General features: G+C 39.8%; 1 protein-coding gene across 1 annotated transcript; it reads left to right on the top strand.

Annotated features, from left to right (window-relative positions):
• The first annotated feature begins 90937 nt into the window (after positions 1–90937).
• On the top strand, positions 90938–195579 carry LOC121519580 (cadherin-18-like). The gene is made up of 11 exons (XM_041802337.1): positions 90938–91026; positions 100194–100488; positions 108984–109103; positions 139189–139356; positions 146842–147029; positions 151377–151630; positions 159401–159537; positions 166011–166135; positions 185872–185986; positions 192246–192515; positions 194112–195579. The coding sequence occupies exons 1-11, from the start codon at positions 90958–90960 to the stop codon at positions 194759–194761; spliced, it is 2391 nt and encodes a 796-aa protein (XP_041658271.1). The 5' UTR covers positions 90938–90957; the 3' UTR covers positions 194762–195579.
• The last annotated feature ends 68815 nt before the right edge of the window (positions 195580–264394 follow it).

Raw genomic sequence — 264394 nt, 5'->3', positions numbered from 1 at the left:
GTAGACTGAAATAGACATGAAAAAAATTCAAAAATTCAAAAGAACATAAATGTAACCAATCAGATACATCCACCATAAAGCATCAACACCAACTCTCGAGTTAAATGGTCATGTGACCTCTAACCAATAACTACTGACAGAGAGGCAAGGGGAGTGTCTAAATCCATCCTGAGTGCCAGAAGATACAGGTAGGATAATTAATAAAAGATACAGAGATATCGTCATAAAACAGTTCACGATAAAAACTCTCAATAAAGCACACTTTATTAAAAGATATAAAAACTCAAGAACAGAACAGTCCTTATTCATCCCCCTGAAAATACGCTGTTGCTCTCCTCCTTGTACACAGTCATGTGCCTTTGCCTTGATCTCTGTTTTCACCAGTTTCTGCACCAAAGTGTTTTGTTGTCATGAATATTGAGGTAGCTGTTCAGCTTGGTTCATGCATTCAAAGCTTTCAAATAAGGGTTTTGCAAAATGTCTAGGGGGGATTTGAAAGGAGAATCCACAACCAGCGCTGCTGAAAAAGTAAGGTTTGGTGGCGTTTTTTCTGAATGAATGACATCATCATTTAAAAACTGTCTTTGGTATTCACTTGAGTTATATTTGTCTAACATTAAAATCTGTGTGATGATCTGAAACATTTAAGTGTAATAAACATGCAGAAAATAGTGGGTTAATTCCACTTTGTTTTATTATGGTTTATGACATAGTTTCTTTTTTTTTTTTTTTTTTTTTGAGGTAAAAGGAGCGAAGACTCCGGCCTCCTGAAGAGACATCACTTGCATGTGAGTGAGCAGTGACTCCTATTTTTGCAGAGCGGACGCTGAATGTTTAATTTATTTTGACCCTGAATTACTCACCCTAAACTAAATCAAGACTCTGTACTTAATTTGCCCAGATCACCAGTCATGTAAGGGCCACTGACGCCTGACTAGTTTCCTGAATAATCAACAATCTGGAAGTCAGTCAAGGTCGGATATTTTGATTCTGCAAACATGGTGTATGACGAGGACAAACACTGTGAAATCCTGAAGGAAACATGCGTGCATGCATGCCTTTTAAGGAATAAAAGTCTACTTTATGACATACAAAGACCCTTAAAGCTGGATCATGTTGCAGAATTAGAAACAAATTTAATTTTGTCATTGTTAGACCAAAAAGCAAAAATGTGTTAAAAAATCTGTTTTGTTTACTTGGAAATTCAAAATAGCTATTTCAGCTCTGCTTTTAGTTTGAAGTCTTATTTACTTTGTGTTGCAGAGCTGAAGGAGCTCTGCAGCTATTGTGATTACATTTTGGTTGATGGTGCTTTTCTCAACCATTTTCCATTTTTTACCCCAGGGGATGAGCAAATCTGTTTTTTCTTGCTCTAGGTTTTGACTTTTGTTAGATAAATTTGTTTTTGGTCTGGGACTGACTCAACCACACGTCCTTGGAAACCAGCAATACTATTCTACACCGAACTAGTCGTGTATGATATACACTATCCTGCCAAAAGTATTCACTCACCCATCCAAATAATTGATTTCAGGTGTTCCAATCACTCCCATGGCCACAGGTGTATAAAATCAAGCACCTAGGCATGCAGACTGTTTCTACAAACATTTGTGAAAGAATGGGTCGCTCTCAGGAGCTCAGTGAGTTCCAGCGTGGTACTGTGATAGGATGCCACCTGTGCAACAAGTCCAGTGATTTCCTCACTACTAAATATTCCACAGTCAACTGTCAGTGTTATTGTAACAAAGTGGAAGTGGTTGGGAACGACAGCAACTCAGCCACCGAGTGGTTAGTGGTTGACTGTTATGCTTGATTAATTTCTGACTTCTCAGAGAAGCCCAGTGAGCCGGCTCAAATTTGAGTATAAAAAGGTGAATTCAGTTTAAACTCCCTCATTCCTGTTCAAAATGGTAAAACACGGAGAGCTCACTGAAAACGAAAGAGTCCGCATTAAAGCACTTGATGATGCTGGATGGTCTCTGAGACAAATATGACAGGTGGTCTAATAAATTTGTTAAGCACTGTATATTTAAATGAATTTATATTCATATATAACCTTGCAAAGCAGATGGCTTTGCTCGTTTCTGTGTTTCTCACTTGTAAATCCATCTTGCAAAGCTCCCGTCTGAACCATTTTGGCCCAGTTAGAAAGTGACAGGACCAATCAGCGTCGAGGGGCAGTACTTTTGGGTACGGCAGAGTCATGATGTAAGCAAGCAGCAACAAGAGACCAGTGCAGATATGGCAGGAGAGACTGGCGTGGATGCTGCTAAAGCGCCAGTTTTATTAGAACCTGACGACATTTCTTTTTTAAAAGAATAACAAAGGACAGCATTAAAAGTCATGTACTGACATGTCTACAGTCGCCATGGTTCATGTTATGCAGTTCTCCATGGAGTTTACACCTCGGTAGCAGCTACCTCACGTGTTTGTTGCTCTGATTGGCCCATAAAGATGTGACAGACAGAACGTTCATCCAATCACCCTCTGAGTTTTTTCAAAGCGTTCTCTTTTCCAAACACTTTCTATGGAAGGTTTTCCAGATGAATGTGTGAAACACATCCCTCTTGTGTGTCAGGCGACATAAACTTTACATTTAAATGTAAACATGCAAAAATGGAAATGGCTGTTCATGTCTGATCCCCATGTTACCTGACAGAGCTTTCACAAAGATGAATCGAGTAAAACTGCAGTGTTTGGATGCTTGAGCCTGATTGAGACCTATCCACTCAGACTCAGGGCTGTGATTGCAGCTAAAGGTGACTCTACTACACGTACATACCGATTTGAAGGAGGTGACTATTTATACAGACACTTATTTTACAGTCCATAATTTCATCCATTGACATTAATCTGTAGAAATCTGCTATCACTTTGATCCCAAAGAGGGCGTTTTGTATTTTCAGGCACTGTCTTTCTGAACGCTCTTGTTGGTTTGGACATTTGTGTTATTGCAGATGTTCTGTCTATGTTAACAAATGAAAACCTAACTTGGTTCTCACTGTTGTCAACTCCTTCAGAGGAGAAGGCCGACTGTGTTTCCAGCTGCTGCCACACTCTGATCTCCATCTGTGTGCTCCAAGTCCTCAGACTGTTAGGGAAACAAATCTGATGAAATGCAGAGCAGGACTGGCTAGGATGTTCAGTAAAGAAACGAGTCTGCGTGTACGTCGTGGGTAAATTTGATAGAAGAGAGCCAGAGAGCTCATTGAGCGATCAGTGGGAGAGGAAGACTACGTAGGAATTTGGGCCACTGAACAATGGATGAATAACTGAAAATGTAGGACACATAAAGATGATGGTGCCTGAGGGACGAGGAGCAGGGAGACAAACAAAATAAAAACCAACGACAGATGTTTCCCCCGTTTATCGCTCTAAATTCATGTATGGAGCTGGAAAATTATGCTCCACAGCCAGAGTGTTTGAAACACTTTTTCATTTGGTTTTAATTAAAAGTTATAAAAGATTTACCATCACTCCCACCCACGTACTCATGAGAAGGCCCAGCTCAATTTCATTTCCTGCCCTGTAGTAAAACTCAAATTGGACCTTAAACAATTCATGTTAAAAGGATCTGCACATATTAAGACGAGCAGAGCCTTCTGGAATAACAAGGAGGAAGAAAAACACGAGATGTCCATGTTTTGAATAAATTTAGGAATATAAATTCACTCATGGGCTTCCATCGTTAGCTTGTTTCAAATCTGCACATCAACTCTGACTCAGGGATTACTAATCAGATTTTAGAGGTCAAGGTGAAGGTCATGAGGTCTCACCAGTCCCTTGCTTGTGAATGTGACAAAAGGATGGATGGATGGAGCCCATTTTGAGGTCAAGGGTCAGTGTGACCTCCAGTATTTTGAGCACAGCTTTTTAAAGAATGCATTTAGAGATTTTGGGCAAATTTGACCCAAACCTACACACTTGGGATTAGTTTGATTCAACACCGGAGGTCAAATGTCACTGTGACCCTTTATACCAGGGGTGTCAGACTCAATCACAGCAGCAAAATTTGAATTTGGGTCTAACCTGAGGGCATAACTGGGTCAAAATAACATAAACTGTCAACCTCATCTTCACCGGTAACAAATTATAGGGAAAAACACTTACATTAATGATCAATTTTGAGATTAAAAATAAAATCAAATGTTAAAATATTGATCTTAAAGTACTAAAAAAATCAAAATCATGACTTTAAAAACTCAAAATATGAGATAAAATTCTAAATTATGAGTTTAAAAGGACAAAAGATGATATAAAAAGTTTAAAATTTTGAATCAAAAAGGTCAATATTTGCAATTAAAAGTTTTATTTAGAAGTTCAAAAATGTCAAGATATGAGAATAAAAATTCTAAATCAAGAGTTTAGAAGGTGAAAATATGAGGAACAATTCAACATGAAGAATTTTTAAGGTCAAAATATAAGATTAAATTCTAAATAATGAAGTTTTGATGTCAAAATATGAGATAAAATTTTAAACATTGAGTTATAAAGGTCCAAAGATGAGCTAAAAAATTAAGATTTTAAATAGGAAAGGTTAAAATTTGTGATGAAAACTCAGTTAGGAGTTTTTGATGTCAAAATGAAAGACTAAATTAAATTTCATGAGTTTAAAACATCAAATAATTACTTTAAAATTAAAATTGTGAATCTACATGGTCAAAATATGAGACAAAAGTCAAAAAAATGATTTGCAAAGGTCAAACTATGATATAAAAAAGTCAGAACCATATCTTTGAGTCATAGTTGTGAGATGCAAATTTGAAAATATGAAATGAAAACACAAATTTCCTTTCCCACATTATTGCCCCAGAAAGCCTCTGTGTTTGGAGATATTTAGAAATTCAGCTACTGGCTTTGTGCTCTTTTGCCTCAGTGTATCTGAGTTTTCAACATCGACACCTTACACAATGTTTTCATAAAGTGAACATATAGTACCTTCTGTAGCTTCTCTAATTAAGAAAAAAGCAACAGCCATGAACTTATCCTGGATGACAAATCTTTTTTTTTCAAAGCAACTATAAACCCATTATGCCCCAAGCACAGCGGATGTTAGCAAACCAAATCACCTTTTTTTTTTTTTTTCTGGTTTTCTGGTTCCACACCTCCCCTGAAGTCCTGTGGCGCCCCCAGGGGAGACCCGCCTCACACTTGAAAACCTCTGCTCTACATAGAGACAGCTGGCCTCCTGCATACTTAATACACCAGGGTAAGTCTTAACAGTGGGCTACCGGTTCGGCCTTCAACAGACTCATGACAACATGGAAGCTCAGAGAAAACCTACAGAGCCTCAGGAATAAATTATATCTCAGTCAGGTTTTAAAAAATGCAGCATGGTTAGTAAATCTGTGCTGCTGTGCTATTCCTGTGACAGCTTTCCCTGTGGGTGGATACTACCTTCTCTCTGCTGAAGTCATTTCCATCTATTTGATTGGCAGGTCTCCACAAACTTAAACCAGCATGTGTGCAAGGAGAGGAAGAGCAGCAGAGGTGTGTGCAGTTAAAAACTCTCCTTAACAATGTTTACCATCATTTTCAGTCCGTAGTTTAGATTATGTCAGACAAGGGGAAATTATAGAGTTCAACATTTTGGTGACTCTTTTTAATGTTTACAATGGCCATCAGTTAATCACTTTTTTTTAAACAGCTCAGCTTTTGATGCTTTAATGGTTGTCTTTTTCAAATGGCACAGCCTTTTTGGTCTTTGCAGCAATTTGAGCAATGGGGAAGGTCATAGACGAATGCAGTCGATCATTATCATCATCACAAAAGAATAAAAAGACTGCAAAGGAGCACAGCTGTATAACACCAGGATAAAGCAGGATCTGATCAAGGAGAGGTGGTTCATGATTTTTTTTTTTTTTTTTTTTTTTTAAGATTTATTTTTGGGCCATTATCAGATAGGTGGACAGTGGATAGACTCAGAAACAGGGCAGAGAGTGGGGAGAGACATGCGGGAAATGATGCCACAGGCTGGATTCGAACCCTCGAGTGGTTAAGGCCCACGTACATGGTGCGCACCTTAACCACTCAACTACTTGTGCAGGGATCCATCAATCCTGTAACAGTGAGGCTGAGATTAACCGCAGACTTGGACTCATACATGGAGAGACACTAGGAAAGACAGTGTAGCACTCCCAGAGTCTTTGAGTATTGGTCCCCCTGGTCTTATACTATACTCCTGTGAGGCCTGGATGTTCACTGATGGCAAGAGGGTCCGGCTGAAATGCTTTGTGACAACTGTCTTTGGTGCATCTTTGAGTATCCCTGGCAAGACCATGTGTCTAATGCTTAGGAGAGCAGAGATGGGAAGAGTCGGTGGCTGGATATGGAAGTGGAATCTGCACTTCCACAGGCTTCTAAGTGCACTTTCCCAGGCCTGATCCAGCTCACTGCATAATGGATCCCCAGGACCAGATTGGCTGGTGGACACAGTGGGCTCAGGGGCATCCACATGCATTGTGCAGGGGTCTTCTGGGAGTTTATGGCCGGTATGGCTGTGATGGCCATCAATTCACTTGCTATGAAGACATGGTGGGCTTTTGAGGGGCTTGACTCTCAGAGAAGGAGAACCATGGATTTACATACTCCTTATTTGTCATGTGTAACTTACTTGATGTTCATGGTTACCTGTGCCATGAGGTCCCTTGGTGAAATGGCTCCAGGTAGCTGCCTACCTTTGCCTCTTGAACCTTAATCAAATCCATCTGCTCCCTTTAGACCAAAATTTGGGTAAGCATAACCTGGTTGAATTAAAACTCAACGGACATTCGATAGCATGGCTTCACAGAAAAAGAGGGCAGGTACTAGACTGGCCTGCATACAGTCCAGACCTGTCTCCTATTGAGAACATAAAACATGCAACGAAGCAGAGAATACAACATTGGAAACCCAGCACTGTTTAGTAATGTCAGATCAGTGTTACTTTCATCGACTGAAACGATCACTAAAAAAGTTCGTCAACAGCTTTTTTTCCCATCACAAAAACTAGACTAAGACCAACCAAAACAGATCTGTGATGACTAAAACTGACAAAAACTAAGTTTAGTTTTCATCAAGATGACTCAAACTAGACTAAAATGTAATGTAGTTTTCATCTGATATTCAAAATCTGTAATATTTCTCCACTGTGCGTAAAGCTGTCAAAAACAGTGCAGCCGTAGCTATTCTGCCTCTCAGCTTTAGAAAGCAGGGCCCCCAGGTTTAGACAAGACAATAAATGCTTGGACTAAAGTCCTTTTCACACCTGATAGTCTGGGGGACTCAGTCTGTTTTGGAACGGAAATTGCATCATTGCACTTTCCTTTGGTTTGGTTTGCATTCACACACTGCTCTTGGTCAAACGGACCAAACTGTCTGAACACCTACAACCTCTGCCCGCTAGGGGTGCTGTCGTCACAACCAGAAATCAGTCTCCTTCCGCTTGTCTTTTTTTTATCAAACAATGAAAAAACACCGAATCTACACTGTCTTGGGATTTCTGCTTTTGTGTTGGGACATTGCAAGGTGGTGATCTGTCCAGCATGTCATTCTTTACATGAGACAGATAAATCAGCACATACTACAACATGTTGCTATGGCTACACAGACGCCAAGCGAGGTACTGACATGTATTTGAATGTTTTAAACCATATATAAATCTGTATATCATTACGCTTTATGCCACTTCCTGAATTTGGTTCACAAGTTGGTCCGCTCTGCTTTCACACCTCAAACGACCCGTACCAGGGTTTGTTTGGAAGCAGACCAAGACCCCCTGTTTTCAAGCAAACCAGAATTTGCTTGTTTGGTCCGCACCAAAGTTTGTGTGCGCTTTCACACCACTCCAATCAAACCAGACTATCCAGGAAAATGGACCAGAGTTTGTTTAAAGCGGACCAAACAGCTCTGGTGTGAATGCGCCCTTAAAGTAAAGACTAAAATGAGAGGACTTTTTATGGACTAAAACTAGACTAAAAGCGTAAAACTAAGACTACAATTAAAAATAGCTGCCAAAATAAGACTGTGTCAGATGTACAAGCACACTTACAGTGTTTTCAGAAGAAAAGGTGTTGAAACACAGTAGATACATTCTCCTGTTCCAAGTTTTTTGGAACATGCTGCAGGCATAGAAGTCAGACTTGTGTTTATTTCTAAGTTTGGCCATTTAATATCTTGTCTTTATATTGTATTCAATTAAATAAAGGTTGGAACTTATTTGCAAATCACTATTTTGTTTTTATTCACTTTTTCCGTGATGTCCCAACTTTTTTGGAATTAGGGTTTGTGAATGAGGGAAACAAAATCCAGGACTTTTTTCCTGCTTTTCCTGATGACTTGACCCCATACAGAGCTGTGAGCCCCCCCCCCCAAACTGAGGTAGGAACCGTACTGTAACCTTTATGAACCGTAATGTTCGAGTCAAACATCTTTAGAAGGGTTTGGAGCAAAGTGTGCTGGGATGATGATAGCCCTGACCCTAATGAGCTCCACCCCAGCCCTGATGTAAGCAATGCATGAAGAAGATGATGGATTTGAGGCTTCAGTTTCCTCCTCAAGGAAATAAAAATGTGCTCTATGACTAAAAAAGGATGCTTTTTGAATGAATTTAAAACTCCTGGAGATCATGTCAGCCCTGAGAGTCGCCACCACTGAACACAGAAACCTTTCCAAGCCCATCGACCCAAAGCAGAAGCTCCAGGACTATGCCTCCCTACAGCTGAGAACTGTTTGTCTCAGTGAGAGCGTAGAAAAGAGTGATCTCTTTGTACATCAACAGAAAAGTGTTCTCAGCTGCTAAAAATAGATGTGTTTCATGCATCTCATTCTGCAGTATCTTAAAGCGTAAAAACTTTACAGTGAGGTCTGCCTCCTCTGTCAGTGAATCATGGACTCTCTGCTCTCCTTACTCTCCTTCTGTCTCTACCTGTTCCTCTCTCTCTGTTTCATCCCTCTCTGCCTCCATCCCTCTCCCTTTGCTCTTCATCTTACCCACTCGGCTCCTCATCACTCATACCCCCTTCATCTCTCACTCATTTCCCAGCCTCTCTGCTCACTCTCAGCAGGGCGTCCTCTCGCTCTCTTCCCTGTTTTCATTCCTCTCCACCTCTCCCTCTGCTCTCTTTTTCCATCTTTTATCCTCGTCTCTCTCTACATCCCAGATTTTTCTTTTTTTTTTTTTTGTAAATGTTTAAGCCTTCCTTTGATTTGATCTACTTTCAGGGTTGCTCTGACCTGCAGCACTGAGGTGTAAATGGATTTGAAGCTGAAGCTGAAGCCATCTGCCAATAACTCTCACAGAGCTCAGATCTGCCGGTGAGGCTGAAATACAGCAGCTACACAATAACAGCCATGCAAAGCCTGTGGAGTAGGCTTCTCTTAAACACCAAGTTTATAAATCTAGCCTCCAGGGGGTGCTTAATTTTCACCATTTTTGCCTTGGTTATTATCCATTTTTCTCTCTTCATCATCACCTTGACTGTATTGGGTCTGAGGGATTAACCACTGACAAGGTACGCATGGAACCAATGTTACCGTAGTGTTTCCTTTCGACAGACATGGATGGCCCTTCCTGCCAGACCAAGTGTAGAAAGAGAGAGAGAGAAAGTAGAAAGAAAGAGAGAAAAGAGAGTTTTGTGGGGGAAATGCAACTCCAACAATGAGCGTGTCAATCCAAGGGAGAGCAGCCTGTTTAATGTCACTGTACACTGGCCCACCTGGCCCCCCTGAAATTCTCCCAGTTCTCCAGACTTGCCACTCCAGGCCCACCTAGGCTGCCTTTGCACATGGAGTATGCTTAACCCCTTGGGCATGAGGACAAAAAGTGCCAAAAAAGTCTCAGAAGTGCTTTTGTTTTATCCTGTCTGAGCACCGTTTTCACACTCAAGCAAGAACACAAACATGACATCAGCTCTGTGAACGTGTAACACATGCCATCATCTTTTAATCAGATCTTCATACTGTCTACCATCCTCCCACATACAGCAGGTCTTATTATATCATTTTCAGGCTGAAGCAGTCAGATATTGCAGGTTTCCCTTTTCATACATGCACCGAGCTGTGGATCCAGATTTATGCCGTTTGCTGTGTCAGAATAATTGGCCAGGAGACTCTGGAGAGAGGTAGAACAACACACAAATAAATAAATAAAAAAACCAGTAAATAAATAAATGCCTGCAGCAGTGCAGAGAGATGTTCAGAGGGCTGAGAGCGAGCAGCAGCTCTGTGTAGACAACACCGCCCCGCATCATTACTGCAAACAAACAATGAGCGAGAGAGGACACAAAGGGTGTAAATATTTCATTTGTTCACTCAGATTTGGTCGATTTAACAACCACATCAAATAAACAGACTGAGACTGTTTATGTTGGGCTACCTCAGCTTTAATGTGAATCAGATATACAGGTGACTGTGAGAATAATATTAACTGTTGCAGGTTAACTGCTACAACTTTTTACTGTTTTAAAAGACAGGAGAGGTGTCTCTGCCTCCTCCTGTTGTGCAAAAGTAAAGCCAAAATACTGCCTGCAACAGCAGCTGACTTGTTGGAAACTTAAAGACTTTAATGCAGAGAACCTGTCTGCCCTTCACTCTCTCTGACAGCTGTCAGTCTGTCAGTCTTCAGCACCATGGACAGCGCCATATTTATCTTAAATTAGTCAAAATATGTAATGTTGATTAATTAGGGTCCAAATCTTGACATTTAACCCTTCAAGCCCTATGCAATATTTTAACCATTGTGTCCCACTTGGACTTTTTGTCTTAAAAAGCTTGTAAAAAATCAAGTCAAGCTCTAAACATCCTTTTTTCCAGGACAAACTCAACTTTAAAAATATGTGTGCTCCAGCAATGTCCTTTGAATTGTCAAAAAGTTACAGGACTATAAAGACAACAGAAAAATGAATTGGAAATCAAAACTCAAAGATTTATACGTATTACACAAAGTAAACAATGACTAAGGGTTTGTTTGGTTTTTTTTGCACAAACTTGCTCACCCATCTCTTGGTAACCAAAAAGTTGAATACAAACATTATGTGTCATAAAGTCTTCAAATATTCGCATTTTCACAAAAACAGTCCTTGTGCTTTGTGAATTTGAGTCAATATTTAAAGCAAATTCTCTCTGCAGTGAAACAGAGGGACACATCACGGCCTCTCTGTGTCTCTTTCTCTCCATTATGAGTCATTCAGGCTCTCTTCTCCAGATTCTTAGTGTTTGCATGCAAAGCATGCTGCAATGAAGGAACAGCCTGCCATTGGTTGTCACAGCCCAGTCACAATGTATTGTAGGAAACAAACATAGAATACAACATTCGCTGCTAGCTGCAGGAACAATTAAAAAATGGACTAGAAAATGGATAAAGAATGCTCAGTATCAGAGTTACTGGTGTGGCTTTCATATTCAAAGCCCCAGAGAGTCAGCCAAGTTTCAGGCTTGCTAGAATGTTCTTCAGGAGCGACAAAGGCATGGATAGCATCATGATAATGCACAACAGAGGGCTTACAGGGTGTTCTGCATCTAGAGTTAAAAATGTGGATGTGACTGCCCTCTACAGGTTGAAACTGTCCTTTAAAACTGTTTTATCTTCAAATTTCCTTCTGGCTGATCTGGTGCTCAGTGACATATTAAGGTTCCATGTGTCGTCCCTCAAAACTACTATCCACTTTTTCCACAACTGTTAACTTCACTTGGAGCAACCCACAGCTGAAATGTGCAGCTCCACCAATCAGAGATGTTGCTTGAATGCGCTAGAATTGTGGGTAATGTAGTGCTGGTGACTGAGACTTGTTGAATTGTTAAACATTGATTTCATAACTTTATGTCGTTCTCATGTCTAATGTAATGGAAAATTGTGTCCTAACCTGACCTAAACCTTTGCCTTATCTTGAGAGTAATGAAAACAATGTCTGACCAGGTGTTCCCTCTTGGGGAAGGTTCGGGGGCAATCAGTGAGGTATAGCAGAAGGATCTTTGATCTGAGGGTTTATGGCCCAGGAGGGGTTAAGTCTGGTGATACATGTTTGGCCGGGGAACAGGTTTTTATGACATATTTTAAAATCTGTGTGTAACCTGAGTTGTAGGCATGCAAATGAGTGTTGTAAACTGGAGTATAAAAGAGCACTGGACAAAAGTTTCGGGGCACATTCTGCTGGTTGATGTGTCCACCTGCAGGTGTCAAAGTAAATCCAGAAAGTTTCTCTTTACCGATTGTTGTTGGTGTCTTGATTTTCCTGTCTTTTTAGAAATTCCCACTACACTAATAACATTGTGGCCACGCCTTTTTTTTTTTTTTTTTTGCTTCCAGATGTTGCTGGGAGGCTTCACAGTTTGTTCCTTAAAGGCATCTTCTAGTCAGAGCTTAACAGGCTTTTCCTCATGTCTCATATTTCCATCTCACAGCACTGACATCGCTCTTTTGTGGCTCCAACATCTGGTTTCTCATAGGTCACTAATAAATCATAGAGGGTCAGACTTGTTAGACTTCCTGACTGATTGTTGTCCACTGTATGTGAGATAAAAGCCCTGATTTCCAGGACTGAACTCTAACCATGTTTAGAGCACACAGACTGACCTTGGCATCACACAGAAAATGAATGTGAAAGTGTTTACAGACTGAAGCTTGTTGTGCCATTATTGGCTCTTTTGCAGAAAAATGTTGATAATCAGTTGTTCTCAAGCATAGCTTTTAAGTTTTCATTTGTCTTGAGGCACAGAAATAATTGTTGTTGCTTCATTAAATTCTCCTCCACTTCCCCTCTCTAAAAATGCCATCCCTCAGTGAAAATACAAAGAGAGCCGCTCTCACCTTCTGTGCTCTGCAGTTTCCCCAGCCAAGGCACAGGAAAGTCAGCTTCCCTCATTTCTGCTAACTAACAACTTCCTCCAAAATCTCATCTCAGTGAAACCTGAAAAAGTTTGTGCAAGAGCAGAGGAGGTGCTGACAACGGTGGATGCTCCAAAGACGCTGACACCCATATTCTTCAGCAGACACCACCATCTTCCCTTAAGCTTTCAGGAGCACAGTCTACAGTCATCTGTGCACGACTCAGTCCGTGATCGAAAAGCTTCTGCTGTCTGGTCCTCTGGTCAGGAATCCTTAAAAAATAAATATGTAAGATTGTCCTAAGAATGAGACAAAATATTCCTCCAAATAATCCTCAAGAATGTGTTGTCAAACATTTGTTCAGCTATTCGAGTTTGGAGCATCCCTAATCTCAAACATTTAAATTTTAAACATGTTTATAATTCATGACAGAAAAAATTCAGAGAGGAAGCAGACGAGGAAGAACTGGATGCTGCAGACCTGCTTTTTTCAGTGACTGTTAATCATATATGTTCCCGTCAGAACAGTCCCTCCGCTTGTCGCCAAACTTGGGTGTTTTGTCTCAGTTTGACCCAGAGTTTCCACGGCGCCATGCTGTCATCAGTGAGCGCCTCTTTGAAAATTAATCACCATGGCAGTGGAGCTTTCGTCTGGAGACACCCAGGAGAATCCAGACTCCTCTTTTTCTCTGCTGACTCCAGAGTCTCTCCATAAAACAAAGAAGTTCTCCTCAGATTGCAAAAATTAGCAAAGCAGATCCGTCTTTCTGGTCTATGTTTTCTCACACTGCAGCTGCCCTGAAGTCCTCTGGCACCCCCAGGGGAGGCGTGCCTCACACTCTGAAGACCTGCAGTCTAGTATGTGTGTTTGGATTCTAACATTTTCTCTACCGAGGACCACACCATCAACTGGATGCAATCTGACAGTTGTTTATTTATTGATATTCTTTAGAGACGGCGATGTGAAATGTTTGCTGACAGCAGTTTGGGGAAGCCTCTAGCTCCCAGACATGACGGACCCCCTTGAGGCCCTACAGATAGAAAAAAGAGGAAGGAGATAAAAGAAAAAGAATAGAAAGGGGCGCTGCTAAATATGAGAATGAAAGGTTTGAACCTGCTTTCTTAAAGTGTAAAGTGAAATCCTAATGAGGTTGCTGTAAACACACAAAAACTGAGCTCCATGTGTGAGGGGATTTTGGGTTTAGACTGTTTCAGTTTTCGCCTCTTACATAGCTAGGTTTAATTTGGGCAGGGTAACATGTAGCGCCCCATGAAGTCACAGGGCACTATGGGAAATCACCCCCAACGCTACAACAATATAAAACCACTGAGCCGCCTATCCTAATACAGTTTGTCAGCTGATGTCACTGCCATCATTGAAAATTAACAGCTACATGCATGTATTGTGAGGTAAGTTTCTATCAGCCACGGTGGCCTACAGTCATTAAAAGTATCATAACAGAGAGATTTGGGCCAGAAAACTTCAACTTAATCCCCATGTTCTGACTCTGCTTTGACATAAACATTCAGCTTCATTCAGACCAGAGCTCACCGTAAGGTCCCCGAGCAGGCTAACTGCTGGACTGCTAGTCTATTTTTCACTTGAACAGGATGCAGCAGGAACAAACATCTTACCTGCTAAGGGTTTGTTTTAATCCATGTTTAACTTGGATGATTAAAAGAAGCAGGCTGTGGCTTTGTCTCTCTCAAAGCAGAAAGAACGTATTTATGTTTGTTAGCATTGTACTAATAAAGTTTTGTGAAGTATTTGATCATAGTCACTTTCTATTTCTGCCAAGTCTCAAATGCTAATTATTCCTGAAGAGTCTTATTTTGAAAAGCAATATCAGGAAATCCAGTGTATTTGGTAGGGCTGGGTATTGCAACTGATTGCCTGAATCGATTCAATCCCAATTTACAAACCAGGCACATTATTAAAAAAAATCAAGGCTTGCATTAAAAATTGACCCTGAACCAGTAGTATTTATAATTCTATTTCACCTCCATGTAGCACATTTTACAAAAGACCTTTCTTTTGTCCAGCTTGCATCTGTCTATGTATTGTTTTAATCGATTGTTTTTTTTTTTTCTTTTTATGCCTTTATCAACAGAGGATAGAATTGGAAACAGGGCTGAGAAGGCTGAGGACAGACATGTGGGAAAGTGCTACAGGCCGGATATGAGCCCTGGCCGACTGCATACATGGGGTGCGACTTGAACCACAAGGCCAGCGTTGCTCAACATGTGGCTCTTTTGTGATGATATGTGGCTCTTTTATGTCTTAATTTGAAATATTATTCCCCAAGAAAACCTTAAAAAAGGGAAACTTTGACCTCAGAATTTATCCATTGCAGGTCACATTAATCAGTTTGTTTCCCACACTAATACAGTAGGCTTTAATTGTCAAACTTAATCGTCAACCATATTTTTTTGTCTGTATATTTCCATTCCCCTTATTTGAAATTTTGCCTCTTATTTCCCTTTTTTGTTTTGCATCAATTTTGCTGCTTTCAGCTATTTCAGTTGCCTTTTTTTGTGATTAAATGCCACTTTTTCTGTTTTTCTGGAACTTTTTGTTGTTTTTTTGCCCAGTTGAGTCACTTCTAACTCATTTTTTCCACTTCCTCTCCATTTAATCACTTTCAACTTAGTTTTGTTGCCATTTTATGCCAATGATGCCCGTTTTCGCTCATTGTTGCCATCTGTAACTCATTTTTTGTCACGTTTTACTCATTTTGCTGTGTTCTGCTTTTTGTCCATTTTAGTCCCTTTTACTCATTTTTGCTCTGTGTTTTTTGCTTTATTGACCATTTATTGCCACCTACAATTTATGTTTTGTCACTACTTATGAATTTCCCTATAGGGATGAATGAAATACAACTTTACTTTACTTTACTTACCCATGTTTGTCATTTTCTCCCCATTTTTGCCATTTTCACCAAGTTATTTGCAATTTTAAGCCAAATTCACCCCTTTTCACTCATTTTTGCTATCTGTAACTCATTTTTTGTCACCCATTTTCACCACTTACTCCAAATTTTAGCCACTTTTCACCCATTTTTTGCCTTTTTTGTCAATTTTGCCCCTTTTCACCCATTTTTGACACTTTTTGCTGCTTTTTGTCCATTTTAGTCACTTTTTTTCTCATTTTTGCTATGCGTTTTCTGCTTTTTTTTGACTATTTTTGCCACCTGCAACTTATGTTTTGTCACTTCTTACCCATGTTTGCCATTTTCTCTGCATTTTTGCCACTTTTCACCAAGTTGGTTGCCATTTTAGTCAAGTTTAGTCAAGTTTACACCCATTTTTGACACTTTTTGCAGCTTTTTGACCATTTTTGCTACCTTTAACTTATTTTTATTGTCACTTTAATGCTTTTTGATATTTTTCACCATTTAGATTGTGGCTCTTGTCAAGGTATTTGTCGACAGTTTGGCTCTTTTGTTGAGACAGGTTGAGTAACACTAGGCTATCTGCTCCCCATGTCTTTATAGTTTTTAAATCCAAAATGCAGCCTGACCTCCTTTTTGAGTTTGGCTGTGCCATCAGTGAAGAGTAGCTGCCTGGGGCCGCCGTGCTTGTTTGAAGTCAGAGATAAGTTCAAGTACACAAAAGTACACAAAAAGTTTCCTCAATTAGAGTAGTTTGAGTGAATGTAATCAGTTACTTTTCACCCCTGGGTCCTGCTCCCACATGTTTAAAATCAGCCGAAACATCAAATATGTCAAGTGAATAGCCAGTCTCATTTACCACATTGCTTTATTTTCAGATAAACCTCAGAGGAATGAGCGGACCATCTGTAGAATATCATAAACATACTTTATGCCTCACTGGCTGGAAAAGATTGTCACTCCTGCAGAAACGGGCTCAGAGCGCTTCGACCATCTTGCTTCCTATCGTCAAACTGACAGTTATCTTGGTGATTCTGCTGCTGGAAAGAGGAGAGAAGAAGAAGAGCTTTGATGACCAGCTCTGATTGCATGAGGCAGGTAAACGGTCAAACATAAAACAGAAATATTGATCTTTCACTGTCTAAAGTCTGAAACTGAAAACTTGGTTCAAAAGTTTTTTCTGTGCTCCACAAGCCTCTCAAACAGAGCAGATGAGTGCCAACAAAACAACACACACGATTTCTAACAGTGCGTCCTAACAGCACACGAACGTCAGATATCACATGGCAGCAGACGCTCATGTCTCCCTGCTCTGTAAATATTAGTTTCACCCACAAACATTGGTGCATCTAGAGCTTTTAATTAAAGGGTGGTACTTCATATGGACGGATGTTTGAGGAGGGTGATCTGACTAGTTTTGCATCCATGATGAGAAAAGTGAGAGTGCGTTTGAATCTCTGGTAAAGAAATCTTCCCTTAAAAAAAAAAACAAGTCTACCAGAAAGCGGAGGTGCCATTTCTGAGTTAAAGGAGGGAGAGCAGCAGAGCCACAGCATAATGCTGCGACAGCAGGGACCAAAGGAATTATCACCTTTAAGCTTTGAATGTTACGCATTAAAGTGCAGAGAAAATGAGCAAGCCTTTGTCAGGAGAGCTACGCAGCAAAGACTAAAAACCCAGAGCCACCCACAGTTTCTCCAGATCTCCAGCCAGACACACCAGCCTACTGCAGAAAGAGAGAGAGAGAGCCGAGGCTGGTATAATGCCAATTAAGCATGACTAAAAGGTGCCATGGAACAATTTCCTGCATGCTTACCTTACAATCACAGAAGACAAAAATGCTAATGATAAGGCCACGCTGACTGTGGGCATGAAACACGGTAATCAGTCTCCAGGAAGATGCCAGGAAACATATCTGAGGCATGGCACAGCCACACAGCTTTGTCGCTGCACAGAGCCACCTCATAGCCAAGGTGCCAGTTGAATCTGTGGCCCTGTGACATTAAAGGTGCAAGGAGGGGGGAGAAACCTCACCCTGCCACATATAAACATAGCACAAAACATAAGGAAATTTGTGTCTGGTAGATTAATTTCGTCATTGTAACAATGCTTATTGGCAATAAATCTTATATAATTGTAAAGCCGTTTTAATTCTCTTTTAAATGATGTCACATTTGTAAAGAACATGCCTTTGTAGGATGAGCAGCAGAGCTGAGTATGTGGGTTCACCATGAGAATTTGCCAAGTCATCTCTGCCAATGCCAAACAGCTGATTCTGGCATTGACTCTTGTTTGGTGGATTGGATGACTGAAGTCTGAAGAAACAATATGTATTGGCAGTTTATTCATTTAACAAACAGGAGCCTCAGTATTGTGTGTAAGAACCATACACAGCCACAACAGCCTGGTCGCACACTGCTGTGGGATGGTATCCATTCTTCAACCAGCCAGTGTGGTTGTGTTGGTCACTCTGGCATGTACAGCTGAGCCCACTAGTGTTCAATAGGGTTGAGGTCAGGACCGCTGGTAGGCCATTCCATCTTCTCCACACCCGAATTCTTGATCTAGTGTGGCATTACTCAACCCTGGACAACCAAAGAGCCAAATTGATGAAAAATATGTTTGAAAGAGCCACAATCTAAGTGGTGAAAAGTGGCAAGAATGGATTAGAGTGGCAATAAAATAAGTTAAAGGGGGCACAATTGTCAAAAAGTGGCAAAAATGGTGAAAAGGGGAAAAGTAGGCATTAAATGCCAGAAACTGGGAAAAAGTGACAAACATGGGGAAAAAGATGGCAAAAGGGACAGAAAGTGGCAAAATTTGAGTGAGTAGTGGCTCAAAACATGGTTTGCAGGTGGCAAAAATGGTCAAAAAGTGGAGAAAAACAAGACAAAAAAATGAGTGAAGTGACTAAAATGGGCAAAAGGCAACAAAAGGTTGGAGAAGGGGCAAAAGGCAGCAAAGAGTGGCAAAAATTAGTGGGAAAAGTGGCATTTAATGGCAAAAGGCAGCTACAAAAGTGGCAAAAACATAAAAAAAAAACTTGATAAAAGAGTCAAAAACTGGGGAAAATGGGGCAAAAACTGGATAATACAGGCAAAAAGTGGCAAAAAGAAGTGACCTTAAAGTAGCCTTAAAGCAGTAAAAATGGATTAAAGGGGACAAAAAATGCAAATAAGGGCAATGGAAGCAATGGAAATATACAGACAAAAAATGAAAGTTGACAATTAAAGCCTAGTGTGGGAAACAAACTGGTTAATGTAACTTGTAACGGATAACTTCTGAGGTCAAACTTTCCCTTTTTTTAAGGTTTTCTGGGGGAATAATATTTCAAATTACGCCAAAGAAGATCCAAGATAAAAGGCTCTAGAGCCACATGTTGAGTATCGCTGATCTAGTCTCTGATAAACCCCCCTCTGTGGAGGCGAGTGCTGTCATCTTGAAGGACAGAGCTCAGGCACAATGGCTTGTACCTCCTAAAAAGTGGGTCAGAAGAAAAGGTTCGGGAACCACTGGGTTGGGGGGTCAAAGCACTAATACAGCACTAGTGATGAAGGAAAGTTGCAGAACTGAGTCACATTTCGTTTTAAAACAAGAGCAAAAAAAAAAAACCACCCTGGAAGCTCCTCTTGGCAGAGAAGATGTTTTTGCACCTCTCTTTACCAGCCTAGTCATGAGTTTTATTCACCAACAAGCTCCACTGTTCATTAACCATGGCAGCGCCTGTCTGTGGAGCTCTAGTTACTGGAGTTGTGCATGCCTACAACCTCATTTTGTTCTGTTGCTCTGATTGGCCTGTAATGAATGTGAGAGACAAATCATTCCTCCAATCACCTCCTGTGAATTTTTCAGTCCTGCCCTTTACTTGATTCAAATATGACTGTCTCTAACATTACAGGACTAGAACACTGACTGACAGCTGACAGTGATCCTCAGAATATCATTAAATAATGTTACTTAGCTTATGTTAGCTGATTATCACTCAGCTATGCTGGATGATGAATAACTTCTAGCCCTTCACTTCCCAAACAGCAGCAATATTAACCCAAACACATGGTGTACACATCAGACTGCCTGTCCTTTAGTAGTAGGGTGGTATAAGGCAGTGGTTCTCAAATGGTGTGCCAAGGCAAGTCTAGATGTGCCGTGGTAATTTGTACCATATATTATTACTGCAATTTTATGGCAAGAACTGTAACCAGGCTGGCCCACAGATCTGGCTGGACCCCTGTATGAAACCCCAGATAATGGGACCTCCCCAGGTGGGATTTATTGATGATATCAGTGAGTGTTGGATCATCATTGGCTAACAGTTACCTCATTAAGAGCAGAAAAGCATGGCAAGCCATTATTGGGTTGAATTGGTGTAAAAGTTATTAATTCATGTTATTTTTAACCAAGTTAAACAATTTTTCTACCCATTTTTGCCACTTCTTATTATTACTTTTGATCCATTTTTGCTACTTTTTTTGGAGCTTTTTCCCACATTTAACCCATTTTTGCTACTTTTTTGGAGCTTTTTCCCACATTTAACCCATTTTTGCTACTTTTTTTAGAGCTTTTTCCCCACATTTAACACATTTTTGCTACTTTTTTGGAACTTTTTGCCACATTTAACCCATTTTTGCCACCGTTTTGCCACTTTTGCCCACTTTTGCCTTTGACCACTTTTTCCCCCACTTTTGTCCTTTTTTCTTATCACTTTTATCCTATTTTTACCACCTTCTTACACGGTTAGTCCTTTTAGGCCAATTATAACCCATTTTTTGCCACTATTTTGACACTTTCAACAGGTCTTGGCCAATTTCAACCCATTGGTTTGACACTTTTTACCAATTTTCGCCCATTTCTGACTTTGTTTGGCCACTTTTTGCCCAATTTTGCCATGTTTTTTCATCACCTTTAACCCATATTTGCCACCTTTTGCCAAAGCTCTCCCCTTTCTCCCCTTATAGGCCACCTTAACTGTAACTTTATAAAAAAAAAAGTCTATTTCTTATCAATTTAAATATGGTGTGCCTTGAGATTTGACTTAACCTTAGGTGTGCCTTTGGCAGAAAAAGTTTGAAAAGCACTAGTATAAAGAGAAGGATTCTCCTCTACTGTAGATACACTGGTATGTTAACATCACAAGAGCTAAGTTCTGGCTGGGATGTCTCTGTTTTTAGGGATTTTAATTAGGTCACTTTACTGTACAAGGGTTCAACAGGACAGAAACTTAAAGTTTAAATTCATACGTCTGTTTTCCTGCAGTTGTAGTCTTGTAAATATGCATTCTTTTGAAGAAAACGCCCAGTGCTGTAGCTCCACGTAGTGTTCAACAGTGGCTGCCACTGTCCACTATGCATTTTGCCCTCCAGGCCTCCACAGCAGTCGAGGTGATGCTGCACAGGTGGACTTCAGGACACATAAAATGTAATAACAGAAAGGATTTTATCTCTACTAATGATCAGAGGCTGCATACACAAAGATTAGTGCAGCCTTTTTATTATGGGTGTAAAGGTTGAACTATTTTAATTTCAAAGACAGTTTCATATATAACAATGCAGGGTTAAGAAGTCGGTATTTGTGTGCACTGTCACTGCTTTAGCAGCATTTCTGTTGCTGCTTTTGTCTGAATCAAACGGCTTCATTTCATCTCTTTTACTGATCCAGCAACAGAGCAGTAGCACGGAGACCAAACACATGTTCAAAAGCATTTCTGAGGTGCATCCGCGCTGAGTATTTCACATCAGTCTGATATTAATAAGTGACACTGCTGAATAAACAAAGATTCCTCTCTCTGACAGAAACATCACTTAACAAATCCCAGAGGTGATGTTGACGATGGCTCTGCTGCAGGAAATAGCAGACATACAGGCTCGATGTGGGGACGTTTGTATCTTTTCTGAATCAGCAAGAATGGAAAATCAAGATTGGGCTGCATTCATTTAAGTGTTTCCGCCTTAAATCGGCCTGCAGGGGGAAGAACGGTTCTAAAACTCTGCAGAGGTTCAGATGGGGGGGGGGGGGGGGGGGTGTCTCTGCATTGGATTGGATTGGATTGTGCTCAGCCAGCAAGTGGTATGGGCTATTTTTGACTCTACGAACTCTGAGTGACTCCGTTCAAGTCGACAGTAAGAGCAAATAACTTCAGTCTTATCTGGCATGATCTGAAAGCTGAACCTGCCATTCAAAAGTCTGTCCTGCATCCATTTGTGCTTGCTGTGATCTCCCAAACAACGGGATAGGTCGAGGGTCACACAGAATGCGAGTCCGTTAACCGTGCTACAAAAAAAAAATTGTGGCATTAAAAGTAATTTGAGTTAAAGGGGCTATTAATTAACACGTGAACTTTGACAGCCCTAGTATTTATAAATCAAACATGATCAATATAGTTTGGCTTTTTTGACTGAAATAATGACAAGAAATCCTCTTTAATGTCAAAGTGAAACAGATTTCTACAAAAGTCAATTAAGAAAAAGTATGTGATGTAAAATAAGTGAGTGCATAAATATTCACCCCCTTCAGGCCAGTGTTTAGAAGCGTCCGCTGTGGCTGCAATCACAGCACTGAGTCTGTGTGGATAGGCCTCAATCAGGCTTGGACATCTGGACACTGAAATGTTACTCCATTCTTCTTTGCAAAACCACTCAAGTTCTGTCAGGTCGCTCAGGGATCTGGCGTGAAGAGCTCTGATCAAGTTCAACTTCAAATTCTTTATTGGGTTGAGGTCAGGGCTTTGACCCAGCCACATCAAAACATTCACCTCGTTGTTTTTAAACCATTTCTGTGTAGCTTTCTCTGTATGCTTCAGGTCATTGTCTTAGTGGAAAGTGAACCTTTCCAAAAGCTGTAATTCTCTCGCAAACTGTATGAAATTGTCATCCAGGATTTTCCTATATTTTGCTGTATTCATTTTTTTCTCGGCCTTTACAATCCTTCCAGGGCCGGCTGCTGAGAAGCATCCCCACAGTGTGATGCTGCCACCGTTGTGTTTCAAGGTGGGGATGGTGTGTTTGTGGTGATGTCCAGTGTTTGGCGTCTTCACCAAAAATCACCATTTTTGTCTCACCAGACATCCCGTGTATGTATACTTTTTAATAACCTTTTGTCTGAGATGCTTAGAGTGTTCTTTTGTCTTCATGGTGTAATGGTAGCCAGGCATACTGATAATACTAATCATGAATGAGTTATAAAATAAATAAAAGTGTAAAACATCCAATGAGGTAAACACTTTTTTAAAAATTATTATTATCAGTACTATATTTCTTTTACAATTACATAAGATACATAAGATGAGGACACAATCCTCAGTCTGTTTTAGTAGAAGAAGGAGGGTTTTAAATCCACAATGCCTTTTTAATGTTGTAATAGAATAATACAACACTGGAGCTGCAGATGGCTTTTAATATTCTATGATGTAAATTTTAGGTCCTTTTGCTCTACAGCAGGCTGAATAGACCTTCAGGCTACCAAGAAATGTTCTGGTGCTCCAGACGTACAATCAATGGCTGACACAGACGACAAGGACAAAAGAAACTCAAAGGAGAAAGAGAGAAAAGAGAAATACACAAGGAAAACCTGGAGTCACAGCCAGAGCCGTGACAAACACAGAAACTCCAACAAAGCTCGACTCAACATGACACGACTGTCACAAAAATGAGACAGGACAGAGGAAAGAGGAAAAGGAGGGCTTCTATCAGCTCTGTAAAAAATTTCCTCCATCCCTGAGTGCGTCTGACACCCCGATGTAAAAGCTCGGCTCTAAAAAGAGGGCTGTCATATTTCATGGCGCTGTCACTCCAAAGGAGGGCTGTCACTCTGAAAAGCTTCATCCTAAATCTCTTCGCTTACGGCCGTCTCATCTCCTGAACACATCAGAAAATCCTGTTTCTTCTGTCATAAATTATGCATGCAGCCTTTTTGTTGTGGCATGACAAAAATGCAACTCTGTATAAAAATGTTCCTTTATTCACATGCTGATTCTCTCCTGTGTTCGCCGATAATAAGTCACGTTCCCCATAAAATGACTGCAGGGATTATGTGTGACTCTGAAGTTTCAGTCTAACTTGAGAAAAATCCAAAATTTGAAATGAAATGTGGGGACGTCGAAATTTTGCAAGAAGCTGCGTCTCAAATTATAATGTAAGTGACGTGCACACGGAGAGAGACGAAGAGGAGAGGAAAGGAAAGCTGCAGATAAAAAAAAAGAGAAGAAAAGAAGGACTGACAGCTACCTCCAAAACAGAGAAAGAGCTTAGGAAGTTTAGGAGATCTCTTAAATTTAAGTGACTACATTACATCTCTGCACAAAATGCTGTTAGTTCAAACTTTTCAGCTTTGTGTTAAAGAAGGAGAAAAGCTTTCTGGTTTGTTTTTCTCTCTGGTTTAGCTCCATCATAGGCCTATGATCAGATGTCTGATTTAATAATGAATGGCTGTCACTATCAGTGAATAAGTCACAACACGCTCCCTCTATCAGCAGCACAATCACTGCTCTCTCTGACATTTACTTCATTTTTATCTAGAGGAGCAAGACAGCACATAAAAACACTCATCTTTATAGTTTTATCAAACGCTGACCATCATTCTCAAGAAAGAGGACAACAAGGTTCAGACTTGAATCTCTGACCCTATCTGACTGGTCTACTGACTGACCAATCACAGAGCCCCTGGCTAAGTTATGAGACAAACTTCTTTAACCCGGGCCAAGTCTTTTCAGTGAGTCACAGTAACATTTTGACCCTAATTTGGTTACTTCAACATGCATAAACATGCATTAGCCTTCATCATTCATAATATAAGACAACAGAAAAACCCACTTCCAAAAAAGCTGGGTCGCTGTGTAAACAAGAAACAGACTCACATATCTAACACATCAGATGTCGAAACTTAGACATTTGACCATTCAGGAAAAATATCACCTTATCTCAAAAAAGTAGGGACAGGGCCATGTTTACCATTGTGTAGCATCTCCAATAAACATCTAGGAAGTGAGGAGACCAGTTGCTGGAGTTTTATGAGAGGAATGTTGTCCCATTCTTATCTTATGTAGGATTCTAGCTGCTAAAAGCCCTGGATCCCCCGTCAGGTTTTCTTTTTAAGATGCTCCATATGCTTCCTATTGGTGAAAGGCAGGCCAGTTCTGCACCCGGTCTCTTTTACTGTGAAGCCATGCCGTTGTGATGATTGTAGTTTAGCATTGTCTTGTTGAAATAGTTAAAGCCTTCCGTCCATATGTTGCTCTTAAACAAGGGTCATAAACCATTAATTGTGACTTGACAGGTGCTTAAGGGGCCAGTTTTTAAAAATAACTTAAATATTTTGGTCCAAAGTATTAGGAGTTGATTTTTTTTTTTCTCAAACTGCAAGTAATTTTTAAACATTTAAAGTGAGACCAGTCCCTCTCTCCTATGCGTAATTGAAATATATATGAAGATAATATATAATATGAAGATCAAGCCAAAATTTCAAGGCACACCACAACCACAACTTTACAAAATAGCCTGTTACATGTTACAGTCAGTCGGGCCTGTAGTGTTAGTTCAGGCAGGCCATGGAATCAAGCACTGCCATTTAACTGAGATCAGCTGATCCAGCAAAAGTCCTCATCAGCTGATGGCAAGCTAATGCACTCTAGGCATGCTTCCAGCAAATCGTACTCATGCTGCCATATCCAAAGCCTGTCTATGCTTTGCTACTCCCTCTGGAAACTGCTATTTACAACTCTCCTCCACCCCAGCTCCTCCTTTGTTCTACATCCAACTTCATCAGTGTCATTCTGTTGTCATTTATGCCTGTTCCGCTCTGTTTTTTGTTACTCTATAATTGTAGCAAATATGTATGGTTGTACAATTTCCTGCAGCACGCCAAGACTTGGCTCAAGGCGCACTTCTGTGTGCCTTACTACACCATTTGAGAACCACTGCTTTAGACTCTTGTCTCCCTTCACCTGGCTAGGCTGTGCCAGGTCGGGTGAATCAGTTAAACTGTGGAAAACACTGCTTTGTGTAAAGTTTAGGGATTATATTCATTGTATGCACAAGTTTTCTGATGATAATTGCAGCGTGCAGGTCCATTCAGAGCTGTAAAGTGCCAACTTTCCTTCATTTCAAAATGTCTGCGCCCCACTTCCTGCCTCCCGTTAGGCATTCAAGGATCACATGACTGCTACAAACCTCTGAAAAACATAGTAATTATCTTCTTTTTTAATTATTATAGACATTTCAGGGCAAAAAATCTACAAATTCTGTCTCTAACCCTTAGAGCTCACGTGGCAAGAATCTGTGCCACAGGCACACCTCTTTGTAAATTGCGTGGTAACTTTTAAACTATAAGTCATAGGCACTAGCTTGTTTTTCTTCTATGAAAGCTCTCTGTTGTGCCTTTCTAGTCATGTCTTCCATGCATTCGTGGCTCTTACAGAACATTTTCTAGTGAGCCTGAAACTTGGCTGACTATCCGGGGTCTCTGAGGACAGCATTGTCGTATGCAACACTAAGTGACACAGTTAGAAAAATAATAACTTTTGAACCATAAGTCATAGACACTTGCTTTTTTTCCTCTGAAAGCTTCCCATTTTGCCATTTCTTTGATACCCTCAATGTCTCCGTAGCCCTAAAGGACGCCACTGGAACAAGCCCTGAACTTTGGTGACCTTCGGGGTCTTTGGAGATTAAATCCACAGCGTTACATCCAATAATAAGCGTCTTTTTATCCATTTTTAATCCATTTTTGATCATGTACTTTGGCTTTCTTCAGTGGGCAGTGCCATGTTTGTTGACATGTAATGCATTGTGGGAGGGGCAGTCGACCAGCTGTGTCTCTACTGCTTGGAGGAATGGCACAAATGAATCTGACTGCAAAAAAGCACATGGACTTTTTCTTTGTATATATGCAGATATCTTGAAAACCGTTAGCCATAGAATGTTTATTTTTCATTGTTTTGTCCCTGAGAGATGGAGAACAAGTCTGTGCAAAGGAAAACTTAGTCACTATTGTTAACTGTGTGTTATCAATAAGAATCTGTGAGTTTCATTCTGATTTTTTTTTTTGGGGTGTATAGAGCTTGACTGTGCACCACAGAGTTGATGTTTTATAAGCTTTTAAGACAAAAAGTCCAGACGAGACATGATGGTGAAAAAAATAGCTGTGAGCTCTAAGGGTTAAAAGGGAGCCAGTGAGATAAGACTGAAAACTAAGGGCTCCAGACCAGGCCTTCCCTCTGATCATACACCCCTGCTTCATGAGTGTATGTCCTCTCTGTGTTTCTCTCTGAGGCATGTGCTCGGTCTGATTGCTGCCTGTCACCTCCACCCCTTACTACCGACTGTCTAAACGTGCCACTCATGGTGAGACTTCAGAGGATCCATCCTGGCTGTCTTCCCGCTCACTGCCGTATGTTGACAACCTCTGAAGTGGTAACAAACTCCAGGCTGACTCAGTCTCTTCACGCTTTCTTTCCAGTCTTTGACACCTCGTGTTTTTGTGATGCTAATGCTGCATTTACATTTTTCCATCGCAACCATGCATGGACAAAACCTCCTGGATGACACATTGATTAGATGAATGACAAGACCACAACACAAACTATCCATGGTAACACCTGCTGCAGTGATGCATTGTTAAGGAGGAAGAAATCAGTGTGTTGATTAATCTCTGACAGCCTTATTTTCCTTATTCATGCACAAAAACATCTCATAAAGATGATTAGAAAAACTGATCCAAGATAAATTCAGCTGATGCATTTTGGCCAAGAAAACTGTCCTTTTTTTAAAATTTGCTGCTACAGTTTCATATGCAGACCTAAGACTTAAATAATCCATGAGTTAATCTTATATGGGACGCACCTGTAGAAATTAGCAACTTTTATGATTTCTCAGCACTGATCTACTCTCAGAATAAGAATCAAAGTCTTTTAAAACTCCTGTTACTGTGGATCACATTTCATCCAGTGGTCCACATTTATCAGTTTGACGTCAGAGAGGACCAGAGCACGGTGCCAAAGCTGAGCCAGGCCGTGGTGCACGAGTATAAATGCACAGGTATATATGCCCGTGTTCGTTGTTCGCCAAATAAGCCCGACATCATAAACGGTTCTGACATCACTTTAAAAGCGTCTTCACACACAGTCAGTGGTGCTGGTGGTGGAAGAGGACACTTGTCATGTTGGAAGGTGAACCTTTAGCACGATCTGAGTGCTTTGGAACAGATTTTCATTGAGGATATCTCCATAATTTGCTCCATTCAGCTTTCCCTCAACCCCTGAAAACACCCCCACAACATGATGCTGCCACCAGCATGCTTCACTGTTGCGATGGTCCTGGTTTCCTCCAGACATGACATTCAGAATTGAGGCCCAAAAGTTCAATCTTGGTTCCATCAGACTAGAGAGTGTTAATTTTGTCAACTAAAACTATGACTTAAACTATTTGTCTACAGACTTTTTTCTATGACAAAAAATAGACTAAAACTAACAAAAATAGATCTGTGATGACTAAAACTGACAAAAACCTAAGTTTAGTTTTCTTCAAGATCAAAAAACAATGCATCTGTAGCTCTTCTGCCTCTCAGCTGTAGAAAGCAGGGACCCCAGGTTTGGTACCAGATTAAGACAAAAAAAATAAATGCTTGGACTGAAACTAGACTTAAATGTTTTGAGTTTTCGTCGGCTAAAACTTGACGAAACCTAATTAGCATAGAAATGACTAAAATGTGACTAAAACTAAAATGCATTTCATTTAAAGATTAAAATTAAAAATAGCTGCCAAAATTAACACTGAGACCAGAGAACCTTTTTTCTCACAGTCTGAGAGTCCTTCATTTGCTTTATTTCAAACTCCAAGGCTTCCATGTGTTTTGCACCGGGGCGGCTTCCATCTAGCCACTCTGTCATAAAGCCCAGATCAGCGGAGGGCTGCAGTGATGGTTGTCCTTCTGGAACTTTGTCCCATCTCTACACAGGATCTCTGGAGCTCAGTCAGTCAATCCCCAGATATCTCAGTTTGTCCTAACCTGACATACCACATGGATTTGTATCACACATCCTTCTGGTAAACCTTCCACAGACAGCGTTTGAGAAAGGGCAGAGCCTTTGAAAGAAAACTTGGAGGGTGATTGGATGAACGTTCTGTCTGTCACATCTTTACGGGCCAATCAGAGCAAAAAAACATGTGACGTAGCCCCAAACCGAGCTGCGCTGCTACCGACGAGTAAACTCCATAGAGAACTGCAAAACGCAAACCATGGCGACTGCAGACATGTCAGTTCACGACTTTTGTCCGTTTTGAAAAGAAAACAACTCACTGCTGTTCTTTGTTGTTCTTTTAACGAAGAAATGGCATCAAGTTCTGATAAAACTGGTGCTTTAGCAGCATCCACGCTAATGTCTTCCATCATAATTGCACCGGCCTCTTGTCGCTGCTTGCTTATGTCACGACTCCGCCACAGCAGAAAGTACTGCCCCTCGACGCTGATTGGTCCTGTCACTTTCTAACCGGGCCCACGCGGTTCAGATGGGAGCTTTGGAAGATGGATTCACCAGTGAGAAACAAGGAAACAGGCGTATCCATCTGCTTTGCAAGGTTAGAAGAGTCCTGGTTGTGCCAGGTCCCTTGTTTTCACTTTGTCATGATGGGAGTGTACATAAATGAGAAAAAATACTTTCTCAATGCACTGCATGCATCCATGGGATCAATATATTTACAGAGTAGAGAGGTTTAAATAACAGAGCTAGATACAGCTGACAGAAATAAAGGAGGGGGGTGTGTAATGCAGAGAGAGAGAGAGAGAGAGAGAGAAAGGTGGTGTCAGAGTGAACAGAGGCGGTCTTTTATTTCCTCAGTGCTACAACCTCGGAGAGCAAGCGAGAGACAGAGAGAGGGAGAGGGAGAGATACACTGGCTTGTCCTCATTGGCGGGGAGATGTAGAGCGAGCGAGCAGGATCCAGATAGAGGGAAACTGATGAGAGCAGCGCAGAGTGAGGAGGGGGGAGTCCAAACACAGAGTATCTGCACAAGGTAAAGACCATTTCATCTCTACATCTCTGCTTCTCATGTCTTTGCCCTCTTTTCACTTCTGCTTCAAGGCTGAGAAACTACTGGAGCTGATTCTGCTGTCTGTTTGTGTGAGAGCGAGAAAAGTAATTGGTGCTATGATATGAGATGTCTTTGTGTTTGTGGGAATGATAACTCATCCACTGAAAACATTTTTAGCCCTGAGATGATTCTCTGTTTGCAGAGCTGCTGTCTCTGACCATGCTCTTTATATGAGGGCACATATGCTACCATTAACACTGTTACTCACACTCCTATAGCCACAGTGTTGTTAGTGTTTGACTCCAGGCAGAGCACAGCTTAAAGGAAATCATTTGCACACTGGACTGTGATCAATTCTCTGCAGTCTCGCTGGTCGAGCAGGCAGCTGGATTAATGCAGATTTCCAAATCAGCCATCCTTATCAGTGGCTTTTTCTAAGCCTCTGAGAGTGTGATATTTTTAAGCTTTTCTGACACAGGCGGGACTTCTCTGATGAGTGAAATGTGTAAATCCCTGGGTAAATCTAGATTTGGCTTTTCATGTGTAAATGCAGCCAATTTAGAGGGAGTGAAAAGTTGAACGGAGCGAGCAGAACGAGCAGGAGTGCCCTGGTTTACATGATGGGGATCTCTGTTGGGTTTCTACTTTGACTCCATATTTACCTCATGTTTGTTAAGTTATAAAAAATAATTTTAGAAACCTGCAGTCAGGGCTTTCTCTTAATTTCTAATCCAGAAGAAAAGGTTGGATTTAATGCCAAGGTAAGACTATTCCTTATAAGCATGATTATAGCCAGATCTGGTGGATGCAGGGTTTGGTATGGTGGTTGGGAAGTCTTAGACGAATGCATGTCTACAACACTTCAAAAAATGGTGAAAATTTCCACATTTATGGAAAACACAGATTCAAATAGACAAACAAGACGCCACGACACGAACACAAGCAGGCAAGACATGAATGCATACAACAAAAACGTGCATGCAAGAAATGAGCACGTAATGCAAATAAGTGCAGTCTGGCCACAAAAAACATCAGAACAAAATCCAGACTATTATTGCCAATAAAAACAGAACATTTGAGATGGTGAGTAATAAAATATCTGCTCACCAATGTTCACTATAAGTGTCATAGCTGATGCTTTGTGATTTCTGAGTACAGTGAAAGCACAGGAAGCCACAAAATGAAAGCAGACAGACACAAGAGCAACACGAATAGCCACAACAAACACAAAAATACAATGATAAGAAGCAACTACACCAATGTAAATAGATGCAGATTGAGCACAAGAAGCTTCATTGGAAATCTGATGCACTGAAAAAGGCAAAAAGCCACAACAGAATTAAATCAAAAAGTAGAAAAACATTTAGAAACTGGGTGAAGTATTATCTGCCAGCCAGTGTTGACTATAAAAAGTATTATAACTACCCCTTTATGACCTTTTCTAAGTAAATTTAGCTTTTTTTCTATTTCAGTGTTTCCCAAACCTTTAAACCTGTGACCCCCAAAATAACGGGGTCAGAGATCAGGAACCCCAACCTTCCCTTGAGAGAGATAAAGTTCATGATGTTGCACAAAGCATCATGTTCAAAATTTGCTGTTTAGGTTGTTTTTATAACTTTAACTTACTGGATGGTGTGGGCGTGTCTGTTGAATGGGCTGAAGCCACACCTACTCAGAAGAAAATAATAATTTAAAAATGTTGAAGTCTGAATGTTGACCTTATGAGCAGAATGCAGCTGCCTGGCTCTGTGTCACAGAAGAGAAAAGGTCGGTTTTCTGGCTCAAATCTGTTATGATGCTTTAAATGATCCATAGACAGCTGTGGCTGATAGATTTGACAAATTTACCTCACAATGAACAGAAAAACATCATCTAACTGACTGTTAACTTTCAATAAAGGCACGGACATCAGCTAACAACAGACTGTACTGAGATGAACTGCTCTGTGATTTTATTATTGCAGTGTTAGAGGGGTGGGGTCATTCCCTACTGTGGGCTCATGACATCATGAGCATACATATTGGCTCCGCCCACATTAAACCAAGCCAGGAAAGAGGTGGAAAACTTTCTAGCAGTCTGAATCCAGAATTCAGTCACATGTAGATCTCAGTGTTTTCACATGTTTACATCAACCATATTCCAACATATCTAGAGTGTTCAAACAAAAACTTTGGATTTCACTTTACAGAGTCTTTAACAGTAGAGCCAAGTTCAGACTAAAGATTCGCAACGAGACCAGTTGAAACTTGCACCTGCTTGCAATGTTCCACTCTGCAATGTTCTAAACTCTCTCAGTTCACACTGCTGCAACTGTAGGAGACGATGCACCGTTTCCATGGCATCGACTCTTATGGTCACTCACTTTGAAGAGATTTTAATCTTAAGTTAGCACACACGAGATCTGTCTCTACAAGCGGGATAGTACTGTGCATTCATTGTGTTTATGGGTTTGTGTCATCATGATCATGCCTAACATTAGATCATATGCAGGTGCCCGAGAGTGATTACTCCTCCTTGTCATCTACATTGTAGTGCAGCTGTGCAATTTCCCGGCACATATAAATACAAAAAGGCTTTGCTAGATCAGTCTTGTTATAATGAAGATATCTGCTGAGAGCAATTACTGTTCTGTGGACAAATCTAGCTTCTCCACTCTTAAATTTCTCATGGTTTATCTCATGAAGCTCAGCGCCTCCTGCTTACGAACACATTTCATTATATCTGCACCTTGGAAATTAATCAAGATATCTTTTTTTAAGTTTTCACACGTGAACGTCAGTCTGATAACTCTGCCGTCTCCTCCATCAGATGTGCATTTAAGCCTGATTTGAAGCAGATGGAGGAGACAGGAGTTTGGCAGGCTGAAGTTTCTCTGTTAAATCTTTAAAAAGATACATGCAGTCCTAATTATTTCCAAGAAGCAGATAAAAGTGAAAAAATGAAATTGAGACATTGTTTAGAAAAGGCTTGCCTTCTCTTCACGTCACTTGTCTTTGGTCTGAACTGGGCTTAAGAAAATATAAACACTGAGCGATATTTCTAATCTGAGGTCACAAAACCACAATCATACTATAAAGTTACTGTTGACTACCAGATCATTTTATTTACTTTATTCAATGTTTTTCCACGTGTCCCTCAACATTTAACCTTACACAGTCAATGGATCACCCAGATTTGGTGTCAAGTTCAGATCAGGCAGATGCCCTTCGTAAATTCAGTCTAAAATGTTTATGAATAGACAGACCAATCAGTGATATTTGAGTAGGTTCAGGTGAGCTATAGGTGTGGTTGAGTTGTACTGTAAGCTGGTAAACAATAGCCAGTGGTGGGATTAGATCAGCTGCAGCAGTAGAGGCAGTTTGATCAGAACTGGACAACACTTCCTTTTTAAAAAGAAGAGCAAAGAACCACACTGAAAATATCTCTGCTCTTCTTACCAACCTGCCTCACCATGGGTTTGTGGTAGCTGCAGGTGTGGTTTAGTCTTAATGCAAACTGGTAAACAATTAACCCTGTAAAACAGATGGATTGTGCAGATCCATCTTGCAAAAAGCACCAATTTAAATGACAGTGTGGGGTCTGAGAGAGAACTGGACCAATCAGTGTCATTTAAGGAGAATGAGGTAGTAGCTATAGGAGGCATTTACTGGAAACTGATAGCAGTGGCTGCCACCGGTGTAGCATTTAGCTTGGGTGTAGCAATAGTATAGAGACAGTTTTATCAGATCTTCACTACATTTCTTCATTAAAACAAGAGCAAGGAACCGCACTGAAAACTTCTGGAAAACAACTGCAGCTCCCTGTCAGGCTCATGACATGTAGTTTACTCACCTTCTCCATGATTGTGGTCGTGTGAACGGAACCAGAGTGAGAGAATGAAGGCTCAGGAAACCTTTGCAAATAGGACTTTTCCATAATAGTCTAGGTAATATTTTGAGATAGTAGATTTTTGATATTCACAACCTATAAACCAAAATCATGAAGATTAAAACATAAAAAGTACTGAAATATTTTACCTTTTATGAGATTGATGTGGAATTTAAAAAAAATTAACTTTCTGAAGTAAATCACAGGGAAAAAGTGAAGCTTTACATGATACTCTTATTTTTTCAGATGCTAGAGTCTCTCTGGAGGGTCAGGTTGGTCCACAATATCAGTCCATCAGAAATGCTGGCACTGTTCATAAGCTTGGACTTACATGGTTTAGACCAGACCTATTCAATTAGCGACCCGGGACCACATGCAGACCAGAACCAAGTGGCCCTGACTTTGGTCATGCCAGAGATACAGAGGGCAACCTGTTTTGCAGTTTTTCACAACTTCCCATAGTATTCCAGACTGTGAATGCAACACTCCTGGTAGCCTAGCAACAGTCTACCTAAGATGCACTGCGTTGTTTTGAAGCGTGGCTAGTGATGCTGACAGAAGCAGCCCCAAGTTACCGTGTACAAAATATTTCCTTTTCAACTGTAGCTACAACTGTGCTAATTTAGTTTTAATGCACTTAAAGATATGCCTGGGTAAGATGAGACCAAAATTATTATCAACAGAATATTATTTAATTTTTTCACTCTATTTATTTTAGTTTTATTCAAGTGAAGAAAACATTTCTGCTACCTCAGGTTATGTTCAAAAACAGCTCTGTTGTTGTATTTTTATGCAGTTTTTGATGTGCTTTTGTCATGCTGCCATATTTAAAAGGAAGGCTATGAATAAAAAGTGCATATTTTTCATCAAATTGATCTGTATTTGTTCGAAATTTGACATTACCAGCTGCTTACTGAGCACCATTTCTGCCCCAGCTTCATTTCTAAATTTCAAAATTTGGCCCAGTTGAATTTGTAATTGAATAGCCCTGGTTTAGACCATTGGATCCCAAAGTGGGGGTCTGGGCTACAGTGGGGTCATGAGACACTGAATTGGGGTTAGCGGTTGCTTTCAGGACATTTAAGAAATGTAAAATCATTTAGACTGAAAGATTTCATCTGTTATCCTTAAAACAAGTCCAATTCAAAATGAAACCATAGTTATAAAGCGAGATTTGTGCTTAAACATACGTAATGTGCACAAAACATCCTAAAATGTTTTTTTGTACATGATGCTTTTTGCAGCATTGTTCACCTCAACAACCTTCTGGGATGGTGGGGACCCTCGGTATCTGGCGCTGTTATTTTGGGGGGTCACAGGCCAGAAAGTTTGGGAGATGCTGGTTCAGGCCAGTGTTTATTTTTTTGACTAAAACTATGACTAAAACTGTTCATCGACATCCTTTTTTCCATGAAAAACAATAGACTTAGACTAACAAAAATAGATCTCTCATGACTAAAACTGACAAAAAGAAGTTTAGTTTTCATCAAGATGACTACAAGTAGACTAAAATGTAATTTAGTTTTCATTGGACATTCAATACCCGTGACATTTCTCCACTGTGGGTACATCTGTCATAAAACAATGTAGCTGTAGTTCTTCTAACTCTTGGCTGTAGAGAGCAGAGACCCCAGATTTGGCAGGGTGCAGAGAACACACTACCTTGACTTGGAACCAGATTTAGGCAAGAAAATAAATGCTCGGACTAAAAGTAAAGACTAAAATGTTTTGGAGTTTTCATCAACTAATACTAGACTAGAACTAAAAAGGGTAAAATTGACTGAAATGTGACTAAGAATACAATTTTAAAAAGCTGTCAAAATTAACACTGGTTCATGCTACTGGCTTTTATGTGCCTGTTGGATGTAGTTGACTGTTGGACCTCCATTTGTGCTGTTTGCAACCGTCGCTGAGTTGGTCTTCTCTTAAGACTTCCTGTGGTTGTCTTGTAGCGTCTTGCATCTATGAAGTTTATTTGTGTTTTGGCTATTTTGCCTTTTCTGTTTGTGTAGTTACGTTTCTCCCTTTTGCAAAGCATTGTGGATCTGCATTCAAGCGATACCTACCAGCCATCGTAGGTTTAGACCCATCTGCTTGGAAAATTAAGGACAGATCACATGCTATAACCATGGTCACAGCCTGCACAAAGAATGATAAGGTTTTCAGAACCGTCACCCCTAAAAATCTGTTGTTTTGTTCGGTACAATGAACAACAATCAAGGCCACATCTGGGACACCTCACAACCTCCTGGCAGAAAGTCTAGCATGTTTGATTTTGCTTTTTGTCCCGCCATGCTAGAGGCGTTTGTTATGACCTCCTTCTACTTACTGAAGGCTTAAAAATCTGAAAGAGAGTGGGGGGGAAAAGGATGCCATACTGTCAAAAAACAAGAAAGCTCAAACACAGGAAAACTAAAGGTGCTAAAGATGCTAGCTGAAAAAGGGCAAGGAGTTGTAAGATTCAGTATCCTTCCCTAGAGATGACCTCACAGAAACAAACTAACCGAGGGACAATAAAAAAGACAAACAACCTAAATAAGGTAAAGAAAAACAGAAATCTGAATGTGTATGAGGACAGAAAAGACAGGACAGAAGGGTGAAAGGGTCACCATGTCAGTGTTGATGATTGGTTGGGTACTGCTGTGCATTCCTTCATGTCTGTCGGCCAACTCACAGCATGAATTTATGGCCCTGTGATGATCTGATCTGACACTGTGACCAACAGAACAGACATAAAGCTGGTGCAGTCGGCGTTTGTCAAGCCACAGTAGCTACTCCATCAATAAACTCTTCTATCCATCTGTCTTTTTTATCCTTTCATCGCTGGTGGATGCAGAGGGATGACGCTGATCTCAGCTGGGAGTGCATGAGAGGAGAGATACACCTCGGACAGGTCTTCAGTCAGTCACTGAGCCGACACTTTCACACCTACGGGTAATTGAGAGTCATCAATTAACCTGGTCTCTGTGGTGTGTGGGAGGAAGCTGAAATAACCGCAGAAAAACCCACACACCACAGAGAGAACAAACATGCAAATTCTGCACTGAAAGGTTTAAAGGCAGATACTTACAGCTGTGTGGTTTTACTCTGTTATTCCAGTCCTGATTCCACTAAGAGCCTAACCTCTCTAAATTCAGGCCATGCTTTAGCACAGCGCTGTGATGCCATCCAGACCCAGACAGGCACAAGATACCTTTAGCACGGATGTAGGAAGCAGAGCCTATAGAAGACAAGTTCAAATACTGTCGACCTTGTTCTAAGAAAAAACATGGTTTCTATACAATTTCTGGGAAAAGAAATTCACTACCCATGATCCTCGAGGGCCACAGCAATGTCACTGATTGATGGAGGTTAAAGAACTACACTATCCACCATCCTGGAGGGTTACTGTGACGCTGTTAGTCACAGATGTTGTTCGCTGACTACTATTATTGAAGTCAAAGGTGATGGAAAAGTGGATGTTCTCTGTTGAGTTAATAAGCTGGTATCACATGGTGACAGGGCCACCCATAAGGGGGGATAAAGGAGAGCTGTCTGGGTCCCTGCCAAACTAGGGGCCCGTGGAGGTCAACACAATTATGGTCTAATGGGCTGAAAGTAGCAACAGGACAAAAAGTTGCAACAAACAATGCAGACATAGTCAAAATGTGGAAAAAATGGGCAAAAGCTTTAAAAATGTGTTTAAATAATAAAAGAAGTGGCATCTCAGTTACTAACTCAGTTACTTTTTGATAGTAGTAACTTGTAACTGTAACTAATCACTTATATTCAGTCACTTGCAGATCACTCATTGTAAGCAAATCAGTTGCACAGTGTGAGCTGATAATTCCCCCATGACTCTAGGGCAGTGGTTCTCAGCTGGTGGGTCGGGAACCAAAAGTGGGTCACAAAGCAGTTTTCAGGGTCCCGACTTGGTGTCTGAAAAAAATGGGGGCAAAAGTCCTGAAGTCCTTTTTGGACATGCATCGATACTAGGGCTTGGAAATCAATCAAAAATTAGATTAAGTCGCAATACAGCCTGCCTCAATTTTCAAACTGCAGAAGATGCAATATTTCTTTGACCTGAAATTTGTGTCAAAAAAGCAGTTTTAACTTTTTTTTTTTTTTTTTTTTTGCAGCAGATGCTATGAATGACATATCATGCAATCATTTCAGGGCCATTTCTTAAGAATAGTCTGTAAAAAAAAAATCCTACCTTCATTTTTTACATTTTTTCTTATTAGATATGAGAATGACAGAAACCCTTCAATGCAACAGTTCATATCCAATTTGCAATACTTGTCAAAAGCAGCAGAATTAGATATTTTTATAGAATTGTTCAGGTTTAGGAATAAAAGAGAGTTAAGGAATTAATTGCAATATTGGAGAAAAAAAAATTGCAGTTAGATTATTTCCCAAAATCATTCAGCCCTAATTGATACCTTTTATTTTATCCTGTTTTTCTGTGAAATTTGGTAAATTTAATTGTATCAATATTTCAACTAATTTATTTCCTCATCTTACAATAAGTGGCTATATTTCTCATGATAATGAAGTTATTTCACATGTTCTCTGGAAAATTGGCAAAAATCAGCACATAATGATGGGAAACAGGGTATGAATTTGTCAGTTTTGTCCCTTTTCTTTTTTATATCAGGTGTTTTGGTCCAATCATGCTCCAAACCGCAACATATTCAATTAACTTAACATGTATTTTTGAAAACTGTTTGGAAACTTGGGTCGCCGTCTGTCCTAAAACAGACTAGTGAGTCCTGAGGCTGGACCAGTTGAGAACCATGCTCTAGTCAGCTTGAAATAACTCGGTGAACAAGGACAGGGACTGTTCGTCACTGTCTTTTCTGTTAAATTAAACTTGTGTTGAAATAAAGGGGGACTGCAGCGCTCTTGCCTCAAGGTAAGAAGGTTCCTGGTTCACTTTCCCATCAGGGCCTTTCTGTGTGGAGTTTGCATGTTCTCTACACCCGTGCGTGGGTTCTCACCAACTTCCTCCCACCAACAAAAGCGTGCTCTTTAGGTTAACTGGTGACTCTTAATTGGCCATAGGTGGGAAAGTGAGTGTGCCTGGTTTGTCTCTATATCTCTACCCTGTGATTGGCTGGCGACCAATGACACATGGGTTAGGCTCCAGCCTCCTGCTACCCCCAGCGGGATAAGTGGTGTAGAAGTTGGATGGATGGTGTTAAAATAAGAATGTCATTCTTGTGCTTGGCTCTGTATGTGTTGCTGTATGCTTGACATGAAATGGCTCATACGTATGAAACATGGTTGGCTATATTTGTGAGGACCAGCTGGTCTTGCCATGGCCTAGCAGGCTGAAATTTAACTACTTCTTGTCACCAGCTGATTGATGTATGCAACTTAATTGATTTTTTTTTTCCTTTTTAATGACACTACGGTAGCTTATTCAATAAACTTTCCTGATCACAGTTAAAGTTAATTTCTCTTTTAAATGGCCGCATTTGTAAGGAACATGCATTTGTGGTATGATCAACAATACTGAGTGGGTTTCACCCAAGAAAAATGAGCCAAATCATCTCTAATTTCGCCCACACTCACTCAAACATGACTGAAATATTGTGGAGGTCAAAGGTCACAGACTTCAAATCTTGAGGACAATATTTCAGGAATGCACTGAGGGATTTTTGTCAGATTTGGCACAAACCTACACTCAGACTTGAGGGTGAACTGACTAGACTTTGGAGGCCAGCAGTCAGTATTTTATGCATTAGTGTCACCCCCCACGTATTCAACTATGAACACTGAAAATAATAGATTTCTATCAATCACATGATCCTTCTTCTTAACCGACCCCTGCACTTTAACAGCCTAGCAATGGAAGATCTTACAAATGCATATAATCACCGGGCAGCTCAGTGATCCAATCCTGTTTGAGCATGCTTTGGTTAAATCTAGGAGAGCAGCCCATTAGAAGAAGAGAAGTCAGACTGCTGTAAACAGAGATGACACTTCTTTTATTATTTAAACCAATTTTCATCATAAAAATAAGACTGTGACTAAAGTTTGGAGTAGACACGTCGGCTTCTGCTGCAGCTATTTTCATAAAAACAAAGCATAAAACATGAAACTCAATAACGCCGCCGCCTGTGAGCAGACAGGGATCCAGTGAACGACTTGTCTGCTTCCATCAGCTGACTCGTGAATGTGAAAAGAGTGCAGTGACAAAACCTGTCAAGTGGCTCCCTCTCTGCTCTCACTGTGTGCCCGATGGACACGTCAGCATCAGCGATGCACGAAGGCTCAGCTGATATGGTCGGGGATCACACGTGTGCACATGAGTTTTCTTTACTCTGTGTCTGTGGATTCATACAGATCAACCAACTGATGTTGATAGCTGCAAATGTGCCACACTTACTCCAAACTCTAGTCTAATTCACAAAGTAGAAGTCACCCAAACTTTCACAAGAGCCTCAGCTGACTGACAATCTAATACACAAACGGTTGTTTTCTCTGCAGCACAGTTAGGAGAGCATTCAACCCTTTGTGTGTGTTTATTAAATGGTAAATGGACTCACACCTACCCATTCACACCCATTCAGCCTGCAGGCACATGCAAGACGATGGTGAAAGCTGCCTCTGTAAAGAGGACATCAGTTTAGGTTGTTTGCAGATGGTGTCACATTGCAACAAAGAACTCCAGATGGGGGTCATATACATATTGAAGCTACTTTTGAGTCCCAAAAGTAGTGGCACATTCAAGCAACAACAAAACGGTGGAAGAAATAGAAGCCTCTTTATAAAGCATAGACGGGTGCTTGTGTAAACCATTGGTTCCCAGTCTGGGGTCTGGGAGACCCTGCAGGGTTGCACCAGAGATCTCAGGCTTTTTCTGTTTTGAAGTTGGCCAATTCTGATAAGCAAATATAAACTACAACCATGACAAACACCTATCATATAGGTTTTAAAAAGGCCTAAAAGGCCTATTTTCTAAGACTTTCAGCAATGAAAGATAACAACTGATGATGATTTTTGACAGCAATGTTTCACATTTTTCCTCGTTTGAGTCCCTGGGGGGCAAAACTGGGGGGCTGGTTAACACCACTGGTGTAAAACCATTAACCTTCAGGTTGAGAGACGCCAAACTCAGCTAACTGGTCCACAGGTCCGTGTGAATCACCCATCTGTGTGATTCAATTTGACTCATTTGCTCTGGGGATGCAGTTAGGCAGCTAAACGACTAAATGGCCGCTCCCCTCGCCAACATTACTGGTCAGTAACCTACAGGCTGTTTGCCCCCTTCCTGATTTCTCAGTTTTGCATATTTGTCACAATGAAATGCTTCAGATCATGGAACTTTGTCAAATTTTAGAATTAGCCCTGAGTGTACACAAAATGCAGTTTTTAAATGGTGATTTCATTCATTTAGGAAAAAGCCATCCAAACCTACCTGACCCCATCTGAAACGTTCCCCCCTAAACCTAATAACCGGTTATTCCATCCTTGGTGGCAACAACCGCAACCAACCATTTGTGATAACTAATGAGTCTTTCCCATCTCTGTGGAGGAATTTTAGCCCACTCTTCCATGCAGATTCATTTAATTTCAGTCAGGTTGGAGGGTTTTCCAGCATGAATGGCTTGTTTAAGGTCATGCTAAAACATCTTAGTCAGATTTTAGTCCAGACTTTAACTTGGCCACTCCAAAACCTTTATTTGGATTTTTAGGTCATTCAGAAGTGGACTTGCTGGTTTGTTTTGGGTCGTCCTTGCTGCATAACCCCAGTGAGCTTGAGTTTCAGGGCACGAACTGATGGCGGGAAGTTGGCTTTCAGGATCTTCTGGTAGATGGCAGAATTCATTGTTCCATCAGTCAACAAGTGGTCCAGGCCCTGAAGCAGATCATCACACTACCACCATGTTTGACTGTTGGTATGATGCTCTTTTGATGAGATTCGGTGTTAGTTTTACTCTAGATGTAATGGGGCGCACACCTTCAAAAAAGTTTAACTTTTATATCATCAGCCCACACAATATTTTCCCAGAAGTCTTAGGGTCATGTCAGATGTGAGATGAGCCGCTGTATTCTTTTTGTTCAGTAGTGGTTTTGGCCTTGGAACTCTCCCATGATGCCATTTTTGCCCAGTGTCTTTCTTATTGTTGAATCATGAACTCTGACCTCAACTGAGTCAAGTGAGGCCTGCAGGTCTTTAGATGGTCTGGGTCCTTTTGGGACCTCCTGGATAAGTCGTCAAGGCGCTCTTGGCATACTTTTGGTAGGCCTGCCAGTCTTGGGAGGGTTCACCACTGTTCAAAGTTTTCTCCATTTGTGGATAATGGCTCTCACGGTGGTTGGCTTGAATCCCAAAGACTTAGGAATGGCTTTGTAATCCTTCCAAGACTGATAGATGCAGGGTTTTTTTGTTTCTTACCTGTTCTTAAATTTCTTTAGATGGCATAATGTGCTGCTTCTTGAGATCTTTTAGCCTATTTCACTTTGTCAGACAGGTTCTATTTTTGCTATTATTGTTACAAAACTATTTGCAAATCCTTACAGAGATCTGTTAAAAACATCTGCAAATGCTTAATTAGATTTGCAATTGCATGCATAGATCCACAAAGGCGTGCACAGATCTGCAAATGTGTGCAATTTTGAAAAAAAAAAAAAAAAAGTCATTATTTTCTTCACACTTTTAATGACGATATGAACAGTAACAGTATGATATGGTAATCTTTCCCCTGTCATGTTGACGTTATATCAAGCTTTTGTTAGGTCTAAACTACTGCTTTACCTGTGATGCCTATGCTATGAGGAAGGCAGCCTTACCTGTGAGTCTGCGTTGAGGGCAGTAAAACAAGCTTTGACTTACAGATCTAAGTATCAGGAAGGGGGTAAATTCTTTTACACCATTCTTATTCTTAAAATGTTATTTTCATTCCAGGCCAACAGTCCTGGTCACATGCTCTGTCTGTGCTGTAATGCAGCTATCTGCCTTTAGGGGCCACTGTTGGTCCAGTAGCTGTGCTACCGCTCTTTAAACTGATGTAAACAATGGTGAAAAAAATAGCACTGATAGTATCTTATAGAAACTGTAGTTTAGCTCTAGAAAATGAGGGTAATTTGTGCGTAGGCTGTGTCAGGTTACACTCCAAAACCACAACAGTACTGAGAGATATACAGCACAGAAATACGGATGTTAATCTGCAAAGAGGATGCTACGCTACATTTTTCAGCTTTGTATGATTAACCACTGATCCTGTCTTAAATAATGCTCAGTTTTGACTGTATCATGAGTGTTTTCTTAACTTCATACTAGTCGACTAAACAAGCTTAACACCTAGGAACATCACTAATTTGCACAAGTTCAGCCCTATGTTGTCCAAACAGGCTCAGATGTGCATTAAAGAAAATGTTCTCACATTAAAAACTAATAGTAGAGAAATAAAGTCATATCCAGTCCCCATGTGGGTGCAGTGCTGAGTATGTAGGGTATGAAATGTTTACATTGGGCTGCTGCTCTAACTCCAGTGTAGTATCAGGGGACCTATATCTGCTGATAGAGATGTAGAAAGTGTTCACTTACTGTCAGAGTGTTCTTCCTCTCACAGTGAGGCGGTGCATTAGTGGCCCCTGTAGGTTTGAGCCTCTGAAGTGAAGACTGCAGCAGCTTTCTGCTTAAATGAGTGGGGTCATGGCCGAGAACTCACAAAACTAAGAGAGCCATACAAACAATGTGTTTCCTCTCGCTACACATTTCTGTGACATGTTCATGAGCAGGGCATTCATTAAGAGGCAGTCTGCATTGATGAGACTCAGTCTCAGTGTAGTGTTTGCTTTCTAAACCTACCACACACAGTATATGAGTGCTTTTTGGGCTTGTCAGCATTTCCTATGTTGTTGTGCTACAGCTGGCAGCATCAAAATTTGATATCTGCTTTATGACCTCCTGTCAGAGTCAGCAGCTGTTGTTTTTCTCAGAAGGAGTAAAACAGCCCCTGAAAACTTTATAAATCAACAGGGAGAGAAAAGATCCAGATGAGCTGTGTGTCTCTTAAAGGTAGTCCCTGAATGCTAATAAACCTTTCTATATGGGACCTCAGCTAAACTAATATTTAGAATAATATTGAAAATGAGGCATGCATGGTGTTGGGTCTCTAATGACGTCTGATATGGCAATACTTCCAAACTTATCTCTACCGATGACGATACACAGTTTCCCCTAAACTCTACAAACTCAATGCTCACCTTACAAAGTGAATCAAGGGATGGTAAATTCATGCTCCTCCAGGGATCTCTCCCAGGTACACGTCCAGCTCCTCCTGGGGCACTCTGAGGCCCAGCCAGGTGGGATATATCCCTCCACACAAGATCGACCTGGAGGAATGCTAATCAGATGGTGGCCCCCTACAAGGCCCGAGCTCCTCACCCTGTCTCTAAGGCTTAGCCCAGACACCCTCCTGAGGAATCTTGTTCCGTCTCATGGACTAGTTCGTGCCTCGCACAGGTCCTCGCCTTTGCCTGCCAAGCAGCTTTCTTTGCACCTGACCCCTATGCCCATCCCTGTGGGTGGGCCCAGAGTGGGGTGGCTTCCGGGGATGTTCTGATTTCACCATATGGCTAAACGCCCATTTAAATTGCATTTAACCAACTAGTCTGAAGAGAAGAAAATACTTAGAAAACAGTCAAATTCATCACGCTAACTGTGCTAAGGGGTCTGATGTGAGCCTGATATACTCTGTACCAGTGTTGATTTTGGCAGCTATTTTTAATTTTAATCTTAATCTTAGTCTTTAGATAAAATGTCTTTCAGCTTTAGTCACATTTAAGTCATTTCTACCCTTTTTAGTTTTAGTCGAAGAAATAAAAAAAAAAACATTTTCGTCTAGTCTCTGATTTTTCTGTTCAGGCCTTTTCAAAGAGGTTTTCTGTATGGATCCTCCCCAGGATCAATTGCTTTGGGACACTCTACCAGGGACGAACACCCCCAACAAAACAGCCGGGTGGGGGGATGGAATTATTTCTAAAATAGTGCAGACTTGATGAGGCCTTAATTTCAAACTTGACTTTTCCATTATTTTCAGTGACATCTAGATTTAATGCAGTAATGGTCAACTGCCATTAAAAAACAAAATAAGAAAGCACTAATGTTTGCTGGCATAACCAAGGTGCTTAAAAACAAACACAACTCCTCTTCACTGATGAAATTACTTTAATGTAAATGATCAATTACAGCAGTGGTTCTCAACTGGTCTAGCCTCAGGAACCACCACAGTCTCTTAAATAAAAACCACGAACCAAATTTTAGGATTTTCAACCAGTTATATTTCAATCAGGAGAGACTAAACACACAATAATTCATTTTACAAGACTGGAAATGTTGAGAAATGTGAAACGTCTTTTGGGAATTGACTCCATCATGATGTCTTCATGACACAGCAGGATAGGATACCCTCTCATGTAGTCTTAGCCAGTGGTTCTCAAACTGAGGTCAGGGCACCCCTGGGTGCACAATTTAGATGTGCATATATATTTGTTTTATTGATTCATGATTAGCAACATATAGTATTAACCTTGAAGTTTTTTTAAATGAACAGAATCTGTTAGTTCTTAAGCAAAAGTTAACATTTTTAGGGGGAAAATGAGATTATAACATTTATTCACAAGAAAAACTCAGCATTTCAGAGTTTAAAATGTAGGAAATTTACAAGAAAAATGTACAATTTCCAAGTTTGTAAAGTTTCAGATTTGTACAATAGAACCTCAAAAATGCCAAATTTTAAAGATCCTACATTTACAATCGTATTAGGCCAATAAATTACAAGTAACCAAACTCAAAACAGTGGTTGGATTTTTGGTTCACTTACATTTTTAACTTTAAAAGTAAAAAGAAGTCTACTTTTTACTTGTAAATTACTGACTTTTTAAACTTGAGAATTTCGAGATCTTTTTTTAATGAACAAATCCTCTTTATTGTTGTTTTCAAGAGTGGTCCTAATACACTTATAACTAGAAAAGCACTCAGAGAGCGCAGACCTCCGCCATTAGCCCTGTCTCCCAATAGTACAGAATCCTTTGAAAAATTCCTGGATCCAGACGGTGATCCGGATCACTCCCAAAATCTAATCAGTTCTTCCTTATGCCATTTCTGACATTTCCTGAAAATTTCATCAAAATCCGTCCACGACTTTTTGAGTTATGTTGCTAACAACAAACTCACAAACCCTGCTGATCACATAACCTCCTTGGCGGAGGTAATAATGGATAGTGTATACATGGATTTTGTCAAGAACTAGTGTATGTGAGCCTATTATCTGTCAACGGAAAAACAATTAAAATTGGAATTTTCCAAGTGGGTCCTGGGGGGCTTAGCTTCTCTCAGGCCTGAGTAGGGGGGGGCCTAAGGAAGAAAGGTTGGGAACCACTGGCATAGACACTGGTGGTGGTGATGAAGCTGGACCTGGACATCAATGAAATGACATGGAGGTGGTGATGAAGGGATATGGAGTAGACTTCTAAGGACCGGGACTCTGGTGCAGATGAGATGTAATGGAGGTGGCTTGGGTGGAGGAGGGTTGCAGTGGTCACACTGAAACAAGGAGAGGGTGTGGCTGAATGGGATTGGATTAAAACTAAGTAAATACCCAGCTGATTACCAGAGCATGAATGAGCGATGATGAATGAATGAAAGGATGGCTGAAAATGAAACCGTCTCAGCTGGTCCAGCCTCAGGACTCTAAACCAACTTCTTAATGTGAAATTATGACCCAGATTATTTTCTAAGTTTTCAACCACAACCAAACAAAGTGCCTAAACAAAGATAGAGACGATAAAATGTTTCTGCAGATTGCTTTAAATCTGAATTGTTCCTACAAGTCAAACTTCTGACAGACTGTGACTGCAGCCTGGTATAAAAGTCGTACAGAAGATGCACGCAGCAAACATGCATCCAGTCTGAAACAGAAGTTGAATAACTTTGACTAAATGAACTGTCAGCTGACTCTATGGTGTTCATTTAAACCATGGAGCACAAACAAGATGATGAAATGAGGATGTAATCATGATTACAACACCAGAAATCCAGCAGTATCTGCTCCAGAGGGTTGTTTTCAGAGTTTGAAAAACGAGAGCAGCCGTTATTTTAAGGAGGTTGTTTTCATATTTATATTAAATGTTTAAATATTGTCTGCGCATTGATTCAGATAGACGGACAGGCAGACATATAGATGTAGAAACAGCTGATTGTACAGAGAGAATAATAGGAACTGAGAATCAGAATCCTTGTCAGTATTCATATCACAGCCTCAGCCTTCCTTCACAGATCCTCTGTGTATTCCCCTCCAATTAGCATCATAATTAGCCACATTGGATGCTAATCCGCGGCTAATTGGTTCTGATAGATCTCCAGGAACTAAAAGAAAGCGCCGGGCAGCCTCCGCCCTTGGGCTGCAGCAGAAGGACAGTCAGACATTCTGTTCTCTTTATGGGTAATAGAGAGTGTGATCGATGGATTGGGTCTCTTCAAATGAAGTTAATAAGATAAATTAAACTCCAAAAGGTCAGGATTTATCAACTGATTAATCAGTTTCACTTATTCAATCATTTCTTCATACTTACAGGTAAACCAGGTGAGATTTTAAGCAGAGAAAGTCCCCGTTGTGTACAATTTTACCCCCTAAACACTAAGTACACAAGGCAGTGAGAAGTTGCTTGCATCTCAAAGTCATGGTAGCGTATTGTGATCAAAGGGGTGACAAAAACTGAAATATCAGAAGGTCTGGATGTTACAGGAAATTGCTGGAACCCTTTTCAGCAAACCCAGCCCTGTTATCTGTGACTACACTGTCTGGCTTTCTAACCTCTTTGTATTTGTTTTAACTTTTCCAGCTGAACCTCTTTGAAACTAAGATAAATTTGCAAAACTCTTTCATTTGACAGTTCAAGAGGAGAGGGAAAAAGTGGGTAAAAATTTGCATGCAACGATTGATGAGCCGATACCAACTCGGTTAAAATCCTTGTGAGAGAACAGAGTGTTTAGAAGCATCTATTTTCAGCTACCAAAGCCAATATCCAAATGTAATATAAATAAAAACATACAAAAAAATCATTTTAATGTCAAAGTGAAAACAGATGTCTACACGGTAATGTCAAATAACATTTGTAATAGAAAATAAGTGACTGAATATTCACCCCCTTTAAAGTGACTGGCCTAATTCAACAGAGGTCCAGCCGACTGGTGCTGTAGTCTCACTGAGTTTTTACCTGAGTGCAGTGAAGTACACTCTAAAGTCATTGTAGTATAAAGAGTATAGAGATTATAAAGTCTGGAAGGTCCAGTCACTGGTTACTCAGTATTCCTGGCTACCACTACACCATGAAAATAATACAACACTCCAAGCAACTCAGAGAAAAGGTTTTTGAAAAGTATAAGTCAGGGAATAAAGGAGAGAGCTTTCTGTGGCCCAGCCAAATAGGGGGACAAGAAAATCCTGTTTCACTGTAAGTGTATTCTATGATAACTCTATTTCCTTTTTGAATAATAACCACTCAAACACATATTTCATTGATTTATTCTGTTGTGTAACATTTTTTTCAAAATCACCTGTTTTGTTAATGTTTAAAATGTGGATGGGCACATTGACTAAAAAACTTGAGGAGTAATGTCAAACTTCATAGATTTTATTTATTTATATGTTTATTTCATTCAGTAAAACAAAACCTTCCATATCCAAAGTAAGAATGTCAAAATACCAGAGAAGAAGAAGGAACTGAAATAGCTAGTCAAACCAGGCAAAATTATTAAATAAAAGCAGAAAGAGTTAAAAAGGTGAAAATTGGCAAAAGTGGGTTAATCAGTGGCCAACACTGGCGGAAAAAAGTGGTGACAGCATGGCAAAAATTGGTTCAAAGAAGCAAACATGGGATAAAAGTAGTAACTAGTGGGTTAAGCCTGACAAAAGAGGTCAAACACAGGTAGATAAATGGGGAAAAGCTGTTAAATAGTGTCACAAATGGTTACCTGTGGCAAAAATGGGTGAAGAGTGGCACCAACTGGTCACAGAGGCAAAATAGCTAAAATTGGCAGCTAAACAGGCCTTCAAAACCAGCAAAAGTTGTTTAAAAGTATAAAAGTGGGCAACAGGGAAAAAAAAAAGTGGTTACACTGTGGCAAAAATGGGTAAATCAGAAAAAAAAAATGTTAACCCTGTAAAGCCTGTTGTGTCATATTTGAAATATACTTTTATGATACCTCTGTCTAAGCAATATGCTCAATAAATCACTCAAAAAGACTTTTGAATACAATCTGATAAATGATAAAAATGTCCTCAAGTGGATTATCAGTTATCAAAAACACCTAATGAATGAATGAAGATCCAAAAAAATATATATGTTAAATTTTATGGAAATTTTGAATTTGTTTTAATTTCAGTAGAAAGTTAAATAAACATTTCAGTAGCAAAAAAATAAGAATTTTCTGGCTATAATTTGTGTTTTCAGGCTATAATGGGTTAAAAAAGGCAAAAATTTGAGAAAAATGGTGAAAGATATGATAAGAAAGGCAAACAAATTATGACAAATACTTAAAAACACAAAAAAGGGTTGAATGGATCAAAAATTGGCAAAATGTGGCAAAAAAGGGCAAAAAGTGTCAACAGTGGGTTACATAAGCAATAATGGGCAATAAAGTCGGAAAATGGAAATCTAAGAAGTGAAATGCTTTAAAAAGATGCACAAAATGGTTAAAAGAGGAATAAATGTGACAAATTAGGAAAGAATGTGGAAAAATGGGGGGTTGTTAAATTCTTGACACACTTTTCAGTTTCAATATCAGGTAACTGTTAGGAGCAGAAGCATCAAAGCTACGGGGCCAACATGCATTCACTGATAAAATCAATAAATCACAAATGGGAAGGACCCAGTCTGTGACTTTTTCAGGGGCCTGGTGCCAGTACAGCTGACATATACGAGGGGCACAGTTTGATGCAATGGATGGATAAAGAAAATTTAGACTTTAATAAAGAGACTGGGTTTGACTCCTGAGTGAAGAAATGTTCATGTTTATTTGTTAAAGGATAGGTGTTTTTGGTGATCTATGCTTGATTATGTGGGTAGTTTTGGTGCCTCAGCATATTTATTTATTTTTTTATGTTATTCATCATGTTGTTATCAGTGCTTCGCCTCCAAAAATCCTCAAATTGAAGCTGTGTGATTGCTAACTTGAGGCCTTCATGTGTAAAAGTGACTCTAGGGGTTTAAGCTGCTGACTAAGCAGCTGTATTTGGTGAATCATGAGTTAAAATGTGCTGAAACACTCTACTCCAATTCTTCAGGCTCTGGACTGAAACCCAAAGCCCACATTAAAAGGTCTCACCGTGTGGTCAAAGTCTGGAGTTACAGCATGTAACTTTACTTTTTTATCCTTCCCTTTCTCCTTTTAAATAATTCACCAATAGATATTAAATACTCATGACTTATTGTCTTTAGAGTTCATTAGACCCCGGAGCCTCAAAGTGGACTTCATGCACAGAGAAGGCAGTTTGGCCCATGGACAGTCAGAGACGTTTATGTAATTGTACTAATCCTGCCGCTCACAATGGGAACATGGGTAATGAGCTGGGACAGTGGAGCAGCCATTAAAAAGGGAAATAGTATAAAATGTTAAAGTGGTTTCATCATTTAGGGATAAAACGTTCACGCAGCGAGATGGGCGAGCATGATAGCGACGAGACAAAGAGACGGGGAGTCGCTCCCTTAATCTCACATAATACATGTCCGTGTTAGCGTCGCACCTGAATTAGCCTCAAATAATGAAGTCCCAGTGTCTCTCTTCTTATCCTGAATCTATCACTCTGCTCTCAGGGAACAAAGAGAGGAGAAACGCTGAGCAGAGCTCCATCGCTAATGAAACATTTATCACCTGCATGTTGTTTCTGCTCGTCGGCGTGTAGAAGAGGCAGGTACATCTGGCAGGTGGAGAGCTTCAGGCTGAAGGGAAGGCAGATCCTGCAGGCTGCTCCAGCTAAAAGCACGCCTGCAGAAGAATAAAGACCCAAAATATGAAACGAGCCAAACAACAGGCTTTCTGACTCAGCTGTCAGACAAACACGTTCTCAGACTGAAGACTGAAGCTTTTGTTTGTTGTCAAATTGCTTTTTGGGTTTGAAGTATGTTAATGAGTTTACTCGAACGATACAAAAAGAAAACATGGAGGGAAGGAGAAAGAAAAGGCCCTGCAAGAATGACTAGATATGTTTGTCTGTTAGATGATTTGGGCTGGATTTTCACTCCTGTCCTACAATTTAGGGGGGCGTGGCCTAATTTTAGCCTTGATACCGAATATTCCTCCAAATAATCCTCAGCCTTACAGTTAAACAGGATTAATTCTCCTGATTGAATCAGAGCCTCATCACTGATGTGTGATTATCAAACTTGTTTAATTTGGTGCCGTCTTTAGCTGGCTACACGAGACAATTTTAAAAGCTTTCACAAACATGTGAGACCACAAACATGAGGACCGTTTGGAATTATTTTTCATCCTGTCATCCTCTGAGGGCACACTTTACACCAGTGGTTTTCAACTGGTCCAGCCCACCAAGTCATGACCCAAATTTCCAAAATATTCAACAATGCATGTTTATTTTAGTGAATATGTTGCAATTTGGAACTTGAATGGAACAAAACACATGACCTAAAAGACAGACAGTACAAAAGTGACACATTTCACATTTCCCCACAACTACTTGTAAACTTTTGCCCATTTCCAGAAATCTTGTAAATTAACTCACAAGAGTGGGAAAAGCAGTTTTGTTATTCCACAGTTATGAGATAAATTAGGTGAAATATTGAGCAAATACATAAATTTACCTTTAGTGAAAAATACCGTACAGATGCGTACCCACCAAGGATTTTTCAAAGACTTTTTGCCTCTTTTTTTTTTTTCCCAGACACACATTCATGACCAACTGAGCTCTGCAAATCACTTTTGGGTCCTGATCCACCAGTTGAGAACCACTGCTCTAGACCAGTGGTTCTCAACCTTGGGGAGACACTGAGAGGGGGGTCTCCAGATGCCTTGAAAAACTAAGAAAATTTTTAGATAACATTGTTGCCACGTTACACCAATTTCACCAAATGACGACCCATTATTGCCTCTATTTACCGCTTTTTACACCCCTTTTTGCCTATTTTAACCAGTTAACCCATTTTTGCCCGTTTATATCAGTTTTTATTTCATTCCACCTAATTTCCACAATTTTTTTTGCACTTTAAAGCCATTTCAGCTACTTTTTAATCCACTTTTACCACTTTTGTGCCCATTTTTGCCACTTTAACACATTTTTACCTCTTTTTTTGCCACTTTTTTCTAATTTTTACAATGGAGTATTTGGGCCATACGAAGAGAAAAAAAAATTGACATTACGAGATTTAAGTCATAATGTTACGAGAATAAAGTCGTAATATTACAAGAATCAAGTTGTAATATGACAAGAAAACAATCGAAATATTACAAGAAAAAAGTCGTATAATATGAAAAAAAGTTGTAATATTACAAGAAAAAAATCGTAATATTGCAAGAAAAAGTCGTAATATTACAAGAATAAAATATTACAAGAAAGAATGTCTGCCAGCGCCGCCTCCATTAAAATGAGCGATGTTGAGCATCTTGTGAAGCTATACTTTAGTATCAGTTTCACAAATAAGGAAATACTTCATTTTTTGGCACATCAGCATCAAATTATTATCAGAATCAGGACAATACTGCGTCGTAGATCTGCGGCACCGCGGCAGACTGTCTTTCATGTAATATTTTAGTCTCTTTGTATTACGACTTTTTTTTCTCGTAATATTCCAACTTTATTCTCATAATATTATGATTTTTTTCTTGTAATATTGCGAGGTTTTTTTTTCTCATATTATGACTTTATTTTCGTAATGTCAAAAGAATGTTTTTTTATTCTTTTATTTTTTTTCTCTTCAAGTGGCCCTAATACTCCATCATAAAATTTTGCCTATTTTGTCCCATTTACGTTTTTTAAAAATCCAATTTCACCACCTTTTCATCATTTTTGCCATTATTAAACAGTTTTAGCAGTTTTTAAGCCATTTAAATTGTATTTTTAATACCTTAATCTTTAAAAGTTATTTTAATCTAAGGAAGGCTAAATAAAGATATTTGTTTCTTTGATAAGAGTGGAAGTTATTCATGTCAAATATAAAATATAGTTTTCACAGCTTAACTTCACAATGGACCATGGTTTTGCTGACCTCCATGGGGCCCCGGTTTGGCTGAGAAATGTGCCCAGTTCTGATAAAACTGCTACTTTTCTACAGCTACATTCAAGCTAATCGCTAAAGGCAGCCATTGTATACACTGGAAATACAACTAAACTTGCCAAAAACAATTCCAAAGCCATGCCAAAACAGGTTAGGAGAGGAGCGGAAATGTTTTTATGTCACCAAATTCTTTCAGTGCAGTTCTTTACTCTTTATTTTATAAAGAATTGTGGTCTAGTTTTTATCAAACTGCCGCTATAGCTACATCTTGAGCTAAGCACTACAGTACAGCTAAACCACACCTGAAGCTACCGTCTCCTCCTCCTCAAACGATGCTGATTGGATAGACCCATTTTCAGGCCTGGCACAAATGTAGACAGGAGCTATGAAAGATTGATTTGCATGATGGCAGGCATAGTGGCCAGTCTATCTGCTTTGCATGGTTATACTCTAATGGGCATGTTCTGGCTTTCTTCAGCCAGCCAGCAGGGGCCACTCAAGGAACTTCAGTTTTACCTTTACAACACCAGGGCTTCCAGCTTAGCCTTCATGACTGTGCGTGCTGTCTTTGTGTCTCTCTCTTTGTTTCTGCAGCATGTCCCGGCAGCCAGGGGTGAGCTGCAGGCCAACATTTAGATATAATTAAATTATTCCAGAGCCGATTACAGCGGGAGTTATGAAAGAATAACTGGCTGTTGTGTAAGATTTATCACAACAGTTTGAAACTCTGAATGTCTTGTGTTAAACACTATCCTCTCATGAGTTTACCCATTTTTACTTACTTTACTTTATACAGTGTCTCTCATTTATTGTGTTTCTACTCATTTTTACCTTCTGATAGTCATTTTCTTTCATCTTTAGTATGTCTGTCATAATCACTTTCCCTCAGTCATCCCCGCATCCCATCACTTAGACATGCTGTTTGTCAAAGGAAATAAAAAACAGCATGCTCAGGAGGTAAAATAACCAAAGCCTTCTGTGAGTCTCTTTTTAAAGGTGTAGTCTAAATAAATAAAGTAATTAAAGAAACTCCATGTGTCGTTTTGGAGAGGGATAACAGAGATCTGTCATCCCACACAAACTGGCAATTAGTATTGAGCTAAAAACTAATGGGCTTGAGATGAATCAATGAAATAGTCTTCAATCCAAGGTTGGCAAAGATGCAGAGTTTGACTTCACGATTCTCCACTGAGAAAGACAAGTAAACAGATGGAGTGCTGTACAAGGATTATTTTTTTAAGTCCCAGAACACCACAATAGATTTCTAATGCCAGCTTTACCCATTCAGACTTGTTCTGTCATTTGTTGGCAAGTTATTAAAAGTTTCATATCCCTATAACCGGTTCAACCTAAGCTTAGAGGTCATGTAAATCCTGTACTGCTGATCTTGTCTGCAGACTTGGCCTTGTGCACAGACGGATAAGTTCACTGGGGAAGGCGGTGTGGCACTCACGGTATCTGAGCACACGTTCGAAAGTCTTAACTTGACACACTGGGGTATATTTGGGATATTAATGGGATATATTTCACATTAATTAAGGGACCTTCCCTTACAACGTGTTTGGGAGGGGCAGGGACGTTTCCAAAAATTTTTGGTGGATGATTGGACAAACATTCTGTCAGTCGTTCAGTTGTGGGCCAATCAGAGCTTGGCAGGAAGGCGCCATCATAGTTTCTGTACTGTTGAAATAGTTGGTAGATAAAATTTATTCTGTGGCCAATATGAAGAGGTGAAAAAAAGTCTTCTCTACCAAGAAAAGCTTTCAGTGTTGTTCTTTGCCTTTCTTTCAAAAACAGAAGTGCTGTCCAGATCTGTTAAAACCAGCCACTAAAGCTAAATCACGCTAAAAGCTCCACCAGTGGCAACCATTCCAACCGACGACCAGTAAAACGCCCAGCCTGTGACCATTGCAAAACTCAAACTAAACAGGTCATGAGAAAAGAAAAGACATTTTCTGTCACTAGTTTCAGTCAAGCTAATCGCTAAACCGATGGCAGCAGTTGCTATTGGCTTGCAGTTAAACTAGATCCTACCGTTCCAGATTGGAGTTTTGCAAGATGGATCTCCCTGATGACAGACGTGGATTCTGGACAAGCATCTGCTTTGCTAAAGTTGAGAAAGTCAGAGTCTTTGGGTCTTTGGTCATCCCAGTCTTGGGCTGTGTTTCCACCAGGTGGTCTAGTTTGATTGAGTACGGTTTGGTATGGTAAACCCCAAAATAGTTTGTGTTTCCACAGACACCAGGCTGTACGCCCTAAGTGGTACCCTAAGTGGGTATGGAATGAGATTTGTGTCAAAAAGATTCAAACAAAACTTTTTAAATATCGAACAAAAATTGGCATTTGAGAACAAAAAAATGTGATCCAAGCAAAAAAATGTTCACATCAAGAGAACAAATTTGAAATAACAACCAGCAATGTTGTGTTGTTTCGTACACATACGTGTTTTATCAATTTATCCGGCCACTTCAGGTGTCGTCTTTGCTTTGTAAGTAAAGTATACCTTTGCAATCTGCTCAGTAGGTAACTCAGCGGTAATATAAATGCCTATCACTCAGGAGACAGTGGTTCATGTCTCTGCTATGTTTTTAATTATTCATGTCTGTGTGTTTTTTTTGTTTTTTTTTTAAATGTTTACAGGTGAAGGCACCTTAAGCCTGATTTATGCTTCTGCGTCATGTCGATGGCATAGCTACACGTAGCCCTCTGCATCTACGCAGACCCCTATGCCATAGCCTGATGCGCACCTCCAAAAAATTCTAACTTCACATCGCGGTGACGCGGACCACAAGGGCTGTGACTGGTCTGCTGAAAACGTAATTTCTGGCAATTACTTTTTCTGGGTTTTTCTTCCTGCAACACCGCCATTTTAAAGTTTTTGTGAAGTGGTGCGAGTGTTTTTTAACGATGGATCAAGTGGAAGAGAGAATAATCGAGGAGGTTAGGAAACCACACACACACACACACAGCCAGACCCCCTAACAGCATGGCCACGCATTCCCTTGACACAGAACTTCGAATGGTCAACGATAGCGTTGCGTCAACAGCGTACCTACCGACGCAGAAGCATAAATCAGCCTTTAGATGTCAGCAAGCAGGACGAAGAGATTAAACGATTAATTAATCTCGACTTCTATCGGCTGTTTTACTTTAGTACTTATTATCAGTAGGGGTCTTAATTATTCAGAGTCTTTATTATGTTGCGTTTATTCTTGGCTGGATGCATGCTTTACTCTTAAACACTTTTCCCTCTCAGCGATAGAGAAGACAACATTAAACCTTGACTTTACAAATTCAGAATTCATAACCGATTATTTTTATCCTCTGTTTCAGGTAAAAAACACCCCTGATGATCATTTGCCCACGTCAACTATGACCTGATGACCGTCCGCTTCAACATGAGGAAACAGGACTTGAATGTTTGGCTTTAGTGGATACTATGTGCCCCTCTATAGCACAGGATTGCCATGGACTTTTCCAGCACATGTAAGGACTGGTTGAATGTGCTTGCATGTCATTTTTCAAACCATGGATGTGTATTTGAATTTCCTAATAATCCCTCTTAGTTTTGGGAACAATGTCAGGAGGAAGAGGAACACTGCATACTGAGGATTATCTTATACCCATAAAGACTTAAAGACTCTGAACTGGACTATGGAGTTATTTTTTTGTTTCTGAGGGATCTTTATGAAGTGTTTCTTTGGATTTTACAATGTGGACCCTCCTGGTTGAGCTACACCATGAGAAGAACGGTGAACCTTGGGCTTTGAGAGTATTCCTGGGATTGAATGCCTACGGTGAGATGAGAGAGTGGAAGTGAGAGAGGACAACATTTCTGGACCAATCTTTCTTTACAATGAGAGTTCCACCTGATGTGGCTGCAGTTTCCTGTCTCTGTCCTCTGCTGGTCTTCCTATGTGTCGTGTCCCAGAGTTGTTGTGGGATCCGGGTCAGTCTGAACCCTCACTACTCCCCAAACATCAGCCTGTACCCAAACGCGGGGCTCAAATCACTGCCAGAAACGACCTTGATCCCGAGCTCCAGTCCTGAAGGAGAAACGACCCCGCCAAGATTCGGCCAGCTCTCGAGTTCTCGACAAAACTTCTGGAGTAAGTCACAGATACAATCTCAAGATTTTATCAGCAAATATAGATCCAACACAAACTCTCCATCAGGGATCTCCCCAACATCGTCCAAATCAGACAAACTACAGACAGTGCCCAAACAGAATTCACGGCAATCGACGGTGCGATATAACAACAATCCAAAGCAATCTGCAGAACTGAAAGCAGGGATCACATCCCAACTGAGCCAAAAGACATTCCCAAGGTCTCAGGAAGAGGCTGAGCCTAAATCAAAGTTACTATCCAGTCTTAACCACAAGTCAAACTCCTCTGTTTCTATTAGATCAAGCACTGCAGACAATCCCAGCCCAGCTTCCCTATCGAAACCCAAATCCCATGCCAAACTTAGATCTCCTTCACAAACAGTCACAAACTCCAAGAAGATCTCAATTCCAAACTCCAAGTCTCAAAGGAACCAGACCAAACCAGTGGAGACAGACAAGAGTTCCCCCCAGAAACCCAGGAGAGGCTGGGTCTGGAACCAGTTCTTTGTTCTAGAGGAGCACATTGGACCTGAACCTCAGTATGTTGGAAAGGTAAGAAATATCCTGACTGAGTTTCTGAGAATGCAGGTTTAAGTTGGGGTTTATCATTTTTGTGTGTTAGATAAAGAGCATGCACTTGTTGAAGCTTGTTTAATACAGTGTAGTGCAGTTATTACTCATTAAGTATTCTCAAAGTTTAGGTCACTGTGCACATGGATTTGCAAAAAAGATGCCGTTGAAACCATACTAGGCCAGAAGTTGCCAGGGAAAATTTGTCATGCAAAAACCTGGGCATGCCTACATCCTCTTCCTTACAGAGTGATGAAATGTAGACATTCAAAAATGAATAAGAGTGAACTTGTGCAGAAAGACCATGAGATGATGTTGCTATTTAAAGTGACCCATATGTCTTGATTTGACCGGGACCAAACCAAGCACTAAAATGTCCTTTCTTGAACAAACTCTCTCCTGGTCTTAGCCCACTGAAATACCAAAAAAAGAGGAACTTCAGCATTACTCACAGCCTGTGCGTAATACGGTATGCATTCTGTATTACCTATTTGGTCATACAGAGGATATGGAGAAAACATCCAGACACCAAGGAGCTCCCTATATCAGGTAACCAAGGCAACCAATTAGCAACCAAGTGAGCTTATGAACCAGAATGCTCTTCTTCTGACCTGGCACCCCAGATGGATTTGTTTCACACATCCATCTGGAAAACCACTCATAGACAGTGTTTGGGAAAGGGCAGAGCCTTTGAAAAAAAATCAGATTGTGATTGGATGAACGTTCTGTCTGTCATATCTTTACGGGCCAATCAGAGCAACAAAACACATGGTGTAGCCGCTATTGAGCTGCACCCCTACAGAGGACTAAAATTCATAGGGAACTGCATAACGCGAACCATGGCAGCTGTCAGACATGTCAGTAGATGACTTTTGTTGTTTTTGAAAAGAAAACAACTCAATGCTGTTATTTGTTCTTCTTTTAACAAAGAAACTGTGTAAAGTTCTGATAAGACTGGCGCTTTAGCAGCATCCACGCTAATGTCTTCCACCACAATTGCCCCGGTCTCTTATTGCTGCTTGCTTATGTCATGACTCCGCAGTGCCCGAAAGTACTGCCCCTTGTTACTGATTGGTCTTGTCACTTTCTAACCAGGCCCAAACGGTTCAGATGGGAGCTTTGCAAGGTGGATTTGCCAGTGAGAAACATGGAAACAGGCGTATCCATCTGCTTTGCAAGGTTACTCCTTTTCCTGCTGGCTCGGAAGGCACTTGATTGCTAATAAACACCTGATATGGGGGGCTCCTTAGTATGCAGATCTTTTGACATTTGATTTTTCAAATACAGAAGCCATACCGCAGCTAATTCTCACACTTTCAAACAACAAATAAAGAAGAGGAAGAAGCTCAACACACTAAGAATAAAGACTGGCCATGGGTGCACTGGCAGAGGAGTAGGCTCCTTCCTCTTGTTAACTTCTCCATACTGTTTTTAAATATCCTCTGGATTTTAAAGGCCATGCATGGATTTGCAGAAGTATAGAACAACGGCTGCAAGTGTGTTTTTTGGTGCTCTGATTAGACTCTGTGACAACGTCCCATTACTTCTCTATGGTCCTTCTATGATGAACACGAGCCATAATTTTGCACAGGTAATACACACTTTGGCATGTATTCTCTACTTATACGTATCCATGTGGAGCCATTAATATACTGCTTATTAAAAACTATGTGATGGTGTCAAGGCACTCTACATACATCATAAACATGATACCTTACCCTGCTGGGGGAAACCAAGAATTAGGTCTTTAAATTTGGGGCTTTATGTTCCTTTTTCACCCATGAACTGAACCTGTACTGAGTCATAACCCCAAAACCAGGTATGACCGAAATGTGACCTCTGGTTACACCCCTTTTAATAACAGCGCTGGCTGTCATCCAACAAACCTCAAATGCAGATTATTCATTGCTTTAAAGAGACTTTTATAACAAGACAAGGGTTCATCTGATACATTTTCTTTCAATAATTAAAATATCGAGAGGTGTGAAATTATGTCTGAGCTTTGGAAGTTCTGAAGCAAAAATTAAAAAAAAGACAGTAACCTCAATAATCAGGGAAATCTGCTGGCTGTTATTACCCCATCTGATTATTATGAAGGAATCTGTTTCTGTATGAATCTCTGTCCTGCTTCCTCCAGAGCTAAATATGACTATAAAACAGCGGAAACACATGGTGCTCTTAGAAATTGCTAATCTTTGCAAATGTCACTCCTTCATAGCTTTGATACTCAAGTAAAACAAAGATCCAGAGCCTGAAGTGTAGTTGAGATGCCAGCATGATGGCTGAGAGTGTTTCTTTTGATAAACTCTGACCTTTGTCTTTATACGCTCACATTTGCAGATTAAAAAAGCCCTCTGCATGCTTTTCTCTGTCTGCTGAGATAAATCCTCTGAAGTTGTACGCTGATACGATCCCCTCTCCAAACACAGACCATACGTCTTACTTTGGATTTCAACATTTTTGGGGGATAAGATGTCAGCTCATCTTGGATTGCAGTTTTAAGGATGTGAAATCAATCAGATGCAGCCTGCGTGCTGTCCACCCACCGCCGCTCAGCATGTGGGATAATCTGTGATATGCACACCTAAGGATGAATGTATGTGGATAATGCAATCTGAGGTGGTTGCTTACTGCGGATAGAACCATATAATAACCCAACTCAGGCTGATTTTCTTTCCTGATGCTTCGAGGATGGTTATAAAAAAATCTTTAAGAGCTGTCTGCATGGGACCAGAAGCCGTGAGAACACAAAGACAGCGTTTTCACTGCTTTCAAGTCCTGCAGATTTGTGATCCCATATTCACGCTCCACATTATTCCTGTTGAAGCTGTTTAATGTATGAACATGAAAGAAATACCTCTCAGCATGTTTGTTTTTACTCTGATGTTGAAGTGTGGATTAGATTTACCTACCAGAGCATAAAGGATTCACAGAATCATACACATGGGAGGAAACTACACCAGTACTGTGGTGGCATCTGAACACATCTTCTGTGTTTTGAAATAAAAGCTGCAAAGCTTTTTAAAATGTGATCTACCTCACACATGATGACAAACAATGACTGATTTGGCTGTTTTCATACACCAACAGATTCATTCACTGATGACCAGTCATCTTTAAATGTGTCATGAACTTCAGAGTAAACAAGCTTAATGTGGCTAGCTGAGAACTGCTGGGAAATTCATTGAGTATAAATTTCATTCACTATTTGGCTTTCTATGATCGTGACAAAAAAAATTATTAATATTAAATTATTATTGTGTTGCACTTGTGTTCATCAGTTTAATCATGTGATAAATGTTTCAGTGTTTGTTGTTATATTTTGGCCATAAAGGTGATTTATATGAACTTCAGTATTACTCGCAGCCTGTGCGTAATACGGTATGCCTTCTGTCTCCGCACACCAAGTAGCTCCCATATCAAGGGTTTATTAGCAATCAAGTGACCAGTGGTGGACAGTAATGGAGTATATTTACTTGGGTACTGTACTTAAGTACATTTTTTCAGTATTTGTACTTTACTTGAGTATTTGTTTTTTTGGAAACTTATGACTTTCACTCCACTACATTTCAAAGACAAATATTGTACTTTCGACTCACTACATTTCTAGGAAGCTTGTCGTTACTCGTTCCTTTTAGGTTCAGCACAGTTTTGGAGTCAGATGTTGGTGTTTTTCTTTTCTAAATTGCAATTGGCCACACCCTGTGCTCCTCCCAGAAGGGAACAATCACAGTCACCGCTCACACCTGGGATGGATTTGGAAATAGGCTACATCATCCTCGCTCTGTGTACCAAGCTCTCCCGCCTTCATTCAAACAAAACTCGGCAATGGAGATGGCAGGAGAAACTCGAGCTGAAAAAACATAAAAAAAGAACAATAAAAGCACTGAGAAAACAATACAGCAATGTACTGATATTAGAAAATGTACTTTGTACTTTTGAATACTTAAGTATTTTTAAAAGTAAGTTCTTTAGTACTTTAACTTGAGTAAAATTTCACAGAGCAACTTTTACTTGTACTTGAGTAAAATTTGACCACGAGTATCAAAACTTTGACTCAAGTGCTGGAGTTGATTACTTTGTCCACCACTTCAAGTGACATTTCAAACCAAGTATGCTCTTTTCCTTCTTGCTTGAAAATCACTGGGTTGCTAATAAAAACCTGATATGAGAGCTCCTTGGTATGTGGATCTTTTCTCCTTTCCTTCAGTGTCTTTGGATCCAGCACCCTATCCACTGATGTACACGTTCCACACACAGTAACAAACAATGGCTGCTTCGACTGTTTTTTATACACCAACAGATTCATTCACCAATGACCAGACCACTTTAAAAACTCAAAATCTCAAGAAAATCTTTTGAACCATCAGGTACCTGGGCCTTTCCAGACTCTAATGTAATTTTGTGGTTGACAGTGATGTTAAGGGCACAGAGGGGGGACGTGTGGAGGTCTCAGCTGCTCCAACACCATGTCCTAATCCCATATTTTGAAATACTGTCTATGTAGCCTCCTCTACGCATCACTCAAGTCAATCTTTACTATTCCACATCAAGTGCCACGAATGATCTCTGGGACACCCCAGAGCAGTGTTACTCAACCCTGCTCAACCAAAGAGCCAAAGTGTTGAAAAATACCTTTGCAAGACCCACAATCTAAGTGGTGAAAAGTGGCAAAACGGCTTTAAGTAGCAATAAAAATAAGTTAAATATGGCAGAAATGGTCAAAATGCAGCAAAAACGGGTGAGTGGTGACAAAAATATGAGTTACAGGTGGCAAAAAAATGGTCCAAAAGTGGCAAAAACGTGGCAAGAAAATGCGTGAAAAGTGACTAAAATGAGCAAAAAGCAGTCAAGAGTGGCAAAAATGGGCAAAAAAGTAGGAAAAAAGTGGTATTTAATTGCAAAAGGTAGCTTAAATGGACAAGATGTAGCAAAAACATAGTAAAAAGGGGAAAAAATGGGCAAAAAAGTGGCAAAAAGTATAGGCAAAATTTGGAGGAAAAAGGAAACAACTGGTATATAATGGCAAAAGGTAGCTTATTTGGATGAAAAGTGGCCAAAAAATGGTTAAAAAAGGGCAAAAAAAGGATAAAAGTGACAACAATGGGAAAAACTTGTCAAAAGGAAGTTGCAAAAATTGGCAAAAAATAGGAAAAAGGGGGTATTTTATGGCAAAAGGTAGCTTCAATTGGGCAAAAAATGGTAAAGAGGGACTAAAATGGGATAAAATCGTAAAAAATAGGGAAAAGGTGGCAAAAAGAAGTTGCAAAATGGCCAAAGAAAAGGAAAAAAGGGTGTTTAATGGCAAAAGATAGCTTAAATGGGTGAAAAGTGGCAAAAATTGTGAAAATGGCAAAAAGTTTCCCCTTTTTAAGATTTTCTGTGGGAAGAATATTTAAAATAAAGACATAAGAGAGCCACGTCCCATTTTACCCCCCCCCCAAAAAAAAAAAACTCCCTCCCACCCAGAGAGCTGCTCTGACAGAATCCACATCCCCTGTCTTCGATTCTACACTTGTCTGTAAATCCAAAAGAAAATATTTTTGGAAATTCTGAGGTTTTATAATTCATGTTGAGTCATTTGTTCTCTCTTTAGAAGCAAAGCTCTTTGCCTTCACTGGGCCAACTCATCAGTCTAATTTTAAAACACCTGAAAGACAGACAAAAACAGAAATGATCAAAAATAAAATCAAAACAGACTCTTAATCTTCTTCAAAAATAAGACAATCAATTTCTGTTCTATTTCGAAACCTGTCAGTCAATAAACAGAGATTTAAAGAAAGTCAGAGGGTCCATGTACATCCTCTAAAAGAAAAGGATTCATTCTTATAACAGAGACCTGAGAGCAAATCTAGTTTTCACAATCAATCATAACCACTGTCATAATTTCTGATTCTGCTTCATCTTTTTGTCTGATAAACATCTAGATGCCTCTAACATGATGAGGGATTTCAGTGGTATTTCATCAGCAGTGGCAGACTGCACAAATATAGATAAAGTCTCAAAACAAGGTCTTTAAAAAGAAGTTCATAATATAAACGTCATCGTTTCATACTCGAGTGAACTATGATGGTTATTTATTTGTTTCATTCAATAAAACAAAACAATTCATAGCCAGCATAAAATCTTCCACTTTGAATGAAAAGGAGCAGAATGAAGATAATCTTATAATATCTGCCCCGTTTTCACAAAACACTGATCAACAAATCACATACATCCATTATGACATAATGGCTGATAATCAGTCTCACTTTTATCATGAAAACTGATGCATTAACATCACTACATATTACAGTGTTGCATCTCCAATAAGCAGAATATTGTGTAAAAGGTCAGCCTCAGAAGGTCACTGCTGAAAGGGCAGGCTGTTCTGTTGCCACAAAGTTGGAAGTGTAGCATTGAAGCATAAAGATTTCCCTCCACTGGGGTCTAGACCAGACCCTGAAACTCAGCCCCATACCATTATCCCTCCTCCACCAAACTTCACAGCTGGAACAGTGCAGTAAGGAAGGTAATGTTCTCACGGCATCTGCCAAACCCAGACTCGACCATCTGACGGCCAAACAGAGAAGCGTGATTTGCCACTCCACAGAACACATTTCCACTGTTCCACAGCAAAAGCAAACAGCAAGTCATGGCCATTTCAGACACAGTAAATGTCACAGAATTTAAATATTTTATTCAAAATTATGTTTCTCACACCCTCAGCATCACCGCCAAACATACAGGAGGTAAGAGGAGATACAGGAGAGAACATCTAAGTATAAATAATGTTACGACACTGAAGTAGCTTTCAACAGTAGCGCCGCGGAAAGCTAATGGGTTCGCTATCCCAGCCCCATGTGAGTTTCCAGCCAATAAAAATACGCTACATCATTAAACTCTATCACAATGTGCCACATCATCAGCAGACGCAGGCCCCCGCACAGATCTGGTACCTACCGTGGCATCCATCACAGTACCACACTTGAAGTCCCTGAGCTCGAGAGGCGTTTGGCTGCAGACTTCTACAATGGTGAGACCTCGACCATGGAGGGGGGATGTGTTGGGGTAACCCTTGTTAGTTTGAGGCGTGATTTCTTTATAATTTTATCCCTCTCTCGTCCCCCTCACCCTAACCTTAACCTTTAGAGTTCTGGTGCCTTAACCTAACCATCTTTGGGTTTTTCTTAGTTTGTGGCGTGCTGAATTCAAATTTCCCACGCTCAGTAGTCAACTGGTCCAAATTTTAAAATCAAGAAATGTAGCAGGGCCAGACATGTTCAAAAGCAGCTGGTAATGTCAAAATTTCAAACCAAAACAGATCAATTTGATGAAAAATATGCACTTTTACTCGTGGTCCACTTTTAAATTTGGCAACGTGACAAAAACACATCAAAAAGTGCACAAAAACACAACAGAGCTGTATTTGAACATAACCTAAGGTAGTAGAAATGTTTTTTTTTTCACTTGAATAAAAATTTAATCAATAGAATGAAAAAATGAAATTAAATTCTGTAAATAATATTTTGGTCACATCTTACCCAGGCATATCTTCAAGTGTATAAAAACTAAATTTGCAAAATTGTAGCTACAGTTGAAAAGGAAATGTTTTTTACTTGGTATCTTGGGGCTACTTCTGTCAGCATCGCTAGCTACACTTCAGAACAACACAGTGCATTGCAGGTAGACTGTTGCTAGGCTACATGGAGTGTTGCATTTAAGGTCTGAAATACTGTTGGAATTTATGTAAATTTGCTAAACAGGTTGCACTATGCATCTCTGGCATGACCACAGGCTGGGCCACGTGGGGGTTGCTTCTGGGCCACTTGTGGCCCCTGGGCCGCTAACTGAAGAGGCCTGACATATGTCATTCTGGGTACGGCTTAGGTAATGTACGTCGAGGTCGCCCCATTGTAGAGGTCTGCAGCCAAATCCTCCTGCTGAGCTCTTCAGAACAACCCATTTTGTATCACAAGTATTTGCAAATGTGGACTGCATGGCTAGAAGCTTGATTTTACACACCTGTCGTCAGGTCTAATTAAAACACCTGAATTCAATAATAAGCAGGTGTGGCCAAATACTTTTGTCCATGTAGTGAATGTGGTTCTGTCAGTTGTCATAGTCTTGTTTGTGTCCTCTCCATGACCATGGATGCATGGTTTTTCTTTAATAATCAAATCTAAAGAAACAGCATTGTCACTGAAGGATGTTGTGGCTGATTAGGGACAGTAGGAAGGAGGAAGTGGGTGTAGTGCCACTAAAGGTGAATTTGCAGATTGTTTTACAACCAAAGGCAGTTAAAACTGGGGAAAAAAGATGATCACGTAGAAGACCTGAGCAAGTCTATTATTGTCCTTGTTGGAAAAAGATATGTTTGTTTTTTTTTTGTTTTTTTTTTGTGATCTTAGGCAAAGGAACTACATTCCCCACAATTCTTCAGTGTCACTGTAGCATCTCTGATTGGTGGAGTGCATGTTTTGATGGATCAGTAGGACTTCTAATTCCTCATATACGAATGTTTTCATCGTAAAAGAAGGGGGGGGGGGGGCTTAAAGGATTTAGTTGCCTTTAATATATGTTTTTGATTTCACAAAATTGGGACATTTAAAAGCTGGACTGAAGACACAAATGTGAATCAACATTTAGATTGAAATGAAGGAAGCAAGGACAGAGGCAGACTCTAAACACACTCTAAGCTCTGGAGCTGTTACTATATCTGTGTACAGTAGTAAGAGAGTGAGAGGTACCAGTCGACTCATCCCATTGGTCAGCTGGGATGCATGAACGCAGTGAAGCTGATGGGATTGGCTCTGACAGTGACATTGCATGACATTGACACTGCTCTTTATGAAGGTGAGGATGGAGACCCCGGGGCCCCTACTGTGTGCAGCAGGGTCATGTGATGTGGCTGGACACTGAAGGTGGAGACAGATGTGCTTAAGGTGCAAAAACACACACTCGCAGTCACAGGGAGCTCCCCGGGGAGCTCTGAGTCATTGTTTTGAGGGCGCCGCGATGGCTGAGCGGAGCTTTTTCTCTCTCAGATGAATCCTGGCTCCTTATTGATTCCTCTGAGCAGAACTACGGGGAGGGAGAGGAGCTGAACGGCACCAACTCAGAGAAACACACAAACACAGAGAAAGTCATCTAGTGTGCGGTGACGTTGACTGATGGAGGGAGCTATTCTGCTGGGGGGAAGGCTGCAGAGAAGCACAGGTGAGCCGAGGTGAGTGGAGAATATGTAGAAAAGGAGCAGAGAGGGACTGAGGCTAAAAAGAGAAGAGTTGAAACAAGGATAGAGAAAGTAACGAGAGGAGGGAAGGATGAAAATACATCCCTATCTAAGCCCAGTATTTAACTTCTCACAGGGCCAGGGCGTGGTCCTGTTCAAGGCTCGCTGAATAGCTCCTGAAGTATGTGGTATCAATATTACTGATCAAGTTTGAGTCTCACTGATCTGGAGAAGTAAAACAAAGATGTTTAATATGTATGTTTCCAGATGCAGCGGCTTCTAGCAGCATACCCGTAAAAAACCAGTGAAAAGGTCAGGAAGTATCACCAACCAGAAGTTTAATACCAGAGAATGGCCCCTGATAAACCCAGAGAATGGGCCCTGATAAACCCAGAGAATGGGCCCTGATAAACCCAGAGAATGGGCCCCTGGCAAAACCAGAGAACAGGCCCCTGGCAAACCCAGAGAATGGCCCCTGACAAACCCAGAGAACAGGCCCCTGATAAACCCGGAGAACAGGCCCCTGATAAACCCAGAGAATGGGCCCCTGACAAACCCAGAGAACAGGCCCCTGGCAAACCCAGAGAATGGCCCCTGACAAACCCAGAGAACAGGCCCCTGATAAACCCAGAGAATGGCCCCTGACAAACCCGAAGAATGGGCCCTGATAAACCCAGAGAATGGCCCCTGACAAACCCAGAGAACAGGCCCCTGATAAACCCAGAGAATGGCCCCTGACAAACCCAGAGAATGGCCCCTGACAAACCCAGAGAATGGCCCCTGATAAGCCCAGAGAATGGCCCCTGATAAACCCAGAGGATGGCCCCTGATAAACCCAGAGAATGGCCCCTGACAAACCCAGAGAATGGCCCCTGACAAACCCAGAGAATGGTCCCTGATAAACCCAGAGGATGGCCCCTGACAAACCCAGAGAATGGCCCCTGATAAACCCAGAGGATGGCCCCTGATAAACCCAGAGAATGGCCCCTGACAAACCCAGAGAATGGCCCCTGATAAACCCAGAGAATGGTCCCTGACAAACCTAGAGAATGGCCCCTGATAAACCCAGAGAACAGGCCCCTGACAAACACAGCGATCGGGCCCTCCCATTTGTGATTTACTGATGATATCATTGTGTGTGTTGGTTCTGGAGCATTGGTGCTGTCCTGGCTAACAGTTGTTTCAATTTGAAGCTGAAAAGTGTGTCAAGCAATGATGAAAAGTAGTTAAAAAGTGGCAAAAAATGGTAAAAAACGGCAAAAGTAGAAAAAAGGTGGAAAAATGAGTAGAAAGAGTTATGAAAATGAGTTTATAAGTCGCATGAATGAATAATTTTAACATCAGAACCCATAGTTTGGCACACTTTCAGCTCCAAGATGAAGTAACATTCTACTGATCAAACACATCATCATCATAGAATCACAACCTGGGAGGGCCCATTCTCTGGGGATTTCAGGGGCCCAGCTAATCCTGAATTCAGGCCTGCTTCCACATCTACTGTGCAGCTCAGAGGATGAAATTGGCCCGTGTTGCATGGACGCAACATTTCTGAAAACATAAGATGTGTAGAAATTGATGTACCTCTTCTTGTTGACATGTAGCCAGTACTTAGGCATGGAAGCATTCACATCTCCTGTATTCTGTGCCCAAATACAAAGCAAAGACCACGGCTTGATGTGGACTCCTTGCATTCATACTGACCAAATGAAGCTGCCCATGCAGGACCCTAAAGTAAAGCCATCCTATGACACACACCACACAGGATGAAAAGATCGATTTTCAGGGCTGGAAGGTCCTGAAAGTCTACATCTGCAGGATCAGGCTATAACGGCGCTCCTAACGTCTGGTCTGACCGCAGCATTTCTGCTTTTGTAAAACTGTCACATATAGCTGATGCAACACTGACCCCCACCACCGCTCCTCTTTTCTCTGAACAGAGAACTGTTTCATGTGTGAACGCTCAGTTAGCATGGCTGCACCTAAAGACGAAACAGAATGAAAGGTGAGGAGGGAAGAAGTGAGAAAGAAGAGGAGTGTGGGGCGGACGATGAGGAGCCAGGTGAGGGAAAAATGGATGAAAGGGGTGGTGATGAAAGGCGAAGCAAAGAATGGGGGAAGAGAGTAAGGTGAGCTGAAGAGAGAAAAGGGGAGAAGAAAAGATGAAAGGAAAGAAGAGGGCATGAGGCAATCAGTGGAAGGATGGCAGGGAAGGAAGGATGGAGGTTTAAAGCAGGAAACGTGTGAGTAAAGCTTCCTTTAAGGCAGGAAATGTGAGACGGTTTCTGTGGATCGTGACTGCGCGCTGCCTCACACCTCTCTAAAGCTTTATCACGCTTTGTTTCAAACTCGTCTTTGTCTCCTTTCTACTTCCCTCTCTTCTCACGCCAGGCTGGGCTGTGCCAGCCCGTCAGTGGACAAGCAATGAAACTAAACCTACAGCAGAGAAATTCAGCTCGAACATATCATTCCTCTTCTATTTAGGAGCTTAGATTTCACACTTCTGCTCCAGAATAATCGAGCCCAGACGGTGAATTACAGCTGCTTTAACTCGGGGCAGGCCTGATAACACAGCTCTTTAATTTGACTCGATTTCATTATTTCCTCCGCTGTACCACAGCTTAGGCCAGCGTTTGTGAGCTCTTCAAGAGGCTGTCCAGGAACCGAGGCAGGTGTCTTTGCAGCAGGATCAAAGAGGCTGATCAGAGCTAACCCTAACTTTGAAATTACCCAGGACAGACCAGTGGATGGTTGTTCTCATTCTGGACCAAATTAACCACTAACTGTCTCTACAGTCAGGAGCCTCTTGTTCTTACATTAACTTATAGAAATAGATCTTTTTGCTTTAAATGTGACACAGCTACCACCATGTACAACCTCAATCCAAAAAAAGTTGGGACAGTGTGTAAAATGTCTATAAAAACAGAATACAATGATTGTCAAATCTCATAAACCCATATTTGATTCAGAATAGAGCAACAACATCATGTCAGATATTAAAGCTGAGACATTTTACCATTGCATGAAAAATATTAGCTCATTCTGAATCTGACTGCAGCAACACATCTCAAAAAAGTAGGGACGGCGCTACAAAGGGCTGGAAGAAGGCAGTTTAAGTGCTTTGATTTCTTTCAGGTCTCCTTAATGGGACTAACCTGATTAAACCCGTTACGAATGAAAAACTGCTAGAGGAACATTTTGCACCTAATTAGGCTAATTGGCAACAGGTCAGTAACACTAGAGAGGCAGAGTCTCTCAGAAGAAAAAATGGGCAGGGGTTCACCAATCTTTGAAAAACTGCATCTAGAGATTGCAAAGACTTGTACCATCCCACCATCTACAGTCCATAATATCATAAGATTCAGAGAATCTGGAGAAATCTCTGTGAGCAAGGGACAAGGTCTCAGGTTAGTATTGGATTTTTATTATCTATGGCAGGGGTTCTCAACCTTTTCAGCCCGTGACCCCTTAAATAAAGGTGCCAGAGACTGTACCTGAAGGTGGTTGAACACAGCCATGTACATTCAAGAATAGTCATGTGGAGACAAGGCCGCCCATAAGTGGGTTAAAGGGGAGAGCTTTCTAGGGCCCAGCCAAACTGGGGGCCCATAGAGGTCAGCAAAATCATGGTCTATTGAAAAGTTAAGCTGTGAAAACCATATTTGATATTTAACCTGAAAAAATAACCACTCTTATCAAAGAAACAAATCTTTTTTAAAATCATTTGTGTAGTATATAACCTTCTTAAACATGTAAATCTGTTTTGTTAAAAAACAAAATTAGAATGGTCAAACTGGCAACAATGGGCATATCGGATAGTGAGTTGTGGTTAAAATGGGAAAAATTGGGCGTAAAAAGTGATAGAATGACCTTAATGGTAGCAATTATGGGTCAGCAGAGGCAACATTAGGCTTATGTGGCAAGAAATGGTTTAGAAGTACCAAAAACGGTCAGGTCCCCCTTGAAAAAGAGATCTGCTGATCTCAATGGGACAAACCTGGTTAAAGGTTAAATAAAATAAATAAAAAACAGGCAGAAAAAGTGGTGAAAAGGGTTTAAAATGGACACAAGTGTTAAATGGCAAAACTGTGTTAGAATTTGTGGGAAAAAAAAGATGAAAACTGATTAAAATTTGGCAAAATTGGTGTAAAGTGACAACAGTGGAATTCAAAAAATATTCTTAGTTTTTTTTCTTCAGGAATTCTGGAGACCCCCCCTCTTAGGGTCTTGCAGAATTCCTGAAGGGAGTCCAAAAATCAGGCGTGATTCTGGACTGGAAATCACTGCTTGGACTCAGGAACACTTCCAGAAACCGTTAGCTGTGTTTCCATTACATTTTTTCACAAAATAAAAGTGATATTTTTAAAATTTGGACTAAGTTCAATTGCGCTTTGAATGTGTTTCCATTGAAGGGAGTTTTGGGCATGAGCCTCGTAATTCTCATTAAATCTCATCTCTGAGACTCTGCTGCAAGGAAGCTGATGCTAAAAACCTGTTGCATGTTTGTACGGTTATGGTTAAATCTACAGCGGTTGCCTTGACAACTCTGGACAAAAAACAAAGGCAACGGATGATAGTTCAGAGGAAAAGTCTGTATATATGGCAAAAGCCACATATAAGGGTATAAGTATGATGTGAAAAGAGTCTCGTCTCCTCTTCTGTCCACACGTACCACGCCATGTTGTCTCGGCGTGAACTGGTCATGTGACACCGTACGTCACGTCCTGCGACTTGTAAATGCAGATAAAAGTGTTTCCACTGCGCTTTTGCAAATTTTATTTCTATTTTGAAACTTCTGAAAAACCTCCTCATAAGAGCGTAAAAACTTTTTAGTGATATTTGAGAGGTTTTTCGAAATTCAGGTGTTTCCATTACCAGTTTTTTAAAGAGCTATGTAGATTTTGCACATTTTTAAGAGTAATGGAAGCGCACCTTCTATCTGTCAACATAGTTGGCCATGCCATCCACAAATGCAAGTTTAAGCTGTATCATGCGAAGAAGACGCCACATGTGAACATGATCTAGAAACAGTTCTGTCTTCTCTGGACGAAAGCTCATTTAACATGGACTGAGGCAAAATGGAAAACTGTTCTGTGGTCACATGAAAAAAAATTGAAATTCTTTTGGAAACCACAGATGCCATGTCCTGTGTACTAAAGAGGAGAGGGATAATCCAGCTTGTTATCAGCACACGTCTCAATAGCCTGCATCTCTGATGGTATGGAGTTGCAGTAGTGCCTATGGCGTGGACAGCTTATACATGTGGAAAGGCTCTATCAATGCTGAAAAGTAGAGAGAGGATTTAGAGCAATGTGTGCTCCCATCCAGACGTCTCTTTAGGGGAGGCCTTGACTTTTTCAGCGAAATAATACTGATAGCACTTTATTTTAGCTGGCCCTGATCACCATCCATCCATCCATCTTCCTTCACTTACCCGCTGTTGGGTTGTGGTGGAGGCAGGCTAGGCAAGTCAACCCAGACATCCTTCTCCCCAGGGAAACTTTTCAACTCCTTCTGGGGGATCCCAAGGTGCTCCTAGGCCAGACCTAGGAGCTCTGGTGCATTCTGGGTCTTCCCAGAGGTCTCCTGGACTTGCCGCAGGGAGGCATCCTGATCAGATGTCTGAACCAACTCAACTAAGGAGAGAGTCTCTGCCTCAAGTGAAGGACTTCAAGTGTCTTGTGGTCTTGATCAATGAAGAGGGAGCTGAGCTGAAATGCAAAGCTCTCAATTTACTGGTCAATCTACCTCCCAACCCTCATGGATTCTAGCTAGTACTTTCTTAGAAATAAGCTGATAATCTTCTGTGTAAGTTGTTTGCAGAAAATGTCTTTATTTTGGCCCACAGCATTGAAATGAGTCCTTCCTGAATATTTTTCAAGTAACTTTTAGGGTTAGGATAAAATCCACCTTATAACCAGAGAATTGCCAACTATTATGAGAAATTACTTGATCCAATTTTCATTTAGTAAATAATAAATATTACCATATTTCTGAGTTATTACATGGTAAATGCCAACTTATTACAAGCTAATTATCACCCAATTCTTGAGAAATTACTAGATAATTACACATATCATTTTTAAGTTACAAGGTACTTAGGGCCCACTAGTGTTACCACTAAACCACATACCACATCCATCACAACATCATGGCTTCACAATAGAAGAGTTCGGGTGCTAAACTGGCCTGCCTGCAGTCTAGACCTTTCCCCAGTAGAAAACATTTGGAGCATCATTAAAGGAAAATCCAGCAAAGAAGACCGAGGATTGTTGAGGGGCTAGAATCCTACATCAAACCAGAATGGGACAACATTCCTCTCCCAATACTCCCAGACGTTTACAGACTGTTATTAAAATAAGCTACACAAATGTCAACATGACCCTGTCCCTACCTTTTTGAGATGTGTTGCTGCTATCAGATTCAGAATGAGCTTTAATTTTTCATGAAGTGGAGATGGATATGGATTTATGAGATTTGACAGTCATTGCATTCTGCTTTTCTTTACATTTGACACACTATCCCAACTTTTTTTGAATTAGAGCTGTAAGAGAAAGTATAGCAGTTGATTTTGATTTAACAAATGCACATAACAAGCACAGCTGTTATTTCCACTATGGCTTAGGTCTAATCCAGGTCCAGGTCTGTGATTTCATCAGTCACTTTGGTCTAATTCCACTTTAAAGAACAGACAGGAAGGAGGATCTGCTGATTAAACATTCGAGTGATTTGATGATGAAAATAGGTCAGCTGTGTGCTAATGATGCATGTTAAAGGTTAATTATAATACATGTGTTACTGTGCACTCATGTATGCATGTTTTTACCATCATTTGAATTTTTAATCTGTGTTTATACTGCGACCACAGTGTTGCTGTTGGATCCAGCAGATTAATGCAGACGCGGCTCGCTCTGTTGGCTCCACAGAGGAAGATTAGCTCTGTGGATGGAGGCTCTCGTGATATATGATACATGAACGCCTGCCAGCGTGAGCACAGTGGACCCTGCAGCCTCTCTAAGAGAGAGCCCTCCTCCTAGCGTGGTTAGTCAGTCATCTGGTTCAGGCTTGACTTGTAAACATCACTTCTGGGGAGGAAAAACATGTGAAAGCTCATCCACATTTCATGAGGATCTTTGTTAAGTTTCAGCTTCACTTTGGGATGAAAACATCTTCTGGCTTTTTTTTCCGTTTAGTACACGCTTCAAACTTCACAACTGGGGTGATCGTTGTTGGCCTCTGTGTTAAAAGCTGGCTGTAATGCTCAGTCAAGAGGCAAAGATGTCCGATTAACTGGTTCATTCATGATAACACCGACAGTCACGTTAATGAGAAACAGAGTAGAAACACTCCCAGTTAACCTTTCTTCATTATTAACATCTGAGCCATTAGCAGCCCCTGTTTCTTATACTTACGCCGTCTCTTCCTTACTGGGAGCCGTCTCTTCATGGCTGCAGCACTGGGAAGAATTGACCTTTCCATCAATTGCTGCACTGTAATTTGGAGCTAGTCCAGCCGAGAATACAGAGGGTTTGTTCTCATCAGGATCTGCAGAGTCACATGCTACAGTCTCTGGATGCGGAGGAGGGGAGGGGGAGATTTAGTGTGCAGGTTTCAAGCGCTGCTATCAGCCCCTTGAAAATAAGAGCTTTAGAGTTGTCTCTAATATCCCACCACTAAAGACGACACAAGTTCCTTTTCAGAATCCTGAATTACATTCACCGCCTGCTTTTAGAAATATCTCTGCACAGCAGCCATGCTTTGGTTATTTATCATAGTGGCTCCATAGTTCTGGGGTTCAAAGCCTCTGTGAGGCATACAGTTCAGCCGTGACTAAGCCCCGCCTTCCAATGCTGCAAGCCAATCACATTTCTTGCAGCTCCCAAACCAATCAGACATACAGGCGAAAGACTTCAGAAATGTATCTTTTAACTGGTAGTTATAACATGCAACCCCAATTCTAAAAAAAGTTGGTACGCTGTGCAAATAAAAACAGAATGAAATTAGTGTCAAATCTTATAAATCCATATTTTACTCACTATAGAACAGGGGTCACTTACTGGCAGACTGCGGTCCGAGTCCGGACCCCGACACCATCCGATAGGGTCCTGGACCTGGACCTACAATCATTAGATCTGACGGTGCACTTCTATTTTAACCGGTGCAGCTATTCTAGGATTTACAGTACTGGTTTTGCAGATCAGGAAGAGAGCAGACCAATGGCATGCGAGTTAAGCTATCTCATGCGATGCTACTCAGCCATTGAACTGTCTGCATTTTAGTCGGTAAAAATTGAACTGCTGCATTCATACGAGGGACAGATGAGGGGAAGACAGAAAGAGAAAAGTAAAGAAAAGAAAGAAAGAAAGACAAAGAGAGCAGACGAAAAGACGAGTGAGCTGAGACAAGGAGAGATTCACAGACAAGTACGGGTGAGCTGTAGACACTTTATTTTATATATTATTTATGCAGTAATAAATTGTGTAAATTAGCTTTAAAATGACAATCAAATTGTACTTTCCACTTTTACTTCTGTTAAGTGTTGCTTTGTTTAAATTAAAACTTGTGTTTCAAATAAAATTAACAGCATTAAAGGAAAACTAATTCTCATATTCTATCAGCACAAGTCCCTGAAATCGCACCCAGATCCACATATCACACGAACACATGTTAGATATTATGATGTTCTGGACCTTTGGTTTAATACCTTTTCTCTGACTGGACCTCTTTGAACTTTAGTTGATTACCCCTGCTATAGAATATAAACAACACATCAGATTGTGAAAATTAGACAGTTTACCAATTCATAAAAATTTTTGCTTGTTTTGAATTTAATAGCAGCAACACATCCCAAAAAAGTAGGAATGGGGCAGCAAAAAGCTGGAAAGGCAGGTGGTGCTAATTAAAAGCAGCTGGAGGAGCATATTATGACAATGATATGTAATCACCCTCTTCAATTCAATATTTAGTAGAGTCACCTTTGGCTGCAATCACAGCTCTGAGTCTGTGTGGATAGGTCTCAATCAGGCTTGCACATCTGGACACTGCAATTTTACTCCATTCTTTTTTGCAAAACTGCTCAAGCCTTGTCAGGTTGCACAGAGACTGGGCGGGACAGCCGCTTTTAAGTCCAGCCCTTAACTCCCTGCTGGATTGAGGTCTGTGCTTTGACTCAGCCACTCCAGATCATTCACCTTGTTGTCTCTAAACTGTTTCTGTGTAGCTTTCGCTGTATGCTTCGGCTCATTGTCTTGCTGGAAAATAACTCTTTCTCCCAAGACATAGATCTCTCACATACTGAATAAGACTCTCAGCCAGAATGTTCCTATTTTGCCACATTCGTTTTAACCCTCAGTCTTTCCAAGCCTTCCAGACCCAAGAAGCAACCCCACAGCATGATGCTGCCACCACTGTGGTTCACAGTGGGGATGGTGTGTTTGGGGTGATTTACAGTTTGTGGTGCCCACAATAGCCAAGAAGCACCATTTTTGGTCTCATCAGACCAAAGCATTTTCTTCCACATGACCATGGAGTCTCCCATAGGCTTTAATCTGAGTTTTCTTCAACAGTATCTTTCTCTCTGCCACTCTCCCATAAAGCTTTGACTGGCAAAGAACCAGGGCAACAGTGGTTGTCTGAAGAGTCTCTCCCATCTCAGCTGCTGAAGCTTGGAACTCCTTCAGACATGTCACAGGTGTCTTGGCGGCCTCTCTCACTAGTCTCCTTCTTGCACGCTCACTCAGTTTGTGAGGACAGCCTGATCTAGGCAGATTTACACATGTGCCATATTCCTTTAATTTCTTGATGATGGCTTTAACTGAAATCTGGGGGATGTTTAGAGCATTGCACATTTTTTTGTATCCATCTCCTGACTTATACTTTTTAATAACCTTTTCTCTGACTCACTTGGAGTGTTCTTTTATTGTCATGGTGTAATGTAGCCAGGAATACTGATTAACCAGTGACTGGACCTTCCAGACACAGGTGTCTTAATACTTAAATCACTTGAGGTGCATTTACTGCACTCAGGTGTTCCCCATTTTACTAATTGTGAGACTTCTAGCATCAATCGCACTTTTTGAGATATTGGGACTCTAGCCACCCTCACCAGGTCTGACACCAGGTGTGAAAAAAGAGGTGACATCGAGCTTGGGCTTGGTGGCCAAGGGCACACGTATGTTGACATGTGTGGAGCATGACTAGCCATCCTTCCCAGCCTCATGTTGTGGCCCTATGATGAATCCTTAACCTCCTACATGCCAAGAACCTCTGCACATGGTTGTAGATACTTTGTATCTCTCACAACTTCACTATAGCCCTGCCTACAACTCTCCTTTACAGCAGTGATTTACCTTCTGCCTTCACTGTAAAACTCTGAAGTTCCCCGTAATACATCTGAGTCTCTGAGATGGTTCAGTCATGAAGACAGGATAGTAAATTTGATCAGAAAATGAAAGGTTACCACGTGCCTGTGGGCGCTCTCAGCAGAGGTCATCATTAAGAAGACCTCCCCAGTTTGTTTGTTTGTTGTAGCACCAAGCAGAGCACAGTGAAAGTATCTATTAGTAACCATGGTGACTGCTGTTTCCTGCTCATTTCAACAGTCCTGCAGTTTACCTCTTTATTTTTACCTTCTGAGGGCTCTCCAGAATAACCAGGGTGACTCTCATCCAGAGTGAAGTGTTGCAGAGATGGGCCGATTCGGGAAGCTGTCTTTTTTTGAAGAGTTTGTTTTCAGCTCGGTCCTCGGCCCCAGAGAAACATCTTATATAAAGACTGAGCACAGAGAGCCAGGGGCAGGGCCTTAGCTCAGGGGCGGGGCCACGGCTCGGAGCTTTATGTAAGAAAAGACAGGACTGTAGTTAAAAATATGTTTTATTTTCCAATATGAGAACAGAGAGAAATAAAGCATGTACAAACATCCAAACACAATGCTGATGTAAATTTAGCATTGCATACCATAATTACTTCTACTTATGCATGTCTTTATGGGAAGTGTCATGCTAGAGATGGGGAAAAGATCTGCATATACCTGGCACCAAAGTCAAGTTCATTTATTCCGTATGAGCAGAAGGGTTCCCCTACTTAAGAGCTGTGCCTGAGTCAGCTTGGGGAGGTGGTCTCAGGCTGGATTAGCATGCAACACAGAAGATGTAAACAATGTATCCTATCCATTAACCAGTAAAAGCATAGGGCAGTCTGCATGGGCAAACGTCACAAGCCTAATGACACTGGAAAAAATATGTTGTTGACAACAACTTCAGGAAACTATATTAGCAACTTTTATGAAATGACAAAGGATATCATTAGCATGATATCTGCAAATATTAGCTAAAAGGGTTCATTGTTGTATTTGCAGATGTATGAAAACATCTGCTGATATATAGGGCTGTAAATATCCACCTATATCAGCTGCAAATATTAGTCTATATCTGCTTTAAATGTTGGCCCATATAATCTGTAAATATCTGCCTAAATCAGCCGTTAATATCAGCCTGTAGCATATGTACATACCAGCCTATAAGAGCTGTAAGTACAGTATCAGCTTATAAAGCTGTAAAAATTGAGATGTCAGAGATTTCAGCCCATAGACTGGCACCAAAGACTGGCTGTAAATATTGATGTATATTGGCTATATCATCAAACTTTGCAGCTGCAAATAAAGTAAAAAAACTACAAAAGTCTGCCTATGTCAACTGTAAATATTGGTCCATATTAGACATTAATATCACCCTAAACAAGCTGTACATACCAGTCTGTATCAAAAGTAAATATAGGCCTATGAAGGCTGTCAAAATCTGGCTGTATAAGCTGTAAAGACCCATATCAGTTGTTAGTTTCCTGTATCAGCTGTTAATATCAGCCCACATACAGTAAGCCTGAACATCCATCTACATCACCTGTAAAGATCAACCTACATCAGCTGTAGAGATCTGTCAATATCAGCTGTTTAGATCCACCTATATCACCCATTATGATCCATCCATTGTTAATTTTGGCAGCTATTTTTTAATTTTAGTTCTAGTTTTAGTCTTTAAATGAAATGCATTTTAGTTTTAGTCCCATTTTAGTCATTTCTACCCATTTTAGTTTTAGTCTAGTTTTAAAGAAAACTCAAAACATTTTAGTCTAGTTTTAGTACATTAAAAAGTCCTCACATTTTAGTCTTTACTTTTAGTCCAAGCATTTATTTCCTTGCCTAAATCTGGTACCAAATCATGGTCGTGTGTTCTCTGCACTCTGCCAAACCTGGGGTCCCTGCTTTCTACAGCTGAGAGGCAGAAGAGCTACAAATGCATTGCATTTTGACAGATTTAACCACAGTGGAGAAATTTCACAGATTTTGAATATTTGACGAAAACTAAATTACATTCTAGTCCAGTTTTTGTCATTTTGACAAAAATTACACTTAGTTTTTGTCAGTTTTAGTCGTCACAGATCTATTTTGTTAGTTTTAGTCTATTTTTTGTCATGGAAAAAAGGCTGTTGATAAATAGTTTTAGTTATAGTTTTAGTCGACGAAATTAACACTGGATCCATCTACATCAGCTGTAAAGATCTTTCTATGTTGTATTTATTTCAGCCTTTAGCTAAAAGAACAATGCTTATTTTATCTTCAGATATTTTTTATTTTTCAGCTGTAAATTTTGGCAGATATTGGCCAAATATCATCCCATTACTTCTATAAATTTCTGCCTGTATCAGTTGTAAATATGGGCCTAATTAAGCCGTTTTTATCAGCCTGTAATGGGTTTAAATATAAGCGTATCTTAGCTGTACATATAAGCCTCTATGGGGCTGCACAGCGGCGCAGGGTTAGCGCTGTTGCCTCATCGCAAGAAGGTCCCTGTTTAGCTTCCCAGTCAGGGCCTTTCTGTGCAGAGTTTGCATGTTCTCCCCGTGCATGCGTGGGTTCTCTACGGGTACTTCAGCTTCCTCCCACCACCAAAAACATGCTGCTTAGGTTAATTGCTCACTCTAAATTGGCCGTAGGTGTAAATGTGAGCATGCCTGGTTGTCTGTCTCTATATGTCAGCCCTGTGATTGACTGGCAGCCAGTCCAGGGTGTACCCCGCCTCTTGCCCAGTGACAGCTGGGATAGGCTCCAGCCCCCCACAACCCCCAACGTGATAGGCGGTATAGAAAACGGATGGATGGATTTAAGCCTCTGTCTAAACTGAACCGTTTACTTCGCTGCTTGACAAATGAACACTTTGGCATGTTCAGGTATGATGCTGTGAACACTAACTGTTCATTAAAAATGAAATTGAAACTCAATTATTCACCCAGTATCAGTGAATATATTGCATCAGCATCAACTATAATGAATTGGTAAATATCTGCATATAGAAAACCTGCAAAAATCCAATATTGTTCGTCTCTATATGTCAACATTCAATAAGGCGAATATGTAAAGACTTTAACTTTGCTTTTCAAAGTAAAGCCCCAGAGACTGATGTTAAAAGCTTCCTTTGTTTGTACAGTTTGCTCATTAACGTTTTAGTTTGTGCGGTAGTTTTAAAGATCAACATGTCACTGCTGTATTGCTCCAAAATGTGAAATCTCTGACATGTTGGCGAGCTCATCATTGTGAAAGTGAAACAGCCGTCACGCTCTGCTCATGCTAAAACCATGGTTACGGTTGTTTCTTTTATCTATCTTCATCTCTAATTAGCCTCCCTCCATCCCTCCATCAATGATTCATCTCTTCATTAATTTACTGGATCAATCTTAATGACAAGCACGCTAACCAGTCTCCTCCCTGCCTGTTCAGCTTTAATATGAGCTGTTTATGTGTTTGTGTTTGTGTGTCGCCCCGTAGCAAACATCAGTCAAAGCCCTCCTCGTCCATTAGGCTGTCAAAGAATCTAAATCTCCATCGAGCTCTGAATGCATCACGTCTCCGTCTTTGTGCTGCACTCTGACTCACTTCATGAGTGTCACTGTGGATTTGTGATGCCATCAGTATATTTGTCTCTCCGTTTATGGTTTGATTTCTCCGTCAGCGTCTCTTTTCTCTCTTACTTGTTTTTCCACAGTCTGTTTTTTGTTCTCCGTGTTATTTGAGTTTCCATCTGGTTAAGTCGATGTTTTTCTGATGAATTTGAAGCTGGTTCTTACATCTGGCTGAACGATAAGGGAATGATTTAATGCATGACTTTAACCCTGCAGATATGCCAAAGTCTCCCACAACCATGACTTATATGTGTGATAAACTCAGGAAGTTATCAGAACGAGAAAATTGACTTTAAGAGGCCAAAGAGCTGAGCCAGTGGACTTCAATTATAGTCTAACAGATGAAACTGTGTAATGTACCTTTAAGACATGCTGTGTTACTAAGTTACTAGAGGAAAAATGTAATTAGAAGAGGATGCTGCTATTTATCCTTGAGGTTAGATTGAGTGGGGCTCTCATCATAGATGCCTACCTGTTAACACACTCCTGTTTTTCCTCATTGCCTCTCAACTCACTAGTAACATAAGGATTTATTTGGCTGGTGTTTTTTTTTTCATGTATGATGAAATAGTTGGCATGCAGCCGGGCTGTATTAGGTTGATGTGTGGTTTATTATAATGAAGAGCATTGTAGAAAACCCTGACATGTGTGGCTGTGCACTTCTGACTAACTTCACTGCCTCCATGTTGTATCATTCTGTATCTTTCTTTCTGAATCTCACTTTTCTATTCAACTCAATTTATCAGTCTTTGTTGGCATGGACAAAACGCAGTTGTATTGCCAAAGCAATGTAAAAATAACTAAATAATAACCAAATTGTGGTTTTGGATCTATAAATTCATTTTTTTTTAAATGCAGACAGTCCAATTTCATTGTGGTGGTGTGGTGTCAGAGGATCACAACAGCTGGTGTGATGCGCTGCAACATTTGCACACTGTTGAACCTAGCAGATATGGAAGTGTCTGTTCATTGTTCATGCCGGTGAAGTTTCTGTGTGTGCTGGTGAAAAGTGGAAAGAACCTGTCATGTCAACATGTGAGCATGTTAAACATTGAGATCTGCACTTAAAGGCATGGATAAGATAAAGATACTATGGCTATGATGCTATATTGACACTATATATGACACTATATTGCTTAAAGTATTTGCTCACCTGTCTTGACTCCCATATGAACTTAAGTGACATCCCATTCTTAATCCATAGGGCTTAATATGACGTCGGTCCACCCTTTGCAGCTATAACAGCTTAAACTCTTCTGGGAAGGCTTTCCACAAGGTTTAGGAGTGTGTTTATGGGAATTTTTGACCATTCTTCCAGAAGTGCATTTGTGAGGTCACACACTGATGTTGGATGAGAAGGCTCTCAGTAATTCATCCCAAAGGTGTTCTATCAGGTTGAGATCAGGACTCTGTGCAGGCCAGTCAAGTTCATCCACACCAAACCCTCTCATCCATGTCTTTATGGACCTTGCTTTGTGCACTGGTGCACAGTCATGTTGGAACAGGAAGGGGTCATCCTCAAACTGTCACTCCAGAGAACGCGTCTCCACTGCCCTAGAGTCCAGTGGTGGTGTGCTTTACACCACTGCATCCGACGCTTTGCATTGCACTTGGTGATGTATGGTTTGAATGCAGCTGCTCAACCATGGAAACCCATTCCATAAAGCTCTCTACACACTGTTCTTGAGCTAATCTGAAGGCCACATGAAGTTTGGAGGTCTGTAGCGATTGACTCTGCAGGAAGTTGGTGACCTCTGTGCACTATGCACCTCAGCATACGCTGACCCCGCTCTGTCATTTTATGTGGCCTACCACTTCATGGCTGAGTTGCTGTTGTTTCCTGTTGCTGTTGCTTCCACTTTGTTATAATACCACTGACAGGTGACTGTGGAATATTTAGGAGTCACCTAAATATAGTCAACAAGTCACCACTGGACTTGTTGCACAGGTGGCATCCTATCACAGTACCATGCTGGAATTCACTGAGCTCCTGAGAGCGACCCATTCTTTCACAAATGTTTGTAGAAACAGTCTGCATGCCTAGGTGCTTGAGTTTATACACCTGTGGCTATGGAAGTGATTGGAACACCTGATTTCAATTATTTGGATGGGTGAGTGAATACTTTTGGCAATATAGTGTATATGCTATGATGTTATATTAGAGTATTAATGGCCAGTGCTTGTGTAAGTCTGCTCTTCTTTCTCATCCGTCTGCTGGTGAACACATGATAGACTGCAGCTAAATAAAACAAAGCTTCAGTCTCATAGGGATGCTTGTCAGAAAGCCGAAGGTATAAACTGTGGACACGCTGTTTAAAAAAACATCAGTGAAGGAAAGGTTCAGAGAAGTGGATTTTTAAAAACAAACTACTTCAGGCTAAAATCGTTCATGGCCAGACATTCTGCAGGTACTTGGAAGTTTAAGCCTTTTGTTTTGCTCTACCTCATTTTTATTTGGCAGCTTGAAATCATTTTTCTGCAGCAGTCTGATCTGTTCTCACTTCAATGAGAAGGATTTCTCTACTTTTTTCCAAGGTGATGATGAGTCTCAACTTTATGCAACTTTTCCCCCAATATACTTGAAGTTTATCTAACAGTACAAAATCTTTCAACAGGGAATGGTTTCTTCTTCCATTTCCATGATACAGCCCAGTTAACTGCTCTCAGCACGGTGTAACTTTGACTGCAGGCCACAGTTCTCTTAGGAGAAGTGTGTACTAGAAAGCTGCAGTGGGAGCAGGATCCCGAGGGTCCTCATAGGAGTGGGTGGATGGGCAAAAAAAGCTGCCCTGATGGTCCTGGAAAGCTGGTGCTTTATTTCCAGCTAGTGATGGAAGAGAAGATAATTACTGTTATTTTACGACATGAACTCATAGCAAGTTAAAAATGAACTTTGTTAAACCACACAGTAAAGTTCTGATATGCTGTAAACTTGGATGAGATTACACACCTGCTCCTTTCTCCCTGATCTATGAACTCTAACAGAAATCAATCAGTAAAGCACAGAAAATATGTCACACTGTGCTGTTAGTAATATTAGTTGAGATATCAAGGATTAAATACTGCTGTCATCTGTTATAAGGACAGACATTAGAGTCAGACTACTGGGATCAAAGTCAGAATTCAAAGATTAAAGTTATCATTCTGAAAGATTAAAGTTATAATTCTGAGATTAAATCAGAATTCTGAGATTAAAGTCAGAATTCAAAGATTAAAGTTATAATTCTGAGATTAAATTAGAATTCTGAGATTAAAGTCAGAATTCAAAGATTAAAGTTGTGATTGTGATATTAACGTTACAACAATTCTGAGATTTAAATCTCAGACCTCTATTGTGAAAAATCAGAATTCTCAGAGTAAAGTCAGAACTTTAAGATTAAAATTAGCATTCCAAAATCCCAACATTAAAGTCATAATTCCAAGAAGATTAAAATCAGGATTCCAAGATTGAAGTTGGAATTCTGGGATTGAAGTCAGAATTCAAAGGTTTAAGGCAGAAGTCTGAGATATAAATCTGAATTCATATTCTGAGATTACAGTCAGGGTTTGAAGATGTAAACCTGAATTCTGAGATTCTATTCTGAATTTTGATTTTTACAAAGTCAGAAGTTTGAGACCAAAGTCAGAATTCTAAAAATAAAAATCAGATATGTGAGGAAAATAGTTCCTTGATTAAAGTCAGAATTCAAAGATTAAGATTAGAATTTCATTTCTGAAAAAAAATAAAAATCCCAATTCTAAGTTTAAAATCAGAATTCCTAGATTAAAGTCAGAATTCTGAGATGAATGTACAATTTCTAAGATTAAACTCAGAATTCTAAAAAAAGAAAGGTCAGAATTCAAAGGTGTATTCTGTTTCAGAATTCTAAAAAGAAGGTTGGCTTTCAAAAATTAACATCAGAATTCTGAGATTAACAACAAATTTTTGAGATTAAGGCTGGATTTCTGAGATTAAGGTCAGAATCCGGTGATTATGGCCAGATTTCCAGATTTCTGAGATTAATGTCTGATTTCTGAGATTAAGGCCAGGTTGCTGAGATTAAGGCCAGATTTCTGAGATTAAGGCCAGATTTCTCAGATTAAAATTGGACACAGAGATCATTTAATCTGGATGATCATGTCCAATCATTGTGGGAATCTGAAATATAACTGAAATCAAAACCACTATTGCCCAGCACTAATGTTACCTTATCAACTAATGTTAACATAGTTTTTGATATATATTGTTTATGTTTGTCTTCACCTTTCTTTTTGCTTCCTCTGTGCTGCAAACTAAATTTACCATTTTGCCTCTTTGTGACTAGAAAGAATGTTGTTTAGATGTTGTTTTGATGCTTTGATTCTTGAACATTTAAAGTGGCTTCTGTTTAATTTGGTGACAGAAGAAGCTGAATAAACCAAAAGAGCTCAGGAAAATGAAAATAAAGTAAAAGGACATGTCCCATTTTAAAACCACAGCGAAACGAAGTATGATTTTATACTGGCCAGCATTCACAGCATGTTATATTGTAAGGTTTGTAAACTCTAGGTTTTATGTCAAATGTATGGGGGATGAGTCTAAAAACACAAAGCTGCTGTAACTCTAAGTACGGTCGTTTACAGTCTTTGGTGACATTAAGAAGAAAAAAACATTTAAAAAACACTCGACAAAGGCACCAGGATGGCTGTATTTAATGAGCTGATTACTGGAATAATTTACACTTAAACGCCCGCCTCATAGAGGGAATAGAATGATATCAGACTCCACAAGGAGGGGATTATTCACTAGAGGTAAATATAGCGGTATATTTAACAAGTGTGTTTGTTTAAATGAGTATTCAAGTGAGACAAGGCATTTTAATTTATACAGCTCAGAGGCAATCTAAAGGGCTTCTTATAGGCAAAGAAAAACATAAAGGTCTTATGAATAAAGGGCAATAAAAGTGGAGTAATATCAATTATAAAACAGTTAAAGAAAATGCTATTGAATATCACATAATACAGACTTAATAAAGTGAAATACAAGCCCTCTTCACATGAGAGCCTATTACCTTGTGTGATTGAAAATCACCTCTATATATAGTAAGTGTCTTTACAGCGGGCCATGTCGGTATTGAACATGAATTAAGTGACATTTCCCCTCAAAGTGACGTCAGAGCTTTGCATATCATCATGTTATTAAGGACAGACTCCCACTTAAGAACCTCTGAGCCTGCTGGGAGATAGAACATGTTCAACTCAACATGCTGGCATGTCATCTGTCTAATGATCGCTGCTCTTCTGACGGATTTAAGCTCGCTCTTTCTGTCTTCCTGTAGTACGTTTTCCAACTGTCGCTGTCAAAGTTTCAATTTTAATTGCATGAAATCCTGAGTTTCTTACAGCACTGGAAAAGGGTAAAGTTAGGGGGGGAAGTATGACAAAGCTGCCAGTTTACCAGAGTCTGAGACAAGACGAATCTCAGACTACTTTATCACACCCACTCACTTCTTTGTCTTCAGTCTAAGTTCTTCGGCTGGTTTAATTACAACCCCTGTTCCAAAAAAGTTGGGTCACTTTGTAAAATGTAAAAAAAACAGAATGCAATGATTGTATAAACTCAAATTTTATTCACAATAGAGAAAAAACAACGTATCAGATGAAACTTTTTACCATTGCATGAAAATATTAGCTCATTTCAAATTTGATGGCAGCAACACGTCTCAAAAAAGTTGGGACAGGGCCATCTTAACCAATGTGTAGCATTCCCCTTCTTTTAACAACAGTCTTTAAAAGTATTCACTCACCCATCCAAATAATTGAAATCAGGTGTTCCAATCACTTCCATGTCCACAGGTGTATAAAATCAAGCACCTAGGCATGCAGACTGTTTCTGCAAACATTTGTGAAAGAATGGGTCGCTCTCAGGAGCTCAGTGAAATCCGGTGTGGTACTGTGATAGGATGCCACCTGTGCAACAAGTCCAGTAGTGAAATTTCCTCGCTCCTAAATATTCCACAGTCAACTGTCAGTGGTATTATAACAAAGTGGAAGCGATTGGGAATGACAGCAACTCAGCCACGAAGTGGTAGGCCACATAAAATGACGGAATGGGGTCAGCAGATGCTGAGGCACATAGTGCCCAGAGGTCGCCTACTTTCTGCTGAGTCAATCGCTACAGACCTCCATACTTCATGTGGCCTTCAGATTAGCTCAAGAACAGTGTGTAGAGAGCTTCATGGAATGGGTTTCCATGGCCGAGCAGCTGCATCCAAGCCATACATCACCAAGTGCAATGCAAAGCGTCGGATGCAGTGGTGTAAAGCACGCCGCCACTGGACTCTAGAGCAGTGGAGACGCTTTCTCGGCGCTTCTCCATCTGGCAATCTGATGGACGAGTCTGAGTTTGGCGGTTGCCAGGAGAATGGTACTTGTCTGACTGCATTGTGCCAAGTGTAAAGTTTGGTGGAGGGGGGATTATGGTGTGGGGTTGTTTATCAGGAGCTGGGCTTGGCCCCTTAGTTCCAGTGAAAGGAACTCTGAATGCTTCAGCATACCAAGAGATTTTGGACAATTCCATGCTCCCAAATTTGTGGGAACAGTTTGAGGATGACCCCTTCCTGTTCCAACATGACTGTGCACCAGTGCACAAAGCAAGGTCCATAAAGACATGGATGAGAGAGTTTGGTGTGGATGGACTTGACTGGCCTGCACAGAGTCCTGACCTCAACCCCATAGAACACCTTTGGGATGAATTAGAGCAAAGACTGAGAGCCAGGCCTTCTCGTCCAACATCAGTGTGTGACCTCACAAATGCACTTCTGGAAGAATGGTCAAAAATTCCCATAAACACACTCCTAAACCTTGTGGAAAGCCTTCCAAAAAGAGTTCAAGCTGTTATAGCTGCGAAGGGTGGACCGAGGTCAGATTAAGCCCTATGGATTAAGAATGGGATGTTACTTAAGTTTTATATGCGAGTCAAGGCAGGTGACTGAATACTTTTGGCAATATAGTGTATATACTAGTGCCTTCTAACCAACTGACAGGAACTTTACTCAAGAAGTTCAAAGCATTCTTTATGTTATCCTGGTCTTGCTGGATCTTGGCTTAGCTATTCAAGGCTGTCACCATAATTTCCAGTGGTATTGCAACATTTCTTCTATATCTATATGCTTCAAGAAAGCATGCAGAAATACTAAAGAAGAGAGTGCAGAGCCAAGGCACCAACATGGAGCATAAAAAGCCCAAACTCTGGATTCATGAGCAGTGTTTTCTCCAGGAGTACAATCAGTAGCAGATTTCTGTTGATAGAAATAAAAGTTGTAGTGGTATATTTATAACCAGGCTACGTTCTGCATAACAACTACAGAGAAACGAAAACCCACACAGATTTATCAGATAGACGTAAACAAAGCTAGAAGAAGCACCCACACTGGCTCAGAGTCAAACTCTGAGTGAGAGACAAAATATCCAAATAGGAGCAGCAGCCAGCGTGAAGAGCTCTCTGCAGCTCTGCAGCCTCTTCACACAGAGATCAGTTAACTAATCGCACCCTGTTCAGGGAATTCGCTCACTGCCAAGAATTAAGAAGAGCTACAGCGTGTGTGTGTGTGCGTGTGCTTGATGATCTTTTGCGGATGTTTGTTGTCTTCAACGACTCTACGTCTGCTCCTGTTTCTCGATAAACATGTGCTGCAGCCAAACATGAGAGTGACATCTGACACGCCGTGGAAAAGCTGAAGTCTGTTTGATGTTTTCATTTATTTATACTCGCTCTGAACCGTGTTCACAGCTGGGACCACTGCGTCTCTGCAGAGTGGGTCTGTTTCTGGATCTAGAGTCTGAGCAGACGTGAGCTCCACTCTGATATCTATTCATGATAGAAGCTGAAAATATTCTCACTGAGGTTTGGATTGAACCTCCATATTTTTAGCTTAAACAGTTAGCAGATCATAATGGGAGAAAATGAGTCTCAGAGGTTCAGCGTTTTCATGTCTCCTGTGCCCATAAACTCTTTTTAAGCACCGTTTAATGCATGTTAGGAGTTAGATATGACATCAGCAGCGCTACAGTCAGTTTGCTAACAGGCGCTGATTTTGGATTGGATGGCCTGGCTCACAATTCCCATTCCAGTTCATCCCAAAGCGCTTTGATGGAGCTTAGGTCAGGACTCTGCAGGCCAGTCAAGTTCTTCCTCACTGAGCTCATCAAACCACGTGTATGGTCCTTAGTTAGTACTACATGCTTCTGCTTCATAGCTGAGTTGCTGTTGTTCCTAAACTCTTCCACTTTCTAATAATATCACCTACAGTTGACTATAGGTGAAATTTCATGAACCGTCTTATTGCGAAGGTGGCATCCATCACAGTACTACACTTAAAGTCACTGAGCTCTTAGTATCACAAATGTTTGCAAATAGAGATTGCTTGGCTAGGTGTTTGATTTTATACACCTGTGGCGATGGGCCTGGTTGAAACACCTGAATTCACTAATTAACAGGTGTGGCCGAACACTTCTGGTCTGGGCAAGATCCTGAAGCAGCACAGCAAAAAGAAAAAAAAAATGGACTGTTCTTTTGATGAAATGCTTTGTTAGTTTTCCTCGAGATGTGGCAGGACTCCCACCTTTCTAAAAGTTCAACTTTTGTCCCGTCAGTCCACAGAATATTTTTCAAATTTGAGATGATAGTGTTCTTTTTGGTCAGCAGCGGTTTTGGCCTTGGAACTCTCCCATGGGTGCCATTTTTGCCCAGTGTCTCGGTTGAGTCATGAACTCTGACCTTAACTGAGGCCAGTGAGCCTGAGCCGGGTCTTTAGATGTTGTTTTGGGTTCTTTTTGGACCTCCTGGAGGAGTCATCAATGCTCTCTTGGAGTCGTTTTGGTAGGCTGGCCTCTCCTGGGACAGTTCACCACTGTGGATAATAGCTCTCATCATGGTTGGCTGGAATCTCAAAGTCTTAGGAATGCCTTGTTACCCAGTTTAAACAGATGTGTTTCTTTATGAGCTCTGTTATCCTACTTCACTTTTTTAGACAGGTTCTCATTAAGTGGCTTCTGGATTCAACAGGTCTGGTAGTAATCAGACGTGGGTGTGGCTAGTGAACTTGAACTTAGCTTTCTAATAAATGTGGTTAATCACAGCTACAAACGTAGATGACATCCAGCTGGGATACTCTCTGGTCTGCAGAAACAAACAGATTTTTATATTTATGATTCCAGCCTCAAATTGACCCTAACTTCAAGCTGTTTTTTGTTGCTGTAATGATGTATTTAATCATGTGAAAAGAAGCTTTTATTTTCTCAAAGACTTAATGCTTATTAAACTGACTCTTTCACTGTTTTCTCAGAGGGAACAGGACTCAAATCCATGTGTTAATGAGGGTAGATCTCTTCTTTACAAACCTGCAGAGGAGGCAGAAATGAGATGCTCAGACTCTTACTCTCTCGTCAGGAGGCCTGAGTGTGGAGGAAAGATTTTGTACAGTAACAATTTGCAGGAGGAGATAGGGCTGCAGTGAGGGAGGCTACTTTAAGATTTAAGTCCCTCTATAGGGGTGAAGAGGAGATTCACCTCACCTGAACTCGCCAAACTCTGACATATTCTTCCTCACTGTTCTGTTAAGTTTAACTTAAGAACTCCCATAAAATACTTCTCTTGTCTGGAAGGTCCAGTCACTGGTTAATCAGCATTTCTGGCTACCAGTACACCAAAAACAACACTAAGCAAATCAAGGAAATCCCCCAGAGTTTAGTTAAATCCATCATGGATGGACATGGAAGGAATATGGCACAATTGGCATTACTTGGTGGAAATCTTTTTTCACTTTGACATTAAAGATGTTTTGTTTTGTTTTTTTTCCAAAAAGAGCCAAATTGTGTTGACCATGATTAACTGAAACAATCAATAAAAGGGTAAAACACCCAAGGGATGAATACTTTTTCTAGGCACTGTGTAAGCACAGGATGAGCATGAGGTCTAACAACCTTCATATTTAACCTCAGCTTGGACTTCTGTGCCAAAGACTTAAAAAACACCACAACGTCTTTGCCTGATCTCATGTTTACAGCTCTGATTGATGGATGACGAACTTAAAAATACTCCACCTTCGGCCCTGCTAAACCAAATATCAACCAATATAACAAAACGCAACTTCTAGCCATGAAAGAACCATCTCTCATGAGGAAGGATCAATAATTTTGGAACGAGGGCCAGTTCCTGCAGAGAGATGTCACATGACATGAGTGTCCTGTTACAGCTGTAACTTAGTGTCCTTCTGCCCCTAGTGGCTGATTTTGAGTTAGGTTTCCATCTGACATGTGACAGGAAGTAGTTATATTTTCATTGAGAACACATGGAAGAGACATTCCATAATCCACCTGCATCTGCCCTCAGCGTTCATCTTTCGAGGCATTGTCCGTATGTATGTTGTTTATATGGTTCTACTCTTTTGTAATACGAGGACATTTATTGAGTTTCTGCTAACTTTATTACTTAGAGAATAATTTACACACTCAAGAGAGTTTATGCTAGCTTTAACTCATTTAGTACTGCTCCTGACAGTACGCTCTGTGTATGACTGCATACAGTATATTTAATGTAATTTCATATGTTTTATTTGTAGTTTCACAACTTCCAACATTATTAAAGGGGACATTTTTTACCCTTTTAGGACAAGTTTATATTGTTCTCAGAGGTCCCCAAAATATACCTGTGAAGTCAGTTGCTGAAAAAACACTCTAGTATAGGATTTTTGGATGTCTAAAAAGCCCATCTGTTTTACCCCTGCTCAGAAAGAGCCGTTTCTGTGTCTGTGGCTTTAAATGGTAATTTAGGCATAAGGTTCTGACTGGGATTTGAACCATCGATCTCCCAGACAAAAGTCAGCAGGGCATCTCAGAGGAAGATCAGGAGAGGAGGGCAGAACTTCCTTCAAAGTGAGGAGAGCCAACCAAACCTGGGGGCAGAGCTAACTCCCCATGTGACATCATAAGGGTAAAATCTGAGAATCTTGTTTTAGCACACATTTTCTGAAATGTGGAGAAAGAGAGGGTGGAAGTGAATGGATTTTTCTGGTATTTGAGGGGATTGTGAACAGGCCAGGGGCAAATATTTTTGTTAGAAAACTCAGAAAAAGTTATTTTTGCATAATATGTCCCCTTTAAACCTGTGGACAGCACTCATGTCTTCAGAGTCGTAATGTGAAGATGCTGACACTTGCTGCCAGTGCTCGAATTCAACATTGAATTAAGAAGGAGACCGTACATGAGTTTTTAAAGCTTCAATAAATCAGTAAATCTGATTTAGACTTCTGATTCATAAATAGTGATGGGAATTCAAGCTCTTTTCAGTGATCCGGATCATTTGGTTCGGTTCACTGAAAAGAGTCGGCTCTTTTGGCTCTCAAACGGCTCTTCATTCAGGTACCAGTTTGGCTTCATTTGACCTACTAATTTTAGCAATATCATAACATGTGATGGGTATATGGGCAGGTATTTTACTCCAACTATGTACCGTCTCCCCAGAACACCTCGCAGGTTAGATGAAATCTGCTCATTGGATGAGCTGTATGACACACCTGAAATAAAACGTTAATGTTACACCATCAAACATGAGTCCACAATGCATGGCGTACCTGTGGTAGAGGATAAAAGATCCTCCCTACTAATTAATCAAATAACACAAAGACACACACAACCTATGTTAAAATAAAATTAGTAATAGTAATGATATGAAACGACTTTCAAACGGGATCCTGCTCTTATCGTTATCGTTCACATAAAGGAGCCAGCTCTTTGAAAACTGACACAAGCACGCTTTTGCAGTCCCTGCATTGGTGAAAGGCCTAAAATCAGTGCCTCTGCTCGTGCTGCTGATCTAGCTCTCTCGTGTGACATCTTTGCATGTAACATGAGGTCCACCCTCAAATCTTCAACCATTGGAGCCATGTGGGAAAGTGCTGTCAAAGTCAGCTTAGTTGTCTTGAAATGTCTTCTCCAGGTTGTATTCTGTACACAACAGTATGCATTTGTTGCAGAGTAAGTAAACAGGCCCTGCACAAGCTATTAAAACCCATACTTCTCTGTTTATTCGCTGTTTTGCTGTCACTTCTCTGCATCTGTTTTTGATAATAAATGTGCTTGCAAGAATCTGGCCACAGGCGACATAGTGTGGATAGGTTCATTGATGTCTTAATTTTAAATATTGTTCCCCAGAAAACCTTAAAGGGAAACTTTATTGCCCTTTATTACATTTTATTTGCCACTTTTCACCCATTAGAGCTACCTTTTGCAATTAAAAACACTTGTTTCCTATTTTTTGCCCATTTTTGCCACTGTTTTTGCATCTTTTTTCCAATTTTTACAACCCTTATCCAATTTTTGCCACTTTTATCCAATTTTTTGCCACTTTTCGCCCATTAAAGCGACATTTTGGCCTTAAATACCACTTTTTTCCTATTTGTTGCCCATTTTTTGCCACTCTTGACTGCTTTGGGCCCATTTTAGTCAATTTCCACCCATTTGTTGCCACATTTTTGCCACTTTTGGACCCTTCTGCCACTTTTTCTCCTCATTTTTGCCCCTTTTTTACACAGTTTTGCTGCTTTTTTCCAATATAAAAAAATGTATAAACAGTTTGTATTTACATACAGTAGAGTGAATAAATAGATAAAAGTGGCTGGTGCCAGTAATACCTTATGTGCATGGTCCAAAGTGTGTGGGCAGTGGGACGGGGGGTCATCCTAGTGGAGTAGAGTGGAGTAGTTCAGGACTTGTTAGGGGGCAGAGGACAGAGGGAAAGGGAGGAAGAGAGAGAGTTCAGCATCCTAACAGCCTGATGGATGAAGCTGTCTTTCAGTCTACTGGTCCTCACACGGAGACTCCTCAGCCTCTTCCCAGATGGCACGAAACTGAAGAAGCGGCGTGAGAGATGGGTGAGGTTCTCCTGGTTAAACAGAGGATAAATAAAACAGATAAACAGTCCCTGTCTGCAGAGACACAGAGGGCCAAACCACTGCTCTAGAGCAGAGGTTTTCAATCTTTTTTTTTTTTTTTTTGCCTGAGTCACACCTAAGATCAAGCTAAAATTTCAAGGCACACAAAGACCATATCTATACAAAACAGCCTCTTACATGTTACAGTATAGCAGGAGTGTCCAAACTATCGCTAGGGGGCCAAATGCTGCCCACGGTCCAATTTTTGCAGCCCGCAGCAAGTTCTAGAAAATAAAAGAAAGAAATATGGCCCACATTTGAGCATTATGCTCATGCTTGACTGTACTGTACTTCATAGTTTTAGCACCAGGCAGTGCTACCATGCTTATATTGTAAACAAACATCTCAGCAGGAATAATTTATTGATTTTTCTTTGTGACTAAACTGAGACAGTGCCTCACATGGTAAAAATATTAGCAGTGAAATCATATATTTTCCCTGATGAAATTCAGCAGCAAATAACAGTACCAGTAATAATCCAGGGGTGGGGCCAGTGGCTGCTGCAGTGATTGTCTATTTGCCTTGTCAGCCATTACATTGAGCATTTAGCGTTAGTTCAGGCAGGCCATGCACAGAGTCGAGCACTGCCATATAACTGAGATCAGCTGATGGCAGACTGATTCATTCTAAGCAAATCACACTCATGCTGCCATCTTGCCTGGCTACGCTTTGCTGCTCCCTGTGCAAGCTGCTTTTTACAACCCTCCTCCACCCCAGCTCCTCCTTTATTCTGCCTCTGACTTTAACAGTGTCATTCTGCTGTCATGCAACCAATGCTTTCAATGTCGGATCATGGAAGGGCAGAAGGACCCCAGAATAGAATAACAGCAATGAGTTTAAATCTGTAACTGCTAATAAAATAAAAAAAACAATTTGTAACCACACATCATGTGTTGTCCTAAATGAGCTAAAGTTATTGTATTGTTATGGTAATTTCATACCACTGCTCTAGAGTACCAATGGCCCAATCACGGGGCTTACAGTCTGTGTTGCTCTGACCTGTAGGCACATATTTGAGCAGGTAGATGTAGGCTACATGAGTCGGCATCTAAATCAGCCTCAGAGATGTGAAGAATTCAGTAACAGTCAAAGAAACTTCATCATAATAATCTTAAATCCAGGCCCAGATCAATTTTTGAAGCAGTTTCTCACAAGTTTGAGTTTTATATCTTAACCCAATGTTTCCACTGAAAAACCCTTCGCATGAAAAATGAGTCTTTAGCTTCCTGTCATTGAAAAGCTCCTCTTAATAAATAATTCATAAATATCTCCAGCAGCTGCTACCAGAGAAACTGTGCTGTCTTCTTTAAATCAATAGTGTTAGGAAGCAGAGACTCCATCAGAACCATTAATTCAATACTTCACTTTTTCTCTCTGATGTCCTCGTGCTGAATCTTTCCACTCAGGAAAATAAAATATCCCTCAGACATTTTTTAGTTGTCATGTTTACTCGGTGTCAGAGTCTTCAGCAAGGAGTGCTTCCTCTCAGAAGTAAAGAAACTGAAGATATTTGTCACAACTACAGAGCTGTTTTTATTCAGAAAATTTACCTGCAAGCCCTCCCCATATCCTGTTCCCAGACCGCTTCAGTAGCAGGAATGGCAAAGGAAAGACTGGGTTCGAAGTCAAGACACGAGAGAACACTACGAGCATGCGCTGAAGTAAAAACACTGATAATCAGGGGATAATGAGACACAGGAGGATCATCTGGGGGCCAGGCAGGAAATACAAGTAAGTCAACCAAGATGTCCCTCTACCAATCATTTCTAGTTCCTCCTGTTCCTCCAAATGGGATATATAATCCATCCAGCAAGTTCTGGGTCAACCCAAGGAACTCCTCCCAGTTGGACGTGCCCAGAAGTCCTCTGCAGGGAGGCGCCCAGGAGGCATCCTGACCAGATGCCTGAACCACCTCAGGAGCTTCTCACCCTATCTTTATACCCCGTCCACACGGAGATTAATTCCGTGTGGACGTTTTTTGTCATATCGGCGTTTCATCCATGTGGAATCAGTGTTTTCGGAGGCCGTAAATGCAGCTTTTTAAAACCGTGTCCCAGAGTAAACGTTTACCGTTTTGTCTTATGTGGACATCCAACCACATCTTTTATGAAACGATTATGTCATACATAGCATGGCCCACTTGCGCTGCATGCATGGGTCAAACCAAAACAACCATGGTGGATCACAGGATTGTGCAACCAGAAGGGCAAGTAGGAGAAAGTTTGGGGCTTACGTGGACATTTCCTGAAACAATCCTGTATTCATGGAAAACTTTTTCTCAACGAAATGGAAAGATAGCGTTTTCGTCTCCGTGTGGACAGGCCCTTGGCTGAGCCAAGACACCCTGGAATCTCATTTTGACCACTCAAACCCACGATTTCGTTCTTTCGGTCAGAGTTCATGACCATAGGTGAGGATTGGACATAGATCAACCTGTTAATCGAAAGCTTTGCCTTTCTGCTTAGCTCCCTCTTCACCACAACCACCTGCAAAACTGCAGATGCTGGACCAATCAACCTGTCAATCTCACGGTCCATTCTACCCTCACTCGTGAACAAGGCCCCGAGACACTTGAACTCCTTCACTTGGGGCCAAGACTCCCCACCTGGAGGGAACAGTCTACCATTTTATGGCAGAGAATCATTGCCTCAGACTTGAGATATAACATTTAGTTATTAAACTTATCAGGTCTTGATAATCCCATAGAGGTATGAGAAATCAAACATGCATGCCAAATAAAAGCCGGGGTCTCAGGAGGTTAAATTTGTTCCTCTGCTGGAAAGCGAACATACCTCACTGCTTCACGCCACTTTGGCCTCCTAATTTGATCCGACTGAGACACAACACTCGACTGCACCCATCTCTCTCCACATTTCCACATTCCTCCTCCTCCTCTGACCTTCACAAGCATTCAGGATCAGTGCACAGCCACAGGACGCCGCCCCGGGGACCAAGTCCAAGTCTAAGAACCGCCTGCTCAAGGGCAAAGTCAGAAGAAAACCCACTCAACCCTGAACTCCATGCTGAAAATCCTCTCCGTACTGAGTAACGACAGCGTGATGCACACATGTTACATAAATAAGAAGAGGTACATCGAATCAGGGTGAAGCCACCTTATCACGGCTCAGCTCTGAGCGGTTAGTGATGGAGCTTAGTGCAGCATGTCCTGGAAATCCCACTAGAAGGGAATTAACCTGTTTAAATTAATCAGCGTGGCTTCCTGCCCGCCCACACTCTTTTTGATTCATATTTCACACCCTCGCACGCCTTTGTTCCTCCTGCTGCAGCGACGTGCACACGGGGGAAACACTTTAGCCTCAAAATGTCAGCGGCTCCTTCTTCTTCTCCAGCTGCTGTACCAAACACGGATGTTCCCGTGCTGCTGTATTTTTAAACTCCCCCTCGCTCTTTGTCTCCTCCTGTCTCTTCTTTTTGTTTTTAATGTTTTATTCTGTGCCAGAGAGATGGATTTTCTTTGTCGGTACGCTGCAGCGTTGTTTAGGCTCACACTGGCACTGTGTGTCTGCTCTTTCTCTCACCGCAGCTTATTGTGTCATGTTGTCTGTTTCTGTTTCATTTTGTGTCGCTGACGGTGTCGTGATTCGCCTTTCTCTGCTCTTTCTTCTTCACAATATTTTTTCGGAAGCATGGTGTGAGGAAACATGCAGGTTGTTTGCATATTCACCGTGTTCCTCACAGCCTTGTGATAAATATAAATGCATATGCAAATATGGGGAAGTTTTGGTTACCAGGGGCCCGAACCTCCATAGGATGTTTGTTTGGGACAAAAACTGTGGTTTAGAGCTTTTAACTCCATCAATTAATGCAGTTCATTGATCTTGTAAACCACAATGTCTGCATGGTGAAGTGCTCAACAGTAGCTAGATTTATTTATCAGTTTTGTATCTTAAAAGAATATGATTAAAGTTATTTTTTATTTCTCTAAATGTTATCTACAAGTGTCTGGTGCAAAAATGCAAAAGTGTAGTAACCATTTCAAATAAAACTTGCACTCAAATTCAGTCCAAACTAGAGCCCTGCCTAACCCAAACCCCCCTGCTGGATTTCTGACCATTACCATTACAGTGCATGCCATCCACTCATGCCTGCACCTGCAACAGGTGTGTCAGGTCCTGCATGGATTACTGACAATGTAATTAAAGGAAATACTGACATGTCCACTGAAGTACTAACCTTGCAAAGCAGATGGATACGCCCGTTTCCCTGTTTTTCACTGGTGAATCCATCTTGCAAAGATCCTATCTCAACCGTTTGGGCCCGGTTAGAAAGTGACAGGACCAATCAGCAACAAGGGGCAGTACTGTCAGGCGCAGCAGAGTCGTGATGTAAACAAGCAGCAGCAAGAGCTGGTGCTGTTTTGGAGGAAGAGATTAGCGTGGATGCTGCTAAAGCACCAGTTTTACATATGAACAGGGCTTGACATTAACTTTTTTTACACCAGCCACTGTGACTAATGGCTACTGGCCACTCAGTGTTTCCACTAGCCACAGTTCTGTTGTTGGGAATATATTTGCTATATATCATATCCTCCTGAGACCTTGCGTGCACAATAGAGGACATCATTGCATTTTGACTTTCATACAACACGGTAACAATTTCTGCTTTTCAAACTTTATTTGTCCAGAATTTTCATAAAAGTTTAAAGTTACTTGCTTAGAATATCTGGAGAATTAATTTAGGATACTTTTATGGAAATTCAAGGAATTTATTTGTAAAATTTGGGTGATTTGATTGGAAATGTGTGGAGGGGATATTCTTTGAAATTTTCCTGAATTTTTATGGAACTTTTAGGGAATTTGCTTAGATTATGAGGGAACATGTTTGTAATTTTTCCTTGGATATGTGGATGGAATTTATTTGTAATTTTCTGTTAATTTGATTAGGATTTTTTGTGCAATGTTCTAGATTTTTTCAGGAATTTTCTTTTTGTAACCTTATGTAAATCTTTAGGCCTTTTCGGAAAAGTTAACTTAAACATTTGGGGAATGTTTGGGTGAATTTTAAATAATTTTTAAATTTTACAGAAATTTTTGGTAATTTAGGGGATATTTTTTATGTTTTGGGAATCTCTCATTATTTTAAATTGAATTCTTTTGGGGATCGCCAGACCTTTTAGTCAAAATTTTGTTATAGCCAGGTGTCAAGTCCATATCAGAAAAAAGACTTTACCGTATGTCTCTGAATGACTGACACCATTTCTTACTAACTGAACAATCTCCTATGAACTGGCCAAAATAACTCAAAATGCACGCACTATTTTAAAAATCTATATTCTTTGAGTGTTACACTGTAAGGTAAGCCTGTTGCTCTTATTTGCAGAAATAATTTATTAGTAAAAACCTTCCTGTTCAAAGACAAGACTTAATACTAATCTGATCATCATGATACATCCGAAATGGGTAAAACTAAAAATGCATTCAAAATAAAAGCTCGGGTAAAAAACAAAGAACAGTTTTGAGGCACTGACTTTTCGGATTCACATAAATGATACAAAATATAATAAACAATAAAATATTCAGAGCACATTATTCTGTTTTGAGACATTCTGCAGGAGAAATTTTACCTCTGCTAACTGTCGACTGTATATCACAGACTATTTTAATTTCTAAATGCAAATAAAATCAAGGTCATTTGGTGGGTGAGTTCTGTTTAAAAATGTCCTTAAACGTGAGTCTGGGCATGACTGTTTCTAAATTTGCACGGTTGTGTTCAACTATGCTTCAGCCACCCTCAAGTACAGTGGGGGTCTCTAGAGCTTTGATTTTATGGGTCGTGAGCTGAAAAAATTGAGAACCCCTGCTTTTACAAGCTATTTTTCCTCTGTTCTATTGATTCTTAAGTGGTGTTCTCCACTTCCTGCCCCACATCTGACATCTGTGTTTCACTGGGATCATGTGACCACTAACAACTGAAAGGATTTTGTGCTTTTCAAACCATATGAAATTTTCAGAAGTAATTTCTTGCTGGTGTCCCAACTTTTTTGAACATTAAATATCTTGTCTTTGTGCTGTTTTTTAATTGAATACAGGGTTACACATTTGCATACCACTGTATTCTGTTTTAGTCACATTTGGCTCATTATTTCAACTTTTTTGGAACAATGAAGGGTCATTATTACTGTAAATGCATATCTGTTGGAAATATCTGTTATCGCTGTCATCAGTACCCTCTGGTTTGACCTCTGGTGGATACTATTGTCAATGATCATGAAAATGAAATGGAGACTCTTCCTCTCCATGGCTGCAGACGGCTTATTTTGATGATAAAGTAACACGTATGAGGTTCTTTTCTTGTTGTCTGCTCTTTCTCTTTGTCCATCTCTGAGCCACAGTTGTTTTGTCCTCCCACTATCTCTCTTTTCTTGATTTACCACCGCAGTAGCTCGTTTCACATCCTGAATCTTTTGTACAACATGTCAAACTCCTGACTCCCATCAGTCCTGCTCCTCCTCTCCTGATTGGACGGCTGTACCTCTCACCCCCTCTGCTCCTCTCCATTAAGCATCCACTCATCCTGACACGTGGCTATTACTCTGCATTACACACTAACTCCTCCTCTCCTTCTTCTCTCTCCAGCTGCACTCCAACTCCGACAAGGGCGATGGTTCTGTGAGATACATCCTGTCCGGCGAGGGGGCCGGCTCCATCTTCATCATTGACGAGACGTCTGGTGACATCCACGCTGCCAAGAGCCTGGACCGAGAGAGGAAGTCCCAGTATGTGCTGCACGCCAGGGCCATCGACAGGCGGACCAACCGCTCGCTGGAGGCCGAGTCGGAGTTCATCATCAAGGTTCAGGACGTCAACGACCACGCTCCGACGTTTCCTGACGGGCCGTTCTCGGCGTCTGTGCCTGAGATGTCAGATGTTGGTAAGCAGAGAGCCCCAAACACCTTTTTAACCTCCTACGTCCCAGCATCCTCGTATGAGGACTCTACATTCTGCACTTTCAATGCGATTGTGCTGAGCTTGGACCTGTTGGCCTCATTTGTGGACACTTTGTCTGCCATCTGGTGGTCACTAAAGCACATTACAGCTATTAGTGTCCACTCAGGGTGGCCACTATTCTAACCAAAACATGAATTTACAGTGCCATAAGTCAGTGGTTCTCAACCTGGGGGTCGGGACCCCCTTGAGGGTCATGACTTAGAGGGGGTCGCCAGATGCCTTAAAAAAACAGAACATTTTAAATGATTATTTTCCTTCCTAAATTTGTAACAGTTATTTGCCACTTGTCAATTTATGCACAGTTCGGACCCATTTTTGCCTCATTTTTGCCACATTTTAACCCATTTTCATCACTTTTTCCCCAAACATTTTTGCCAATTTTAACACATTTTTTCCATTATGTTTTGCCATTGCCATTTTTATCCATTTTAAACCTTTTCCACCACCTTTTTCTGCCAGGTTTCGCCCCTTCTGTTGTTGCTTCTGTTGACCATTTTACTACTTTTTACACCCATTTTCTGCCTCAGGTAGATCCTTTTTGCCAGTTTGAACAACTTTTTCCCACTTGTTAATCCCAATTTAGCAAATTTTCCACCCATTTTTGACACTTTTAAATTATTTCTGCCACCTTTAATCCCCCTTTACCGCTTTTTATGCCCGTTTTTGCCATTTAAACCCATTTTTTGCCCTTTAAACCCATTTTTTTGCCACTTTAATCCAATTCTTGCCATGTCTTCTGCTACTTTTAAAGTCCTATTTCACCACCTTTCCCACCATTTTTTTGTGGCTATTTTTAACCCACTTTATTCATTTTTAAGAAAAAGGATTTCCGTTTTATAAGAATGCTATATACTTTGGCACAAATGAATTAAAAAATATATTTGGTAGGAGTGGGTATTATTCAAGTTAAATATAAGATATGGATATTAAAGTTTAACTTACAATAGACCATGACTTTGCTGTCCTCTATGGACCTGCAGTCTGGCTGGGTCCCAGAAAGCTCTCCCCATTATGGACAGCCTTGTCTGCACATGACTAATCTTGAATGATCCTGGTTGTTCAACCACTTTCAGGTACAGTGGGGGTTTCCAGTTTCTGGCACCTTTATTTTGAGGTTCGTGGGCTGAAAAGTTTGAGAACCCCTGCCGTAAGTCATGCAGCAACTGTTTGCATGCAGGGGTGTAGCTAGGGATTTTGGGCCCCCAGAAGGAATATCACCCAGGGGCCCCCTTGAACAGGCTAGCTAAGCAACAAATTTTGCATAATTTTTACAAATCTATGCATTTTAATGTCTTTTGAGCTAAAATTTTGCCATTAATGAGCACTGTTTTTATTATGATTAAACTAAATTTACTTCCATTATTTCCCAGCTCTCGACTACACCATTTGGATATTTTTAAAGAAGGAGCAGAGGCCCCAAGTATTTTATTTTACTCTATTTGATACAAATTTCAGTCTCTGGACCGATTAATTCGTTCACTTTTTATTCAATAATGACTCTAGTTACTAAGAAAAAATAAATAAAAACACTTCATTGCAGGCTTCTCAAGGGCCCCTCCTTAATGTTGGCCCAGGATAATCAGCACCCTTTTTCCCCCCTCTATTACGCCCATGTTTGCATGGACGGATATGGGCCAAACTGTTCGATAACGCGCCTTAAAATGAGCACCAGTATGGATCACTGGTGACTAGAGAGGAGGGGCTATCATGCTTTGGCATCGTACCAGACAACTGGGCCAAGTTTGAGTGAGCCCTTAAAATAAAAACTTCCTTTATTTCTCCTGGACAAAATCAGCATGCTCAAAAAATGGTGTGCATTGTTACCTTGGAGTGCCAAAATCAGCGCTAACTGAAAATTCCTATCTGAAAACAGTCGATAAAGTGGGCTCTATATTTAAAATATTCAAAATGTTGTAAATCAACTCTTCTTTTTTCCCTAAACCATAAAAGTTAAGGTTCAGATGTTCCCACACATGCTCTAGAGAGTAAAAATAGGCAGTCCCAATCTCCAGCTGCCAATCAAACTTCCTTTTTTTAAAAGTTTTTAATGCCGTTGCATGCTTTTAAGCTTTATTTTATTCCCAGTCTAAACCAACAAAGCTTGTCCCGGCCACCACAGAGCTTTCTCATGTTCTGTAGAGAGAATAAACCTGGATGTGGTTGGTATTGGCTGAGGCTCACTGTGCTGAATATAAACATCAATACTTCACATGCAGCTGTGAGACAACTCCACGTGTGCAATCATCCTTTTTCTGAAGAGGATTATGTAAAGTCTCAGTGAAGTAATCAAGACAGACACCTGCTGAGGGGCTCCGCTGTACTCAGAGAGGAGACGGTGTGAAATAAATAAATCAATAAAACAGCTCCAGAAGTTTTCTGCTCTCTCCGGTCGACCGTCTACCTCTGTAAAAGTTCTTCCTCTGTGCTCTCTGGGTTAGAAAAATGTCCCTGCATTCCTTTTTTGCACTGTTTGCTTGGACAAATGTGAAACCGGCAGTCGAACTCGGATGAAAACAAAACATGGTAGTTAAAACTTTGGCCTCCCATCTCAAATAGGACATAAAAGTGGAAAAATATCCTCAAATTATTCACATTTTCCAAAACGATCCTTGCTCTTTTTGGAATTAGATTCTTTTGAGTCCTTATTCAAAGCAGTGTCTGTCTGCAGAGACACAGACGGACACATCACAGCCTCTCTGTGTCTCTTTCTCTCTATTATGAGTCATGTGTTTGCAATAAAAAAACATGCCACCTTACTTAACATCAAAATAACACCAGAAAACTGACGCTAAAAGGCTGCCGATCTTTAGCATCATCTCTCCTTTCACTCTGCCTTTACTTTATTTATCTCATTGGTTTTTTTTCTCTCTCTCACTGTCTGCTCCTCCCGTTGCCCTAAAACCCTCACACATCCCTTTATTTCTACTTCTCATCACCTTAACCTCAAACCCCGTCACTCTTTTGAAGCTTTCTCAGCAGGATGTGTTCTGGTTTTTATCTCTTTAACAGCTCTGACCTCAAACGTTAAAGCTTTAAATGTATTTGTAGGATTAAAGTCAGCAGCAGATACTGTAGAAATGCAGAAACTATGTCAACTGTCAAATCACTGCCGTGGATATTTTATAAGATATTAAAGAAGCTAGATCTTAGTCTAACCGCTTAAAACCTTTACCTTTATAAGCTCTGCTCCAGCCTTTATACAGAGATGAAATATGAGTGAAAAAACCCCACAGCAGTCCTGCTGTTAGATCTCTAGGAGGTTATGGTTCAAATGTATGTAAATGTCTGGGGTTAGTCCCTTTGAACCAAACTACAGGAAACAACTGGTCATATCGGTACTTTTTCAGATACTATCCATGTAGTCACAAAACAATTACAGCACCTATATACAAAAGCATTCACCCCTTTGGATTTTTAACCCTTTAATCAATTCTATAAATCCGTCGTGGTCAATATATTTTGTTTTTTTTTGACAAAAAAATAAAAAATAAATAATAATAATAATAATAATAATAACCCTCTAACCTCCTAAGATCAGATAGTAGTGATTTTTGCGATTACTATTTCTGACATAGTTGTCCATAATGTCCATTGTATTTCAAGTTATTAGCTTGAAATATTTGCATACTGAGATTTTTTAAAATATATTTCTATTTCTATTTTTTTGGCATTTTTATGGGAATTTAGATTTTTTTTGGGAGTAAGATTGCAAATTTGGAGGGTAAGGGTTGTCTTTTGAAATTTCAGAAATTTTTATTGGCATTTCAGTGAATTTCTTTGTTTGTAACTTTCATGGAATTTTTGGTAAAGTATTGGAAGTTTTTTTTTTTTGGCAAAGAAATCTTAGGTGGAATTTGCTTTATAATGTGGGGGATTTGTTTGATAAATTAATTTGCAGGGAGTTTTTAAATACATTTTTTATGGATTTTTTATGCTTTATGATAAAGTATTGCAGAATGATTAAAGGACCCTTTAAAGAAATTTAGGGGTACTTTTTATGGCATATTTTGAAAATATTTTTAAGTATTACCAGAGAAATTGTAGGTATTTTAATCAAGTAAACTTGTCCCAAATAAAAGGGGGTGTAACAAAATCTAAGTTCTCAGGAGATTTCTACAAAGTAATGTCAATTAAATAAAAATATATAATGTAAAATGAGTGTTTGCATAAAAATTCACCCTCTTCAAGTCAGGATTTAGTAGATGCACCTTTAGCTGCAACCACTAAGTGTGTGGATAGGTCTCAATCAGGCTCCAACATCTGGACGTTGAAATGCTGCTCCAACAGTCCTTTCTAAGTCTAGCCACAAATCCTCAATTGGATTGAAGTCTGGGCTTTAACTCGGCCACTCCAAAACATTCACCTTGTCATCTTTAAACCATTTCTGTATATCTTTCACTGTGTGCCTCAGGTCATTGTCTTACTGGAAAATAAATCTTCTCCCAAGCCGTACTTCTCTTACAGCCTGAATAAGATTGATCTCCAGGATTTTTCTATATTTTTCCACATTCATTTTACCCTCTACCTTTACAAGCCTTTCAGGGCTGCCTGCCAAAAAGCATCCCCACAGCATGATGCTGCCACCACTGTGCTTCACAGAGGGGATGGTGTGTTTGTGATGGCCTAAAAGCCATCATTACCTTCAGGGTAGTCATAGGTGTCATGGTGTCCTCTCTCACTAGTCTCCTTCTTGCAAGGTCACTCAGTTTGGCTCCTCTGGGCGATGCTATCCAATAATCAGCGGGAAAGTAAAAGGACATTTATGGTGCTGGCTGTTCTCGCTTTCTAAGTCGTTTTTGGTCATGCACTTAGAGTTTTTAGCCACTGTGGTCCTTCTTTTCCCTGATACTTGCAGTAAGCTGCCATCCATTCGGTGGCAAATCAGAAACTCCCTCACCAGCTTTGCTGCCATCATACTGCCATCTGTGTGGTTAGCTTAGCCCGTGGTAGCGCAGACAGGAAGATCCTGGGTGAGATCTGAATTATGTTTGACACAAGGTACATATCACCCTGAACAGCTGAGCCGTCCTGCTTTTGGTGTAAAGATTTCAATGACTTTTGCAGAATGAAAAAGACACTACATCAGTTTAAAATATGGTGTAGCTAAGGGGATAAAACATCCTGGCATTAGTAGAATAAATAAATGTGTCTTAACTGTGGGCCTTAATTGCATCAGGATCAACATGTTAACAGCTCTAGTAAAGCTGTGTGGAGCCTTAATGTAACAATGAACCTTTAGCAGCCTATCTGCAGGGAGAACAAACACAGCGCAGGCCGAACATCATGATGAATGAGATGGATTAAAGCCTCGGCCTCTCCTGTCTGCTGCTACATGCTCCGGCTAATGGGCTGTGGCTCTTTACAGGAGAGTCTGACACAGACTCACTGTTTTACTGCAGCCCTTTGTTCACATTTAGAGCGGACTCTGCAAAGGATCAACAAATTATCACCAAGAACAACAACACCGACTTTTACTGGGTTTATTTCAGATTACACTCTGTGGCTGACGCATCAGCAGTCACATTAGGTTTAGTTTTAATTCTAGTTTGTTTATCACGCTGGGGAGGAATGGCTGCTTGGACAGAAATCATTTATAAGGACAAAAAAAAACATTCAGTAAACCCTACTGCCAATTAAAAAGGACTGCTCCTATGTTATATTTATTTTCAGATGAGCTTTTCAGAATGAGAAGCCTCAGAATAGAGTTTTATCGCCAAGTACTTTTTCACAAGCAAGGAATTTGACTTGGTGTTTGGTGCAAAACAGATAATATAGAGGAAGAATAAAATGTTTAGAGGCTAATGAAAATATTTAGGGGCTAAAAACTGGAATTGATTGCTGTAGAAAAGAATATAGTAGCAAAATAAAAATGTTACATAGACATCACAAAGACAAAGGAAATACTGTAAAGATATGCAGATATACTTTTGATCTAACCTTGCAAAGCAGATGGATTCGCCCTTTTCCGTGTTTCTCACTGGTGAATCTATCTTGCAAAGCTCCATCTGAACCGTTTGGGCCCGGTTAGAAAGTGACAGGACCAATCAGTGATGAGGGGCAATCAGGAGTCGTGGAATATGCAAGCAGCAACAAGAGGCTGGTGCAATTAAGGCGGACGGACTTAGCGTGGATGCTGCTAAAATGGCAGTTTTATCAGAACTTGACGACACTTCTTCATTAAAAGTAGACTGAAGAACAGCAGTGAGTTGTTTTCTTTTTAAAAACAACAAAAATCGTGTACTGACATGTCTACAGTCGCCAGGGTTCGTGTTATCCAGTTCTCTATGGAGTAAAGTCCTTGGTAGCTGTGCATGCGTGCCTCGGTATTGTCGACGTCACGTATTTTGTTGCTCTGATTGGCCCGTAAAGATGTGACAGACAGAACATTCATCCAATCACTCTCACCGTACTCACTTTGATTTAGCTGGCCAAAATAAAGAAATTACCTGGCAATTATCAATCAGCTTATATAGAACAAGGGTTCTCAAACTGGGGTCCAGGGATCCCTGGGGTCTATGAGCCACAGCTTGGAGGTCCATGAAATAATTTAAAATAAATTATGAAAGTAACCCCATGCCATTAAAAATCAAATAAATACATATAGGGACCACAGCGCCATAAAACAACCATACTAAAACAATGACTCCCACATAAGTCGACTTTGGGCCAATAAAAACTCAGATATGATCGTGACATATCACCTAAATCTATCACTCGTCCTGCATCAGTCACTTTGCTCAGGACACCTTTGGTGTGCAGGTCCACTAGTAACAATGGATAAATATATAAGTGTGTCCACATCATCATCACTGAGGACAAAATATTTCTTTTTTGCCAGTTTAGTAGATTCACTTGGCATGGAGGCATGAAGAATACATCAGTCAGAAAACATGAATGATGAACCTGAACACAACCTCAGAAAAAGCACAGAAGGATTCTTATTTGGCTTCTCAAATGATCGCAAAAAGTAAGAAGCCACACTCAGTTACACAAGAGCTTGTATTTAGGTTGATGTGTTTAAAAATAAAACATCTAGGAGTAAAAATGGCAGATTATGTTTAATCAGCATTTGGGTTATGTGGGGGTCCTTGGAAAATTTTCTGCCCTGTACACGGTCCCTAGCCCCCAAAAGTTTGAGAAACCCAATATAGAACATGATCATCTTATTTCTAAAAAATTACTTGCTAAAATACCACCTAATTACCAGAGAATTGCCACAGTACTTTGAGGGCTAGGGTCAGGGTCAAAGGGTTAAGATAGAATGCCACCTAATAATCAAAATATTTGCCACAATATTACAAGGGTTAGGGTTAGGGTAAAATGTCACAATTTTACCAGAAGATTGCCACAATATTATGAGGTTAAAGGGATATTTTGGGATGTTTTAAGTTGGGTCGTATGAGGCAATTGGCTATAGAGTTGGCATTAGTCTCCAGTGATTTCTGTGAAAGTTGCTCCTGTGGTTATTACGAGCTCGGAGAAATCCGTGGCATAGCGGCTGTAGATGGGAACATTTTATCTGTGTAATTGAACAAGTTTTTAGGTAAAAACTGGCCAAGAAAATATGTTGGTTCACCTGTACGCTGTATCGAAAATTTACAAAGCACTTCATTTCTCCCTAAAAAAAACTCCTCTGTGTCAGGCACTATTTACCCGCGGCGATGAAATCGGCAGGGTGTTATGTAAAGGGTTCCGTATCTTTGTTTGTTTGTATGTGTACAAGATTACTCGAGAACGGAAAGTCGGATCTTCACCAAACTTTCAGGGAATATTGGAATAGTGACAGGAAAGAATTGATTTGATTTTGGTGATGATCCGCGCACCCTTTCGGTTTTTCTCGGACTTTGAAATTTTGAACACTTCGGCGTGGGTCTGCCGCCTCAGACAGCCATTCTAGTTTACAATGCAGCTTTCAGCATTTTGTCTCCTTCTGCCCCACACTGATATCCTCTGATCAGCTGTGTGGGTCTGCGGGCTTCTACAGGGATAACAACACCACACCAAGCTAAAACAAAGGTAATATGGGCGGTTTCGTCTCGAGTGATGATGATGTGCCTTTAACTCATCTGTATGATCCGGAGTACACCGAAGAAGAACTTATACAGATGGAGGGTCAGCGGGCTGAAAGAGAGAGCAGAGAAACTCCATTTGAAAGTTTTTTAGCAGGAGAGATCCTGAACATGGGTTTGCATTTCCCACACCCACACCACCAGGTAACTCAGGATCTCTCGGGATCACCCAACTTCAAAAATCCCGAAATATCCCTTTAAAGCTAGGGGAGAATGCCACCCAATTACCTGAGAACGTCATTTGCAAACAACCTGTTCCGAAAACCAAGCATGAATGATTCCTTCCTTTATTCTTCTGCAGGGTTGAACTCTGTTAGATCTCTTATCATTTCTCTCCTCCTCTTTGCAGGAACATCGGTTTTCCAGGTGACAGCCTCAGACGCAGATGACCCGACCTACGGGAACAGCGCTAAGATAGTTTACAGCATTGTGGAGGGACAGCCGTACTTCTCAGTGGACCCAAAGACAGGTAAAGAGATTCCTCTGTGTTCAGTTAAAGATGTTTGAGTGCTGCCGGGGGAGAGTTTGAACAGAGAGGAGAGCAGGGATCAACTAAGACGAGCTGAGCTGTAAACAAGATAATGATGCAGAAAGCCAATGCACTCTCTGCTTTATTCTTTACTGTCTGACTGCATTAAATATTTAGGAAAAGTGCAAGAAATGAGCAGTGTTTATTGATGCAGAAGTTAAGTTAATGTTAGGGAGATGAGAGTCAAAGGTGTCAAGGGAATGCTTTAAATCAAAACACCCTCCTACACCTCAGCCCATGCATTAGATTTTGGTGCACTGCAGGTTTTTACTTTGCTTCAGTCATTTTTTATTACCCAGGATGGTTTTTCTTCACTTGTCATGTTTTCCCAAGGAAAGGAAAAGACTTTGGAGTGGTTTTAGGTTGATCCAAAATGACCACCAGGTAGTTATATCCTTCTGCATCCTTGAGAACTATTGTTGGTGCTCTGCTGTACGTCTCTCCATGTTTATATATGTCTCGAGCAGTACAGAACAGAATAAAGTTTATTGTATTTGCTTATGCAAAAGGAGAGTTTATCTCCTAAGACAGTGGTTCTCAACCTTCTCAGCCCCTGACCCCCAAAATAAAGGAGCCAGAGACCGGGGACCCCCACTGTACCTGAAAGTGGTTGAACAGAGCCATGCACATTCAAGAATAGTCATGTGCAGACAAGGCTGTCCATAAGGGAAGAGCTTTCTGGGGCCCAGACAAACTAAGGGCCCATGGAGGTCAATGAAATAGTGGTTTATTATAAAGTTGAGCATTAAAGTTAAGTGATATCCATATTTTATATTTTATCTGAAGAAATAACCACTCTTATCAAAGAAACAAATCTCTTTATTTAAATCATTTGCATAGTACATAGCCTTCTTAAAAATGTAAATCTATTTTGTTAAAAAAAAAAAAAAGAATTAAAATAGGTTAAAAATGGAAAAGAAAAGCTTAATAATGGAAAAAAATAGTGGAAAAGTTGGTAAAATTGGATCTTAAAAGTAGCAGAAATGGATGAGAAATGGCAAAAATTTTATGAGAATCGCAAAAAATAACTGATAAAGCAAAAATGGGTTACAGTGGCAAAAATGGACGGAGCTAAATAGTGGTAAAAGGGAATTAAAAAGTGGCTGAAAAATGCTTAAAATTGGCAAAAATGGGTGAAAATCTGGTGAAATGGGTAGAACAATTGACATGAACTGACAAAATAGTGCTAACTGAGAAAGAAAAATAGGCTGATATTGGCAGAAATTGATCAAACTGGCAAAAATGGGCATTTCAGATAGTGAAATGTGGTTAAAATGGGAAAAATTGTGCATAGAAAGTGATAAAACTGGGTTAATAGTGGCAATAATGGGTCAACAGAGGCAATGTTAGGCTTATGTGGCAAGAATAAGTTTAGAAGTGGCAAAAACAGGCAGAAAGAAGTGGTGGAAAGGGTTCAAAATGGCAAAAGTAAGTGTTCAATGGCAAAAATGTGTTCAAATTTGTGGGGAAAAAAGAAGTAAACTGGTTCAAATTTGGCAAAATTGGTGTAAAGTGGCAACAATGGAATTCAAAAAGTATTCATAGTTTTTTTAGGGAATCTGGAAACCCCCTCTTAGTGTCTTGCAACCTCCAAGGGGGTCCCAAGCCCAAGATTGAGAACCACTCTCCTAAGAGGCCATGTGGTGTAAGGTTACTGTAAGGTTGCAGGGACCTTTGACCTGCTAAATCAAATCAGTTCACTCTCAAGTCCAAATGTTGCTAAATTTCTTCAGTGCATTCTTTAATTATAGGCTATTTCCAGATGATGCCATGCAGCAGTGGAGAACTCCCTATGGGGGGCAAGTGCTGATTTCTTCATAGAGAAATGCCACCAAAAATTCCATGTTTAGAGCTGTTTATGATGCAAATTTAAAAGCATTCTTAATTCTTCAGCTACTTTTGTGTCCTGACAGTAGTGAAATGTTAAGGGGGGGGGGTCGCAGTGAAACAGCAGCAGGCAGCAATCCAAAAAGCCTCTGCCTGAAGCCGGTACAGCGGTGTCCAACAATTCTCATGCATGGTCCCTTTCCACAAAGCATTCTGGTTTGGCTGAGTAGAGTTTTGCCACAATTTTGCTCATTAATCTGAGCTTGTCCATGTTTTCTCAGCTGATGTCAGCTCAATAAAGCTGTCTGTTTAGCTTCCAAACAGTTCTTCATTTAATACCAGTTTGGATTTTAAACTGTGGATTAAACACAGAGAAAGGATGGCAGAAAGGAAACTGGCACTCAAACAGAGTTTGAGCTACACTGGCTCGCATAAAAGAGCCGATTCGTAGCGCAGGCTTGTACGTGAATCATTGCTCTGTCTCCCTCATATATACACTATTTTGCCAAAAGTATTCACTCACCAATCCAAATAATTGAAACCAGTTGTTACATTCACTTCCACGACCACAGGTGTATAAAATTAAGCACTTAGACACGCAGACTGTTTCTGCAAACATTTGTGAAAGAATGGGTCACTTTCAGGAGCTCAGTGAAATCCAGTGTGGTACTGTGGTAGGATGCCACCTGTGCAACAGCTCCAGTGGTGAAATTTCCTGGCTCCTAAATATTCCACAGTCAACATTCAGTGGTATTATAAAAAAGTGGAAGCGATTGGGAATGACAGCCACTCAGCCACGAAGTGGTAGGCCACGTAAAATGACAGAGAGGGGTCAGCGGATGCTGAGGCGCATAGTGTGCAGAGGTCGCCAACTTTCTGCAGAGTCAATCGCCACAGACCTCCAAACTTCATGTGGCCTTCAGATTAGCTCAAGAACAGTGCGTAGAGAGCTTCATGGAATGGGTTTCCATGGCTGAGCAGCTGCATCCAAGCCATACATCACCAAGTGCAATGCAAAGCATCTGATGCAATGGTGTAAAGCACGCCACCACTGGACTCTAGAGCAATGGAGACGTGTTCTCTGGAGTGACGAGTCGCACTTCTCTATCTGGCAATCTGATGGACGAGTCTGGGTTGGGTGGTTGCCAGGAGAACTGTACTTGTCTGACTGTACTTTGCCAAGTGTAAAGTTTGGTGGAGGGGGGATTATGGTGTGGGCTTGTTTTTCAGGAGCTGGGCTTGGCCCCTTAGTTCCAGTGAAAGGAACTCTGAATGCTTCAGCATACCAAGAGATTTTGGACAATTCCATGCTCCCAACTTTGTGGGAACAGTTTGGGGATGGCCCTTTCCTGTTCCAACATGACTGTGCACCAGTGCACAAAGCAAGGTCCATAAAGACATGGATGAGAGAGTTTGGTGTGGATGAACTTGACTGGCCTGCACAGAGTCCTGACCTCAACCCAACAGAACACCTTTGGGATGAATTAGAGCGGAGACTGAGAGCCAGACGGTCTCGTCCAACATCAGTGTGTGACCTCACAAATGCACTTCTGGAAGAATGGTCAAAAATTCCCAAAGACACAGTCCTAAACCTTGTGGAAAGCCGTCCCAGAAGAGTTGAAGCTGTTATAGCTGCAAAGGGTGGACCAACATCATATTCAACCCTATGGATTAAGAATGGGATGTCACTTAAGTTCATATGTGTGTCAAGACAGGTGAGCTAATACTTTTGGCATTATAGTAAATGAGTTTTAACGTGCTTTTGCACTTCTTTTAAAACGTGCATCATATTGAAATTGAATTCATGTCAAATATTTCTGATGATAATTGCAGCTACAGGTCGACTTAGAGCTGTATAGTACTAACTTTCCTCTGTTCCATTCATCCCCAACAGCCGTCCCCCACTTCCTGACCCCCAGGGGGCATTTGCATGTATTTAATTATCATACTGTGAGATTTGATATCATTTCATCCCTACTGGTCACACATTAAACTGTAATACCAGCACAGTGTCGAAAGCCTCTCTCTTCATTTGTGCGCTTGGTCACCATTTTTGTGAATAGTGTCAAACATTTGATAAATATGCTCATCTGCCTCAGTGCTGATGAAGCATTTGACCTCAGTCTAAGACTCATTTTACTGGAAGGTAAACCTGGAAAAAAAGTGCATGTCAGTGCAATTAAAGCAGGATGTCACATAAAGACATAAGGACAGCCGGTTGCTGGTGTGTGCTTTGGCCTGTTTCACACTATTACAGTGTAAACACAAAAGCATCCCAATAGTGACATAAACAGACTAGGTTTCCTCCATCTATTAAGGATGAAAATGAAATGAACTTGTATCTTCCATGCTCAGTTAATCCCACATTGCACACAGAATCAGTGAGCAGAGCGCTGTAATAAAAGAAGCGCTGTTGTTGATGTCAGAGCGGACAGAATCAACCAAGAGGCCTGGCAGAGAAAAGCTCTTTTCCTCTGTGGCTCTGCTCTTTGTCCCCGTTTCTCCCCCCGTCCTCTGCGTCTCCCCCAAACAAAGCTCTTAGACATGATGCTGTGTCCGTCGGAGACACCAGAGAGACGGCCGTGTAAAAAATCAGCGCTCAGAGAATATCAGCAGTGAGAGTGCTTTTCAAAGCATATTGTACTCAACGTGACGGGAATTAACTGGAGACAGAAAAGAGGTTTCACTACACAAGCTGCACCATCTGCAGAGCCTGTTTTCATGTGTGACAGCCTCACAATGAGACAGCATTAAAGAGAATCAAGCTATTTTCAATGTTGCATCATTTTATTTGAATTCATGCGTGCTTGGATGGATGATATGTCTATTTACTTCCTGTGGCGAAACACATTTTGATAAATAACAGCAGCATGCAAATGATGAATACACAAACACTGCACCCTGCAGAGCAGCCTACTTTGATGTGGCTGTTGTGTTGTATTTTCTTATAAACCTCAACAAGAAGTCAGAGCAGGAAAGAGCTATTAAGTTTCCTTTAACCTTTAAATGTTAATAAAAGCTTTGCTAACGTTGGATTAATGTTGGGTTTTAAATAAGATGACTAAGAAGTGGTCTAGACCTGCTCTTTCTCTAAGAGTCTTCAGATTTGCATTTGTCATGAACTGTGGGCTGTGATAATTCATTAAACCCGTTTCTTCTATCATGCAATAAACAATAAAAAGGAAAAATTGATTTACTTTGCTCTATGGCAGTGTCATATTTGCTAACTATGTTTCATGATTGGCTGTAAGTCTGCATGAAGCAGTTTAGTATTCACCTAATTTCTGTCATGTAACACCAGGACCAGCAGCATTCTAGCACCCCCTCCTAGTGTAGCCATCAGGCGTCGCTTCATCATATGAGACCAGAAGCTCACTAATAAAACAGACGCAGCTACATTAAATTAAGATTACCAGACTTTCACAGAAAAGCTGATCGGGATTGGTAACATTTATGTCATGTTTCACTTAACAGTGTTTGTTGTTTTTTCAGCTTGTACACATCTACACACATAAATAAGAAACACAGTCAACATTAAAAGAGAACAGAAATAGTGCAAAAATATCAGCAAAAAAAGGCAGTAAAAACAGCAAAAAAAACATGTGGATTAGTGAACAAACTATCAGATAGAAAAGGCTCAGGATCAGCACCTTGGAGAGCGCCGCAGCACCCAGGGAACACTGGGAGCAGAAGCCCTGAACCTTCATGGTGCTCTGCCAGCACAAGAGGTCGGTTTCATCCAGACCAGGGTCTAAGTTTGTCGATAAAAGTAGAGGCCTTTAATTTCAGTAAGTCAGCAATGGAGAGATTCCACAAACTGTCCTTGATGCAGCGCACCTCTGTTACAGTGAAGTCCCATATGTGCTGCAGCGTTGAACTAGCATGCACAAACCAGAGGCATCAGAGAAGGCTCATCTGTCCATCCAAACATATCAAGCATCCATCCATCATCCATCCATCCATCCATTCATAAATTCATCCATGCATCCATCCATCCAACCAACCATCCATCCATCCAAACATATTAAGCATCCATCCATCCGTTCATAAATTCATCCATCATCCATCCATCAATTTGTCAAAAATTGGTCTAGCCATCCATCCATTCATCCATCCAAACATACCAAACATCTATCCATCTATCCACCCAACATCCATCCATTTAAAAATATAAAGCATCCATCCATCCATCCATCATCCATCCATCAATTTGTAACACACCGGTCTAGCTATCCATCTATTCATCCGTCAATCAATCCATTCATCCATCCATCCATTTTTACAATTGCCATCCATCCATTTATCCATCCAAACATACCAAACATCCATCCATCCATCCATCCAACACATACAAACATCCATCCATCCATCCACATCTCCATTATCCATCCATCAAACATACCAAACATCCATACATCCTTTCATCCAAAAATATAAAACATCCATCCATTAATCCTCCCATTCATTCATTTCGTCATCCATCCATCCATCATCCGTCAATCCCCTTACCCATCACCCATCCATTAATTTTGCCAACATCCATCCATCCATTCATCCATTTTTCAAATGATCTATTTATCCATTATCCAAACATACCAAACATCCATCCATCTATCCAGCATCCATCCATGCAAACATAAAAAACATCCATGCATCAATTCATCCAACCATTTATCAACCTATCCATCCAAAAATATCAAACATCCACTCATTCATTCATGCATTCCTGCCATTATTTAGTCCATCTTTCCATCCATCCATTTATCCATCCATCCATCCATCCACATTACTTTTATTTATATTTCCAGAACTAGTCTGTGTGAGTGTGATGGTGGTTGTTGGAGTTATAAATGTTCAGAGATCTGATGCAGTTCATTTGCCAACCCTAATAATAAGCATAAGAAAATATAGAAAATAAAAATGTATTAAAAGTCATTGGCAGTAGTTCTTATTTAAACAGCTTTACTTACCTCATAAAATTACAAAGGATCCGTTAGAGCATCTTTGTGGTTTGAGCATTAATATCATATTCCCTTTGGTCTTCCTCTCCGTCCTAATGCTAGCCTTGGTGTTGTCCCGTTATTAGACTTAATTTTATTTTGCTGCTGTAGTGGCATCTTAGAAGTCTTTTACTCCATATCTCCTGCCACCGTGTTTCCTGTTTTATTAAATGAAAAAGTCTGATAAAACTAAAGAAGCCTGGCTTCACTGGGCCTCTGGGAGGAAATTGTACTGGCTTTGTTCACACATCGGGCCTCCTCAACATCGTGTGGAAATTTTGGCATCTGGAGGTGAAAGTCTGAGTGAAAAATTCATCTTTCTGTGTCCAGACGTGCAGCTTTCCTGGGAAATGTTTGAATATTTCAGGGGTGTAGTGGATGTGCCAAAGAAACTTCTGTTCAGAGCACAAAGATCGCTGAATGAGGAGCAGGAATCATTTTGAAGCTGAATGAAATGAACGCTGCTGTTTTGTTCATTTTTGATGGCAGTGTTTAAATATTAAAATGAGGTTTTTAAATGTGTCTGACTCTAGTGAGCATTTTACAGCCAACAGCTGTGGTGTCAGGAGGTGAAGTTGGTTAGTGTGTCAGTTTTGTTGGGTGAATAAGTATTAATACAGATAAAGCAAACAGCAGAGGGACGGTGACAGCAGAGCTGGTGCATTGCAGGTATTTAGTGCGTCTTGTATCAGGGTTTAGAAGTTTAGAAGGCTACCTTCTGATTAACTCTTTCTCTCCAATGCAGTCATAGCAGGTACTTCCACAGTGTCTACAATTTTACCTTTAACTTGCATGATAAAAAGGACTGTTTTCTGCCTCCCTTTGACTTATTATACTAAACTACATGTGCTGTAGGTGTTCCCACTTAGAGCAAACACTCCACTGCTTATCCTCTTCACCAACAGCCCACACAGACACAGAGTTAACCAGTAGCTGCTAAAACAGGGAGAACTCACTGGAAAGCTGTCTCATTTTCCTGAATCTCTGCCGTAATCCATCTGCTGCCTTTGTGGGCATCAGCAGCACCGTAGAGACCTTTTTTACAGTCAGGTTGCATGGACTTAAGACATTAAAAAATAAAAAAAACAAACAAGAAAATGTGGTTGCAAGATATTGCGTACTCCTGGAATACTACTGCATATTTGCACATCACAAACAGCAGATTGTGTATTAATGTAATGCTCACATTAATGATGCAGCAGCCTGCAACAGCACATCACAACAAAAGAAGCTTGAAAATCCTCACAGCTTCTACTAGTTTAAAATCTATAGTAGAAACTAAATACTTTTTGAGATGTCTTTTAACTGTGAAAAAGCTGTAAGTCATCATCTTAGAATTCAGAATATGAACCTAAGTCTCAGAATCTTGATCTAATTCTGTGTTCCACTTCACTCAGAAGTCAGAGATAAATGATATCACACCTGAGTTTAAAGCATTTCAGTTGCTTTGATTTGGTAACTCCAGGCACAGAAGTTGCTCCGAGTTGCAGTTGTGAGTTCAGGGTGCATTTTTAATGATTTATCTAACTGGCAGCTAGGAATATCCAAGTAATGAGATGAACCGAAATGCTCCATTAATTACTGATTTTAGTCTCTGAATTCTGACTTTAATTGAAGAATTCTGGCTTAAATGTCTTTAAACTGACAGTTCAGACTTCAATCTCAGAATTCCGACTTTAATTTCAGAAATCCAATCCTCAGATTTCTTATTTAAGGCTCAAAATTGTGACTTTAATCTAAGACTTCTGAGATTAATCTCAGAATTCTGACTTTAATCTCAGAAATCCAATCCTCAGATTTCTTATTTAAGGCTCAAAATTGTGACTTTAATCTTAGACTTCCGAGATTAATCTCAGAACTCCGACTTTACTCTTGGAATTCCAACTTTAATCCCAGGATTCTGAGTTTAACCTTCAATTCTAATTTTAATCTCAGAACTCTGACTTTTTTTTTAAGTTCTAACTTTAGTCTTAGAATTCTAACTGAAATTTAAGTATTAAGATGTTAACCTCAGTGTTCACACTTTAATTTTAGAATTCCAACCTTAATCCTGGAATTCTGACGTTAATCCCAGAATTCTGACTTTAATCCAAGAATTCTGACTCTAATCTCAGAATGCCCGACTTTCATTTCAGGATTCTGACTTAAATCTTATAATTCCAATTTGAATCCCAGAATTATGATTTAATCTTGCAATTCCAACTTTAATCTCAGAATTCTGACTTTTATTTTATAACTGTGATTGTAACCTCAGAAATCCAACTTCAGTCTCAGGATTTAAAAAAGAAACTGCATCTTTCTTCTTTTCCATTGGCCCTAATCGTCTTTCAAACCAGCTCAACCTGTGTTAATTGGTTGAAAATACTAGGTGTAATCCAGCAAGTCATTGTAAAGGTCTAAGTTTGTCCTTTATCAACCCCCCCCCCCCTTAGGATCAGGACTGGAACAGGATGTAGCACAGTTCCTGATACATTCTTCAGAGGACTGAAGCTGGATAATAGTCTTTGTTGATATTCTAGAAACAGGAAACATGTTTAATCAATGCCACTGTGTCAGACATGTCATGTATCGTTTTAATAAGCCATCCACACCACACCTCAACAAACAAGATGCATCTGTTATTTTAACAGTGTTAAACTATTTAAAGGTGTATATTTCCCCTGATGGGAGGTTAGGTAGTAATAAAACTTAGACTGAATGAGCACAGCACCAGCTGTACACGGTCTCCCTCCTCTACCTTATTTCTAACACACCGTCTCTCCTTCTACTGCCCCCCCCAAATAGTTTCTCTCTGCTCTGCTGTCTCCTCGTCAGCCAAGCTCGCTCCCACCCTGAGAGCTTTTTAGATTTGCTCTCTTTCAAAAAGTGGAGCAATTTAAGGGGAAAAATACACAGAGGCTGCAGGAGAGGAGGGCAAAGTCAGACATGGTTAATGTCCTCATCGAGGTGGTCTACAGAGACTCCCAGCAGGCAGAGGCGGGCGCAGAGCTGGTCCCACTGGCAGACAGGAGATTTAACCTCTCTAACATTCAAAGGAACAGGAATTCTAGTCTTTAGCAACAATATGTGGCAATTTATTATCATTTATGTTAAAATGAATCAGTATGTGTAAATGAGAAGAGTTACAGTAGGTCCGTTTAATATAGACATATTCAGTGTAGTGAAGAGAGAGCTTAGCACCTGTGCTAACACAATGTCAGCCATCAATGTTTCACATCACATAAAAGGAAGGATTTCTTCATTTTTCTTACTGCACACAGAGAAAACTGACTGGCCACTACATTAGGTACACCACAAATATCTATCAGCCAATAACATGGCAGCAGCCAGTACATGAAGGTATGTAGAGATGGTCAAGCTGATGTGGTGGAGCTCAAACTGGGCATCAGAATGGAGAGGAAAGGTGATTTTAGTGACTTTAAATGAATATTTGCAAAAATGCAATGGTGACAGAAGCATATAATCTCAGATGAAATTGTATCTTCATAAAATAGATGGATGAAAAGTTCCTAATTCTTTGTTTGGTCACAGAGGTATGGTTGATTTAATCATATAAAAAATGCTAAATCTGAACCAGGATTTACTGCAATATCTCCATAACTTGTTCTGCACTGGTGCCCCACCGCAAACAGTAGGTGCCCTTTCTATTGTTAAAGCCCTGTGTCTTTGTCTTTAACTGTGAATATTTTGAAATTTCACCCAGAGATGAACCATTGTTTGATTCCTCCAGGGTTGAGATTGCCCTCAAGGGCAGAATGTGAAATAAAGAAATGAAATAAGGTGGAGAAATATTGCAATGAGCAGCGTCTCTAAGTTCATCAAACTGTTTCAACTTTTGACAAGGGAGGAAGTTCAGCCAGAGAGGAACATGTAACGTCACCTGGTAAAAAACAAAAAAAAACTGTTGATATTTCCTAGATGAAATTCATGCTGCTGCAGTGGAAGGTGGCAGATGTGAAATGTGTTTTTACCTGTGTCACATCATAAGGACCCCTGTGGTTTTACCTCTGTTCCCTCCAGTGAGAGAAGAGGGTGTCCTTTTCACACCTTGGTGTGAAGTGCTGCAAGGGCTACTTGGAAGATGAGTCCCTCTTTGCCTCATCATGTAAGCCAAGTCTCCACACTGATCTCTGCCATCACCATACCATCCAAAAAACAAATGGAAGTCACAATAGTTTGATGAATATCTGTTCACAAATTTCGTTGATTAGTAAAGATGTAAGTTCGATAATGGTATATGAAGCAGTTGTAGACAAACTGATCCACAGCAGCAGGCCACCTATCACTCTGACTCTGGTACAGTGGCTGTCAAAAGTATTCCTACCCCTTGAACTTTTCCACATTTGTCATGTAACAAATGCAAACATAAATATAGGGTTTCATGTGATAGAACTACGTAAAGTGGTGCATAATTGTGAAGAGAAAGGAAAATTATACATGGCTTTCAAAATGTTTCACAAATAAAAATCTGAAAAGTGTGGTGTGCAAAAATATTCAGCCCCCTGGAGTCAATTTTTTGTAGAGCCACCTTTCGCTGCAGTTACAGATGCAAGTCTTTTGAGGTACAGTGCTTAACAAATGTATTAGACCACCTGTCTCAGAGACCATCCAGCATCATGAAGTGCTTTAATGCGGACTCTTTCATTTTCAGTCAGCTCTCCACGTTTTACCATTTTGAACAGGAATGAGGAATTTCAAACTGAATTCTCCTTTTTATACCCAAATTTGAGCCGGCTTACTGGGCTTCTCTGAGAAGTCAAAAATTAATCAAGCATAACATTCAACCACTAAAACTAATTTTTCTGTTCAGAAATGCCAGTAAATAACTATAATTTGACATAGTAATCAAGAAATAATAATGTACTTTACTATTTTTTCAGGGTTTTTTTGTAAATCAGTAAATTTGAAAATTCATGGATAACAATAATAATTATATTTTAGCATGCAAAATATTATTTGGGTTAAAGAGCTTCTACATATTGGTGTATTAACCATTGCAGGAAAATAAAAAAAGATTTTGGTTTTACCAATTTTTACCAATGCTGTTAATTTAGGGCAGCTGTGGCATAAACCTTACTTTGGGTGGTGGTCTAATAAATTTGTTAAGCACTGTATGTCTCTACCAACTTTGCATATCTAGAGACTGAAATTTTTGCCCATTCCTTTTTGTAAAGTCGCTCACACTCAGTCAGATTTAATGGAGAGCATCTGTGAACAGCAATTTTAAATATGGCCACAGATTCTCTGTGGGATTTAGATCTAGACTTTGACTGGGCCATTCTAACGCATGGATATGCTTCAATGTAAACCAGTGTAACTCAACCCTGCTCAACCAAAGTGCCAAATTATTGAAAAATACCTTCAAGAGCCACAGACTAAGTGGTGAAAAAATGTAACATTGATGATAAATGATTTTGAGATTTAAAAAAAACTCCAAAGTTTAAATCGTGATTTTTCACAGTTCAAATACTGAATAAAATTCAAAACTATGAGTTTAAAAGGTCAAGTGATGAGAGGAAAAAAATAATGTAAATCTTGAATCAAAAAGGTCAGTACTGAGGATTGAAAGTAGTAGTTGAATCTGTCAAGATATGAGAAAAAAGGGTTTAGAAGGTTTAGAAGGTGAAAATGTGGGATCAAATTTAAAGTCTTGACTTTAAAAAGTGTTAATATGAAATAAAATTCAAAATCAAGTCCTAAAGATCAAACTATGAGACTAAATTAAAAAAAGAGAAACAAAGTTCCAAAGATGAAATTAAAATATAAGATTTTAACTCCAAAGGTTAAATTTTGGGATTAAAATTCAAAGTTAGGAGTTGAAAATGTCAAAACATAAGATAAAATTCAAATTCATAAGTTTAAAACATCAAAATGTCACTTGAAAATTAAAATGGTGAATCTAAATGGTCAAAATATGAAATAAAAGTCAAAATTATGATTTGAAAAGGTCAAAATGTGATATAAAAAAGACAAAACTGTAACTTTTAGTCATTACTGTGAGATACAAATTAGAAAATAAGAAATGAAAAACAAATTTCTTTTCCTACATTCCTGATTTTTTATCAAATTATTTTTACTCTTTCCATTTTTTGACTTAAGGAGATTTTCAGTCATCAAGGTTAAGTTTGCATTTTTATACTGAAGGAAATCTGCAGACCTCATACTGGTGGGCCAGTTATAATAAAAATATATGATCTGGTGGGCTGGTTATAACTGTACCCCGGGCCGGATTTGGCCCCTGGGCGTTGAGTTTGACACCCCTGGTTTAAGGGATATGAATACTTTTGCAAAGCACTGTATGTGTGATACATGGGACCATTTTTCCCTGTGTAGCAAAAATTGTAGAAAAGTCATTAAAAATGTTGTCGTCCTTTTGCATCAAACAATAAGAATGACAACTGCACACATGCATAAGGCTGTGGACTCAGCCCTAATTTGTGCTGCTTTAATATGCTGTCTTCATTCTTTTTTTTAATGCCATGTCCCCTTCCAGATAAAACTGGCAGTCTAAACAGAACAACACCCCAAAGTTCAGCCGCCTTCATTATAAAGGCATTAACCTGATGCAGGCCTGGTGTCCAGACGCTCATTAGAATGTATTTAGTGCAAACAGAGCAAGCGAGCGTGTGGCGCCCATCTTAATAAAGATGTGATGTCCGCTTCTGTTGCAGCAACATTGCGTGAGAGGACAGGTGGATTTTCATATTCAAATCTTGCCCAGGGCAGCTTTAAAATCTCATGTAAGATACCCACCTGCACACACACATATACACAGAGAGCATGGAAGTAATTCTCCGCTTCGGTCACACTCAGCAGCCCGTTTGTCCGGGAGGCGAGCAGCTGAATGCTAAAGGCTTGTTTAACATGTTGTGGAGGAGCTCAGGCGGCTGACAGATGAACTTAGCAGTGCAGGCAGATCGGAGCCTAACACGGCGTGTTTGCTGAAATCTACCTGACGTGAGTTAGAGACGAGGGGAGACGGGGGAGGAAGGAACGTAAGGAAAGAGGAGGAGGGAAAGTGCAAAAAGAAGAAACAGCAGGAAGCTGTGAAAAATATAAGGAGAGGGACTGAAAGATGGAGACAGATAAGAGAGAAGAGGTGTAGTATTACTAATAAAGGACAATTAAACTCACTTTAATAACAAGAGGTAACCTAAGAATGATTTAAAGAGTTTTAACACCCACCCAACAACAGCCCTTATAAAGCAGCGTGTTACTGCGTGTATTCAAATACATAGACTTTAATGCAGAGTTAGCCCCCTGTTGCAGCTATAACAGCCTCCAATCTTCTTCGAAGGCTTTCCACAAGGTTTTGGAGTGTTTTTGTGGGAGTTTCATCTGTAGAGCATTTATGAGGTCAGGCACTAATGCTGGATGAGACAGGCATGGCTCACACTTGCAGTTCCAGTTTGTCTTGATGGGGTTGAGGTCAGGGCTCTGTGTGGGTCAGCCAAGTTCTTCCACACCAGACTCATCAAACCATGTCTTTATAGTCCTTGCTTTGTGCACTGGGGCACAGTCATGTCAGAATAGAAAAGGGCCTTCCCCAAACTGTTGCCACACAGTTGGAAGCATAGCATTGTCCAAAATGTCTTGGAACGCTTAAGCCAGGGGCGTAGCTAGGGATTCTGGGCCGGCAGACAGAATATTACACAGGGCCTCCCTGAGCTGGCTAGCCAAGAAACAAATGTTGCATCAAATCTCTGCACTTTAATACATTTCTGAATCATATTTGCCCCATTTATGAGCAATAATTTTACTGTTTAAGTTGAATTTACCAGCATTATTTTGCAGCGTGGACATTTGAAATATTTTAAGAGAGGAGCAGGGCCCCCCAGTATTTTTTTTTTCTCTATTTGATATAAATTTCAGTCATTTGATCAATTCATTTAGTCACTTTTGATTCAATAATGAAAATATTTACTAATAGAAAATAAATACAAATTTAATTTTCATTGCAGGCTCCTCAAGGGTCCCTCCCTACTGTGGGCCCAGGTAATTATTCCCGGCCCACAAAGTCGTATTATGTTTTTATTATAACCGGACCACCAGTATGAGGTCTGCAGATTTCCTTTAGTAAAACAATGTAATTCAACCTTTATGAGTTAAGATATAATTAAATCATAAAAATGTGAAAAAGTAAAAAAATGAATAGATAAAAAGTCAGGAATGTCGGAAAAGACATTCATTTGTGTTTTCATTTCATATTTTCAATTTTGCATCTCACAATTACAACTAAAACTCATGATTTTGTATTTTTACCTCAAATTTTGACCTTTTACACTCGAGATTATGAATTTTATCTCATAGTTTTACCTGTTAAGTTCATCATTTTAATTTTTTCTCATATTTAAACCTTTTTGAACTTATAATTTCTAGTTTTATCTCATGTTTTGACCTTTTAAACTAATTATTTTGAAATTTATCTTATATTTTGAACATTTAAACTCATTTTTGTTATTTAATCTTATATTTTCACCTTTTCAGCTCATCATTTATAATTTTTTCCTCATCTATTTGTTTTTTAAACTTTTTTTTTTTTTTTAACTTTTATTGAAGTGTTCAGACCTTTTGACCTGATAAGTTTGACTTTTTATCTCAGATTTTGAGCCTCAGAGTCTTTTATTATGGAGGTTTTTTATTGTCCATTATTCATTTCTGGTGAAAATGAGGTTGACAGTTTTTGACTTAATGCTGACCCTGTTAGACTCTCAGGTCAGACCTAAATCCAGAGCCTGGCCTCTGCTGTGACTGAGTTTGACAGCCCTGATATAGTGTATATGAAGTGTGTAATGGTTCACTGAAATTTAAGTTTGGTTTTGTTTTTGGTTTTCAGTCAGTGAAAAACACAAAGTAAACTAAAAGCTACTTCACCGTGATCACTGACCGCTGTTATCTCTTTATATTCTTTGAGCACTGCTTTTGCATCTCTTTGATTCTGTCTGTTCCGACTGGGCTGTTGACCTTCAACAGATGTTTGTTGTATTGCATACAATGACTGTTACAGAGCTCATTTACATAAAACTTTGTTATTTTATTTGGAGTATGAAAGCTTCTCTTCCACTTATGATCTTAAAGTTCAATCATCATAAAGTGTAGCATCAGCTGTTTAGGCTCTAAGGCCGATTTTAAGATGGCATCATTTTAGATGACAAAAGACAGCAAGACTGGAGGCTGCACAGCGTGTTAACCACATACTGTATGAGCCTTAAAATGTCATGCTGTTGTTGATTTTTAATAGAGGTGTTACTGATTTTTTTAATCTGATAAATTTTCTATATTTTCATTGAATTATAACTAATATTTTTCAGGTTAATTCAACATGAATGTGTGTCATTTTTTGTGTCTACAGCTCAGCACCAATCAGCACTGTCCTGTCCTAGGAGACAGGTTGTGGGAGTTTTTTACACCTAAGAGGCCCAGAGCTGTTACTGTCTTCAATTTTCCTCATTATAACAAAAATGAAGAGGGTGTGTATTTTCCTGCATTCATTTTACCCTCTATCTTTACAAGACGGCTGATGAGAAGCATCCCCACAGCATGATGCTGCCACCACTGAGTGTCAAGTTGGAGATGGTGTATTTGTGGTGATGGGCTAAAAAGCATCGTTGTGGTCTTATCAGACCAAAGAACTCCCTTCCACTTGACCATGGAGTCTCCCACATGCCTTTTGGTGAACTGTAGTCCAGATTTAATCTGTTTTCTTCAACAGTGTCTTTCTCTTTGCCACTCTCCTATAAAGCTTTGACTGGTGAAAACCCGGCCAACAGTTGTTGTCTGGAGAGTCTCTCCCACCTCAGCTGCTGAAGCTTGGAACTCCTTCAGAGGAATCATAGGAGTCTTGGTGGCCTCTTTCACTAGTCTTAGTCTTGCACGGTCACTCAGTTTGTGTTAGGCCTGATCTAGGCAGATTTACACGTGTCATATTTTTTTATTACTTGATGATAGATTTAACTGAATTATGGGGCATGTTCAGAACCTCGGACATTTTTTGTGTCCATCCACTGACTTTTCCCTTTCAGTAATCTTTCTCTGAGTTGCTTTGAGTGTTCTTTTGTTTTCATGGTGTAATGGTGGCCAGGGATACTGGCCCTTCCAGACACTGATGTCAGACTCAGATAACAGTCACAGTTATGGGGGCAAATATTTATGCATTTACTTATTCTACAATACATGATTTTTTTAGTATTTGACATTTTTGTCAAAAAGCCAAATCATATTGACCATGATTGGTTCATAAAATCAATTAAATTGTAAAACACCCACAGGGTGAATACCTCATGTTGGCATTATTTAGGTGTAAATATCTGGGCATTCCTCCTTTGTCAGTCCATCCAGTGAGTGAGTACTGACCAGCCAGTCTCTCCTGTTTGTTACTGTGGATAGAAGCGTGCATAAATATGCATTTTATTTATCTAAATTTCCTAAATTGAATTTATTTTTTTCTGAAACATTTGGATAACTCCAGCAGTAAACCACTCACTGTCTGCATAAAACAGACCATGCTTATTTTCCAACCTGACACACAATGGAGATCAACTCTCTGTGTTATACTGATATGGAAACATGCACCATAGTGAGCCATGCTTCATGAAAGCCATCTCTTAATGTATCAAGAATATCTGTTTTAATAATCTCTGCTTCTCTGTTCCCATCGTCAATAACACAGAAAGACGAGCGTGGGGCAGCTGCTCGTCCTCCTAAACAAACAGAAACAGCACATGAATGTTTCTGTCATAAACAGCTCCAAACATCCATTCAGCCCCGCTCTTATCTGAGCCCTGCTCATATTATTCAGTCATTTCCTCTCCACGCCGCTCTCTGGTGGCCTTGGAGAGGCGCCGGCTCTGCCTTCATGCCTGTGTGAGCACATGAATTATCAGGAGAGAGAGGGATGGCTAACCTTGGACTTTGTCAAGTGGAGAGAATCACAGGATGAAAGCCAAACATCCACACGGACAGGCCGGCTGTCCATGTGTGTCGGTATGACAGAGAGCCTTTCACTTCTTACACTTTCTCTCTCTGCTGTAAAAATATCTGACGTCTTCTGCTGCATCGTGTCTTCAGAAGACCAAGAAATCAAAGATAGCTGCTAAATTTATGAACTTCATGTGCTCAAAGTTCCTCTTCAGAGACAAAGACCTACTTTTCACACATTTATCATGGCAGCAGTTGGTCGTTACGTCACACTCACCTGAGTCACGGTAAATCTGGCGTCATCATGACTGTGTTAAAAAGAGATTAAGATGTCTGTGATGATGATGAAGCAGCTAAATGCAGCACTGTGCAGCCTAGGTAAGAGCTTAGTTTTTGGTTTGATGAACACATATTTTTCTGCAAATAGATTTTGTGAAGAACTCCTAAAAATATGGAGATGTGTAAGACAATTTCTGACTATAAAAGATGAGGTTTTTTAATGTTGTATGGATAGGATTTGTATGTGCATTAGAAATATTTCAGCAATGAAACATTTAAAGTACTAGAATTGTCACCAGAGTGTCTGCTAGACCAGTGATACTCAACATGTGGTTCTTTTGTGACTTTTTGTCTCTTTTTATATCTGATTTTTGAATATTATTCCCCAGAAAGCCTTAAAAAAGGGAAACTTTTTTGCCACTTTTCACCCAAGCTGTCTTTTGCCATTAAATACCACTTTTTTTTTCTACCTTTTTTTTTTTTTTTTTACCAATTTTGACTTTCTTTTGTAACTCTTTCTCTGATTTTTGCCACTTTAACCCATTTTTGTTGCCTTTTCACCATTTTTCTCCCAATTTTCACCCATTTAAGCTACCTTTTGTCATTAAATACCTTTTTTTTTTCTAGTTTTTTCCCATTTTGGCCACTTCTTATCACCAATTTTTGCCCTTTTCACCATTTTTGTTGTCATTTTTCACCCATTTAAGCTACCTGTTGCCATTAAATACCACCTTTTTCATATTTTTTTAACCCATTTTGACAATTTTTTGCAACTTTTTACCCATTTTTTGCCACTTCTCACCCATTTGTCACTTTTCAACATTCTCTCCCATTTTTCACCCATTTAAGCGACCTGTTGCCATTAAATACCACTTGCTCCCTCTTTTTTTGCCAGTTTTTGCCACTTTTTTTGCCACTTTATCCCAATTTTGCCCTTTTTCACAACTTTTCACCCATTTCAGCTACCTTTTGCCACTAAATACCACTTGTTTCCTATTTTTTTGCCATTTCTGCCACTCTTGACTGCTTTTTGCCCATTTAAGTCCCTTTTCAGTTATTTCTTTGCCACATTTAGACCATTTTATGTCACCTATGACTCACTTTTTGTCACTTCTCACCATTTGTTGCCTCTTTCTGACCCTTTTCCACTTTTCCTCCCCATTCTCACCCCTTTTCACCCATTTTTGTTGCTTTTTGACCATTTTTGCCACCATAATTAATAGTTATTGTACTTCAAGCTGTCTTTGTTTCACGGCTTAGATTATGGTTCTTGCAAAGGTATTTTCCAACAATTTGGCTCTTTGGTTGAGCGAGTTTACTACTCAACATTTGCTTTAGACAGCCATGTGACCAATAACCTAGGTTCAACAGGAATAGAACACATAAATCAGACAACCTGCTTTGAGTGTGCGTAAAACGGGAGGAAACATTCTTCTGTCTGAACCGAGACAGTAGAAACTAAGCCAACAGTAAGCCTAAGTTCTTGTTACCCTGTCATCATTACTGTTAGTTTACACATATTACACATGACCGGAGCTTAGCAATGATTGTGAAAAAGAAATTGTGAGCTTTTCCTCTCACATATGCAGTCAGTTGCATAATATGTGCCTACATTTGAAAAGTAAACAACAGCAGCACTTATCTTCACATTAGCACCATCAGCCCCAAGGTAACACGTTAGCCACTACCGTAACTCAGCAGCTTACAACAGCCAAATACCACCCTCCATTGAAAACACCAACAAATCATCCAAACAGTACTGGTGATCTCAACCGTAACCTCCACTAATACACCTGGGATAGGCTTTGTTTAACGTCATCCGCGTTGATCCCAGAATGTTCAACGCCTAGATTAGCCATGTGCTGCCTATGAAGGTAAACAACCCTAGCAATGGATGGAAAGTGGGTTGTAGTACCATTACTTTGAATTCATATTAAAAGATCCCTGCAACATATCCTCTAGGTAGCACAATTTATAATATGTTATTATGCGCTATTTACTTATCTTGTGGACATTCTGGCCGTAATTTTTTTTTATCTGCAGGATTTCGAAACAAGCCAAAGTCAGGCTAACGGAAACTCGGTTTTTCATACTGCAATTTTGAAAAGTGATGACGGGACCTTATTTACTTGATTTTTATTCATAAAGAGGTCAGGAAAATGTTATTAGCTGATATGGAGTGGTGACATCAGTGTGAGAGAGAGCTGCATGCGTGTAAATAAATTCATACTGTTTAAAATGTAAAGAAATTGCTGAGGTCCAAAGCTTGTGGCTATCACTACCTCCCTCTGAATAAAAGGCCTATTATTAATAACATATTCATTGTAACTGCATTATTTAAACCTCATGTGTAGGGGTCCAGGTGATTATTAATAACTTGTCAGACAATGACAGAGCAAAATAATATCAGCTGTAACAATTAAAACACCAGGATTAGATCTGCCTACAGTCTCACCTCTGCTGACTGCAGTGTGCCTGATCTCCTCTACTGTGTTTGACTATCAGTAAGCTGTTTAGGGCGCCATCTCCTGGGATTGTCCAAAAACCTGAGGCAGTTTAGTATAAGCCAGTAAGAGTTCTTTACATGGACGATATATTATTTTTAGCTTTCATCCCTGCTGTGTGTGGAAACAGAGGGGGAGGGGTGAGTTACAATAGGTGTAGACTACTGTCCTGTGATTCTATGATTTTTCAGCTTTAGCAGATCATCGATACATTCTTTTTCTTTACGATCTTAAACCATACGATTATGCAGCCCTAATTTTATCTATCTTTTTATTATTACCAACCTGCAAAGGTTCTTATTACAGTGAACACACGCCAGAATCTGACAAACTGTTTATAGCACACCCTGTCATTTCTGTAGCTCACCATCTGCAGAGATGGGCATGGTGGTTTGGTGCAGTGTGTACCGGGCGGCAGGCAAAAGTGGCAGTCTTGGATTGCTGATCTCCAGTGGCTTCCAGAAGCCAGTTGAGGTGGTTTGGGCAACTTCCTTTGGAGGTCTTCTGGGCACATCTGGCTGGGAAGAGACCCTGGGGTAGACCTGGAATGCACTGGAAGGATTATACATTCTGTCTGGTCTGGGAAAGCTTCAGGATCCCCTAGGATGAAAGTGTTGCTATGGAGAGAGATGTCTGGGTGGACTTGATGGGGCTGCTGGCACCGCAACCCAAGTGGATGGCGGTTGTAAAAATGGATGGATGGTAGTGCTGGAGTGTTGGAGTGCTTGAGAACCCTCATGATCTTGAGACCAGTTTCGAGACCACACTTTGAATGTCTTGGTCTTGTCTTGGTCTTGGACTGCTATTCTTTGACTTCACTAATGTGATAAAAAGGAGAAGCACTCGCTAAAACAACAAATGGCTACACCTGCAAAAACTCAGACATCAGTCCATCTTATTTGTAGTCAGAAATATCTCTGAACACTTACTTTAGGCCTCATTCACCTGACAAATCTAGATAAACATCTCATTTTCAGATGTTTAAAATAATTCCAGATTTGTAAATGGCTTTTAAATTTATACAAGGATTTACTTTTTACAAGAAATTAGTTAAATAATTTTTTTTAAGATTTGAGATTTTTGGATGTTGGGCTTTGAAAGAGTTGCAGAGTTGTTTTTATTTGTCAAATTTATTTAAAAACAAAAAACTAAAATTAAAGAGAGAATGTTCTTTAACTGTTCAACCTTGTCATGCTTTGTTTTGTTTTGTTTTGTTTTGTTTTGTTTTGCATATTGGACAGTTTAATGCACTATTTTGTGCACTTTAAAATAAAAATTTAAATTCAAAATGCCAACAAATCTAAAATCAAAATTTAGGCAAAAATGATGTTGCTCAACCTAAAAAAAATGCTCAGTTGATAACATTTTTTTTCTTAACCTAACTGAGCTAAATATGTCATTATCATTCTAAAATCATGATACACCATGCTAGAGTCCAATAATTTTTAATTCTGCCTCCTTAAAATGTCTGAATTGTATCTTTTACGTAACATTGCATAGATTGGAGAGGAATTTGGTGAAATTGAAGCTCTGTAATTTCAAACAATGCAACAGTTGGGGTTAGAGATGTTAATTTATTCACAAAAATGCCTAAAATTGTATTTTTAGAAGAATATTAAAAGTATTTTTCCACTGCAATAAGTGTATAGATATGAAAGAGTATTAGGGCCATTAAGAAAATTGGCATGCATTTTTATTAATTCTAAGAAAAAGTCAAAATTCTGTCATTTTTCTGAGAATGACAAAAAATGCATACCTAATGTTTTTTTGTTAAATGTGCCAAATACTCCCCTGTACATATGTTCCTAAAAGTGAAAAAAAAATCTGATTTTTTTTTCCAATTGCTTTAAAATTACATTTCCATGCTGTGATCAGCAATGCCATAAGCAACATATTTAAAACAAACCTGAAAGATTTGGGGCTATTAAGAAAACATTCGGGTCTGAAGGCCCATACGCCACCCCCTCGCTCTGCCCATGGACAAATGGATTGAAATTTATATTAATTTAAAGCAAAATCAATCAGTTTACTATTGAAATCATGAAGCTGTCCTTCCTAAAATCAAATATTTGCTCTGAATGGTCATAAATTTACCGGATGAAAAGTCTGAAGTGGTTCTGCTCTGTCCGTCATTTCTGAATTTTTCGTGTTGGGCTGTCATCAGTCTGCAGATCGAGATGTAAAGGAATACTTTAATGGGCAAGGAGACATCTCTGTCTCTCTCCTTCCTCTCTGTCTGTAACAGATGCTAACTTTAACACCGGCATCTTAATGAGACATTAATATAACTTAACATGATTAATATATCTTAATATAGACATTAATAAAGGCCTCGTCCACACAAAGGTCTGATTATAGGCATTCTGAATGTTCACACAGATGCTAAAGTGATCTGATTTTGATGTGTGTATGTATGCACCTGAGCTAAAAGCATGAGAATTTATATGAAACATGTTTGAAGGATCCTTGGATGTTAATTTACATTCAGCACATCCCTGTTGGATGGAGAGAACATGATGCACACTGAGCCTCTCAGCCTGTAATAAAAAAATAAATAAACAGATAAATAAATCTGGTCGTTACTGTTAGTGATGCTGTCCGTCCCCCGGGTGTTCCCCGGAGCTCAGGTGCATCGTGGACAGAACACGAAGGATCAAACTGTTCAGTCTGACCACGTCGACAGCTCTGCACACAGACGGCAGCTTTATGAGGGAGATGATCTCTGGACAGGAGGAAGGTTATTCCGATTGATCTCTCTGAGACGTCTGACCTGGACTCTTTCAACTTGGAGCTCTGGGGTTTTTTTACAGCAGAATTCAGACATTCAGGATGAATTTCATCACCTTGAATATTCATGTTTTGGAAATATAAAACTTTCTTTCAGAATTTACATCATTCCATGTAAGATGGATGAAAATATCTTATAGATCTTAAATTAAAATCATTCCCAGAAAGTACAACCCGAACAACACAGGTAATATGTCAAGGAAACATCTGAATTATTTGTGCATCACTAGAATCACGTGACTGCAAACCACTGTGGTTTTGCAACCAGATGATTGCCACTCTTTCTGATTTTTGTTTGTTTGTTTGTGTTTTACCTCCTCTGCACCAGGGACATCCAGCATGCAACTGCAGATGCTCTACAAATGTGCAAAGGTGTTCTGTGAAATCACAAATACAGCTGCATGCTGGTGCAGCGGTTGGCTCTGTCTGCTGATAGCAGGAAGCTTCCTGATTTGGGCCCCTGTCCATGAGGGTCTCCCATTTTGCACGCTTACCTCATGCATGCATGAGTTCTCTCCAGGTCCTGCTTCCATCTACAGGAGGAGAATGTGAGATTGGCTGGTTATCTGTCTGATTATCAGATCAGCCTTGTGATTGGCTGGTGAATATCCAGGGTGTAACCCCGCCTCTCACCTATGGTGAGAGCTAAGATTGGTCTCAGCCCATCACTGCAAAATGGGACAATAAGTTCCTTTACAACTACAATATTAATCTCAAACATTTTATCTCTCTGGATTGCCATTTTTCCTTCTGAGCCCTTAACTCCTCCTTAGCCGGTACAAAAATTCCCCCCTGATGAAATCTGACTCAGCGATATGCTTGAATATATGTCCTCATACATAATATAATATAACATAGCAGTACGGCAGACATTTTCTTTTAAAAGTCTTTAAAATAATCCGCCCTGTCTGCCTTGTGGGAGCCTAATTTTTAAGAACATGTGTTGAACTCTCCCACGCTTGCTTCCCTCTCCTCTCTGGCTGATCTCTGCCGCTCTCTTGGAGCTCCAATAGAGAAAAATCTCCTCTTCTTATCTGCCCTCTCGGTCTCACTCTCTCCTACGTCTGTGCGCGAGGGATTACGGTGAAAAATGACACGAGGGCAAGGGGGAGAAAGCTGCTTTCAGAATATCAAGAACTTTTTACTGGGAAAATTCACATTGAAATATTTTCTGGTCTACACTGTTTGTGGTATTGCGTGGAGATGGTGGCGGATGGTGCAGAGCTCCAGGTAGTTTGGTTCCTTCTAATGGAGGCACGTCCAACTGGGGTTAATTGACACTTTGTAAAGACCCAATCCCACCAGGAAGTGACATTTATCATGTCCTATCTTCCTTGTTATTGTTAGACTCTTGCCAGGCTCTCTCCCACTTGTAACAAATAAGATATTTGATTGGAATTGATTGGACTGGAAAGTAGGGGTGTAACAATTTATCCATCTGGATCGATACATCGATTGAGCAGTGATTCAGTCAAATCGATTGAAAGTATAGACGTCGATATCAATCGCCATTTTTACCTTACGCTTTTAATTTAAAAGTCCCCCACATGCTTGGTTATGACAGTTTCTGCCCATCCATGAGTCACAGCACCTCTAGGCGCGGATAGTAGGTAATGGCTAGCAGCTGAGAGGGTATCAATATTGTGGGTTTTTTTTTTCCTTTATGTGAAAAGTAACAGATTGTGGAAAATGGGTTCACAATATTGTCTCATATCGATCACAGGTCTCTATATCGAATCAAATTGAATTCGAATCGTGGCAGACTTTTTGATATCGGCAGATATGGAATCGCTTTATGAATCGATATTTTATCATATCGTGATGAAACTGGTGATTTACACCCCTACTGGAAAGTAAAGCTAAAGACACAGTAAGGTGCGTTAAGGTAGTGACAAATCTCAAATTATTTGTGCCAAATTACCACTCATGAGCAAAGAATGCCAAATTTTGTTTTATCTGACCACAGAAAAGTGGAGACTGAGAGCCAGGCCTTCTCGTTCAACGTCAGTGTGTAACCTCACAAATGCGCTCCTGGAAGACTGGTCAAAAATTCCCATAATCACACTCCTAAACCTTGTGGAAAGCCTTCCCAGAAGAGTTGAGGCTGTTATAGCTGCAAACGGTGGACCGACGTCTTATTAAACCCTATGGATTAAGAATGGGATGTCACTTAAGTTCATATTCGAGTCAAGGCAGGTGAGCGAATACTTTTGGCAATGCTTTGTAGAAATCAGTTTGCGCTTTAACATTATAGAGGCATTATTTTGTCAAGAAAGCCAAATTCTATTGGCCATGATTGATTTTAAAAACCAATAAAAGTATAAAACATCCAAGAAGGTGAACTTTAGACACTGTATGTTAGTATACAGACGGCATTTTTCATTATTTACCTTTTGTTTAGGAAACAGGATAAAAATACTCCCAAATTATGATGTGGATGTGGAGTTTCACCAACAACAAACAAATTAAGGTCACAGTTTAAACGCCACACCCAAAAAAATTGGCCTGCTTTAAAGTTTGCCTCTCCCAGACTACTCAGCAAAGGTTGCTGCTCTCTGATTGATGGGTCATTATTCCAGCCAGCAAAGGGTCAATCATCAGACGCTTGAATATACCACTTCTAATTCAGCTCCATCGAGGTTGAAAATATTGGTTTTAGTCTGAAAATTACATCCATGAGTCTGAAATTGCATGGAGCATTGTGGCCGGCCCAGGACAGTAAATCTTCCTCCTCCTCCTCCCTCTGACACAAGCAGCATTCCTGCACTCCCTCTGGCCTTTTTCGCTCTCACAGGCCAGTCCCTTCCACTCATTCTCAAACACTCAGTGCTTCCTTTTGTCCTCCATGTTGCCGTCGCACATCCCCCTCTCTGTCACTCTGTCTGTCAGCGTGTCTGTCTGTCCCGCGGTCACTCAGATACAGGTGCATAATGTGTGCCGCCCTGTCCGCTCCAGCCTGCACGCCGTCGCTCCGCTCGGTCTAAAGGGGCTGATAAGGCCAGATGGCTCTCTGCTTTGTTGGCCTCTGAAGCGAGTAATGCAGTGGAGCAGAGCCTCCGGGCTAAACACTGTCTGCAGCTCATGTGGGAGGTGTGCGTGTGCATTTATGTGAGTGTTTATATGGGTGTGTGGATACTGTCCTTGGTAGAACCAGTCTGGGTTCAGAGCTCGGGTTCAGGTCGTTTTGACGAGTCTTTAAGAATGACACTTCTGGCTAAGATTGTTCCTAATTATTTCACACAACAACAAGTTTTTACATGTTGGACAGTGCTTACAGTCTAAAGATGAAAATTAGGAGTCAGCAGTACCTCATACAGTACGCTGAAGTAATCAATCCTGATCTCTGGTTACTACACATTCACTATGTGGACAAAAGTATTTGGCCACACCTGTTAATTGTTGAATCAGGCATTTCGAACAGACCTGTTACCACAGGTGTTCAAAATCAAGCATCTAGCTATGCAGTCTCCATCTGCAAACACTTGTGATACTAAACGGGCCGTTCTGAAGAGCTTAGTGACTTCAAGTGTGGTACTGTGATTATTGCAATAAGGCAGTTTGTGAAATTTCGTCCCTGCTGGATATTCCACAGTCAACTGTAAATGGTAGTTTTACAAAGTGGAAGCATTTAGGAACAACAGCAACTTAGCCACAAAGCATAAGACAAAAAAAAATAAAAATCTGAGATTGTGAGCCAGGCCTTCTCACACAGCGTCAGTGCCTGACCTCATAAGTGCTCTATGGCAGGGGTCATCAACTATATTTGCACAAGGGCCAGAATTAGTCTTGACAGAGACTCTAGGGGTTAGACTTTCAAATAAACAAAAATGAAATAAATATTTTGGTCTGATTAACATGTTATTGTACTATTATTTGTATTTCCATTCAAAATGCTGGAAATATTTAGGTATTACCTGTGAGATCTATCCCTATTATTGATAATGCAGCAGGCCACAAAGAGACAGGCCAGCCCACAGAACTGTCTGGGCCCCAGATAAAACCAAAGAATGGAAACCTATTTTTGATCATTTTTGCCACTCTTAAACACATTTTTGCAACTTTCCTGCTAATTACTGATCCTGTATGCCACTCTTTAACCCATTTTCACTACTTTACCAGGCTATTTTTGCCACTTTTAACCCATTTTTGATGCTTTTGCCTCTTTAAAACAATTTTTCCATTTTCTAACCATGTTTAAACTGCTTTTCCTGCAGGTTTTATCCCCTTTGTGCCACTCTTGTATCCATTTTACCACTTATTAACCCCTTTGCATTACTTTTTTGCACAGTTTCTACCACTAATAACTCATATTTTATACTTTTTGGCCCCTTTTTTCCTCATTTACCAATTTTTGCCGTATTTTAACCTCTTTTCCTGCACGTTTGCCCCCGTGTGCCACTCCACAACCCATTTTGCTACTCTAACCCATTTTCATCACTTACTCCGGCCATTTTTGCGACATTTCTGCCAGTCTTAACCCATTTTTTAAAAGATATTAACTAATAATGGCTGACAAGTGAATTTCTGTAAAAACAGATCAAAATCAGATAGTTCTAAAACTTTTCCAATAGTAATTGTATTTGGGATGGATTTAACAGCTGCAGACATTTGAAGCCAAAAGATATTCCTAAAACCACAACATCTTCTTTTACTCCTTTTATGAATTTAATGATCTTCTAGGGGCCAGACAGGAAGCTTTGGGGGGTCTGATTTGGCCCTCGGGCCACCAGTTGATGATCGGTGCTCTACCATACTGGTTCTCAACTGGTGGCTCAGGACCCAAAAGTGGGTCACAGAGCCTGTTTCAGTGGATTGCTGCCTGGGAAAAAAATTGTGCCGAATTGTCTATGAGGCTCTTTTAAAATGGGCATTTTTTTGTCCTTCTTCATGGTTTTGTTACATCTGTTGTACTGTCTTGGGCTGAAGCTCTGTTTAAAAATATATCTGAATGGCCAAAAAATCTCAAAAATTTGGGTCACAATTCTCCTTGAGGAGTTGATGGTGGGTCCCGTGGCTCAACCAGTGGAGAACCACCGTTCTACAGAGTGAATGAGCACAAGTTCCCACAAAGAAACACTTTGAAGACCAGGTAAAGTGAAAATAAATCTGTATTAAGGTTTGTTGTATAACCACTCACTGTGTTATGAACCTCTAAATCAAAGTTCAGTCAAATAAAACATCTCTAAGTTTAGGAAATTGAGCCCCAAAATCATGAAAAATGAGGCAGTAAAATCTGATGTGGGCATGTCTGTTGAGATGAAGCCACGCCCACTCAGGAGAAATACGATCCTCTCAGATTTAAAAATGGTTCAGTCTGAATTGAGGACAGCACTCACACTGTTAGCCTGCCTCTTGACCTTTTGTTAACCTTAGAAGACGAGACAGGCCATTTTTCTGTTCCAGATCTCTGTTATGATGCTTTAAATACTCCATAGACCACTGTGGCTGATAGATTTGGCAAATTTACCTCACAATGAACAAAAAAACATCATCTAACTGACTGTTAACTTTCAATAAAGGCAGTGACATCAGCTACAACAGACTGTACTGAGATGAACTGCTCTGTGATTTTATATTGCAGTGTTAGAGGGGCGGGGGCGGATTTGAAATAACAGTGGGCAGGGATTAAATCAATGAACTCTCTTCAGAGTTAAATTAACACTGAACAGATCAACACTATCAAATAACTTCAAAACCCCTCAAAATTCCACAATTAAAAAAAATGTCTTTGATGGAAACATCCCAAACCCCCGAAAGTTTCCTAAGAAAAACCCTGAAAATTTCAAAGGACAATCGTGAACTCCAAATTCCCAGTCCAATTCCCCCTAGATTTGGTAATAGTTTCCCCTTATTCCAATAAAAATGCATTAAAATACTGAGATAAATTCAAACCTTTCAAAATATACAAACATATCCTCTTAATTTACATTGAAATACTTTGATAATTTCCAAGCAAATTGCCTAAAATGTCCAAACAGCATATTACATTTCAAACAAATACTTTATACTTGAATGGATATTTTGGACAATTGTGACATTGATTCCAAAAATGAAATCTCTAATGTAGGAAAGTCAAAGTTTCATGTCCTCATATGTGGATGCAGGGTCTTAGGGGGTTAATCACAAGCTTTATTGTCCTTTTCAGCACACTCAGTGTCTCTCTGCAGCCACCAGATAACGGTTTCTGCTTGTGAGCGTTGGTTAGGAGTGGCTGAATAGTAGGTTTATGCATGACTGCAAGCCTCTGGAGGATCCTACACCTTGAGGTTCACCAGCAGCATCAAATACCAGTTTGCATCTTTGTAATGGCGTTTTAGCAGCTGCTCTCTTAATCTGATGAATTTATCTGGCAGAAACCTTCCTCATTATGCCTGAATGATGACTTTTACTCAGTTAGTTGGACTGTAACACATGCCACAATTTGGTTTGTACCTCAGTTTTGGGACCACGGTTTGCTACAGGTTCATTTTTTTTTTGTTGTTGTTGTTGTTTGTTTTTGTGGTAAAAAAAAAAAAAAAAGGAACAAAGTCCTGGGTTTATAGTTGGTGTGGCCTGTTTCAAACATGAAAAATAGAAAAAAAAACATGGGGGAAGATGCAAAAATAAAAACAACACAAAAACAATAACCTAATATACTTTAATTTAAAATAATGAAATGCGATGTTTTCTCTAAACTGCTCCAGTACTGATGCATCCGCCTTTCCTTTACAGGTATCATCCGTACGGCGATGTCCAACATGGACCGAGAGAGCAGAGACCTGTACGTGGTGGTGATCCAGGCCAAAGACATGGCGGGCTCAGTGGGAGGACTGTCTGGATCCACTACCATCAACATCACCCTCACGGACGTCAACGACAACCCTCCAAAGTTTGCTCAGAGTGAGTGGTCCCTCCTGTGGGATTCAGCTGAAGTCTTTGTAATGATAGCTGTCAGACTCTAAGATGACCAGAAGCCTCATCAGAAAACAGATTAATTCATCGGTTATCTGTGAAAACATGAGTTCATACTTAAAATTTGACCTTAGGGATCTTCAGGTGTGACCTACCTGTTTGTGATGGGGCCTGTCTGGACAGTCTCTAGAGCAGTGATACTCAAAGTGTGGCTCTTTTGTGATTATTTGTGGCTCTTTTAAGTCTAAATTTTGAATATGATTCCCAAAGAAAACCTTGAATAAAGGAAACTTTGTTGACCCTTTTTACCATTTTTCCCATTTTTCACCCACTTAAGCTACCTTTTGTCATTAAATACCACTTTTTTCCTACTTTTTTCCAATTTTTGCCACTTCTTTTCACCACTTTTTCCCCCTTTTTTGCCACTTTTTTAAAATTTATGCCCTTTTTCAACATTTTTTGCCACTTTTTGCCCATTTAAGCTACTTTTTGCCATTAAATATCAATTGGTTTCCTTTCTCTCCCATTTTTGCCACTTCTTTTTACCACTTTTCCCCATTTTTTTGCCACTTTTTCCAATTTATGCCAGTTTTCAACTTGTTTTGCCACTTTTTGCCCATTTAAGCTACTTTTTGCCATTAAATATCAATTGTTATCCTTTCCCCCCCCATTTTTGCCTCTTCTATATGTTATTTTTTTCCCATTTTTGCCCTTTTTTTAACCATTTTTTGCCCATTTAAGCATCCTTTTGCCATTTCTGCCACTTGTTTACTATTTTTTGCCACTTTTGACTGCTTTTTGCCCATTTAAGTCACTTTTCACTCATTTTCCCCTTGTTTTTGCCACTTTTGGACCTTTTTTTCCACCTGTAACTCATTTTTTGTAACTTCTCACCCATTTTTGCCCCTTTGCTTCAATTTTTGCTGCTTTTTGACCATTTTTGCCACTTTTCACCACTTAGGTTGTGGCTCTTGCAAAGGTGTTTTTCAACAATTTGACTTTCTGGTTGAGCAGGGTTGAGTAACACTGCTCTAGAGGTTCCAGGTACATCTCACTGGAGGTCTACCTGGGCAGTCACAGGGGGGACCCATGGCCGACATGGGACCCACACTTGCAGCCCACAAATAACCCACATGGAGCCCACGTGGACATTCTAGCTTGGCAGGATGAAAGTCTAGACAGTTTTAGGTGTTTTTGATGTGTTTTGGTCAAACTCCCAGTCTGTTCACTGCTACTGTGTTGATCTCTAAAGGTTCAGTGGAGTGTCTAAGAGCATTAGTCCTCTATCTGTTCCTTCTCTGATGCCAATCTGTAGAAATAAACCAGTGCTTGTCTCCTTATCGATTAATGCATCTAGTTCAACAACAACTGTCTACCATCCTTTCTACTGATAATAACAGTAATAATAGACTGACACAGTGAGTTATCTCATGACTCACATTCCCAGAAGAAAGTGTGAAAGCTGAGTGATGATGAATGAAGTTATAAAACTCTACAAGACAGTTTTTGGTCTCTGTTGTATGAGGAAGGTTGAATTCTAAACCGGAATGATCCCAGGGTCACTCTCCTGATAAATGTGAGGCTGATGTTTGCTTTTAGCTTTAGAGGAGAGCAGAGGACTCCGGTGTGAAGCAGAATTTAAATTTAGCGGGGTCACCCTCAGGTTTTCATCAGGTTTATAGAGCCCTAATAGCTCACCTCTTACCGGGATACATCAGTGTGGTATCATGTGCTAACACACCTCAGCTGTACTCTTTAACTCTGAGATAACAGACCATCCTAGGAAATCCTGGGAAAATCTCATCAGCATTCAAAGAAAGCCTGCCGAAGTTCAGACTGCACAACTTCAGATTTAAGGGAGGGTAAGAGGGTTCAAAGATCCACAGGACAGAGAGACTTTTCTGTGGTACCTTCCTACAACCACAGTTGGTTTTACCATAAGTAACTGTGGGGACGGCCTTGGCTTTACCTGTTTTTTAATTTGTTTTGTTTTGTTTTTTTTTGTTTGGTTGTTTTTTTTTTGTTGTCATTGTTTTGTTTGCTTTCATTTGTTTTGTTTGTTGGTTTTGTGTGGATATTTTTTGTTTGTTATTGTTTTTTTCCATTTGGTTTGTTTTTTGTTTTATTTTGCGTGGTATTTTTAATGTTTTAATTTCTTTTTCTTATGTTTCTGGAATTCATTTTGTGTTTTTGTGTTTTGTTTATTTTTTCATTGATTTTGTATTTTGTATTGGTTTGTAATGTATTTTATTTGTTTTGTTTGTTTTATGTGGATACCTTTTGTTTGTTGACTTTTTTGTTTGCTTGGGCTTTTTTATTATTTTGCACGTTTTGATTTATTGTTTCATTTTTTTGTTGTTTTGTTTCTTGAATTTGTTTTGGGTTTTTGGGTTTTGTTTTCTTTGTTTGTTAGTTTTTTTTACTTTTTGTTTTGATTTGTTTTTGTTGTATTTTTTTTTCTTTTCTTTTGCTTGTCAGGTTTTATTGTTTTTTTGTTTGTTTGTTTGTTTGTTTTCTTTTGTTTTGTTCTATTTGTTTTTTTTTCTTCATTTTTTGTTTGTTTTATTTTTATTTTATTTTCAATTTTAGTTTTGTTTGGTGTGGTTTGTTTAATTGAGTGGAATTTTTTGTTTAACTGTGGTTTTTTCTGTTTTTTAATATGTTGGTTCTCTCCTTGCTGAGCCTCAGACCTCATCCACATGTAGACAAATATTTTTTAAACCAGGAGTTTTTTTATTATTTGTCTTCAAAATAATGCCATGCAGCATTCCAGGAACATTTTTGTCCACACGACGACACAAAAACGTACTACTGTAAAGATTTCACCATGTCAGCAGTAGTCTGTCCTTTACTGTAAACATGATGAAACAGTTTACTCACAGACAGAAATAACGTCCTGACGTGTGGAAATTCCCTCCCTGCCCGTCAGTAGGCTACTGGCTGTTTCCTTCTCAAAGTTGTCCCATCAACCTGAACTGGGTCTGAGCCAAACTGCTGATGTTTGCGGAGGTTTATAAAATAAAACAGCCTTGAGCTCCTTTGTCTAGTCAGGCGTCTCTGTTTATGAACACAGTGGGAGAGCAACTGGGTTTGTGTAAGCATGGAGAAAGTTCTGTAAGTCCAGTAAGCACAACTCTGGCTGCGTCTGACGTTGCTATGGAAATAAAGTACTGTCGCAATCCAGTGACGTCAAACAGGAGAAATCAGTGCCCAGTGTGAAGTTTCAGGCTGAATTCTCAGTTTCCCCCGTCTACATGGAAATGCAGTACACAGAGTTTCCCACAATCTCCACCCTGGAAGAAGTTTTTAGTGACCTAAAATGCCGTTTGCATGTGTACAACAATTTTAAAAAAGAGAAAAACTTTTTGAAAATACCCGCCTTCATGAGGACAAGGCTTCAGTTCCCACATGTTACTCCTCACTGAGGGTTGTGACCCAGATTTTCTAACCAATCAGATTCATTCAGTGAAAAGAAATTCACAGTTTTGACTTTAGACACACCAAAACATGAAAAACTGGACAGACAAAAATGTGCAAGTTTTAAAATACTTAAATTGACTTTTTGGCACAATTTTTTCAGGCACATTTTCGTGACCCACCAGCTAAGAATCAGCAAATCAGCATACCTTAAACTACATTTGATTGTTTTTCCAACTATAATGCACTTACAGTGAGGTAAATCAAATTGGTCTAGTCATCCCTTCATGTTTTTGGCCCTCAATGAAAAAAGCTTGGACACCTCTGCTCAAGCAGCTTTCCAAAAATACTTGTGAAGCAGCATTTCACAATAAAAGCTCCCAAAGCAGAGACGGGCATTTTAGTGGGTTGTTCAGTAAGGTCACTGAAGTACAGGAGGCAGTGTGCTCTTGTTCACACCACTTTCTTTCTCTCCTGTCTTTCTACTGTGCCTATAAAAAGTATTGACCCTTGAATGTTTTACCCTTTTATTGATTGTATAAATCAATTATGGTCAGTTCTTTTGGGTTTTTTGTGCTCAAAAATACAAAAAAAGTCTATTTAATGTCAAAGCGAAACAAATTTATAAAAATGTCAAATATATAAATATTCACCCCCTACTTCAACACAGGTCCAGCCAATTGGTGACGTCACATATTTTACCTTACTTATTCAAGTAAATGACATTACTTTGTAGAAATCTGTTTTCAGTTTGCCATCAAAGACATTTAAGTTGTTTTTGTCAAAGTCTATTGATCATGATTGATTTTTCAAAATCAATAAGCAGTTAAAACTTTCTATAGGCACTGTGTTCCTGCAGAGATTGCTTCATTGCCTCCGACCGAGCGCAGCATCACTGCCAGAAGTTTAAAGCAATTAACGGTGTAGTTATAGAGCTCTTTTCTGACCTACTCAGCGGCTGCAGTCATCACGGGTCATCAGCAAAGAGGCCTCATGAAAAGACTGTCTGATGAAAGTGAACTGAAATGCATCTTTTCTCCAGGTTATGGACAGTTTCTTTACCCGAGTGTTTCTGTGAGTGGGTTGTGTCTGAACTTTACTGTTTACCTTCACTCAGTATAACATGCTGATATTTATGCTTTTAAATAACCGTCATTTTGAGCTTATTTGAATTAAATCTGTTAAAATGTGTTTATATAATGTTTCATTTAAGTGCTATTAAACAGATTTTATTAAGAGTTCAGAAAATCAAGGACAGCCAGTTTTAAAATATTTGAATGCAATGGTTGAAGAGTTAGATCATTTTCATAAATGTTCTCTGAACTTAAATTTAAGCTTCCATTGATGTTCAGACAAAAACCTTTACCTGGACTTTAAGAGAGCTTTCATGCCAAACCAAAGACTAACTTTAAAGACATATTTTCATTTTGGTTAAGGACATTTTATCCAAATACTCTTGGAAAAGTCAGTAAAATATCATTAATCTAGACTGACTACCTTGTAACAACAGAGTCGCAGAATTTCTTAAAAAGAAAAAAAAGACAAAAATGAAATACCACATTAACAGAAGTATTCAGACTCTTTTCTCCGTTCTTAGTTGAAGCTCCTTTGGCGGCAATTACAGTCAAAAGTCTTTTTGAATGTGACACGACGAGCATTGCAGACCTGGATTGGGGGATTTTCTGCCGTTCTTCTTTGTTTTTTTATTGTTTTCATTTTCTTTTTGTTATGTTTCTTGAATTCACCAAAGTTTTTTTTATTTTGTTTATTTTTTAAATTTCTTTTGTTTTGATTTGTTTTTGGGTTTTTTTTCTTTTCTTTTGTTTTGCTTGTTTGTATTTCTGTTCTTTTTGTTTGTTTGTTTTATTTTTATATACATATGTTGATTTTGTATTGTTTTCTTTTTTATTTCCTTTATTAGTTTAATTTTGTTTGGTTTGGTTTGTTTGTTTGTTTGTTTGTTTTTTTGTATTTCACATGTTTTAGTTTATTGTTGTAATTGTTTTTTGTTTTGTTTCCTAAATTTGTTTTGTGCTTTTATGTTTTGTTTACCTGTTTTTCTAACTTCTTTTGTTTTGTTTTGTTTGCTTTTATTTGTTTTGTTTGTTTTGTCTGGATACCCTTTGTTAATTTTTGGTTTTGCTTGGTTTGTTTTTTGTTTTTTTTTCACATTCTTCTTTGCACATCCTCTCAAGAACAGTCAGGGTGGTTGGGGACAGTCAGTGAACAAACATTTTCAGATCTCTCCAGAGATGTTGGACAGGGTTCAAGTCAGGGATCTGGCTGGGCCGCTCTTGGACATTCACAGACTCGTCGCTAATCCTCTCCTGTGTTGTCTTGGCTGCGTGCTCAGGGTCATTGTCATGCTGGAAGGTGAACCGTCACCCCAGTCTGAGGTCCTGAACTGCAAAGCAGATTTTCACTGAGGATATCTCTAAACTTTGTGGCATTCAGCTTTCCCTCAATCTTGACCAGTCTCCCAGTCCCTTCTGTGAAAAACACCCCCACAGTATGATGCTGCCACCACCTTGCGTCACTGTTGGGATGGTTTGGCAGGTGATGAGTGATGCCTGATTTCCTCCAGACATGACGTTTAAAACTGAAGTCAGACCAGAGGATCTTTTTTCTCACACTGTTGGAGTCCTTCAGGTGCTTTTTGCAAACTCCAAACAGGTTTTCATGTGTTTTTATGAAGCCTTCCTCAGATCTGTTCCTGTCAACAATCCTGTCTCTGAGCTCTGCAGACTTCCTTTGACCTCATGGCTTGGTTTTTGCTCTGACATGCATTTTCAGCTGTAAGGCTTTCTATAAAGAGATGTGTGCATTTACAAACAAGTCCAATCTGTTTAATCAGTTTACCACAGGTGGACTCCTTTTAAGGTGTAGAGACATCTCAGCAAATCTTGGTAGAAATGGGAGGAACCTGAGCTATTTTTGCAGTGTTGATGCACAGGGTCAGCAAATATGTCTAAACTTCTGTTTTCAGGTTGTTATTATGGGGTACTGAGTAGATTATTGAGAGAAAAAATGAATTTAAACGACTGAGGCATCAACATAACAAGACTGAAAGGGGGGCCTTAATATTTTCTGAATGCACTGTAGGCTACAGGTGAGAAAAACCAAGCCCTGAGCAGATGGAGACTCAAGATCTTGAGCTCTTGCAGGAAACTTGTGTAAAAAACAGACTATTTTTCCTTTCTGAGTCTGCTTTGCCATTCACTTTGATATTGTTCAGGGATTTTCTTGCTTCCATCAAGGGTAAGTACAGGAAGCTAGAAGGATTTTTTTTTATCATTTTCTATAAGGGATGTGTGGTTTCATGTAAAACTCTGTGGTTTTCCACTTTAAAAGTTAAGACCATAGTAGCTCTGTGGCCCTCTGATCTCCTGGTGACCTGTAGCTTGTGCAACAGGATGAGAATGTTGATGTAGTGATGATTTACCATCATGAGTCCATGCATTGTTTTATTTTGAAGCTGACCCGATATTTTGCACATACATCCTGCTGTTTTGGATTGCTCCACTTGGATTGATACAGCTTGGCAGCAGTCGGAGCCCTAAATAAACCCAACATGTATCTCAATTGAAGAGTGTCATGGCACTTCTGGGATGTGCCCGAAACAGACAGACACAAGTGCAGTGGAATTGCAAAGATGAGTAGTGAGAAAATGAGTGTGCTTCGCATATAGATCGCTGCAAAGAGTATGTGGAATTTTAGGGTAATTGTCCAAACTTTTCGTTTGAGCACAAAGTATTTAAATGCTACATGTTGTGTTAAAACTGTACAAAGGGACTGCCCCCTACAGGTTGAAGCATCATGATAAATTTCTCCTGGATGATCTGGTGCTTTGTGATGTATGTGGCACCATCTGTTGTCAACACAGAGCTCAAAAGTTACCATACACTTTTCCACAATTGCTAACCTCACTAAGAGCAGCTCTACCTATCAGAGACAGTTCTTTAAGCCAACGCCAGCTTGTTCACGTCTTCAGAATCAGACCAAGCACCACTTGGCATCCATTAATGTGTTTTATTAAAATGTTTCTGTGTGTTTCAGAGAGCTACCAGCTGTACGTTCCTGAGCTGGCCGAGGTGGGAAAAGCTGTGGGTCGGATCAGAGCCAGCGATGAAGATGAAGGTCAGAATGCTGAGATGACCTACAGCATCACAAACACGGAGGCAGCGGCCATCTTTACCATAACCACAGACACTGACCGCAGGGAGGGGATCATCTCACTCAAGCAGGTAGGAAACAAGCAACAAAGGAGAAAGACCTGGACAATGGACAAACATGACAAAAACAAGACGAAGGTTTCTGCTGAGTCAAAGCTGACATGGTAATATGGTGTGACTAGTACATTCATTAATTCTACAGACCAAAATATTAGTCTACCATGGTGATACAATTCTCTTTGACTATTTTTATGAAAACAGAATGAATACACATCATTTTGTCTACAGCAGTGCTTCCTTAGGTGTAGACGAGCTACTGCAGGTGGTCCTTGAGAGGCCATTCACAGTAAACTTTTGATCACGGTCATATATTTGTTAAGAGTTCTAGACCCAAAAACATAGCTAGAAGACTTAACTTACATGTCACCTTATTATCATTTGTCTGTCTGATGTTGGACTGGAACCAAGAGAATTGAATCTTCCCCACATCAGACAGGACCAACGTCTGTAGTACTGCAGACACTGCACCTTTACCCTCACTCATGAACAAGACCCCAAGACTCACTCCCCACCTGGAGGGAGCAATCCACCGCTTTCCAGCAGAGAAACCACAGTTTTGGACTGTGGACCAGATCTGTACCCTTGCAGAGCTTCTTGAGGAAGTATGGGAGGTTGTTCATCCCATCTGTATTTTATTTGTGGTCTTGGAGGCTCACGTGTCCCATGGATGGTCACTGTGGAAATATGAGGTCTTGGGGCCGCTGCAGTGAGCCATGAGAACTTTTTATAAACAAAGTGAGATCTGCGTCTGCATTCTCAGCTGAGCCCGACCCCTTATCCTGGATTCTGTTTCCAATTTTCAAGGACTGGATCTCAAGGCACGGTCATGGGGAGGAGGGTTTCTGGTTCAAGAACCTCAGAATTCTGTCTCAGCTTTATGCAGATGATGTGGGTGCTGCTGGCTTCCTCAACTCGGGACCTCCAGCAGGCACTGGGATGGTTTGCAGCAGAGTGTGAAGACTGGGTGCATGGCGGCCGTGTCTTAGCCGTGTCATGGGTGATTTTTGTCTTTGCTTGCATGTTGATGTTGCTGCAAAAATAGACAGGAAAATGCCAAATAGAGAGCCAGATTTAGCTTGTTTTAGCAGATGTATATCCACATTGGTAGACTATGTTTGCAATGCATTTCCTGATGAACTTGATGAAAGTGACATGCTGAAATGAATCGGTCTTAAATAGTTAATCAGTATCAGTAGAATTTGTCCAAGGGAGCACAGACACAGAACAGTCGTACCTCCAGTTTTTCAAAGTAAAGGCATGGTTTTGCATTTTGTGAAACTCCTCTTGTTTGTACAAAGTCAAGGTTCATTGAGGTAAACTTTTAAGGCAGGGCTTTGGCAGCTGGGAGACACAGCAAGCAAACTAGCAACACGTCTAAAATGGACATAAAAACTAAAAAAGTACATTTTAAAAACAAGTGCTCCACAGTGCTATGACGTCTGGAGGATTAAAGAGCCAGCATGTTTTCCTCTAGTTTGAGCAGATGTCTCTCCCCGTTCAAAAACAATGAAGTGAACTATAGAGGAAAATGTCTAAACTCCATCCCGCCTGTCCTGCTGTCCTGATTGAAGCTCTCTGAAACAGCCAAAGTGTCTGATCTTCTGCTGCACCTTTAGAAATATGACAACTGAGGATCAGCAGGAGGGAGCAGTTCTTCTTCTTTTTCTGAGCCAAAAAGTTAAAAGTGTGTTTGATTTTCTTTGTACCTTTGTCTCCTTTTCTGAAACCATAACCTTTAAAAACTTGAGAACAGAGAGGCTCGCTGCACAGAGGGAGAACTTCTCCACCATGAAGAGTTGGCTTCTGTCTGGGGTGTTTTTGAGATGCAGAAGAAAAAGAAGAATGTATCCCATGCTGTATTGTTTAAAGGCCATGCAGCGGGCCTTTACCCTGGAAAAGAACCTTAGATTAAAGCACTCTGACAAAGTGACTGCAAAGACATTTACAGTGCTTATAAAAAGTATTCACACCCTTTGATGGCTGACCCTTTTATTGATTTTATAAATCAGCTATGGTCAACATGATTTAAAATTTTGAGAAAAATACTGTATATACAAAAAGTCTTCAGTGTCAATTAAATAGTAATATTTTATATAAAATAAGTGACTGGAAATAATTGTAGTATAAAGACACCTGCGTCTGGAAGGCCCAGTCACTGTTTAATCAGTATTCCTGGCTACCATTACACCAGTGAGACAAAAGAACACTCCAAGAACTCAGTTAAAATGTTCTTGAAAAGTGTAACTAAGGGAATGTTTGGATAGGCCTCAAACAGGCTTGCACATCTGGACACTGCAATTTTACACCATTCTTTGCAAGCTCTGTCAGCTTGCACAGGGATCAGGTGTGAACAGCCCTTTTCGAGTCCAGCCACAAATCCTCTATTGGATTCAGGTCTTGGCTTTGAATCAGCCACTCCACAACATTCACCTTGCTGTCTTTAAATCATTTCTGTGTAGATGTTGCTGTATGCTTCAGGTCATTGTCTTGCCAGAAAATAATTATTCTCCCAAGCCGTAGTTCTCTCACAGACTGAAAAAGATCATCCACCAAGATTTTCCTAAATTTTGCTGCATTCATTTTATGCCCGAAGCATCCCCACAGCATGATGCTGCCACCACCGTGCTTTACAATGAGGATGGTGTGTTTGTGGTGATGTGTAAAAATAGCATCTTGTCTGATGGCCAAAAAGCACCATTTTGGTCTCATCAGACCAAGGAACATTCTTCCTCTTGACCATGGAGTCTCCCACATGCCTTATGGTGAACATCAGTCAAGGCAGCGCTCAAGACCTCTATTCCACAGTGCTTCTTGCCAGTGCTTACTGTTGCTACATTGCAAAAAACTAATCCCGTTTTCCTCAAGATAATCTGTAACATCGTTTTTAATAGCTGTATGTGCATCAATGAAATATTACACAGAGGGTGTGCAGGCAATGTAAAGGAATCTTCTCCTGACATGCTCAGCAGCTGCAGACCTGAAAATACAACTTAAAAAAGACAAAGAAAGATGAGTCAGATTGTTTCCCTTCTACTGCTGTCAGAAGCCCCGCCTCTTCTTGATTTTGATTGGCAAGTGAGGGAGAATTGATATTAACGAGCGCATCACTGTTCCAAAAGATGAACAGTTTTGGACACAAGCTTTAAATCTGAGTTTTCTTCAACAATGTCTTTCTCTTTGCCACTCTCCCAGAAAGCTTTGACTGGTGAAGAACCTGGCCAACAGTTGTAGTCTGCAGAGTCTCTCCCATCTCAGCTGCTGAAGCTTGGAACTCCTTCAGAGTAGTCAGAGGTGTCTTGGTGGCCTCTGTCACTAGTCTCTTTCTTGCACGGTCACTCAGTTTGTGAGGGCGGCCTGATCCAGACAGATTTTTCTGTGTGCCATATTCCCTCCATTTCTTGATGATGGATTTTACTGAACTCCATCCCCTGACTTATACTTTTCAATTACCTTTTGCCTGAGTTGCTTGGAGTGTCCCTTTGTCTTCATGGTGTAATGGTAGCCATGAATACTGATTAATCAGTGACTGGACCTTCCAGACTTAGGTGTCTTTATCAACAGTCACTTAAAGACACATTCACTGCACTCAGCTGATCCCCATTTCACTAATTTTGAGACTTCTAGCACCAGTTGGCTGCACCTCTGTCACTTTAAAGGGGGTGAATATTTATGCAGTCACTTATTTTTAATTACATATTTCTTGTTCAATTGTCATTAAAATCTTTTTTCACTTTGACATTAAAGAGTTATTTTTCTTTCTTTTAAAAAAACACCTTATCATACTGAGCATGATTGATTTGAAAAATCAATAAAAGGGTAGAACATCCAAGGGATAAACATTTTTCATAGGCTCTGTAGACATAACTCTGTACATGAGCCCGCAGCACTGAAAATATAGTGAAGAGTGTCTTTTTTGAAATGTGATGAAATACAGATAATTTTTTTACAAGTTGCCACTTAAAAAGCTAAGAACGAATTCTTGAAAAAGTGTGGGGCACAAAGTTCAGCAAGGCTGAGATGCCAGTCACGTCTTTGTGTTTCGCCCGGTGGAGGCTTTTTAAAGTCAGAGATAAAGAGTGATAGAGTTCGTATGAGGGTCACACAGTCACTGGCAGACTTTAGACGTGAGCTGATGTGGCGCTCCTTCTCTCTGACAGGTTTACAAAAGCCTGTGGGAAACTGGATAACAGAGCTCTTATTCAGAGTAAATGTTCTGCTACTGCACAGTTCAAACAGCCCCGATTCATGCCTGGCTCTTCATACCTGGCTCACCTTTGGGAGAAATTTGGAGTTTTGTTAAATGCAAAGAAGAGGAGTTGAGGATGAAACTGTTAACAGTGTTTTCTGTCTTCTTTGCAGCCTCTGAACTATGAAAAGAGGAAAGTTCACACACTCAACATCGAAGCCTCCAACACTTACCCAGACCCCCACTTCTCCCACCTGGGCCCGTTTAAGGACGCCACGTCGCTGAGGGTCATTGTGGGTGATGTGGACGAGCCTCCCATCTTCTCCATGGATTACTACATCATGGATGTGTATGAGAACTCACCGGCTGGCACGCAGGTTGGCACCGTGACCGCCATGGACCCTGACAGCACCAACAGTGGAGTCAGGTAAATAAATAATAATAAGAGTGGATTATAAGATGTATGTGTAGGGGCTTTACCATATTTCATCCCACAAAAGTACTGACTAGGAGGTACTGTTGATCTAAGCATATGGTGCACAGCGATCAAGGGCATGTTTGACTACATCTAGCCAATTACATGTAGCATAATCCAGGAGCAAAGACAGGCACAGAGCCCAGATAGTTAAATCAAGTGGCTTTATTTTTTTTTGTACATAGGTGGATGTTGGTTGTAAATTAAATCCAACCAAATGTTTGCTGTTATAAAATCAACATGTTTTTTTTGTCATTGAAATTTTTATTATTTTTAAACAATATTAAAAAACTTAAAACAGTGCAGAATTCTGATACATGTATTGCACAAGACATTAAAAAGTGACATCCATTCACAAACAGAAAGTAAAGCCCAAGCTATGTATGATTACTGTAATTTCACTTCCACATGTTGCCAAAATGACCCTCAGTACCATTTTCCTGTCCCCAAGAAGACAGAGCTTTGGAGGTATGGGCAGTGTAAAGCCAAAAAAATCAACATGTTTTAATACCAATGTCCATATTAAGTTCCCAATTGTAAGGTGATCAGGGCCCTCAATTTTAACCACTTAGAAAACAATTAGAACATTAAAAAATGTTTCTGTTGTGAAATGTAGGTCTTTCTGCCTTCTGTTAGAATAGATTGTGTCTTTTCTGAACAGATTGTTGGTGAAGCTGGGGATGTTGGGGCCAAATAGCTGGTCATAGATACACTATATTGCCAAAAGTATTCACTCACCCATCCAAATAATTGAAATCAGGTGTTCCAATCACTTCCATGGTCACAGGTGAATAAAATCAAGCACCTAGGCATGCAGACTGTTTCTACAAACATTTGTGAAAGAATGGGTCGCTGGAGCTCAGTGAATTCCTTTGTGGTACTGTGATAGGATGCCACCTGTGCATCAAGTCCGGTGGTGAAATTTCCTGGCTCCTAAATATTCCACAGTTAACTGTCAGTGGTATTATAACGACGTGGAAGCGATTGGGAATGACAGCAACTCAGCCACCAAGTGGTAGGCCACGTAAAATGACAACCCGGGGCCAGCGGATGCTGAGGCGCATAGAGAGGAGAGGTCGCCAACTTTCTGGAGTCAATCGCTACAGACCTCCAAACTTCATGTGGCCTTCAGATTAGCTTGAGAACAGTGTGTAGAGAGCTTCATGGAATGGGTTTCCATGGCCAAGCAGCTGCTTTCAAGCCATACATCACCAAGTGCAAAGCAAAGTGTCAGATGCAGTGGTGTAAAGCACGCCGCCACTGGACTCTAGAGCAGTGGAGACGCTTTCTCTGGAGTGACGAATCACTCTTCTCCGTCTGGGAATCTGATGGACGAGTCTGGGATTGGTGGTTGCCAGGAGAATGGTACTTGTCTGACTGCATTGTGCCAAGTGTAAAGTTTGGTGGAGGGGGGATTATGGTGTGGGGTTGTTTTTCAGGAGCTGGGCTTGGCCCCTTAGTTCCAGTGAAAGGAACTCTGAATGCTTCAGCATACCAAGAGATTTTGGACAATTCCATGCTCCCAACTTTGTGGGAACAGTTTGGGGATGGCCCCTTCCTGTTCCAACATGACTGTGCACCAGTGCACAAAGCAAGGTCCATAAAGACATGGATGAGAGAGTTTGGTGTGGATGAACTTGACTGGCCTTCACAGAGTCCTGACCTCAACCTGATAGAACACCTTTGGGAAGAACTAGAGCAGAGACTGAGAGCCAGGCCTTAACATCCAACATCAGTGTGTGACCTCACAAATGTGCTTCTGGAAGAATGGTCAGAAATTCCCATAAACACACTCCTAACCTTGTGGAAAGCCTTCCAAGAAGAGTTGAAGCTGTTATAGCTGCAAAGGGTGGACTGACGTCATATTAAACCCTATGGATTAAGAATGGGATGTTACTTAAGTTCATATGTGAGTCAAGGCAGGTGAGCGAATACTTATAGCGTAGCAACTTTTGGAAAAATGGGTGGGACTGGTTAGGAGTGAGTGAAACCCTCCACATTTTACATCAAACACACCCAGTAGCATGAGTTCATTCACTATTCAAACATGAGCACTGAGTGAAAAAATGACGAGCAGTCAGGTTGAAAATAGGACAGACAGCTGCACCACACAGGAAGAAACTGGACGTACTATGAGGCCCAGAGATGCACATAAGGACAGAGTCTTCTCATTACTGTCACAGTTGTGTTAGAGCGTGTCTGCAGCATGCAGGTCCACTGCAGCTGTGCTCAGATTTGTGAAAGAAACTGCTTGTGTAAGGGGCCTGTATGATGTGATCATGACTCAGCCTGCTCACTGTGTCACTCGGGAATAAAGGCCAAGGCCAAGAAGAAATAAAAATGTGGTGTCATGCAAACATTTTCTGACTAACTGATATAAAAAAGCCTTCATCAGTCCTTCACTGTGCCTTTAGTTTTAACTGTGCCCACCTCTGGTATCATGGCATCCAAAAGACCTCTGAGCTGTGCTATATGTGCCTGTGTGGGCCACACTCATTTTAACAGCAAATACAGCTAATGATCACTTCTGACCGGACAAAATTATATATGATTTATCTAAAACTAGAACAGGAGAATAGGGGTTGAAAGTATCCATCAACACACCCCACGTCCCACATTCACATGGGCTAAACATTAGACATCTCAAAATGTGCAAAGACCCCCTCTACAGAACAATAATTCAGAGTGCAAACTCCTAAAAGGTCAAGTCAATATGTAAGGATATGCCCGTTTGGCCCTTCGCTGTTACAACCGTGGTCCTGTTCTGCTCTGGCCTCATCATAGCAATTATCCAGACCCTCTCCAGGCCTATGCTTCATCTCTCCAGGTATCCTCCCAGCTGACCTCTCCACAACACAAGTGACATCTGGTCCAGCAACCAGGGTACTGGGCACCGAGTTGGCAGAGGGCTGGATCAGGCCCGGGAAAGCATGTCAGGTGCCCGTAGAAGTGCAGCTGCTGCTCCCGTATCCAACAGTGGACCCATCCCTTCTCCTGATCACGTCACCATTAAACACATGGTCTTGCCAACGATATCATTGCAGCAGAGAGAAATCGTCACAAAGGAGTCCACCTGGCAGCTCTGGTCATCAGTCGGCATCCAGGCCTAACAAGAATCTAGTAAGGCTTGGTGGACCTAAAGACGCTGACTTTTTGTCAGATACAGGAGATTTGCAAAGAAGATGGATTTGCCTGACACCATGTCTGTCATCACAAATCCGTCTTTACAAATTCCATTCTACATTTAAGCAGGAACCAGAAACGGTTCTGACCAATCAGCGTCATTTGAGGAGAACGAGGCGGTAGCTACAGGTGGGGTTAAGTTGTACTGCAATCTAAAAGCAATGGCTGCCTCCAGTGTAGCCTTTATCTTGGATGTAGCTTTAGTATAGAGGCAGTTTAACCAGAACTGGTTCACATTTCTTAATTAAAAGAGCAAAGAATATCGGCTATTAGCTATTAGCTTGGATGTAGCGGTAGCTGTAAAATTGGCCCGCTCTGATTGGCCCGTCACAAATGTGACAGAGAGAACGAAATACACTATATGGACAAAAGCCACACCCACTAATTTTTGAATTCAGGTGTTTTAGTCAGACCTGTTGCCACAGGTGTATAAAATCAAGCCCTTAGCCATGCAGTCTCCATTTGACAGCAATTGTGAAACAAAATGGGTCGTTCTCTAGAGCTCGGTAACTTCAAGGGTGGTACTGTGATGAATGCCACCTTTGCAATGAGACGGTTTGTGAAATTTCATCCCTGCTGGATATTTCACAGTCAAATGTTAGTGACATTATTAAAGTCAGGATTGTTGAGGCACAACAGCACCTCTGTGACAAAGTGGAAGACCACATTAAATCACAGAGCAAAGTCAGTGAATGCTAAGGCACAGGGTGCCAACGCTCTGATGATTCCATAGCTGAAGAGTTCTGAACTTCCTCTGGCATTTATTTGAGAACAAAAACTGTGCAGCAGTAGCTAATTGAATGGGTTTCCGTGGCCGGGCAGCTGCATGCAAGTCTTGCATCACCAAGTCCAATGCTATGCATCGGATCAAGTATGGGAGCAATTGCTGGTTTGGCACCTGGCAGCGTCAACCGTCGTCCTGTCCTGCTCTGGCCTCCTGATGGCCATCCTCCAGGCCTGCACCAGGCCCCTTCCCCGTCTCTCCAGGTATCCTCAGAGCTTCCCCCTCCACGATACAGGTGGTCTCCCCTGGCATTTGGACGAACTCATCTGGTCCTGGGGACCCAGTGTGCAGTAAACTGGAGCCCAGGAAAGCGCATCAGAAGCCTGTAGAAGTTCAGCTAACTCTTCCCTGCATCCCAGCTCTCCTCGGCATGTTACCAAAGATGCACCAAAGAGAAGTTGCCACAGAAGAGCCCAGTTGGCACCTCTGGCCGTGAGTCAACTTCCAGGCCTCACTAGAGAACAGCAAGACTGCAAAGACCAAGGACCGAAAGACTCTGACTCTGGTCTGCATGCTCAATATACTTAACCTTGCAAAGCAGATGGATTCACCAGTTTCCGCATTTCTAACTGGCAAATCCATCTTGCAAAGCTCCCATCTGAACAGTTTGGGTCTGGTTAGAAAGTGACAGGACTAATCATTGATGAGGGGCAGTACTTTGGGGCTCGGTGACGTCGTGATGTAAGCAAGCAGCAACAAGAGGCCGGTGCAAGTATGGCGGAAGAGATTAGCGTGGATGCTGCTGTAGCACCAGTTTTATCAGAAGTTGACAACATTCCCTCATTAAAGGAAGAACAAAGAACACCAGTGAGTTGTTTTCTTTTCAAAAACGACAAAGTCTACAGTCGCCATGGTTTGTGTTATGCAGTTTTCCATGGAGTGTACTCCTCGGTAGCAGCCTGTAAAAATGTGACAAACAGAACGTTCATCCAATCACTCTCTGAGGTTTTTTTTTTTCAAAGGCTTTGCCCTTTCCCAAACGCTTTCTATGGGAATGTCAGGCAATGCCTAACTGTCTTGCTCAGCAAACCCAACATTGTGGAGCTACGAATCACGCAATCTTAATGTTTCAACATACCAAGACAATTTGGACAATGCTATGCTTCCAACTTTGTGGTAACAGTTTGTGGAAGGTCCTTTCCTATTCCATGACTGTGCCCCTGTGCACAAAGGAAGGACTATAAAGACATGAGCACAGAGCACTGACCTCATCCCCATCGAGTACCTTTGGGATGAACTGGAGATGAGATACTGCGCCAGGCCTTTTAGTCCATCAACAGTGCCTGACCTCATGAATGTTCTCAGAACCAATGGGCACAAATTGTGACAAAGCCTTCCAAGAAGAGTGGAGGGTGTTAAAGCTGCAAACGGGGGGGGGGGGGGCAACTCCAGATTAAATTACATATATGTGAATAAAATGTTATTATAGCCCCTGTTGTCGTATATCCAGTGGTGCTATAAATAAGTATCTCTGGTATGTCAGGCATACCAAGACCTAAAATGAACCCTGAAAATAGTTCTAAAACCACATACTTTCGCGAATTTATTCAAAATAGTAGCTTTCCTGTTGGAGCCGGGGAAAAGGTCCAGGAGGCTTCTTTGTAGATCTCATCTAACCACATCAGGCCACCAAATTATTTACATGTAGTTGAAAGTAACCTTTTGAAAACTTTGAAGGGGTGCAATTGAGCCATTTTGCAAAAAGCCTCCATGAAACCACCAAACAATCCAATTTGGTTCCACCGTCTGATGTGAAGGCCAAATTTCCTTGCACTCCCATGGACTGCTTCTGTGCTCAGGCCCTTTAATGCTGCTGAATACAAACTGCAGGCTTCAGACTCAGGCAGGCAAACTGCAGGTTATTACACTGAGCCTCTACATGCTTCAATAAATCAACACACCGGCTCATCTGCTCTGATTTTGGACGTCTGCACACAGCTAGTGTTTGGTAACCAGCAGAGCAGAACAAAGTCAAATCTGCTCACTGTTTAGCATCTTTATCTCTCATTTCATAATGTCACGTCAACAAAAACACAAGCTTAGAGCGCTAACGGGTCCCGGTCCCTTTTAGTATGTAAATCTTACAGAAACCAACACAAATTTTCTTTAAAGACCGCCTTAGCGTCTCACCACCTGCAGTCCAAAGATACTCTGACTCAAACAGGCCTGTAAACATCAAGAAGAACCAAAATAAATCAGATTATTTTCTATACATCACCCAGTTTGGCTTGAAAGTGCTCCAGCTGCCCGTCACTAAATATTGTCCATGCAGAAAATGAACCCAATTTTGGCCTGGCAGAGCCCTGAATAGCTTCTGAATCTCTGCTTCTTTACCGTCATCCAGAGAGCGGCTGTTTTTGTGACAGTTTCCTCTGTTCGCTCTGTGACTCTCACTTCTGTCAGCTTCATGCTTTAGTGGAGAGTGGATGTGTTTGGGGACATCAGACGGAGCTTTTGTGATGGAGCAGACCTAAAAAAGAAAAAAAAAAAAACCCTGAAAAGCTCGTTTGATTCCGACCTCACTCTGGAAAGGATCAGTGAAAAGAGGCCGCGCTGCATATGAGGCTTTCTGTCCTCGGTCGACAGCTGGCCGCACAATCTCTGACAGAGCTCTGGTGGAGCTGCAGCCCTGGTGCGCTCTGATTGGACGACTGAACTCTGTTACTGGCTGTTAAACCTGCAGGACCTTTAATACAATCAGACCAGTGAGAATTAGCTCGGTTTCACATTTTAGTCATGCTTTATTCAGCACGGATGCAGCATAAATCAGTACCATGATGATGTGAGGCTTTATTATTTATTTTCTGGTGTTTGTTTGAATAAATGTGCTGGTTTTTTTATTCATTTTGGAAAGCTCTTTGTCACAAATCCTCCTGTAAGTTGCTATCAGCCTTATTCCTGAAGGCTCTACTTGAGTTAAAGTGCTGTGGAAATTATTATCATCATTGTGCATTGGAACTTTCCATGGGTGCCGTTTTAACCCAGCCTCTTTCTTATTGTTGAGCCATGAACACTGACCTTGACTGAGTCAGTGGAGCCCTGCAGGTCTTTAGATGTTGTTCTGAGCTCTTTTGAGACCTCCTGGATGAGTGGTCAATGCACTCTTGGGGTCATCTTGTAGGTTGGCCACTCCTGGGTAGGTTCACCATTGTTCCAAGTTTTCTCCATTTGTGGATAATGGCTCTCACCATGTTTGGCTGGAGTCCCAGAGTCTTAGAAATGGCTCTTAACCCTCTCCAGAGTGATAGATGTTTGTTTCTCATCTGTTCTTGAATGTTTTTGGTGCCATATTTTAGAAATTTTAGTCTACTTCACTTTGTCAGACAGGTTCTATTTAAGGGATTTCTGGATCAAACAGGTCTGGCAGTAATCAGGCCTGGGTGTGGCTGATGGAACTGGACCAAACTGGACCAACAAAATGTGGTTTATCCCAGTTAATTCATGACTTAGCAAAGGTTCAGGGTTTAGCTTTTTACATTGGGCCAGGTAGGTCTGGATGTCTTTTTCCCCTTGATAAATTGAATAATTATTTATAAACTGTTTTTTTTAATTAAGTCAGGTCATCTTCGTCTAATAGTTTCTTGGATGATCTGAAAGATTCAAGTGAGACAGAAATGCAAACAAAAAAAATAAAAGAAATCATTAAGAAGTATGATACCTTTTTCACAGCACTGGGTAACTGAGTAGACCTTCCGACAATATGAAATAAATTCAGAAAATACATTTTTCCCCTCTTATGTCATTGTACGTCACAGGTTCTTCATAGAAAACGAGGAGGAGAGAATTTTATACTTCACCATCGGCGTGAACAGCGGCATCATCAGGACCACGCAGGTTCTGGACCGGGAGGTGACGGCGTGGCACAACATCACCGTGGTGGCTGCAGAGGTTGGTAAGTTTTCAGCGCCGGCACACCTCAGCACACCTCAGCACACCTGTTCTTAACTGTTTATCTAACATGGTGATGATACCGTCACTCAGAGTTTGTTTCCTCTTCCAAATGGTTGCTGTTTTCGGTTCTTTCAGCTCTCTTTAGAAAGAAAAATGGATTTGAAATTTCTATCAAAAAAACTTTTTATCTCAATATAGGTAATAATTTTGATACCTTACCCACCAGGTTAAATAATCATTCTTGTAAACTGTGTGTTTCAGACTGTGGTGTGATGACGTGCCTGTGTTCAGGCCTGGTTGTGCTGAGGCAAAGTGAGTGCCTCCACACTTCTGCTGTTTGTAGTATTGATTCTACAGTGATGATTCTGTGAGAACATCCAGTGCTGCATGAGACATTATGAAGGCCCTTATGTTTCTGCAGCTCGGCAGCAGTTTGATCAGCATTCCTCTGTGACCAGAGGAGCAAAGAACCTTACTGAAACCTTTTCTTGGTTGAAAGGATGTTTTTTAAAAATTTGTCCAATTACCCACTGAGTTTATTAAAGGTTCTGCCTGATCCAAACACACTCTACAGCACTGTTTGCATGGGATTAGAATCACCTGATAGCCTCTGATTATTTGCGAATTACCCCTTGACCTCCCCAGCACCTTCATGTTTTCCTTTAGAAATTTTGAGAACATTACAGACTTTGCTTTGCCATCCTGTGCAGGGGGTAAAAAGTAATACTGTGTGAATGGTATCAAGGTCTGCAATGTCAACAAAAGCTGAAATGAACTGGAAGACAAGCGGTTAATTAGCCTATATGTGTAAAAGTTTTAGTCTTACGCTGTTTTATCTTTTGTTTATAGTGGGGATACTGAGCATCCACACTGCTGATATTCGCGTCGACCATTTTGTTTGTTATTCTTCTTCCACCCCGGCTATCTCCTCCTTCATACGTTGTCGTATCGACACCGTTCAAACTTTTAAAAAAATTCAGTTTATTCGTCATTCGACTGCTATGGCTTTTCTCATTTCTAACTTTTAGAATGTTTAATTTATGGCTATTTTCATGCTATTGTCAGGTATTTCTATGCTTTTTCAGGCCTTGGATGCAATTTTCAGGCCAAAATAGGCTATTCTTATGCTATTTTCAGCTATATTAAGGCTGCTTTCAGCTTTTTTTTAGGCTATTTTCAGCTTTTTAGGCTACTTTCAGCTATTTTTAATCCTCTTTTGAACTATTGAATGTCACTTTGAGCTACTTTTATGCCATTTTATGCTATTTTCAGCTATTTTGGTGCTTTGGTGGCTATATTCAGCAGTTCTTCCACAATTCAGCTCTCAGCATCCCCATGCAATTTCAGCTGAAATTGCAATTTTGATCTAGTTTTTAATGAAAGATGCAATAAGCTGCATGTACCATAAGAAAAGTATATTTAACACCCTAAAGTTACAGTGATGCCAGTTCACACAGGATTAGTATTACCTTTGGACTTCTGTATGTCAAAATAACGTCTGTTATTTGGAATTTTTATTCCCTAAATTACAAATATGATTAATGGCACAGAGGTCCCAAGCAGCTACTTCTTATTTCCTGAGATTCCTAGGTAATACTAATCCCATGTGAATAGGGCATACTGAAATTGTTATCAACTTGTTGAGCCTCAGGATGCACCATTAACCCCACAACGAGAAATTGTGACTCCAGATTTCTGATTTTTTAACCAATTATATTTGTTCAATGGTAAAAGTACAGTTCAGAACTCATTCAATAAAGGATATGTGACAAAGCAAAGAGACAGGACAAAAGAATCCTATTTTAAAAGACTTTCAGAGACCCTTTGGCTATTTTATTTTCTGTTTACACATTTGCAACCCTTTGAAAATTGCTCTGTAATCCACTTTTGGGTCCCTGGTCAATGGGAAACGCCGGTACAGATGTGAAATATATACAGTAGAGCTGACTTTATAAAAATCAAACATGTTGATGTTTGAGATAAGGAGGTGTTGGCTCAGTCAGCAGGAGTAAAATAATCATTTTGACACCAAACACTTAAGGATTATTCAGACAAATAATCAATAGTGACAGGCCTTCAATCAGGCCTCACACCGCTGGTCATTGTGGGGCCAACACTGAGCCTAAAATCATCCAGTGTGTGGCCGGCCCCGGAGTAGAAAATGAGTGTGTCTGTTGAGAAAAAGTCAGTGGTCACAGCGGTAAATCTCTGTGGAAAAGCCTTTGAGACCTTTCAGTCATGGGACCTCTGCACAGATGAGATTATGTGAGAGTCGAAAGTCCATCGGTTCTTTCTTCTTGATCCTCCCCTCTCATTTCTCTCCAGCCGATGCTTATCTTTGCAATTACCCTTTCTCTTACCCTTTGCTGCACTAAAGTGTGAGTAATGGACTGAACAGGGGCATTCATAAACGCCGCATAGCTTAGTCGCTCTGAAGCTGAGTCTGAGGGGATTAAAGATCCAAACCAGGAGTGCAGCAGGGACACAGACCGTGTCATTTAACAGTGAGACCTAATACACCAGCATCTATTGACTGGTGACTCACTTAGACCATGATCTCAGCATTTAAAGCTTGTTCCAAACAAGGGAAAGATCAATCAAAGCCAATTAGAGCTATTATTGTTGATATTTACTTAATTTCACCCTAACATAATCAGTCAATAACACAGATAGAGAGATATTTGAGATGCAAGTTTATGGTTGGACAACAATAAGATAGGATTTTTAAAATATTTTCGGGCCCACAATCCTGGTCAAAGCTCTGTCTAAACCAAGGGTGTCAGACTCAACCACAGCAGGGGCCGAAATCTGAATTTAGGTCTAACCTGAAGGCTCGACAGGGTCAACATTTAACCAAAAAAATGTCAACCTTGTTTTCACAGGTAAAACATTAAGGGGGAGAAAAACTGATGATAAATGGTTTCGGGAGTTTTAAAAAACAGTTAAAATGATAAGTTTAAAGGCTCAAAATCTGAGATAAAAAGTCAAAATATCAGTTAAAAAGGTCAGAACACAAAATCCAAAGTTAAAATAATGTTTTCAAAAGGAAAACATATAAGATAGAAAGTAAAAATCATGAGTTTAAAGGTCAACATATGCGATAAAATACAAAATCATGAGTTTCAAAGGTAAAAAAAATAAGATTACAAATCAAAGTTAGGAGTTGAAAAAGTCACAATATGAGATAAAAAACAAAATGTTAAGTTTAAGAGGTCGAGATATAACTTAAAATTTAAAATTGTGAATCTTCAAGGTCAAAATATGAGATGAAATTCTAAATTGTGAGTTTAAAAAGTCAAAATATGGGATTAAAAGTCAAAGTTAGGAGTTTAAAAGAGCAAAATATGAAATTAAATTGTAAATCATGAGCTTGAAATTTCAAAATATGACTTGAAATGTAAAAATTGGAATCTAAAAGTTGACAATATGAGATAAAAAGACAAAATGTAAAGTTTAAGACCGAATTTTGAGATGCAAATTGAAAATATTAATTGAAAACACAAATTAATTTCTCTCCCTCATTTCTTACTTTCTATCTCACTATTTTTACTCTTTAGTTTTTCAAATTTTTATGACTTAAAGAATATTTTAAATCTTCAAGGTTAAATTTACATTTCCATACTGGAGGAAACCTGCAAGCCAATCAAAATATGATGTGATCCTGTGGGCTGGACAACACTGCACCACAGACCGGATTTGGCCCCCGGGCCTTGAGTTTGACACCCCTGGTCTAAACTGTAACACAGCCACCTGTTGGAAGTAGCAGCTGCAGCTGCAGTTAGTGGCTATTGCCTTCCTGACATAACTTGCTTTAAACTGGATGTAAACAACAGTAAAGTGATAGCACTGATAGAATCTCATAAGAACAGCATGGGTTAGCTCTATTTTGATCTAGAAATGGAGATAAAGTTGTACTTAGGCATATGTATGAGAAATATGAAAGTGTCTGGGACCCAGCTATTAGATATCTGAATGCTTTTATTTCATAGTTCTTGTCCCTGCTGGGCCGCCGTACTTTAATGTGGCATTCTTTGCTGTATGCTCTGATGACGCCCAAGCTTTGCTGTATTTTCTCTGCCAAGTCTGACTTTCTGTGGTTGTCTTTCTTGTATTTATGTGTTGTTTTGTTGTTATTGTTTTTGTTTGTTTGTTTGTTTGTTTGTTTGTTTGGGGTGTAATTGTGGAGGTAGTTGTGGGAGTAATAATTCTTAGTTAAAAAGGGTGAAGCTATTCACCTGGGAACATGTCTGGGAAAAGTATCATGCCAGAATAGAATCTTTTATGGTTAGTTCTGCTTAGGGGTGCTATGTTTGGGTATACTTTTGCCTTTTTGAAGTTAGAAGAAATAATTAGTAAGCAAAAACTAGAATAACCTTCAAAAAACATGATTCAAAAAGAAAGGATTAAATAAGGGAATTATAAGGATACGTACACCCAGTTTTCCATACTAAATAATTGGACGCTTGAACCTCCTGAGACCTGAGCTTTTGTTTGTTATGCTTTTTTAGTTTCTCTTATTTGGAATCAGTAGGACATGAATAAGTGTGTTTGAAATTATTATGCAAATCTGTTTCCAATGAAACACAGGTTTCACAGGAAATATCTTTCTACAAATGAAAAGCATGAAATAGTGCAGATATAAGAACTGGATATTTCAGGAGAAACTAAGAAACTGTGAAAAGATTTGTGTGTGATTTAGAGTGCAGACATGTTTGTTCAGATAAAGGCATATTAAGGAAATATCTGTGAGGCAAAATCATCATATTAAAATCCACTGATGAGCAGCAAACAGGTATTTGAAGCTGTTGTTGTCTCTGGAGTCCCAAGAACCTCCGGATGCAGGATCCTCCAGAGGCTTGCTGGTGTGTGTTTAAAGCTGTATTTCAGCCACCCTTAACCAACGCCCACAAGGAAAACAATTGCATTGGGCCCAGAAATTTATATGAAGACTAATTTTCAAACAGTTTTATTCACTGGTGAATGCCGTGCTACACTGGATGGACCAGATGGATGGAGTTCTGCATGGTTGGTGTATGGCCACCATGTCCCAACAAGGCTGCAATGTCAGCAAGGAGGGGGCGGAGTCATGTTTTGGGCTGGAATCATAGGAAGTGAGTTGGTAGGCCCCTTTAAGGTGTCTGAAGGTGTCACAATGACCTCAGCTAAATATCTGGAGTTCCTAACTGCCCATTCCTGAAATGGTATAAAAAGAAGAACTGTGCCTTCCAAAATAAGATCATTTTCATGCAAGACAGAACACCATCCCATGCTGCAAAAAATTCCACTGAGCCCTTGGCTGCTCTGGGCAACTCCTAATGCAAACAAGTACTGCAGATTTCTGTTTTCAATCCTTAAGAAACTATTGAGTGTTTGGAAACTCTGTTTTGCATAATAATTGGGAAAACAGTGTAAAAACTTAGCCTCATCTTTGAACAGGAAGTAGTTATGACCAAAGATTATGTCCACAAAAATCTGTAGTTGGACCACAAGGAAATCCAATTTCTAGGATATTTTCCTATCCAAAATCCACACAAATTTGTTAAAATTTCAGGGAAATTACCCAAAATTTCTGTGAACACTCTTAACCATATTTTTTAATGTACACCAAACAAAGTACACCAGAATTTCTTTGAATATTTTCAGTTAAATTCCCCAAAAATTACATATACATTTCAAAAATGTCTATGAAAATACCCCCCAAATTTAAATGAAATCCCCCAAATTACAATACATTCCCTAAATTCACATGGAAATGCCTAAACCTGTCCAAATAAATTTCCAGTATTCCCATAAAAATGGATGCCATTTTTGCCCAGCCTCCTTCTTATTGTTGAATCATGAACTCTGACCTTAACTGAGTCAAGTGAGGCCTGCAGGTCTTCAGATGTCCTGCAGGGTTCTTTTTTGACCTCCTGGATGAGTCATCAATGCGCTTTTGGAGTCAATTTGGTAGGCCGGCCACTCCTAGGAAGGTTCACCATTGTTTAAAATTTTCTATATTTGTGGGTAACAGCTCTCACTGTGGTTGGCTGGAGTCCCAGAGCCTCAGAAATGTCTTTGTAGCCCTTTCCAGACTGATAGATGTCAATGACTTTGTTTCTCTTGAGATCTTTTCGTCTACTTCCCTTTGTCAGACAGGTTCTATTTAATTAAAGGATTTCTGGATTCAACAGGTCTGGCACTAATCAGGCCCGGGTGTGGCTAGTGGAATTGAACTCAGCTTTCCAAAAAATGTGGTTAATCCCACTTAATTCATAGGTTTGGATGGCCTTTTTCACTCCAATGAAATCATCACCAATAAACTGCCTAAAAAAAAAATTAAAAAAAACTGTGTAATATTAGAATTTGTTTGATGATCTGAAACATTTATGCATATATGGGTTTCATATATGCGAAAAAAAATCTGGAATATGGTTTGTCAGTATAGGATGTTTACTTTTTAATGTAAAGATGGTGCCTCTTTGTCACTTTCAGACAACCCTCGCATGGTGAGTCATGTCCCGGTCACCATCCAGGTCCTGGATGTCAACGACAACGTTCCAGCAATCTCCGGGGGCAACAACGTCATCGTAGTGTGTGAGAGCACCAAAAGTGGACAGGTAGGTCGCTCATGCTATTAGAGAACGAGAGACACCAGCTATGTTTACAGGGCACTATCCAGAATGAAAACACATCATGTAAACCAGGGCCAGAGTGGGACTCAGTTTCAGCTCTGGAGTTTCAGACCAGCCCACTTTAGTTCACAACCTTCAACCTCACACCTGACAATATTAATTGTGGATTAACTGTAGTTAAGTATATAGATAAACCCATTTAAATTTATACTTGTCAGAGTATAACATCCCAAAGTTTATTGATTTTATCCATAAACTTGAGGGTGGTTTGCAGACTTTCTGTTATGTTTGTGTTGCACACCTGGCTCTGCTAACTTATCTGTCATCTCCACCTGGTGCTTTCCATCCAGATGTAAGCGTGCAAAAACAAAACAAATTTGCACATTAGGCTGCGTAAGCTTTCCATTTCCTAGTCCAACATTTTCACCAACTTGTCACTACCTATTATCTATCTTTCTTTCTTGATTATAACCTTGATTGTCTTGCGCCAAAATGACTAACCACTGACAAGGTACACGTGGAACCAATGTAATGGTGGTGTTTCCAGTCAGACGGCCTCCTTGTCTGACCAAGTGCAGAGAGAGAGGGATATATAAGTCTATATAATGCCACTGTACCGTCCTGTCCCTAAAATCAGCCACTGGGAATTCTCCCAATCCAACATGGCCCATTTGTAATGTTAAAGTTTATACTACTACTGAATTGTGAAGCACCACATTAATTGTATTTGTACTGCGAATGAAACCCTTTAGTTTATTCCTAATTAGAGTGATTCCTGTGTTCAGAAACGTCCAAAGAAGCGGGCAAAGAGCGCAAACAAAGGCAGCTACTCTGTGATGGTCGATGCTACTCTGACTACACATACGGTTAAAAACACTCTTCTTGTCTTAGAGATTACACTTGTTTTGTTGATTCTACAAATCCAGATTGTCTTAAATTAAAATTAGTGTGCCCATGTGGTTGGATGCCACTAAACACTGTGAATAATACAGAGCAAACTCGCCGTATCTGAGCCCGTAAAGGTCATGCTTGTTCCCATCTGCATCTGCTGTTCAAATATTAGAACTCAGTAAACCCAGAACGACAGTTTGTAGTGCCGACTCCCCAGTCTGCTGTCATTAAACAACAACAGCGAAAGCAGATGGGGTAATTAAAACCATTTCAATCAAACCTCAGATGGTAGAAAGCCTCTTCTGCTCTTTTCAGCGTTATTCTAAGGAAGTTATTGTCTCCCCATCACTGATTCTTCCTCACTCTTTGGTCTGATGGAGCGTGTTGAAGCTGAGGAGCTTTTAATGCTTTTAAAATAACATCCTTAAGAGAGTGACAGAAAATAGTTACAATTAGACCGTCGTATTTGTCGTCTTACTCTACAAACCCGTACCACTATGGAGAATAATAGCCTTATACTGTAGCTCACTGCAGCCTCTCACCACAGAGTTAATTTGTTGAATTTAAAAGCAGAATGAAAAAATCACACCCAGATTATTTACAGAAGGTTGGATGTGGGTTTACAAGGGACCAAGGAAATGTAATGACCAAACAGGACTACCTCTGTTTAGTTTTCATCTAAAAGTAGGAAATTTTGGGGCGAGTGGTTGAAGGCCTCATGCAGGGGTTGAGGGCCTGTGGCCCTTTACTGCATACTTCTCACCAACTAATCCACTAAAAGCCCCCCCCCAAAAAAAAAAATTAAAAATAAGGAAAAAAGTAGTAAATTTGTGCCAACCAGACTTGGATTCCTTTAAAGCAGTGGAATAGAGACTGTGGGCGTGGCTTTGTAGTGGGAGAAATAATTCGATGTCATCTGCAAAACAAGGACACATAGAGGCCGCATACACAGTCCCTATTAAAAGTTTTCAACTCCTTGGATGTTTGACCCTTTTATTGATTTTATAAATCAATCATGGTCCATCTAGTTTGGCTTTTCTGACAAAAAAAAAACCCTCTTTAATGTCATAGAGTTCTACATAGTATAGTCAATGAAATAACCTAAGTCAACAGAGGTCCGCCAATTCGTGCTCCAGCCCTTCATACTTTACACAGGGGCCTATAAGTGTGGCAGATGCTTTATTGCAACCTTGGTTTTAATAAATGGAGCAGTTAACTAGAGCAAAGTTTTATTTAAAGTTATATTTCAAAAGATGCTCTTGTGATGAGCAGCCTCATAACAAAGCGAGGACATGGGGGGTATGAAGAGAACAGCTGTGCTGCTTGAACCACATAAATGTTGGACAGCTGATATTTTCACTTTAATGTGACACAGCAAAATAAAATCAGTGTATCAAAGGAGGCATGCAGCAGTGGACTTTTCTCTCTCTGTTTATCTGGACTTTGCTGCAGACAACGCTTGTGCTACCTCAGCCGTAACAAGTTGAGTAATTTTTATCCATCAACAATTTCATATGGCGGTTGTATACGGATAAAGATGTAGACGTAGTCAGCAAACTAAGGGGAGAGACCTGTCCTGCAGTAGCCTCTGTCTGAAATATATCCACACAGCTGAGAGAAGAGAGGATATCCTTTTCCCACTGCCGCTAGTTAGCTAGCTTGCAGCTAGCTTGTTGAGGGCGCTGCCTCAGTTGGAAACTGTCAACAGGTGTGCAGGGGGAATTTCAAAATAAAAGCATACAGTGCTTAACATATATATTAGACCACCCTAACCCTAACCAAAGTAAGGTTTATGCCACAGCTGCCCTAAATTAACAACATTGGTAATTACCAAAATCATTTTTTATGCTTCTGCAATGGTTAATACACCAATATGTAAAAGCTCTTTAACCCAAATGATATTTTTAATGCAAAAATATAATTAATATTGTTATCCATGAATTTTCACATTTACTGATTTACAAAAAAAACTGAAAAAATAGTCAAGCACATTAATATTTCTTGATTAATATGTCAAATTATAGTTATTTACTGTCATTCCTGAACAGAAAAATGAGTTTTAGTGGTTGAATGTTATGCTTGATTCATTTCTGACTTCTCAGAGAAGCCCAGTGAGTCGGCTCAAATTTGGGTGAATTCAGTTTGAAATTCCTCATTCCTGTTCAAAATGGTAAAACGTGGAGAGCTCACTGAAAATGAAAGAGTCTGCATTAAAGCACTTCGTGATGCTGGATGGTCTTTGAGACAAATATGACAGGTGGTCTAATAAATTTGTTAAGCACTGTACCCTGAAGCATCAATTAGATCAATGCTTTGACTTTCCATCTATCTACTTGGATCATTAATCAACCAATCGATGTATTGATTTAGGTTGATAAATTATTACACCTCTACTGCCTAGATTATGCTGCCCTCACAAACTGAGCAACCAGTTTGTCTGAGGCCACCAAGAAACCTATGACTACTCTGAAGGAGTTCCAAGCTTCAGCAGCTGAGCTGGGAGAGACTCTACAGACAACAACTGTTGTCTGGGTTTTTCACCAGTCAACGCTTTATGAGAGAGGAGCAAAGAGAAAGCCACTGTTGGAGAAAACTCAGATTAAATCTGGACTAGAGTTCACCAAAAGGCATGTGGGAGACTGGCCACACCATCCCCACTGTGAAGTAAGGTGGTGGCAGCATCATGCTGTGGGGGTGCTTCTCAGCAGCTGGCCATGGCAGGCTTGTAAAGGTTGAGGGTAAAATAAATGCATAAATGGAAAACACAGGAAATTCTTTGAGGACAATCTTATTACCTCTGCCAAGGAGGTTATGTGATCGGCAGGGTTTGTTAGTTAGTTTGTTTGTTTGTTAGCAACATAACTCAAAAAGTTATAGACGGATTTTGATGAAATTTTCAGGAAATATCACAAATGGCATAAGGAAGACCTGATTAGATTTTGGGAGTGATCTGGATCCAGGAATTTTTTGAAAGATTCTGTACTATTGGGAGATCTGGCTAATGGCGGAGGTCTGCGCTCTCCGAGTGCTTTTCTTGTTTAGTCTGCAAGAATGACTGAAACAGCGAGCCCACTTACAAACAGCCTAACTAGCTGTTAGTAACTGATGTGTTTCCTGTTAACTAGTGGTAAAAACTCTGACAGCTAGTTGATGATTTGTCCATTGGTTGGTTTCTCATTTTGATCCCTGGTTAAGTTACTTACTCCTCCTTTTCATGGTTATTTTAATTGCTACCAATTAGCCCTTGTCCTCATATCTAATCATTTACCCCACTGACCATGATTCTCTGACTGATGGTCACATGACTTTAATAAACAGCCATCAGCTATGTTCACAGTGTAAATTTTATCTTAATATTACTTTGGTTCATGATTTTGGTGATATTTTTTCCCTGCAGTGTAAACACCAGCACATACAACCATCATTATGCAAAACTGAAAACATGCACAGAAATACCCTCTCTCTCTCCCTCACCCTGGATGCCGTGCACATTCATGTTGATCTGTAGCCTTTGTGTTGTGTCTGACACCATCAGCGGGGGATTTATCAGCTGAGCTGCAGACTCTGCAGCTTCTTGAACCTATAAATTATTCAGACTGCAGAGCGTGCCGATTCTTCCGCTGCCGGGCCAGATAGCAGCGTCTCTCCTCCACCAGCACGCTGACGACTCAGGAGCAGGGAGGATAAAACGCTATTATTCGAGGAAAGCACGAAGAGAGCGCGGATCTGCATCTCCTCACATGTGCATTCATACACAGATACAACACACTCTCCCTCTGTCTCATTACATGTTGTGGCCTCTCTTCAGCGCTCCCTCTGGTTTCTATGCAAATGAGGGTGTTCGTGTGAGTTTTTATGTGTGTGTTTTTATGTGTGTTCATTTATCTTGGCTTCAGGCAGTAGACTACGCTCTCCCATAGTCAGTGTCGAGGGAGGAATCCTGCTTTCTTTTTTCATATTGCTGGCATTGCAACAAACTAATGCTGGAGATTCTCATGCATGTCACGTCTCTGTGCCATGACAACCTTTCTGTACTGCGTTCAGGGACTCACTTGTGTACTGCATTTGCATAATTGATTGCAAAACGATGAGACTGCTGTTTAGGTTCGGGGGCACACTGTACATTGTAGACTCATCTCTTGTTTGCTGTGTTAAACGCACAGAGATGAGCGTTGGATACGAGCCCCAGGGCTCAGAATATGTTGTTATTTGCATGCCTGAAATGTTTCGTTTTAATGCACATTGGCTGTGGCAGAGTTACATAGGTGGTTGGACACATGACATCATTTATTACAGACACAACTGTGTCTTTGCAGTCTGCAAGTTAAAACAGAGATTTGAACTTAAACGTTTACCAAACTAGCAGTTCAGTTGTTAGCTTATTTAGCTTACGTCCTATAATGTGCTTTCTTAGATTTGACGTGCTATTTTTGAAGCTTGAGATTTCCACCGTTTTAGGTAGACACAGTAGGCAGAGCATTATGTGGCTGTCGTTCCTCGTCATTTGAAAGACAAAGGTCTTGATGTTGGTCCAGGGATGAATGTGCTCCCCTGAAGGAGACGCAGGTATCACATCTTCAGCCATTATCTCCAACTGTTGATGGTTAAGGGGGAGGGGGTCACTCCTCCGTTTACTCTGTGGTGCTGAGGATTTTACCTCACACTGCTGTGAGAGCTCAGCTGAGTGTTTAAAAGTAATAAATGAAAATAAATTACAGACAAGTAAAAGTAGCGACCAGTGCGTGCCCAATGTAACAGAGTAGAAGTAAAAAAGTACTCTGCCCCAAAACTACTCTCAGAAGTATGATTTTTTTTTAAAAACTACTCAAGTACTTCCCACCTCTGGTGACCATGGTTATTAATGTAAGCTAAAACTAAAAACTAAAATGTAAAAATCATTTTAGTCAAATGAAACTTAATAAAAACTAAGCTTTACAAAAATTAAAACTAACTTAAACTGTATCATGTGCGTACAAATCTAACTATAATGAAATAGAATCAGGAGCAAAATCTTCTTAGTTTTAGTTTTTAACAGGAGCATGAACACCCAAGCCTGAAGAGAGTTAAATCATTTGATTTGAGTGAGGACAGCTTCACACAATGAAAATTTTACGTCTTGAGTTGTGTACTAGGGCTGTCAATATTTATCTACAGTCCCATTCAAATTTCATTTATGACTTTTTCCAATACTCGAATACTATTCAAATATTTATGCACATTTTTATGAATATGTTAAAAGTTCAGTTGCTTTAATCACCATGTAGTTACACATTTGTCCACTAGGGGACCCTCCAATATTACATCACAGATTGCAATGAAGAAATAATGAGCTTAAAGCAAAAGTAGTTAATGTTTATTTTTATGTACTTTTTAGTGCAAACACAGCCACCTGCACCATTTAGAGGCTTTTAACAGGCATTTTGGTACTGATGGTCAACTTTAAAACGAACAAACGGGTTAGAAATTAAATGTCAAACATAAAAAATTAAATTGCACCGGTTACAGCGGTGATGACATCATGTTTGTAATGAACAAAACATTTAAAAAAGTTAGTATTGTGTTGTCCCTACATGTTTTTACCTAAAAACACGAGGCAATCCACGTTTTTTTTTAAATCAAGAACAGAGCGTTTTTTTGTTCACTATAGTCCCAGCCATGGTGAAAACCCTCTCCGCCCTGATGAAGGTGCCCAGGATGCACAGGTAACGGTGTGCCAGCTGGGACAGGAGAGGATACCACGACAGCGGGTTACTGTCGGTTTGCAGCGGTTGTACACTTGTACATCAGCATCTCTTAATGTAGCGATGCCGCACTTGCCAAATCACCGCCAGCGTGTGCACCATCTTGGCAATAAATATCCCCAAACATCTCCCATGGCGGCCATTGCGTGTTTTGGTGTGAAACCTTTATTGGTCATCACGTCACGTGTCATGTTACTAAACATTTGGTCCCTACACCTACATATGAGTGAAGTAGAGGCCAAGGAGAGACTCGAGAAAGATAATAAAAGCGAAAATATTTTAAAGAAACACGCTCAAATCACAACTTCAGCATTTGAATGTCAATGAGTTTTTAAATATTCGAATTATATTCGAACCCTGAAAGTGATTCCACTTTTATTATGTACAAACATCAAAATTGAATAATTAATGTGAATAGTGACAAGCCCTTTTGGGTCTCGCCCCTGACACGTATCCCACATTACCAAAAAACTCTAACACTAAAACCTATCAAAACTAAACTGAAATGAAGCGTTTCTGAATAATAAAAAATAAAATAAACCAAAAAACAGCAGTAGAAACTCATTAAAACTAAACATAAAATTAAAACAAAAGGGAGTGCTGTCTGAGTGCAGCTCTAAAGACTTCAGTTGGCGACTTTTGATCCATGTCTGCTGATGTTTGTCATTGAACTTCAATTTTATGCCGGCTGTGATTCCACTTTTATTACTCAAAAGCAACTCCAAATAATTTTGATTTTTGCCCATGGTTCAAATAACTGGCGCAGTCATTAACAAAACTTTGGCATTTTGATAGAGCTTCTCTAATGCAGAGATTATTTTTTGATGTATACTGGCTTTTATAACCACTAAGCTCATGTTATTAAGAGTGTTTATAACTCATTTGAAAATAATCCAAGAAATAAGCTCACAACAAGCAGAGATACTGATAAGGACTCAGAAGTATACCAGAGACAGTCTTATGGAGATATTATTCAAAAGGCTGACCTCTGGTCCATCACTGAGCCAAGAGGCTATTTGTGGGGGCTGAGAAGATTTAAACTGAGAAATAAGAGAAAAATAAGTGGAGTAACACACAGCAGGAGGATGTTATGTCTATGTTTCACTGTAACATATGATAGAAATATAATGAACTAAGACGATCATCTCTCTGCTCTCCTACTGTCCTGCACTCACAGTACTCCAATTCTAAGCAGGTCTGAGCACGCTTGCTTCATCCTTGTACGTCATCACATCCTAACTCAAGCCACGCAAGGCTTTGTTCACAAGTAAAGAACACAAAGAACACGACTGCAATTTTACTGATTTTGTGTCATATTTTCAGTCATTTTGTTCAGCCCTCTAACACTCCTGTTTTTTGTTTTTTTTTTTGTTCCATTCATACAAGGCAGCACACCGGTTCACTCTGAATACACGTCTGCATGAGCAGCAGAGCTGAAGCCCCCCTCTGTTATCCATGCTAGTGCAGAGGAAGTGTACCATTCTTCAGTGGGATACATAGCACCCACTCAGGTGGAATAAAACTGCCTTTTGGGGTCAAACTTATTTGGGTAGGGTTGCATACAGATTTCATTGTTTGAGCGAACTCTCAGTCCACATCAAACACAGTTGTATCTTTTTAACAGCATCCCTTTGTTTTAGGATCACAAAGACTCCCATGGTGTTTAAATACTGTCCGGAGAGCAGGTGGTGTATTTACTGAGGTGGATTTTTAAAAAGTGAACAGGTCTGTATGTAAAGAAAAACTCTCTACTCTGCTCTCTGACCGTCTGTAGACATCAAATGGATGTTTAAGGAGAGCTCACTTGGGGCAATGACAAGGCTATAGAGCACCAGGCCTGCCTATAGAATTGGCTGGACCCCTGACAAACCCAGTGAACTGGCATTACCCAGGTGGGATGGTATCAATGTATGTGTGTTGTACACTGTAAAAAATGTCCGTAGAAAATACGGCAAAAGACTGTCAAATAGCAACAGTAAAAGACCGTAAAACAAATAAACATATATTACTGTATAGAATACACAGAATTGCTGTAAATCAAGCAACGGTATGAAACATAAATTTTTACAATTAAAGTACGTAATAATTACAAAATTGTACCGTTTAAACGAAAGAAGATTGTGAAAATAAAGGAAAAATACTGTAATCTTCAAGACGGGCAATTACTCTAAAAATTACAGTAGTATTTTGTTAAAATTACAGACTTTTCTCTCATGTACATTTAAATTCACAGTAAAAATCTGTGAAAAAAATTGCAATCACATACCGTAATTTTAGCAGGGACAAGAGGTTAAAAATACTGCATGATCAGGAAAGTTCTGTAGAAAATACAGTAAAAACCTGTCAACCTGCAAAACCTGTGAACAAGCACCAATTTGTTGTTATGTCCATATTTGTTTCTCAGTGCTACACCACATGATGCTGCCTTGTGAAATAAACGGACAGTTACAGTAAATATGAAAACCTTATTGAAACAAGAATGGTACCAAAAATCATTTTGTTTGTTCTTAATTTGATGGATGAAAGTGGTCAATTATTTTAGTTTAACTGATTTATTGGAAAAGAATGATGTTAATTGCTCTCACAAAGAATGCCATTGCATTTGTAAAGCCATTCCACTTCCTTTAATGCATCTAACACAAAATACATTGATGTACTTTAATGTTTCAGTCAATCTTTCAGAACTGAAATTGGATGACACATATTACCGATAGGAAATATAACAAGGTAATTGGAAAGAACTATTTTATATATACATAAAGAGAGAGAGAGAGAGAGATACATACTGTATATATAATATGTATATAATACAGTTGAATATATAGTATATACATTATATAAATACAATAGTTATTTTTACTGGTTAAACAACTTAAACATGAATGCAAATAGAATGACAAGAAACCCTCCATACTCAGTTTTAAAAATGAATGGGAACTGTACATATAGTCTATCAAATAGATTTCTAAGGGAAAAAAAATTCTTAAAAAAAAAACAATATGAAACTATGGTTTAGTTTCTGAAATTTTAATTTACTTCTCATACCTTATGTAATTTAATCTAAACTTCTCTTTACCTGTATGTGGGGTTATTTATGTCTAGTAAATACGTTTTGTTTCATGTGCCAATGCTGTATTAACTATTGGAATCTGTTCAATAAAGTTGTATCAATATAAAAAATAAATATATAAAAAATAATTTTGAAAAACTGTTTCCCGTCGCCATTCAACCCTATCTACACAGGAACGTTTTCTATTCTGTCTGTACTAGAACAGCGATTTGGGTGTTTAAAAATGGAACAATTTGGAAACGAGCTACAGAGTGAACAGTTTTCAGTCACCTCCCTCCATGTACACAGTGCTGCTTTCTCGAAATGCGTTTGCTCACTGTGGTTGCAGTCAATTGCCATGCGCGAATACGGTTTCGCGCAGGCGCGGGGAAAGAAGGACCTTATACGCATGCGTGTGTGGTTCGTTGTAAAATCAAACCGCCAACGGCTGCCTGGTAAACTACAGCGTTTTCGTGTCTTCTGTGGTCTCGTGTGCGCGGAAATATTTCATAAAGTTGCTGTCTGCTCGTAGAACGAGCTGCAAACGAAGATGGAATACAAAGCAGGACATTGGCGTGTATTAATTCGACGTCACCCGGAGCATCAGCCTACGAGCTATTGGTAAGGTATGTAGAACTTCTTTTGTCGTAGTGTCAAATATTTCTTGAGTTCTTTTCATTCAGTAACACCACGTGTTTATAGGTAGAAGTTAAATGGGTCAGGAGGCATTTTGTTTCAATCCTAGACCAGCCAACATTGCTGTTTGATTTGTATTGTTTGCTGTCATTTTAGCGTGGAGAACGTTTAACACTTGCTGTGTTGGGGACCATAAGTGAACCCCAAGCTCAGAGCTAACTCCGCCCACTTCAGACTTTTGAAAAATGCACAAAAAATGGGCGGTTGGATACTGGGAACACTGGGAAGAGGGAAAGAAAAAGGACGGAGTTTTCCAGATGAGGTGGGAGTGACCGTGAGGACCGTGATGTCCCCTAGCCAAAAAGTGAGAGTCCCGCCGCAGCACTGATGCTTCAGAGCGACCTAAGGTGAAGGATTTTTCCTCTTCAGAGTCACATTCATATCTGTGTTAAGAGTCCCCTGAGGCAGGCTTTCCAGCTTATTCCTACCCCTCCATGAATATGGGTGCAACTTCCGCTCCGTTCTATCTAAATGGGACTTTGCATAGAAACGAGATGCTAAACGTGACTATTAAAGCAATTTTAATACCAAACTACATAAAGTTAGACTGCTTCACCTCAGACGGGATAATATTATTATTATTTCTCTAGCCTCTACTGGAGAGTTCAAATTGATGACATTACTTTTGATAACCTACACGGGCATATTTAGCTAACTTTAGTAGCTTTATATCGGTATAAAAAGATACATTTCTAGTTTGTGGAGTTGCTGAAATTCTCATTTTACAAACTAATCCCTCTTAAATATGGGAATTATATTTATAAAATTATCCATGACTCAAGTTGCCAGCTCTTCAGTTTGGTAAATGTCAAGTTTTGTATTAAGAATTAATGATAAATTAATATTAAAAGAATCACATCCCCGATGCACTTAGACAGTGGACAGCATGTTGTGAGAGACATATTTAACTTTGTCATAATATTAGTACCATGAACATAGCAACAGGTACTGAGCATTACAGAAAATATGATTAAAACATTTCAGCTCATTGATTTAACAAAAATGAAGCAGTATTTATTACAGCAAATATTTATTTATTTCAGAACAACCACTGTTGACACTAAATCACTTTAGTAAGCCTTTGGAAAAATCATGTTTTTGCTATTATTGTTACTGTACTGGAAGTCCCACTTCCATTCATAGCTACAGTAGACCCCCAGGAATAATGTGGTATCCTCCTTATTTACTTATCTACAGCTTATAATACAAACAATGTGAACATGTGATAACAAAAATATATACAAATTCCAGAAGAATTCCTATTGAAACAACTGTCGTTCTTTGTTAGCGTCCATAGTTAGTTGCTGTACTAGAATACATGTATTTAATGTAGCCTACTTCCGTTTTGGCACCGGAAGTTTTGCCCATATTCACATTTACAGTAGCGGCCCCAGGAATAAGGGGATAGTGTGGTGGTGGACTGTGGTGGTCCTGGGCACTACCTGTTGGCTCCAGCACCTCCTAAATGCACAATGGGGATATGTGCACGTCAGTGTCATGGCACTAAAGATTTAATAGCTCACTTGATTTTTGCAGGATGCAACAAAGCTCAAGATTCAGAGAGGACAGTTGGAGGGCTGCTCAGAGGACATAAAGGGCTTCTCTCCTGTTTCGACAAAAAAGAAGACAACCTCTTTTGCCTTGTTGAAACATTCTTGCCAGATGGGGTACCAGTGGAAAGCCTGCCCCATGTATTGTTTTTTGTAGTAAGTGGATCTCAGAAACACTTTAAAGACTGATTTGGATGGTAATGGATGATTTGCTTGTAATTCTTTTCTACTTTTATCATCCTCCCAGGAGCCTCTTGCTAGGCTTCAAGGCAGCTCATGCTATGCATTGACCAGCATTGGGATCCACTCAGGAGTTCCTACAGAGGTAATAATTTTTCCTCTTTAGAGGTAGTTATATGGTATAGTGTAATGCTGGCAAAATGTTTTATTTCCTTCCAGCCGTGTGCATCATATGATACAATATCAGTTATTTTTATAACTGTGTTATTGTCACCTGTAACAACTGCTATCCTGAGGAAGACGGTTCAGGACAATAAGAGCCAAAACTAACAGACTGAAAAACAGCACATATCCCAGAGCAGTTGCAATAATAAACTAGAAAAGCACTCAGAGAGCGCAGACCTCCGCCATTAGCCCTATCTCCCAATAGTGAAGAGTCCTTTAAAATTCCTAGATCCAGACGATGATCTGGATCAGTCCCAAAATCAAATCCGTTCTTCCTTTTGCCATTTCTGACATTCCTGGAAATTTCATCAGAATCTATCCATAACTTTTTGGGTTATGTTGCCAACAAACAAACCCTGCCGATCACATAACCTCCTTGGCAGAGGTAATAATAATTGCACTGAATGGAACTGTGCAAAATTTCGTTGTACTTGTGTACAATGACAATAAAGATTCTGGTTCAGATTTTTAGGTTTGATAGTATCCAAATTTTCAAATTTAAAAAACAAAAAAGAAATAGATGTGCAGCATTTTTTTCTAAACCAAAACTGTTGTGAGCAGAAAAAGCGCAAGGGCGAGCAAGATGACATACAGAGTTGTGGGATCAACACACACTCTAAGTGGAGAGGGTAGCACCAGTCACAGCTTAGTGTTGATTTTAGAAGAACATATAAACACAGCAACACCCGTCTGATAACTGCTTAACAGCTGGATCACTCTACATGTATGTCTGCATTTTGTGTCTGCTGTAGCTTCTGCCACAAAACACAAGGGATGTGACAAGACATTCAGCTCACGGGACAAGAAGAGGTTGGGTCCCCTCCTTTTTTGAGTGAATTCAAAAATTGGATAGTACTTTGCAATCAGTGCATACATAAGTGTTCAAAACTTCTAAGTTGACATGATTTGGTGCTTTACCTTGTCTTTCTATTTTTCCTTACTCTTTTTTAAGGTCCTGTTTCTTCTGCTAGTGGTGACTAGGACTCCATTACTTTATACTGTCTCCGGTATTCCACTCTTCTAAAAAGACGCCAGTTATCAAGGAAAAATAATGGTAAGCCTTGCACAGCATTTGTACATACCTCAATAAATTCTTTAGATTAATCTTTCTTTAAGCAACATGAAGCCATTTTATGTTTATTTTATGTAGTTTACACCAAGCACTGCATTAATCTGGTCATGTAGAAATACCCAGAATACTGCCATGCCACTGCTTTGTCCAGCTTATTCTTAGTGTTCTGATCATCACACCATATGGGGGCCAATACAGTTTTCTGTGTGAGTCATATGTTTTCATTATGATTGATTTAAAATTCAGCACCCATCATCTTTGTTACAGCAAAATCCTTTTGTACCCCAAAGCATTTAGGGTAAGTGTACCCATTAGGCCCACCAAAATCTAAGTTCACGTATTTTTCATAGATACTAAGATGGTTTATAAACATGATCATTTGTTAGAATGAAGGATTAATCCCTCATTTGAAGGTATATTTATTTACTTATGCATATTTTAGAGAACAAATTAAAGAAATGTTATAAATAAAGTCAAAAGTCTGGCATGGGCTTAATTGGTACCTAAGTACCATTTAAGCCCACGTGTGTTCCAAATAAGCCCACAACCACGTTTATTGACAGAAATGTAAAAAATTATTACATTTTTCAAGTAGTAAACATACATTAATTCAGTAACATGTTATACATGTTAAACACAATTTATTTTTTGAACTTGGATTTAATGTTTGGCTTGTAACAATGGACCACCACAAACATGACTAAGTAGGCCTAAAACTAATTTTCATTGGCTTCAGTATTTAACATTTCATTGAACATTTTATTTAATATTAACAAAATTTGATTCAATATTGACAAAATAAAAAAAATGTGTTTGTTTTTAAAAGTATTAAATGACATTACAGTGAATCAACAATATCTTATTGAACTTGGATTTAATGTTTGGCTGTAACAATGATGATTTTAGGACAGTTGCTGTAATTCCTCTTTTTTGTTGGCATTTTTCTCACTATAAACAAATAATTATGCAAAATTAACTGACATAACAATTCTTCTGGTCAGTGTGTGATCTGTGATGTACTCGTGTTAATGAAGTTAGTATAACAACATCCAACACAGGATTACAGCGAAAAGCTATCAAACCTCAAAATTTCATTTTTTTCTATTGAAACACATCAGATGGGCTTAAATGGAACACACTGGGCTTAAATGGTACTACAGTGACTACCAGGGAAATGAAGATAATATGTTCTCACCAAAATTAAACAAATGTTTAAAGAAATGCCTGTAGGCTAAATATGCTGCAAAACTTGCCATCACAGTTATTCCTCTTCTGCCAAACTTTCTGAATTATCAAGGAATTCTTGTTCAAAGTTTTATGTAAGATTTATGTAAAATGAATCAGAAAACACTTAGTTTGTGTACTTATCATTTTTAATCATTAAGCAGTGTATCTATCAGTAGGGCTACATGTATTGACTAGTGATTAGCTCGCTACGCTAGCTAGCATGACTCATCTTTTCACATAAAACTAAATAGTAAGAAATTACAAAAAACTACCTGTTTATACACAAAAAAACAAATCAATAATCTCTCAAATTACATAATATGAATGTACTTAACAAGTCAGTGGCTGAAAATGGTTGAAAAGAGGTTCTTTCTGAGGGGTCCCAAAACACCAAAGTTTTGAGGCGACTTTATCTGAGCCTCCTTGAGACTGCACAAATGTAGGCGGGCCTTTTTCAATATCTACAAATGTGATTGGTGTCAAACAAAAACTGACATATAATTAAGAAATTGTGTGATTGGACAAAATAATGTATAGCATAAGACAGGCCCCTCTTCTTTTTTTTTTAAATTTGACTTCAAAGTCGCAAGTGGGCTTAAATGGTGCCTGGGCTTAATGAGTAGGCTTACCCTAATACAATACAACAATAACTTTATTCATCCCCGAAGGGAAATTATATAGAAATTATATATAAAATTATATATTATATTTACATGTAAAAGCAAATTCTATATTTATTTGGGTGGTCTTACAAGTAAATATATAAATAAAGAGCATAGTTTGCAAATATTTATCTTGTGGTTCAACTACCTAAAATCACAATATAACCCTTATGAATGGTTCATACCAAGGTCTTTTGCTAACACTTGTGGTTTGGGCTATTGTGTGTAGCTTTAGATCAGTGTTAATTTCGTCGACTAAAACTATGACTAAAAATGTTCATTGACAGCTTTGTTTTCCATGACAAAAACTAGACTAAGACTAACAAAAATAGATCTGTGATGACTAAAACTGACAAAAACTAAGTTTAGTTTTTGACTAGAATGTAATGTAGTTTTCGTCGGACATTCAAAATCCATGATATCTCTCCACTGTGGGTAATTCTGTCAAAAACAATGCAGCTGTAGCTCTTCTGTCTCTCAGCTGTAGAAAGCAGGGACCCCAGGTTTGGCAGGGTGCAGAGAACATCCCACTATGACTTGGTACCAGATTTAAGCAAGACAATAAATGCTTGGACTAAAAGTAAAACCTAAAATGTGAGGACTTTTATGGACTAAAACTAAATGGACAGAAATTACTAAAATGTGACTGAAACTAAAATTCATTTCACTTAAAGACTAAAACTAAGACTAAAATTAAAAATATCTGCCAAAATTAAAACTGCTTTAAATAATGACATCAATTCAAATTTATGTTTAGTTTTTACAGCAATAGCTATGTCACTTTTTGTGTGGGTCCATATCTTCTTGGATATGTGAAGGAGGGGGGAGCTCAGTGGATACAAGCCTGGGCACCACAGCTCTAAACTATAAAGGAAAAGCAAATTGCAATTAATATGTCATAACTGTCTCATTATAATCAATAACGGAAAAAGTAATTGGCTGTTGTTAGGTGATTGCTGACTTAATAGCTGGCACTTGTGGGTACATTTGCGTTTCTTCACCATATTCTATTATAGAAGCAATCTGTATGTACTGTACACACTGTTTATTTTATTCTGTTGTGCTGATTGTAAGCATGGCTTATTAGAGCCTAGTTTTCTCAAATTTACATCTGTGTAGGCATTAAACTGAAGCACTGAATCACTCTAACTTTGTTTTGTATATGTACTTCCTGCAGAGAGGATGGAGCCAGTCCAAAGTAGAACACCTGATGAACTGTGCTCGAGTCTTCAAGAAGATGAAGTTTCTTGGCCATGTGAAGCTTCCCAAGTGGAAGGCCTTCTTCAGTCAAGACTGGACTCATTACTCTTGAATCATTTAGGGGCAAGTGACTTTGTTTCATCTTCATGCATTACACCACGGACTACCTGTCATATATATGGACACAAGCTGTTTTTTCCAAGATCTAAACTGCTTTGTGAGTATACAGACAAGTTATCAGATGTGTTGAAAGGTTTTTATTGCAAACATATAACTGCAGAGTTTCTTATTGTTTATCAGAGAGCTTGAATCTTTTGTTAAAAGTAGGAGTATTAGGGCACTACTGCAAAAATCTAGCAAATTAACTGAAATTTCACATGTTTTGTACTGTATTTTTACAGTAAATTTCTGGCAACCACAGCTGCTGGTATTTTACCGTAAAATTTAAAGTAAGGCAGTATTAAGCTACTACTGTAAAATCTGCAAACATCAGCTGTAATTTCTCATGTTTTGTCCTGTATTTTTTACAGTAAATTTCTGGTAACCACAGCTGCCAGTAATTTACTGTAAAATTTAAAGTTGGGCAGTATTTTGCTACTACCGTAAAATCTGCAAATATCAGCTGTAATTTCTCATGTTTTGTACTGTATTTTTTACGGTAAATTTCTGGTAACCACAGCTGCCAGTAATTTACTGTAAAATTTAAGTAGTTATAATAAAATACCGTTTAACATTATACGGGTCTACTGTTTTTATTACTGAGATAGATTGTATTTAGGTTTACAGGATTTCTGGTGTTTTTACAGTAATTTACTGTAAACAGGTTTGTTTCATTATCGTTATTTTTACAGCCAATCCCTGTAGAAAATGTTGTAATAGAGCTGTAACTTCTACATCAAATTACAGTAAGTTGTACAGCAAATTACCGTAAATATGGTTACAGTATAACTGTTATTTTTACAGCAAATCCTTGTATAAACGGTTACAATATTGTATTTTTTTTAACAGAAATTTACAGTTAAAAAAAAACAGGTTTGAACTGTAATATTTACAGTTGTAGAATGAAAACACAGTTTTTTCTCATACATTCTCACCGTAATTTTTACAGTAAATCTCTGGTAACCACAGCTGCCAGCGTTTTACCGTAAATTTAACGGAATTTTTTTTACAGTGTATCAGTAGCATTAGCGCTAGCATTCTGCCACTCTTGACCATATTTTCCCACTTTTTAAAAAACCTTTTCTCTCTCTCTCTTTCAGCCATCATCCTTAAAGTCCCTGTAAAGTGAAAATAAATCTGTATTTAGGTTTGTTATATGACAAGTCACCGTTTTATGAACCCCCAGGTCAATTTTCAGTCAAAAAAAAAACATATTTTCTAGCCTGCCTATTGACCTATTTTGACCTTAGAAGAAGAGACAAAGTCGGTTTTCTGGCTCAAATCTCTGTTATGATACTTTAAATGATCCATAGACCACTGTGGCTGATAGATTTGGCAAATTTACCTCACAATGAACAAAAAAAAAACATTTAACTGACTGATAACTTTCAATAAAGGCAGTGACATCAGCTAACAACAGACTGTACTGAGATGAACTGCTCTGTGATTTTATATTGTAATGTTAGGGGGCGGAGTCATTCTCTGTAACATCACAAGCCCACATATTTGCCCCACCCAAATTAAACCAAGTCAGGAAAGAGGTGAAAACTTACTAACAGTCTGAATCCAAAATTCAGTCAAACGTGGATCTTAGGGTTTCACATGTTCACAGCAATCATTCCAACATTTCTATAGTGTTAAGACACAAATTATGGATTTTACTTTACAGGGTCTTTAAAGCTCTACTGTGTCCCAGTTAGCAAGTTAACTATGTGACTATTGGGAACCCTGTGCAGTTGGTTATGCTGCATATTTTCTAATGCATATTATGCTGATGCAGCGCTTTAGGAAAATGCTGCCTTTTCTGGGTGCGCTGGTGGTGTGTGAATCCTATAATAAAGCCTAAAACTGGTAGGGGCAGGTCCTGTTGGACTGGGCGCCACTCACACACCGCAGGGGTTGCTGGGGTGTACTTGACGGCCCACGTGTAACATCAATTTTACTGCGATACACAGCTGGTTGAAAGTCGGTTAGAATTGGCTTTACAGTAATCACAGAGCATGTTCTACAAAACATTTTGTTTTGCAGCTTTTACAAATATGACATTAAAGGTCTTTACACACCGGGTCCGTTATTTTCAGATGAGTTTTTTTCGGATCTGTGACGCACTCAGACCTTGCACACTGGGCCTGATGCTTTTTTAACTGCAAAAATTCGTAGAATGTGGGAAACTGTTTCGTACTACGAGCCTGTGTCTTTGTCGCTCCTTTGAAATCCTGCTGGTTCAGCACATGCTCACACATCATTGTGCTGATCCAAATAACTCAGTCCCTGTTTTGAGCTGTGAGTAGGTGACAACTTATGCTTTTATCTTCCATGTTTCCATGGCTGATATCCACATAATACACGGGCAAACTACGGCGTTTAGATTGAGGTTTCGGTGCGACAGAGAGAGGGGGGGTCCGGTGGGTGTGAGCAAGTGAGGAGGAGGCAGCGGGCACTGTTTTGAAAAATTTGGGTGCAATAAACGGACCCAATATGCAAAGGCCTTTACTCTGTATTATTTTGAGCTTTGGTTGTGTGCTTACTTTAGGAGAGAGGCATCCTCTTCATTTATATGTCAGATTAAAATGTTTATTACCTCCACCAAGGAGGTTATGTGATCGGCAGGGTTTGTTTGTTAGTTAGTCTGTTTGTTTGCAACATAACTCAAAAAGTTATGGATGGATTTGGTGACATTTTCAGGAAATGTCAGAAATGGCATAAGGAAAAACTGACTAGATTTTGGGAGTGATCCGGATCACTGTGTGGATCCAGGAATTTTTTAAAGGATTCTTTACTATTGGGAGATAGGGCTAATGGCGGAGGTCTGCACTCTCTGAGTGCTTTTCTTGTTAAGTATGTGGCTGTTGATAATGCCATATATGTGATGTGTAAACAGAAGATCATGGTTAATGAGTCTGGTTTTATTCAGGTAGTGGATTCAGGAGATTATGAGGAATTACACCATCACACTCTTGACTCATTATATTCCTACCTTCACCCATTTCTCTCGCTACATTTCCCTCTCTGTTACCTGTGATGTCTGGGTTATTTTAGTCAAATGTCTTCTCTTTTTGTCTCCATCAGGTGATTCAGACTATCCGAGCAGCAGACCTCGACAACTTTGCAAATGGGAAGTTTTCCTTCTACGTGCCTGCAGATTATCCGGCCAATCCTAACTTTACAGTGAAGGACAACGGAGGTAAGACTTTAAAAAGACATTTTTATTGAGTGCACTCTTCCTGCATTCAGAGTTGTGAATAAGATCAAACATCCATGGAGAAATTCCTCCACGCTGCCATGTGGAAACACACAGCAAGATCTTGAGCGGTGTGCATAAACAGCCAGCAGCGATGTGGATGTTGTTGACATAATTAATTTCTCTCATAAATATCTGTCAGTGCTGTGAGGAACATTCATTATCAGATGACGACAAAGAGAACAGCCCCAGAGAGAAGTGAAACCAAAAACAAGGTTTTTATCTTTAACATGCCGCTGTTTGTGTTAGATAAAATAATAAAAACCACAGCCTGCTTCCTTCAACACTGTAAAATACATTTACATCTTTTTCCAGAGTATTATTTCTTATTTATACATTTGAATCTCCAACAGTTCTTCCTTTTATCTAAGGTTTATACAGTGTCTATCAGAAGTTTTCACCCCCTGTTATGTTTTACCATTTTAGTGATTTTATAAATCAATCAAGGTCAATATAATTTGACGTTTTTATGAAAAAGAGTTACAAAAAACTAACGTCAAAGTGAAAACAGATTTCTACAAACTAATATCATTTAAAACATATGTAATGATAGGTGACTGCATAAATATTTAGTGTTCAGTAATCTATGTGGGTCTAAATCAGGCTTGCACATCTGGACTCTGCAGTTTTACTCCATTCTTCTTTGCTAACCTGCTCAACCTGTCAGGTTGCACAGGGATCAGGCAGGAACAGCCCTTTTCAAGTCCAGCCACAAATTCTCTATTGGATTGAGGTCTGGGTTTGACTCGGCCACTCCAGAACATTCACCTTGTTGACTTTAAAGCATTTCTGGGTAGCTTTTGCGGTATGCTTTAGGTCATTGTCTGGGGATAAATTGGTTAGATTTTGGTGGTATAAGGTCATTCTTTCATGCATAAATTTGACCAACATACACGGGCCCAGCTCTGTAACCCAAAGTTTTATACAAACATGCTTCTACCTTAGAACAAATTAGATTTCTGCCAAACATAACAACCACAGAAATCAATTCTTGACCCACCACTGCACTTTCACTCTCCGGTCTTCATTCACCTTGTGGAGACATACCGACGAGTATTAATGACCAGGATTTCTACTTTCACTCTGTACCCATCCTGTGATGTTTCTTTCCACCTCTTTCTTGCTGTTTTTTTCATTCACCTGGGTCACCTGTCAGTAGATGACTGACAGATGACCCACGAAAATGTTCAGCACCTGGTAGAAAATATGATCAAGAAATTTCATGGGTACAGGCAATGTGGTGTAGTGTTGTTGTCACTGAACGTCTGCTCATACCTCCAGAGATTCAGAAAGTCTGCATTTGAAGCAACAATCAGGCCTCTCTCACCTCTGCATGTGCAGAAGTTTCAAGCTTACATTACTGGTACAGTACTCTTCTGGCGTAGTTTTCAAAGTAAAGGCCTGATCAGGTTGTTGCTGTTGTGAGACCGCCTGCGTTTTCACATGATGCTTTTATTACCTACACCAAGGAGGTTATGTGATCAGATGGGTTTGTTCATTTGTTAGTTTGTTTGTTAGCAACATAACTCAAAAAGTTATGGATGGATTTTAATGGGATTTTCAGGAAATGTCAGAAATGGCATAAGGAAGAACTTATTAGATTTTGGAAGTGATCTGGATCACCGTCTGGATCCAGGATTTTTTAAAAAGATTCTTCACTATTGGGAGATAGGGCTAATGGCGGAGGTCTGCACTCTTCAAGTGCTTTTCTAGGTCTGAAATGTTTCCAGGGTGGTTCTCCGAACGTTGCTGTAACTTGCAAAGTCGCTTCGGTTTTCTCTAACCTGGCATGCCAGACGGTAAACCACTTATTGTCAGCGTTTGGGAAATGGCAGAGCCTTTGAGAAAAAAACTCAGAGGATGAATGTTTTGTCTGTCACATCTTTACAGGCCTATCAGAGCAACAAAACACGTGATGTAGCTGCTACCGAGGTGTAAACTCCATAGAGAAATGCATAACCCAAACCATAAAATATCATCAAGTTCTGATAAAACTGGCGCTTTAGCAGCATCCATGCTAATCTCTTGCGCCATAATTGCACCGGCCTCTTGTTGCTGCTTGCTTACGTCACGACTCCGCCATGCCTGAAAGTACTGCCCCTCATCGCTGATTGGTCCTGTCACTTTCTAACCGGGCCCTAACGGTTCAGATGGGAGCTTTGCAAGATGGATTCGCCAGTGAGAAACACGGAAACTGGATGCATTCGTACTAAACTTTTGGCCACTATGCTCTCATGCGCAATCTCCATCTTGTTCTCTGCCTTCCTCTCTGTCATTACTTTTCATGCAACGTAAGCTTTGCTCCACTATGTCACTGGCAAACCAGTTTTAGTGTGAAATATCTTTTTATAAAAGCTAAATTGCCCCAAACCCTTATAAGTGAAACCACTTATGTACAGGTAAGACAAGCATCCTGCAAAATTAAAAATGAGTATTATGGATGTGTATTAATAATATTCTATTTAAGCACACAGCTCATCAATAGCCTAGAGTAGGCTATAATCATACTATACAGAGCAATATGGAGGCTGCTGTTAGCAAATATTGTGGGTTATGATCAGAGATGGTTCCATGAAGCTTTGAGTTAATTTCAGGTACACTTTCTCTCTGTGTAACTATTTAGTTTGCTCATATGAGGACTTGTTCTCAGGCAGATGTGTTGTAGGAGTCTGAGTGAATTACTGTCAATTTGCCTTTGTCATACAGTTTTAAGTTTTCTTCTTCAACAGTCTTAGGTTGTGGGCTACTAGCTATATTTTGCTGTCATTTTAACAGAAGCATCTGTTCATTGACTCATGCATGAGTGTGAGGGTGTGTTTACATGTGTGAGAGAAAGAAGAAGGCTGTGATAGGTTTACGGCTGCTCATCTTTGTGCACAACGTACTCATGGCAGTGAATATCAGGAGATGTGCAGCACCGTCCTTGTTATTAAGACATTGATTGCACAGCAGATAAAAAAACACTAAAAATAAGTGGCTGCATGTAGCCTGAACAGTGTCGCGTCAGGTTGGGTCATGCTCTGTTATTCACGGGTCTGGGTGGATTTGGATTTCAAATGGGGATGACCGTGGATCTGGTCTTGGCAGATGTGAGTTTGCAAAATGAGTCCTGTGCAGGACTCTGATTCATTCGTCTCTGTGCATCAGTGGAGGTGTTCACAGCTCTCCACAATCACGAGCTTGTTAAAAAGCAAACTGCTCTGAGCTGCAAAACTCTACAGCTGTGTTTTTAATATTATTAGCACCATATCATTTGTGAATAGGTCTTTGAGGTAGGTAAGTGGTGCTTGATTCACGGTGCTAAAAGCGCCGTTATGGTCTTTGTGAATTCTCCCCGCAGAAGTCCAAAGGAGCCTTGACAACCTTTTTCCTCATCTGTGCTCAGCAAGCAGCTGTGATTGGAGTTAATGGGGCTTGAAACTCAACATGCACTTCTCTTAATGCATTCATGAACTCTGCACCTATGCCAATATGCATCCTGCTCACAGTGGGGAGTTGAATGAACGTCGTGTTGAAGGGACCGATTACCTTGCTGCATCATGATGGAGCATAATAATTCCATGCTCAGAGTTTCTGCTCCTATATAGGTTCTATAGTCAGGGTGGTCCTGCTGGCATCGTAACCACAGTGCTAAACCAGCACAAAGAGCTGGGAAAAATGAACAGAATTAAAGATACAGCACATTCGGAAAGTATTCAGATCCCTTTCACTTTTGTTATGTTGCAGCTTGATGAGATCAAAGGAACTGCTTGCAGAGCTCAGAGACAGGATTGTTGCAAGGTACAGATCTGGATCTGGAAGTTTGGGTCAACCATGACTCTTCCAAGAGCTGGTGACCTGGGCAAACTGAGCAATCAGGGGAGAAGGGTCTTAGTAAGGAAGGTGACCATGAATTCAGTGGTCTCCGACTGATCTCCATCTCTCCACCTATCAGTCTGTCAATCCATCCATCCATTGGTTGTTCCATCCCTCCATCCATTCTTCCATCCATTCATGCATCCATCTATGGATTGGTTATTGCATCCATCCATCCATCCATGGACGGTTATTTCACCCATATTAATCCATTGGTTGTTCCATCCATCCATCCATCCATCCATCCATCCATCCATCCAACCATCCATTCTTCCTGTTTTCCACTGAGTTGCAATGTCTATAAGTTAAAAAAGTACACCTAGATAGTCCTCTCTTCGGTCCTGAGGTCTTCCATGCCACTGACTCCCTGGATCTGCCCTGTGGTCTTGTCCCTAATGTGCCTGGAAAAAAACCCACATAGGGGCAACTAGGATGACCCTGATATGACCCATCATTATCAGCATTTCTTTATTCACACATGCAGACTAGTTACACTTACTGCCGGACAGAGTTAATGCAGAATATTGTTGTAGCCTACTGTTCACCTACAGATGAAATTCTCTACTTCATCTACTTTCTGGCGCTGCAGGTTCCCAGCCCTGGTGTAGACTGACATGTACCACATGCAGTTAGCATTTATACTCACTTTTACTTGTCAACTGTTGGTTGAGAGAACCCAAAATGTAATGTCCTCATATGAGGATGCTGGGACATAGGAGGATAGTGGTATGGCTGTGGTATCAAACAGGTTTGATTTGAATGAAAATCATGTTAATTTTTTCTGCTCTAACAGCAGCTGTTTATTTCTGCAGAAAAAATAAATTGTCTATGATCGTTCAGCAAAAATATACTCATGTAAATACCCAGTCCTACTGGCACCCCCCTCACTGAGGTCTACTTTCATGTCCATAAAAAAAAAAAATGAGGTGGTGTTACTATGGTAACCCAGCAGCTGGAGTTTCCTGCTGCTTCCCTCTCCTCGTTAAGCTTCAGACGCTCTCCCTCCTGAATAAAGTGAAGTCTTCCGTCAGTTCCCAGGTCTGTGTCAGATCGTGTGACGTTCTCCGAGGTCTTCTGTCGTTTCATCTCCTCCACCCCGCCGCTCCTCTTTAAATCTGTCTCACCTTCTCTCCGTCAACTCCTATTTTCGCTCTCCTACGTCTAATGTCTCCTCCGTCTCTCCCGGTGTTGGCGTCCTACACGCACACGCAGGACAGAGGCGAGCTGACAGCAGTCTCATTAATGAGGCACAGTGACAGGATTTGGACAGGGGGGGTCGGGCGGCGGTCTGGGAGCTCATTGCTGCAGGCGGTTTGTGCTGTTGTTGTTTACTTGTTCTTCTAGAGCAGTCACCGTCTTACTGGTGCATTGCAGGTATTTTTTTATGTGAGCTCCTCATTAAAATCCACCTGAAGATGATTTAAAACTGTCTGTATTCCACTGTCTCATAGACCATTGTTGTCCCAAACAACGGGGTGTTCCTTCTTTGACCCAATTCATTTGGAGAATCGTGAACACAAACACTGATGAACAGAGCATGCAAGCCTTTAAAAGAGGCCTGTGCTAACTTTCATTCAAACCCTGGAGCAATTTGTAGTGAGAATGCATCAACTCTGCAGCAAATAACTGGTAATTCATTCTCTGGTAGTTATATTATAGCGGCTACAGTACAGCTAAAAGGCTTTTTTGTTTGTTTGTTTGTTTTTTTTCCTGTGAAAATAGCAAAAAGATTTGCATGTGCAAAAGGGAAATCCATGCTAACTGTGCCCTTAATTCAGCCACATTGGAGAGTTTTTAGCCTGTTTAAGGTCAACACACATTATTCACTCTTGGCCCCTCATTTTCATTTAAAATACACATCATTGAGGGTAATCTCAGACTTATCTGACACACACCTCTAATGGCTATTCTGAGGAACCCACCTGATTTTGCATAATGGTAAGACTACCTATGCTAATTACACATCAGGCTCTCTATAATTACTTCAAGTGCTACGGTCTCAAACAGTGAACATGACCACTTTGATTTTACTACAATGACATAGTTGGGGAATATTGACTTAAAGTGAGGAAAAATGTGTTTTAAAGGTCGATACATGGATTTTTATCAGAGATGATGATTCTGTGTGCAGATACGTCACCTTGTTTTACAACTGTAATAAATGAGACACCTTATTTTAGATCACCAGAGGAGTGACTCATCCTGCTGTGAAGAATGGTGCCTTCTTTCTCCATAATAGCACCTTTAACCATCATTTTATTTTCTACTTTCTTCTTGCCTCTTCACCATCCATCCCTGCCCTCCTCTCCCTCTTTCCCCATCTTTACCTCGTCCTCCATGTTATCAGACAACACTGCCAGTATCGTGTCTCGTAGGCGTGACGGCTTCAGCCAGGACAGAGACCAGGATCTGTACAGCCTGGTCCTGGTGGTGGCTGACGGTGGAGAGCCTCCACTCAGTAGCACCACTACAGTCTCCCTAAGGGTGTGTGAGTGTCAGAGGAACACCAGGGGGCGCAACAGCAACAACATCTGCCGAGCTCAGGCCTTCCTGTCCTCAGCCGGACTCAGTACCGGGGCTTTTGTGGCCATACTGCTGTGTATCGTTATCTTATTAGGTGAGTATGGCAGTATGGTTTGGTTGTTGTATGGATCTTGGAATTTGGGGATTTTTGCACATGCACACAGGCCACACATGGGCCTTGTAAACATATTATTAAAAACATCTTTGTTCCAATGAAACCACAAAAATAGAAAACAAGTGGCCCAAAAAAGCTGCAAAAATGGGTTAAAAGACAAATGTGGACAACAATTGGCAAAAATGGGCAGAAAACTTGGAAAAAATGGGTCACAAATGGTAAAAAATGGTGAAAAAAGGATTGAAAAGTGACAAAAAGTGGACTTAAATTGGTAAACATGGGTAAACAGAGGCAAAACTGGCATTGAGAAGCACAGATAGATTAAAGTTGCAAAAACATGCCAAGTAACTGTGAAGATGGGTATAAGTGGAAAAGCCATTAAAAAGTTGCAAAAATGGGCGTAAACGGTCATGAAATTGGATTAAAAGGTGAAAAAAATGTGTTTAGAATGCCAGAAATTGGTTAACAGAGGTAAAATTTAGGTCTAATGTAGCAAACATGGGTCAAAAGTAGCAAACTTGGGCAGAGAAACAGGTAAATAATGGTTAAAATAGTAAAAACAAATCGGTATAAAAGGTGGTGAAATGGGATTTAAAGTGTTGCAAACATGGGTCTAAAAAAAGTAAGCAAAATAAATAATGGGTTTTCAGGGGCAAAACTGGGCAGAAAAGTGGTGAAATGGAATAAAAAATTTGGCAAAAAGGTTTAAAGTTTCAAGAAGGGAGTTTACAGAGGTAAAATGAATTAGAAAGTAGCAAAAAGTTTGAAAAATGGCAAAATCAGTAAGAAAAATTGGTAATTAGGGATTAAAAGTGGCAAAATGGGATACTTACAATGAATGGGTGGAAAAAATGGTGAAATGGGATTAAAAAGTGACAAAAAAGTGGGTATATATCGGCAAACATAGGTAAACAAGAAGAAAACGACTTACAGTGGCAGTAGTGAGTCAGAAGTTTCAAAAAGAGGCAGAGAAAGAGTGAAAACCTCCATGCTTCACTGTTGGGATGGTATTGAGCAGGCGATGAAGGGTTCTTACCAGACATAACATTTAGAAATGAGGACGAACAGTTCAATCTTGATTTTGTCAGACCAGAGAATCTTGTTTCTTACAGAGTCCTTTGGGTTCTTACAAACTCCAAGCGGGCTTTCATGAGGCTCCCGTCTAGCCACTCTGCCATAAAGCCTAGATGGTTGGAGGGCTGCAGTGATGATGATTCAGACCAGAGCAAACGAACTAGAGGAGTGAAAACGCCCTCAGAATAATTACATCCAGTGTTACTGAAGATAATGATCAATTTGAACAGATCCATGCTGATGAAGTCTGCAGAGTTTGACACTCCTCTTAAGATATTTCAGACAGCTGGATTTGAAGTTCATCTTCACATTTATTTTTAAATGTGCCTTATTTTAATCATTAGTTTGCTGCTCTGACAGAAGAATCCAATCAGCTCTCTCTGTTTCATCCCATCATTAAAAACCTTAGGAGATCATGTCACTGGTTTCTGTCTGTGTGATCTTACCTCTCCCTTTCATCATCTTTTCTTCCTTTAAACCTCTTCTCTTTACCCCCCGCAGCCATAGTGATGCTCTTCACCCAGCTACGGAACAAGAAAGCCAGCAAAGAGCCCCTGATTCTGTCTGAAGAGGACATCAGAGAGAACGTGGTGACCTACGACGATGAAGGAGGCGGGGAGGAGGACACAGAGGCCTTTGACATCGCTGCACTTCGAAATCCCAAAGCCTCGGAGCATCGCCGGAAGCTCCACGCCTACCTCAGCTGCGGACCGAGCCCGTACGAGGAGGAGGAGGAGTTAGAGGACGATGAGTTTGTGGTGTGGAGGAGGAGGAAGTCACAGGAGATGGATTACAGAACCTACAGCCCTGAATCTGACCCTGGCTGGTTCGTCATCGACGGCATCCCCGCGGAGATCAGCCAGTCGCCGCCATCGCTTCTGCTCCACGGTCACGACATCATCCAGCAGATCTTGCTGCAGAAGGTGGCCAAAGCAGACTCAGACACTCGGGGCCCGCCGTATGACTCACTCCAGACGTACGCCTATGAAGGCCGGGGGTCCTTGGCCGGGTCAGTCAGCTCTTTGGGCTTAACTGGAGCCGTGCCCGAGCTGAGCTACGCTGACTTGGAGGACTGGGAGCCGGACGAGCAAACACTGGAACGAATAGTTGGAGAGCAGCTGGCTTCAAGCCCTGCTAACTCTGACTCATAAGGATGGAGATCCAGGGCTTTGTTTGGACTTTTTCATACCGTTGGACGGATTTGTTGATCACTTTTTACTTGTGCCATTTACACTTCAGTGTAACGATGCAGAATCAGTGTTGAAACTGTGCTGTTATATAAATCAAAGGAGAAGAAAAGCCATCTGTGTTCAACAGAAGAGAAGAATACACGAGCAGAGGAGATTTGGATGAAAATATCCAAAGATCCAAGTGTCTTTTTAGTCTGAAATGAGTCTGTGTGAAGAGTGGGGTTTAACAGTGACAGGTCCATTTACATATGGCTTCTCTGCTCTGCTTGTTCTGTGAGTCAGTGGAGAAGAAATGTCTCCTGTTCTGTTCCTGTGACCCCAGTCATTTAAAATCCAGGGTCAGGGTCTGAGTTTGATCTTCAGCTTCCCTGTCATTTATTCTTTCAATAACTTGGAATAAGTCTGAGCAGCATTCACCAAAATCCTCCTCATATATTCTGAAATTTCCTCTTACCGCGTGTCCCAACCACACATGATATGAACGGGCCACAGTGACACCGAGTCTTGTAATAGCACCCTGACAGCCAGCAGGGGGGGATGTAGCGCGATGTGGGGAAACAATGGTACGGCCCCAGTGAACGAGTCCTAGCCACGCCGCTTGGCCCACCTCTTTGCTGACAAGCATTTTTTAAATACAGGCATCTGTTCAACAAAAAAACATCACTTAATAAAGACAATTCACTACAGATAGTTTTAGGGCAACTTTTTTTTATGTGTGTAATCCAGTTTTTTCTTTTCTTGTCAAATATTGGAACTGAAGTCAGAATTCTGAGATTAAAGGTGAAAAAAACCTTTTTCATATTTTTTTGTTTAAGCTTCTTTTTTTTCACCAAGAATTTATTTTCTCAGAATTTAGACTTTAATCTCAGAAATCTGACTATAATCTCAAAGTTAACACTTTAATCTCAGAATTCTAATCGTAATCTCAGAATTAAAACTTTAATGTCAGAGTTTAAACTTTAATCTGAGAAAATTAACCTTAACCTCAGAATTCTGACTTGAATCTGATCTGTTCCGTCTCATTTTCAGTGTTGCTGTACTTTTTTATTAATAAAGAAATGTTTGTCCTATTCTGTTAAACTGCCACTACGGATACATCCATTCTAACGACTACAGTGGCAGCCACTCTACATTCACATTCACAAGTGAACTGTGCTCAGGCACCGTCCTGCTGCTGTAAACCAGTGGCAGCCGTTACTCACAGTTCCCAGTGCAACTAAACCCCACCCATAGCTACCACCTCTCTCTCCTCAAAGAACCCTGATTGGCCAGACCCGTTTTTCAGGTATGGCACAAACGCTGCAGATGTCAGCTTTGCCTGAAGTCAGACGTGAATTCTGACAAATCCATCTGCTCTGAAGGGTTCCTGGACAAGCTCCTCTAAAATGGAAATCACCGTGCCTGAGAGAAATCGTAACGGCCAGCCAGTGTGTTAGTTTATTTGTAACGCCTCATTTATAGTTTCTTTATCAGTGATTTTTATAATTTAGTTTACTTACTTTGTGAGGCTTAGTTAGCTATGATAATTCCTGACTGAGTCAATCAGGGCTCAGAGAGGAGCAGTAAGCAGTCTGGTAGTTAAGTTTGCAGCACTTTTTATTAGTGGTTCCATATTACCTTAGTAATAATAGTTATCTGGTGATTTCTCAGGAATGAGCTGGTAATCACCCAATGAGTTCAGGAGATCTTTACCTAGTGATAATGTCTCAATTTTAAAGTAATTCCTTGTAATATTGTGACAATTCTCCAGTAATTAGGCAGCGTTTTACCCCAGCGCTAACCCTCTACCCCTAAAAATTACTTGAAAATTATTCAGGAAGGACTCACTTCAACTTAGTTCAAAAATAAAGAAATGACCTTGGAATAATCAAGCAACTTAAGTGGAAAATTATCATCTTATTTCTTAGAAATTACTTGGTAAAATACCACCTGATTACTTGATAATTAATACTTCATTTCTAGGTAAATACTGCCTTGGTTTTATTATATTTCTGAGTAATTACTTGGAAAAATGCCAACTTAATACTAGGTAATTATGACATTATTACTAAAAAATACTTTGTAATATGAGCTCAGTAAATAAAGTGCTGTCTAGTTGTTTTATGCTTGGGGCTTCATTTAAAATGTTCAGGATCTCCTTGAATGTGTAGGGCCATAGAAATCCACCCGTACCTGATGGTAGGGTTGGACATTTTGCCAGTATTCAAGGCTGAGATATGATTTAGAGTTCTGATATATGTCTGATATATCAGCTGTAAATATCAGCATATCTGTCGATGCTGATCTCATGCTGACATTTGCATACATCCCTAATAAAAGTGGCAACACCTTCAGCTCCCTCAGAGCCACTTCATAAACAGCTTTTCTCCCTCAGTATACTTATAAGTGCATACTAATAGAATCAATAAAGATTGCAATCAACTTCTTAATTCAACCCTTTCTTCATCACAAAGACACAATATGGAGCACATAAGTGACGTTAACAGTCAGGCTTTGGTTCCTGCAGTCCTCTGCCTTTTAAAAAGTTGATATTTCAGATAAACGAAGGTTAAAAAGAATAAAGACAATAATGGGTTTGCTGAGGTTTTGAAGCTGTTGGGATGGCTTTACATGAGCTATGGTTCCAGTGATGTACGTCAGTAATGAACTGTGGATGTTTCTGCTCTCTGTCCCTGAAATGTGAACATGATGTTAAAGTTTTTTATGGGTATGATTTCACCACATTTGTTGATTTGGTTTCAGTCTGTGTTTGATGTTTTTACATGAAAGAGACACAAAATGATGCACATTTTCATTTTTATATGATTTTGTACTACCTGTCTGTTTTTTCTCCAATGTTTGACCTTGCTCTCTATTCCACATCCTGTCTCCATCTGATTGAATTGATCTCTTCCTAAGACAAAAAACAGCTGACATCTTACTGGTTTTCCTGCCCGTCCAGGTCATAAAAGCCATCCCTGAAACAACAACCCAAGACAACTCAAGATCCGTTATTTTGAGTTATCACAACAGTGCTAAAGTGGGGTCATGAGTGTAGCACGGGGAAAGGCTACTGTAATGATGAAGCCTGTAATGAAACATGTGTTTTTATTTTTTATTTTGTTTTCTTAGTAATAAGCCTCATTATTGAATCAAAAGTAACTAAATTAATCTGTAACAGACTGAGGAGCCCCTGCTCTCCTCTTCAAAAATGTCCAAATGGTATAGTCCACCCCGAGCACTGGATGGTAGAGTGGAGCCTTGAGGAGAGGGAAATGGTGACTGTAAGTTGGAGGAATGATGCCATCTAGAAACACTGAATCAGGTACCCAGAAGAAAATCATAGAAGTGAAACAGAAAGGAGGCAGAATGAAAGGAAACAGTTCCTCACAAAGTTCTTTTCACAGAGAGGTAAGTGCATGTGAGTAAAGAGAGCAGGAACAGAGAACAAGGTGATGATGATGGAGATGAAGAAAGCAGGGACAGAGAGCAAAACGAGGATGATGGAGAAGAAAGCAGGGACAGAGAGCAAAATGAGGATGATGGAGATGAAAGCAGGGACAGAGCAAGATGAGGGTGGTGGAGATGAAAGCAGGGACAGAGAGCAAAACGAGGATGATGGAGATAAAGACAGCAGGGACAGAGAGCAAAACGAGGATGATGGAGATGAAAGCAGGGACAAAGCAAGATGAGGGTGGTGGAGATGAAAGCAGGGACAGAGAGCAAGACGAGGATGATGGAGACAAAAGCAGGGACAGAGAGCAAGACGAGGATGATGGAGACAAAAGCAGGGACAGAGAGCAAGACGAGGATGATGGAGATAAAGACAGCAGGGACAGAGAGCAAAACGAGGATGATGGAGAAGAAAGCAGGGACAGAGAGCAAGATGATGATGACAGTAGAAGAAAAAAGGTATAGAGAGCAACATTAGGATGATGAAGGAGACAGAAGCAGAGATAGAGAGCAAGATGAGGATCTTGGAGGAGAAGAAAGGAGAGAGACCAAGATGAGGAGTTTGGGGTCCCCAAAATCCCTAGCTACACCCCTGAGGGGGGTTTACACAGGGCCAGGAAAAAAGATCACTGCAAAATGTTTCTCTCCAGTTCTAGATTCAACATTTCTCTCCTTCCAAGTATTATCATTTAGGTCTTTCATCTACAGATGATAAGGTGAAAATAGTTTTTAAAGCAAGCCAGTTCCCCTTTAAAAGAAGAAAGCAACTGTTTAAACTAAAGGTTAGTAATACTTGTGTATCACTTTCATCAATGCAGGCTCATGAATCAGTCAAACATGTCATTTAAGCTGAAAACCTTCAGACCATACCTGACTTCTTCCCTACCCTTCTACTGTCTCCTTTTCCATTTCTATCTTCCTCTCTGGATTATTGGAAGTTTGTGCATCTTTTCATGGGCTGGAATCATTTCAGATCACGATGGTGTGAAAATCTGAGAATAAGTGAACAGATGGATCAAATAAAGCACATGGTTGTATATTTTTGGAATGAATAAAAAGACAAATGATTTAAGACCAGCATTTTTATTTGCATATTTTATGAAAACCTATGCTCAATGTTTCTGTTCTAATTTCATTTAGCAGATGCTTTTGTCCAAAGCCACGTACATCTGGGACAGGTGTTCCTGGCGTTAAGAGCCTTGCCCAAGGGCCCACACTGGATACTCATCGTACCCTGACTTGGATTGTAACCCCTAGTCTCCTGTAATAAAGTCAGCCACTGAGCTTTCCTCCCTGTATCTGGTGTGATACAGTGTAAAACTGACGCCATATTAAAGCTATATCTGAGCTAACTGATAGCCATTGCTATCTGCTCACAGTAAAACTAAACCTGCCGTAACTACCCCCCTTTATTCTCCTCAAATGACACTGAGCATAAACAATGTGGACTGGAGCTTTTCAAGATGGATTTTCCTGACAAAGATGGAGTCCTGCCAATCCATCAGCTTTGCAAGATTACTGTAGCTGCCATGCCTTGAAATAATCAGACTCAGATATACAGTACTGTGCAGAACTTTTAGGCGTGTTTGGGCCAGAAATTAAGGCTGAAGTAAGCGTAGCTGTCCTTGGGCACCATCGGGCAGGAGGGAGGACTCAACCCTGGATGAGCTCTGGTGACCTTTCCTCTGGAAAATTATCTGTTGGAAAAAATAACAAACTTTAGAGCTGAGTAAGGCTTGGATGTGGCGAGTAAGCACAGCCTAAGGTACTGTCCGGTTGGGTAGAAGGGTTGCCATGAGGTCCTGAGCATGCTGTGGATTTTCTGAGGCCTGAAAATTGCTGTCAGTCTCTGGTTGTGGTGAAAAGACCAGGACTACAGAGATGCCATTGAGCTTGACCTTGGTCCCTGGGTTCTATCTGGTTCAACCTTGTTCAAGTGCCATGACTTTTATTCCTTTTCAGAAACTATAAGGCAGTGATCATCAACTGGCGACCCGAGGACCATATCAGCCCCCACAAAGCTTCCTGTCCGGCCCCAGAAGATCATTAAATTCAGAAAAGGAGGAAAAGAAGATGTTGTAGTTTCTTCAGGCTTTAAGATAGATAGATAGATAGATAGATAGATAGATAGATAGATAGATAGATAGATAGATAGATAGATAGATAGATAGATAGATAGATAGATAGATAGATAGATAGATAGATAGATTTTATTTCAGACTCGAGGTCCATACAAACAAACACGTGACGGGATTAAAAAACACAATTAAAAACAAACAAAAAAAAGTCTAGCAGCCAGTTTTTAAAAGGCACTTATACCAGTGCTTCCAAAGCTGAGATGTGCAGCGTGTGGCACTGTATGCAATGTTCGCCAGTACCAGGACAATTACATTTTCAGAATAATTTAACCGACAGATAAACCTTTACATAAAGTTTCTCAGCACAGCTTGAAGAGTGTTTACATGGGCAGTCACAAACATTTCACTGGCACTGGTCCCTCTAGGCATTTTTAATAACATTCTCAGCACATCACTATAAGCCACTTGTAGTCCCTGAAGGCTCGCTTTTTTATACTTCGTCTACAGATGTGCAGTGTACAGAGGTGTGCAAAACGCTTTGAACAGAGTCAGTTTCACCCCATCAGTGCAGCACTCAAATTTACGAGGCAATACATTAGCTTGTACATACAACATGCAACGCTGAAGATAAATATCTTCGTCATCTGTCAGCTGATCTGTGATCACATGACCAAGATATTTTACTTCACTGCAGATATTCAGAGTATTACCTACCAGTTTAAAATCAGGAAAAGCCATATGTTTATCTTCCTTGGTTCTACAGATCATAATAACACCTTTTGCTTTAAATGTCCACAGCTGTTAAATTCTACCCCCACAAAAACAATCAATATTGAAAAAGCTTCAGAATGACTTAACACTTGCTCTTTTTTGTTTTTGTTTTTTTGTTTTGTTTTGTTTTGTTTTGTTTTGTTTTTTTGGAAATTCTTTTGTCATCCATTATTATTAATTTTTTTTTTTTTTTTAAATGGGTCAAGATTGGCAGAAATTTTGCAAAAATGGCCAGATAAAGAGATGAAAAGGGTTAGAGTCGCAAAATTTGGATTTGTTTCACACAGTGAGAAACAAGGAAATGGGCGTATCCATCTGCTTTGCAAGGTTAAAAATTTGGGTGATTAGAGTCTAAATGGTTTGTAAAGTGGCACAAACAGACAAAAATTGGCAAGAAAAGTGGTAAAAAGAGGTTAAAAATGTGTCCAAAACTGTTAGAAGAGGAAAAACAAGGGGTTCAAAGTATCAAAAATGTGTTGAAAGTGGCAAAATGGTGCAAAAAAGTAATGATAAGGTGTTAAAAAGTGGCCAAAATGGATATAAGAGTGGCACAAAGGGAATAACATATGCAGGAAAAGTGGTTTGAAAAAGGTGCAAGAATGGCAAAAAGTGGGTTAAAATATCAAAAATGTGTTAAATTGGCAAAACTAGTGCAAAAAAAGTCATGATAAGGTGTTAAAAGTGGCAAATAAAGATAAAAGAGTGGGACAAAGGGGATAAAACATGTAAGAAAAGTGGTTTAAAGGGGGATTAAGAATGGCAAAAAGTGGGCTTAAATATCAAAAATGTGTTAAAAGTGGCAAGAATGTTTAAGATTGGCAAAATTGGGTTAAAGTATCAAAAATGGGTTAAAAGTGGCAAAAATGGTGCAAAAAAGTAATGAAAAGGTGTTTAAAAGCATCAAAAGTAGATAAAAGAGTGGCACAAAGGGGATAAAACATGCAAGAAATGTGGTTTAAAAGGGGTTTAAGAATAGCAAAAATTGGTCTAAAAAGGCAAAAAAGTTTAACAAGTATCAAAAACGTGTTAAAAGTGGCAAAAAAATATTGCAAAAATAGCCTGGCAAATAAGTGAAAAGGGGTTAAAGAGCGGCCAAAGGGGGTTAAAAGTGACAAAAATTGGTATAAAGGCAGCAATGGGTGAAGAATGGCACAAAAATGTTGCACAAGTTGTTGAATGAAGTCAGAAGGGGTTAAAAAGTGCCAAAAATGAGTTAATATTGGTGTTAAATCAGACCTGAGGAGCGCCCCTTCTCTGGGATTCTCAGGGGTCCTGCCAGTTCTGTGGGCGGTCCTGTCTCCTTGTGGCCTGCTGCATGTTAGATAATGGGGATAGATCTCACTGGTAATGCCTAAACAAACAGAAATATTAATACAATAATATGCTAATCAGACCAAAATATTAATTTAATTTTAGTTTATTTGAAAGTCCGACCCTCAGAGTCTCTGTTAAGACTAAACCTGGTCTTTGTGGGAACAGTCTTGATGACCCCCTATTAGGTGTGGTGTGAGAGAGATCAGATGCAAGGTTGTGTTTTACAAAAGAAGATGGTTTCAAAAACCCTGACTTTGGATAAAAAGGCCTCCTTTCCTTCTCTGTTCTCTGTTTATCCAGCACTCTAACTGGTGTAATGGGGAAAATAAATACCTCAGTAGAAGAGCCTGAAAAGTTTTTAATTGGGACTACAGCAGTATCTAACGCCTAATAATTGGCTTCAAAGTGCTCGGTGTGCTTCGTTAACAGCCATCGAGGGATTTGTAAATCTGCCCAGGACACGTCATAGTTAATCCCCCGAGGCCCAATAAGGGATGCAGATAAATCACCGTTAAAGTGTTTTTTAAACCTTTTCCAATAATTCACACAGTCTTTATTACAGGATTGTTACTTTGAATAGCGCGAGTGATTTAACATGCAGAAATGCGGCCTTTGTAGGCATTAGTGTGGTGCATTAAAAGCATGAAAAATGACCATGTCAGCGCTTCATTAATGTGCCTTCACGCTGCGTTTTCCTTTGTTTCATATTTAAAGATTGCCAGCATGTGCTGACTCGTCTTTAGGATTTTCCTGTTTAATTATTTTGGATATAAAGTCAAGGAAAGTAGAGCGGGAAGGAAGACTGAAACCAGCTCGGTGTCACGGATCGTGTTAGATGGCGCCCTGGTGCTTATTTATTCAAGGAGTAATTAGAGAGGAGGATGCACTAACTGTCTTTGAGAAACAGTGATGACAGCAAGACTGGAGGTATGAATTATTCATGGCAATGATCATGGGTTTCTGAGTGAAAACAGCATTTAAATGGCTTCTCCTGGTAAATAGCGCAGAGCCACACAAGCAGCACACAAAGCCACTAATGATTCTTAAAGCTCTACGCCCACGTGCATGTCACTGCCGGCTTTGGTTTCGATCCTTTAGCACCATCACAAAGTAAGGAGGGGGGTATAATAATATCAAAACTCAAGCTTTGTAGCATGACTGAAGACTTCAGGTATGTTGGAACGGTCATTTTCTGTAAGGAAAACGACCAAAAAATATCCAGACATCATCTTTTTAACAGAAGGCCTGGACAATTTCAGCGAGACCATGCTAAACCACATACCACATCCATCACAACAGCATGGCTTCACAGAAGAAGAGTCCAGGCCGGTCTGCAGTCCAGATCTTTCACCAGATGAAAACACCTGGACTCTGGAGCATCGTAAAAGGAAAAAATCCAGAGGAGGCCCAGGACTGTTGAGTAGATAGAATCTTCAGACCGGAGTGGGACACCACTCCAGCAACTGGTCTCCTCACTTCCCAGATGTTTAGACTGTTGTTAAAGAAGAGGGGATGTGGACCTGTCCCTACTTTTTTGAAATTTGTTGCTGCCATCAAATTTAAAATGAGGTCATATTTTTCATGAAACTGTCAAATATCTCAGATTCAACATCTGACATGTTGCTGTGCTCTATTGTGAATAAAATCTGGGTTTATGAGATTTGAAGATCATTGACTTTTACACAGCGCCCCAACTTTTTTGGAATTAGGGTTGTAAGTCTAATGCCAGTTACTTTTATATCAAACGGACTTCTAAGACCAGGCCAAACCAGAAATGTTGATGTTACTTCAACCCTTTTCACTGATATATTTTATGAGGCAGATACACAAATGTATATTTATGAATTTTAAGTGTTTCCTTCCTTCACAGAGCATGACAGACACAGAGCTCCATCTTTAATGTTATTGAGCAGCATGTCATCGCCCCCTACTGTCTGGGTTTGGTTATTACAACAGAAGACCAAATCCCATCCCTGAATACTGGTGCAATAGGATTAAGCTTTACATATCTTTACAAATAACATTGATCATTATATTTTCTTTCTTTGAATAGCTGGTTAATAAAAGAAACATTTCCTCACACAAAGATGAGATACAGCAGACAAACAACATCAGAGATTATCCACATTCATAGTCAGTGTAGTTCACTGTCAGATACTCACCAAAGGATGCAATAGATCCTCTAGTTAATTATTCTTGTATTTAACCAGGAAAAGCACCAAATGACCTCTAATGCAGTCAGGGCTTGACATCTACACCCGCCAACTAGCCAAATGCGTGTGAATTTCGGCCGTGGCGGGTAGCAGCGTGACTCTAACCAGCCATGGTGGCGGGTTTTATTTATCAGTGTCACCACTTATGCTTCACTCTGACTGTGCTTGTCTGTTAGCCATTATGATTTAGGCTCCTTACAGAGAGGCCGTTCAGCACATAAAAGCTCAAATTTCCCTCCAAAATAACTGAAAAGTGGCTGGTCTCTTCATCCATTGTGCCTCAGCTGTGTGTCTCTGTCGCTCGTGTGAGCCAGGGCGGGCAGTGTGTCTAAGTATTGTTTAATTAATACTCCATCTATATTCTTTGTTGAGGGCGATCTAAATGATGAAAACCTCCGCAAAGGTGCACATACTTAAATGTCAATGAAATTTTTAAATGTTTGTATATTCAGGGTTAATTATAAACTCGCCTTAAATAGATAATTAATGGTTATAAAAGACGAGAGAAACTCTGAAACTTTAGATCAGTTCACTGAGGCAGTGAGAAACAGAGGCAGAAGGATTAAAGTCTGTAAATGATCACTCAGGAGTCCAAGAGAATTCAACTAAACAGTTTTTTTTTTTTTCTTCTTATATTATACATCCGTTGTTTAATGTTGTTCACCACCAAATGTAAGTCATCTATTATTTAAAGAGATATTTTAATTATTAGACACACGTATGACAACATTTCCTCCATACAGTATAGAGCAGAGGACAGCAGAAGTTGGACACTTAATATTCTCTGGTGGAGATCTGTCAGAGTGAAAATTAGAGATGTTCTTGTAATCTGCTGTAGTTTTTTTTTTTTCTAATAAACAGCTGATTAACAGTATTTTAATTTTAGCATAAACTTGATATCCATTAAGAAAATAAAAATCTAAGAGTTTTGACTCTTAGATGACTGTCTCTAACAGTCTGACCTGTATCTCAGTAGTGTGCTGTTTCATGTGTACAGGGAGAAGTGCTTTATTAAGAGGAGAGCTGGTATTGATCATATTGGTGAGGGAAAGTAGAGCACGTGTGTCGTATCACACCCTTTGTACCAAATTTGGCATGTAGCTCAGAATTACCAAACACCAAAGTTGTGGCTAGTAGAAAAAAACTGAGTGGCTAGTAAGTTTGCAGAACCACTAGCCACTGTGGCTGGTGAGCAAAAAAGTTAATGTCAAGCCCTGAATGCAGTGGTTCTCAACCTTGGGGTTAGGACCCCATTGGGGGGTCCCAAGACACTGAGAGGGGGTCCGATACGTAGCAACCATTGCATGCCAGCTACAAGGCGTGCTGCACCCAGGGGTTATGTGAGCTTTACAACACCCACAATGTCACAGAAACAGAGGGTGATACCGGTCATTAATTTCAAGAGCTTGCCGTTATTTTGGCAGTAAAACTAATGGGAAGGAGGCATGCGCCCTGAAAATTTTGAATGCAGCTCCAAATTATGAACAAATCACTGTATTGTCATTTTCACAGCTCCTCTTTCTGCTCTGCTTGGCTCAGCCTCTGTTTCTCTCTCTCCCTCTCCTGCATGCTTGCAGCCTCACTCCCTCTCCCTCGTGTGCACGCTCACTCCACAGGAGAAAAATGACCAAGTGGCTAAAAGCATTAACTGAATGTTCCAATCACTGGTGATGAAGATCGACCAGAGGAGCAAATAGAGAGCTCGAGATTTATTTATTTAGCATTTACTTGACATGAACACACATTAACATTGATGCTGTGATATTTAATCATACACAGGTCCCAGATGCACTGCTTTAAGTGTTTATAGCAAAGTGCTAATTTTCAACACCAGTCCATGGGATGTGCACAAGTTTGTTTCATCATTTTCGTCAATGCTTTTGTATCTATTTACATCTCCTCTCAAGTATGAAAATGGTCTCCAGCAGCAAAGATTGTGGATCATAGAGATGTTCTACTCCAGATGTGAAGTCTCAGAGAAACTGCAGCTAGATTTAGCCTGTGCGTTAGCTCAGTTGGACAGGTAACTGCCCTAGAGTTATGAGGTTGTTGGTTCAAATCTTCTGTGGATTTTTGAAGCTGCTGGGGTAAATCACTGACTCAGGAGTAAAGAGGACTGCCATAGAGTTGGAAGGTTGTGGGTTTGATTCTTGGTTTTTAAGTCCAGTCCCCCAAAAGCAGAGATCAGATCCTCTGAGAAACATGAACAGCTGTGTGTCTCAGTGGATTAGTGGAAAAGCCAACTGACTGTGAATCAGGAGTTCACAGGTTCAAATCTTATCATGGGTTCATCTGTTTTAAAAGTCTGAGTCCAAATCTAGACTTCAGGAGACCTGGACAGGAGTTGGCCTTTCAAATCTAACCAATGTCTTTAAGTTTTAAAGATTTGAGTCCAAACAAAGAAGCAAAACCTCCTCTGCTACATGTCTGGCTCTGTAGCCTAATGAGATAGTGGACTGACTCAGAGTCTGGAGGTTCCAGGTTCAACTCCCATCTTGGTCTCAGTGAATTTTAAAGCCACATCCTGAACAAAGAGGATAAATGCGCCAGGAGAAGAGATGGTAGTGTGAAAGGTATGGCGGCGATGGCACAGAGGACTGGACTAGACCAGTTCTGCAGGGGATGCTGGGGTTCAAACCCCACTGTGGCCGGTACCTGGATCAAGGCATGCCTGATGGAGGAGGGGGGACGCGGTGTGGCGCCCCCCTGGGGGGCCATCAGAGATGTAAGTAAGGGGTTATGCAACAAAAACGCAGACACAGCAGGAGTTTTACAGGATGGACTCTTTATTTGCATGCATGGATGATCACTGAGCCCTCATGGGGACTTCATCTCCTCCAATGTAGAAACAGGAAATACTTACCACGCTCTCCTCCAGGGTCAGGGTACCAAAGTATCATTTATTTTGAAAAGGCATTTGAACGTACGGAAATCAAGAAAACTGACAACTTCACTCGTTTTTCAATTCTGGACACAAACCAAAATTGAGTGAAGTTGTCCGTTTCCTTGATTTCTGTACGGTCAAATGCCTTTTCAAAATAAAAGATACTTTGGTACCCTGACCCTCCTGGCCCTTCAGGTCCTCTCTGGCCTGCTCCCTCTGCTCAGTCAGCAGCCTGCCAACAAAAACCACATGAATTCACATTCCACATAAATAAACGTATGGATGAGTCCTTTACTCACATGAGTTTCTGCAGCTTGGCGTCCTTCTCCTGCTCTTCAGTCTTCAGTTTGTCGTAGTCTGACATCAGCCTCTCCTGCTCCAGCAGCAGACCCTGGTTCAGACTGAGAGGAGACGCTCGCTAAGCTCTGATTGGGCGCTTTTTAACGGCAGAGTAACTGGAGAAATGTCAACAAACCACATCAACATAGATTCATTTTGTTCATCTGGTTTCTGGAAATTTCTCCAAACAGTTATTTGGCTTCAAAAATGGTACAAGGCAGAACATTTCTGAAATGATGGAGCTTTACATGAGTGGGTCCTAACCTTTTTTCTTTGGGGTCCCTCTACTCTAAACACTTTAAAGCCCCCCAGGACAATCTCTGAAAAATTAAACATCATTTTTAATTGTTTTATTGACTAAATCCCAGAATAACAGGCCTGCATAAATAAGTTCCTCATAAATATCTGAATATAAACTATCCATCATTACAACGGCATTTAGAGCCATGATAAGAACACCAAAATGAGACGGTTCAATCAATTTTTAAGTAAAATCTCAAACATTTCTAATTTAACAAGTCATAAATTTACCAGAAAAAAAAAAAAAAACTGGAAATCTATGTCAACAAAATGGTAGAATTTTTTGTCATTATAAAATCTAAAAGAGCCTTGGAAAAAGAAAATGACAACAGAAGAAGCTGTTTTCCTTCCATAAGTCCTACAGTTGATCGCCTAATCAGGAGATTTTTCTTAGTAGGATTGATCAGTGAGGAAATGATCCAAGAATGATCACATTATCATTATTCCCCAGACTCTGACATTTCTATGAACTTTTTAAAGTTTGGATCCTTGTAAATTCACTAGTTCAGAATGTTACAAACTTGAAATTTTAAAGTGCATGATGAAATAATTTAGGACTTTTGAACTAGAAAATTCTGAGTTCAGGTTCTTGAAAAAATACGACTTTATAATCTCAAAAATGTACTTTTAAATGTCACCTTTTTCCAAGAAATGTACAGATCCTCTTTATTTTGTTGGACCTTTTGGAGGGCTCTAATACTTCCTCTTACATTACATTTTCAATCATGACTCTATAAATTAAAGTTCATTATAGGCGCCCCCCCTAGGGGTGCCCGGACCCCAGGTAGGGAACCTTCACATGACAACAATGTAACAGGTGTGTGTAGACTTTTAGAGCCAGTGTAAAGCCAGACTACAGTCGTATGCACCTAAAAGTTCCTGGCTCAGTAAAGAGGAGTGGTACGAGGATTTTACATCCTTCCTCATGAGGATCACACACAGTAGACAGTTGTAATGACTGTCACTACTTTGGTCTGAAAAAACAATTAAAAAAAACTTTATGATCATTTAAACAGCATAAAGTGGTTCAGTGAGAACCAATCACATCTGTGGAAATATCCTAGATCTAAAAAACATCAAACATGAATAGGTTTGTTGATTTTTCTACTGCTTCCTTCGTCTCTGTGGACTTGAAGACAAAATTTTAGGCCCAGTTTAGACAATTTTAGACTAAATTCCTGATCCAGTTCAAGTCTTGCCACAAACAGTTATTAGTCTAAATGAGTAAAACTCAACATGTGGCTTCATTGGGATGGTTTGTGGCTCTTTTATGTCTTCATTTCAAATATTTTTCCCCAGAAAACCTGAAAAAACCTTTCACCTCAGGAATGATCCAGTTCAAGTCACATCCATCAGTTTGTTTCCCACTCTTTTACAGGAGGCTTTAACTGTCAACCTTTATTTTTTCTCTTAGTTTTTTCATTCTAGTTCTTCTCCCTTTTTTCCTTTTTTTGGACACTTTTAATCCATTTTTGCCCCTTTTAGCCCATTTGTGCCACTTCTTCTGGCCAGTTTTGTAGTTTTTGCCACTTTCATCCTGCTTTTTTTGCTATTTGCAATTGTTTCCCCTTTTTAGCAATTTTTTTGGCCACTTTTCACCCAATTAAAGCTGATTTTTGACATTAAATAATGCTTTTTGCATTTTTGTCACTCTTTGCAGCATTTTGCCCATTTAGTCACTTTTCACCAATAATTTACTACATTTTTGCCACTTGTTGACTATTTAACTCAATTTTCACAATTTTTTACCACATTTTTGTCACTTTCTGACCATTAACTCACTTTTCACATTTTTTTTAGCCCATTTTGCCACTTCCTGCCCCTTTCAGTCACTTTTAACCATATTTTACCACATTTTGCTGCTTTTTGGCCATTTTTGTCATCTGTAACTCCTTTTTTATGTCACTTCTCACCCATTTCTTGCCATTTAATTCCAATTTTGCACCTTCTCACCAACATCTTGGCTGCTTTTTGACCTTTTCAGTCATTTCTCACTAATCTTTACCACATTTTTGCAGCTTTTTGAACATTTTAGTCACTTTTCATTCATTTTTACTACATTTTTGCCTCTTTCTGACCATTTTTATCATCTGTAACTCCTTTTTTAATGTCACTTCTCTCCCATTTTTGCCACTTTACACCCGTTTTTTGCCATTCTATTCCAATTTTGCACCTTTTCACCATTTTTTGCTGCTTTTGGTCATTTTAATCACTATTCATTCATTTTTACCATATTTCTCCATCTTTTTGCCCATTTTAGTCACCATCCACTATTTTTAACCACATTTTTTTCAGCTTTTTGCCATTTTAGTCACTTTTTACTATTTTAAGTCAGAGCCAAACATGGAGAATTAGCGTTCAGTTACTATGCTCCGTATATCTGGAACAAACTCCCAGAAAACATCAGGTCTGCTGAGTGTTTGAGTTCTTTTAAATCAAGGTTGAAGATACACCTGTTCACTGCTGGATTTTATACATATAACGTTCAGACAAATGACACTAGGGATGTGTCTATCTTGTGTGGGTCTTATTTACTGTTTTTAATAATCTTTTACAGGCTTTGTTTAAAATTTTTTCATTGTGTTTCTTTTTCCCTTTGTCAATGTATTTTAATGACCTGTGTGAAGCACTTTGAATTGCCTTGTTGCTGAAATGTGCTATACAAATAAATTTGCCTTGCCTTGCTTTGCCTTGCCTGATACCATCTTTTTTCTGCTTTTTGACCATTTTAGTCACTTCTCATTAATTTTTACACATTTTTGCTGCTTTTTGCCTGTTTTAGTCACTTGATACTATTTTTACCACATTTTTGCTGCTTCTGACTATTTTTTTCATCCATAACTCCTTTTTTATTTCAATTTTCCCCCATTTTTGCTACTTGTCTCCTAGTTGTTGCCATTTAATTCCTATTTTCTGCCTTTTCACCAATTCCGTTTTCGCTTTTTGGCCCTTTTAAAAGCTTTTCACTATTTTTAGCACTTTTCTTGCTGCTTTCTGACCATTTTTGTTATCTGTAACTGCTTTTTTGACACTTTTCACCCAATTTATGCCATTTTATTCCAATTTTGAGCCTTTATATCATTTTTTTCTGCTTTTTGACATTTATGTCTCTTTTAATCCATATTTGCCACTTTTCACCACTTTAAATGTGGCTATTGCAAAGGTATTTTTCAACAATTTGGCTCTTTGGCTGAGCAGTTTTCAATAACACTGGTCTAAATATTTAGTGTACTTATTTTACTGCAGACTTTGATTCAAATATCTCATGCCATGTGTTTCTTCTTATGTCTGTGGTCTCTAACGTCTGTAAAAATGTAGTTGGATTTAAAACAGTCAGACTTACTCTGTGAGCTCGTCCAGCATCCTCTGCTCATCTTCGATCTGGTCTCTCAGTGGGCTCAGCTGTTTGTGGTGAGCCTCTCTGTGGTTCTCCAGCTGCTCTTCCAGAGTTTTCTGTGCCACACAGACACAAAAACATTCAGCTATTTCACATTTCTGTAACAGAGATTCTCAGTGACGTGTTTCCTCCTCACCTTTATGTCCCCGTCCCCATCGTGTCTGCTGATGTCCTCCTTCTCCTTCTCCTCTCCTGACATCTCGTGTCTTTTCTCTGATGAAAAACAAAGAGGAAAATTCCATCAAGTTCACCTGTTTTTACTTGAGCTAAGATGTTTTAATGGTTAATATAAATGTGCGAACCGTGAGCCTGCAGCTTAGCGAGCTCCTCGGTCAGAGCGTCCTGGCTTTCCTCCAGCTGTCTCCTCTTCTGCTTCATGTTCTGCATGTAGTCTGTCAGAGACTTGATCTTGGCCTGGTGCTGCACAGACCACACAAAAATGTGCTGTTTTTTTGTGCTGCTCACTTCCTGCCAACGTTTATATGTTCCCATTTTTTAAATATCTATTTATTTTGTGACTGTCACTAGGAAGCAACCCGACTTCATCTGTCCACACAAACATTTGTGTGTCAGCCATGTTTGTCTGTTGACACCACCAGGAGGAAGGAAAGGTGTGCATGCATGTGTTTCATTGTCAGTCACACTGCCACCTACTGGCCTGGCATGCATACTACAGCAGTTTCAGGCACATTAGTAGATCTGATTGACATTTAAACACCAAACCTTTAGAAAAAACAAAGAAGAAAAGGGATTCTGTTCTCAGAGGATCTTCTTTGATAAGAAGGGTATTTAATGATGATTAAATGATTTCAATTATTTGGATGGGTGAGTGAATACTTTTGGCAATATAGTGTATGTGATATCAGTTTATGACATAAAGGTCCAACATTATGTTTATCCCACTGGCCATTGGACTTTGGCTCCCAATAACCATTTAACCATACTGTTTTCATATTTGAAGCTTTTAAATCCTCAGTAACACAATCGTTCCCATTGGCTGCTGTTCATTTTTATGGAATGTTTCCCCCAGAAAGGGGCAACCTTTTGGAAAAGTATGGGGTTGCTCTTATCCATAACTGGAAATGAGTCTTTCACTGTGGAGGATTTTTTGCCCACTCTTCTTTGCAGAATTGTTTTAATTCACTGTAACTCATTTCTGTGTTTCATCATTCCCTGAACTTTATTTTAGAGCCCATTTTAATTTTAGTCATCCATAGGCCATCCAGACCCAACAATGTTTTTATCCAGGAGTTTTCTGAGTTTTTGTCGTATTTTGTAACAAAACAGGGGATTTTAACAGTCATGTCTGTTGTCCTTCACAAACTCTAACTGCTGACTTTTTATAAATTTTAGAATCTTTTAACCTGACCCAGGCCATCCAGGAACCCACACATGCAAAAGCCCACATGCTTGACTCTGTTTTATACTGTGGACTCAGTCCTAATGATTTTATGACAAAGGATAACTGTGTGTCAAAGCACAAAAGGATTTTATTTAACATGGTTTTATCCTAGATTTTATTGAAACTCCAGCAGTCTGTAGAAGAGTTTTTAATTCTATGACTGCTAGCAGGTTTAATCTAGAATAAATAGAAATTTAAGTTTCACAAGAAAATCACAGGAATAATCAACTTTTACATGACTTTTTAATTTTTTGACATGCACCTGTAAATGAGACCCATAAAGGCCCCATCTCAGGTAGAAGTCCACATGGGCATCCCGGGTGGGGCCACCATGGAACCTGTAGTAAAACCCACTTTGGACCTAAACTTGGAGCCCATCTGGAGCCTACATGGACCTGCTGGGTGGGCTTAGACTGGGCAAAACCAGATCACGTCTGTAGATGTACACTGGGTCAATGGCAGTCCTTTGATTGTAAGACTTATAGTGCTGGTTTTGGTCACCAGAGGGCAGCATTTACTAACATTACAGCCAGCCTCCTTGGTCTATCTTGGTCTTGTCTCCTTCAACAAACAGCACGGAGGTTTACAAAGTCAAAGTGATGTCTAAATCTAGTAGGACATAGAATTAAACACAACTTGTTTGTAATTGAAGTGCAAAACTTAAAGAAAATATGTTGATATCTGTAATCCTGTTGGGTAAATCTACATCAGTCTTATTTTTCCCAGGCCTGCCTGTAGTGAAAGAGAATGTAAGATCTGAAGTAATCAAACCCAGGAGAGTTTTCATTTGTCCAGACTCCCGCAGTGCAGTAAGTATGAACAACATACTTCCAATACTTGGAATCAAAGAATATTAATGGAGGCCCTTTTTACTGGGAGTCCTGCCAGAATGGATGGGAGTGAAATCAGCTGGTTGATGAATGTCCAAATAAATATGAAAGTGCAGCACAGCAACACTAAAATAAAAAGTATTATTCAGTCAAAAATTACAGAGAAATGGCAGAGAGAGTGATGAAGGAAATCAGGGTAGTTGCTCCAAGTAGAGACAGAAGAGGCCTGCACAGGAACAGAAGACAACACTGGAGATGAGATGAGGGGTTCAAGGAGCTATTCAGATTTCTACAATCCACAGAACTACTTAAGTGGTTCTGACCCACACTCACCCAGTTGTTCCATAAAAAGAAAGAAGTAAAATAGTAAAGATAGTTGATTTGCAGGGGACTAAAAACACAGACGCCCTGCATGATAACTTAAAATAACCCATAGCAAAACTAATCCAGTGCAAATAAGTCTAAAAGAGACAAACCAAGAGACGAAATAATTACATCTTATTTCAGTTTTATTTGAATGATACAAAACGCTACAAATTCTGCAAAAGCTCTAAGGCAGAGGTCATTAATTACGTTTGTACAAGGGCCAGGTCTTTCCTTGATGGATGCTTTGGGGCCAGACTTTAAAATAAACTTATAGTAAGAGACATTTTAAACATATTTTTAAAAATATTTATTTTATTTCAAATGTATGCCATTTTTAGCCTCTGAAAGTAAGATAAGTCTTTATTCAGTATCCAGCCACAAGGGGGCGATTTAGATATTTTAGCTATTTCCTGCTAATATGGTGTGACCTGATTGGAGAAAAACCTGTGCAAGGAAAATGTCTTAAGATTTTATTCTCAGGCAGAGAAATGCTTGAGGTCAAACGAAAACCAAAGTTTCGATCAAGAATTAACTCAAAAGATGTGTTTACATGCATCATATTTGCCAATAATGGATGACAGGTGGATTTCTCTTAACATTTAGCCAATCTGAGCAATTTTCATCAATCAAACTTTTTATACAGCTGTAGGGAATTTCAAAAAATGCCTTATAGGAATCAACCTATTCTTTTCCTCTGCATAATTCTGAATTTATGGTGAGATGTGGGGGGACTTGATATGGCCCTCGAGCTGCCAGTTGATGATCACTGGTCTATGTAAACCAGTGTTTGTATAGAAGCAAACAAGTAAGGAAAGCATGAATGCATAAATAAATAGGGCTGCTAAACAGTTTACCATTATTAATTGTGATTAACCGCTGAATTGCAGAACAATTTCAGAAAAAATGTTACGCAATTAAAACTAGCTTATCAGATATGTCATAACTGAAAACTAAACATGAAACACTCACTGAGCACCAGTTAGCACAGTCACAAGCTAAATCATGACACCAGCAGATGTGAAATGCCCTGAGCTTCTGTGGATCCATGGTATGACAAGGTTTACACCAGCCACCTTTCCTCTTCTTTGACTCAGTATTAAACTGTTATCAGTGCGGCTGTATGGTGCTGTACGTCACGTTTCCATCTGCTGATGCTGCAGTGGGGGCCTCTGTGTCAGGGATGGTGGCGTACAAGTGGTACAAAGCACTCTGGGAAAAGAGAGGGACCACCTTTAGTTTCTGTTTACACCACTGCTGCAGACTATCAACATTAGTCAGACTTACATTCGTCTTTTCAGAGTCGCGCCTTTTCACTTCCTCAAAACCTACAAGTGGGAAACACACATAGAATACCATGGTAGTGCTTTATTATTATTATTATTATTAATGATGGTAATAATACTAATAATATTTATAAAAACAACAAAAACAACAACAACAACAACAATAATAATAATAATCCATCCATTTTCTATACCTCTTATCCTGTTGGGGGTCGCGGGGGGGCTGGAGCCTATCCCAGTTGTCATTGGGACAGAGGCAGGGTCCACCCTGGACTGGTCCCCAGATAATCGCAGAGCTGATATTAACAATAATAATATTCATGATATTAATAACACAATAATAATATTAAAATAATCATAATAATAATAATAATAATTTAGTGGTGAATATTGTCTCAAACACACTAACACAGTGTGACAAACAGCAGTAGTTCAAGCTCTCTTAGTTTTCTCTGTGGTCATAACATTGAACTAAAACCTGCTTGAATGTTTAAAACTTTGCCGTTATCTAACATCCTTCCTCTGACAACATTATTCTCACAATAAACAGAGCGTGAGGTTCAAGCTAATGAGGTTATTTGTGTCTCAGCGCTGTGGTCAACCACCTGTGTGTTTATTCTCAGTTCAAGCTGGAGCTCTTGTGTGCAACATTTACCACAGCAGATGTTTATGTAGAAACCAGTATGTTCATATGTGCAGTTTCATAATGTGCAAAGGAGACACAACCTCATCACGTTTGTCACCTTCGTTAGCGCCTCTAGCCTAGCCGCTAGCTGTTTCCTGTTAACACCGTGTTAATGGTTAAATGTGTTCGTATTTGAGCCATGCAAAACAGACACACAAAATACTGCTGTGAAACTTTCAACATCACCTTCAGAGAATTAAGATTCTCAGAAATTATAAATACATTCCCCAAATTTCTTTGAAAATGCTTGAAAATATCAAAGCAAATTTCCCCCCAAATTTTGAATATGTCCCTGAAATGTCCACAAAAAATTCCTGAAATCTCCAGTTCTCAAATATTATAAAAGCAGAAGTTATTACTATGTAGTGGGGAAGCCAAAAGGACCTCTAACTCTGTAGATAACTTCACGCATGGTGTAAATGTGTCTCACATGAAAAACAAGAACTATCAACCAGAAACATGAGCAAAAGACTCCCAGCAGTCATCAGCTGTTTGGAGATGTGATTTAGAATCATTCTACTGTGTAGACAACAGAGGTGGAGAAGAGTATTGTACTCAAGTAAAAGCACAGTTACTCTGTCCTAGTACTTTATACTGGTAGGTAAGCCATCCTGGTGTAGAAGTGGAAGCAGAGTTTTTATATTAAAAAGGAGAATAGGCATTAAAAGTACAGTTTGTATAATGTATTGTTAGGTAATTCTACATAAAGAAGCAGATTTTGAGTTCATGCGACTCACCTGCTCGTCTTTTGTTCCAGAGGAGAGCAGAAACAAGGACGATGATGCCCAAAATCCCACAACCGGTAACTGAGACCACTGCTTTGAAATCATAAAAGACAAAGAAATGTTGGTATGGCTGAAGAAAAAGATGATTGGTGCATAAATCACAGATTTATTTGTCAAAGGAGAGCAGAAGTAGATGTTTTCTCTGCTAATCGTTGGGGGCTGGGTCTGTTGTCTTTGGAGTGTGTTATGAATCAGCAGTGACTTCTGTAGTCCATTCAGAATGGAGAAAGTCCAGTTAGCATTGTAAGCACTAAGAAAGGTTTGGCTTATCATGGACACAAAGTGATATTGTGGAAAACTGGCGACATTAAACAGAGGTGAAACAGTGTGCTGTTAAACATCTCCAAGTAGACATAAATGCTGTGGATAGTTTTTACAAATACGTACCCTGGAAGGAGTTAAAAAGAAAGTTAAGTTTCATTGATCTACAAGCTTGTATGCATGTGTAAGAATGGCTGAAGCCCACAGAGAAAACTTCTATTTAAAAATTACAAACCTACGTATGTGTGAACTAGGACTGGGAGAGAGACTGAGAGAGTGCCAGGGTCCTATAGTAATCCAAAGGATTATTTTTGTCCAAACATTTATTCAGTTTTCTGTGCCTAAACATGCTCAAAACTCACCAAACCTGGCAGGCACATGAATGAATGAATGAATGAATGAGTGCTTTATTTCGAACATGTGCGAGTAACACAAGAAAGTAAACAGAAAAAATAAACAAACAAAACCAATGAGATTATTACACATGTAATAATCCCACAAAGGTAATACATTTTGCTCAAATGTAATAGCTGCCTGCTGCAAACATAATATCAATCAGATTTGCAGGAATTTATCATGTTTGTGGAAAAGTAAAAATCACCGTATCTCAAATTGTTTTATCTTCCTTCAAATGTTATGAAAAAGAAACAAATGGAAAGTTGTGGTTAATGTTTGTCATAGTTTTTTTTACAACTGCCGGTGAATTCAAGTTAGCTTAAGCTCAAGTCACATAAAAAAAAAGTCATGGCGATTTTTTTCAAGAGTACCTGGATGCAGTCGAGGACCTCCTCTTCACCGGAAGTCGGAAAATTGGCACCATATCTCATCTTCTAATTCTGGAAGTCACTTGAACTGAACGTCTACTTCGTGTTTTTATTTTCTGTGTGTCGTCGCCATGAATAGAGATAAGTCTGCCAATACAAGTAGACGAAAAATATGCGAATTTTCAGGTTAACAAGCACAGTGATTAACCTGACACGCCAGATGGATTTGTTTCACACATCCATCTGGTAAACCTTCAATACAGAGTGTTTGGGAAAGGGCAGAGGATTTGAAAAAAACTCATAGTGTGATTGGATGAAGGTTCTGTCTGTCACATCTTTACGGGCCAATCAGAGCAACAAAATATATAGCATAACCGCGACCAAGGAGCGCATGCGCAGCTACCCAGGAATAACACGAAACATGGCGACTGTAGACATGTCAGGATACGAGGTTTGTCATTTTTGAAAAGAAAACAACTCACTGCTGTTCTTGTTCTTTTAACGAAGAAATGTCAAGTTCTGATAAAACTGGCGCTTTAGCAGCATCCACGCTAAGCTCTTCCGCCATAATTGCACCGGCCTCTTGTTGCTGCTCGCTTAAGACACGACTCCACCACACCTGAAAGTACGGCCCCTCAATGCTGATTGGTCATGTCACTTTCTAACTGGTCCCAAACCGTTTAGATGGGAGCTTTGCAAGATGGATTCACCAGTGAAAAACAAGTAAAATTTTAATGAATCAACTTATGATACAAATTCACGTATCATTGTGCACAGCCATAATATGCGATGGGAAATTGCCTGGCTGGCAGGACATTGATGTCGTCGCCATGTTGTCAGAGACATCGCTACGTCATTCAAGACAGTAGGAAAGGATTGTGCAAGTTTTCAAAATAAGAAAACAATGTAGAAGATGTTCAGTTCAAGGGACTTTCAGTATTAGAAGACGAGATATTGAAGCACTTGTCCGACTGAAGTGGAGGTCCTTGGCTGCATCCAGGTCCCTTGCATTTTTTTGTACACCATGAAACAGGAAGTTTTTTTCTAGTCTTAAAATACTGGTAGAGCCATGAATCTTTGCGCTATTTTTTTAATTATAAAAGGAGAGGATTAATATCAATTTTGAAAAATTCTGCAATATCTAAGGGGTTCTTCTTGATTCAAGACCTTTGTGAAAAAATATTTTGAGCTCAAATGGCGTTGTCATCGCAATGCAATGTTTGATATCTTGCCATGGCACAGAACATAATCTCCTTCAAAAAAACTGGAATGAATCCTACCGGATCTCCAGAATGCCCCTCAAAACAAGTGTCTAACATCTTTTTATCATCACCATTACATCATAAAAAAGCAGATCTGCATCTACAGCTGTCATGGTGGCAATATATTATATGCCATTCAACAGGAAGTGAGGTGTTTCCAAACCTCTTTCTAGGATTGACTCCTACTGAGTGAATCCAACCTACTTCAAAGTTTGTGTAGGTCTAGATCTAGATTTCTTCAGTTCTTGAATGGAACTCAAAGGGCATGACTGTGATAGTCTGCCAAACTCTGATGTCTCACCAGTAGACAGGAAGTATACTGTTTCTCAAACATACAGGGTCCAAATGGCCTCAAACTGTATTTGTTTCATTACAGACCTTTTCTAAACATTTTTCACTGCCAGAGTTGAATATATTCAAAAGGCCTATTTCCAAGACCCTACCTCTAGCTTCAATGAGAGGAGAGGTCAGTGAAAGGTGACATGCCTGTGTCAGATGGACATCTCTATAGCAGTCCATTTAATGGCTGTGTCACAAACCTGATGTGCACCAAACCCTGTCATGTGGGAAGGTGTGGGTGGTCTGTATAGTGCTGCTTGAAGCCTTGGTATTTATTCTCTCATTTACAAGTTAAGTTGTTAACTCCAGGTGTAGAGCAGCAGGAATCGCACACACTTACCTAAAACAGGGACGGGGATGTCTTTAGGACTAGATGGACCAACACTCAGACCTAGATGTGAATCAAAAACACCTTTAAGAAGTCCACATGGATGCTTAAATTGGAAATTGGATTTAAAAATGGGTAGCAAAAGTAGGCAAAAATGTGCCAAAACTTGATGTAAAAAGTAGAAGAATTTAATTTTGAAAAAACAGGTAAATAACGATGGTAAAAATGGGCAGAAAAGTGGCACAAATAAACAATTTCAGCATCAGAACCCAACAATAGCTATACACACTTTTCGGCTCCAGAATCAGTGAACTTTTTCTGGGTTTGTCAGGGACCCGGACAGTTCTTTGTGCAGGCCTGACTGTAAGTAAAACATTGCCCTTTGTTCTAGGATGTAATTTGGGGGGGGGGGGGGACATGTCCCCTGCACTTTTTAAAAAGGCAGTTTTGGTCCCCTGCAGTTTTTACCATCCAAAAACAATGTTACGCTGTATTAAATGGAGACAGGTTGAGCACTAGGACCAAGCAGAAAACGGCTGCTCAAGCTGAAGCCTGTTTCCCTTTAGACCACCCACTGGCCCACAAGCTCATCGATTGGCTCTGCCGTTTCTTGCTAACGTGTGATTGGCCGTCCCCGCTGTCACTCCATCTGGTTGTAAACAGCGCCTGGACTATAGCACATGAGCACACCGGTGTTTAGCTAGTCGGCCATGAGTCCACGTTCATCTGTCACTGTAAGTTGTTAACATGTTGGGCATTTGTTCTGCCTGGGCCACGTCAGCTAGACGGATTTTAATATCAGAGGTTTCATTTACATTAACATTGAATGTGTGTCTGTGTGTGTGTGTGTGTGTGTGCGTGCATGTGTGTGTATGTGTGTTTGGTAATTAGGCGCAGCCAGGTTGCAAGATGTCGAAAAAAAGAAAACTGGATATAAGAGGCTTCTTTAGAAGTCAAAGCGTAAGTTACTCAGAGGAACACATTACACCACAAACTCCTTCCCCTCATCCATCAGAAACTCAGACTCTCTCCCCTCCTATTATTATTATTATTAGTAGAAGAAGTGGTAGTAGTAATGGTATTACTTGTATTTTTTTAATATTCTATTATTTAACTTTATGATAAACTTATGTATTGCAATTTATATGTTCATATTATGGGTGGTGCTGGGTGGTGGTCCAAACATTTGAAATGATTTCATTTCATTTTCACATATAGCAGTATGTGATAACCCATCTATTTATATGCCTCTGAGTTTAGCTATAGTCAAAATAATTCAGAATTGGTGCTTATTTTTACTAGAAAATTAGGTATAATTTTATGTAAATGAGGTCTATTGACCATACCCCCCGTACTCAAACCAGTTGTGTCCCCCCCACCTCTGAAATCAAAATTTCGTCCATGCCTTGTTTATTAGCTCAATGGCTGATCTCCACATAATATATCCATAGGCAAAGCACAGTGTTTAAAGTGAAGTTTAAATTTCAGGGGAGAGAGAGAAAAAGGGAGCTACAGTCACTGCCTTGAATAGTCAGTAAACCATTCAAACGACTGGGAGGAATGGGAAAAAAATGCAAAAAATTGAACCTGATCCAAGAAAATGAAGCTAAACCACAGGATCCTGATTAAGGACATGAGAACACCATCATAAATCACTCACTCTGCACGATAATGGACGAAACATCACTCTTGGGAGATGAAATGTTTCTGTCCCCGGTCCGAACCATGTAATAACATCTCACTTGGACCTCTGCAGGTGATTCCTGATGATGATCTCTCTCCAGCAGTTCACTTCCTGTCAATGTTTGTTGACATGGAGAAATCTTCGCAGTTCCTCCTTTTAAAGTGTAGTAGTAACACTGAGACACAGACTGGGACGATGGAGCCTGACAGTCCAGTCTGACTGAGTCTGCCTCTGTGATCACTGCTGGATTCACCCTCAGTTTAGGCTGAGGAAGAGCTGGGAATAAAAGCACACATGTTAAAATACAGGAAAGACAAAGGAACTTATCTAACCCTTTATACCATTGAAGAAATGCTGCAATAAAGAGAACAAAGGTTTAAAAGAGCCTTTATGGCAGTCTTATGGGAAGAAGAGGGGCTCTAATGTCCTGCTGCTGGGTCAACATATCCCATCATCCCTCTGCTTTGCTCTGTACAGCACGTGCCTACAGCCCTTATTAATGTTTGAGTTACCTTATTACAACCTTAAAATACCAAATAATTGCCAGGTCCCAATTAACCGCTGGTCCCAATTAACAGGCGGGTTCCAATTGACTGCCAGGTGTGGCAGTACATTTTGACAAATAAGCGCCTGTTCCAAATAAATGCCGGGTGTAATTTATTTAAAGCTCCGATATGTGACTGAAATGAGATGAGAACCGTATAGAATCAACTCCCAACTCCCCCTCCCTTCCTGTTCTTCTCCCTGTTTGAGCTCCGTAGCTCCGCTCCCCTTTGTACATACCTCCTCGGGGATGAGAATGTCTGCTGAATTGAATACTGACGGTGGCATAGCGCTCATGGAGTGATTTTGCTCTGCTTTTCCACTGAAATCAATGGCCGAATCACAGGCAAGAAAACACTTCATCTCATCATTAAAACACAGGATCGAACACCGCCGTAATTCCACCATCGAATCAACTTCTCACTGAGCTGAGATACGGAAGCTACAGTGGCCAATAGAAATGCTCCCTCTGACCTGAGCCTGACTGGCTGCAAGTACTAGCCTCCTCATTGGCTGGGGCACCCCCGTCCCTTGCTCTTTGTCTCAAGGGAGATAGAAGCGACATGCCCCGGTGCAGCGAAAAAATTTAAGTATGACATTAACTTTAAACTGTCTGTCGTCAACTTTGTGTTTGTTTGGTTCCTTACCAGTATTTAAAGTGTTTAGAGAGTGTTGAGTTGACAGAAGAAGACAAAAGTATAACTATGGTACTGTAATCTTGTCTTAAAAATGTAAAAGTGATATTCATACTGGTGTAAATAAATAGTTTGATTAAATTTACCATATTTTTCCAATTTTTGCTAAGCAAGATTTTTGTGAGAAAGGAATTAAAGACCTGTCCCAAATAGCCGCCTGGTCCCTAATAAACGCCTGGTCTGCTCAGTGATTGAGACAAATAAATGCCCGGGCTATTATTTGGTGTTTTACGGTAATTTTATTTTCAACTGAACTTTTACTAGACAACTTTTTAGGTGAAGCTAGGCTATAAAGTGCAGTGATCACTTACTTTTAACAGTGATCTTGTTAGTGTCACTCTCAGGAGACTGAATGTTTCTTTCTTTGATCTGAACCGTGTAATGACATCTCACTTGGACCTCTGCAGCTGATTTCTGATGATCTCTCTCCAGCAGTTCACTTCCTGTCAGTGTTTGTTGACATGGAGATGTCTTCACAGTTCCCCCTTTTAAAGTGTAGTAGTAACACTGAGACACAGACAGGGACGACGGAGCCTTACAGTCCAGTCTGACTGAGTCTGCCTCTGTGATCTCTGCTGGATCCACCCTCAGTTTAGGCTGAGGAAGAGCTGGGAATAAAAGCACACGTTAGAATACAGGAAACACAAGGGAAGTTATCTAACCCTTTACATTGTAAAAAACGCTGCAATAAAGAGAAGAGGGGCTTAAATGAGCCTTTTTATTTGGCAGTCTTAGGGAAAGATGAGATGCTCTAATGTCCCGCTGCTGGTTCAACATATCCCATCTTCCCTCTGCTCTGCTCTGTACAGCATGTGTCTACCGCCCTCATTAATGTTTGAGTTACCTATTACTGATTTTATTTTCAACTGAACTTTTACTAGACAACTTTTTAATTGAAACTAGGCTAGAAAGTGCAGTGATCACTTACTTTTAACAGTGATCTTGTAAATGTCACTCTGAGGAGACTGAATGTTTCTTTCTTTGATCTGAACCGTGTAATAACATCTCACTTGGACCTCTGCAGGTGATTTCTGATGATCCATCTCCAGCAGTTCACTTCCTGTCAGTGTTTGTTGACATGGAGAAATCTTCACAATTCCTCCTTTTAAAGTGTAGTAGTAACACTGAGACACAGACAGGGACGATGGAGCCTGACAGTCCAGTCTGACTGAGTCTGCCTCTGTGATCTCTGCTGGATCCACCCTCAGTTTAGGCTGAGGAAGAGCTGGGAATAAAAGCACTCATGTTAGAATACAGGAAAGACATATGAAGTTATCTAACCCTTTAGATTGTTGATGAAATGTTGCAATAAAGAGAATAAGGGTTTAAATTAACTTCTTCATTTGGCAGTCTTATGGGAAGAAGAGGGGCTCTAATGTCCCACTGCTGGATTGACATATCCCATCTTCCCTCTGCTCTGCTCTGTACAGCATGTGCCTACAGCCCTCATTAATGTTTGAGTTACCTTATTACTGATTTTATTTTCAACTGAACTTTTACTAGAGAACTTTTTAGGTGAAACTGAATAGGCTAAAAAGTGCAGTGATCACTTACTTTTAACAGTGATCTTGTAAATGTCACTGTGTGGAGATGGAGTGTTTCTGTCCTCAGTCTGGACCGTGTAATAACATCTTACTTGGACCTCAGCAGGTGATTTTTGATGATCTCTCTCCAGCAGTTCACTTCCTGTCAGTGTTTGTTGACATGGAGATGTCTTCACAGTTCCTCCTTTTAAAGTGTAGTAGTAACACTGAGACACAGACAGGGACGACGGAGCCTTACAGTCCAGTCTGACTGAGTCTGCCTCTGTGATCACTGCTGGATTCACCCTCAGTTTAGGCTGAGGAAGAGCTGGGAATAAAAGCACACGTTAGAATACAGGAAAGACACAGGAAGTTATCTAACCCTTTAGACTGTTGAAGAAATGCTGCAATAAAGAGAATAGGGGTTTAAATGAGCCTTTTAATTTGGCAGTCTTATGGGAAGAAGAGGGGCTCTAATGTCTCGCTCCTGGATTGACATATCCCATCTTCCCTCTGCTCTGCTCTGTACAGCATGTGCCCACAGCCCTCATTAATGTTTGAGTTACCTTATTACTGATTTTATTTTCAACTGAACTTTTACTAGACAACTTTTTAGGTGAAACTGAATCGATGTTAAAGTGTCTGCTAAACATGTTTTTCCCTCTAATTACTGATATTCATACTTGCAGTGATCACTTACTGATAGTGATCTTGTAACTGTCACTGTGTGGAGATAGAGTGTTTCTGCCCCTGGTCTGAACCGTGTAAAAACACCTCACGTTGACCTCAGCAGGTGATTTTTGATGATCCATCTTCAGCAGTTCACTTCCTGTCAGTGTCTGCCGACCTGGAAATTGCCTGTGAGCTCCTCTGTTTAAAGTGTAGTAATAATACTGAGACACAGACACATATGGTGTAGCAACGCAATTCAAAGTGACTGAGTCTGCCTCGGTGATGGCCGTCTGATCTGCTGTCAGTTTAGGTGGAGGAAGCACTGAAAAATATACAAGCATAAACTCTGATTATTCTCTAAGTCTTTAGTAAAACTACTTTAGCACACGATCACTCAGCACAGTCAGACATGGAGAATAAAAGATCACTGACTGACCTGCTTGAGTCTCAGAGAAGGAATCTGTCAGAGATACAACATGGAATTAGTTTGACTATCATCATAATAACTCTATTCTTACAGAAATGTACTAAAGGTGGGTTACAAGCTACTGCTTTAAATAGTCAATCATCCTACACAAAATGAACAGACTCAGTGTGCTACGACCTTTAAGGTTCTAAGAATCTTTAATTCTTAAAGTATTGTATAAAACATGTAGTTAAAATCTGACCAACAGTTCATCATCAACTTGAAACACAAAAATATTAATAGTGGAACCCAAAAAACCCCACAATACCTGAGATTACATAAATGTCATGTTTTTATGTGTGAATGTAAAGTAATCAACAAAACTCTGCAATGATAATGAATAACTCAATAAAAGTCAAACTCACAGATGAAGATGATGAAGAGCAGACGTCCGTCCATGATGAAGCTGAACACAGACTCTGTGAAGAAGACTCTGTCTGTGAGGACTTTGAGGTTTTTCTGAGACTGAATTCTTCCACTCAGCACGTACGCAACTGTTACCAGAAATGACGAATGGTAACCAACAAACCACATGCCGGCCTATCAGGCTTTTTAAAGAACCATGTATGGGAATTTATTTATATTGACTGTACTGGATTTAAAATAAAATATGGTTAGATTACAGTCAGTGTGTGAGAAAAATGCTCACAACCAGCTTTCTTCAAAAATTAGACAAAAACAGCGAAAGTACGATTAAAATGCCAATAAAGTTGCAAAAAGAGGTTGCTAAAATTGGAAAAGGAAGCAAAAAATGGTTCAAAGTGGGAAAACAGTGGCAAAAAAAGAGTTTAAAAGTGCAAAAATGTGTTAAAAGGCAAAAATAAGTAGCATAATGGGCAGCAAACATGTTGAAAAGGGGTTAAAAAGTAGCACAAATAAATAGCATGGATGCTGCCACCAATGATCCAACACACACGCATAGATATCAATAAATGACAGCAGGTGACGGCCCATTCTCTGGGTTTGACCTGCCAGAGTGAATCTGGTATCAACCCATTTAAGACTATTACCAACAATAACTGCTATAGGTCATGATGTTCATTGTCCTCCTGTGAATATATTTTTATTAGTCATGCCTGCTTTGTCTATCTATATGTTAGATGACCAAGAAAAAAACAATATCCATGCACTTTCTGTCTCACAACTTTAAATTTCTGATGAACTTTAAACACAACTGTCTTTGGTTGATAATTTTATACTAACATAACCATTAAATCAATCACCATAAAAATCATTAATATGTATAGATATTCTATAAAATCCAAAATTGTTGCACCCAATCAGTTCAGTTTGCACCCATCATGTTCCCCATCCCCCATTATGTCACTTCCCCTGTATAACACATGTGCTCACTCCACCACAACTCCAAAGAGGAGACAACCTTCAGTCTAAAACTGTGCTAAAATATGGTTCATTAAGAAAAAACTTCCTGCACAGGGCTCTAGTCATTAGAACCCAGGGGACACATTATAAACCAAGACAGAAATAATAAAAACCCCCAGAAAAAGAATCCAGGATGAAAATAAAAAAAATTAAATAAGTGGTGACTATTAGATCAGAGCACAACAGTTACAACAGTACAAACTTATCTTTAGAAACATCTCAATAATAATAATGACAATAATAATAATCAGGTAAAAACAGATATAAAAGCAAAAAGAGGTGAAAACAATGAAAATGGAGGGAGGAGTTAAAAGCTCAAAATCAATGAAGAAAAGAGAAAATGAAGAATCAGTTTAATGCATGAAATGCAGAACAGCGTAGATATAAGAGATTTAAGATAAAATCAGAAAACTATGGAAAATTATAAACAGAAAAGGCTGATGGAAAAAGCCCAGCCACCTTTAGTTTTGAGTCTTGAATTTAGAATGGCCAGGAGGGCCCTGCATGAGGGTCTAAGGCTGTGCTGGCTCAAAGAGGGTTAAAAGTTAAGTAGCCTGGAGTCAGACCCTTACGTGCTTTTAAAGTGACGAGTAAAATCCTAAAATCAATTCTAAAACTTACAGGGAGTGGTGTAAGGAAGCTTAAACTGGGGTGATGTGATGCTGTCTGTTAAAACCAGTAAGAAGCCTGACTGCTGAACTAGCTGGAGAGGGACATTGATTGATACCAGAGGAGGGCACTGCAGTCCAGTCTGGAGGAAATGGCAGCATGGATTACTTTTACAGGTCTGTATTGGGCAGGAGCCTGTTGTTTCTATTTTGTTAGTAGAGCTGATGTGACAAAAGCAAGACTGGATCTTTGAATTTCATGATTTTTTTTAATTCATGTTACACTTTTTCATATTGATCAGCTAGCATTTTAACAAGTAAGCAGAATAAAGTGAACAGAGGATAATGTATTTCTAATAAAATGAAAAAAATAAAGCAAAATGGGAGCATAAACTACGTTTGTAACCCAAATAATTATCTTCATTTACTACAGATAAATCATGAGAATAAAAGTTAAAACAAGCAGTTGTCTCTCCCAAATTTCCGGCACTCATGCTCACCCCACTCTTCTCTCATTCAGGTTATGATGATCCTGATAATCCACTTGAGTTCATTTTAATCATTTATCAGATTGTATTCAGAGGTTTATTTTTTGTAATTTATGATCATATTGATTAGATAGAGGCATCATAAAAGTATGGATCAAACATGATACAACAGGCTTTAAGGGGTTAAAGGTATTTTCTTTTTCTTGGCGTTTTTGATGGACCAGCCAAAAAGGAACAGGTAGAGGATGGACCAATCATGTTAGCCCTGCCTGTTGTTGCTATGCTGTTCTGCTGGAGACGTTTGCTTTGATCTCACTAAGATAGTCCCACCATTCTGTCACATACACACACATTGTAAAAGTCTGAGAGCCAAAAATCATCAAACTTTAATAGAAATGATTAGAAATCTGTTCAAGATAGGAAAAAAATAAATAGCGGAATAGTTTCTCTACTTTTTAAAGCAAAAATGGCATCTGTAAGAGGAGCTGAGTCAGAGCTTTAGGGCTTGGACGTTGGATGTATCCTGATGTAGCATGCTTCTCTGCTGTCCTGCAGATTTACTCTGTGAGAAAAAAGGAAACAAACCCTCAGTTATTCATAATTCACTAAGTCTCAGTGAGATACCAACACCTCTCAGCACTGTGTTTGTTATAATCACGATATGATGTGTTTTTAGCTCACCATTTTTGCATTCATATACAGCGATACTGTAAGTTTCATCATAACCAGCCTGAAAATACAAACATTTTACACATCAGAATAAGAATCAGAAAAGATTTAAATGTCTACAAGCTCTTTTAGGTATTTAGATATGTCTGTGTACATTGATAGTATGGCTGTAAGATGTGCAAGAATGCTGACTAGACAGGATTACAGTATAAAATATGCAAGAATATGGGCAGATAGTTGGTAAGTGCAATATGCATATGAGGTGAGGCATTTTACTGCAGAGAGCCTTCTTACAGCAGTGAAAAGCTGAATTACTTGCAGCATTTGAAACTGATAAATAATCTCTGAATGCTGAAAAATGTCATAGTACAAGCTGTTTTATCAGACTTACCGTATATTCCCAGTCACCTGAAACAAGAGCCAAACCAGAACTTAATGCACACACACTGTACGTCTACACCAATGTGAAAAATGATGTAAAACAAGCATGTCTGCTGTAACATTCATGGTAGTTACAGTCCACATGATCCAGTATCATACCTTTGGATTTGCCCACGTTGTTTGTCTTTTTTCTAAATTAAAGAAAAAAAGTTTGTTAAAAATAAACAAAAGTTCATGAAAAGGCAAACAACAAAAAATACTTCTAAATTTATATTGAATGGAGAGTGGGATGAGATGAGCCAGCTGGTGAGGTGACCAACCTCCTGTAAAACATCAGTTTTCTCATGTTTTGTTTCCACCCATTTTTACCCCTTTTGTTTCTCATTAAAGTCATTTTTGCCAGTAATGCATCTAATATTTGCTACTTTTTCACCCCATTACACTACTTCAGCCATAAATTTTTTTGCTACTTTTAACCCCATTAGTTTCACTTTTTTCTGTTTTTCATAATTTTCCATCCATTTTAGACACTTAGAACCAATTTTGCCCCCGCATTTAAGCCCCTTATAACCCATTTGTTTCACTTTTTTACTGCTTTTCATCATTTTCCACCCATTTGTTGCCACTTTAAAACGATCTTGCCCTTTATTTTAGCCACTTTGAACCTCATTTGCTTCACTTTTTTCTGCTTTTCATAATTTTTCATCCATTTTAGCCACTTTTAAACCATTTATTTCACTTTTCATTGCTTGTCATCATTTTCCAGCCTTTTTTGGCACTTTCAGCCAATTTTTCGACTGCGTTGCCACTTATAACCCATTTGTTTCACTTTTTTACTGCTTTTTTATCATTTTCCACTCATTGTTGCCACTTTTAACCAACTATGCCACTGCATTTTACCCATTTTTAACCCATTTGTTCACTTTTTGAACTGCTTTTCGTCATTTCCCACATTTGCCACTTTTATCCCATTTTGCCTCTTTTTAACACTTATTTCCAGCAGTTTTTGCAACTTTTAACCCCTGTTGTATCTGGAAGATCTGCCTGATACAACTCCTCTAAGTAGCCAGACTGTCGTTCCTTGATATCTGTCTCCTCTGTCGGGACGGGGCCATCAGGCAACTGCCTTGAGGCTCTTTATGGTCCTGTTAGCCGGACCCAGGTAGCCCTCTACTGTCATAGACCAGCAACAATCCCGGGTCTCCACATCTCTCCTCCCCATTTTGGTTTTCCTTTAAGTCTGGCTCTAAAAATTGCCTCAAAGGTATGCATGCTTCTTGCATGTAAGATCTGATTAAAGCCTGGTTATTGTTTGTATTTTCATGTCAAGTTCTGCTGATATAGTCAATAGATATCTCTGATTAATAACTGAATTTAAAATGATTGAGCAGCAACAAAAATAAACATTTGAAGAGGAGAAGATGAATGTTGTTCAATAATATTAAGAAATACATTCTCACCTTGATGAATCACATTTATCTAGAAGTTAAAGTAAAAGAGTAATTATTAATATCAGGAAGATTACATTTAAATTTTAACAAAAGAGTGTGACCTTTGGCCCAATGTCAGCTCTAAAAGCAGCATCAGACTCTCATTGTCAACAGTACATCCCTTTAATATCTAATTTCCTGTTCTCTTTCAGTTTTCTCCTTGAACAGTGTGAAATCTAGGGCTTTTATTTTGAAAGGGGAGAAATGGAAGTGTGGTGATTTGTATTAGGAAGTCAAATGTCCCCCTTGAAGCTGTTTTGTCTTTAATTCCTGCAAGAGTATATAAGAATATCTTGTTTTGCATGCTGTTAGGACATACTATTAATAACTTGGAACAGATAATTGATGTGAAATTTTACCCGTTCTGCTTTGAATCAAAAGATGAGCCGATCCACAGAAGAGGACAGTCGCGGTCACAGCTGCTCCAGTTATCCAGATAAACTTCTCTGCATCAAGAAAGAACACAATTAACCTCTGATAGACCAAGGATTAAAAAATGACATGAAGCCATCTCAGCCTTTAAACTTGATCGTCTCACGAATGCAATCTTCCATCCCTCCAGCTCAGCTAACCTCCCAGACATTTACAGACTGTCGTTAAAACAAGAGAGATTGCTACACAATGGTAAACAGCCCTGTCCACATTTTTAGAGATGTGTTTCTGCCATCAAATTAAAAATGAGAAAATATTTTAATAAAATGGTAAAATGTCTCAGTTTTAACATCTGATGTGTTGTTCATGTTCTATTGTGAATCAAATTTGGGGTTAAGAGATTTTAAAATCATTGACTTTTGTTTTTCTTTACATTTTACACAGCGCCCCAGCTTTTTTGGAAATGGAGTTCCCCTTTTTCATATGAGAAATGTTAAAATTCTGTCTGAGACAGCTATCGAGGAATGTTTCATGAGTATTTTACATTCCTGATGTTGAAATAATCTGGCCATGATCAGAGCTCACAATCAGTTATAACAGTTAGTAGATCTGATCTAAAATCTGCTGAGAGCATCTTTACATTTGGACTCAGTGAACATGAGGCCTACCTGATGTTTCCCCACCAGATGTTGTTTGATGAGTAACAGAAAGACCTCCATCTGTATTTGTTGTTGGAGCAGTGCTTCCTGTTAAACATGAGTAAATTTCAATAAACTGATGATATTAAAACAATAAGAATGCAGTTAATAAACCAGTCAATCGAATTAAATGATTGATCTCTAGACACCCTATTACTTCATTTTGACCCTGAAAATATTAACTATCGTTAATTTGTATGCCCTGCATACGGGACCATGGACCCTGAATCACTGGGGAAAAATGATCAGAGTCATTCAGGAGGTTATCTCAGCTATGTTTAATAATAATTTGAAGCCTTTGCAAGAGGAGATAAATAAGTTGGACTGCACAGTTACAAACTCCAAGTCTCAGATTGAGGATTTTTGTCAGCCAATGCAATAGATGAACGAGGATCCATGATGACAAATTAACACAACATCCTGCTGACTGAAGGCCTTTGTATACTGAGTCTGTTTTTGTTGTTCAAATTTTTTGCACATTGAAAAAGAAATGCAATCGCTTGTTCTAATCATGTTTGCACACTGAGACTGAAACTTTCATCTCTCTTTTCTTTTTCAGAACAAGTTTGATTTTATGCAAACTTTCTCATCAGTTCATTTAGAATTCACTTTAAACACCATAATTTCTCCATGCATTATGTGGATATTAACCATGGAAAATAACAGATAAAGGCATACATTTATTCACACAGCCTCCTAACAAAGACTGACATCTCCCTTGGCACAGCTGTGGCGTGCGAGCTTGTGCGGTATGAAAGACACAAAAATGTGTTTTAAGTGGCCAGTATGGGTTGGAAAAAAGTTGGCAGAATATGGCAAAAATGTGCTAAAACTTGATGTAAAAAGTGAAAGAATTTGAATTTAAAAACAGGCAAATAACAGTGGTAAAAAATGTGGGAAAAAATTGTGAAAAGGGTTAAAAAAAAGTGGCACAAACACACTATTTCAGCATCAAAACCCAACAATAGCTTAACACATTATCAGCTCCAGAATCAGTGAATGTTTCTTTGGGTTTGTCGGTGTGCAGGCCTGACTGTAAGTACAGTTTTGGCCTTTATCTATTAGCTCAGTGGTTAGTATCCACATAATATATAGGCAAAGCCCAGTGTTTAGAGTGAAGTTTCAGTTTCAGGGAAGAGAGAGAAAAAGAGAGCTACAGTCACTGCCTCAAATAGTCTCAATCATTTAAGCCAGGGGTTCCTTAACCCTGATTTAAGGTGGGACAGTCAGTAAGAACCACCCAGAACAAAAAGGACTATGGTAATGGACTCTGGGTGGAGCTGACTACAGCTGCATGCAGTGGATGGAGCTCCAAATCCATGCACTCACCTGGGCTGACAGGTGTAGTCTTTGTTAAAACAGGGGTTGTCAAACTGCTGTCGCTCTCTTTATTTTGGTTTGTAATACCTAAAAAGGGAAATTACTTGACAGTTAAACCCAAGGATCCTGATTAAGGACATGAGAACACCATCATAAATCACTTACTCTGTATGATGATGGAGGAAACATCACTGTGAGGAGACTGAATGTTTCTGTCTCTGATCCGAACCGTGTAAGAACATCTCACTTGGACGTCAGCAGGTGATTTTTGATGATCCATCTCCAGCAGTTCACTTCCTGTCAGTGTTTGTTGACATGGAGAATTCTTCACAGTTCCTCCTTTTAAAGTGTAGTAGTAACACTGAGACACAGACAGGGACGACGGAGCCTTACAGTCCAGTCTGACTGAGTCTGCCTCTGTGATCACTGCTGGATTCACCCTCAGTTTAGGCTGAGGAAGAGCTGGGAATAAAAACACGTTAGAATATAGGAAAGACAAAGAAAGTTATCTAACCCTTTACACCACTGAAGACATGCTGCAATAAAGGGAAAAGGGGTTTAAATTAACCTCTTCATTTAGCAGTCTTATGGGAAGAGGAGAGGCTCTAATGTACCGCTGCTGGATTGACATATCCCATCTTCCCTCTGCTCTGCTCTGTACAGCATGTGCCTACAGCCCTCATTAATGTTTGAGTTACCTTATTACTGATTTTATTTTCAACTGAACTTTGACGAGACAACTCTTTAGGTGAAACTGAGTCGATGTTAAAGTGTCTGCTAAACATGTTTTTCCTTCTAATTACTGATATTCATACTTGCAGTGATCACTTACTTTTAACAGTGATCTTGTAACTGTCACTGTGTGGAGATAGAGTGCTTCTGCCCCTGGTCTGAACCGTGTAAAAACACCTCACGTTGACCTCAGCAAGTGATTTTTGATGATCCATCTCCAGCAGTTCACTTCCTGTCAGTGTCTGCCGACCTGGAAATTGCCTGTGAGCTCCTCTGTTTAAAGTGTAGTAATAATACTGAGACAGACACAAATGGTGGAGCAACGCAATTCAAAGTGACTGAGTCTGCCTCGGTGATGGCCGTCTGATCTGCTGTCAGTTTAGGTGGACGAAGCACTGAAAAATATACAAGCATAAACTCTGATTATTCTCTAAGTCTTTAGTAAAACTACTTTAGCACACGATCACTCAGCACAGTCAGACATGGAGAATAAAAGATCACTGACTGACCTGCTTGAGTCTCAGAGAAGGAATCTGTCAGAAATACAACATGGAATTAGTTTGACTATCATCATAATAACTCTATTCTTACAGAAATGTACTAAAGGTGGGTTACAAGCTACTGCTTTAAATAGTCAATCATCCTACACAAAATGAACAGACTCAGTGTGCTACGGCCTTTAAGGTTCTAAGAATCTTTAATTCTTAAAGTATTGTATAAAACATGTAGTTAAAATCTGACCAACAGTTCATCATCAACTTGAAACACAAAAATATTAATAGTGGAACCTAAAAAACCCCACAATACCTGAGATTACATAAATGTCATGTTTTTATGTGAATGTAAAGTAATCAACAAAACTCTGCAATGATAATGAATAAATCAATAAAAGTCAAACTCACAGATGAAGATGATGAAGAGCAGACGTCCGTCCATGATGAAGCTGAACACAGACTCTGTGAAGAAGACTCTGTCTGTGAGGACTTTGAGGTTTTTCTGAGAACGAATTCTTCCACTCAGCACGTACGCAACTGTTACCAGAAATGACGAATGCTAACGTAAAGAACCGTGTATGTGAATTTATTTATATTGACTGTACTGGATTTAAAATAAAACATGGTTAGATTACAGTTAGTGTGTGAGAAATATGCTCACAACCAGCTTTCTTTTCTCCTGTTCTCACCAAAGACTCAGTTATGTCCATTTCTTTCTTTGTTATTTTATAAGTTTTTAGTTGCACGTGCTGTACTCTGGTTGTTAAAAGTCAAAGTGGCTGATTTTAGAGGAGTTTTTGTCTCTTTGGGGGTTTGATTTCTCTCCTACTTGTGTTCTAGTCCACTCATTCCCAAAGTCTGAGTCCCTCTCAAACTTGTTCTTCTCACCATAAGAAAATAAAACAAGTTTGTACCAGCCACATGATGGAAGAGCCAATAAATAAAAACCCACTGATCCAGACCAGACAGCGACTAAAGGCCTAAGGGGCTGAGCATTAGAACAGAGTCTATGTGGTGGAGGTGAACTGGCTCGTAGAATAGAAAACAGCAGGTCAGCACCAGAGTGAAGGCCGTCCATGAGGATGAGGGGGGTAGAGGAGAGAGCTTTCAGGGCCCCCGCTAAACTGGAGGTCTGCAAAATCATGGTCCACTGTAAAGTTAAGCTGTGATAGACATACTTTATTTTTAACCTAAATAATAATCACTCTCATCAAAGCAACAAAAATGAATGTGTTTCTACTGAAGTACACTAAAGCATTTTTAAATGCAAACCCCCTTTTCTTAAAACTGAAAAAGTTTTTATTGGTGATTTTAACAATGTGAATGGGTAAATTTAAATTAACCAGTGCTTCCAAACCATTTTTCGTTGGAGCCCCCCATAAATATACCTAAGCCAAGTGGCACTCCCCCCAAGGACCCAAGAGAGAAGAAAAAGTGACACACTGCCTTCAAAAATCAACATAGATTTTTATTGTTTCACTGATAAAACCCTTAACAGGCCTTTGCATGCTGTTCATATCAAAAGACCTTTGTACAAACTACTTAATAACTGCTTTATCTGGGTTTTTGTCAATATTTGCAAATCTAAATTTTGGGAGCCAAAAAATGTTCAAAAATTAGACAAAAACAGCAAACGTAAAATTAAAATGCCAATAAAGTTGCAAAAAGAGGTTGCTAAAATTGGAAAAGGAAGCAAAAAATGGTTCAAAGTGGGAAAACAGTGGCAAAAAAGAGAGAAAAAAGTGCAAAAATGTGTTAAAAGGCAAAAATAAGTAGCATAATGGGCAGCAAACATGTTGAAAAGGGGTTAAAAAGTAGCACAAATAAATAGCATGGATGCTGCCACCAATGATCCAACACACACTCATAGATATCAATAAATGACAGCAGGTGACGGCCCATTCTCTGGGTTTGACCTGCCAGAGTGAATCTGGTATCAACCCATTTAAGACTATTACCAACAATAACTGCTATGGGCCATGATGTTCATTGTCCTCCTGTGAATATATTTTTATTAGTCATGCCTGTTTTTTCTATCAATGATATGTCAGACAACCTAAAAAAAATGCTTCTAATAAAATCAAGTCTCCATGCACTTCCTGTCACACACAATGAATTTCTGATGAACTTTATCGAGGGTAACCTTGCAAAGCAGATAGATACGTCCGTTTCCTTGTTTCCCACTGGTGAATCCATCTTGCAAAGCTCCCGTATGAACCGTTTTGGCCCGGTTGGAAAGTGACAAGACCAATCAGCATCAAGGGGCAGTACTTTCAGGCGCAGTGGAGTTGTGATGTAAGCAAGCAGCAACAAGAGGCCAGCAGTTATGGCGGAAGAGATTAGTGTGGATGCTGCTAAAGCGCCACTTTTATCAGAACTTGACAACATTTCTTCATTAAAAGAAGAACAAAGAACAGCAGTGAGTTGTTTTATTTTCAAAAATTACAAAAGTCGTGTACTGACATGTAACAAGGTTCGTGTAGCTGTGCACTAGTGGTGGGTGTATTGATCCTAAAGTATCGATATATCGATATTTACAAAATACTCATTTGGTATCGAGTACTTTTTAAAAGTATCAATATTAAATGAGTACTTTAAAAAAAAAAAGTCTAACCATGCACCCCATCTGTTTGTTTGCAGTTGCTCTCGTCCGTCTGTTGTGCCAAAAGTCCGCTGCTGCACTGTTTTCCGTGTCACATGACTTTGGCGACCAATCAGATTGAGCTAACAAGTTTTTCTCTCAAAGTTATAAAAAACTGATGCATGAAGAGGATGTTAGAGTCATGTCTAATCTGCACCGCTCACTTTCAGACTAAAGACACTGATGGTGTTTTTTACTGAGCCAAAGCCACAGTTAGTTCTGTTAGTCATAAAAACCAGGAAAGAAAGAAGTTCTGTAGCTGACTGATGCATGTGCGATTTATTTTCATTGACTTTGAGAGTGTACTTCTAAATCTGTTCCTCTTCATTACTGTTTACTAGTTTTTCTCCTATAGTTTGACTGCCTTTTCCAAAAGTTTAGAAAGTTGTTTGCAGCATTTTCTCAAACCACACATTGAATAGTCCACGGAGTAATTCATTAATTTAAACAGTCTAACCAATAGGTACAGTGGGGAAACAAAATAGATAAAATCAAGTCCCATATTACTAAAAATATATAAGTTAAAATCCTGCTTTGTAATATGTCTTACCCTGAATACTTAGTTAGATAGTTAAAGATAACTTGGAAAAGAATTAGTTCTATTTATTAAGACTGAAAAATAAATTATACTTTATGTTTTTTGAGTTTTTATTGGCCTCAATCATATCAATTTAATAATTATGTATGTTGCTGCTTTTATAAGTAAACAGTATCAGTATCGGTATCGGTGATACTGGTCCTGTATTTACTTGGTTTCGGATCGATATTAAATTTTGCAGTATCACCCACTACTACTGCGCACGCACACCTTGGTCGCAGCTTTGTCACGTGTTCTGTTGCTCTGATTGGCCCGTAAAGATGTGACAGACGAAACGTTCATCCAATCACACTACGAGTTTTTTTTAAATCCTCTGCCCTTTCCCAGACACTTAGTATTGAAGGTTTTCCATCCATCTGGCATGTCTGGTTATATCGAGGGTAGATCAGCAACAAACCCTCACAATAAAGTTCCTTTCATATAGTAATAAAGTTTCTTTGGTTGATAATTTTATACTAACTTAACCATTAAAGTCTCTAGAAAAACCTAAAACACATGAATGTTATGTCAGATGTGTGGTGTTTTGGGTGTGAAGTCATTTGTCCAAGTGTTAACGATTGTTTAGAGTAGGTTTAGTTACAAAATAAAAACCCAGTTAGAGACATTGCTTAAGAAATATCCATAGAAAATATCTTCTTTAAAGCAAGTTACAGTCCCTTAACTTGTTGTGTAGTTTAGTGCAGTGCTACTCAGCGCGATGTTTCTGAGCCACATGAGGCTCCTCTGTGAATTGTGGTTCTTTTAAGTCGTGGAAAAATAAATCCCTCTGGAAAACCTCAAATTTTGACCTCAAATGATCCATCCCAAGTCACATCCATCAGTTTGTTCCCCACACTTAATCAGAAGGTGTTAATTGTCCAATTTAGCTGTCAACCTTTATTTTTTATCCATGTATTTCCATTGTATGTGTACAAGAAAAAAATACATGATAAATATCACTGATTGCTGAGAAAAGGAGCAAACCTTGGTCAAAACTTGACTCTATACTTTTGTTTTTTTACAGTACTTTGAAGTGGATATTTGTGTTGGTTGATCTGTCAACCAGTAGTTGTGTGTAGGAACAGATTTTTAATTCAACGTTTTTTCTGAAATTAAATTTTTTATGCCCATCAAAAATATTGTCAACTCTGTAAGACACCCTAAAATGTATTTAATTTTTGTTTTATTACTTCAAAGAATGTCAACTTTTCAGTTATTTTATTCTGGTAGAGTAATATTTAGTAATAGAATACATTATTTCCTTGCATTTTTCACTCATCTGAAGTATCGTACAATAATAACAATAATATAATAATAATAATACAACTTTTTTTGTATAGTCCCTTTAAAAACAGAAAAAAACAGGACTTTGACAATAAGAATCACAAAAAAAAAAAACAAGGCATCATAACACGAGCATATGAACCCCAACAATGGAATAGCCAATGAAAACTCAACTAGCATTGAAGCCTAACATCTTACTACTATAATTAATAGCATGTCTGTGTGTCTGTGTTAATTTCCATACCACACCGTTGTTCCAACTGTCTTCATACCTCAGAAAAATCTTGGGCTTAGTAGTTTGAAACTGGTACCAGAAAAAAAATCATAAGTAGGCTATAGATATTTGATAAAATATCCAAAACTGTGGCACCTTGTGTTTCAGTTTGCCCCATCAAGTTCCCCATCCCCTATTATCAATATGTTCAACTTCACAGTTACAAATCCCACCCCTCTCCTGTCGGTGTTCCCCAGGGCTCTGTTCTCAGCCCCCTCCTGTTCATCATCTACCTGCTACCCCTTGGCTCAATATTCCGTAAACACCACATTCAGTTTCCTGCTCTACCTCTCAACTAAACCCATCATTGGACTCCCCCCCTCCTCCCTCTCCGGTTGCCTGCTTGAAATCAAGAACTGGTTCACCCACAACTTTCTCAGTCTAAATAGCAATAAAACTGAATTTCTTCTGGTTGGCACTAAATCCACGCTCTCAAAATGTAACAGTTTCTCCCTATCTATTGACAGCTCCACAGTCCCTCCTTCTCCTCAGGTTAAGAGTCTGGGTGTCATCCTAGACACTACCCTCTCCTACTCTACCCATATCTCCAACACCACTCGGTCTGCCTATTTCCACCTATAGTAATATTAACCGTCTCCGCCCTTCACTCACTCCCCAAAGCACAGTTACCCTTATCCATGACCTTGTTACATCCCAGTTAGACTACTGCAATTCCCTTCTGTTCGGCCTTCCTCAGAAATCCATCCATAAACTCCAACTGGTCCAGAACTCAACTGCCCGTATCCTCACAGAGCCTCCTCTGCTGACCACAGCTTTGGTCGCAGCTTTGTCACGTGCTTTGTTGCTCTGATTGGCCTGTAAAGATGTGACAGAACGTTCATCCAATCACACTCCGAGTTTTTTTCGAAGCCTCTGCCCTTTCCCGAACACTGTGTATTGAAGGTTTCCTGGTGTGTCAGGTTAGGAGGCCCCCATGTGGGGGTCTCAGGCTGCGGGCTGGCTAAAAGAGGGTTAAAAGTTCTGTTAAGCAGCTTGGAGTCAGACCTTTATGTGCTTTCAAAGTGACAAGTAAAATCTTAAAATCAATTCTGAAACTTACAGGGAGCCAGTTTAAGGGAGCTAAAACTGGGGTGATGTGATGTTGTCCGTTAAACGGTCTGAACTCGCTGGAGAGGGACTTTGATTAATACCAGACAGGAGGTCGATGCTATCGAGTCTGGAGAAAATTACAGCATGGATTACTTTTACAGGTCTGTATTGGGCAGTAGCATATTGTTTCTATTTTGGCTGTAGAGTTGATGTGAAAAAAGCAAGACTGGATCTTGAATTTCATGATTTAAAAAAAAAAAAAATCCATGTTACACTTTATTTTCATATTGATTAGCTAACATTTTAACAAGTAACCAGAATAAAGTGAACTGAGGATAATGTATTTCTAATAAAATAAAAAAAATAAAACAAAATGGGAGCTTCATCTAGGTTTGTAACCCAAATAATTATCATCATTTACTATAGATAAATTATGAGAATGAAAAGTGAAAACAAGCAGTTGTGAAATCTCCCAAATTTTCAGCACTCGTGCTCACCCCACTCTTCTCTCTTCAGGTTGATTCTGCTTGTCTTCGTGCGTACGAAACTCGCTCTGTGCACTTTAAAGGTTTTTTAATCTTGGATGTTTTTTTAAAGACCAGCTAATAGGGAACAGGTAGAGGATGGACCAATCATGTTAGACCTGCCTGTTGTTGCTATGCTGTTCTCCTGCAGACGTTTGCTTTGATCTCACTAAGATAGTCCCACCATTCTGTCACATACACACACATTGTAAAAGTCTGAGAGCCAAAAATCATCAAACTTTAATAGAAATGATTAGAAACCTGTTCAAGATGGCAAAAAAATGAATCTAGCACAATTAGTTTAATTTCTCTACTTTTTAAAGCCATGAAGTCTGTAAGAGGAGCTGAGTCAGAGCTTTAGGGCTTGGACGTTGGATGTATCCTGATGTAGCTTGCTTCTCTGTTGTCCTGCAGATTTACTCTGTGAGAAAAAACAGAAACAAACCCTCAGTTATTCATAATTCACTAAGTCTCAGTGAGACACCAACACCTCCCAGCATTGTTTTTTAAATTTTAATCAAGATCTGATGTTTTCTTAGCTCACCATTGTTGCATTCATATACAACGATACTGTAAGTTTCATCATAACCAGCCTGAAAATACAAACATTTTACACATCAGAATCAGAATCAGCTTCATAGCAAAAAAAGTCAGGAAAATCTAAGACTCAAATAGAGTAAAATAAATACTCGGGGGCCCCGCGCCTCCCTTAAAAATGTCCAAATGGCATAGTCATAGATGGGGAAATTATGCTTCAAAAATACATTAAAATGCATATACATTTGTAGAAAAGGATGAAACATTTGTTGCTTGGCTAGCCAGTTAAGGGGGCCTGTGTAATATTCTTTCTGGGGACCCAAAATCCCTAGCTACGCCCCTGTGCATGACATACACAAATCCAGCATATAGCATTAGTTCAGGCAGGTAAATAACTGTAATATGTGCAAATTTATAACTGCAGATAAAGCTAACATTGTGTGTTCCCTGACAAAGTAGTCCTCACTGAAATGCATGTTTAAAGCTCTATTATGCAAAGAAGAAACCATAAGTGTAGAGGATCCACAAACACTGCTGTCTCCTCAGGGCCCATGCTCATTTAAAATGGGGTTAGGCGCAAAAAGGAAAACTGTTCTGTGGTCAGATTAATCTAAATTTGAATTTTTTTTTTTTTTTTTGAAAACATCAGTTGCAGACTAAAGAGGACAGGGACCATCCAGCTTGTTACTGGAGCACAGTTCAGAAGCCTGAATCTCTGATGTATGGGGTTGTATTAGTGCCTATGGCGTGGGCAGCTTTACACATCTGGAAAGACACTATCAATACTGAAAATTAGAGAGAGGTTTTAGAGCAATGTATGCTCCCATCCAGACATGATCTTTTGAAGGGAAGGCCTTGACTATTTCAGCGAGACCATGCTAAACCACATACCACATCCATCACAACAGCATGGCTTCACAGTGGAAGAGTCTGGGCCTGCCTGCAGTCCAGATCGGAGCACTGAAAAGAAAAAATCCAGAGGAGGCCCAGGACTGTTGAGCAGATAGAATCTTACATCAGACCAGAGTGGGACACCACTCAGGCAACTGGTCTCCTCACTTCCCAGATGTTTAGACTGTTGTTAAAGAAGAGGGTGTGCTACACAATGGTAAACATGGACCTGTCCCTACTTTTTTAGATGTGTTGCTGCCATCAAATTTAAAATGAGGTCATATTTTTCACGAAACTGTGAAATATCTCAGATTCAACATCTGACATGTTGTTTGTATTCTATTTTGAATGAAACATGGATTTATGAGACTTGAATATCATTGACTTGTGTTTTTATTTACATTTTGCACCCCAACTTTTTTGGAATTAGGGTTGTACAGTAAGTGTAATGCCAGTTACTTTTATATCAAACAGACTTCTAAGACCAGGCCAAACCAGAAATGTTGATGTTACTTCAACCCTTTTCATTGATATATATTTTATGTGGCAGATACACAAATGTATATTTATGAATTAAAAGAGTTTCTTCATTTACAGAGCATTACAGACATGGAGCTCCAGCTTTAATGTTAATTGGCAGCATGTCATCGCCCCCTTCTGTCAGGGTTGGTTATTACAACAACAAAAGACCAAATCCCATCCCTGAATACTGGTGCAAAAGTATTAAGCTTAACATATCTTTACAAATAACATTTATTATTATATTTTCTTTCTTTGAATATCTGGTTATTTAAAGAAACATTTCCTTATACAAAGACGAGATACAGCAGACAAACAACATCAGAGATTATCCACATTCATAGTCAGTGTAGTTCACTGTCAGATACTCAACAAAGGGTGCAGTTGATCCTCTAGTTAATTATTGTTGTATTTAACCAGGAAAAGCACCAATTGACCTCTAATGCAGTGGTTCTCAACCTTGGGGTCGAGACACTGAGAGGGGGTCCCCAGATTCCCAAAAGAAACAAGAATATATTTTAAACAATGTTGCCACTTACACCAATTTTTACCCATTTTCATCATTTTTCCCATCAATTTTAACACATTTTTGCAAATTAAACCTATTTTTGTCAATTTCCACCACTTTTTACCCACTTAATCCTATTGTTGCCTCCGTTGACCCATTATTGCCACTATTAACCCCTTTTTACCAATTTTTACACACAATTTTTCTGATTTACCCACATTTCACTACCTGATATGCCAATTATTGCTAGTGTAACCAGTTTCTGCCATTATCTGCCTAATTTCTCTTTCTTAGTTCACACTTTTGTGCAGTTTTTATTGAGTTTTATATTCAATTCATTTTTTCACCAAATTTCCACACATTTTTGCCAATTTAAATCCATTTTAGCCACATTTCAACTCCCTTTTAGTGCTATTTATGCCAATTTTTCCACTCTAACCCATTTTTTCCATTGTTTTTTTTTTTTTTTGCCATTTCTATGTAATTGTTGCCACTTATAACCCATTTCTGCTACTTTTAAAATCCAGTTTCACCACTTTTTACACCTTTTTGCCATTATTTACCCATTTTAGTAATTTTAAAGGCCCCATCTCAGATAGAAGTCCAACATTGGCATCCCAGGTGGGGCCACCATGGAACCTGCGGTCAAACCCACTTCAGACCTATACTTGAAGCCCATCTGAAGCCTACATGGACCTGCTGGCTGGGCTTAGGTTGGGCAAAACCAGATCACTTCTGTAGATATACACTGGGTCAATAGCCGTCCTTTGATTTTCAGAGTTTTAATGCTGGCTTTGGTCACCAGAGGGCAGCATTTACTAACATTACAGCCAGCCTCCTTGGTCTATCTTGGTCTTGTCTCCTTTAACAAACAGCACGGAGGTTTACAAAGTCAAAGTGATGTCTAAATTTTGTAGGACATAAAATTAAACATAACTTGTTTATAATTAAAATGCAAAACTTAAAGAAAATCTGTTGATATCTGTAATCCTGTTGGGTAAATCTACATCAGTCTTATTTTTCTCAGGCCTGCCTGTGTGTAGTGAAAGAGAATGTAAGATCTGAAGTAATCAAACCCAGGAGAGTTTTCATTTGTCCAGACTCCAGCAGTGCAGTAAGTATGAACAACATACTTCCAATACTTGGAATCAAAGAATATTAATGGAGGCCCTTTTTACTGGGAGTGCTGCCAGAATGGATGGGAGTGAAATCAGCTGGCTGATAAATGTCTAAGTAAATATGAGAGTGCAGCACAGCAAAGCTAAAATAAAAAGTATTATTCAGTCAAAAATTACAGAGAAATGTCAGAGAGAGTGATGAAGGAAATCAGGGTAGTTGCTCCAAGTAGAGACAGAAGAGGCCTGCACAGGAACAGAAGACAACACTGGAGATGAGATGAGGGGTTCAAGGAGCTATTCAGATTTCTACAATCCACAGAACTACTTAAGTGGTTCTGACCCACACTCCAGTCCAGAAGGTGGCAGTAATGCACCCACAAGTTGTTCCATTAAAAGAAAGAAGTAAAATCTGAAATCAAATATAGCACTGTTTGCACAGGATTAGTATTACCTGTGGACTTGAATTCATGAATTACAGATATAGTCGATTTGCAGGGGACTAAAAACACAGACGCCCTGCATGATAACTAAAAATAACCCATAGCAAAACAAATCCAGTGCAAATAAGTCTATAAGAGACAAACCAAGAGAGGAAATGATTACATCTTATTTCAGTTTTATTTGAATTATACAAAACACTACAAATTCTGCAAAAGCTCTATGGCAGAGGTCATTAATTACGTTTGTACAAGGGCCAGGTCTTTCCTTGATGGATGCTTTGGGGCCAGACTTTAAAATAAACTTATAGTAAGAGACATTTTAAACATATTTTTAAAAAATATTTATTTTATTTCAAATGTATGCCATTTTTAGCCTCTGAAAGTAAGATAAGTCTTTATTCAGTATCCAGCCACAAGGGGGCGATTTAGATATTTTAGCTATTTCCTGCTAATATGGTGTGACCTGATTGGAGAAAAACCTGTGCAAGGAAAATGTCTTAAGATTTGATTCTCAGGCAGAGAAATGCTTGAGGTCAAACGAAAACCAAAGTTTCGATCAAGAATTAACTCAAAAGATGTGTTTACATGCATCATATTTGCCAATAATGGGTGACAGGTGGATTTCTCTAAACATTTAGCCAATCTGAGCAATTTTCATCAAACTTTTTATACAGCTGTAGGGAATTTCAAAAAATGCCTTATAGGAATCAACCTATTCTTTTCCTCTGCATAATTCTGAATTTATGGTGAGATGTGGGGGGACTTGATATGGCCCTCGAGCTGCCAGTTGATGATCACTGGTCTATATAAACCAGTGTTTGTATAGAAGCAAACAAGTCTGACACTTGTCTAGTAAGGAAAGCATGAATGCATAAATAAATAGGGATGATAAACTGTTTTCCATTATTAATTGTGATTAACCACAGAATTGTAGAACAATTTCAGAAAAAGGCTACAAAATTAAAACTAGTTTATCAGATATGTCGTAAATATAAACTAAACATGAAACACTCACTGAGCACCAGTTAGCACAGTCACAAGCTAAATCATGACACCAGCAGATGTGAAATGCCCTGAGAATTTCAGTAAGAGGGGTGAGGAGAGGAAAATGTTTCTGTGGATCCATGGTATGACAAGGTTTACACCTTTCCTCTTCTTTGACTCAGTATTAAACTGTTATCAGTGCGGCTGTATGGTGCTGTACATCATGTCTTCATCTGCTGATGCTGCAGTGGGGGCCTCTGTGTCAGGGATGGTGAAGTACAAGTGGTACAAAGCACTCTGGGAAAAGAGAGGGACCACCTTTAGTTTCTGTTTACACCACTGCTGCAGACTATCAACATTAGTCAGACTTACATTCGTCTTTTCAGAGTCGCGCCTTTTCACTTCCTCAAAACCTGCAAGTGAGAAACACACATAGATTACCATGGTAGTGCTTTATTTACTTAATTTTTATTATTATCAATGATAATAATGAAAATAATACGATAATATACTATCCATTTTTTATACCTCTTATCCTGTTGGGGGTTGTGGGGGGGCTGGGGCCTATCCCAGTTGTCACTGAGCAAGAGGTGGGGTACACCTTGGACCGGTCGCCAGTCAATTGCAGAGCTGATAAAAAAAATAAATAATAATAATAATAATTCTAAAATCAATAATAAAATATAATAATAACAATAATGATAATAATAATACTGATCATAATCATAATAAAAAGTAATAAGATAATATAATATGAAAATAATAAAATAGTACTACTAGTACTACTACTACTAATAGTAATAAAAAATACTACTTCTACTAATACTACTAATAATAACAATAATAATAATAATAATTTAGTGGTGAATATTGTCTCAAACACACTAACACAGTGTGACAAACAGCAGTTGCTCAAGCTCCCTTAGTTTTCTCTGTGGTCATAACATTGAACTAAAACCTGCTTGGATGTTTTAAAACTTTGCCGTTATCTAACATCCTTCCTCTGACAACATTATTCTCACAATAAACAGAGCGTGAGGTTCAAGCTAATGAGGTTATTTGTGTCTCAGCGCTGTGGTCAACCACCTGTGTGTTTATTCTCAGTTCGAGCTGGAGCTCTTGTGTGCAACATTTACCACAGCAGATGTTTATGTAGAAACCAGTATGTTCATATGTGCAGTTTCATAATGTGCAAAGGAGACACAACCTCATCACGTTTGTCACCTTCATTAGCGCCTCTAGCCTAGCCGCTAGCTGTTTCCTGTTAAAACCGTGTTAATGGTTAAATGTGTTTGTATTTGAGCCATGCAAAACAGACACACAAAATACTGCTGTGAAACTTTCAACATCACCTTCTGAGAATTCAGATTCTCAGGTATTATGAATATATTCCCCAAATTTCTTTGAAAATGCCTGACAATTTCAAAGCAAATTTCCCCCTAAATTCTAAATATATATGTCCCTGAAATGTCCATAAAAATTCCTGAAAATTCCCAGTTATCTCAAATATTATAAAAGCAGAAGTTATTTCTATGTGGTAGGGAAGCCAAAAGGACCTCTAACTCTGTGGATAACTTCACCCATGGTGCAAATGTGTCTCACATGAAAAACAACATAATTCAACCAGAAACATGAGCAAAAGACTCCCAGCAGTCATCAGCTGTTTGAGGATGTGATTTAGAATCATTCTGCTGTGCAGACAACAGAGGTGGAGAAGAGTATTGTACTCAAGTAAAAGCACAATTACTCTGTCCTAGAACTTTATACTGGTAGGTGAGCCATCCTGGTGTAAAAGTGGGAGCAGAGTTTTTAGATTAAAAAGGAGAATAGGCATTAAAAGTACAGTTTATTTAATGTATTGTTAGGTAATTCTACATAAAGAAGGAGATTCTGAGTTTATGCGACTCACCTGCTCGTCTTTTGTTCCAGAGGAGAGCAGAAACAAGGACAATGACGCCCAAAACCCCACAACCAGTTACTGAGATCACCAACATCAACATCCATGGAACGGCTTTGAAACCATAAAAGACAAAACAAATGTTAGTGTGGCTGAAGAAGAAATGATTGGTGCATAAATCACAGGTTTATTTGTCAAAGGGGAGCAGCAGTAGATGTTTTCAAAGTCATCCCTCCAACCCAAACCTGGTCTCTGCTAATCGTTGGGGGCTGGGTCTGTTGTCTTTGGAGTGTTTTATGAATCAGCAGTGACTTCTGTAGTCCATTCAGAATGGAGAATTTCCAGTTAGCATTGTTAGCACTAGGAAAGGTTTGGCTTATCATGGACACAAAGTGATAATGTGGAAAACTGGCAGCATTAAACAGAGGTGAAACAGTGTGCTGTTAAAAGTCTCTAAGCAAACATAAATGCTGCAAACAGTTTCAAAAATCTTTAGCCTAGAAGGAGAAAGATGCATTTCAGGGACCTACATTTCTGTATGCATGTGTAAGAATGACTGAAGCCCTCAGAGAAAACTTCCATTTTTTAAAATTACAGACCTGTGTGGACTAGGACTGGGAGAGTAAGCTATTGTTAAGGCCTGAGTACTTAGGGTGCAAGGATCATGCCTCAACATGCTTAAAAATCAATGATGGGAATAACGGCATTAAAATAAACGGCATTACTAACAACCTTATCTTTTTCAGTAACAGGTAATCTAACTAATTGCTATTTCCATCGTTACAACGCCGTTACTGTTACTGACAATTAAATGGGGTGCATTATAACTAAAGCTACTCATTCAAGCTCTTGTCATCCGACTTGGCTCTCAGTCACAGGTGCTGCAAAACTGTTTTTTTTTTTTCTTTGGTAAGGGAGGAGAGAGGGACGAGACAACCCCGTAAGTGATGATGATTGGCTAAGGTAGAGTAAGCTTTCATGGTAAGCCAAACAGAGGCAGTGTTCAGTTTACACACAAACCATACACGCGCACAGCAGCCCCACACACTGGTGACATCTCTATAGCAGACCATTTAATGGCTGTGTCACAAACCTGATGTGCACCAAACCCTGACATGTGGGAAGGTGCGGGGGTCTGTACAGTGCTGCTCGCAGCCTTAGTATTTATTCTCTCATTTACAAGTTAAGTTGTTAACTCCAGGTGTGGAGCAGCAGGAATCACACACACTTACCCAAAACAGTTTGATGAGTTGTTACTGGGACGGAGATGTCTTCAGGACCAGGTGGACCAACACTAAGACCTAGATGTGAATCAAAAAAACCGTTAAAAAGTCCACATGGATGCTTTGTAGGATTTTAATTCAGCCTATGAACAGTAGTTTACCTGTGATTTCATTGCCAGGTGATGGATTTGCAGAGGCAGTGCTGGTGTCTATAAATTAAAGGCATAAAATCAGAAATTTAACCACATCCTTCTAGTATTTCTATAACTGATGTCGCACATAACATCTTGTGGTTTTTTTTTTCACTGTGGTGATATATTATAAGCCATTCAACAGGAAGTGAGGCATTTCCAGACCTCTTTCTAGGATTTGCTCCTACTGAGTGAATCCAACCCACTTCAGAGTTTGTGTGAGTCTAGAGAAGTCCTTGTTAAAAGAGATTTTTTCAGCTCTTGAATGCAACTCAAAGGGCATGACTGTGATAGTCTGCCAAACTCTGATGTCTCACCAGTAGACAGGAAGTATACTGTTTCTCAAACACACAGGGTCCAAATTGCCTCAAACTGTATTTGTTTGATTATAGACCTTATCTTAACATGTTTCATTGCCAGTATTGAATCTATTTAAAAGTCTACTTATTTCCAAGACCCTACCTCTGGCTTCAACAGAGAGGAGAGGTCAGAGAAAGATGAAATGTTGAACCTGATGTGCACCAAACCTTGACATGTGGGAAGGTGCGGGGGTCTGTACAGTGCTGCTCGCAGCCTTAGTATTTATTCTCTCATTTACAAGTTAAGTTGTTAACTCCAGGTGTGGAGCAGCAGGAATCACACACACTTACCCAAAACAGTTTGATGAGTTGTTACTGGGACGGAGATGTCTTCAGGACAAGGTGGACCAACACTCAGACCTAGATGAGAATCAAAAAATAAAAATTTTTTTAGTAAATCCACATGGATGCTTTGTAGGATTAGAATTCAGCCTATGAACAGTAGCTCACCTGTGATTTCATTGCCAGGATTTGCAGAGGTAGTGCTGGTGTCTACAAATGAAAGCCATAAAATTATAAATCTAACCACATCCTTGTAGTATTTTTAGGATTGATGTCACACATAAAAACTTTTTTCTTTTTTTTTTTTTTTTACCTGGTTTTGGTTTCAAAGGAGTCGTCATTGTCGGAGAACTAAGGTTGCCAGTTGTCAGACCTGAACATGAAGTTTTCACATGAATTAGACACAAAGTACATCAATTCTACCACCAGGGGGCTCTCAATCAAAACACTTATTACCAGTAGAGACCAGTGATGCTTAGCTCCACACATTTCCACTGATTTGTTCTTGTTTTGAAAAACAGCATTTTGGTTTCATGGATGAACTTCACATAATGAGGAAGAAAACCTGCAAGAAGTGGCCAAAAAACCCCAGAATGCTTTGTGAATAGAGAGATACCCATGTTATGGAGGAAGACCACTTTTAACAGTTTTTCTCCCACAATAAAGAATGCACAACTGAAGTCAGAGACTTATCATGGACTGCCACAGTAAGCAACAAAAATCCTGAATGAGACACAGCAACAGAACTTCCTGTAGCAGTTCATACTTTTTTGTAGAGATGCACAGATTTTGAAAATTAAGGCCAAAATTGATGATGGTTTTTTTAAAATGACAACTTAGTAGATAAGGTTGCTGATACCAGTTGCTGTTTTTTTAACACTCCTAGAAAGTCGTTTCCTCTCACATTTGACCTTGAAATCAAATCAGAGTTTGTACAACATGTCACTTCACTGCTCTGTAAAAAGTTTCAAATTCAGTTCAGCTGATAGATATACAAGATGCCAGAATAAAAATTACTGAAAACAACATAAAAGTAACTGATATCTGTTCATGCCATGTCATTTGGCAACAGCTGATATTTGTAAATGGCATCAATATCGGCTGATGCTGATGTTAAACCGATGCATCTGTGCATCCCTATTTCATTATGCAGCAGTCTTTGACTTGCCATGTTTCCACAAAAATTACAAACATATCATGTCTCGTTGCACTTTAATATGGCAGCTGCATTGACAAGACATGAACTGCAACAGCTATAAAAACAGAATTTCTCTGGCTTTGACATCTGTTAGAAATATCTGAAATAATGCAAATGGTTGAAATGGGGATCACATGAGTGCAGTGAATGTGTCTCATGTGACTGTAGTATAAAGACACCTGTGTCTGGAAGGTCCAGTCACTGACTAATCAGTATTCCTGGCTACCATTGCACTATGAGCACAAAAGAACACTCCCAGCGTGTTGTGTGTAAATCTGCCTAGATCAGGCTGTCCTCACAAACTGAGTGACCGTGCAAGAAGGAGACTAGTGAGAGAGGCCACCAAGACATCTATGACTACTCTGAAGGAGTTCCAAGCTTCGGCAGCTGAGATGGGAGAGTGTCAAAGAGAAAGCAACTGTTGAAGAAAACTCAGATTAAATCTGGACTAGAGTTCAGCAAAAGGCATGTAGGAGACTCCATGGTCAAGTGGAAGAAAGTTCTTTGGTCTGATGAGACCAAAATGGACCTTTCTGACCATAAGGGAAGACGCCAATCACTGCATATCACCACAAACACACCATCCCTACTGTGAAGCACGGTGGTGGCATCATCATGCTGTGGGGATGCTTCTCTGAAGGCCCTGGAAGGCTTGTAAAGGTAAAGGGTAAAATAAATGCGTCAAAATATAGGAAGTCCTCGTGGACAATCTTATTCAGTCTGCAAGAGAACTACAGCTTGGGAGAAGATTTATTTTCCAGCAAGACAGTGAGCCGAAGCATACATGGAAATGGTTTAAAGACAACAAGGTGAATGTCTTGACTTGAAAAGGGCTTTTGAGGCCTTAACCCTATTCAACCTGACAGAGCCTGAGCGGTTTAGCAAAGAAGAATGGAAAGAAATTGCAGAGTCTAGATGTGCAAGCATGACTGAGACCTATCCACACAGACTCAGTGCTTCATCTGCTAAATTCTGACTTGTTTAATTGACATCACTTTGTCAAACTCTGTTCTCACTTTGACAATAAAGAGTTTGTTTTTTTTACATTATAAGTTTTTTTTGTCAAAAAAAGCCACATTATATTGACAATGATTGATAAATAAAGCAACTGAAAGGTAAAACATCCAAAACTTTTATAGGTACTGTATTGTGCCCTTATGTCTCCTTAAAAAGAGACATTGAATCGTACGAGGTCCTACCTGTGGTTGTATGTGTTGTTGAAGGCATTGTTGTGGTCTTGATGGACTCTTTCTCCAAAATACCTGGAGCAGAAAAATTCAGTGTTATACCGTTGTCAATACGCCTCACAACTTTAAAAAAGAGTCTAAAGTTTGTTTGGATTTCCACGACATGGATATTTCTGCTCCTTTTAAAGACCAGAGAGTTCAACATAACATACTCAAACAAAGTGAGAAAAAAGGCCAAATGATCCATACAGGACTATATTCATATAGAACTATCAACAACAATCCTGTTTTATAGGATAATAGTTTGATGTTCATGTGATAAATAAGGATTCTTGTCTTAGAAAGTCTTTATGTTTAAAAGTCTTGAAGTTTTAAAGGCACCTTGACTAAGACATTTCTTTATGCATCTGCATAGTCTGTCTGCGAGTCAGCACCACCTCTCAGTGTGAGCAGGGCTCAGGGATGATCCTTGAGTATGAGAGAAATCAATTTGAAATAATTTAATGAAGATGAAAAAATGTTTTCAGTCACACAGATGACTCATCATTGCATGCACATACTGTTTTACAAATAAACAATAAAAAAAGGGTACAAATGAAACAAGGGTACAAAAAAACAATTTCAGCATCAGAACTCAGCAATAGCTTTGCACACTTTTCAGCTCCAGAATCAGTGAACTTTGGGTTTTTCAGGGACCCAGCCAGTTCTGTGTGCAGGCCTGACTGTGAGTACAAGTTTGGCCTGTGTTTATTAGCTCAGTGGTTGATATCCACATGATGTGTAGGCAAAGCAAAGTGTTTGGAGTAAAGTTTAAGTTCCAGGGGAGTGAGAGAGAAAGGGAGCCACAGTCACTGCCTCAAATAGTCTCAATTGTTTAAACCACTGGGAGGAATGTGAAAAAAGAAAAAAAAAAAACACTGAACTTGATCCAAGAAAATAAAGACAGACAAGAGTTTCAGGATGCCTTTAAGGTGGGACAGTAAGTCATCAGGTGTAAGATATGGACCACTTTCAGGTCTAATGTCATTCAAGGAACCACCCAGAACAAAAAAGAACTATTAAAATGGACTCTGGGTGTAGCTGACCACAACTGTATGCAGTGGGTGGAGCTCCAAATTCATGCACTCACCTGGGCTGACAGGTGGCGTCTTTGTTAAAACAGGGGTTGTCAAACTGCTGTTGCTCTCTTTGTTTTGGTTTGTAACACCTAGAAAGTAAAGAACCTGACAGTTAAACCACAGGATCCTGATTAAGGACATGAGAACACCATCATAAATCACTTACTCTGTACGATGATGGAGGAAACATCACTCTCAGGAGACTGAATGTTTCTATCTCCGATCCAAACTGTGTAAGAACATCTCACTTGGACCTCTGCAGCTGATTTTTGATGATCCATCTCCAGCAGTTCACTTCCTGTCAGTGTTTGTTGACATGGAGATGTCTTCACAGTTCCTCCTTTTAAAGTGTAGTAGTAACACTGAGACACAGACAGGGACGATGGAGCCTGACAGTCCAGTCTGACTGAGTCTGCCTCTGTGATCACTGCTGGATCCACCGTCAGTTTAGGCTGAGGAAGAGCTGGGAATAAAAGCACATGTTAGAATATAGGAAAGACACAGGAAGTTACCTAACCCTTTACACTGTTGAAGAAATGCTGCAATAAAGGGAATAAAGGTTAAAATGGGCCTTTTCATTTGTCAGTCTTACGGGATGAAGAGGGGCTCTAATGTCCCACTGCTGGGTTGACATATTCCATCTTTTCTCTGCTTTGCTCTGTACAGCATGTTCCTACAGCCCTTATAAATGTTTGAGTTATCTTATTACTAGGGGTGTGACGAGCCACTTCCCTCACGAGACGAGACAAGACTTTACACTTCTTTTAATTTTGGAAAAAAAAATGCATGGGTGGATAATATGTCCGTTACACAACTGAAAGTCATAATTGCAACACATTCAGGTATACTCCAAAATGTGTGAACTAAGTATTGAATAGGCTATTAATGCTTCCAAAGAGTATGCTTTGTCTAACTTTGACTCAAACTGTACATTTTAATGCTCTTCAAATCAAACCTTTCATTTTAACAGTCTACAAAATCTTTAATTTACTACACTATGCACTCATTGCCACAATGACAATAATTGTTTTAATATTATATTTAATTATATATAATAAAAGCATTTAGATTATTTTAAAAGTACTTTAAGCACTGTTTACAACAGACTGAAATAAAATGAGCTGCATCAGAAAAATCAAACTATTTTTAATCCTCTTTAAGGACATCCATATTTAAAACACTCAAAATAAATCTTTAAGTCAACAACACGTTGTAATTTAAACAAATAGATTATTTATCATTTTGTGGTCTTTTTTCTCATATGAGCTTTAACAGTGTTGGACACGACGCACAGATGAGTGTGTGTGTTAATGTGTGTGCATTGGTGAGTGAGTGTGTCTCTGCTGTCAGACAGCAAACAGGGATTGTTTAACTGGAGCTATAACTTCGCTGTTTTGAGCTAACAATGGACTCTATGGCGCTCAAACAGAGTTTGTTTTGCTTAGTTTACCGCTGCAGTATGCAGAACCATTGCGCTACTCATGTTAAGCTTCTGATATATGTATGTATATGTATGTATTCTCCTCATGGAGACTGCACAGGCTTTCACCAGCAGCTTTTCATCAATTTACACCATTATGATGATGCATAGGTGGATCATATGTGGCCCAAGTAGTGCACATGAGGGGGGTGGGGGGTTGGAGCGGTCATCTTAATGAGTACCGGATCAGCTCTGTTTCCTCATTTGCTCTCTCACCAACAGTTCTACAGTGTTCAGGGCATCTTTGTGATCGTTTATAACTTCCAGTTTTCTATTGTTTTCTTTAGGGAGAGCTGCTGCTCCAAGTGTCTGTGCAATATTGATCTTGCGCGATTGATTTTTCCGAGACGAGAAATCTCATGGCGTTTTGATCTCGTCAGACCCCTGCTTATTACTGATTTTATTTTCAACCGAACCTTTACCAGACAACTTTTCGGTGAAACTGAATAGGCTTAAAAGTGTCTGCTAAACATTTTTTTCCTTATAATTCCTGATACTCCCACTTTGCAGTGATCAGATGAACCCTTACTTTTAACAGTGATCTTGTAACTGTCACTGTGTGGAGATAGAGTGTTTCTGCCCCCGGTCTGAACCGTGTAAAAACACGTCACGTTGACCTCAGCAGGTGATTTTTGATGATCCATCTTCAGCAGTTCACTTCCTGTCAGTGTCTGCAGATTGGGAAATTGCCTGACAGTTCCTCCTTTTACAGCGTAGTAATAATACTGAGACACAGACACAGATGGTTGAGTAGAGCAATTCAAAGTGACTGAGTCTGCCTCAGTGATGACCGTCTGATCTGCTGTCAGTTTAGGTGGAGGAAGAGCTGAAAAATATACAAGCATAAACTCCCATTATTGTTTAAGTCTTTAGTAAAACTACTTTAGCACACGATCACTCAGCACAGTCAGACATGGAGAATAAAAGATCACTGACTGACCTGCTTGAGTCTCAGAGAAGGAATCTGTCAGAAATACAACATGGAATTAGTTTGACTATCATCATAATAACTCTATTCTTACAGAAATTCACCAAAGGGGGGGTTGCCAAGCTACTGCTTTAAATAGTCAATCATCTTAACGACTTGACGGATGCAAAAAAAAAAAAAGCAAAATTTCAAACCTGTTTCACACAAATTTGTCAGAGTGCAAACTGATTAACATGGCAGAAGATTTTATTTCTGTTGAAATGTGCAGCAAATTTACACAAAATGAACACTCAGTGTGCTACGGGCTTTAGGGTTCTAAGGCTGGTTATTCCTGAAAGTATTGGATAAAACATGTAGTTAAAATCTAACCAACAGTTCATCATCAACTTAAAACACAAAATAATAATTTTGTTACCTAAAACCAATGCCTGAGATTACATGAATGTCATGTTTTTATGTGTGAATGTGAAGTAATCAACAAAAATCTGCAATGATAATGAATAAATCAATAAAAGTCAAACTCACAGATGAAGATGATGAAGAGCAGACGTCCGTCCATGATGAAGCTGAACACAGACTCTGCGAAGAAGACTATCTGTGAGGACTTTGGGGTTTATCTGAGACCAAACACAACACGTACGAAACTATCACCAGACATGATGAATGCTAACCGACAAACCACATAACGGCCTATCATGTTTTTTAAAGAACCATGTATGTGAATTTATTTATATTGACTTTATGGCATCTAAAAAAAAAAGCATGGTTAGATAACAGAGTCTGTGTGTGAGAAATAGGCACACAACCAGCTTTCTTTTCTTCTAAACTCACCAAAGACTCAGTTATGTCGCGTCAGAACTGAACTGGGGAAGAGAGCGTTCAGTTTTGCTGCCCCCACAGCGTGGAACTCCTTACAGACTGAGCTGAAGCTCTCAGAGCTCATCTCACTTGGAGCCTTTCGGTCCATGCTGATGGATAAACAGCGTGAGACCACTGAACAGTGCCTGTGTTTCTGAATTGTTATTTTTGCTAAAGATACTGCACTTTATTGTGTAACACCTTGCTCTCACAAAGTATGTGTATTCTAACTTATTGTATATTGCCACCATTCAATATGTTCCTCATGATGTGTGCTGCTGACCTCTTGGCCAGGTCACCCTTGTGAAAGAGATCTTGACCTCAATGGGTTTTAATCTGGTTAAATAAAGGTTAAATAAAAATGTCCATTTCTTTCTTTGTTATAAGTTCATTTTTGACTGTTAAACGGCCCTTAACACCTTCCTGACACTAATTTGAGGTGAAACCTTAAATCATTTAAGAACATTAGTTTCTAACGTAAAACATGTTTTTTATTGTCACCACAAGGAGGCGCTATTATCTGTGCAAAATATTAACATGTGAATGTGTCCAAGGTCGGACACTCATTATACACAGGAAGTTTGAGTCAGATTGGACTATGCATGGCTGAGTTATCAACAACTTCCTGTTTCTTGAAAAATATGCAAATTTGAGGGCCACACCCTTTGAGTTTTGTACAAAAGAAACATAACTTTTGTTCATCTAAGTGTAAGTGAACCTCCAGCTCAGAGCTAACTCTGCCCACCTCTGTAATTCAAAAAATGCTCAGAAAGTGAGCAGTTTGATAGTGAGAGGAGGGAGGGGGAAAGTTCAGGGTTTTCCAGATGAGGCAGGAGTGACAGTGATGTCCCCTTGTCAGAGAGAGACAGACAGAGTCCCACAGTACTGCTGCCTCATAGCAATCTTTTAAAGTGGAGGAGTTTCCCCCTCTAGTCTGAGACAGTGCAGGTGCAGGCAGGAGAGGATGGGAGTGGTCTCTGAATGGTAAAGTCAGTTAGAGGCGGTAATGCTCTACCTTTTGTATAGAGTTCGTGTCACATTAGTGCCACCTTTTTAGGAAAAGATTTTTCAAGACAGATGTCTGTTTGAGCTAATTAAAAGCCGTAAAATCCAGATTTTTATCAGTTTTGTACAAATTTCAGCTATAACACCAACACTGATGCGTTTTATCATAGTTCAGTAAATTGCCTCAGTGTATAGATGAAAAAAAATGCGTAAGTGTTCACTACCTCTTTTAATTTCTCTTCTACTAGTATACCAAAATTCAGCTTGGTTGGATGAACGCTGTCAGAGGAGATAATCTTCAAAGGACCCCTTGCAATGGCCAAAAAAAACCCCAACTAATTTTGCTAATTCCTTCAAAATGGCGGATTTCTTGTTAGCGACAGGGGAGGGACCCAAGAGGCTTTTTTGTAGATCTCCCAAAGCCTCATCAGCACACAAAATTTCAAAGATAGTGGACAAAGTCAAAGGAGGGGGCTTTAGGCAATTCCCACAATTTTAGTGGAGTCCCACAAAATATCAAATTTTTCACCAGGCCTGGTGCCAAAATTCAGGACTTTCTACACATATTTAAATATTGAAATCTCCAATTAAATGTGGAATATAATAATAAGAATGACATAAAAACAGCTATGAAAGCAAAAAGAGGTGAAAACAATGAAAATGGAGGGAGGGGTTAAAAGCTAAAAATCAATGAAGAGAACATAGAGGGGTAAAAAGAATCAAATCAATGCATAAAATACAGAACAGTGTAGTTATAAAATATTTAAGATCAAATCAGAAAACTATGAAAAATTAGAAGCAGAAAAGGCTGATGGAAAAGACCCAGCCACCTTTAGTTTTGAGTCTCAAATTTGGAGCAACCAAGGGGCCCCCCACATGGGGCTCTAAGGCTGCGAGCTGGCTCACAGAGGGTTAAAAGCAGTGGTGGCTGGTCTATAAGGGGTGCAAGGGCACCGTCCCCCTATGATTCTCTAATGAGAGAGGTCAGATCTTAAGTTCAATGAATAATTTTTTGGAACATTTGCTTTAAATATCAATAAATGTATATGAATATAGAGACTCTATCATGCACGTTACAAAGATGATTTATTTAGAGATTTAAATGTATGATGAACATTCTAAGCGTTTGCCCTTACTTCCTGTTCACTCATTTCCTCCCTGGGGCGCTGGGCTCCTGTGCCCACAGTCTTCCATAGACCTTTGTTATAAGCTGCGTGTGTGCATTCGCTCCTCTTCATTACAAGAGATAGGAGCTCTGTGGGCGCTACATGACTGCGCCCCTGAACGCATCACCACTAACCACTCGCCAGACAACAACAGGTGACAGCAGTGAGATACACTTTGTAATTTGAGACACATAGAGTAAGGGTGAATCCCATTTCTACCCCTTAACCCTTCCCCTTAGCCCTTCCCCTTTGTGTACCCCTTCTCCTTGCCCCTTGAAACAAAGTGGTAAGGGGTAGGGGTGTAAACCTTCCTTCAAGAAACGAGACGCCACTTGACTGCAGGTCATCATCACACATTGCCGATAAACAGCTCCGTCATCTGAGGTGACTGTAAAGCTTTGACCATCTTGTTCATACTGCGTAGATCTTTTCCACTTATTTATACAATTAATAACCCTTGCTTACATGTGTAGATACCAAAAATACAATAAACTTAAATCCTCAGTGGCTAAAGATTGAATATATGAGAAAATACAACTGTTGTGTTTTCTATAATCATTATGCTGACAACATTCTTTCATTTATGAGCCTCCTTCATAGTTTGTTGAGCTATTTTGCAATTGAACACAGTGCATGGAGGGGATATTTATTGTACCCCTTGGTTTAAAGTGTGGCCTTGAAAAATCTTTGTTTTAAGGGCTATGTAGCCCTTGGCCCTTAGCCCTACCCCTCGATTCAAAAGAGAATTGGGACACCACTTCACCTGACGTGAAAGCTCAGAAATTCATGATTTTTTTAAAATCCATGTTACACTTTATTTAAATCCATGTTACACTTTATTTAAATCCATGTTACACTTTATTTTCATATTGATTAGCTAACATTTTAATAAGCTGAATAAGTAAACAGAGGATAATTTATTTCTAATGAAATAAAAAAATGAAACAGAAATTGATCAAGTTGACCGTGTGAATAAGAAGTGATGGCTAGGTTTGTAACTAAAAGGAGAGGAGAAGAGTGTGTGCAATTTTTTTTTAAAACATATTTTAGATACCATGATCAAAAGCAAGGGATGCACACAAGCCTTGACCTTTGACCTACATCTGTTCTTGCAAGAGGAACAGAAGTGAAAAGCGTGTCAGCAGTGTGCATAAAATGAAAACAAACTGTGGTACCATCAGCCTAAAGAAATAAAACTCTGCCTGCCAGTAGCACACATTTAAATTCAGCTGCTCTGGAAGTAGCTCTCTTAACAAAAGCTTCAGCTGCTCCAGGACAGTTTTCTTCTTATTTCTTCTTCTGTCAAAATATTTTTAAAGAGGGCACCAAAGAGGGCAGTTTGTCAAATTCTGCCCATTTAAAGGGCATCAATAAAGCACCCATCAAGTTTTTTTAACAAAGATTGTCTGACCAATTAACTGATTCTCTTTGATTTAAATTAAAAATTCATAAAAATAGTTTGCCATTTATTGTTTAGCGTTTGATTTATCAACTACTAGCTTTTCTTTTTAGTTGTAGGTCGATGTGCCCCTTTTTAACTTTGAGCACCTGCCCTTCTGAATGTCTCTAAACAGGCCTGTGCTTGGCTGATCATTTTTAACCCACGATCAGCCAGATGTGCGTGTTTCATACATCTGTGTAAGATGATTTTTGAGGCTGAATCTGCACTGACTGATGAATGAGGGCCATGCATCCATCCATCCATCCATCCACTCATCCTTTGACATCACTTGTTCCATTTGGGTTCACAGAGGGTCTATGGGGAATTTGAAGTCACCAATTAAGCTAACATTCATATCTTTGGACTGAAGGAGAACATGTAAACTCCATACAGTAAGAACCTGTCCAACCAGGACTGGAACATTCCTGCTGTGAAGCAGCTGTGCAGACACTTGAGGGCAGCAGAGTGAAGGTTTTCATCTACACTGAACACAGCGGTACTGTTATATGTACTGTAATATGAGGACAGAACTGCAGCTAACATTTTAAGAATATTTGAATGTATACTGTTATACTGTTTCTGTCATATTACCATGAGTACTACATAAGTATAAATCTAAAAGTTAAAATCATTATGGTTAAATATAAGGTTGGTGATTTGTGTTTGAAGACAGAATAGTAGAAGCACTGCTGTTAAGATTTCATACAGAAGCTGTTTGGAAATTTTGGAGTTTAATCAGAGAATGCAAGATGTGCAAAAGGTGCAAGAATGATGGCTAGACAGGATAGAAAGTGTAAAGTATGCAAGATGGGCAGATTTACATGATGTGGAGAAGATGATTTAAGATGGATAGCTCATTGAGTTACATCACTCACTTTGATATAGGAGGTCATAGGCGCAAGAACGCTGGACTGCAGGACTGTTGGTGTGACTCCTGACAGGACTGATGTTGACTATTTGTGGGGCGCCAATCGTGGTGGAGGTCCAGCTGCTGGGCTTTATGCCATAGGTGCGAGACCTCTCTTAAGACTCAGAGAGGAACGGGAAAACTGCTGTACAGGTGCTGCATGGCCAAAGCTTGAGATGGTACAGGACCACTGGTGAGACTCCAGGGGGGGACCAGTGCTGTACTAAATGGGGAGCGCCACTGTGGGTGGAGGTCCAGCTGCTTGGCTGCGTGCCATAGCACAAGACTGCTGGAGTGACTTTGGGTTGAGGTTGCTGCTGTACCACTGGCAGGGCGTGGAGGTAGGGATGGAGGTCCAGCTGCTGGGCTGCCTGTCAAAAGTGCAAGACCTCTGGAGGAACTCTGTGTAGGACCACTGCTGTACCAATTAAGGTGCACCACTCGGGGTAGAGGGTTGAGGTCCAGCTGCTGGGCATTACACCATAGGTGCCGACAGCTAGTGACACCAAAATGGGACTGCTGCTGAGATGATGATGAGTGGCTATCACTCAGGGTGGAGGTCCAGCTGCTGGCCATTACGTTGTAATCACAGGACTGCAGGAATGACTCCAGGCAGGATCACTGCTGTACCGATGGCGAGTGCCACTCAGAGTCGAGGTCCAGCTGTCATAGGCACTGAATCACTAGAGTGACTCAGGGTAGGACTGATTGCGGGGCGTCACTCGGGGTGGAGGTTCAGCTGCTGAGTATTATGCCATGGACGTTGAACTGCTGCTGGGATTCCAGGCAGGACCGCTGCTCTACCAATAAGGTGGCCACGGCTTGGAGGAGGTCCAGCTGTTGAGCTGTGTGCCGTTGGCACGTTGTAACAGGAGCACACACACAGCAGTGTTAATTTTGAGAGCCATTTTTAATTTTGGTCTCAATCTTAGTCTTTAGATTAAATGCTTTTTAGTTTTGATCACATTTCAGTCATTTCTACCCTTTATACTTTTAGTCTAGTTGTAGTGAAAAAAAAAACTCGTAAAATATTTTAGTCGAGTTTTAGTCCATTATAAGTCCTCAGATTTTAGTCGTAACTTTTAGTCCAAGCATTTATCCTCTGACCTGAATCTGGTACCAAAACATGATAGTGTTCTCCATGCATTCTGCCAAACCTGGGGTCCCTGCTTTCTACAGCTGAGAGGCAGAAAAGCTACAGATGTGTTGTATTTGGACAGATTTACCCACAGTGGAGAAATATTATGGATTTTGAATGTCTGACGACAATGAAGTTACATTTTTACAGTTTTAGTCATAAAATATCAATTTTTAGCTAGTCTTAGGCTAGTCTTTCTCATGTTAAAAAGGCTGTTGACAAACATTTTTAGTCATAGTTTTATGTGTTCTTATGTGTGCCCTGATTATCTGTATGTTGTTTAAAAGCAAAAACCAATCTCATCGAAGCTCAGACTGACAGCACTGCTCTTTTCCCACTGACTTCTCTCTCTCTTTCTCTCTCTGCTATCAATAAACAAATAATAATCCATGCTCATGCATCGTCAAAAAGAGAGCATTTTCCTACACTGGAGTCAAAGATCAGTCTTCTGATGACTGATTTATGGGTCTTTAGGATAGCAGAAAATGAAGGCAATCATATTTTAAATAGGGCAGTAAGAACTGTGTGCTTTACTAGCACCAATAAATGAACATGACTCATTAGTTGGTACGTAAACAAAAGGGTGTCTTTATCATAGGCTAAATTAAGCATCTCCAGCATTTTATTTAAGATAAGGAGGGGCAATTGTTTAGGCCTGGACAAAGATGTAATCCTTATGCTGCCCCTGGTCAGTCCTGCTTTCACTAGTGGACAGCAGTATGAGCGCATAAATACTGAGTTTTGGTCCTGTGTCATCAGTGTGTCAATCACACAGTGAATGCTGAGTTTAGACCAGAGAGGAGGAGGAATTCAGTCTGAGCAGAGGCAGGGGTAAAACGTACCCCCCCCCCCATCTTCAGAGGAGGGAAATCAGAACCAGAAGAGGGGAAATCCCCCCAGCAATTCACACCCTGACTTCCAGCATTGCCAAGACCCGCCCCAACTCACGTTTGATTGGCTAGTGACATTGGTTAGGTTGAGAGTGGTGGAAAGCCAGAGCTTACCACTGGTAAACAAAGTCTTCCTCAAACATGATAAATCACTTCCACAACAAATTCCCACGTCTGTTTATTTATTTTTCCTCTTCACCGCCTCACGCTGGAGATCAGCCACGCTGCTGGAGTTTAAACAGGTGAGAACGTTACACAAACTGTAGACACGGTCTCATAAATGATGGCTTTAATTTTAGATCAAAGAAATATTTTTTCATTATTTTGTCCATATTTGTCTGCAGACCGCCACAGAGAATCATGGGTAAACTTTATTGTTAGTTCATACTTCAACTTTACAACATTTGATCGTTAAAAAACACAAATGACCAAAGTAGCAGAAGTAAGGTGTGAACAGAACTCTGATTGAATTGGTCAAATTTATCTGAAGAGCACCAAGAATTTCAACCTGATACTTCACACCATCTCTCCTTCAGTTCAGCCTTTGTGGACTAAAAAAATGGAGCAACAGAACAGACATCACTGTTAAAGGAGAAAAACAACAGTAGAGAGAAGAACATTCATGTTAATATCAGAGAAACTGAAACCTAGGAGCTGAAGTCTGATCGTGGTTCAGAAGATGCCTCGTTCACCGGGACCAGGTTTTTGTTACGAGGTTTTTCACTGTGTGTGGGTGGCTACTGGGTCTACTACCTGATCTTTGGCCCAGGAACCAAACTGATTGTTTCAGGTAAGAATAAACATTTATTTCTCTCAAATATCTAAGATTATGACATGAAATGTTTTTATTTTTCTCAGCTGAAGACCATAAATGTAGAAGTTTGAGTTTTTTAGTCAGTGGATATTTTTCCAGGCGTGCAGCTACAGAGACACAGGGAGGTTCATGTCTTCTAATGTTAGAATCTCACTTATTGAGTTTTTATTGGTTTAAAGTGATTAATATAAATATGATTGTAGCAACATAGCAGACGTTCAGTTTTTGACCCAGTCTGATATTCAGCAACAATCTTTATACTCTGTGCCCTATTGAAATTGGTCGGGTTCGTCATTATCAGGACCCGAGCACTGAGGGTGCGAGGACCTAATTTTTTTTGCTAAAAAATGGAAAGTTTGCATTGACTTTTGAGGCCCTTAACATATTCAAAAAGTTATGAAACTTTGCATATAAAACTGTCCTGAAACTGAAAAAAATCAACCCCAAATATTTTTTTGACAACGCAAAAGATGTCTTTATGTTTGTGAAGACACCTTGTTTTTATCTGTCAAATTTATTTAAAAGAAAACTAAAATTAAAGAGACAATGCTCTTTAAGTGTTCAACCTTATCATGGTTTTATTAAAATAATTTTAAAGGTCCCGGTCTTGTCTCGGTTTCGCTCTTGACTCGGTCACAACTCCAAAATGTCTTGGTCTTCTCTTGGTCCCGGTGCACTCTGGTCTCAGGATAGTCTTAGTCTCGGATCTAATTGCGATTTTTTTCTTACCCAATATTGAAATTGTGATTTGAAATGTGATTAATCCTCAAGTTCCCTGTCTTATGTATTTTCCAACAAACAGAAGCAATAAATCATTCTATATTACAACCAACACAATATTAGACTAAACAAGGGCTGAACCATTTAGAAAAAATACCTGATTGTGATGATTTTGGCTCAGATTGCAAACAGGA

The sequence above is a fragment of the Cheilinus undulatus genome, linkage group 13 (assembly GCF_018320785.1).
Source record: "Cheilinus undulatus linkage group 13, ASM1832078v1, whole genome shotgun sequence".
NCBI lineage: Eukaryota > Metazoa > Chordata > Actinopteri > Labriformes > Labridae > Cheilinus > Cheilinus undulatus.
This window is presented reverse-complemented; position numbering and strand designations above follow the sequence as displayed.

Coding starts and splice junctions, on each gene's coding strand:
- LOC121519580 (XM_041802337.1), top strand. CDS start 90,958: ATGGAAGAGACATTCCATAATCCACCTGCATCTGCCCTCAGCGTTCAT. Junction 139,357..146,841: donor CCCTCCAAAGTTTGCTCAGA/GTGAGTGGTCCC, acceptor TGTGTGTTTCAG/AGAGCTACCAGCTGTACGTT. Junction 147,030..151,376: donor GGATCATCTCACTCAAGCAG/GTAGGAAACAAG, acceptor TCTTCTTTGCAG/CCTCTGAACTATGAAAAGAG.